This window comes from Somniosus microcephalus, chromosome 13, assembly GCF_052327205.1.
Source record: "Somniosus microcephalus isolate GS21.2 chromosome 13, FLI_Smic_1.0, whole genome shotgun sequence".
NCBI classification, from domain to species: domain Eukaryota; kingdom Metazoa; phylum Chordata; class Chondrichthyes; order Squaliformes; family Somniosidae; genus Somniosus; species Somniosus microcephalus.
In genome coordinates, this window is record NC_140999.1 from 176,159,506 (window position 1) to 176,447,863 (window position 288,358).

A 288,358-nucleotide genomic window follows, 5' to 3' on the forward strand; every position below is an offset into this window, starting at 1 on the left:
TCCTGCTTTTTTTCAACTAGTGCCATAGGATCTTTTACATCTACCTGAGAGGGCAGACAGGACCTCAGTGAAACATATTGGCCCAGAAATTCGGGTCCCCACGGGTGAGTACGCGCTGGGTACTCACGCGTAGGCCCAATGGAAGTGCTGGTTTCGTGCATGCACTGCGCATGCGCGGGAAAACCGGAACTTCCGTTCCCTTAAAGGAAAGGGTTCAGAGGTCGAATGCGTATGCTGCAGAGGCTGTGCATGCGCCTGGAACTTACGTTTTTTTGCAGGTTTCTCCGGGAGTGTAAGTCTCCAGGAGTTACACATGTAAAAAGCAGGCATAAGGCCTGCTTTTAACAAGGTAAGTGGTGAATTAATTAAAATTAAAACATTTTTTCCACAGGTTTATTATTTTTAAATACTTTAAAGAAAGGTAAGTTTATTTTTAGCCCTGTTAGAAAATGTAATTAATTTTTTCAAAAATTTAAATTATTCTTTAAAATAGTTATTTTATGTAATTTATAGTTATTTTAAAAATGTGATTAAAAAAAAAAATTATTTGAAGTTTTAGTGATGTTTTGGAGCTTATAGTATTTGTAGTTTTGACTGCTCTTCCTGTCAATTTTATGAATGGGCATTCCCTGCTACCATTGGCTCTCCATGGCCCACGTAATCCCAGGGAACGCATCGAACTAACTGCGCCCCTGGGATACGCAAGCACTGCACGCCAGCAGCTGGAGGAGGCCCAGGATCGGAATCCCATGCGGGCCCACAGTTCAACGGCCGGCACGCTAGGTAAGTGCAGGTCGGAGGCTTGCACCCGCGGGAAGCCCCCGACCCGAATTTCTGGGCCCTTATCTGGAAGATGGCAACTCCGACAGTGCAGCACTCTCTCAGTACTGCACTAAAGTGTCAGCCTAGATTATGTCTCAGGAGTGGGACTTGGACCCACAACCTTCTGAATCAGAGGCAGAAGTGCTACCACTGAGCCATTCATGTCATTATTAGCCCTTTTACGACTGTGTAGTAACAAGTGTCATTTAAAAACAAAAAATATATTCCCAATATGGAAGTCACAATTTAAATTCAGTACTCAAAGGGTTAATGAGAAGAAAGACCCTTGAATAAAGGACGCATTCGCTTTTATTCAGTTAGTGGCTGAGGTCATTTCATATCGTGTTTGTTAACCATGAAATGATCATGTTGACAGCTGTTCTACAAGGATACAATTAAATAGAACTCTCTTGATAAAATTAATCAGCACCTTTCAAATAAATGCAATTATAAATGCACACTGAATAATCCTAAAAGCATATTAATGCCCTTACTGCAAAGCAATACCGGTAAAATGTCACTACCTCTTTTCCACTTACCAAAAAAATAAATAAAATCCTATATTGAATTCAAAAGCAAATATCAGTAACAGAAATGCTGCCGCACTTTGAAATTTAACCCTGACACTATTTGACAGGAATCCATTGTCCATTCAGACACTCTTTTATAAGAAAAATCCTAATAGGTCCTGGTCATCCTAGAGTGCTCATTTTGCTTTTTTGTTCATCTTTTTCGGGTCCAGTAAAGCTGAACTTTCAGTCTACCATCATCATGCTTTTTAAACACTGAAAGGAGTCTCCACCTACTCTGCTGTCTCTGTGCCTGCCAGAATATTGGCACAAGAGCATAACTAATATTATCCGCAGTTCAGAGCACACATCTGTGGAGAGAGAAGCCTATAAATGGCTGTGATTGCACTATTAAAAGGTTAACTGAGCAGTGTCTAAGCTTTTCCAATACAATTAAATATACGTATTTTCCCATTATTTCATTGTTTTCCTGATCTACAATTCCCACACAAGCTGTTAAGTCGACGTTCCTTCAGAATGGAGGCTATGAGACAAAGGACAGATGTTGGAGGGACTGCTTGAGGGGCTTAGAGAAAGAAGGAAAAGAATATAAGACAAATGTGGAGGGGAATAGCTGAAAGGGTAAGCACTGGTTTCCAAACTTGCAGGACCTGATAGCAAGATGGAAGAAAGAAGATGTCAGACCCAAGGAAATCTATTAAGGTAAGGCAACAGTACCGTTATGTATGACAAACACCCACTACAAATGGATATGCAAGAAAATCAATCCTGCCACACTCCTAATCCTTTCCTACTGAGATATGCTAACCAGTAAAATGGGATTAACCAGTGCAGTGTAGGCAATGAGAGAATCAGGACCATGACTGATTAACATGAATGGAAATACTTGTGTTTAGGAAAATTGCAATTCGAAAATGCATATGCCAACTGCTTAGTTAACCCTTCAATAGTGCAATCACAGCAATTAGAAAGTATACATAGCAACAATTCCAAAAGAGAGTTCTGACAAGGCAAGTCAACCTCGTAGGATGATGCCTGCTCAATTTGAAGCCACTGTAGTTGTGCAGCTGCGTGGCATTATCAGTGAAATACGTACTTTCAATATCTCAATACAGGAAACTCTCGATTTACCGGCACCTAAATAACCGGAAATCTCTGTTAACCGGCAAAATTCAGGAGTAGGTTCAGGTAAGTTTTACTTCATATTAGTGACCGTTCCTGGATCTGTGGCTGTGTAACTGGGGTTCCTGCACCTGTTGCTATGCAACAGGGATGCCTGGATCTGTGGCCGGGGTTCCTGCACCTGTTGCCAGGCAACAGGGACGCCTGGATCTGTGGCCATGTATAGGGCTCTCATACCTTTTACTATACCTCTCTGTAATTCGGACTTTTTGATAAAGCGGCACCACGCCGGTCCCGTCGGTGCCGGATAAAAAAGAGTTTCCTGTACTATTCTGCTTTTTATAAAAGAAAATGGCCTTGAACTAGGGAGGAACAGTGCTGTCCCAAACAGTACAAGCTGATGAACCCATTTGAGGCGCCCACACACAACATTATTGGGATGGAGAGCATCAGGGAAATGGGGGAAGAGTGAAACCAGAGGCTTCCCCTAAGCTCACAGCTAGAACCATAACGTGTGTGCCATGTAGTGTTGCCCCACTGACTGTCACCGAGTCATACAGTAAACTTGAGTGACATCACAGAGCGCGTGTGCATTGAAAGTAGTGTTTGAATATGGGTAATTGAGACTGCGTTTTGACATTTTGTTCTCTTCTGTTTTCTCAGGTGATTCAAGTAATATGAGCAGCTGATTGCTGTTAAAGAAGAACAAACTTGTATTTATATAGTGCCTTTCACATCAGACCGGATGTCTTAAAGCACTTCACAGCCACTGTTGAAATGCAGGCACCAAGAAATCCAATAGGGAATTCAGAAGAAACTTCTTTACCCAGAGAGTGGTGAGAATGTGGAACTCGCTACCACAGGGAGTGGTTGAAGCGAAAAGTATAGGTGCATTTCAGGGGCGGCTAGACAAGCATATGAGGGAGAAGGGAATAGAGGGTTATGCTGATAGAGTTAGATGAGGAAAGATGGGAGGAGGCTCGAGTGGAGCATAAACGCCGGCATGGACTGGTTGGGCCGAAGGCCTGTTTCTGTGCTGTATATCCTATGAAATCCTATGTAAATGTAGCAGGGAGTTCGCACCGAAGCTGCCATGTGTACTCGTGATGTGGCCACTATCTGCTCCAATGGTATGCCCTGCGAATCAAACATGAGAGGCCTGCTAATTGTTGAAAATAGCTGTCGTCCCCCCATCCCGCTTGCCTGCGTGACCTGCTCCCAAGCCCTGCCCACCCTGGCCCACTCCATCCAGACCTGTTCTTGGACTGCCCCAAACAGAAACCAGTTTTCTTTTGGTTTGTTCAAATGTTCTACGGTGCTTGCTGACTGCAATAACAATTGCAATTTGGGAGGACTGCAAGATATTTTTTGCATGGATGAGTCAACTAGTTTTCCTTATCTGTATCTATGTTGTGATCTGGTCAGAAAATGTTACAAAGTCTGATACAATTACTGCAAAAAGCCAATAATTGACCATTTTTGACCAGCAGATGTCAGCATAACATGGTCTGCACTAAAACGGCAAAGTTGTCATTAAGCTTTAAAAGGCAGCTGTTGATGATTCTGCTATTCCCATTTACGCCTCCTCTAGACCCACCTTTTGTTTCTTTACTTGTCCCATTACCATCTCTTTTTGCTTCGCACCATCATCCCTTTTGTCATTTAATCTCTCCTGCCTTCCACCCTATCACAGACCTTCCCTTTTGTTCTTTCCTCCCCTCTTTCCCTGCCTCTGCACTTGCTTAGAACTGATTACATCGCTAGCTTTTTCCAGTTCTGACGAAAGGTCATTGACCTGAAACATTGGGGTAGATTTTCCCGAACCTGTCGGGAAGAAGGCGGGACTTCCCCTTTCGGGTTTTTGACCCGCCTACTTCGACGTCCGGCCAACCTGCACGATTTTCCCTTGATTGACCTTGTTGAGCCCGCCCAGCGGGCTCAGCAGGCCAATTAAGGGCCACCCGGCAACAGGTGATGTCACAGACTGCAATTTCATCTGTCAAGAGTTCTTGACAGATGAAATATCAGCGTTTCACAGCTGTTTGAAGCTGTGAAACACTGACAATCTGAGTTCTACCATGAGTCATTCTGCACAGACTCAGTTAGAACTCTCACCGGCACTGAAAGCTGAAGGCTGTCACTTTTGACAGATCGCAGCCATTCAGCTTTCAGTTCCGGCTGAGTGATGGGCTCCCGACGGCTACAGGAAGAAAGGCTGTGAAGGTAAGTACAGGTAAGTAAAAGTTCTTTACACACTTTAGACACACCAAACACACTTACCTTTACACTCATGCACCCATCACTCACCTGAGCACTGACATCGCGACCCCTCCAACTCCTTCAACCCGACGGCCCGCCTGCTCTAACCTGGCGTGGTTTGGAGCCGTCGGGAAACCCACACGAAACCCCTTAAAATAGGGATTAGGCTAAAAACTGCCAGGCAGTTAATTGGCACTAATCCCTTCCCGCCTGGTTTCGGCGGGTCCCAGTGCAGGGCGGGTACCCGCTGCCCCTGAAACTTACGTGGGGCGGGGTTTTGGGCGGGATGGTGTCGGGACCCCCAAATTTGGGATTTCCCCCCCTCCCACACGCCTGAAACCCCGCCTGACGGCTCCACGAAAATCTAGCCCATTAACTCTGTTTCTCTCTCCACAGATGCTGCCTGACCTGCTGAGTATTTCCAGCATTTTCTGTTTTTATTATCAAAATAAGTCTGTTGACTTAAAAGGCCATTGGGGGTAATTTTGTCTTTGGGCACTATTGGATCAGCCACCCGATATACAAATAAAAATCTGGAGAAATGTATATCGTGTGGCTAATCTGATATCGTCTATTTTACACTAGTGCCCAAAGTCAAAATTACCCCCACTGTCTTTACAGAAAAAAGAGTGGCCCAGAAATTCGGGTCCCCACGGGTGAGTACGCGCTGGGTACTCACCCGTAGGCCCAACGAAAGTGCCGGTTTCGTGCATGCACTGCGCATGCACGGGAAACCGGAACTTCCGTTCCCTTAAAGGAAGGGGTTCAGAAGTCGAACACATACGCCGGAGAGGCAGCGCGTGCGCCTGGAACTTACGTTTTTTTTGCCGGTTTCTCCGGGAGGGTAAGTCTCCAGCAGTTACACTTTTAAAAAGCAGGCGCAAGGCCTGCTTTTAACAAGGTAAGTGGTGAATTAATTAAAATTAAAACATTTTTTCCACAGGTTTATTATTTTTAAATACTTTAAAGGTAAGTTTATTTTTAGCTACGTTAGAAAATGTAATTAATTTTTTCAAAAAATTAAATTCTTGTTTAAAATAGTTATTTTATGTAATTTATAGTTATTTTTAAAATGTGATTTAAAAAAAAAATTATTTGAAGTTTTAGTTATGTTTTAGGGCTTATAGTATTTATAGTTTTGACAGCTCTTCCTGCCAATTTTATGAATGGGCATTTCCCTGCTACCATTGGCTCTCCATGGCCCACGTGATCCCAGGGGATGCTTTGAACTAACTGCGCCCCTGGGATACGCAAGCACTGCGCGCCGGCAGTTGGAGGAGGCCCAGGATCGGAATCCCACGCGGGCCCACAGCACAACGGCCGGCGCGCTAGGTAAGTGCAGGTCAGACGCTTGCACCCGCGGGAAGTCTCCGACCCGAATTTCTGGGCCAATATTATCTTTTTAGCTCAGGAAGAAAAGCAAATTAGATATATCATTTTCAATATGATGGCTTTTTAAAATTCATTCACGGGATGTGGGCGTCGCTGGCAAGGCCAGCATTTATTGGCCATCCCTAATTACCTTTGAGAAGGTGGCGGTGAGCCGCCTTCTTGAACTGCTGCAGTCCGTGTGCTGAAGGTACTCCCACAGTGCTGTTAGGTAGGGAATTCCAGGATTCTGACTCAGTGACGATGAAGGAGCGGCGATATACTTCTAAGTTAGGATGTTGTGTAATTGGAGGGAACTTGCAGGTGGTGGTGTTCCCATGCGCCTGCTGCCCTTGTCATTCTAGGTGGAAGAGGTCACGGGTTTGGGAGGTGCTGCTGAAGAAGCCTTGGCGAGTTGCTGCAGTGCATCTTGTAGATGGTACACACTGCAGCCACGGTACGCCACTAGTGGAGGGAGTGAATGTTTAAGATAGTGGATGGGGTGCTGATCAAGCGGGCTGCTTTGTCCTGGATGGAGTCGAGCTTCTCGAGTGTTGTTGGAGCTGCACTCATCCAGGCAAGTGGAGAGTAATCCAATACACTCCTGACTTGTGCCTTGTAGATGGTGGAAAGGCTTTGGGGAGTCAGGAGGTGAGTCATTCGCTGCAGAATACCCAGCCTCTGACCTGCTCTTGTAGCCACAGTATTTATGTGGCTGGTCCAGTTAAGTTTCTGGTCAATGGTGACCCCCAGGATGTTGATGGTGGGGGATTCAATGATGGCCTCCCACCATTATCATGGCATCCAAACCAACCATTACCTTGGAAAAGTATTGAGTTTTTTTGAATAAAGGACACTACGTGAAATCGATGCTTGTCCTTTCCCCCTTCCCAGATCTCCATGGCTCCATTGCTTAAACAGAACGCAGCTGAGCCGTACAGACCAGGAGGTTTCCAGTTCAATCTCCATCCTCGCTAAGTTAGTTGGTCACAGCTGGTGCTACAATTATCCGCATTACCCCTAGATTAGGCAGAAGGAATTCAATAAGGGTTCCGGCCCCTTATGATCCAGTGGCTCCTGCTGCAAGTCCTGGTGCATGACTGTCAAGTGGGGATAGGATCGGACTCAGCTGTGATGCTCCCCCTGCCCCCAAGGTCAAATAGCCCGCTGACGCTAACAATTGATGGGAGTCTTGTGGGCGGGAGCCGACACGGAACTGAAGCCGTTCAGCCCGCCACAGCGCGAGGCCCGGGAGCTGTTAACTGTCAGAGCCTCATCGGTATGGACCCTGCAGTCTGAACGCAGAGGGAAACATTAGTTGGCCAATGGGCGGTGGAGGGGTTTTGGGTGGCAGGAGGCTGCCGCCAGTTGACACAAAGGAACAGTCCCCGGCAGTCAGGGAAGTACTTGGGGATGGGTGAACGAGGCAGGGTTGGTTCCAGAGGGCTGCAGTCAGGAGATCATCACTGTCTGGGGGAGGGTAGCTTGTGGCAGTGGAAACTCCAAGTTTCCTTTGTGGGACCAAGAGCAACACTTCATTTTCTGGGCTTCTTTTGGCGCCAGATTCACTTACCGCCAGATTTTACTGGGGGTTCCGGCACTTGGCTGCAGTGCCGCCATTTTAACTTAAAATGGCGTCGGGGTACTAATTGTGTCCTAGGACCCCGATAGCAATATTTGCGTGAGTTCCTTTGCCTGACTGCGCCGGGCACCTGGGCCGCCTCTGGAGAAGTGCACGGTTAAAATGGCGGTGGGCAGGAGCGTGGCGGGAATGCAGCGGCAAGCACTCTACCGCTATTTTAACCGACCGTACGCCCTGTTCCTGGGATTAATATCAGGGCCGCGTTGCCTAGCTTCCTATACAACCAATAGCAATTTAGTTGAGATATCTGACGGTAGCAAATGCGTGTGAAAGAATGCCTCCAAGAAGAAGAAATGGATGTGCAAACTGTACGCTCCTTTGTAAACAGCAGGCTTGTTCATTGTAAATAAGTTTACTGTGATTACACAAGTAAGAATATTTAATCAAATAAATCAGGCTTGAAATGCAGTTTGCAAACCGACAATGGTACATGTGTAAGAAACATAAAAGGCCTTTAAGAAGCTCTGTCTTGATCAAAAGTGCTTGGTAACCTTCTCTTTGTTAAACACTTAAACTGGAAGGGAAGCAAGTCCCTCTACAGAACTGGACTAACTGAAGCTTTGCTTGTTCCCTCCCACAAAGGAGCTGACTTGCCTTCCAGTTTCCAGTTCTGACAAAGTGTTCATACCTGTAAGATAACCTATCTATTCAGATGTCACTGAGCTTGCAGGCTACATATTAGGAAGGAAGAGTACAGCGAGCTCAGTTATACAGCTGGCAGAACACCTGCCTCCACACCAGATGGCCATATATTTAATTCCGCTGTTTTACCAGTTCTCAGCTGGACTGCTGAATGCAATCAGATTCCAACCCTCAGAAAACTTAGTGCGTTATCTGCACTAAAATGCATTGTTACTTTGCAAAACCTCATCACATCGTTCGCACATAACGTTGTTGGGCAATTCACTGATCCCGTGCTGCCAGTGAGGAGCTATGTTGTAGCCCACCTCTGACCTGTGCTTCCAGTGAGGAGCTATGTTGTAGCCCACCTCTGACCTGTGCTCCCAGTGAGCGCAACTCGCCGCTGTTGTTTTCGTACCTTCACACTCTTCTCTTGGAGAATAGCATGAAGCAGTGGAAGGAATCGCAGACCAATTAACAGTCTGAGAGGCCACGATGTGAGCGCCCTTTCTGTGGCCTCAACCATCTTTATACCAGTCAATAGGATTGTTAGTCCTATACAGCGGGAGAGTTTTATGGGGTTCTCTCCAATGAGAGGGGGAGCCATCTTCAACCACTCGATGCAAGTATCCCACTGGATCTCACCCCAGACTCGGCGGGGTAAAAATCGACTCCTGGGATGCACATCTAGGGTCAGAAAACAAAATAGAATCTGCAAATGCTGAGCATACTAATCAAGTCTGACAATATTTGAAAAAGGCACAGACGGGTTAATGTTTCGGGCTTACTCCTGCTCCTATTTCTTATGTTCTTATGTATAGACTTTTATCAGAACGGGTAACTGGTAGATGTGCAACTCTGTAGAACTGAACTAAATGAAACTTTGCTTGTTCTGTCCTATAAAGGGACTGACTTATCTTCCAGTAGCGAGTTTTAACAAAGGGTATACATCTGAAATGTTAACCTATCTTTTCAGATGCTAATGGATCTGCGGGTTACTTTTGAAGAAGGAAGAATTCAGTGAGCCCAGATACACTGCTTGTAGAACACCTGCCTCCACACCAGATGGTCACATAATTAAGTCCACTGGTTTACCAGCTCTCAGCTGGACTGCTGAATACAAGCCGATTCCAACCCTCAGAACAGTCAGTGCATCATTGGGGAAAGCCTCTCTATAATTCAACCTGAAATGGCTAAGATTCCCTGTGTGTCATTCTGTACGGAAAGCTGTACAAGAAAATATTTTTGGCCATTTCCGTTTTAAAAGAAAAGGAACTGCTTGCATTTCCCACTCAGTAAACATAGGCATTAATTTTTCTTTACGGGAGCCTATCATGTTGTTGTAGAGTGCAGCAGAATGGAGGAGAGAGGGGGAACCATTGCATCTCCTGGCAGCCGAGCAGGGAACTGTACCAAGGGCAGTCCCAGAGTACTCGGTGTCCCTGACTGTCATGACCGACCGACCATCTTACTGGAAGCAACACTAGTGACTGTGAAATGGGGAAATGAGATTTAAAATATTTTAAGATGCATACTGGTAAAATGGTAAAAGTTACATCAATATCAAAAATCTAATTTGTTAGGTGCAATTATGAATGACTGAAAAGGATACACAAATGTAAGTAAAAGGCAAGAAAAGATCAATACACTATATAATCGCAAGATCGTTCTTTCCTTCGAAGAAGACTTACCTGTTTAACCTTATCACATAAACACTTGCATGCCTCAGTGTGTTTCTTTGCATCCCTTCCCATGTTCATTTATCAAAGATTAAAAATAGCAAAATAATTATTAAAGCAGAACTAAAACAGTTAACCTTATGAATGTAGGAACATAGGAATTGCTAGCCGGAAAAAAGACCAAGGTCCATCTAGATCGTCTTCTACCATCCTGGTAGTCGCATGATACAACGATAATGGAGTTGTTGACTAATCATAGCGATCAATCTCTATCAATTAATCTACAAAAGACCCAGAAATGACATGAGGAAAACCAGAGTGGTGGAGAACTTCGGGAATCATGGGGTCGATTTTCATTGATCCGTGGAGTCGAGATTGGAGGTGTGTGGGGGGTTAAAGTCCCAAATTCGGGGGTCCCGACACCATCCCGCCCCCAACCCGCCTCCATGTAAGTTTCAAAGGAGGCGGGTACCCGCCCCGCACTGGGACCCGCCGACCCGAGGCGGGAAGGGATTAGTGCCAATTAACTGCCTGCTGTTAACAGGCAGTTTTTAGCCTAATCCCTATTTTAAAGCTTGAAGTGTGGGATTGCCGACGACTCCAAACCACGCCAAGTTAGAGGAGTCGGGCCTTCGGGTTGAAGGACTTGGAGGGGTCGAGATGTCGGTGTTCAGGTGAGTGATGGGTGCATGAGTGCAAAGGTAAGTGTGTTTGATGTGTCTAAAGTGTGTAAAGAAGTTTAAATTACCTGTACTTACCTTTTCAGCCTTCCTTCCTCTAGGCTTCGGGAGTCCATCATCTAACCGGCACAGAAAGCAGAATGGCTGCGAACTGTCAAAAGTGAAAGCCTGCAGCTTTCTGTGCCGGTGAGATTTCTAACTGAGTCTGTGTAGAAGGACTCAGGTTAGAAGTAAGACTGTCAGTGTTTGACAGCTTCAAACAGCTGTGAAGCACTGATATTTCATCTGTCAAAACGTCTTGACAGATGAAATTTCAGTCTGTGACGTCACCTGTTGCCGGGTGGCCCTTAATTGGCCTGCTGAGCCCGCTGGGAACAAGGTCAATCAAGTTAAAATCGCATGGATTGGCCGCATCTCGATGGAGGCGGGACTACAGCCCTGAAAGTTGTAGTCCCGCCTCCTTCCCGACTTCTGAATGAAAATCACCCCCCATAGGTCTAAAATCACCTTTTTCCACCCAAGCATACTTCATTTACCACATTGTTATCTCTCAAATTATTCATATACTGTAGAATCACAGACTCATAGAATGATACAGCACAAAGAGAGGCCATTCGGCCCATTGTGTCTGTGCCGGCTCTTTGGTGGAGCTAGCCAATTAATCCCACCCCTGCTCTTTCCCCAAAGCCCTGTAAATGTTTTCCCTTCAAGTATTTATCCAATTCTCTTTTGAATGTTACTGTTGAATCTGCTTCCCCCACCCTTTCAGGCAGTGCATTCCAGATCACAATAACTCGATGTGTAAAAAAATGTGTCCTCATGTCGCCTCTGGTTCTTTTGCCAATCAACTTAAATCAGTGACTTCTGGTTACTGACCCTTCTGCCACTGTAAACAGTTTCTCCTTATTTACTCTATCAAAACCTTTCATAATTTGAACAGCTCTATCAAATCTCCTCTTAATCTTCTCTGTTCTATGGAGAACAACCCCAGCTTCTCCAGTCTCTCCACATAACTGAATTCGCTCATCCCTAGTAAATCTCTTTTGCACCCTCTCCAAGGCCTTGACATCCTTCTTAGAGTGTGGTGCCTAGAATTGAACACAATTCTCCAGGCCAATTTCAGTGGGTTGAGAATGGATCTGGCCATGTTAAATTGGAATCAAAGATTGGCAGGCAAAACTGGAATCGAACAATGGGCTGCCTTTAAACAGGAGATGGTTCGGGGACTGTTGAGGTACATTCCCACGAGGGGGAAAGGTAGGGCAACCAAAGTCAGAGATTCCTGGATGACGAAAGAGGTAGAGAATAAAATGAAGCAGAAAAAGGGTGCGTATGACAGATGTCAGGTTGAGAATACAAGTGAGAACCAGGCTGAATATAGAAAGTTCAGAGGGGAAGTGATAAAGGAAATAAGAGGGGCAAAGAGAGAGTACGAGAATAGAATGGCAGCTAACATAAAAGGGAATCCAAAAGTCTTCTATAGGCATATAAATAGTAAACGGGTAGTAAGAGGAGGGCTGGGGCCGATTAGGGACCAAAATGGAGACTTACACATGGAGATATAGGGCATAGCTGAGGTACTAAATGAGTACATTGCATCTGTCTTTACCAAGGAAGAAGATGCTGCCAAAGTCATAGTGAAAGAGGAGATAGTTGAGATACTAGATAGGAAAAAAATTGATAAAGAGGAGGTACTAGAAAGGCTGGCTGTACTTAAAGTAGATAAGTCACCAGGACCAGATGGGATGAATCCTAGGATGCAGTGGGAAATAAAAGTGGAAATTGCAGAGGTACTGGCCATAATCTTCCAATCCTCCTTAGATACGGGGTGGTGCCAGAGGACTGGAGAATTGCAAATGTTACACCTTGTTCAAAAAAGGTTGTAAGGATAAACCCAGCAACTACAGGCCAGTCAGTTTAACCTTGGTAGTGGGAAGTTTTTAGAAACGATAATCCGGGGCAAAATTAACAGTCACTTGGACAAATGTGGATTAATTAAGGAAAGCCAAATCGTTAAAGGTAAATCATGTTTAACTAACTTGTTTGAGTTTTTTGATGAGGTAACAGAGGGGTTTGATGAGGGCAATAAGGTTGATGTGGTGTACACGGACTTCCAAAAGGCATTTGATAAAGTGCTACATAATAGGCTTGCCAGCAAAGTTGAAACCCATGGAATAAAAGGGACAGTGGCAGCATGGATATGAAATTGGCTAAGTGACAGGAAACAGAGAGTAGTGGTGAACGGTTGTTTATCGGACTGGAGGAATGTACACAGTGGTGTTCGCCAGGTGTCGGTACTAGGACCACTGCTTTTCTTGATATATATTAATGACTTAGACTTGAGTGTACAGGGCACAATTTCAAAATTTGCAGGTGACACAAAACTTTGCGCCTCATTAACGCCCTCTTAGGGTGCTAGCGGGAGGCGCAAAGCAACTGCATTTTTTCCCCATAGAGTACAAAAGCAAGGAAGTTATGATGAACATTTAAAAAACACTGGTTCAGCTTCAACTGGAGTATTGTGTCCAATTCCACTTTAGGAAGGATGTGAAGGCCTTAGAGAGGGTGCAGAAAAGATTTACAAGAATGGTTCCAGGGATGAGGGACTTCAGTTACGTGGATAGACTGGAGAAGCTGGGGTTCTTCTCCTTTAGAGCAGAGAAGGTTGAGAGGAGATTTGATAGAGGTGTTCAAAATCAGGAGGGGTCTAGACAGAGTAGATAGAGGGAAGCTGTTCCCATTGGCGGAAGGGTTGAGAATCAGAGGACACAGATTTAAGGTGATTGGCAGAAGAACCAAAGGTGACATGAGGAAAAACTTCTTTATGAAGTGAGTGGTTAGGACCTGGAATGTACTGCCTGAAAGGGTGGTGGAGGCAGATTCAATCGTGGCTTTCAAAAGAGAATTGGATAAGTGCCTCAAGTAAAGAAAGTTGCAGGGCTACAGGAAAAGTGGGACTAGCTGAGTTGCTCTTGCAGAGAGCCAGCACGGGTTCGATGGGCCGAATGGCCTCCTTCTGTGCTGTAACTATTCTATGATTCTAGTTGAGGCCTAACCAGTATTTTATAAAGGTTTAGCATAACTTCCTTGCTTTTGTATCCCAAAATGTTATTTTATGAAAGAATTTGAATGAATCAGTACTAACTGCTCCCAGCGTCTCCCTGGGGACTCTGTTCTATAGATTGACAACTCGCTCACTGAAATAAAAACAGAAAATGCTGGCAATACACAGCAGGTCAGGCAGCATCTGTGGAGAGAGAAACAGAATTAACGTTTCAGTTCGGTGATCCTTTGTCAGAACAGTTCTGAGCAGAGCAGATGCTGCCTGACCAGCTGAGTATTTCCAGCATTTTCTGTTTTTATTTCAGATTTCCGGCATCCGCAGTATTTTGCGTTCGCTCACTGAAATATTGTTTCCACAGATTCGTTTGGATTTGACCCCCTTCAAGTGCAGGCCACAAATTGTGCACAGACCACTCTGTTTTTTTGGGATGTGCAGCGTATATCCACTCTAATCTGTTTGAGATGTTGTGATGTAACTTTGAGGAGGAATCTGCTGTTACAAGCACCTTCTGTGCATAGGTCATCCCTGGGAATAACAGTGCTGGCCTCATATCAGAAGAAAAACCAGAAAAGGAAAAAAATTAAAGCCATCTCCTTACAAAGGTAGAAATTAGACTGTGCCCGTCTTCAGGCCCAGACTTGGCCCTGCAGAAGCAGCGCGCGCCTGAAGCGAGACCCCTGGGGATCAATAGGAATTGGTTCTCGGGCCTTATCTGAATAATTGGGGTGAGCTGCCAGTGCTGGTCGTGCCTCCACATACAGTTTTTCCCGAAAGGAGACATTTTGGATGTCAACCTTTGGGCGTCAATGTCCGCCTAGGATGCCTAAAAAATGGCACTACCAATTTGGCAGAGGAACCAACACCTTTGCAGATTGGGTGCAGGCTGTCCCACTGCTATATTGGTATGCTTTGCGCCTGTTTCACGCCTGAAGAACGGGCACAACGCGCACCAATTTCTACCTCACAATTTCCAATGCTACCAGTACAGCATAGCCAGGTATAAACCTGCTATTAACTCTTTAGTTACATAGAAACATAGAAGATAGGAGCAGGAGTAGGCCATTCGGCCCCTCGAGCCCGCTCCGCCATTCAATGCAATCATGGCTGATCATCCAAATTCAGTACACGGTCCCTGTCCCTGCTTTCTCCCCATATCCCTTGATCCCCTTAGCCTTAAGAAATATATCTAACTCGTTCTTGAATATATTTAATGAATTGGCCTCAACTGCCTTTTGTGGTAGAGAATTCCACAGGTTCACCACTCTCTGGGTGAAGAAATTTCTCCTCATCCTTAGACTGTGACCCCTGGTTCTGGACTCCCCCGCCATCGGGAACAGCCTTCCCTCATTTATTTTGTAATTAATTCCCTGAACCAACAATTCGGCACTAAATATTCATTTTCACGTTATTTAAACTAATTTCTGTTTTTCAAGTGTCAGTGTGAGATGTGGCGATATTAAATCTTGGTATCTAACAGGTCTAATAAAAAAATGTTAGAAAACAGCAGCAAGGGTCAGGAAGTAGGTTGTGTATTTTATTGATGTGACCAGCATGTTTATTTAGTAATTCTGTTCCAGGAACTGTTGTTTTTAATGTTGATTCCTCTGAGAGGATTTGGGAGGGAGAAAGAATACATGCGTCACATACTAAACACCCTGTACCTGCATCCTCCACACCCCCAAGTAATCAAGCTGCAGGTGCACGGACTGGGCCCACCTTCGTGTATCTGTTGCGCTGAATTCATGTAAAAGAAGCTGCAGAACCTAAATCATTTCCAACCACATCATTCTGCAAAGCAAAATTCTAAAATTCTCTTGATTGTTGGAAAGTGTAATTTTCTTTCACCACTAATAAAAATGACTTGCATTTTAATTTCGATCAACTGTTGGATTTTAAAACCAACGGAAAAAGATGTTCATTTCTACTTGTCTCAGTCAGTCATAATATTTACATAACAAATGCCTAGCTAGAGTGCATAGGAAGGACCTATTTCCCTTAGCAGAGAGGCCTATAACCAGGGGGCATAGATTTAAAACAATTGGTAGAAGGTTTAGAGGGGAGTTGAGGAGAACTTTTTTTCACCCAGAGGGCGGTGGGTGGTCTGAAATTCACTGCCTGAAAGGGTGGTAGAGGCAGAAACCCACACCTCATTTTAAAAAGTACTTGGATGTGCACTTGAAGTGCTGTAACCTACAGGGCTACGGACCAAGAGCTGGAAAGTGGGATTAGGCTGGTTAGCTCTTTTTTGGTTGGCACAGACACGATGGGCCGAATGGCCTCCTTCTGTGCCATACACTTCTATGATTCTATGATTTGAATAAACGTAATCTAATAAATGTTTTACAAAAATGAGACAATATAACCTAGGAATTACTCAATCCAATATTAGCGCACACACACTTCCGTTGTTTGTTTTCCATTCCTCTGTCGGCTGTGTTAACCCATTTAACGTAAATATACGTTGCAACAGCCAACGGATAAAGGTAATACGAATGACTGAAGTGTCTACACACTAATATCGCAATCAGTAATGTCTAGGTTCAAGGGGAGAAATTCAGTATCGCCCCATTTGGGGCGCAATTATCGGCCGGACACAATTAGCGCCTGGCGCTAATTATCGCCTCCGACTGCAAACTTGGCTTTTATCGCCCCTGGAGGTGATTGGAGCGCTAAATCAGGCCCTACACACCTGTCTTAAGGCGCAAAGGCCGAGGAGCGAGGTGCTACCTCAGAGCACTGGCGAAGCTCAGGTGATGTCAGTCAGCAATGGAACACAGACACACTGGCACCAGCCAGTTCTCAAAGGGGAGGGTCGATCTTGCTCTCCATCCACACCCTGCTCATTGCAGCCTTGAATCTCGGCCTGGAGAGACTTGTACATCAAATCTGTTGGAAAGAACAATGGAGAGGCCCAGGGAAAGAGCTCAGAGTGCAGCCCCCATATTCTCTTCTAAATCGATGCATGGAAGGTCAAATCAGAAAGAACCTGCAAAGTGCTGTTCAGTACCCATAACTCCTCAACACAGCTTTGAATATCTCCTGCAGTCTCTCTCTCTCACTCAGAATGCGTGGTGCAACAGTTTCGCCGACAAAAAAAGGCAGGAAGCGGTCACCTTTAAATAGCGCTCCCCCAGTCCCTTCCCGACTGCAAAACGCTCCCCTCAACCTGTCATTGCTAGCGGCAGGCGGTAAGACAGGGGGCGCCAATCAATATCCGGTCCAGGGCGCTACCGGGGTGTTGCACTCTCGACTGACGTCACGATCTGCCAGCACAGAAGATCGTGGCGGTAGTGTTTAGCGCCGCCGCAAAATGTCTAGTTAATTTCCTGAGCGGCGCAAACATCGCCGCGCACAGGCGCTAGTTGCTTTGCGCTCCATTAGCACCCTCTTACGGCGCTAACGGGAGGCGCAAACCAACTGAATTTTTCCCCCCATATGTTTCAACAGTTCTGTAAAAAAAAAAATCAAACTTTTCTCTTCAATAAGCCTGCAGTTTGGGTAGCCAATTTTTATTCAAATGATATACCAATTAAAGAGTTCTGCTGATACTCTTCAATCTGTTACTGAGCATGGATTTTATTTGTTACAGCATCAGGAACAGCTGCTCTGCTATTCAAACTAAAGTGTTTAGTGTCAATCTCTCATTACCATTAAAAAAAAAAAAAATAATAAATAAAATATTAGTTTAGCTCCAAAATGAAACAGTTACATTCCCTGTGTTGCAAACATTTAAATCCTGGCATTTCTTCAGTGCCGCCTCCTTGGGGATGAGGCAATTTATCTTTTTTTTCCCTGAACTAGGGGAAAACGACAGATTTTTTTGGTATGGTTCATGGAGAATATAAACAGGTTAGAAAATGTACCCTCTTACCCTTGACTAACAGTATCACCACTCTAATCCTGTAAACCCAGTCTCACAGCTCCGGCGGTAGTGATATTCCATCAGTAGAGGAGGAAGCCTGCTGCTCCGTTGCTATGGAGTACCATTGGTTACCTTGGATACAGCTATACTCCCAGAGAACCACAGAATCAACCTTTCACCATTGCAAATTGTGGAAAAAATGCCATTTAAAATAAATGTTATTGAATTTATATCAAGGTAATGTGTCCGCTATAATAGCACAGTGAGGACATATATTGAAAAGCTGTTTATTAAATGGCTATGCTACAAAATTAAAATGTGATGTCTTTGTTCACCATCGGATCATTTGTCATACCTAATTTACTAATTGATAATTTCAAGTGAACTGAAAGCGCACATTCCTAAAAAGCACATAATTTCAGATTAAATATAATTTTATTTATAAAATAATTGACAGTACAGACCAAGCTAAACAAAAAGTAAGAGATGATGACAATTGAATTCTCTGCCAAAGTTGATTCAGATGAAACAGTGATCCTGCAACACATTGCAAGACAGCTTAAGTGATCCCTCTGGGGGGAAGAAGAGGGGAATGAGGTTACTGTGGAACACTTGAATTTGAAATCCATGGTTATTGCTGCCAAGCAACCACCAGCACAGTTTACCTCCAAGCGCTGCTCGATTCATTTTTGTCACTGTCACTTAAATCTGCCAGCTACAGCTAAGGTGCTTATTGACAGTTCTCAGTCAAACCACTGGATGGAGTGCTTTGCAATTATTAGAGTGCCAGCTAATTAGCAAGCTAATGGCAATGTTTACTTAATGAGAACATTTTGCTTAGGGACAGATTTATTCTGCAAATATCCTAATGTATATGCAACAAGAATCCTTGGACAGAGGGAATCATTTTTACCACAGCATTCATTTAATTTTTTTTCCTATCCTTGATTTTTGGGTAGCGTTTTCCCCTTCTTCTAAAATCTTTCACTCCTCTGGCCTGGTGCCTCTGCAGCCAAGGGGATCATGCAGCGCCTACCATCCGCTTGCCACCAATGCTTATTGTAACCAGCTGCTAGGTGGCACCCGAGACCATCGAGGTATAACTCTAATCTCCAATTTCACTTTCCCTTGCTGGGTGATGCCATTTTGTGTTCATTGCCTCCCCCCATTCTAATTCAATTCATTTTGGTAATATTGTCGTTTTATCCTCAGATCTTGGCTTAAATCCAGCTTGGGCTATTGTGATGATTCGCCAATTCATAGAATAGTACAACTCAGAAGGGGGCCGTTCAGCCCATCGAGTCTGCGGCTGGCTCTTCCACAGAGCTATCCAGTTAGTCCCACTCCCCCGCTCTTTCCCCATATCACTGCAATTTTTTCTCCTTCAAGTATTTATCTGATTCCCTTTTGAAGACTCTGTCTCCACCACCCTATCGGGCAGTGCATTCCAAATCCTAACCACTCGTTGCATTAAAATGTTTTTCCTCATATCACCACTGGTTCTTTTGCCAATCACCTTAAATCTGTGCCCTCTGGTTATCGACCCTTCAGCCATAAAGTTTTTCTTTATTTACTCTATCTAAACCCTCTTCCTGCTGGCTATACGATCCCTCAGTGAAATCAATCTGAGCAGGTTCAGGGCAGAGATCCTCGTGGACAAAACTCCATTGTGCTAATTGGCGTGATCATTCAGAAAGGATGTATGGATAGAAAAGCAGAGTATTTTTTAAATGGTGAGAGATTGGGAAATGTTGGTGTTCAGAGGGACCTGGGTGTCCTTGTACATGAATCACTGAAAGTTAACATGCAGGTACAACAAGCAATTAGGAAAGCACATGGTATGTTGGCCTTTATTACAAGAGGATTTGAGTACAAGAGTAAAGACGTCTTACTGCAATTATATAGGGCCCTGGTGAGACCACACCTGAAGTATTGTGTAGTTTTGGTCTCCTTACCTGAATACTTGCCTTAGAGAAATTTCTTCACTCAGAGGGTGGTGAATCTTTGGAATTCTCTAACCCAAGGGGCTGTGGAGGCTCAGTCGTTGAGTATATTCAAGACAGAGATCGATAGATTTTTGAATATTAAGGGAACCAAGGGATATGGGGATAGTGCAGGAAAGTGGAGTTGAGGTAGAAGATCAGCCATGAACTTATTGAATGGCAGAGCAGGCTCAAAGGGCCAAATGGCCTACTCCTGCTCCTATTTCTTATGTTCTCATGGGTGGTTGGTGAGAGAAATGGAAATATCACACTAACAGGTTAGAGGGGTGCCCTTCTGAAGTTGGGGTCTTGCTGCTGGGAGAGTTTTCTCCTGCATTTTAGCTCTGATGGCATCATTGGGTGCACTTCTTTGCAAGATTTGCTGATTCCAGTAGAATAAAGGCACTAAGTGATGCCAGGGTTAGCAAAGATACAGGCCTGTCTCTATTAATTCAGTTTCCTTATATTATTGTACAAAAGAAATCTTAATTGTCTTTTGTCACTTCATTTTTTAAGGGTTCCTATTAGTGAAGCACCCACTTTAAGAAAAAAGTATATCTTGTCTTAATCCACGGAAACAGGCTCGATCAGTCAGCCAGTTTAAAAAGAAATCAGCTCATGCAGTGTTATGTTGAAAAACACTAATAATGTTAATCAGGTGCCAAGAATAACTTTATGACTGTAATATTAACATCACTGTAACAAACTAGACATGTTTAAAGTGCTTTAAAATAAAGCCTTTCTTCCTCTTCAATATTTACTATTTTAATTTTATATTATTTATGATTAATGTTCCATAATTTTAATTTTCCTTGTTCAAAAACATAAATATTTTCAACCGCCTCCAGACTCTTGTCATCCATTCTGGATCTACATATTCAAAAACAGTCTCTATTGGCTCATGTTTCAGCTTGTTGAGGGTGAGAACATTGAAGAGTGGCCTGGTCATGTCACTGATTCATGCAGGTCAATCTTGCTGTGCTTTTTGGAGCAATAACAGGCATTCTGACCACCGGATAAGGTAAACTTGTTGACACTGATGAAGCAGGCTTGCCAAAATAATTTTTTATGGCATCCTAGGGAGCTATAAAACTTTCAATGTTGGCATTCAGACCCAATTTTAAATTAAAGTGTTAGCATGGGAATTGTTATTCATGTCAAAGAGCTAAAGGTTTTCACTTGCATTATGTCCCAGGATATTCATTCTGGGCCTGTAGCATCCATATTCTTTAGCCTAAATCCCTGCCCAGAGGATTTTCAAGATGGTGGCCAGGCAGATTTGGAGAAAATGCTGAACATCGGATCCAGTTTTGTATTCTATGGCTAGTGGTAAAATGTTTTTATTGTGAATAATTTGGACTCAGTGCTGGGACCCCAACACTTTACAATCTATATTAACGATTTGGAGGAAGGGACCGAGTGCAACATATCCAAGTTTGCCGACGATACAAAGATGGGAGGGAAAGCAGTGAGTGAGGAGGACATAAAAAACCTGCAAAAGGACATAGACAGGCTAAGTGAGTGGGCAGAGATTTGGCAGATGGAATATAATGTAAAGTGTGAGGTTATGCACTTTGGCAGAAGAAATCAAATAGCAAGTTATTATCTAAATGGAGAGAAACTGCAAAGTGCTACAGTACAAAGGGATCTGGGGGTCCTGGTGCATGAAACACAAAAAGTTAGTATGCAGGTGCAGCAGGTGATCAGGAAGGCCAATGGAATCTTGGCTTTTATTGCAAGGGGGATGGAGTATAAAAACAGGGAAGTCTTGCTGCAGTTATACAGGGTATTGGTGAGGCCACACCTGGAATACTGCGTGCAGTTTTGGTTTCCATATTTAAAAGATATACTTGCTCTCGAGGTGGTTCAGAGAAGGTTCACTCGGTTGATTCCGGAGATGAGGGGGTTGACGTATGAGGAAAGGTTGAGTAGGTTGGGACTCTACTCATTGGAGTTCAGAAGAATGAGAGGCGATCTTATCGAAACATATAAGATTGTGAGGGGGCTTGATCGGGTGGATGCGGTGAGGATGTTTCCACTGATGGGTGAGACTAGAACTAGGGGGCATAATCTTAGAATAAGGGGCTGCCCTTTCAAAACTGAGATGAGGAGGAACTTATTCACTCAGAGGGTAGTAAATCTATGGAATTTGCTACCCCAGAGAGCTGTGGAAGCTGCAACATTAAATAAATTTAAAACGGAGATGGACAGTTTCCTAGCAGATAAGGGAATTAGGGGTTACAGGGAGAGGGCAGGGAAGTGGACGTGAGTCTAGATTCGGATCAGCCATGATCCTATTGAATGGCGGAGCAGGCCCGAGGGGCCGTATGGCCTACTCCTGCTCCTAATGTTCTTATGTTTGAGTATTGCAAATAATGGAAACAGTATTTCATCTGTATTCACAGTTACAAATGAGGTGAATAAGTCCTTTAAGAAATTTAGTGGAATGTTAAGTAATTTAATTGGGGGAAAGTGGAATCCTGAGGCTTGCGGCATTAACTGGATCGATTTCTGGAAATTATTTCTTAGGTACCATTAGACGTAATGATTCTATCTTATAAGATTTTATTAATGATATGTTTGTTTTGATATTAGTGCTATCTTTATCAATTATTACATCTCTTATTCGCCGTTATTTCACTGAATACATGATTTGTGCAGTTACCCTGCTCCATAAATACAGAAACTGTGCAATGATATTTTTGATGTCAAATTCAGAATCCTTGATAAATTCAGCTAAATGGTTCTGGGTGGTTCACTTAATCATAACCCTTATAACTTCCCTTTAAAAAGCATTATTTCAGTATAAAATTAATTTTAACAAAAATCCAGTGGTGGTAAGTTACAAAGTCCTTTTGATTAAAAAGATTAAAGTGACAGAGTGTTTTTTCTGCGATGCATTCACTTTAATATGGTTGGTAACCAGTTTGCAGTAGCTTCTTGTAGGCATCGTAAACCTCAGGGAAAATTTCTTGCTCTGCTTGAAAACCCCTCACTGGGTAATCTCGAATTCGTTCCAAACTACCTGGAGAAAAATACAAAACAAACTTAAAGTTGAACTCGATTCCTATTACAATGTATATATAAAATAGCTGCGACATTAAAATGAAGCCCATTCTGCCTCTCCCGTGGATGTAAAAAAAAATCCATGACACGATTCAAAGAGGGAGCAGGGAGTTCTCCCAGTGTTCTGGCCAACATTCCACTCTTAACCGACACCACCAAAAAAACAAATTAACTAGTCATTCATTTCATCTGCTGCTGGCAGGCTGTAACTAGTGGGGTGCCGCAAGGGTCAGTACTTGGGCCTTAGCTATTTACAATTTATATTAATGACTTAGATGAAGGACCGAGTGTAATGTATCCAAGTTTGCTGACGGCACGAAGCTAGGTGGGGAAGTAAGCTGTGAGGAGGACGCAAAGCGCCTGCAGAGGGATATAGAAAGGTTACGTGAGTGGGCAATAAGGTGGCAGATGGAGTATAATGTGGGGAAATGTGAGGTTATTCACTTTGGTAGGAAGAATAGAAAAACAGAATATTTTTTAAATGGTGAGAAACTAGTAAATGTTGGTGTACAGGAAACACAGAGTTAGCGTGCAGGTACAGCAAGCAATAAGGAAGGCAAATGGCATGTTGGCCTTTATTGCAAGGGGGTTGGAGTATAAGAGTAAGGAAGTCTTGCTACAATTGTACAGGGCTTTGGTGAGGCACCTGGAGTACTGTGCACAATTTTGGTCTCTTTATCTGAGGAAGGATATACTTGCCTTTGAGGCAGTACAACAAAGGTTCACTAGATTGATTCCTGGGGTGAGAGGGTTGGCCTATGAGGAGAGATTGAGTCGATTGGGCCTATACTCTCTGGAGTTTTGAAGAATGAGAGGTGATCTCATAAGATTCTGAGGGGGGATTGACAGGGTAGATGCTGAGAGGTTGTTTCCCCTGGCTGGAGAGTCTAGAACTAGGGGACATTGTCTCAGAATAAGGGCCCATTTAAGACTGAGATGAGGAGGAATTTCTTCTCTCAGAGGGTTATGAATCTTTGGAATTCTCTAACCCGAAGGTCTGTGGATGCTGAATCGCTGAGTATATTCAAGGCTGAGATAAATAGATTTTTGCACTCTAGGGGAATCAAGGATATGGAGATCGGGTGGGAAAGTGGAGTTGAGGTCGCTGATCAGCCATGATCTTATTGAATGGCGGAGCAGGCTCAAGGGGCCATATGGCCTACTCCTGCTCCTAATTCTTATGTTCTTAGTAGAACCTTGCTGTGTGCAAATTAGTTGCTGTATTTACCCACATGCCAACACTTCAAAAAATAATTAATTGGATGCTAATAGCTTTGAGACATCCGGGGATAGCTGCAATATGGCACCTTATAAAGGCAAGTTCTTTATTTAAATTGTCACTTACCCCGAATTAACAATTCCCATCTAAATTCAACCAAATTGCTCTCTCTCACTAATCCTGCACAATCTCTTTATGTCCTCTTCTTTTAGCTCAGCTAAATCAAGCCCTCCTGAATTTTTCTCTCTCACTTACTTTTAAAATTGTCAACTGTGTGTCTTTGTCCTTTTATATTTAACACTGTTGTATCTGCCTGGCACTTAGTGTAGTACTAAGGGAGTGCTGCTTTGTTGGGGGTCCTGTCCTTTGGAGAAGAAATTAAACTGAGACCCCAACTGTCTGTTCTGGTGGTTCAGTTGGATGTCAGAGATCACATTGCACTATTCAATGAAGAGCAGGACGGTCTCAATGTTCTAGCCAACAATCATTCCTCCAGCAACACCACCGAAAATAGATTGACTGGTCATTCATCTCATTGCTGTTTGCAAAAAACTTGATGTATGCAAGATGGCTGACACAGTTACCCACATAACAACAGTCACTGCACAATGTAGTTAATTCTATGTAAAACAGTTTAGGATATTTCTGAGACATGCAATAAGAAGCTAAGTAAACGTAAGTTCTCTTCGATCTAAACTCTACCAAATTAGTCTGCTTTAATTTTTCTAACCTTGAAAATTAACATCAATTTACTCATTACCTCATCATGCCCAATCCCTACTCCCAATATTTTCTTCCGGTCTACTAGTGTGAACATTGTGATAAGTTTTGGTTGTTGTGAAGTAGGAATGGAACTAACTGACATGTAGAACACATGGTAATTACAATGTATTTCCTTTCTGTGATAGTAATTATAAATTATGATCCTCACTATAAAGGAACCAATAGAAGATCATTACAGTACTAGGAAATGGTGATCGTGTGTCAATGAATTTTAGCTGTTACTATTGGGGATTTCATTAGCTAGCTATTGACTCTAACTGGAGTATGTTTCCAGGGTGAGTTCTCCCCCACATTGCCATGTTCATGTGTGATCCCAGGCAGTGAGCGTTAGCAGGTTAATCAATGATGTAAGGCATCATAGCTGAACTCAATCTTGCCCTCGCCAACTGCCCACACACATCGGGGTAAGATCATAGGACCTTAGTCTGCACATTAAAAGAAAGGACTTGACTCTGGTGGGCAATCCAGCTGCACAGTGGTAGACCCGGGGAAAGATTGAAGCGGCTACAACCAAGGCAGGAACGGAACGGTAAGTCATTCCACACAATTTTCAGGGCAATACCATCCCATTTCCACCGCGGTGGAAGGCTGCAAAATTTCGCCCACTGTCTTTCCAGCAGGAGTCATTAGACAACAATCAAGAATGGGAAGCCTAAGTGCATTTTTCCCCTCACAGTAGCTAAGGCTAATAATAGCACCCCAATTGCCACTGAGTTAGCTAACTCGATGATTAAGCCTGGGGCCTTTCTGGTCTGTATAGCTCAGTATCACATCAGGTGGGTTGAGGTGAGGCAGCATTTATTTACTAAGTCATCCTGTTAAGTCTGTGTGTTCTAGTTATTGTTAATAAGAATCACTGCATAAATTCAACAGGTCTTTACTAGTCGAAGGTCAGGCTGAACTGCCCAATAAATCATTACACAGCACTTATATACCGGTGTGGTCACCACCGGTATTACAGTATACAGCAGCCAAGATAAAGTAGTGCATCTCTTAAAATAGTTCTCTTAAAGGTGGAACGGTTACATACACCACAATCCTCCCTTTTTAGCTTAACAGTATATATTCCCCATTTAACATAACATAATAACATATATATACAACTTCATGTAAAAACAGTTCACAGATTCAGTCTCTGAGGAGGCCTCCTGATCCGAGACGGATAACGCCTTTCAGGGGTCCCTGGTTCTCGTTGCTGGGGTGACTCATCTAGTTGATCCCCTATGGATAGGACATCATCATCAGGTATATTCACTTCTGAGGTAGATGCTTCAGGTTCACTAACTTCCTCCACGGTTGTCTCTGTCGTAACCATGGGCTCAACCCTTGTTCTCGATCCCACCAGTTGGTCAGCATGACGTCGCATTACGTTTTCACCAACATCTACCATGTACATCAGGGGTCCTTGTCTGGCCCGAATTGTTCCAGATTGCCATTTCTCGTTTTTATAGTCCCTGGCTAACACCGGCTGTCCTATTTCAAAACTCCGAGTGGGCTTGTTATTGATATGCTGGAACTGTTTGTTTTCGACTTCCCTCCGCACATTTGGTTTTAACAAGTCCAACCTGGACCTCAACCTCCTGTTATAGAACATCATGGCAGGACTTTGGTTTGTTGTTGCATGGGTGGCGTTTCGATGTGCCAGTAGGAAATTGTCCACCTTGTGTTGCAGTGGAATCTGATCTTCGCTCATGGCCTTTATTGCCTTTTTGAACGTCTGTACAAACCTCTCGGCCAGCCCATTCGTAGCTGGATGATATGGGGCAGAGGTATAATGTTTCACCCCATTCTTCTTCAGGAATTTCTGGAATTCCTCTGACACGAACTGTGGTCCGTTGTCTGAACATATTTGCTCTGGCAATCCATTTCTTGCAAATATCGTTCTTAGCACCGCGATCGTCTTCTCCGAGGTAGTGGTAGTCATTTTAATCACTTCTGGCCATTTAGAATGTGCGTCCACCGCAATTAAAAACATGGAGTCCATGAATGGACCAGCAAAGTCAGTATGTACACGTTGCCATGGGGTTGAAGGCCATTCCCATGGATGCAGCGATGCAATTGGAGGTGCATTTTGGACTTTTTGGCACCCTGAGCAGCTTTTCGTCAGATCCGCTATCTGTTGGTCGATACCCGGCCACCACACATAAGCCCTAGCAAGGCTTTTCATCTTGACTCCCCCCAGATGACCTTCATGACTCTCTCTCTTAACTTAGGAGGGATAATCACCCTTGTTCCATACATCAATGTTCCCTGACAGATGGACAGCTGTTCTCGTCTTGCTGAGAATGCTGGTAACAGTGGATCACCATGGGCTGGCCATCCCTTTACTGTCAATTCGTAGACCCGGGACAGTGTCGGGTCATTCCTAGTCTCCCTTTCAATATTTGCATTGGTGACAGGTAAACATTCGATGATGGTCGAGTGAAATAACTCCACCGGGTCAACCGTCGGTGCCTCCTCCTCAGTAGGTAGTGGCAGGCGCGACAGCCCATCAGCATTACCATGCTGCTTTGTACCTTTGAATTCTATCTGATATTGATGTGCCCCTAGGAAAAGGGACCATCTCTGGAGCCTCTGTGCTGTCATCACCGAAACACCCTTCTTAGGGTTAAAAATGGATACCAACGGCTGGTGGTCTGTCAGCAGTGTAAACTTCTGGCCCTGCAGGTAATGATTAAACTTCTTTACTCCCCACACAAGGCTGAGAGCCTCCCTATCTATCTGAGCATAGTTGCGCTCAGCGGAGGTCAATGATCTGGATGCAAATGCGACTGGCCTTTCCAAGCCATTTGGCAACTTGTGTGAGAGTACTGCTCCAATACCATAAGGAGAAGCATCACAAGCTAAACGAATAGGTAGCGTTGGGTTGAAGTGAGCCAACACTTACTCTGAGGTGATCAATGCCTTGCTTTTGCGAAAGGCCTTCTTACAGTCCTCGCTCCACTTCCATGGTACTTCTTTCTGCAAAAGAGCGTTCAGCGGGTGCAGCACCGTGGATAGATTTGGCAGAAACTTATGGTAATAGTTAATCAACCCTAGGAACGACCTCAACTGGGATACATTTTCCGGAGCGGGAGCCTTCACAACAGCTTCGATCTTGTCAGGTGACTTGTGCAGCCCCTCCTGGTCAATGACATGACCACAGTACGAGATCCGTTTCTGAAAGAACTCACATTTCTGGCGATTAACTCGAAGTCCATATTCCTTCAATCTGGTGAGCACCAGTTTCAAATTTGCAAGGTGTTCCTCATCGTCATCTCCTGTAATCAGGATATGTCCAAGTAACATTGAGTGCTTGGAATTCCCTGTAATACCTGCTCCATGGCCCTCTGCCAAATTGCTGGAGCCGAAGCCACTCCAAAAACCAGTCTATTATATCGATACAAGCCTCTGTGCGTGTTGATTGTAAGATACTGGCGCGACTCTTCCTCAACTTCCATCTGTAAGTACGCTTGCGCCAGGTCTATCTTGGTGAAGTGTTTCCCGCCAGACAATGAAGCAAAGATATCCTCAATCCGCGGAAGCGGATATTGCACCGTGTGAAGCACCGGATTAACCGCGATCTTGAAGTCTCCACAGATGCAGACCTTCCCCGGTTCCCCTGGCTTGTTACTCGATGAACGCTTCATGACGGGAACAATGGGCGTGGCCCACTCACTCCAGTCCACCTTAGACAGTACTCCTGAACGTTCTAGCCCTTCCAGCTCAGCTTCCACAGCAGGTTGTATCGCATAAGGTACCGGTCTGGCTTTGAAAAATGTTGGGTTTGCATGTTCTGCAATCTTGATTTTTGCCGTAATTCCTCTCAGTGTTCCCAGTCCCTGTTGGAACACCTCTTTAGCCTCATCCAATATTCTGGACAATCGTTCAGGTTTGACATCTTTTTTTTCCGGAATCTACCGTTATTGCTTTTAGGGAGTGCCAGTCCATATTTATTTTCCTGATCCACTCCCGTCCCAGAAGTGGTGGACCTCCCTCAGGTAGTACATATAAGTCCATTCCTTGGTGTTCTTTGCCCTTGTGTACCACCTTGACTTTTATCTTTCCGATGGGGTATACTCTTTGCCCCGTGTATGTCTGCAATACTATCTCCGTATCCCGTAGGGGAATATGTGTGAATAACCTTTTGTAATCTTGCTTATTCATGACCGTCAACGCCGATCCGATGTCCAATTCCATCTTCACTTGGACTCCTGCTATCTGAAGTGTGACCCAGATAGTTTGTAGGTCAGCTTCCTTACTCACATTGTGAATTCTCAGACTACCCAGTTCCTTGCTGTTGGAGTCTGAATCCGAATTCTGTTCATCCGAACTCTTCTCAGCCACCTTATGTACCTTTCTGCACTTTTCCTGCGGTGACTTTTTGTTGCTGGTCTTCTTTCCTGACCGGCATACTTTAGCTATGTGACCAAGCTTGCCACATTTTCTACATTCCTGATTTTTAAACCAGCATTGGTTCTGATCATGTGTTGTCTTTCCACAACGATAACATTTCGCTGTACCCAAAGCCATTTGATCTACGCTGAGTACCGCTGCCTTCAGCTGCATTTCCGCAGTGCCTCTCGCTGCGGCTTCATGCGATGCTGCAATAGTGACAGCCTTATCAAGTGTAAGATCATTCTCTTCAAGCAGCCGCTCTTGTGTTCCTTCTTTCGACAATCCACACACGAATTTGTCTCTCAGTGCCTCTGTCAGTCTTTCCCCAAACTGACAGTATTTCGCTAGCTTACGCAGTGCAATTAAATACTCCGCATTGCTTTCCTCTTTCAGTTGCGTTCTCGCATAAAATTTAAATCGTTCCGCTAACATCAGCGGTGTGGGGTTCAAATGATTTCTCAGGACAGCAACAATATTAGCGAAAGCCTGATCCGCCGGTTTAGCTGGTGATAGAAGATGCTTCAATAGCCCGTATGTCTTCGCACCCATTGAGTTTAGTAAGGTTAGTGCTTTATCTTCATCTGATATTTTATTTGCCTTACAATAAATCTCTATGCATTCTACATACGTGGCCCAATCTTCAACATCGGCATCGAAATCGTTGATGTTACCACGCTTAGGCATCCTTGCAATCTTCTTGAGAAACAAAAAGAAATTAAAAAATTTTTTTTTTTCAAAATGGCGGTTTCCCGCGCTTGTCTTCTTCCCCCGCCTACGAAAATGGCGGCTTCCTGCGTTTGCCTTTCTCCCCCGCTGGCTGTAATGGCGATTGCCGTATTGCTGCATTCGCCCTCCCCAGCGGTTCTCAAATCGTGCCTCCCAGCCCCTCTTGCAGTCCGGTCCTTTCCCCCGGCTGAGTTCTCCGCGGTTTTTAAAAAAATTTTTAAATTATTTTTATTGTCTCCCGCGCCTCGTGGCCTCGGTAGCTGCCCGGCCTTTTTCCCCGGTCGCGGTCGAGCTCTCTCTCGACGCTGTTGCGTCTCCCAGCCTGCTTGCAGCCCGGTCTTTTACACCGGCTGCGTTTGCATTCACCGCGGCTCCCGTGCCTTACGCTGCCCCAGTCTCAGCGCCTCTGGCCCCGACTTCTGTCCGGCTCTTTTCCCCGGCCGTGGTCGAGTTCTCCGCCCTTATATCCTCCGTTTTTCCCTCCCCTACTTCACAGCCAACGTGGCCGACTTGCTGCTCGTCGCTGATCGGCTTACCCACCACCGTGGTAGAAGGGATGATCACTGCCTGTTGCTGATGGAAGGCTTCGTGTCAGGATTCTTCCTTGCTCTTCAGACCCGAGTCTTTTCTCAGCAGGATGATGAGGGCGGATGCCTCTTCTCGACGCCCGTTAAACTGCCTTGGATATATCTCTGCTGCAGGGTAAGATCGTTATCGTCGCCACTGTTAAGTCTGTGTGTTCTAGTTATTGTTAATAAGAATCACTGCACACAGACCACAAGAATAAATTCAACAGGTCTTTACTAGTCGAAGGTCAGGCTGAACTGCCCAATAAATCATTACACAGCACTTATATACCGGTGTGGTCACCACCGGTATTACAGTATACAGCAGCCAAGATAAAGTAGTGCATCTCTTAAAATAGTTCTCTTAAAGGTGGAACGGTTACATACACCACACATCCTGTACGAGATCTTTTTCATGAGTGAAATTAACTCACTTATTCACAGCTTCAGTAGCAATATCTATTTATTCTATGGGCATGAATGTTCAAAGATACAAATAGTTAATTTTTTCCATGTAGAAAGAGATTAGCATCCTCGGCTCCCATCAGCAACATGCCTGGATGATCCGCTCTCATACACTGATTGACAACTTTCCTCCTCATGCCATACTGTACGCGGTAGCTAATGTTTACACATGCATAAAATATCAACATAGGGGATTATGAAAGTAGCATTAATGTTCATAGAATAACAGTTAATACTTTTCAATAAGTTATTTTAGCTTGCAATCTCAGTTTGGAACAGTAAAATTGATTATTTTTCCCAACTTACCTAACATGTACCCAATTAAGTTGTCCATATTGCCCACATGTTCGTTTGGGTAATCATCAAGTTCCATTATTGGAGACGTGACTATGGCCTGCACATTCTCCTCATCTTCTGGCCACTGTTGAAGGAAGGTAGCATAAACCCGGCGCTCCATAAAAGACTGTTGGACTAGAATAATCTTCTGCACTGGAAAAAATTGAAAATTCGCAAAACATTTCTGGACAACAATTTCCATTTATATAGTCCCTTTAAAAAGCACCAAAGCACTTCACTGAGGCGAGAATGGACGTAAGTACTGAAGAGAGAGGAGTTAGTGGAGGTCACCAAAGACATGGTCAAAGATGTCAGTTTTAGTTTTCACTAATTGACTGAGATGATCTTGTGTATCGTCCAGGAGTTTATTTTCAACCTTCTTCCAGTTTTTTAAATAGCCCGTTTTTCAGTCTATTAAAGCCAATAAGTGTTTTTATGTGTGCCAGCAGTCAACATACCTGACTCCTAGTTTTACCGCTTCTTACCCCATTTTTGTTTTGTACTTTCCTATAAAGAGGCTTGTTGATGAAGGGTCTGCACCCAAAATGTTCATCCAGTTTTTCTTTCTTCAGATGTCCAGCATTTTCTTTTGTGTAGTTTTGTATTATTTTTGATCTCTGGCCATTGTGTTATCAGCAGGAGTACAGTACCACTGCGATCTTTATACATAGTGCACTGCCTTTACATTGTTTGATTTAAGAGTACAGTACCACTGCGATCTTTATATATAGTGCACTGCCTTTACATTGTTTGATTTAAGAGTACAGTACCACTGCGATCTTTATACATAGTGCACTGTCTTTACACTGTTTGATTTAAGAGTACAGTACCACTGCGATCTTTATACATAGTGCACTGCCTTTACATTGTTTGATTTAAGAGTACAGTACCACTGCGATCTTTATATATAGTGCACTGCCTTTACATTGTTTGATTTAAGAGTACAGTACCACTGCGATCTTTAAACATAATGCACTGCCTTTACATTGTTTGATTTAAGAGTACAGTACCACTGCGATCTTTATACATAGTGCACTGCCTTTACATTGTTTGATTTAAGAGTACAGTACCACTGCGATCTTTAAACATAATGCACTGCCTTTACATTGTTTGATTTAAGAGTACAGTACCACTGCGATCTTTATACATAGTGCACTGCCTTTACACTGTTTGATTTAAGAGTACAGTACCACTGCGATCTTTATACATAGTGCACTGCCTTTACATTGTTTGATTTAAGAGTACAGTACCACTGCGATCTTTATACATAGTGCACTGCCTTTACATTGTTTGATTTAAGAGTACAGTACCACTGCGATCTTTATACATAGTGCACTGCCTTTACATTGTTTGATTTAAGAGTACAGTACCACTGCGATCTTTATACATAGTGCACTGCCTTTACACTGTTTGATTTAAGAGTACAGTACCACTGCGATCTTTATACATAGTGCACTGCCTTTACATTGTTTGATTTAAGAGTACAGTACCACTGCGATCTTTATACATAGTGCACTGCCTTTACATTGTTTGATTTAAGAGTACAGTACCACTGCGATCTTTATATATAGTGCACTGCCTTTACACTGTTTGATTTAAGAGTACAGTACCACTGCGATCTTTATACATAGTGCACTGCCTTTACACTGTTTGATTTAAGAGTACAGTACCACTGCGATCTTTATATATAGTGCACTGCCTTTACATTGTTTGATTTAAGAGTACAGTACCACTGCGATCTTTAAACATAATGCACTGCCTTTACATTGTTTGATTTAAGAGTACAGTACCACTGCGATCTTTATACATAGTGCACTGCCTTTACATTGTTTGATTTAAGAGTACAGTACCACTGCGATCTTTATATATAGTGCACTGCCTTTACATTGTTTGATTTAAGAGTACAGTACCACTGCGATCTTTAAACATAATGCACTGCCTTTACATTGTTTGATTTAAGAGTACAGTACCACTGCGATCTTTATACATAGTGCACTGCCTTTACACTGTTTGATTTAAGAGTACAGTACCACTGCGATCTTTATATATAGTGCACTGCCTTTACATTGTTTGATTTAAGAGTACAGTACCACTGCGATCTTTAAACATAATGCACTGCCTTTACATTGTTTGATTTAAGAGTACAGTACCACTGCGATCTTTATATAAAATGCACTGCCTTTACATTGTTTAAGAGTACAGTACCACTGCGATCTTTATACATAGTGCACTGCCTTTACACTGTTTGATTTAAGAGTACAGTACCACTGCGATCTTGATATATAGTGCACTGCCTTTACACTGTTTGATTAAATTTCTTTTGGATACTGAATGTTAAGATATTGCAATTAATTATTATATAAAAATCAGAATGATATCCTGCCGGATCCTGTGTAGTTACCTTCTGGGTACAAAGGACCTAGTGCAGAGATGGTGGTGGGTAATTCCCGTTATATTGCACTGACTGACCTGTGCCACGCTCACGCTTTTTGTTTTACCTGATTCTTTTACATTAACTCTGCATCATGTCCTGAAGGACGCTGACCGTATATGACATGAGACTGAAACTGTGAGATCAGTCACCCTATTGCTCCTGGAAGCAGCTGTATGTCAAAGAAACACACCACATTCCATACAGTGGATTTTATGATCATCATCTGCCTGCCACTGCTGGTTACAGATCCCAGTTATTAATAATCTGTTAAAACACCTAAGTTAAACTTCGTCATATAATTGACTCACAGATCTGCAATTCTGTTAACTCAACGTCTATTTCTATCCCCCTCCACAATTCTGCTGGAGTTTCTCATAGCTGACCCTCAGCAAAGCTTTAACAGTCATTAACAAGCAGCTTTTTCCACTAACTTCTATTAACGTATTTTAGTATAGCAGCAATACTCAGAATAGTGCTACAAATGGGCAGACATTTTGGAACTGCTTTCTACCAGTCTTGCTGGACTGTTCGCTCACATTTTTTTGTAGGAACTACATAAAAAGTGTGCTGTAGGTTTGGAACTTGTTTAGGATGAACCTGTGGCCATTCTGCAGCATACTCCCCTCTTCGTCCCTTTTTGTCATCAGGGTGACTTACCTTCATGCAAAGATTTTTTTTAATTCTGCATTTCATTATTTCAATCCTACTAAGCCGTTGTAAAAACAGCACCACAAGAATACGTAGTCATTATTCAAATTACATCATGTACATACATTTTATGTTTTCAAATTATTTTAATGACTCCCCTCCCACCCCATTATACTATAATAATATTATAATAATCTGGAATGCCCATGATACCTAGGGACTATTCACTACTGGTTTCAGTTAGTAATGATTATCTTCCTCCTCATAACCTGTGCCTTTCTGAATACAAATGTAAACTAATATGGTCCCACCATGCAAAGAAACGACCTGTTACCAATAATTGGGCTGGGGCCCAAGATCATTGATTGCCTGAGACGTGCAGACTTAATCGGTCTTGTGCCATGACCCCCAGGTTACGAAAGGCCAGTCTTACAACTATGGTATCTCTACTTTCTTTCTTCTGATTTTTATCTTTGTGCTTACTCGGGAACATGACTGACTCAAATTCACAATTCTGTTCCATCTCCTTCCCTCTTCATTGCATTAGCCTAGAAACTATGGCTCAGCAATAGTAGTGGGCAAATGTTTAACCCGTTCCTACGATATTCCTCTGTCCAATATTTCAGTGGAAATGTTGATTATTTTAAAATAAACAGGTTAATACCTGCTTTAAAATAGCAGACAAAGGAATGCCATATGAAGACGTTAAGCATTCGTTGCCTAATATTGCAAACAGTAATTTCTACATTCATGTGATTTGGGAACCATTGTGTTGAATTCTATAGCCAACATATTTCTATTTAATTACATTCACGGTTTCGATATTATTTGATACGTGCATGCATTCCATTCGAAAATGTACAGCAAAGATGAACCACAAAACAACGTAGCAGTGTGAATCACGTTTTTCATAGTGATAGGCTGCTGAATTCAAACATAAAGCTTTTTACTTAATAAGAAAGACAAATCAAGCGCTGCGGCCCTTAAAACTCTAGAGGAAGTCAAAAGAAAATGTTCCCCAAAGGAAGTTATCAAATCCAAATCTACATCTTTAGCTGCCCTGCACCTTTGTGACAAACTAAAAACAGCAGCATCTACTGGATGGGAAATACAACGTCATCTGCTAGACTAACACAGAATCCAAATGGCAGCCACTTATTTTCACGAGGAATTGCAATGACAGCTACTATTAAGCAAAGTGTCTCATTACGAACTACAGCAGCTGAATGCTTTCTTTGAGTTTCACAGATTGTTTTTATGTTGAGTTTTCTTGCTTGATATTTGTGCCCACATCTGAAAGTGTTTTAGGTTCCAAGCTCGGGTCTTTCACGGTATGATTGTTATAGATAATTTAATTGAGAAATGCTAAAAGGTTGGGAACTGGGTGACTTAGTGGGTTAGCCACTACCCTTTTATCTCTGAAACTGAGGATCAAATATCCTTAGCACGATAGCAAAATACTGCGGATGCTGGAAATCCGAAATACCAACAGAAAATGCTGGAAAAACTCAGCAGGCCAGGCAACATCCGTGGAGAGAGAAACAGAGTTAACGTTTCAGGTCGAAGACCCTTCGTCAGAAACTGAGAAAAAAGCAGGAAATGAAACGGATGAAAAAGCAAGTTTGGGGTCAGGGAAATGGGGGAGGGGATGAAAGAACTGTGCTAGCTGCATGGCAGCCTTTGTGAAATATGTCTGCGTAGTCTCCATCCAGTTCCTTCTGAGCATTTTGTGATGGACCAATAAGGGTGATATTGGGCTGCCCCAGGGTCACCAGGCAAGAATCATTACATCAATTGCCCCTTTTAGGGCACCAATAATATAGGAAAGAAACATATGGTCCAATCAAACTATAATAAGTAACAAAGTCCCAGTACAAACAAAAGGAACCTTCCCAACTAAATCATAATGTTGTTATCAATGTCTTAAGACACTCTATACCCTGCGGTGCCCACTGGTCACAGAAGACATCAAGCCTACCGGTGGACACTGCATACTCCCTCTCCAGGGCCACTCGGGCACGGACAATACTAGAGAAGAGAGGAAGGCAGCCAGAGCGTCCCCCACCCCGGACCTACAGATTGCTGTTTTAGTCCACAAGTTGATCCTCTGACTTACCCCCCTCCCCCCCCCCCCCATCCCATCCCCCATCCCCACCCACCCCCTCCGCTCTGGGCGGCCAAAGGTTAGCAGCGTGGGGCTAAAGTGCAAAACTATCATTGACAATCTCACTCAGAGCAGGGACAAAGCAGCTGGTGTGGGGAATTGAAAAATGATCTCACTGGTGCAGTAGGGGGTGTTCTGGGAAAAGGTTCAATTTCTCACGACTAACGTTGCTCATTTTGATCAGCGCAAAAATTTTAAAAAATAAAGCAATGGAAAAAATAACACAATTCTCCCATTAAAATTAGGAATATTACTTAGAATTATATTTTTGTTAAATTAATGGATTGCAATTTTTAAATGCCTGTTTGGTCCAAGCATGCTGCATTTTTAAATGAGTTTCTTCCTTTTTATGTCTTTCTCTACGGCGTTACCATGGCCTCCTCCCTCACAGCAACTGAGGCTTTCAGTTTGAATTTTGCAACCATTTTCCTTAATATACCACCAACTCCAAGATAAACTAATACAAAAGCAAAATACTGCGGATGCTGGAAATCTGAAATAAAAACAGAAAATGCTGGAAATACTCAGCAGGTCAGGCAGCATCTGTGGAGAGAGAAACAGAGTTAACATTTCAGCTCGATGACCCTTTGCCAGTTCTGACCTTCTCCTGCTCCTATTTCTTATGTTCTACTGCTCCTATGGCATTTAGAGGTCAGGGAACTAGATGTAATATCTCTAAGTTTGCAGACGACACAAAGCTGGGTGGGCGTGTGTGCTGTGAGGAGGATGCAGAGAAACTCCAGTATGATTTGGACAGGTTGGGTGATTGGGCAGATGCATGGCAAACGCAGTATAATGTGGATAAATGCGAGGTTATCCACTTCGGTGGCAAAAACAGGAAGACAGATTATTATCTGAATGACAATAGATTGGGAAAAGGGGAAGTGCAATGAGACCTGGGTGTCCTTGTGCACCAGTCGCTGAAGGTAAGCATGCAGGTGCAGCAGGTGGTTAAGAAGGCAAATGGTATGTTGGCCTTCATGGTGAGAGGATTCGAGTACAGGAGCAAGGATGTCTTGCTGCAGTTGTACAGGGCCTTGGTGAGACCACACCTTGAGTATTGTGTGCAGTTTTGGTCGCCTTATCTGAGGAAGGATGTTCTTGCCATGGAGGGAGTGCAGTGAAGATTCACCAGACTGATACCTGGGATGGCAGGAATGACGTATGAGGAGAGATTGGGTCGATTAGGCTTATATTCGCTACAGTTTAGAAGAATGAGAGGGGATCTCATTGAAACTTATAAAATTCTAACAGGACTAGACAGACTAGATGCAGGAAGGATGTTCCCGATGGCGGGGGAGTCCAGAACCAGGGGTCACAGTCTAAGAATAAGGGGTAAGCCATTTAGGACTGAGATGAGGAGGAATTTCTTCACCGAGAGAGTGGTGAACCTGTGGAATTCTCTATCACAAAAGGCAGTTGAGGCCAATACATTAAATATATTCAAGAAGGAGTTAGATATATGTCTTAAGGCTAAAGGGATCAAGGGATATGGGGAGAAGGCAGGGACAGGGTACTGAATTTGGATGATCAGCCATGATCTCATTGAATGGCAGAATGGGCTCAAGGGGCCGAATGGCCTACTCCTGCTCCTATCTTCTATGTTTCTATGTTTCTATTTCTTATACCAGCCATCTTGATGGCACTTTTTGGTGACACAACTCATTTAGTGGTAATTTGTGTCAAAGTATGGCTGGCTTTGTCCTCTACTGAATGGGGAAGAGACCGGCTCAGTCCACTTAGAGCCCTTAGAGTCGGCAGAAAGATGAGGCTTTATCTCATCAGTCTTTCTACACTTGATTGCAGTTCCCTGCCGGTGAAAGGACAGCATTAACTCATTGCATTACCCTATCCCCACAAGAAATGTGTATTGGACAAGGAGTCCCGTCAATAACTAGGAATAGTAAAAGCTCAGGCTGTTAAATACCTTGGACGCTCTTTTCCTTTAGTGTTTGATGTGCAAACCGTATATTCTCGCCTGTATTAGTGGCCCTTCTTTCCAGTAGAATCTTGTCAACTGGAACGCCCAATTTAACCGCGGTTTCAGCAAAAACATCTGCCTCTGGTTGATCCCATTCTCCTGTTGTTAAAAATCATATTTACGATGACAAGAGGAATAAATTTACCTTTTTTTAACAATAGATATTTGCAATATTCAATCATTTTCATGGTTACTATGACAAACTTTTTGTTAAAAATGCAGAGCTGCAGTTGAAGCGGTAATGAAAGAAAGCAGCACTAACTGAAATCCAATGTCACTAATGAGTCATACTGTATCGAGAGTAAGGAATATCTGTGAGTTAAAGCAACTGCAACAACTTGAACTTTTATCGTGCCTTTCGTGTAGTAAAACATCCCAAGGTGCTTCACAGGAGCGTAACAAGGCAGTAATCCAGTCGACAGAGTTACTGGACCTCAGAGCTGTAAACGATATGTTCAAGTGTTTAACCATTACAGGAAACTTTGTGATATCCGGCACCGATGGGACCGAGCTGTTGCCGTCCCATCAAAACTGCCAGACAAACCAGCGCTAATGTTAAAACATAGAGCTTTTGAGCTCCGTATCTAGCAACAAACCCTGTTGCTTAGCAACAGCTTCTAAACAGTCGGCCATAGCTTGCAAGCGTCTCTGTAGCTAAGCAACAGCTTTAGCTAGACCTTGCAGAGCCTGACTGGTGGAAAAAAAGCAACGAAAAGAAAAAAAACCTTACTGAACCGACTCCTGAATTTTGCCGGTGGATCGAGCATTCCGGACAGTTAACCTCCGGATAAACCAAAGTTTCCTGTATTTGAACCTCTTCTTTCTGCCGTTTTATTTTTACTTTTGTCTGTGCTAGCAGCACCTAACAATGTAGATCCTGTCTACCATTGCACATCATATTATGCTCACAAAATAGGATTAATGATTGTCAATCCATTACTACAAATGTATTCAGAAACAATAAAAAGGGAATGCTAAAACATGGAAAGAAAGAACTTGCATTTATATGGCGTCTTTCAGGACCTCAGGACATCCTAAAGCGCTTTACAGCCAATGAAATGTAGTTACAGTTGTAATGCACGGAAACGCGGCAGCTGATTTGTGCTCAGCAATGTCCCACTAACAGCGATGACGTAAATGGCCACATCGTCTGATTTTGACGTTGGTTGAGCGATAAACGTTGGCCAGGACACCGGAAGAACTCCCCATCTCTTTTTCAAGTAGTGCCGTGGGATCTTTCACATTCCACCCGAGAGGGCAGATTTAAATTTTGGCTTAAATTTTCATTTAAAAGTATGGCACCTCCAACAGTGCAGCACTCCCTCAGCACTGCACTGAAGTGCCTGCCTGGATTATACGCTCAGGTCTCTGGAGTGGGACTCTGAACCCACGGCCGTCTCTGACTCGGAGGAGGGAGTGACACCCACTGAGCTGAAGTTGACACCTAAATAATTGGCAGCTGCTTTGCAGGAAATTTAACATTAAGTATTGATTATAATGGAATCCCACATTAATTTTGGCCCGTCTGACCAAACCACTGGTGTCTTGAATTTTTTAACTGAAAGTTATTAATTTTGTTAACTTTAAATATTATAATTGATAACATGAATTGATTATTATCTTCTTCACAATAATGTCTACAGTCCAGTAAGGGTGAATAAGGAATCTGATAAAAATGAGAATGCTTGTGAAACACTCATCCATGCTGTGAGTCTGTCTCAGAGCTGCCAGGCGTTCTCTGAAACTGCAGCTGCTGAAAAGCTTGAGGATTATTGATTTACAGTGAAAGGTTATTCTTGAAATCAGGTGTGCAAGGTCTTCTAGAAAAAAAGGGATATTTTCTGACTCCATGTTTAAAATTTAAAACTTTTCCTTCAGTGGGAAGGGTGACGTGGAATATTTGAATGTGCGGAGAAGTATTTGCTTTATTAGTATAATATAGAAAGACAGTACCTTAAATCCAAGGGCCTAGAAATTCATTGTAGCCACTTTTGGGGCAGTAAAGTCGGGCGGCTGCTAAAGTTTGCGCCCGCCGCCAAATCGAGGCCACTTCTCCGATATTCATTAGCTTCGCCCTAAGAGTTTGCTCGAGCGCTAAAACTGGCGCTGGATGCCTCTCTTTAGGCGCTAAGCCGGAGGTGCTGAGCGAGAGCGCCGAGGCCGGGCGCAGCGCAGGTGCGGCCATCTCGTGATTGACAGCAGACACCCTGGCGCCAGCCAGCTCTTAAGGGGGAAGGGTCGACTTGGTCTGCTGCCACGCCCTGGATAGTGGAGCCCTCCAGCTAGGCCTGAACACTGCTGCTGGACCCAAATAGCGCCTGAAGCCATGCAGAAGGCCCGTGAACGAGTGCAGCGCTTCTCAGAGCGTGATCTGAGTGTGCTGGTTGGTGGTGTGGAGAAGAGGCGCCATCTTTTGTACCCAGACAATGGCAGGAAGCCGCCAGTCCGCGTCTACCGGAGAGCCTGGAGGCATGTCGCCAGCAAGGTGTCAGCCAACAGCGAGGTCCCCAGGACCGGTGTCCAATGCCGCAAAAAGTTTAATGACCTCACTCGGCTTGTCAGGGTGAGTACCCTTTCCAGTGTCCTCCTCATCCTTGCATGTGCACCTCACATTATGGGCAAAGGGACCTGAAAGCCCTAATGGCCAGCCCTCATCCAGCAGCTATGGGACAGGCATGAACATCAATTGCACATTCTGCACTTAACACACTGGCCAAGCTATTCCACCATGGGAGGCAGTGCACACAAGATCAGGGCTACACACTGGCCAGGCTATTCCACCATGGGAGGCAGTGCACACAAGATCAGGGCGACACACTGGCCAGGCTATTCCACCATGGGAGGCAGTGCACACAAGATCAGGGCGACACACTGGCCAGGCTATTCCACCATGGGAGGCAGTGCACACAAGATCAGGGCTACACACTGTACTTAGAGGCCGTCCTTTCTCTTGCAGGCCAAACTGGCCAATAATAGGAAGAGCCGGACTGCGACCGGGGGAGGCCGACCCCAGATCCAGCCGCTCACCGAGCTGCAACATCGCGTGGAGCGCATCACGGGTGGCCGGGTGATTGGCCCCGTTGCATGTGGAGATGCTGACCCTGTTCTGGGCACCAATGGTAAGGACATCAATGTTTGGACCTCTCTCGTCCCACTTGCGCATCAGATCTACATCCTTTGCCACTGTCCGACCAATGCGCTGAATGCCACCACTCATGCATCCCTCGCTGACGCCCTCTCCTCACTCTAAAGCTACTCTTGTGCCTTCCTGCTTTCAGATGGCGAGGAGGAAGTCCCTGAACTTGCCAGCGACAGCCCCTCAGAAGAGGAGGAGGAGGAGCAAGAGGAAGGCGGCCCATCAGGGGAACCCTCATCCGCGGCAACCCATGCGAATGTAGGGGACACGTCTTCCCTGGAGGGGAGCGTGGCGGAAGTGTCGGAGGGGAGGGGAGCTCATGGGACCTGCGGCCTACAGAAACGCGGGAGGGGGGTGGAAGCTCAGCGGCCTTCTCCCCAGAGGGGGGGAAGGGTCGGAGGGGAGTCCAATTGCTGGGCCCAGCGGCGTCCAGCAACGCAGGAAGGGTCGGCCAGCTCGGTGGCCTTCTTCCCAGAGGGAGAGTCCGGCCTCCAGTCCGGAGATGGTCTTCGCCGAGGAGATGGAACGCCTCGAGGACTTGTCCGCGGACTCGGAGCGCCGGCACACGGAGCTCATGGGGGTGGTGGGGGTGGTGGCACGGTTGCCTGAGGCCATCGAGTCCCTCTCTCGGAGTGTCACCGACGTCGGGGCCTCACAGGCCATCAGTTTGGCGGAATTCGGGGCAGAGCGTGCAGCGAGTCGGGCGGCATTCGGGGCAGCTCAGGCAGCGAGTGGGCAGCTGATCAGTGGTGCCGTGCAGTCACTGGGTGCTCTGATGAGGTCACCGAACAGGTCAACACGGGCACTCACTGCTGCCACACTCGCTGTGTCAGCCAGGCATCGCCAGGGCACCCGGCGCGCTGCAGCAGCACAGCGGTCTGTCCCTCGGCAGATTGGTGCGCATGCTGCAGTGCTGGCCCGGGCGAGTGCCAGTGTCTCAGGTGACCAGCGAGCGCCTGCCATCCGCCCATTCCTCCAGCCGCCACTGCCACTCCCCCAGTGGAGCTGCCAGGAGCTGCTGCAGCGACTGATGCTGGCCAGCCACAGCTGCAGCATTCAACAGCCGCCCGCTCGACGGCCAGACCTCGACTAGGCCGACCCCCAAGGGCATCTGCCGTCACGACATGTGCCCCTCTGGAGCCTGCCCCCAGCCTTGCAGCAGCGAATGGCCTTACTTTGAGGAGGAGCAGCAGGGCGGGCAGGGGCCACACAAAGATGGCCAAGGCATCGCCCTAGCGGGCCAAAAAGTCGAATGTGTGGCCAGTTGTGTTTGTTTTTTGAGGCCGAGAATTGGATGTTTGTTTTTTTGAAGGCCGAGGATGTGATGTTTGTTTTTTGAAGGCCGAGGATGTGATGTTTGTTTTTTACGAAGGCCGAGGATGACGGCCATTTTAGTTGCACTGTTTTGTTAATCCTCTCCAGGTTGTGGGAGCGAGTAATGTGTTTGAGTGTTTTTTGGGGGTTTCGTCTGTTTTTGGTTTTCATGTGGGAAGGGCCCTGAGTTTGTACAATAAAGCATTTTATTTATTAACATTGTCCATGTTTGATCTTTGAAGTGTTTGTTGCCTTAACCGGCTGAGGGCTTGCGGAGCGGCTGCAATCATGTTCTTTCATTGGCACAAGCCATTCCCTGACAGGGGGCCTAGAAGTGACGTTCAATAAGCCGCCGACGGGCGGCCCTTGGACCTTCTGCCTCCCTCCTGGGCTGGTACTCCTCGTCCTCCTCATGCTCCTCCTGCTCCTCCTCCTGAGATGGGGGTCCAACGTGAGGTGGCAGTGCCTGAGTCCTGCGGATGGCCAGGTTGTGCAGCATGCAGCAAACGACGACGAATTGGGAGACTCGCTCCTGTGAATACTGGAGGGCTCCCCCGGAGCGATCGAGACAGCGGAACCGTTGCTTGAGGACGCCGATTGTTTGTTCTATGATGTTCCTAGTCGCTTGATGGCTCTCGTTGTATGCCTCTTCAGCAGGGGTCGTGGGCGCGCGGAGCGGGGTCATGAGCCAGGTACACAAAGGATAGCCTTTGTCTCCGATAAGCCATCCTCTTGGGTGAGGCTGTGCCTGGAACATGTCAGCCACAGTTGTCTGTCGCAGGATAAAGGCATCGTGGCTGCTGCCTGGAAAGCGGGCATTGACAGCTAGGATGCGCTGCCTGTGGTCACACACCAGCTGTACGTTGAGGGAATGGTAGCCCTTCCGGTTGCGGTAATCCTCGGCATGCTCCAGAGGTGCCCGCAAAGCCACATGCGAGCAGTCAATGGCGCCCTGCTCCATGGGGAAGCCCGCTATTCTTGAAAATCCCACTGCACGCTGCTGCTGCTTGTCCAGGGTCATGGGGAAGGAGATGAATTGATGTCTCCTTCTGAAAAGGGCTTCGGTCACCTGGCGGATGCAGCAATGCACGGCGAACTGGGAGATGTTAGCGATGTCCCCAGCAGCGGATTGGAAGGAGCCGGTGGCATAGAAGTTGAGAGCCACCGTCACCTTCACTGCCACCGACAGAGACGTCCTGCGCATCAGCTGTGGCTACAGATCTCTGTGAAGCAGCTGGCAGATGTCTGCAACCACCTCCCTTCTGAATCGCAGCCTCCTAACACACATCGCGGCAGACATGGTCAGATAGGAGGACTGCTGGCGGTATACCCTGGGTGGGTAAGGCCTCAGTTGGCGACGCCTGTTGCCCCCTCTGCGTCTAGCCAGGGCTGCCACTCTCTCACGGCGTCTGTAAGCCCTTCTGGCATAAGGCTGAAAGTCAGCGTTGGCACCCAATGCAGCCCCCATTATATGCTGGCAAACACTGAGCTCTCAATGAAGGCAAAGATAATTGCTAAGCTCTGGCCTGAGCCAAAAATACCTGTCCTAGTGTTGGTCCAAACCAGTAAGCTCTCCTCCTTGGTCTCTCTCCAAAAAACCGTTGCACAAGAGTGAATGCTGCAAAATGGCTGGCCTTTATAGTGCAGGGTAAGTGCCCTTTAATTAGCGCTCCCCGCGGCCCGTCTCGGCTGTGTACCGTTCCACTTCACAGTCGTTAGGGCCGCCCGGCGCACAATGGCCCGGCGCGAGTGAAGTTCCGGTTCGGGGCGCACAAAGGGCGTTGCACTAGTAAATGACGTCATGATCTGCGCGCGCAGCAGGGCGCGCGCTAAGACTTTGCGCCGGCGCTAAATGTGTACTGAAGTTGGGGCGAGGCGCAGATCGCGCTGCGCCCGGGCGCTAAGCGCCTAGCGCTCGAGATCTACTCCTCCTAAGGCGCTAATGGCTGGCGCGCCCAACTGAATTTCTAGGCCAAGGAATTCTATGTGCTTTTTTTTGTAATTAATGTCTAATGGTTTTGACAAAGTAAAGACTGAACTGCACTGAGAGAACTGAGAAACCGCTGCTAATGCATGGCTGCCAGGCAGAGCGGCTCAAACTCTACCCCCTGCACCTTAATCTCACAAAGTAACAAGAAGTCCTGTCCCAGGGGTGGAAGCCGCAATTTAAGGGCTTAATTTTATATTTTATGCATCTTTTATTTTAAAAGCAGTATAGAAACGAGTGTTGTGAATAATTGGTAACATAGTACATTATTTATCGAGAGGTTCCTTGAGGTTGTGAAAATAACTAATACATTGGGGGTGATTTTCAACTGCTGGCCACCTGTTTCTTCCCTGAAGAATAGGCAGCCTGCAGCTGAAAATTGGTGGAAGGGGGCCGTGGGGACGTCGCACTGCCCAATAGGTGCCCCAGGCCCACCTGGTGCAATTTTCAGGTGGGCCTGTAAATGGATAAACAGCCTGACTGCCTGATACAGCCACGAGGCTCCTTAAATGTGCAAATCAGAGTCCTACGCTGGTTACTGGAGCACAAGTGCAATTTTCAGGTAAAAATGAGCCAGCTTCAACGGCTGAATGCACTCTTCTCATCCCCAGGTTTTTCATACGTTCCATGAAAACGTAATTAACCGGTTTTAGCAAATGTCGGGTTAAAGCAAATTTATTTACCAAAGTAAGGAAGTGTAGATACTTCGAAGTGTGTTTATCTTTACACTGTTGAACAACGAAACTTAACGAAAAGTAATGTTTTAAGCATAGTCCCTACAAACGCAACAGAACAGCAAGTGCAAAGTCTCAAACCTGCAATGCAACACTATAAACTACAGCAGAAAATTCAGTAATGCTAGAAAAAATGTTATCCTGCTATTTGTGCAACAGAAATACTATTTTGTTTGAATGTAATTAAGAAGTAATATTTCTTACCTAACGTATGGCTTCCCAGATAACCAGTAAATAATATCAGCGGAGCCCAATCTGCCAGGTAAAGATTTGCAACTCTTTCAGCCACTCGAGTATCATGACACCCCAGACCTATAATTAAGTCACTCTGGAAACACAAGGACACTCAAACAGCCTTTCTGCACTCACTATTCGCAGTCTCCACATCAATAGGAAATGGTAATAACACAGCTTCTCAAAAACAATTGAAAATGTTATCAAGAAGTAAATTAAGGTTGAGAATGACTAATGAAAATTGAAGTATGTATCATGTATCAGGGCGGAAAATGTTACAGGAAACTCTTTGGTATCCGGCACCGACGGGACCGGTGTGTTGCCGGTTGATTAAAAATTCCGGATGACGGAGAGGGTTATCTACCGAGGCTATTTTTAACAAAGAAAAATAAAAAAATCAAGAAATGTGCAGTATACAGTAATTGGGTACTCACCTACAGAATGTTGTGTTAAATGGATGGTGGGAGATGCTTGATTAACTGCCAGTTGAGGGTAATCCATAACTCTTTAATTACTTAACAATGGCGGATCGGAAGAGACTACCGGCAGCGCGGGAGAGTCAGACTCCTGTTATTGAGGTATTCCGACTTCCGACAGCGCCAAGAAGCCGAGTAGTGGCAGTTTGAAGAACTACCCCCACTGACTAACTCGGCCACCGCGGGAGACTCGGACTCGGCAACATTGCCGGTTATTGAGGTGCTGTTTTCGGAGTATGAATTTTGCCGGTTAATCGAGAATTCCGGCTATTTATGTGCCGTTTAAACGAGAGAGTTTCCTGTACTTGTCAGCTCATCAGATGGAGTGACTTTCTCATCTGCTTTGTTCAGTCAGTCACACCAGTGCATTTCTCTCTTCGTCACTACTGTATCTGCCTCGTTCTCTGTTTACCTGCTGCCTCTAATCCTTTGCACTGTGCAGCGATTCCTTCCACCCCTTTCTAACTGGCTAGTTATCACGATGGTGCGTTTTATTAGGAGCTGAGTAGCAAAGTGGGTCAGAAAACTACCCTTTCACCTCTGGTTTGAATCCTGCCCAGATAAGTGAGTTAAAAAAATGTTGTTCTCTCCACCAGCTGAAAGAATACTACATGAGCTGTCTTTGTGCAGTTTCAACTTGGTTCCCTCGTGGATATGGGGCCACAGCATAAAACTGACCAGAATTTGACACTAAAACAAAAGACATTTTCTCTCTGTCTTATGCCACAAGTGTACATTGGGAAATTGCACACCACCTGCTAAACCTATATAAAACACTAGTTCGGCCCCAGCTGGAGTATTGTGTCCAATTCTGGGCACCACACTTTAGGAAGGACATGAAGGCTTTGGAGAGGGTACAGAAGAGATTTACTAGAAAGGTTCCAGGGATGAGGGATTACAATTATGTAGATAGACTGGAGAAGCTGGGGTTGTTCTCCTTGGAGCAGAGAAGGTGAAGAGGAGATTTGATAAAGCTGTTTAAAATCATGAAGGGTTTAGATAAAGTACAGGAAACTCTCGTTTAAACAGCACCTAAATATCCGGAATTCTCTATTAACCGGCAAAATTCACACTCCGAAAACAACACCTCAATAACCGGCAATGTTGCCGAGTCCGAGTCTCCCGCGGTGGCCGAGTTAGTCAGTGGGGGTAGTTCTTCAAACAGCCACTACTCGGCTTCTTGGCGCTGTCGGAACTCGGAACACCTCAATACCCCTGTAACAGGAGTCTGACTCTCCCGCGCTGCCGGTAGTCTCTTCTGATCCGCCATTTTACAGGGGTACTGTGTGTCTCCCACGCTGCTGGTAGTCATTGCATTACACTACCCTCAACTGGCAGTACTGTATTAATCAAGCATCTTCCACCATCCCTTTAACACAACATTCCGTAGGTGAGTACCTGATTACTGTATACTGCACATTTCTTGATTTTTTTAATCTTTCTTTGTTAAAAATAGCCTCGGTAGATAACCCTCTCCGTCATCCGGAATTTTTGATCAACCGGCAACATGCCGGTCCCGTCGGTGCCGGATACCAAAGAGTTTCCTGTAAAGAGAAACTGTTTCCAATGGTTGAAGGGCCGGTAACGAGAGGGCACAGATTTAAGGTGATTGGCAAAAGAATCATAGAAACATAGAAAAATAGGAGCAGGAGTAGGCCATTTGGCCCTTCGAGCCTGCTCCGCCATTCAATCATGGCTGATCTTCTATCTCAATACCATATTCCCGCTCTCTCCCCATACCAGAGGCGACATGAGGAAAAACTTTTTAATGCAACGAGTGGTTAGGATTTGGAATGCACTGCCCGAGAGTGGTGGATCAGATTCAATAGTAGCCTTTAAAAGGTAATTGGATAAATACTTGAAGGAGAAAAAATTGCAGGGATATGGGGAAAGAGCGGGTGTTGTGGGACTAACTAGATTGCTCTTCGAAAGAGCTGGCGCAGACTTGACGGGTCGAATGGCCTCCTTCTGTGCTGTACTATTCTATGATTCTATGAACAAGCTGCGCATTTAAGGTAGTAAAACATCCCAAGCTGCTTCACAGGAGCATAATTAGATGAAAATTGACATCGTGCCAAAGTAAAAGATATTAGGAGAGGTGACTCAAAGCTTGGTCAAAGAAGTGAGTTTTAAGGAGGGTCTTAAAGGACAAGAGAGAGGTGGAGAAGTGGAGAGGTTTAGGGAGGGCATTTCAGAGCTTAGGGCCTAGACGGATGAAGGCACAACAATAGTGGGGCAAAGGGATTGGGGGATGTGTAAGAGGCCAGAGTTGGAGGAGCGCAGAGTTCTCAGAGGGTTGTAAGGCTGAGGCCATGAAGGGATTCGAACACAAGGATGAAAATTTTAAATTGTAGACATTGGGGATCAGCAAGCACAGGGATGATAGGTGAGCAGGACTCGGTAAGGGTTAGAACATAAGAATTAGGAGCAGGAGTAGGCCATATGGCCCCTCGAGCCTGCTCGGTCATTCAATAAGATCATGGCTGATCTTCGACCTCAACTCCACTTTCCCGCCCAATTTCCATATCCCTTGATTCCCCTACAGTCGAAAAATCTATCTCAGCCTTGAACCCTTTTTGGGTACCCTTTTCGGATACAGTCGAGGTACATTCCCACAAGGAGAAAGGTAGGGCAACCAAAGTCAGAACTCCCTGGATGACAAAAAAGATAGTGAGATGATGCAGGAAAAGGGGGCGTATGACAGATGTCAGGTTGAGAATACAAGGGAGAACCAGGCTGAATATAGAAAGTTCAGCGGGGACGTGAAAAAGGAAATAAGAGGGGCAAAGACAGAGTATGAGAATAGATTGGCAGCTAACATAAAAGGGAATCTAAAAGTCTTCTATAGGCATATAAATAGTAAACGGGTAGTACAGTAAGAGGAGGGGCGGGGCCGATTAGTGACCAAAATAGAGACCTACGCATGGAGGTAGAGGGCATGGTTGAGGTGCTAAATGAGTACTTTACATCTGTCTTTACCAAGGAAGAAGATGCTGCCAAAGTCATAGTGAAAGAGGAGGTAATAAGAACATAAGAAATAGCAGCAGGAATAGGCCACTTGGCCCCTCAAGCCTGCTCTGACATTCAATTAAGATCATGGCTGATCTAGGGCTCAAAGCCACTTCCCTGCCCGCTCCCCATAACCCTTCACTCCCTTATCTTGCAAAAATCTGTCTATCTCCACTTTAAATGTATTTAATGACCCAGCCTCCACGGCTCTCTGGGGCAGAGAATTCCACAAATTTACAAAGTTCCTCCTCATCTCAGTTCTAAAAGGGCGACCCTTTATTCCGAGACTGTACCCCCGAGTTCTAGATTTCCCCATGAGGGGAAACATCCTCTCTGCATCTACCCTGTCGAGCCCCCTCAGTATCTTATATGTTTCGATAAGATCACCTCTCATTCTTCTAAATTCCAATGAGTATAGGCCCAACCTGCTCAACCTTTCTTCATAAATCAAACCCCTCATCTCTGGAATGAACCTAGTGAATTGTCTCTGAACTGCCTCCAATGCAAGTATATCCTTCCTTAAATAAGGAGACCAAAACTGTACGCAGTACTCAAGGTGTGGTCTCACCAATACCTTGTACAGTTGTAGCAGGACTTCCCTGCTTTTATACTCCAACCCCCTTGAAATAAAGGCCAACATTCCATTTGCCTTTTTGCTTACTTGCTGTACCTGCATGCTAATTTTTTGTGTTTCATGCACAAGGACCCACAGGTCCCTCTGAACTGTAGCATTTTGTAATCTCTCTCCATTTAAATAATAGTTTGCTTTTTTATTTTTCCTGCCAAAGTGCATAACCTCGCACTTTCCCACATTATATGCCATCTGCCAAATGTTTGCCCACTCACTCAGTCTGTCTATATCCCTTTACAGATTCTTTTGAGTCCTCTGCACAACTTGCTTTCCCATCCATCTTTGTATCATCCGCAAACTTGGCTACATTACACTCGATCCCTTCATCCAAGTCATTAATGTAGATTGTAAATAGTTGGGGCCCCAGCACCGATCCTTGTGCCGCCCCACTAGTTACCGTTTGCCAACCAGAAAATGACCCATTTATCCCAACTCTCTGTTTTCTGTTAGTTAGCCAAATCTCTATCCATGCTAATATATTACCCCCAACTCCATGAGCTCTTATTTCATGCAGTAACCTTTTATGTGGCACCTTATCAAACGCCTTCTGGAAATCCAAATACACCACATCCACTGGCTCACCCTTGTCCACCCTGCTTGTTACATGCTCAAAGAACTCCAGCAAATTTGTTAAACATGATTCCCTTTCCTAAAACCATGCTGACTTTGTTTGATTGCAGTATGTTTTTCTAAATGCCCTGCTACTGCTTCCTTAATGAAGGACTCCAGCATTTTCCCAACGACAGATGTTAGGCTAACTGGTCTATAGTTTCGTGCTTTCTGTCTCCCTCCTTTCTTAAATAGGGGTGTTACATTAGCGGTTTTCCAATCTGCTGGGACCTCTCCAGAGTCCAGGGAATTTTGGTATATTGCAACCAATGCATCACTATCTTTGCAGCCACTTCTTTTAAGACCCTGGGATGTAGACCATCTGGTCCAGGGGACTTGTCGTCTTTTAGTCCCATTATTTTACCGAGTACTATTTCCTTAGTGATAGTGATTGTCTTTAGTTCCCCACTCCCTGTAGCCCCTTGATTATCCATTATTGGGATGTTGTTAGTGTCTTCTACAGTGAAGACAGATGCAAAATATTTGTTCAGAGTCTCTGCCATTTCCCCGTTCCCCATTATTAATTCCCCAGTCTCATCCTCTAAGGGACCAACGTTTACTTTAGCTACCCTCTTCCTTTTTATATACCCGTAAAAACTCTTACTATCTGTTTTAATGTTTCTTGCCAGCTTATTTTCTCTTTATTATTTTTTTTAGTTAGCTTTGCTGGTTTTTAAAAATTTCCCAATCATCTGGTCTCCCACCAATCTTGGCAACATTGTATGCCTTTGTTTTCAACTTGATACCATCCTTTACTTCCTTAGTTAGCCACGGATGGTGCTCCCTTCTCTTAAAATCTTTCTTTCTCACTGGAATATATTTTTGTTGAGAGTTATGAAATATCTCCTTAAATGTCCGCCACTGCATTTCAACTTTCTTGCCCTTTAATTTGTTTTTCCAGTTCAATTTAGCCAGTTCTGCCCTCATGCCATTATAATTGCCTTTGTTTAAGATCAGGACACTGGTTTGGGATACAACTTTCTCACCCTCCAACTGAATTTGAAATTCAACCATGCTATGATTACTCTTTCCTATAGGATCCTTTATTATGAGATCATTTATTAATTCTGTCTCATTACATAGTACCAGATCCAAGATAGCCTGCTCCCTGGTTTGTTCCATTACATACTGTTCTAGGAAAACATCCTGGATGCACTCTATGAACTCCTCCTCCAGGCTACCATGGCCAATTTGATTTGTCCAGTGGCGGTGGCATAGTGGTTAGCACTGTTGCCTCACAGCGCCAGGGACCCGGGTTTGAATCTGGCCTCGGGTGACTGTCTGTGTGGAGTTTGCACATTCTCCCCGTGTTTGCGTGGGTTTTCTCCGGGTGCTCCGGTTTCCTCCCACAGTCCAAAGGTGTGCAGGTTAGGTTGATTGGCTATGATAAATTGACCCTTAGTGTTAGGGGGATTAAATACGTGGGGTTACGGGGATAGAGTGGGATATGTGTTGGTGTAGGGGTTACGGGGATCGTGGTGGGATATGTGTCGGTGCAGGCTCGATGGGCCGAAATGGCCTCTATCTGCACTGTGGGGTTTCTGTGTTTGTGTGTGAATATGGAGATTAAAATCACCCATGGTTATTACCGTACCTTTTTTACAGGCCTCCATTATTTGTTGATTTATACTCTGTCCAACAGCATTGCTACTGTTCGGGGGCCTGTAGACTACGCCCACCAGAGACTTTTCCCCTTATTATTTTTTATCTCCACCCAAACTGATTCTACATCTTGATCTTCTGAGCTAATATCACTTCTCACCACTGCAATGATCCCATCTTTTACCAACAAAGCCACCCCACCTCCCTTTCCATCCTTCCGAATTATCATATACCCTGGAATATTCAGTTCCCAGCCCTTGGTCGTCTCTGTAATGGCGATCAGATCATACCCATTTGTATCTATTTGTGCCGTCAACTCATTTATCTTGTTACGAATGCTGCGTGTATTCAGATATAGAGCTTTTAACTTTGTCTTTTAACCATTTTTCCTTGTTTTGGCCTTTTTTTCTGTTACACTCATATTTTTAAACATTCTGGGGGAAAAATTCAGTTGCTTTGCGCCTCCCGTTAGCGCCTTAAGAGGGCGCTAATGGGGCGCAAAGCAACTAGCGCCCGGGCGCGGCGATGTTTGCGCCGCTCACGAAATTAACTAGACATTTTGCGGCGGTGCTAAGCACTACCGCCATGATCTCCTGCGCCGGCAGATCGTGTCATCAGTCGAGTGTGCAACGCCCCGGACCGGATATTGAGAGGCGCCCCCTGCCTTACCACCTGCCGCTAGCAACGACAGATTGAGGGGAGCGTTTTGCAGTCAGGAAGGGACTGGGGGAGCGCTATTTAAAGACAAACGCTTCCTGCCTTTTTTTGTTGGTGACATTTTTGCACCACGCATTCGGAGAGAGAGACTTCTGGAGAGATTCAACGCTGTGTGAAGGAGTTTTGGGTACTGAGCAGCACTTTGCAGGTTCTTTTTGATTTGCCCTTGTGTCGATTTAGAAGAGATTATGGGGGCTGCACTCTGAGCTATTTCCCTGGTTCTCTCCATTGTTCTTTACAGCAGATTTGATGTACAGGTCTCTCCAGGCTGAGATTCAAGGCTGCAATGAGCAGGATGTAATTGGAGAGCAAGATCAACCCTCCCCTTTAAGAACTGGCCGGTGCTATTGTGTCTGTGTTCCATTGCTGACTGACATCACACGAGCTTCGCCAGCGCTCTGAGTTAGCGCCTCGCTCCTTGGCCTTTGCGCCTTAAGACAGGTGGGAAGCGCCTGAGTTAGCGCTCCAATCACCTCCAGGGGCGATATAAACGAAGTTTGCAGTCGGAGGCGATAATTAGCGGCAAGCGCTAAACTTTGCACACGGCCGATAATCGCGCCTCAAACGGGGCGATACTGAATTTCCCCCCCCCGTCCCTTCCTGTCACACTCTGGTTATTATTTCCCCCATCTCTAGCCTGCTCTCTTTCTTTCTCATTTCTCATTGACTTTTTATTTTCCCGCTCACCTGGATCCTCCCCCCAACTATTTAGTTTAAAGCCCTTTCTACAGCCCTAGTTATTCGATTTGCCAGGACTCTAGCCCCAACATGGTTCAAGTGAAGCCCATCCAAAACACAACAGCTCCCTCTTATCCCAATATGGGTGCCAGTGCCCCACAAATCAAAACCCATTTCTCCCACACCAGTCTTTGAGCCACTCGTTCATTTCTCTGATCGTATTTACCCTATGCAGATTCGCTCGTGGCTCAGGTAGTAATCCAGAGATTATTACCTTTGTGGTTCTGCTTTTTAATTTAGCCCCAGCTGCTCATACTCTCTCAGCAGAACCTCTTTCTTTGTCCTACCTATGTCATTGGTACCTATGTGGACCATGACAACTGGAACTTCCCCCTCCCACTCCAATTTTCTCTCCAGCCCAGAGGAGATGTCCTTAACCCTGGCACCAGGCAGGCAACTCGGCCTTCGGGACTCACGCTTTCGGCTGCAGAGAACAGTATCGATCCCCCTCACTATACTGTCCCCTATCACTACAACATTTCTTTTTGCTCCCCCCCACTTGAATGGCTCCCTATACCACGGTGCTGTGGTCAGTTTGCTCATCCTCCCTGCAGTCCCTGGCCTCGTCCACACGGAGCAAGAATCTCGTACCTGTTGGACAAGGCCAAGGGCTGAGGCTCCGCCACCACTACCCCCTGGATCCCAATACCTGCCTCGCTTGTAGTCACACCCTCCTGTCCCTGACCATGGGCCAAATTGGAAGTAATTATTCTAGTGGGTGTGACTGCCTCCTGGAACATAGTGTCCAGATAACGCTCCCCCTCCCTAATGTGTCGGTGTGTCTGAAGCTCGGACTCCAGCTCATCAACTCTGAGCCGAAGTTCCTCGATCAGCCAACATTTGCTGCAGATGTGGTCGTTCTGGACCTCAATGGTGTCCACCAGCTCCCACAAGCAACAACAACAACACATTGCCTGGTCTCCCATCTCAATTAATTTATTCGTTTTAAAATCTGGAACACATATCTTTTAATCTACACCAAGGCACTTAAATTTAGATGCTCAAGTTTGGAAAAAAAGCAAATAGAGAAATACTCACTTTAAATAGCGCTCCCCCAGTCCCTTCCCGACTGCAAAACGCTCCCCTCAACCTGTCGTTGCTAGTGGCAGGCGGTAAGGCAGGGGGCGCCACTCAATATCCGGTCGCAGGACGCAGGCGCAGGAGATCGAGGCGGTAGTGTTTAGCGCCGCCGCAAAATGTCTGGTCAATTTCGCAAGTGGTGCAAACATCGCCACACCCAGGTGCTAGTTGCTTTGCGCCTCATTAACACCCTCTTAGGGCGCTAACAGTAGGCACAAAGCAACTGAATTTTCCCCCATAGAGTACAAAAGCAAGGAAGTTATGATGAACCTTTATAAAACACTGGTTCAGCTTCAACTGGAGTATTGTGTCCAATTCTGGGCACCGCACTTTAGGAAGGATTTGAAGGCCTTAGAGAGGGTGCAGAAAAGATTTACAAGAATGGTTCCAGGGATGAGGGACTTCAGTTATGTGGATAGACTGGAGAAGCTGGGGTTCTTCTCCTTAGAGCAGAGAAGGTTGAGAGGAGATTTGATAGAAGTGTTCAAAATCAGGAGGGGTCTAGACAGAGTAGATAGAGAGAAACTGTTCCCATTGGCTGAAGGATCAAGAATCAGAGGACGCCGATTTAAGGTGATTGGCAGAAGAACCAAAGGCAACATGAGGAAAAACTTTTTTACGCAGCGAGTGGTTTGGGTCTGGAATGCACTGCCTGAAAGGGTGGTGGAGGCAGATTCAATTGTGGTTTTCAAAAGGAAGTTGGATAAGTATCTGAAAAAAAAAATTGCAGGACTACAGGGAAAGGGCGGGGGAGTGGGACTAGCTGCAGTGCTCTTGCAGGGAGCTGGCACAGGCTCGACGGGCCGAATGGCCTCCTTCTGTGCTGTAACCATTCTATGATTCTAACATTAGTTGGGGTCTTAGTCTGACCCCATTTAATGTGGTACTATTTCTTACTCTAGTGCTATTTGTCTCTCCCAATCCTTTATGCACCTTGTTTCTCCTTTCTAATGCTACATCTTGATGCCCATCCCCCTGTCAAATTAGTTTAAACACTCCCCAACAGCACTAGAAAACTCACCTGCGAGGATATTGGTCTCGGCTCTGTTGAGGTGCAACCCATCTGGCCTGTACAGGGCTCACCTCCCCCAGAACCGGTCCCAATTTTCCAGGAATCTAAAGCCCTCCCTCCTGCACCATCTCTCCAACCATGCATTCATCTGCTCTATCCTCCTATTTCTATACTCACTATCTCGTGGCACCAGGAGCAATCTGGAGATTACTACCTTTAAGGTCCTGCTTATTAATCTATTTCCTAGCTCCCTAAAATCTGCTGGCAGGACCTCATCCCTCTTTGGCTGTTCACCCTCTCCCCTCAGAATGTCCTGCAGAATGTGACATCCTTGACCCCGGCACCAGGGAGGCAACATACCATCCTGGAATCATGTCTGTAGCCACAGAAATGCCTGTCTGTTTCCCTAACTATTGAATCCCGATCCCCCCCCCCCATGAAGCTGAGCCACCCGTGGTGCCGTGGACTTGACTCTGGCTGTACTCCCCAGAGGAACCATCGCCCTCACCAGTATTCAGTACTGAATAAAGGCAAACATTCCATTTGCCTTCCTAATTGCTTGCTGTACCTGCATACTAACTCTCTATGTTTCCTATACGAGGACACCTAAATCTCTCTGAATAGGATTCGGGCTGCAGAGCTGAAGGTTATGGAACATGGAGGATGGGAGGCCGGCCAGGAAGCCTTTGGAATAGTTACGTCTGGAGGTGACAAAACAACAACAACTTATATTTATATAGCGCCTTTAACATAATAAAACGTTCCAAGGCGCTTCACAGAAGCGTTATCAAAAAAGAACAAAATTTGAGAACGAGCCATATAAGGAGATGTTAGGGCAGGTGACCCAAAGCTTGGTCAAAGAGGTAGGTTTTAAGGAGCATTTTAAAAGAGGAAAGAGAAGTGGAGAGGCGGAGAGATTTCGGGAGGGAATTCCAGAGCTTAGGATCTAGGCAACTGAAGGCACGACTGCCAATAGTGGAGCAATTAGAATTGGGGGTGTTCAAAAGGCCAGAATAGGCAGAGCACAGAAGTCTAGGGGGATTATAGGGCTGGAGGAGATTACAGAGATAAGGAGGGGGCAAAGCCATGGAGGGATTTGAAAAGAAGGATCAGAATTTTGAAATCAAGGCGTTGCTCAACTGGGAGCCAATGTAGCTCAGTGAGTACAGGGGAGATGGGTGAGCGGGATTTGGTGCGAGTTAGGACACAGGCGGCAGAGTTTTGGATGACCTCAAGTTTACGGAGAGTAGAACCAGGGAAGCCGGCCAGGAGTACTTGGGAATAGTCAAGTCTAGAGGTGGTAACGGCATGGATGTAGGTTTTGGTAGCAGATAAGTTGAGGCAAGGGCGGAGACGGGTGGTGTTACGAAGGTGGAAATGGCTGGTCTTAGTGATAGAACGGATAAGAGGTAGGAAGCTCAATTCGTAATCAAATATGACAACAAGGTCGCGAACAGACTTGATTAGCCTTAGACAACAGTCAGGGAGAAAAATCGGATCAATGGAAAGGGGATGGAGTTTGTGGCGTGTTCCAAAGACAATGGCTTCGATCTTCCTGATATTTAATTGGAGGAAATTTCTACTCATCCAGTGCTGGATGTTGGAAAAGCAGTCTGATAGTATAGACGGTGGAGGGTTCGAGAGCGATGGAGGAGAGTGAAGCTGGGTATCATCAGTGTACATGTGAAAACTCACGTTGTGTCGCCAGATAATGTCACTGAGGCGCAGCATGTAGATGAGAAATAGGAGAGGGCCAAGGATAGATCCTTGGGGGACACCAGAGGTACCAATGCGAGATTGGGAAGAGAAGCCATTGCAGGTGATTCTTTGGTTACGGCTGGCGAGTGCAGTCTCATCCAGCTGGACGACGGTGGAGAGGTGTTGGAGTCAACTGTGTCAAAGGCTGCAGGCAGGTCCAGAAGGATGAGAAGGAATAGTTTACCTTTGTCACAGTCAATTAGGATATCATTTGTGACCTTGGTAAAAGCCATTTCGGTACTGTGGGGGCGGAAGCCTGATTGGAGGGATTCAAACAAGGAGTTCTGGGAAAGATGGGCATGGATTTGGGAGGCGACAACACATTCAAGAACTTTGGAGAGAAAAGGGACGTTAGAGATGGAGTGATAATTTGCAAGGCTGGAGGGATCAAGGGTTGTTTTTTTGAGGAAAGGGGTTATGACGGCAGATTTGAAGGAGAGGGTGACAATACCTGAGGAGAGAGAACCGTTAACAATATCCGCCAACATGGGAGCCAGGAAGGGAAGTTGGGTGGTCAGCAATTTAATAGGAATAGGGTCGAGAGAGCAGGAGGTCGGTCTCATTGACAAGATGAGCTTTAAAGGGCAAGAGTGGACATAAGAGAGAAACGAGAGAAAGAGGCAAATTTAGGGTTAGGGCGGGGGGAAAACAGAGGATGTAAGGCCTGGTGGGCTAGGGGAAGGGAGCGAAGTAGCAAAGGCAGTTGAACAGATGTTGTCGATCTTTTGAACAAAGAAGTCCATGAGCTCCTCACATTTTTTGTTGGAGGTGAGGGAGGAGGCGGCAGGGGAGGGTGGTTTGAGAAGACGGTGAGTGGTGGAGAAGAGAAGCCTGGTGTTATTTTTGCCATCCTGGATGATCTTAGAATAGTGGGTGGTTTTAGAGATGGGGAACAGGATCCGGTAGTGCTTTATATGATCTAGCCAAATCTGGTGCTGGATGATTAGACCAGTTGCCCACCAAAGACGTTCAAGTCAGCGTCCCTTGGACTTAAGGAATCAGAGATGAGGGGTATACCAGGGGAACGACTAGGGTGAGAGAGTGTAATAATTTTAATGGGGACAGGGCATCAAAGGTGGTGGGGAAGGTGTGATGTAGCAAGTCAGTAACTGCAGAAATGTCATGAAGAATTGTCGGCCAAAGACTAGATAGTTGGGAATTAGAAAGTGCAGTAGTAAGATACTTGAGTGAGAGTTTTTTCCAAGGATGGACACAAAAAAAAGTGGGGTTGGGAGGGGGGGGGGGGGGGGGAAAGAGGACTATGAGTGATATAAGGAAATGGTCGGAGATAGCGAGGTCACACGAGATGATAAGATTGAGGGTGTGGCTGTGTACATGGGTGGGGGAGTTTACATGAAGGGAAAGATTAAGGGAGGAAAGGAGGGCAGGGTACGCAGAGGAGAGGGAGCACGAAGAGTTGAGTTGGAGGTTGAAATCACCGAGGATGAGAGGTCACTCAGTGCAAATGCAGAGGGAGGAAAGCAGAGAAGATAGTTCAGTGGATGGATGAAGGTTTCGGCAGCAGATGGGCTGAGTCAGGGTCGGAGATGGGTAATGGAGGTGGAAGTAGATGGTCTTTGTGACGGAGAGATTACAGGGTCGCAAGCTCAGCTCATGGTCAAGTAGCACGCCGAGGTTGCAAACAGTCTGTTTCAGCCTGAGACAGTGCTCAGGAAGGGGGATGGAATCGGTGGTGAGCGAATGAAGCAGGTGAAATAATTTTACAATAATTAATCCTTAGAATGTTTATCTTTGTAGCTGTGCGAATGTACAGTTTGTCTTTCTGCCAGTCATTCGGGAAGCTCTCCTACCTTTACAAGAGGTTGTCCCAATTTAAGGTAGTCCCACAACACTTGTGCCCATTGTTTGCTGTCATTATCCATTCCACTCACATCATCTCCATCAGCTAAAATAAAGAACCCAATATTTTTCAGAGCGATGTCATTGAGGGAATAGCATATGGAAGTTCAATTAAGCTGCAGTCCTACTGCAGCTACCAGTCATAGGTTAGTATACTTGGAGCATGACAAGCGGTTAGCAGATCCAAGTTATACTGCCAACGGTCACACCGACATAAAAAAGAGCTCTACACATGCGTGCTTGTATGCATCTGTACTCCCTGGACAACTACCTTTTGTTACTGTAACAGGAGTGGGAGCATCGGCCTTCCCCTTACATTAAAAACATCAAAAGATCAGATTACAAAGTATCCGAGAAGTCCAACAGACTGAATGGACACTTTGAAAATGTGACTTTACACCAGGCTAGAGCTATAATGCACCTGAAGTATACTCAGACCATTATGAGATGATTCCTGAATAGAGTTCACACTGCTTGGTTTTAATGTGCTCAGATTGTGACCTCACTCCCAAGTACATAAGAAATAGGAGCAGGAGTCGGCCATTTGGCCCCTCGAGCCTGCTCCACCATTCAATAAGATCATGGCTGATCTGATCTTGGCCTCAACTCCACTGTCCTGCCCGTTCCCCATAACCCTCAACTCTCCTATAGTTCAAATATATGTCTATCTCCACCTTAAATATATTCAATGGCCCAGCCTCCACAGCTCTCTGGGGTAGAGAATTCCACAGATTTACGACCCTCTAAGAGAAGAAATTCCTCCTCATCTCTGTTTTAAATGGGCGACCCCTTATTCTGAAACTATGCCCCCTAGTTCTAGATTCCCCCACAAGTGTGAAACATCCTCTCTGCATCTACCATGTCAATCCCCCTCAGAATCTTATATGTTTCAATAAGATCATAAAATAAAGGTTGCAAATTGGGGGAAGGCCAATTTTAATATAAGTCAGGACCTGGCCAAAGTGGACTGGGATCAGCTACTTGTAGGAAAATCCACATCAGAGCAGTGGGAGTATTTCAGAAAGGAAATAGAGAGAGTACAGCGCCAACATGTTCCCATAAAGGTCAAGGGTGGGAGCAACAAGTCCAGGGAACCCTGGATGTCGAGGGATATACAAGAATGGATTAGGGAAAAAAGGGTGGCTTTTGGCAGATACAAAGGACTAAAAACAATGGAAGCCCTAGAGGAGTATAGAAAGTGCAGGGGGGTACTTAAAAAATAAATTAGGAGAGCGAAGAGGGGGCATGAAAAACACTGGCGGGCAAAATAAAGGAAAATCCCAAGGTGTTTTATAAGTATATTAAGGGCAAGGGGGTAACCAGGGAAAGAGTAGGGCCCATTAGGGACCAAAGTGGCAATCTGTGTGTAGAGCCGGAAGATGTAGGTGAGGTTTTAAATGAATATTTTGCATCTGTGTTCACTATGGAGAAGGGCGATGTAGGCATAGAAATCAGGCAGGGGGATTGTGATATACTTGAACAAATTAGTATTGAGAGGGAGGAGGTACTAGCGGTTTTAGCGGGCATAAAAGTGGATAAATCACCAGGCCCAGATGAGATGTATCCCAGGCTGCTGTGTGAGGCAAGGGAGGAGATTGCAGGGGCGCTGACACAAATTTTCAGAACCTCTCTGGCCACAGGGGAGGTGCCAGAGGACTGGAGGACAGCTAACGTAGTACCATTATTCAAGAAGGATAGTAGGGATAAACCAGGGAATTACAGGCCAGTGAGCCTAAGAACAGTGGTAGGGAATGACGTAAGAAAACTACTAGGCACTTGGTCTAAGCGTTAAACAAAGCTTTAATCAACTGTTTTACAACATGGAGATCGAGTTGTGTCCTTCACTAGTCCCTGTTAAGAATGTCCTGCGCATGCTGGGCCCGTGCCCGAGTATTTATACTCTCCCTGGACAGCGCCACCCGCAGGCCGCTCAGTATTATTTCATAAGTCTTTCTTTCATGAATGACTGATTCATGTCAGGGAAATTATTGGAAAAAATTCTGAGGGACAGAATTAGTCTCCACTTGGAGAGGCAAGGATTAATCAAGGATAGTCAGCATGGCTTTGTCAGGGGGAGATCATGTCTAACCAATTTGATTGAATTTTGAGAGGGGGTGACTAGGTGTGTGGATGAGGGTAGTGCAGTTGATGTAGTCTATATGGACTTCAGTAAGGCTTTGACAAAGTCCCGCATGGGAGACTGGTCAAGAAGGTAAGAGCCCATGGGATCCAGGGCAAATTGGCACATTGGATCCAAAATTGGCTTAGTGGCAGGAGGCAGAGGGTGATGGTTGAAGGTTGTTTTGTGATTGGAAGCCTGTGTCCAGTGGTGTACCACAGGGATCGGTGCTGGGTCCCCTGCTGTTTGTAGTGTACATTAATGATTTAGATATGAATGTAGGAGATATGATCAGTAAGTTCGCAGATAACACGAAAATTGGTGGAGTGGTAAATAGCGAGGAGGGAAGCCTCAGGCTACAGGACGATATAGATGTGTTGGTCAGATGGGCAGAACAGTGGCAAATGGAATTTAACCCTGAAAAATGTGAGGTGATGCATTTTGGGAGGACTAACAAGGCAAGGGAATACACAATGAATGGTAGGACCCTAGGAAGGACAGAGGATCAGAGGGACCTTGGTGTGCATGTACATAGATCCCTGAAGGCAGGACAGGTAGATAAGGTGGTTAAGAAGGCATATGGGATACTTGCCTTCATTAGCTGAGGCATAGAATATAAGAGCAGGGAGGTTATGATGGAGCTGTACAAAATGTTAGCTGGAATACTGTGTGCAGTTCTGGTCGCCACACTATAGGAAGGATGTGATTGCATTGGAGAGGGTGCAGAGGAGATTCACCAGGATGTTACCTGGGCTGGAGCGTTTCAGCGATGAAGAGAGATTGGACAGGCTGGGGTTGTTTTCCTTGGAGCAGAGAAGGTTGAGGGGGGGACCTGATTGAGGTGTACAAAATTATGAGGGGCATAGATAGGGTAGATAGAAAGGAACTTTTTCCCTTAGTAGAGGGGTCAATAACCAGGGGGCATAGTTTCAAGGCAAGGGGCAGGAGGTTTAGAGGGGATTTGAGGAAAAACCTTTTCACCCAGAGGGTGGTTGGAATCTGGAACTCACTGCCTGAAAGGGTGGTAGAGGCAGGAACCCTCACAACATTCAAGAAGCATTTAGATGAGCACTTGAAATGCCATAGCATACAAGGCTACGAACCAAGTGCTGGAAAATGGGATTAGAATAGACAGGGCTTGATGGCCGGTGCGGACACGATGGGCCAAAGGGCCTCTTTCTGTGCTGTATAACTCTAGGCTTTATCACCTCTCATTCTTCTAACTCCAATGCGTATAGGCCCAACCTGCTCAATCTTTCTTCATGAGACAACCCCCTCTGGTAATATTACTACTTTTGAGTTGATACACACCTGAAACCACTTTGCATCAACAACACCCTTAAACTAAATGGCCCAGAATTTGCGGTCGGGACGACAGCGAACTGGCAGCGTTCGGCGTCATTCCACCTTTGAAACTGACCGCAGCTTCGCAATTTGGGGCAAACGCAGGTGCATGCAGGAATCCTGAAGTTGCGGTCTGTCATTGACAGCTCCGACACAGACTGCACTGTCCCCTCCCACCCCCAGCCCTCACCGCACCCCAACCCCACTCCACCCCACTGAGGGAGTGTGAGCAGCTAGGGGCTAAATTAAAAAGCAGAACCACAAAGGTAATAATCTCTGGATTACTACCTGAGCCACGAGCAAATTGGCATAGGGTCAATAATATCAGAGAGTTGAATGCGTGGCTCAAGGATTGGTGTGGGAGAAATGGGTTTCAATTCATGGAGCACTGACACCAGTACTGGGGAAAGAGGGAGCTGTTCCATTGGGACGGGCTTCACTTGAACCATGCTGGGACCAGTGTCCTGGCAAATCAAATAACTAGGGCTGTAGATAGGCTTTATACTAAATAGAGGGGGGGAGGGTTCAGGTGAGGGGAAACTTAGAAAGTTAAAGAGAAAGGACAAGGCAATAGTGCAGGGTAGCAATAGGGGAAATGATAAACAGAGTGTGACAGGAAGGAACAGAGCGTACAAGCATGAGAGTGCATCAGCAAATAGGGTCATAGTAGGGAAAAATGGTAAAAAGACAAAATTAAAGGCTCTTTATCTGAATGCACGCAGCATTCGTAACATGATAGATGAATTGACAACACAACTAGAAATAAATGGGTATGATCTGATAGCCATTACAGAGATGTGGCTGCAAGGTGACCAAGGATGGGAACTGAATATTCAGGGGTATTTGACATTTTGGAAGGATAGGTAGAAAGGAAAAGGAGGTGGGGTAGCTCTGTTAATAAAGGATGGGATCAGTACAGTAGTGAGAAATGATCTTGGCTCGGAAGATCAAGATGTAGAATCAGTTTGGGTGGAGATAAGAAATAATAAGGGACAGAAGTCACTGGTGGGAGTAGACTATAGGCCCCCCTAACAGTAACTACACTGTGGGACAGAGTATAAATCAAGAAATAATGGGGGCTTGTAAGAAAAGTACTGCAATAATTGTGGGCGATTTTAATCTTCATATAGATTGGACAATCAAATTGGCAAAGGTAGCCTTGAGGGTGAGCTCATAGAGTGTATTTAGGACAGTTTCTTACAACAATACGTTGTGGAACCAACCAGGGAACAGGCTATTTTAGATCTGGTAATGTGTAATGAGACAGGATTAACTAATGATCTCATAGTAAAGGATCCTCTAGGGAAGAGTGATCATAACATGATCGAATATCACATTCAGTTTGAGGGTGAAAAACTTGGGTCTGAAACTAGTGCCTTAACCCGAAATAAAGGCAATTACAAGGATATGAAGACAGAGTTGGCTAAATTGAACTGGGAAAATAGATTAAAAGGTAAGATGGTAGATAAGCAGCAGCAGACTTTTAAGGGGATATTTGATAACTCTCAACGAAGATATATTCCAGTGGGAAAGAAAGACTCTACGAGAAGGATGAACCATCCGTGGCTTACTAAGGACATTAAGGAGGGTATCAAATTGAAAGAAAAGACATACAATGTTGCGAAGATTAGTGGTAGGCCAGAAAATTGGGAAATTTTTGAAACCAGCAAAGGGTAACTAAAAAAATAAAGAGGGAAAAAATAGATTATGAGAGTAAACTAGCAAGAAATATAAAAACGGACAGTAAGAGCTTCTACAAGTATATAAAAAGGAAGAGAGTAGCTAAAGTAAATGTTGGTCCCTTAGAGGATGAGACAAGGGAATTAATAATGGGAAACAAGGAAATGGCAGAGACTTTGAACAAATATTTTGTATCTGTCTTCATGGTAAAAGACACTAAAAGCATCCCAATAATAATGGAAAATCAGGGGGCAAAAGGGAGGGGGGAACTTAAAACAATCACCATCACTAGAGAAAAAGTACCAGGCAAACTAATGGGACTAAAGGTTGACAAGTGCCCTGGACCTGATGGCCTGCATCCTAGGGTCTTAAAAGAAGTGGCTGCAGAGATAGTGGATGCATTGGTTGTAATCTTCCAAAATTCCCTAGACTCTGGAAAGGTCCCAGCAGATTGGAAAACTGCAAATGTAACACCCTTATTCAAGAAAGGAGGGAGACAGAAAGCAGGAAACTATAGGCCAGTTAGCCTAACATCTGTCATTGGGAAAATGCTGGAATCCATTATTAAGGAAGTAGTAGCAGAACATTTAGAAAAATCATAATACAATCAAGCAGAGTCAACATGGTTTTATGAAAGGGAAATGGTGTTTGACAAATTTATTAGAGTTCTTTGAGGATGTAATGAGCAGGGTGGATGAAGGGGAACCAGTAGATGTAGTGTATTTGGATTTCCAAAAGGCATTCGATAAGATGCCACATAATAGGTTACTGCACAAGATAAAAGCGCATGGTGTTGGGGGTAATATATTAGCATGGATAGAGGATTGGCTAACAGAAAACAGAGAGTCAGGATAAATGGGTCATTTTCAGATTGGCAAACTGAAACTAGTGGGGTGCCACAGGGATCAGTGCTGGGGCCCCAACTATTTACAATCTATATTAATGATTTGGATGAAGGGACCGCATGTACTGTAGCCAAATTTGCTGACAATACAAAGATAGGTGGGAAAGCAAGTTGTGAGGAGAACACAAAGTCTTCAAAGGGATATAGATAGGTTAAGTGAGTGGGCAAAAATTTGGCAGACGGAATATAATGTGGAAAAATGTGAGGTTATCCATTTTGGTAGAAATAGAAAAGCAAAATATTATTTAAATGGAGAGAGACTACAGAATGCTGCAGTATAGAGGGATCTGGGTGTCCTTGTACATGAAGCACAAAAAGTTAGCCTGCAGGTACAGCAAGTAATTAAGAAGGCAAATGGAATGTTGGCCTTTATTGCAAGGGGAATGGAGTATAAAAGTAGGGAAGTCTTGCTACAACTGTACAGGGCGTTGGTGAGACCACACCTAGAGTACTGCATAAAGTTTTGGTCTCCTTTTTTAAGGAGGGATATACTTGCATTGGAGGCAGTTCAGAGAAGGTTCACTAGATTGACTCCTGGGATGAAGGGGTTGTCTTATGAGGAAAGGTTGAGCAGGTTGAGCCTATACCCATTGGAGTTTAGAAGAAAGAGAGGTGATCTTATTGAAATATATAAGATTCTGAGGGGGCTCGACAAGGTAAATGCTGAGAGGATGTTTCCCCTCGTGGAGGAATCTAGAACTAGGGGGCATAGTTTCAGAATAAGGGGTCGCCCATTTAAGACGGAGATGAGGAGGAATTTCTTCTCTCAGAGGGTCGTGAATCTTTGGAATTCTCTACCCCAGAGAGCTGTGGAGGCGGAGTCACTGAATATATTCAAGGCTGAGATAGACAGATTTTTGAACTATAGGGGTGTCAAGGGTTATGGGGAACAGGCAGGAAAGTGGAGTTGAGGCCAAGATCAGATCAGCCATGAACTTATTGAATGGCGGAGCAGGCTCAAGGGGCTGAATGGCCGACTCCTGCTCCTATTCCTTATGTTCTTATGTTAGACAGCTTGTTGACGTCACAGCAGCTCGCACAAGGGGATCCCCACTAACCTCCGTTGATTTGAACTGAACGTCAGAAAACTCAAAGTTCTCGATGAGATCCTTGCGCAAAGCATACTTCGGGGTCAGTGGCGAACGCCTTCACTTCTGCAAATTCCGGGCCATCATGTTTCAGGTAAGAAAGTATGCATTTGAGCAACGTTATTACTGTAATATTGGGGTTTATTTCAGTGACATGAAAAACTGGCTGGCCTGATCCTTCCAGCAATCTAGGGGTTAAATTAGTGCCTGAATAGGATTTGTACTGGAAATAGAATCCCTTCTGCATCCAAGTGCAAATCTAAATTTAAGCTTTAAATGTAAAATTACTGTGCTATGTCTCAAAATGCTTAATGGTGGGGCAAGTTTGTCACAGTGCAACACCTCACAAGTTCACTGAATCTCTACACCTACCATGTGTAGCATAATTTGCTGGCGAATATTGTAATTTTGCATAAAAAGTGCCAGAGGCAGGGAAAATGTTGGTATCTAAATGATAAATTACTTGCTGCAGTAAATCAGCTGCCCTCCTCATTGTGTTACTCAGTGTGCCAATAAATGATGCACTACTCTTTCCCCCTTCTGGAATAAACAAAATTGCTAGTCATTTATTCTATTATGATATGCTCCCGCCCTCCCCCCTTTAAACAAAAAAAACCCCAAATTGTTGAAAATCAATAATTTGAATAGTCAAAATATGTGTTCGTTCACAACGCCTATATTTATACCGGGGGGAAGAGATTTTGCTTAATTCAAGCCGTATTGATGGAATAATTTCACCTCTGCAATGCGCTCTGTAACCTCCCGTGATGCACCGATGTGTAAAATATGCAGAAATCAAATTAATCTTAAAATTTGATTTGTGCGCCGGTATTAGGAAAGAAATCTAATCCGGAATGAGAAGAACACACAAGCCGTTGTTGACTCGATCCCTTTACCTGGTTATTGCTGGAATGGCACGGCAGGGCATTGGTTCCAAGATCTCTCACGGCCAGGCATAGCATGATCCCCGCCGCCCGGGGGAAAAGGCAGCACCTGCTTCCCTTTGTTTGCATCAATAATACTGTCATCTGACCCGTTAGTGAGCAGAGGTGAGTTACTCTGATTTCAGCTTTTCCCAATTCAGCACCTCCTCGGAGTCACGCCCTATTCCTCCGGCCCGACACAGGAAGATGGACCCTTGAGGGAAGGGGGGAGGGAAGATTTTCCTATTCCGGGGGGGGGGGGGGAAACTCAAGGCAAAAATGCCTTGTTTTTTGACTATTCAAGCCTCCCTCACTGCAGTAAATGTAAGCAAAGTGAAAAATCAGCAAAACAAAAGCAACGTCAAAACAGTTATGTGCAGGATCAACACAAACTAATACATATGTATAAGTGAGTGATTTATGTTACAAAGGGATCCTATGAAGTCACGACAATGCAGATTATTTATATATGTTAATATATATTTTATATATATACACCGTATAGGTTTTTAAAATTCCTCTGTGTTCTCACGTTGGATTTATATTTTCATGAAATGTAAATCCCATGAGACTACATTTCTGGAGAAAGGTATATTCAAGGCAGAGATAGATAGATATTTGGACTCTAGGGGAATCAAGCGAAATGGGGATTGGGCAGGAAAGTGGAGTTAAGTTCGAAGATCAGCCATGATCTTATTGAATGGCAGAACAGGCTCGAAGGGCCTACCTCTGCTCCTAATTCTTATGTCTATTGTTTCATTTGAAATTACTTACATCATTGCATTGTTTCTAAAGGTCTTTTAAACCCACACTTGGCTTCACCTAATACTTCATGATTTATTTTGACTGTATATTTGTTTTCCAATCTTGGTTGTGTCCTTGTGTGATGGGCCTTGGCCATTCAAAATTAAAGCCCATGGAATTAAAGGGTCAGTGGCAGCATGTATACAATATTGTCTAAGAGACAGAAAGCAGAGAGCAATAAAAGAAAGACTTGCATTTGTATAGCACCTTTCACGACCGCAGGAGGTCCCAAAGTGCTTTACAGCCAATGAAGTGCTTTTGAAGTGTAGTTACTGTTATAATGTAGGGAACGCGGCAGCCAATTTGCACACAGCAAGCTCCCACAAACAGCAATGTAATAATGACCAGATGTTATAGTGATGTTGATTGAGGGATAAATATTCACCAGGACATCGTGGATAATTCCCCTGCTCTTCTTCGCAATAGTGCAATGAGATCTTTTGTGTCCACCTGAGAGAGCAGAGGGGACCTTGGTGTAACGCCTCATCCGAAAGACAGCACCTCAGAACTACACTGGAGTGTCAGCCTAGATTCTTGTGCTCAAGTCTTTGGAGTGGAACTTGAACACATGAGAGTGCTCCTAACTGAGCCACAGTGAATGGTTGTTTTTCAGACTGGAAGAAAGTATACACTCGTGTCCTGCAGAGGTCAGTATTAGGATCACTGCTCTTTTGGATATATATTAATGACCTAGACTTAGATATAGGGAAGCACAATTTCAAAGTTTGCATTTAACCCAAAACTTGGAAATGTAGTAGACAGTGAGGAGGTTAGTAGCAGACTTCAAGATGACATAGACAGACTGGTAAAATTGGCAGAACATGGCAGATAAAATCTAATGCAGAGAAGTGTGAAGTGATGCAGTTTGGGAGGAAGAATATGGTGAGACAGTATAAACAAAATCGTACAATTTTAAAAGGGAGTGCAGGAACAGAGACCTGGGGGTTCATATACACAAATCTTTGAAGGTGACAGGACAAGTTGATAAGGCTGTTATAAAAAAAATACAAAATCCTTGGCTTTATAATTAGAGATGTAGAGCACAAAAGCAAGGAAGTTATGCTAAACCTTTATAAATGACTGGTTAGGCCTCAGCTAGAGTACTGTGTCCAATTCTGGGCACCATACTTTAGGAAGGATGTCAAGGCATTGGAGGGGGTGCAGAGGAGATTTACCAGAATTATACCAGAGATTAGGGACTTCAATTAAGTGTCGAGATTAGAGAAACTGGTATTGTTCTCCTTAGAGCAGAGAAGGCTGAGCGGAGATTTAACAGGGGTTTTCTAAGTGATGAGGGGTTTTGTGAGTAAATAAGGAGAAACTGTTTCTAGAGAACACAGATTTAAGATAATTGGGGGGGGGGGGGCGCGGGAAAGAGATGATTTTTTTTAAATGCAGAGAGTTATGATGATCTGGAATGCACTGCCTGAAAGAGTGGTGGAAGCAGATTCAATAGTAACTTTAAAAAGGGAATTGGATATATACTTGAAAAGGAAAAATTTGCAGGAGGCCATGGGGAAAGAGCGGAGAATGGGATTGCTTTTTCAAAGAGCTGACACGGGCACAATGGGCCGAATGGCTTCCTTCTATGCTGCAAGATTCTATAACTCAAATAAGCTTTCAATTTTTTAAAAAACCTCTTCCGCTCATTAATGCTTTTGATCCAATGCTTCAAGATTATTAGGGCATTTTCTTAATTCTCTGCATCCCCTTTATCTTTGCATCATATCGGATTTGTACAATTTATACAAGCTGTTTTAACTGCCAATAAAACCCTTAAAACGACGTCTATTTTCCTAACTATTTAAAAAGGATCTTTAAACTCCTTTCCAATTTGCAGCAATGCTAAAGATGCGATACAAATTCTGAGTCAGGCCCCAACATGACTCATGAGAAGCGATGTGAGACTCCCTGGAGTAGGTAGTTACGCATTGCTTGGGCTTGACACCACGTGGAGCGTGATTCCAGTGCAGTGCCAAAATACATTTTTAAACCTTTTCAGGGATTCCTTGGGGATTTTTAAAAATTAACCTATAAATGTTTAGGCTGTACAGACACTACTACCTATATTCAATATAAATTTTAAGTGCTGGGAGAGGAGTTTTATGCATATATGCATGGACAGATCTCTCTCCTGGGTAAGTGAACTGGAGTTGCAGCCAGGCATTGTAAACTGGGTACTGCCTGGCTGGAACTGGGTACTGCCTGGCTGGAACTCCTACTACTGGTCTCCGATAGACTACAACAACTTACAATTTACAAATAATAATGAATGTACTCTAAAGTATTGACATTACATTTTAAACAACAGGCAGTTAACTTGCAGGTCAGACGAAAGATCATCGATGTGAAACGTTAACTGTTTCTCCCTCCACAGATGCTGTCTGACCTGCTGAGTATTTCCAGCATTTTCTATTTTTATTTCAGATTTCCAGCATCTGTTGTATTTTGCTTTTGTATTAGTGCATTCCTCAATCGTCTAAAAGCTGGCTTAGCAGGTGGATAACATGGGCCAGTAAAATTTCCATAATTCTCAACTATTAGAAACAGATTAAATGGTTAGAGCTCATTGCTGCTTGTGGGAAATTGCTGTGCAAAGGATGACTGCCATGTTTGCCTATGTAACAACGACTGCACTTCAAAGCAATTTATTGTAGATGATGCTGTTTGAGAGGCATGTTGGAACAATATAAAGTCAGACGCATGATAAAACAAAAATTATTTGCAAAGCCGGAACGTAACATAGACATAAGAATTGATAGACAAAAAAAAGGCCAAGGTCCATCTAGTTTGCCTATCATTCTGGTAATCCCATGATACAACAATAATGGAGTTGTTGAGGTATTGTGGCAATCAATCTCCATCAATTAGTCTACAACAGACCCAGACACGAGGTGAGAAACCACCTCCAACCCCACCCAAATGGTGGAAAGCTTTAAGAACCATAGGTCCAAAGTCACCTGTTCCTCCCAATCACGCTACACTTGCCAAATGTCAGGTCTCAAATTACCCGTATACTATATCCCAAAATATTATATTCTGAAAGCAATCTGTCCAATTTACATTTGAATGAATCAGTACTATCTGCTTGCACTGTTACAAAATCTTGGGAGATAATGTCAGAGTCATAACGGCACAGAAGGAGGCTATTCGGTCCATCGACTCCGTGCCGGCTCTCTGTAGAGCAACCTCCTTTGCTCTAATGAAAACAAATCCAGCTTCTCCAACCTGTCCTTGTATCTAAGATTCCTCATCCCCGGAACCATTCTGTAAATCTCCTCTGCACCCTCTCAAGGGCTTTCACATCCTTCCTAAAGTGTGGTGACCAGAACTGGACACAATACTCCAGTTGTGGCCTAACCAGCGCTTTATAAAGGTTCAGCATAACTTCTCTACTTTTGTACTCAATACCTCTATTTATGAAACCCAAGATCCCATATGCTTTGGTACCACTCTCTCAATATGTCCTGCCACCTTCAGGGACCTATGCACATTAATTCCCAGGTCCCTCTGTCCCTGCACACTCTTTAAAACTGTGCCATTAAGTGTATATTGCCTCTCCCTGTTCCTTCTGCCAAAATGCATCACCTCACACTTCTCTATTAAATTCCATCTGCCACTTGTCTGCCCATTCTGCTAGTCTTTCTATGTCCTGTTATAGTCAATTGGTTATCATCCTTACTGTTTGCCACACCCCCAAGTTTGGTGTCATCGTCAAATTTAGAAATTCTACTCTGTATTCCAATATCCAGGTCATTTATATATATCAAAAAAAGCAGTGGCCCCAGCACTGACCCTTGGGGAACACCGCTGTCTACCATCCTCCAGTCTGAAAAACAGCCATTTACCACAACTCGCTGTTTTCTTTCCTTAAGCCAATTCCTTATCCAAGCTACCACTGACTGACCTATTCCATGAGCCTCAATTTTGTTAACCATCCTTCTGTGGTACTTTGTCAAATGCCTTCCTAAAATCCATGGAGACAACATCCATTGCATTCCCTTCATCAATCCTCTGATGAAAAATTCAATTAGTCAAATACGATCTGCCTTTTACAAATCAGTGTTGGCTCTCCTTAATTAGCTTAAACCTCTCCAAGTGCCCGTTAATTTTTTTCTTGATTATTGTTTCTAAAACTTTACCCATCACTGATGTTAAACTGACCGGCCTGTAGTTACTAGGATTGTCCTTACATCCTTTCTTGAACAATGGTGTCAGATTTGCCACTTTCCAATCCTCAGGCACCTCCCTCGCATCTAGGGAAGATTGGAAAATTATGGCAAGCCCTTCCGCTATCTCCTCCCCCAATTCCCTTAGCAACCTGGGATGCAAGCCATCTGGACCAGGCAACTTATCCACTCTATAAGCATACCCAGCTTTTCTAGTACATCCCATCAATTTTCACCCCTTCCGTTGCTTCTACCTTTTCCACTTCTACCGATATTTTGTCAGCATCCACCTCCTTAGTAAACACCGATACAAAGTACCCATTCAGTATTCTAGCCTTGCCCTGCGCCTCTGAGCATATATCACCTTCTTTGTCCCTAATAGGCTCCCCCCGCCTCTGACTACCCACTTACTGTTTACATGCCGGTAGAAGATTTTGGGGTTCCCTTTTATGTCAACCGCCATTCTACTCTCATTCTCTCTTTGCCAATCTTATTTTCATCTTCACTTCCCCTCTCCACTTATTGTATTGGGTCTGGTTCTCCCTTGAAGAATTCACCTGACATGCATCATACACCCTCTTTTTTTGTTTCATCATCTTCTCTATCTCCCTCGTCATCCAAGGAGCCCTTGCTTTGGTTCCCTTACCGTTGGAATGTACCTAGCCTGTACTTGGAACATCTCCTCCTTAAAAGATCACCCATTGTGCCATTACAGTTTTTCCTGTCAGTCTTTGGTTCCATTTTACCCTGGCTAGATCCTTTCGCATCCCATTGAAGTTAGCCCTATTCCAGTTTAGAAGTTCTAATCTAGATTGTTCCTTGCTCCTCTCCATTGCTAATCTAAATCTTATATGATGATGATCACTCGTACCCAAGTGTTCTCCCACAGACACTTGGTCGACCTGGCCCACCTCATTCCCCAGCACCAGATCCAGCAATGCCTCCTTCCTAGTTGGGTCAAGAACATACTGGTCAAGGAAATTCTCCTGAACACATTTCAGAAATTCTACCCCTCTTTTCCCTTTACCCTAGCATTATTCCAATTGATATTTGGGTAATTAAAGTCCCCCAATATCACCACTCTATAGCTCTTGCATATCTCTGCGATTTCCCTGCAGATTTGCTCCTCTACCTCCCTCTCACTATTTGGAGGCCTATAGAATACCCCCAATAGCATGATCATACCCTTTTTGCTCAACTCTAACCAAATGGATTCGGTCCTTGTCCCCTGAAGAACATCCTCCCGTTCCAACACTACAATGTCTTCCTTAATCAGCACTGCCACCCCACCTCCCTTTTTTCCTTCCATATCTTTTCTGAACACCTTGTACCCTTGAATATTAAGTGCCCAGTCCTCACCATTTTTAAGCCACGTTTCAGTTATTGCCACATCATCATATTGCCACACGGCTAATTGTGCTTGTAGCTCACCAACCTTATTTACCACACTTTGTGCATTTACGTACATGCATTCTTAACCCATTTTTGAATTTTTCGTAGTCTTTTAGTCTGCTCCTGTCTAATATGGTACTACTTTCTTCTCTAGTACTATCCAACACATTCACTCTTTTATGCACCTTATTCCTCTTTTCTACTCCTATATGCTGGTGCCCATCCCCCTGCCAAGCTAGTTTAAACCCTACCCAACAGCATTAGCAAACCTCCCCGTGAGAATATTGATCCCGGCTCTGTTGAGGTGTACAGGCTTGTACAGGTCCCACATTCCCCAGAAACGGTCCCAATGTCTCAGGAATCTAAAGCCCTCCCTCCTGCACCTTCTCTCCAGCTATGCATTCATCTGTTCTATCCTCCTATTCCTGGACTCACTAGCACGTGGCACCGGGAGTAATCCCTCTTTCTGACTATGTCGTTGGTACCGATATGGACAACGAACCTCTGGCTGCTCACTCTCCCTCCTCAAAGTGTCCTGCAGCCGCTCAGTGACATCCTTGACCCTGACACCAGGGAGGCAACATACCATCCTGGAGTCATGCCTGCATCCACAGAAATGCCTATCTGTTCCCCTAACTAAGGAATCCCCTAGCAATATTGCTCTTCCACTCTTCTTCCTCCCCCCCGTGCAGCTGAGCCACCCGTGGTGCCGTGGCCTTGGCTCTGGCTGCTCTCCCCAGAGGCACCATCACCCTCACCAGTTTCCAGAACTGTGAACCGGTTAGCGAGTGAGATGCACGCTGGGGATTCCTGCCCTACCTGCCTGGTCCTCCTTTTCTGTCTGGTGGTATCCTATTCCCTCTCTGCCTGCACATTCTAGGCTGCGGGGGTGATCACTTCTAGAAACGTGCTTTCCAAGTATTTCTCAGCCTCACAGATGCACTGTAGCGACTCCAGCTGCCGCTCAAGCTCCGAAACCCGGAGCTCAAGTTTCTGCAGTTGGCGACACTTCCTGCACATGTGGTCGTCCAGGCCGCAAGAAGCGTCCAGGATTTCCCGCATGGCACAGGATGTGCAAATCGCGGGACTGAGCTGCCCTGCCATGCCTCTATTTACCAGACTATAGAGGTAATTTAGCAGAAATAAACTTAAAACTTAACAAGAAACACTCAACAGCTACCCACCAATCAGCACTTCCCTCTATTAGATACGCTATGAACTACTTAGCAGAAATATACTCAAAACAGGACAAAAAAAAACTTACCACAAATACTCACCCTATACTCACCTCTCAGCTCCCTTGTGTCAGTGACACCTTTGAATTCTAACGTCACTCTTTCGTTGTGTCGCTTGCCAACTGTCTCCCTTGCAGGTAGTCCGCTCACTCAGACTACCTGCGAGGGAGGCAGTCGGCAAGTGCATTCCTGAAGAGAAAAGTTGTAGTACAACGGATCATAAAGACTTCAACACTTTCTATTCAGAACAAAGGAATCACACAATTTGTTTATGACAAGTTTAATCATTTACTTTGGCTATATATTCCCATAAGTATAATTTTACCACTTGACTGGTATGGAGCCTTTGATCCGAGTGCTCTCCAGGTATATATCATACAGTTCCCGGAGATGCATTAAAAGTTCTTCAACATTTGCACCAGTTAGTGCAGATACTGGGATTATACTCTGGCGTACTTTTTCTCGAAGCAGAACAAGATTGGTTTTGGACTCTGGAAGATCTATCTTGTTCCCAATGACACAAAATGGTCTCTCCGACAATCCTTTCTCATACTGCTCTAGTTCATACTTTAAATCTTCCAGCTGCTGCCACGGCTCTGGTGTCGACAGATCGAGCACAAATAGCAGAAAGCAGCAGCGTTCAATGTGTCTCAGAAAGGAAACTCCCAGGCCTTTGTTTCTGTGGGCACCTCTGATGATTCCAGGGATATCTGCAACTACAGAAAGAAATACACCTTTAAAATGCACAATAACATCCTCTTCAGATTAGTTTGCAATGTAAAAACTGCTTATAAGCAATTCCGTTCTGGAATAGCTAATGGCATAGAAGTGCGGCATTTTGAATTGAAAAAAAAATCACTAAAATCGCTATTGTAGGCATTTATTTTCCAAAGCTCTAAAAGGCATATACCAACAGTGAAAGGCTATATTTTCTTTTCAAACATGATGATTTGGAAGTTAGAACTCTTGTGCATCCCCCCACTTCCTTCACCCCACCATTGGCGGCCATGCCTTCAGCAATCTCGGCCCTAAACTCTGGAATTACCTCCCCAAACCTCTTTGCCGCTCCACCTCTCTACGCTGCTTAAAACTGACCTCTTTGACCAAGCATTTGGTCACCTCACCTCTCCTAATGTCTCCTTCTTTGGCTCAGTGTTAATTTTTAGTCTGATTACGCTCTTGTGAAGCGCCTTGGGACCTTTTCCCAAGAATTGAACAGCCATGGGCAGTTCCCCAAAAAAGGAAGAAATGGAGTAGGATGGATTGGTTGACTATTGAACACTGTGGAGCGGTTTGAGGAGTACAAAGAGAGATGGCCCTAGTTGCAGGCACAAAGGATGTTATTAGTACTTTAACTAGGGTAATTTTGGTGCCGAGAATGGAATGGAATCCAAACTGAAGCATTAAAAAAATAAGCCTGAAGGCTTTGTGTTTTAATGCGAGGAGCATTCGTAATAAGGTGGATGAATTGGCTGCGCAAATAGAGGTAAACGAATATGATTTGGTTGGGATTACGGAAACGTGGCTCAAGGATGGCCAAGGCTGGGAACTCAACATCCAGGGGTATTTGATATTCAGGAAAGATAGGCAAAAAGGAAAGGGAGGTGGGGTAGCACTACTGGTTAAAGAAGGGATTAACACAATTGTAAGGAAGGATATTAGCTCTGCTGATGTGGAATCTGTATGGGTAGAATTGAGAAATACCAAGGGGCAGAAAACGTTAGTGGGAGTGGTATATAGACCTCCAAACAGTAAGGCAGAGGTTGGGGATGGCATTAAAAGGGAAATTAAAGAAGTGTGCAATAAGGGCACAGCAGTCATCATGGGTGACTTTAATCTACATATAGATTGGGCTAACCAAATTAGTAACAATGCTGTGGAGGAGGAATTCCTGGAGTGTTTACGGGATGGTTTCCTGGACCAATATGTCGAGGAACCAACCAGAGATCAGGCCATCTTAGACTGGGTATTATGTAACGAGAAAGGATTAATTAGCAATCTTGTTGTATGAGGCCCCTTGGGTCGGAGCAATCATATGATCGAATTCTTCATTAAGATGGAGAATGAAGTAGTTGACTCAGAGACTAGGGTCCTAAATTTAAATAAAGGAAGCTACGATGGTCTGAGGCGCGAGTTGGGTAAGATTGATTGGGGAATGGCACTCAAAGGGTTGACGGTGGATAGGCAATGGCAAACATTCAAAGACCGCATGGATGAACTACAGAATTTGTTCATCCCAGTTTGGCATAAAAATAAAACAAAAAAGGTGACCCAACCGTGGCTACCAAGGGAAATTAGGGATAGCATAAGATTCAAGGAGAGGACATATAAATTGGCCAGAAAAAGCAATAATCCTGAGGATTGGGAGCAATTTAGGATTCAACAAAGGAGGACAAAGGGATTAATTAAGAAGGGGAAAATAGAATATGAGAGTAAGCTTGCAGGGAACATAAAAACTGACTGTAAAAGCTTTTATAGATATGTGAAGAGAAAAAGATTGGTGAGGTCAAGCGTAGGTCCCTTGCAGTCAGAATCGGGGGAATTTATAATGGGGAACAAAGAAATGGCAGACCAACTAAATACATATTTTGGTTCTGTCTTCACAAAGGAGGACACAAATAACCTCCCAGAGATGTCGGGGAACATAGGGTCTGATGAAAGGGAGGAACTGAAAGAAATCAGTATTTGTAGGGAAATGGTGTTAGGGAAATTGATGGGATTGAAGGCCGATAAATCCCCAGGGCCTGATAATCTACATCCTAGGGTACTTAAGGAAGTGGCCCTAGAAATAGTAGATGCATTGCTGATCATCTTCCAACATTCGATGGAATCTGGAACAGTACCCATGGATTAGAGGGTAGCTAATGTTACCCCACTATTCAAAAAAGGTGGGAGAGAGAAAACAGGAAATTACAGACCGGTAAGCCCGACATCGGTAGTGGGGAAAATACTAGAGTCCATTATAAAAGATGTAATAGCAGAGCACTTGGAAAACAGTGACCGGATCGGACAAAGTCAACATGGATTCACAAAAGGTAAATCGTGCTTGACTAATCTACTGGAATTTTTTGAGGATGTAACTGGTAAAATAGATAAGGGAGAACCAGTGGATGTGGTGTATCTGGACTTTCAGAAGGCCTTCGATAAGGTCCCGCATAAGAGATTAGCGTGTAAAGTTAAGGCACATGGGATCGGGGGCAAGATATTGACTTGGATAGAGAACTGGTTGCAGACAGAAAGCAAAGAGTTGGAATAAACGGGTCTTTTTCCGAGTGGCAGGCAGTGACTAGTGGGGTACCGCAGGGATCGGTCATTGGACCCTAGCTATTCACAAAATATATTAATGATCTAGACAAGGGAACTAGATGTAATATCTCCAAATTTGCAGACGACACAAAGCTGGGTGGGCATGTGTGCTGTGAGGAGGATGTCGAGAAACTCCAGGATGATTTGGACATGTTGGTGGCAAAAACAGGAAGGCAGATTATTATCTAAATGGCAATAGATTGGGAGAAAGGGAAGTGCAACGAGACCTGGGTGTTCTTGTGCACCAGTCGCTGAAGGTAAGCATGCAGGTGCAGCAGGCGGTTAAGAAGGCAAATGGTATGTTGGCCTTCGTAGCGAGGGGGTTTGAGTACAGGAACAAGGATGTCTTGCTGCAGTTGTACAGGGCCTTGGTGAGACCACACCTTGAATATTGTGTGCAGTTTTGGTCGCCTTATCTGAGGAAGGATGTTCTTGCCATGGAGGGAGTTCAGCGAAGATTCACCAGGCTGATACCTGGGATGGCAGGAATGACGTATGAGGAGGGATTGGGTCGATTGGGCTTGTACTCACTGGAGTTTAGAAGAATGAGAGGTGATCTCATTGAAACTTATAAAATTCTGACAGGGCTGGACAGACTAGATGCAGGAAGGATGTTCCCGATGGTCGGGGAGTCCAGAACCAGGGGACACAGTCTAAGGATAAAGGGTAAGCCATTTAGGACAGAAATGAGGAGGAATTTCTTCACCCAGAGAGTGGTGAACCTGTGGAACTCTCTACCACAGAAGGCGGTGGAGGCCAGTTCATTAAATATATTCAAGAAGGAGTTGGATATATTTCTTAAGGCTAAAGGGATCAAGGGGTATGGGGAGAAAGCAGGGACCAGGTACTGAATTTGGATGATCAGCCATGGGCCTATATTCTATGTTTCTATGTTTTTGAAATCAAGGAAACAGCTGCGGACACCTCACTCAAATACACCCATGAGGCCCAAGAACCAATTCCTGGTGATCCTTGGGTCTCTTGGTGCAGCTGCGCACTGTCAAAATGGACCCAGCCCAAAATCTGCCCCAGGGACTCCTAAAGTAGTGAAAGGGAGGAGGCAGGGACGGGATGGTGGTGAACCGAACTGGTGAGAAGAGGAACTCTTAACAGGGCGTTGCCATTGCAGGTCCCACCTCCGAACAAAGGCTGAAACGATGTTTGAAAGGGAACAGAATTCAAACTCATGGATGACTATCTGTTGTAACTCACTTGTGAAAACTCACACATGAATAGTGGTCAATTGGGCGAGATACTAAGGAGCACCTGTTTTCTGTGAAAACATACCCCAACCAAGGAGTTAATGCATTCAGGAATGCAGGGGAGCAGATTTACGGGAAAAATAAATGCAATCCAAAATCCGAAGCCTGGATTAGAAGCGCTTCTCCCCAAGCATACCGGCAACTATCAGACTTACTTATTGAGAAGCGGAAAATGGCCCGGAATTTGCAGTGGTTAATATCAGCAAACGAACAGCTTTCGCTGTTATTACCCCTCTGAAACTGAACGCATCTTCAGGATGGAGCACATGCGCATCCTAACGCGGTAATCCTGAAGTTGCGGTCAGTCATTCACTGCTCCGACACTGGCTGAGCTGTGGCCACCCTCCCCCTCCAAATAGCCGTCAAATCAGTGAAACTGATGAAAACTTGGGCTTTTCCGCAGTTAAATACCCCATTAAAAGTTAGACCCTTTTGGATTAGGTGTAACTGGGGTTTTCACAGCATATTGACTGCTAAACAAACATTACGGCCCTGAAAAACAAACTTTAATTTTGTGAAGTGTCAAATTTATCCATTTTAATAAAAATTAAAAAAATTAAAAGATTGTTTTTTTAAATTTTCTTTAGTTCATCTTTATTTCAGCTTTACCATTTCCCCATGAGAGCGCTCAAATCTTTGTTTGGCTCTCTATTAACATTTTTTTTTAAAGTTAGAATAAAAGGAGCTTAGTCACTTCCTGGTTGCCGGTCTGTGAGAATTCTGCACTGTGATTGGCTGCTTAGACCGTGTGTTGACGTCACAGCAGCTCGCGTTAGGGATTCGCCATTAAAACTTACACGGATCTCATCTGAACGTTGGAAAAGCCAAACTTCTCGCCACAGCGATTGTGAGACTTTTGTGGGAAGCTTACTTCGGGGGCCAGCGACGAACGCCTTTGCTTCTCCGCTGACCCCAAAATAACCACACAATTCTAAACCAGTATCAATTTCAAGCAGAAAATAAGCTGTTTAAAAAAGACACTTTTTGCTTGTAAAAGCAAGGTTTACCTGCGATCTGCTCGAAGTCTCGATACTGTATCACACCAACATGAGGATTTAATGTAGTAAACGGATAATCAGCTACTGCTGGCCGGGCATTTGAGATTGCTCGCAGAAGAGAAGATTTCCCAGCATTTGGAAAGCCAACCTTAACACAATAGGAAATAATGTTTAGTTTTCTTGTCAAGCGATGCTGGCCCAAAATAAATGCATTGCAGCCATCTATCCTCATCCATTTTTGTTTTTAAAAAGGCATTAAAATCCATTCACAATATAAATTGCCAATGGTTTCAATAAGTAGATAAAACTGACCAAAAAAACCCCACTTTTGATGCATTGATACAGTGAAAACATAGCAGCCTAGGTAAAGACTCTTTCACATTTCATTAGATTCAGGATCAGCGAGGAACTTTTCTGATTGTCTATTAGATAATGGCACTGCCTAATGCAGTGGTAAGCCAAAGATCATAGGGTCTCATGTTGGTTTATGCTTGTAACAGACCCATCAATCATTGTGAATAAGATCACAAGAATCTCTACAAAAGGGGTACAGTAGCATAGTGGTTATATTACTGGACTAGTAATTCAGTTAATTAAATAAATCTGGAATAAAAAGCCAGCATCAGTAATGGTGACCACAAAACTATCAGATTGTCATAAAAACCCAACTAATGTCCTTTAGGGAAGGAAACCTGTCGAACTTACCCGGTCTGGCCTATGTGACTCCAGACCCACAGCAATATGGTTGACTCTTAACTGCTCTCTGAAATGGCCTAGCAAGCCACTCAGTATCAAAACCGCTATGAAAAAACTAGAAGAATAATAAAACCGGCTCAACCTAAGCACTGTGGGAGTACCTTCACCACACAGACTGCAGTAGTTTAAGGCGGCGGCACACCACCAGCCTGTCGAGGGCAATTAGGGATGGGCCATAAATGCCGGCCTTGCCAGCGACGCCCACATCCCGTGAACAAATATATATATATTTTTTTAAATTTTATTGGAATTTGTAGTATGCCAGTATTGTAAGCAATTTTTAAATGACTGATTTCAGGGAGAGAGAATACAAAATTGGCTGCACTTGATATGAAGTGCAGGGGGGCAATCAGTCTGCCTTTTCTTACAAACAGTCCCTCATCAGATTGTTAAGCAATACATTCAAGGCTTGTAATATGTTAGCATATACAAGGTTTTCACTGCGGTGGGAAACACTATTGTTATTCCTAATGGCTGGACTATTTAAAATAAAAAAGTTTAGTTGTTCAAAAGTTAACCGGGGGGGGGGGGGGTGGTGCTCACTGTCAGAATTAACATTTCCTGAGCAATGTAGACATTAGGTGTCAAGATGGTGTGCAAATGTCAATTTGGGGTCTGCGCACTAGATATTCTTTCAGTTTAAGGGTCTCTCGTTTAGCACACCTCATGTCCCCTATGATCAGAGTATATCGTTACTGCCCTCCAGTCACTCTAAGACCCCCGATTGTGTGCACCGAGTACACTGATCTCGGACATGCTCCCATATTCATTTCTCCTATTTTCTGTAAGGCAGACTGATGAGCACTCTAGTGAGATGAGGACAATTATAAACCAACAAACTGGTTTGTTTTGTATGAAATACATGAATAAACAGATTACCGTTTGCACGGCGAGTATTACCTATTTCACATCATTCCTCATAGCATCAAAAAATAAAAAATTACAGGCCTCGTGCATTAATGCCTCAGTCTAGAGTTTCTGACAGCCTTGCTCTGGCTGGAAGGAAAGCGAGATCCTCTGCCTCTCTTGCTGTTTTCGCTCAAACTCTCTTTATTCCACGGAGAGAAAGAGAGAAAGCCAAAAGCTTAATCGCTGCTCCTCCCTAAGCTGCTGGTGTTGAGGATTGGCTTGCCGAGCTGCCAATCAAAACTACTACCGTGAATCAGTCAGCTCCATTCCCGTTGGTGTTGGTGCCATGGCAACCACATCGCCTGACCAGCTAGGCTACTGCTATACTATTCTGACATTGCAGGTGCAAATATTTCGAGATGGTGGCGAGTGATCCTTTATTTCAAATGGATACATCATGAGTATACACAATTCTGTTAACCACTTTATCTCTTAACCCACATCACTTGAAAAAAATTGATTATCTGGTCATATATCGGTTTGTGGGACCCTGCTGTTTGCAAATTGGCTGCCACGTTTCCTTATATATTATAATAACAGTGACTATACTTGTACTTCATTGGCTGTAATGCGCTTTGGGATGTCCCAAGATCACGAAAGGTGCTTCATAAATGCAAATTCTTTCAGTACTTTATTCCACAGTGAAGTATGTTATGAGCTGAAGTCACTCATCATCACTAGGCTGATCTCTCAACAGTTCTCTTTCTGAATCTGCCTATCTAGAGTGTATGTACCATGGAAACAAAACTGATCAATAAAAAATTGAGTTTTTTTTTTAAATGGTTCAAGTTTCACTTCGTGTACAACCCTGGTTCACCACAGGAGATGATGAGCGGGGCCGGGGAAGGGGAAAATAAGCCGCAGGCCGCTCTTGTTCAATTCCTAGCCGCCAGTCAAGCAAAGGCCTCAGGGCCGGACTCTGTCCTGTTCTCTCAGCTCGGGAAGGTGATGGTGAAGGAAAATTCGAAAGAAGCAATTTTTTAAGTTAGCATATGTCTGCAATTCAAAACGAGGTTCTTGTCTCCATTAAAGCTAAAACCTCTTAAAAACGCATCAGTGTTGATGAATTTATTCAAGTTATCAGCATCAGGTGCAAATGCAACGATTCATAGACAAATCACATAGAATGGAAGTCGCAGTCTCTTTCAGGCTTCATTAAAAAGAATGGCTCGTATTTTCCGATCGCAGGCCTCCCGCGGATGGAGGCCCGCAATCTGGAAAAATCTGTGCCCTTACCCGAGGGCTCCCGGGACGCGCACACTTCCGCTCCTGGGCCTCTCCAAACTCCAAGTGCGCAGGGCCCGCGTATCCCAGGGGCGCATGTAGTTCCCAGCGTCCCTGGGATCAGATGGGCCATGGGGAGCCAATCACAGAAGGGAATCTCCCTTCATACACTTGACAGGAAGACCTGTCAAATATATGAATGGAGATCAATGAAAAAATAGTAAAACTTTAAATAATTTTTTTTTTTAAATCACATTTTTAAAATGATTTGAAATTACAATAAATTAAGTACTTTAAACAAAAATTAAATTTTTTGAAAAAAATTAAAGTATTTTACGGGGCTAAAAATCAACTTACCTTTTTTTTAAAAAGTATTTTTAAATGATAAATCAGTGACTTTTTTTTAAACTTTTTTCTACTCTTATCCTGGTAAAAGCAGGCCTTATGTCTGCTTTTATCAGGCGTAAGAATTGTAAGGGTTTTCTGCGGGCGGAGGGTCTCCAAAAAGCGGAACTATCCGCCCGCAAAGGCCCTGCTCCAGGGCAGCCGGAGGATCTGTCAGGAGCATTCTTAACAGATCAGAAATGCCGGTTTTCAGCACATGCGCTGTGCGTGCCTGAAACCGGCATTTCCGATGTCCTTACGGGTCGGTACACAGCGCGTACCCACCCGTAGGGATTGGAATATCCGGCCCAATGCGTTAGATAACATAAGCAGGGTGGAAATCGTTTTTTTAATTTAGATCTTGGGCCTTTTACTAGCTGGGAAAAATACTTTGTCATGAGCAAGTGATGAATAATTTTAATGAGACATCAGACACATTTGTCAAATGTCCATCACTTCAGACATGAAACAAAGTTGCACAAAGTGCTGCTTTACAGTTAACCGAGGTATCTGGTGTCACGGCATCGCATTACGTTGTTGAAAACTGGCAAAGAAAAATAACTTTCATCTTTACATACCATCCCAGCATGAGCCACGGTCCTGAGCTCCAGCTGCAAGACCCGCTGCTGACCAGGCTCTCCTGGGGTTGCGGTCATCGGTGCCCGATTCTCGTTGGACAGAAAGAAACGGTTGCCCTTGCCACCAAGCCCACCGTACGATGCGACATATTCCTCTCCATGCGACGAGAGATCGGCAACTATCTTCCCATCTTCCTTGACCACAGTACCAAGAGGCACCTGAGGGCATAGCCGCAATTTAATTTAACCGATAGAACCACAAAGCAAGATTTTGAAAAATTTTGGGTACCCACCATTACGTAAGTGTTAGCTGCGTTTTTTCCGTAACAATTTTTATTTCCTCCAGATTCTCCATTATTGCCACGATAAATTGATACAATGCCCGACAGTGATTTTATCTGTCGAGCAACTGAAAAAGCAAAATTACTTGAGATTAGAAAAAAACAAAAAAGAATCGTCTGGGGGCTGAGATTTAATTCTTTATAAATTCAGGAAAACACTGACGCTTTTGCTTTAGTTTACAGCTGTCAGGGTTATTTTCACCATCACCATCAACAGCAGTTCGTAGCAGTGTGAATAAAACAATGATGCATTCCCCTACGGTGGAAGCTGTCTTTTGATCTACGTGACCAAAGCATCGCTAATAGGGCGACACACTGTGAAGCTTAGTCACTGTGACAACCATTATTCCACAAATGAAACAAAATAACGCCAAAGCTTTGATCCATTTTATTCTGGAAAAACTGCCATGGATTCCTCCCCCCCCACCCCCACCAATTGCCTAAAAGTTGCCTGTGATAACATTTTTAAAAAATACTAAAAACAAGTTTACAATTTTTACAGTGTACTGAAATCTTCCACTAATGAATCCTTTGAACATATTTTCTATGAATTTTAACTTTTGGACCAGTAAGGTTATATATGCAAATAGGAGTTAAAAAAAATTCTAAATCAATAGATTTTTGACCAATCTACAATTACCTGCATTTAGAATATGGCTGACCTTCGGATGAGTCATTAAACTGAAGCCCTGTCTGCCCCCTCGGGTGGACGGAACGATCCCATGGCACTATATACAAGGAAGAACAGAGGTGTTCTCCCAGTATCCTGACCAATATGTAACCTTCAATCAACATCAACTAAAACAGATCATCATGATAGCTTGTCGCTCAAAAATCTCAAGCCCTGAAGAGGGCCATTTATGCCAATAACTACATCTACAGCTCCTGTTGCGATCTCAGTCAGAGTGTGTTGACAGATTTGGTCTCGCCCATAGCTTACTACAATAGGAGATTATCATGGGTCATGGCGTAAACGTATCTAACTTGACCCTGCTAGAACAGATTATCTGGTCATTAACTTCATTATTGTTCATGGAACCTTGCTGTGTACAAATTGGCTGCCACATTTCCTTACATTACAACAGTGACTGCACTGCAAAAAATACTTTTTCTAGCCGGGAGTGCTTTGGAACCGTCGGAGATTATGAAAGGCGCTATACAAGTTCAAGTTCTTTCATTTCTTTAGAATATGAACAAAATCTTTCCCATACAGCATAATTTATATTCCACTATACGTACTCTTCCTTGTACATAATTTTACATAGGATATACAGCACAAAAACAGGCCATTCGGCATTTATGCTCCACTCGAGCCTCCTCCCGTCTTTCCTCATCTAACTATCAGCATAACCCTCTATATTCCCTTTTCCTCATATGCTTATCTAGCCTCCCCTTAAATGCATCTATACCATTCGCTTCAACCACTCCCTATGGTAGAGAGTTCCACATTCTCACCACTCTTTGGGTAAAGAAGTTTCTTCTGAATTCCCTATTGGATTTCTTGGTGACTATCTTATAATGATGGCCTCTAGTTATGCTCTTCCCCACAAGTTGAAACATTCTCTCTATCCAAGCTATCAAAACCTTTCATAATTTTAAAGACCTCTATTAATTTGTTGTAGTCCTCCTCAGCATTGACTATCCCCCCCCCCCAAATTTGGTGTCATCCGCAAATTTAGAAATTGTGTTTTTGATTCCAAAGTCTAAATCGTTAATGTAAATTGTGAACAACAGTGGCCCCAGCACTGATCCTTGTGGAACACCACTTCCCACCTTCTGCCACTGTGAATAGCTGCCCTTTACCCCTACTCTTTCTGTCTTGAAGCCAGCTAGCTATCCATTCTGCTACTTGTCCCCTGGCTCCGCATTCTCTGACCTTGTTCATCAGTCTATTATGGGGTACCTTATCGAAGGCCTTTTGAAAATCTAGATAAATTACATCTACTCTCTCTGTTACCTCTTCAAAAAATTCAATGAGGTTGGTCAAGCAAGACTTTCCCTTTTGAAATTCATGCTGACTATTCCTTATTATATTTTTGGTTTCTAGATGTTCTTCTATTTTTTCGTTTAGTAGAGATTCCATTATTTTTCCTACCACCGATGTTAAGCTGACTGGTCTATAATTCCCTGGACATGTTCAATCACCCTTCTTGAATACAGGTATTACGTTAGCTATCCACCAGTCTTCTGGCACTACACCTTTTTTAAACGAATTATTAAATATGTGCAGTAATGCCTCTGCTATCTCTTCCCTAAATTCTTTTAAAATGCGTGGATGCAATCCATCCGGACCAGAGGTTTTATCCTCTTTGAGTTTGATTAGTTTAATTAATATATCCCCTCTTTTTATTTTAAATGTACTTATCTCATTACTAATCTCATCATCCAATGTCATGTCCATCTGTTCTATCTCCCTGGTAAATACTGAAACAAAAATAATTATTTAATATTTCTGCCATCTCTCTATCATTACCTGTGGTATTATCCTGTCTATCCCTCAATGGCCCTATTCCCATCCCAACCTTCCTTTTTTTATTGATGTTACTGTAAAATATTTTGCTATTTTGGTTTATGTTCCTTAAAAATTTAATTTCGTAGTTCCTCTTTGCCTTCCTAATTTTTTTTTTTTTACTTCTCTCCTAATCTCTTCATATTCTCCCTTATCATGCACACTCCTGCTGTCCATGTAGAAACATAGAAGATAGGAGCAGGAGTAGGCCATTCGGCCCCTCGAGCCTGCTCCGCCATTCAATGAGATCATGGCTGATCATCCAAATTCAGTACCCTGTCCCTGCCTTCTCCCCATATCCCTTGATCCCTTTAGCCTTAAGACATATATCTAACTCCTTCTTGAACATATTTAATGTATTGGCCTCCACTGCCTTCCGTGGCAGAGAATTCCACAGGTTCACCACTTTCTGGGTGAAGAAATTCCTCCTCATCTCAGTCCTAAATGGCTTACCCCTTATCCTTAGACTATGACCCCTAGTTCTGGACTCCCCGGCCATCGGGAACATCCTTCCTGCATCTAGTCTGTCCAGGCCTGACAGAATTTTATAGATTTCAATGAGATCCCCTCTCAATCTTCTAAACTCCAGTGAGTACAAGCCCAATCGACCCAATCTCTCCTCGTACGTCATTCCTGCCATCCCAGGTATCAGCCTGGTGAATCTTCGCTGCACTCCTTCCGTGGCAAGAACATCCTTCCTCAGATAAGGCAACCAAAACTGCATGCAATACTCAAGGTGTGGTCTCACCAAGGCCCTGTACAACTGCAGCAAGACATCCTTGTTCCTGTACTCAAACCCTCTTGCTACGAAGGCCAACATACCATTTGCCTTCTTAACCACCTGCTGCACCTGCATGCTTACCTTCAGCGACTGGTGCACAAGAACACCCAGGTCTCTCTGCAATTCCCCTTCTCCCAATCTATTGCCAGTCAAATAATAATCTGCCTTCCTGTTTTTGCCACCAAAGTGGATAACCTCACATTTATCCACATTATAGTGCATTTGCCATGTTTCTGCCCAATCACCCAACCTGTCCAAATCGTACTGGAGTTTCACTACATCCTCCTCACAGCATACCCTCCCACCCAGCTTTGTGTTGTCTGCAAATTTGGAGATACTACATCCAATTCCCTCGTCCAGATCATTAATATATATTGTGAACAGCTGGGGTCCTAGGACCGATCCTTGCGGTACCCCACTAGTCACTGCCTGCCACTCGGAAAACGAACCGTTTATTCCAACTCTTTGCTTTCTATCTGCCAACCAGTTCTCTATCCAAGTCAATACCTTGCCCCCAATCCCATGTGCCTTAATTTTACAAGCTAATCTCTTATGCGGGACCTTATCGAAAACCTTCTGAAAGTCCAAATACACCACATCCACTGGTTCTCCTTTATCTATTTTACTAGTTACATCCTCAAAAAATTCCAGTAGATTAGTCAAGCACGATTTACCTTTTGTAAATCCATGTTGACTTTGTCCAATCCCGTCACTGCTTTCCAAGTGCTCTGCTATTACATCTTTTATAATGGACTCTAGCATTTTCCCCACTACCGATGTCAGGCTTACCGGTCTATAATTCCCCGCTTGTTCTCTACCACCTTTTATATGCCTCTTTCCTTACTCTCAATTGTTCCCTTATGGCTTTATTCATCCATGGAGTCTCATTAGAGTTTAATTTGTTCTTTCCTTTTAGCGGAATATATTGTTCCTGCACTCTGCTGAACACCATTTTAAATATTTCCCATTGCTGTTCTACATCGTTGTTTGCCGATATTGATGCCCATTTTATTTTCCCCAAGTTCTGTTCTCAGACCCTCAAAATCAGCTTTTCTCCAATCTATTAACCTGGTTTTTGTCATACTTATGTCCTTCTCAATTATCATCTTAAAGTGTATTATATTATGGTCACTATTGCCTAGATGTTCCCCTACTTTTACTTCTCTTATCTGCACTGGTTCATTCCCCATTACTAGATCCAATAGCAAATCCTCCCTTGTTGGGCTATTTACATATTAGAAAGGAGTCTTGTACTCATTGTAGGAACTCCATTCCCTTATCCCCTTTACCTACCTCTTCTGTCCAATTAATATCGGGGTAGTTGAAATCCCCCATGATTATTATACTATGTTTTTTACTCATTCCCCCAATTTGTCTGCCTATTTCTTCCTCCACCCCCCTTCCACTATTAGGTGGACTGTAGACTACGCCTATGTGTGATTGATCCTTTATTATCTTTTATCTCTATCCATATGGATTCTATTTTTGTCTTGCTGATAGCTACATCACTTTTTTCTACTGCCATTATGTTGTCCCTAATAAGTACAGCTACTCCACCTCCCCTTTTCCCTCTCTATCTTTTCTAAATATGTTATACCCTGCAATGTTTAATTCCCAGTCCTGATTTTTCTGTATCCATGTCTCAGTAATCCCTATGTCTGGTTCCTCGCAACGCATGATTGCCTCCAACTCCCCTGTTTTATTAGACACTGTGTGCGTTGCTGTACAGACAGTTTAACTCATTTTTAATAGGATTTCCTTTCACTTTATGGTTAGCCATCTTTTTAGACTCCTGTTCTATAACTCTATTTATTCCCTTGCCATCAATGTCCTTACTTTATTCTTCCCTATGCTCTCTTTTCCTGTTTTGTTTATATTTAGGCTGGTTACGTCTCTTGTAGATCCCTCCCCCCATCTTACTAGTTTAAAACCATTGCTACTAAAATAGACTGCAGTTTTTGTACAAAATGACTATAAAGTGGATGACATATAATGACAATTTAGACATAATGGTTAGTTGTTCAACATAACTAACTTTGACAAACAACTTAAAAAAGAGATAAAGCAAAATGATTAGGGACATGCACTGCCCATTCACAAATCTATTGCTTTACCATTACAGATACCGTATGTTAGGAAATTAAAAAATCAATTAAAATACTCTAAAGCAGCAATAAACTAGTTAAAATAGCATTGTTGTCACTATGGATCTATGAAGAACAAACAGTCCCTTAAAAGACACACCAACTCTCAGGTGTCTATCCAGTGAGTAACTGAGCCATACAACCAGATTCACTTTTGGCCTGTGTAGAATTAGCGACTTTAAGTCACAGCAACAGCACAGATGCTTCAATTAACCTCAGCACACCCGGAGTTAGGGAGGGGCACATCAACCTGGAATCATGCTCTTGATTGCTAGCCAGTGACCCCTGCAGCAAGGTATGTGGACATTCGGATCAGGCTTGGTTATGATGCTCCCCACAGTCAAACAGCCCGCTGACACTCGCCATCAAGGCTCATGAATGAATATTGGCCACTAGAGGGCAACCAGCACCCACAGAACTGTCCCAAGCAAGGGGAGTGCAGAAAACCGGCAAAAGACTTTGGGCTCGATTTTCCAAGCCCCGAGGAGGCGGGTTTGGAGGCGGGAGTGGTGGAAAAATTGCAGAATCGGGGGGGCAGGAATCCATCCTGCCCCCAACCCGTCTCCGTGCCAATGTCCCAGGAGGCGGATACCCAACCTGTGCTGGGAGCTGCCTCCGAGGCGGGAAGGGGATTAGTGCCAATTAACTGCCTGTTAACAGGTAGTTAACAGGCAGTTTTTTGCCTAATCCCTATTTTTAGCCCTGAAGTATGGGCTGTCCAACGGCTCCGAACCACGCTAAGTTAGCAAGGCGGACCGTCGGTCTGCAGGGGTCGAGATGTCCGTTGTGCAGGTGAGTGATGGGTGCATGTGTGCAGAGGTAAGTGTGTGAGGTAAGTGTAAAGTGTTTTAATAAGTTTTACTTACCTTTACTTTCTCCTGCAGGCTTCCCTTCCTTCAGTTCTCGGGAGTCCCTCAGCTCACCAGCACAGAAAGCAGAATGGCCGCTGAACTGTCAAAAGCTGCAGCCTCTGCTTTCTGGTCTGGTCTGAGTCTGAGTAGAAGGACTCAAGTTAGAAGACAGATTGTCAGTGTTTGACAGCTTCACAGAGCTGTGAAACGCTGATTTTTCATCTGTCAAAAGCTCTTGACAGATGAAATGTCAATCGCTGACGTCACCAGTAACCAGGTGCCCCTTAATTGGCCTGCTGAGCCCGCTGGGTGGGCTTAACAAGGTCAATCAAGGGAAAGTAGTGTGGGTTGGCCACAAGTCGATGGAGGCGGGACTACAACCCAAAAAATGGAAGTCCCACCTCCAAAAGCTCCCCATTGACAAAATCGAGTCCTTTACCTTTTAAAGTAACATGTCCTCCATCGCCTCCATTTCCACCATCAGGTCCTCCAAACTCTTTGCGAGGCTCACTGTGGAAAGTGCATGTTCCATCACCGCCTGTCCCTCCAATCACACTGATTCTTCGCTGATCCACAAAGTACCGGGTCTAAATGATAAGAAATTTTATGGCTACAAATAATTTTACAATTCCAATTTTTTTTTTTTTTTTTTTAAATAAATTGCCTCTCTTAAAAAGCAGAAAACACAATGCAGCTGGATAAATTACCTCAAAAAAAAATTATAGGAAGTTTAAGCTTAAATTGTCTTCCCTTTTTGTAACTGAACTTTCTGTATTTATCTTTATTGGATTGTCAGCACTTACACTTTTGTTGGTAATTGGGATACGTGGTCAATACCTTGAACAATGGCCTGGATTTTGCGGTAAGAATAGTGGTGAAGCGCTCACCGTTATTAAGGAGTAAATCGGACAGCAACTTCCAGCGTCCACACATGAGCAGTTAAACGCAGAAATCAGGGAGCTGCTGTCAGAGTTGCCCTGCTACTCCAGAAGCTGTGCTACACCGGTACCTCGCTGAGAGACTCGACATTAAAATCACACGGAAGGGCATCAAGTTACTGTACTTACCCACTGGATACCTACTAAACACACAAGAAAAAGTTAGGGCTTCTCCATTCAAGTGTAAGTGAATTAACAACAGCGTGATAAGTCTTAATTACTACCAAACAACCGGGCACTGAAAATTAACTTTTAGAAGTGTGAAGTCTCATTCCTTCAGATTTTAATTATTGTTGGAGATTTTTTTTTAAATTAACAATTTTTTAAAAACTTTTTCTTTTTCTTTTATTTCTCTCTTAATCCCATTTTTCTTTCCCATCTTTATTTCACTTTCTGTACCTAATTTGACATTGAATTAACTATTCTAACTTACACTTCCTGGTTTAGATTCTGTGCGTCTCAGTGAGGATTCTTCAATCTGATTGGTTAAGGAGACATACCTTTGTTTGCCCTGTTCTCACAGGTCCCAGATCCCCTGTAGAGGGCGCTGTGCTGTTTCAGCTCTTTAATAACCGCAAGTTCCAGTGCAAAAAGCCCAGAGAAAGTTTGTGGGTAAATGCAAGTGTAATGAATGGCTAGCACCGTTCATCCGCCACTGACCGCAAAATCCGGGCCATTATCTAGCCAATATAATTCCTTGTCCCATCATACAAAATGCATATCTGTCAAATGTATCAAGGCATTTGAAGATTGTAAGGATGAAGACTGATTAATATTACCAGTTTCTTTTCAGAAAGCTCTCTTTTCTTCTGGAATCCTCGAGCCTTGGCGTATTTGAAACAGCTTAGAGTGAAATTTCGTAACAAAGTGTTATTGGCATGAGGGTATGCCAACAGATTACATGCCACATGTTGGCATAACCAAATACCTTCTACAGAAGTCTGCAGTGGAATCCACTTTCCCAGTGACAAGATCTGTCTTATAGACATGGTAGGCTGACAAAACAGGAATAAAAAAAATACAAATCAGTAACAACTTGCATTGATATAGCACCACCTTTAAACGTAGTAAAATGTCCCAAACCGCACATTAACAAAATTTGACACCAAGCCACACAAGGAGATATTAGGGCAGGTGACCAAAGAGGTAGGTTTTAAGAAGCATCTTAAAAAGGAGGTAGAGAAGGAATTCTAGAGCTTAGGGCCTAGGCAGCTGAAGGCATGGCCGCCAATGGTGGAGCGAAGAAAATTAAGGATGTGCAAGAGGCCAGAATTGGAGGAACACAGGGATCTCAGAGGGTTGCAGAGCTGGGAGGTTGTTACATAGATAGGGAGGGGCGAGGCCATGGAGGGATTTGAATAGATCGAATCATTTAATGTTACAGCACAGAAACAGGCCATTCACAGCCCATCAGTGTTTTTCACATGAGCCACCTTGTTTAATCCCATTCTGCTGCTTGCTCCCCACATATGAACTTTATCATTTTATATCCATCGCTGGTAAAATGAGCAGAGAGCTCAAATGTATATATATTCATCACACTTAAATCGCAGACTTAAAACTTCCAAATATATACTGCACGCAGGCTACTTGCAACAGGTGCAAACACAATACACTATTGTAGAAATTACCACTAACAATTCCAGACATCAAACTGTAAAGGTAAGCTCCATTCATTGCTTAAGGGCATCTCTACCAGACAGGAATTCAGGTGATCATCAAGACTGATCCCACTCCACCCCAGCTCTGCACATTGCGTTATATTAAAACAAGTAATACAAACCCAGTAAGCTACAGTGTATAAACAACAGAGTGAGCTCGATGGGCTAAATGGCTTTTTTGTCATTCCTACCTTTTTATGTATCAAAAAACAATAGTTGATTAATCATTTTCAGCGATAGAACCATAAAAAGCTGGGAAGCTAAGTTTTTGAGTACTTGCAACAAATGTAACAAGCCTGAGTAGCAAGTGGATTCGTCAGATATCATCACTTGGTCATTCACATTTACTGCTGTACTGACCCAGCATGCACGCAAGACTTTAAAATGCAATACTGGAAAGCTAGGCTTTTACTGCCAAAATTTCCATTTCTTGCAGTTACAGAGCAGCCACTGGGCAGTTGTGTGAAGTGCCTTAAGAGGTTTGAGACATTATATAAATACAAATCCTCTTTCATGCTGTCTAGTGGTTTAAAACTGTTTGGTCTCCCCAACAGTGCAGCAGATTTTCTTCCTCCTTATTAAAATAAGAATTAAAATCATATTGCAGAATTTCTATGAACTTTCCCAGCGCCTGGACTGAGTATTTGGAGTGATCAGTGCAGTAATCTCTCCCCTTTTCAGGCCACTCTCCATTGTGCAGCATTGAGCTTCAACAGTACATGAGGCGCCTCCCTTCCCGGAGGAGGTTTAACGCGAGTCCGGGGATTCACGTGAGGCCTGTCGTTCTCAAGCGGACATGAACAGCAGCGCAGGCCCTTCTCCCCCATACCTGAAGGGAGCAGGAGGAGCGCAGGAGGGGAACGACTGCCAGGCTCCAACCCCGGAAACACAGCGCTACCACCCGCCAGCACATCTACTCACTCACCGGCCTCTCCCTTAGCAACCGGGCCACTGAGGGGGAGGAGCAGCTGTCACACACACTCAACCAGGCAGCATGAAGCAGAGCCAGAGCTTTATACACACACCTCAACTGGGGACCAGAGCACATGCACAACTCAAATCAAAGACCACTGCACACACATCCCAACTAAACTGGGGACCAGAGTATATACACAGCTCAAATCAAAGGGCAGTGCGCACAGAAGGATATATTGGCCTTGGAGGGAGTGCAGTAGGTTTACCAGAATGATACCCAGACTCCAGGGGTTAAATTACAAAAAGAAAAAGACTTACGTTTCTATAGTGTCTTTCACGGCCACCGGACATCCCAAAGCGCTTCACAGCCAAGGTTTTTGAAGTGTAGTCACTGTTGTAATGTGGGAAACGCGGCAGCCAATTTGCACACAGCAAGCTCCCACAAACAGCAATGTGATAATAACCAGATAATCTGTTTCAGTGATGTTGATTGAGGGATAAATATTCGCCAGGACACAGGGGATAGCTCCCCTGCTCTTCTTCGAAATAGTGCCATAGGATCTTTTACGTCCACCCGAGAGCAGATGGGGCCTCGGTTTAACGTCTCATCCGAAAGACGGCACCTCCGGCAGTGCAGCTCTCCCTCAGTACTGCACTGGAATGTCAGCCTAAATTTTTGTGCTCAAGTCTCTGCAGTGGGACTTGAACCCACAACCTTCTGACTCAGGAGGAGAGAGTACTACCAACTGAGGAGACACACATACGAGGAGAGATTACACAAATTAGGGTTGTAGTCCCTAGAATTTAGAAGGTTAAGGGGTGAATTGATCAAAGTTAAAGATATTAAAGAGAATAGAGAGTGTGAAACTATTTCTACTGGTTGGGGAGACTAGGACTAGAGGGGCATAGTCTAAAAATTAGAGCCAGACCTTTCAGGAGTGAAATTAGGAAACACTTCTACACACAAAGGGTAGAAGAAGTTTGGAACACACTTCCACAAACGGCAACGGATGCTAGATCAACTGTTAACTTTAAATCAGAGATTGATAGATTTTTGTTAACCAAAGGTATTAAGGGATATGGGGCAAAGGCGGGTATATGGAGTTAGGTCGCAGATCAGCCATGATCTCATTGAATGACGGAACAGGCTCAAGGGGCTAATTGGCCTACTCCTGTTCCTATCCCAACAAATAAACTGGGAACCAGAATATGTACACAGCTCAAATCAGAGCGCATTGTACCTTAAACATTCACTCCCTCCACCACCGGTGAACAGTGTCTGCAGTGTGTACCATCTGCAAGATGCACTGCAGCAACTCGCCAAGGCTTCTTCAACAGCACCTCCCAAACCCACGAGCTCTACCGCCTAGAAGGGCAGCAGGTGCATGGGAACACCACCACCACCTCAAAGTTCCCCTCCAAGTCACACCATCCTGACTTGGAAATATATCGCCGTTCCTTCATCGTTGCTGGGTCAAAATTCTGGAACTCTCTACCCAACAGCACTTTGGGAGTGCCTTGACCACACTGACTGCAGCGGTTCAAGGCGGCGGCTTACCATCATATTCTCAAGGGCAATTAGGGATGGGCAATAAATGCTGCTGTTGCCAGAGACGTCTGCATCCCGTGAATGAATAAAAACATTTTCTTTTAAAAAAGCACATCCCAACATCTAAACAGGATATCAGAGTATATACACAGCTCAAATCAGAGAGCATTGCACACACATCCCAACAACTAAACTGGGAACCAGAATATATACAAAGCTCAAATCAGAACATTGTGCACACATCCCAACAAATAAAAACAAAGTATTTACAGCAACTTGTATTTATATACATTTATTTTATTTACACAGCTTAAATCAGAGAACTTGAGACACACCAATGGCTAACACTGGGAACCAGAGTATACACACACACACACACACACACACTTTAAATTAGAACATTGTACACACATCCCAACAACTAAAATTGGGGACCAGAGTATATACACACTTAAAATCAGAGAACACCACACACACTCTCCAACTAAAAAATAACACTTATTTATTATATGCAATTCACTCCTCTAATCAAGGAGCATTTTGCATGCAACTCAAACCAGGAAATACTGGCTTTGGTCTCCCATCAACTGAAACATTAACCATTTTTTTCTCTTTCAAACACTGAATGATTCAGTGTTTTCTGCTTTTAATTCAGATTTCCAGCATTCAGTTTTCCTTTTTATCCCAATAATGGCATTTTAGCTCCTCACATAGCTCCAACCCCAAGAGGAAGAGGAGCTGGATCATTGCAAATTTGTCCATAATAAACCATTCTAATTGTTATGAAACTAAGTTTACAATGGAATTTCACAAAATACTTAGATCAAACATTTTCAAATCAAAGTAAAATACTGAATTCAATTTGAATAAAGTAAATCCCACGATTTTCATCATGAGATCATGAAGAACAAAAAGCACTGTCAAAATTGAGTTTCACAACATGCTAGATCTTACTGGAGTGGGGCATCTCGCGGCGTGCCCTGTTAAGACTGTTTTCTGCTCCCTTCTGCTTGGAAATCTTTGTGTGAGGGCAACAGGGCATCAATGGGACCAACAGCGTATCCCCTTTAACCAATGAGATTTAAACATTGAGAAAGAAACAGAGATGGAGGGTGAATTAGAGACAAATCAGGAACAGAAAGAAAAAAAGAGGGTAAGAAAGATTGGATTGAGAGAAAAAAAACAGAAAGGAAAAGTTTTTTTTTATAAAATGATATTTTTAAAAAATCTCCAAGAACCATTTACCACCTGAAAGAATGAGATGCCACAGTTTAAATTGTTCAATTTCTGGGCCAGAGAGATTGATTGGCACTGCATTAACAATTATCACATCGTTATAAATGTACTTACACTGTTAATGGCCAAACTTAACCAATAGGTAATTAATATGCAAATCCAGCAAGTTCTTAAAATAACGGGGAGGCTAAGGACAAGATACCATTTGTGTGAAGCAAATGCTGGAGCGGTGTAAATTGACAGCAGGTTCTGGAGATTTGCAAATCATGGCGTGTCTCTTAATCGCCTGAACTTGCTGGCCGATTTGCATATTAATAACGGCGTTTGTTGTTAACAAGCCGTTATTTTACAAGCAAGATCTGGCCCAATCACTCAAGCAGGCCATAATTTACATTTTATGAGGCATTTGGATTATGGCCTGTGTACTTCCAGGAGCTCATTCAAAAACTGGACTGTGCCGTTCAAAACCAGGTCAGCAATAACCCTAACCCAATCGAATATGCAAGTGTATATTTTCTAACTAATTTTATTGTAAACTCAGATCTACAATACTACAAACAAATGTTTTTGGCATGATCAAGGTGTGAAAAGGTGAATATAAATGGCAGTATTTTATACATAGACATTTAATGGCAATTTTATACTGTTATAGTACTTGCCTTTATCATGGTAGTAATAATTTCTTTAATGGAAGGCAGCTTCGACACATGCTATATTGATATACAAGCCTCATCTATGCCAATTGTAACGTTAACTTTATACAGCAGACATTTAGCCAAAACATTTTTTGTTCATTGAGATTCAAGGCTAATCAAGTAATGAGATGCACACATTTGATTATAATCCAAAACAAGGAATTCCAACTTTATATAGATCATAGGCGAGGCCATATATGGAATATGGTGTGCAGTATAAGGTGCCATACCTTTGAAATGCACATTGATGCACTGGAGAGAAAGTTCAAAGAGGAGCAACAAGGGTGATTCTGGGACTTAGGAATCTAAATTATGAACAGTGAATTACAGAGCTGAGCTTTCAATGGAGAGAAGAACACAGCAGCCATGGATCAACATTTAACACAATCCTTTCTAGATCCACTGAGTAGGTTCAGGGATGAAAAGAACAGTTAGTTGTAATGGCCCACCCATTGACTACTCAGAACTGCTTAGAATCAACTCACTGTGGCACAATGTTATATACAATTACATTTTGAAGATAGACAACAAACTAAAGTTTTGTTTTCAAATACTTTCTGCCAGGATACGAGTGATAACAGAGATCTGTTGTGCAATGACACCAAAGGCATAGGGCAACATTCTATACAGAAATGCAAGCAGAGATCATTAGATGGCTCAGGGCATTTTGTTTTAGAAAATAGAAATTTAACCCTTCCCACACCATAACATGTTGATTTATTCACATCTGGGAGACTGAACAAATATCCACTGTTTAGAAAACTTGATCTTCCTAATGTTGTTTCTATTTAGTCTCTGGGTGTGGGCAACATTGGCAAGGCAGCATTTATTGCCCATCCTTAGTTGCCTTGAGGATATGAGAGTCAATCATATGGAATTGGAGCAGGTAGAGGTGGGCAGGTTCCCTTTGAGGAAGGACATCAATGAAACAGTTGGGTTTTTAAAAATGACAAACCAGCAGGTTTCATGGACATTTTTCCCTGGTGCCGGCCAACAAATTGCTCGATTTATTGAAGTCAATTTCAGAACCTGCCATGTTGGAATTTGAACTCAAGATTGGTAGTCCAGTACCATAACCACCACTCTACCACACCCAATGGAGTTCTCAGAGCGAGAAATTCAGAAATATTTCAATCCCCAATTTTCCAGAATCAGTTTTTAGCATTTTAGCGTTCCAGATCAACATACTGATTTTTTTTTTTTTTTTTTTTACTGCTGTAGCCTAGACTATCTGGTCTGCCACACATTGGCCCAGTAATTCCTGTCACAACGCGTGAGTACGGACAGGGTACTCACGCGTGTGCCAGGAGGAATTGCCGGTTTTCAGCATGCACAGTCACACTTGAACCGAAACAAACATTGAAGATGTCAACTGGCGTACAATTGTCATAAAAAGTAAAGATAAAAGATAATCCACACAATTTCAGTGCTGTCTGCAGGGTTTCTCCAGCCTTGCCACCTTATAGAAATCTAGTGGAGTACCAGTTTTGAGCCAGAATCACCAGTCGTGTTGTTTTGCCAAGAAGGCTGATCGAGTAATCAAACAATCCTATTCGATGGATATTTGCATGCAAACAGCACATTAAAAATATAATGAACTCAGTAATTTATTAGATTCCTTTTCAAATTAAAAAGGTAACAACGTTAAGTAGCAACATAAAATTTCCGGTACAGGCAAGACTCACTTGTACTTACAACTTCAACTTGTTTGGTCACTAAATTCAAACAGCAATCGCCTCCATTTACAGAGGTGCACAAACATCTACTCAACGTTTAGTGTTTTATTAGATAATGATAAGCAGGTAAAGACTTAACATAGTACATTACAACAGGTTTCATCAAAAATTTCAGTATTACTAAAATCTCAAGTTTTTTGTTTCTTGAAAACAAGCAGGTGATTGTCACAGTACAATCTGTATTTTAGCTATTTGGCTGTTTAACAGCAAGACAAAAAACAACATTGGCTCTATCAGCAAATGAAATGCAAAATGTTCATGTGATTGTACATTGAAATACAATTTTTTTTTTTTTTCTTTTACAGCAAACAGTATAACCTTCAGTGCTCATTAAATCACGTGTCCTTGCATTCCCACATTGGACAAAGATCCTCCAGTTACACAAGCTGGTGCACTCTGGAATTAATGCTTTTAATATTTACACAAAATGGTTGACTTTGGACTATGTGTTTTAGAATACCTCATCACTCCCTTGAGTATTTTTAGAATAAACATACTTTTCTGGTTAAACAGGTAATCAAATATGTATGTAAATGTAATACATATATTGTAACACTTCTCTCAAACTTTACCCTAACTGTTCCCAATCACCCACCCCACCCACCCCCATGTGAGGTTTCCTGGACCCTCCAGTTTACAGATGTCTTTATAATTGCTGCCAACACTGTTCCATTATTAACACAGGTAGTCAGGCCTTGCCTGCCAAATAGGGTGGGCTGATTAATAATTGTAACCCACTTCACCTAGAGCCCTGGTGACAATTGATGGAACTTGTACATACAGTTTTGAAACTCAACCCAGTGATCTTCTGATGGAAGAAAGCAAGTGCTGTAACCAGTAGGCCACCAGGTCACCTGTAGCAAGGATTGGTTTCTGATCTAGAACCAGTGCAGTCCTTAGACCTGTACCAAGTCTTAAAAGCTGCTGAAGGCAACTTGCTACCACAGATAAAATATATCAAAATTGATTACTCAGCCGCTGTACAATTCCTGCATGAGGATTGCAAGCATGAAAACTATTTCTAGTGGTTGAAAGTAGAAGTCATTGTGGGCTCATCAACACTAACAGTTCATATTGGCATACACTGCTTTCATTACTCAGTAACATAACAATTGCACTCTCAAATACAAAGTTTGTTAGATACAATTATTTTCGTGGTATTTTTAAAAATCATGTTTGAGGCAATATTATGCGGACACCACACGAGAACAAATGCTTAATTTGTTAATATTATTTCATGTATACATCATTGTCATTATGAACACTATCCTATCAACTGCAAAAATGTATCAATAATCAACAGTTATATCTTTTCCTTCTGAGGGCCCCATTACTATCATGCTACATAACTCTCCATGTATTGACTTTTACACCATTTTCACCTGACTCAATATGATAGTAGCACTTACCCAGTGTTTCATTTGTAAAGAAAAGGTTTGTGATGAATTATGAATGGCAATTTGCACACATGCGATAGGAATTAAATATAAAATGAACTGCCTTCCTTATAGAAATCTAATGCACCAACAGCAACTACCTCTGACAATTAAATCCTGTCTTAAACGTAATTTACTTACGCTTTAGGGCCAAGGTGACAATGTGCTTCCTCATAAAACTACATACATTGTTTTGTTCACAAGTAAATAAAACTGCAAACTCCATGCACGAACTTAACATGTTGCATTCCGAATAGATTTTGCTGAAAACACAAGTGACATTTAGTGATCTATATCAAATACTCTGTTACTGCATTTAATATGGAAGAAACAAATATCTTAGTGCAAATTTTAGTATAAACACACAGGTGCTTAAATCCACAGGACAATTCACTGTTTCAGAGAGCACCCGCAAACTTTTAAAACCAACCATCTTGTGTTTCCATGGTGGATCATTGGAAGTGCACTAGTATTGGGCTCGAATTCCTATTAACAAACAAATGTAATTGTACAACAGTGCAACAATTTAAAACGTACAATATTCACAGCACCAAGTCTAAAACTATTACGCATTGGCTTGTCATTGGTAGTGCAATGTTACTATTCACCATGAAAAGAATGAAAATTTCTACAACATCCAGAAGCTGCTTTGAGCTACCTCTCAAACATGAAATATGACCGTCCATGCTTCATTTTAGTCTGTAAAAGTCAATGAAGGATGTTGTGTATACATGACTGTTTCAGAGATGGCAATCAGCTGTTTCCTATTGCTGGTAGTTTCCGTACTGTGCCTGTGAGGAAAAAAATCCAACATCAATAAATTGATAAAATGAATTAAAAAAACCCTGATTAAAAAAAAAATACAGATTGAAGTTAAATACTTTTCCAGCTGCTTTATTAATCACTTAAAGCTGCAGTTTTTTGCTGTATATTTCACAGCTTGGTTGTACGTTCGCTAAAATCAGTAAGTCACTTGCAAAAAAGCAAACACACACAATCCTGGAGGATTCTGCAATGCCTGTTACAGGCTGTTGTAAATTTTCAGCTCGGAACATAAACCACCTGTTCCAGCCATTGCTCCGTGGTATAAAACCTCAATTTCAATCTGTACTTCGCACATTCGTGGCATACGATAAAACAAAATAGGAGTGTACAGAATTAGCAAAGATCATTGCAGTCCATCTGTCTTGTCCCCATGCCTAGGAAACATCCTATTCTACAATACCAGCCATATGCCAGAAATAAAACATTTATTTAAAAAAAAATCTATTATATGCAAATCAGTAATTGTGGAATGTCACCAGTGAGAGAGATAATTAATGAGTGAAGTCATCCTGGGCAAGCTATGAAGAGCTGCCTCATCAAATAGGATAAAAATGGTACTCGAGTTAGATGATGTAACTGGAGTTACAAATAGGCCAGACTGTGTAAGAACGACAGAGAAATACATTAGTTGAACTAATTGGGTTTTTACAACAGTCCGACAGCTAGTCAGTCAGACTTTAATGTCCAGATTTAAAAAAAAAACTAAATTCAAATTGCCATGGTAGGATTTGAACTCTCATTCTTTGGGTTGCCTATCCAGGCCTCTGAATTGCTATCCAGTACCATTACCACTGCACTAACATACCCCTTGCATGTGAATTTTATTTAAACTACTAGTGGTTCAAAAATATATTACTGTTAGAATATACATTTGATCTAATGTTGGAGTATTGTAAGCACTTATATATTTCTCATGTGTGAACATTTCCAGCTTTCTTCCATAGCATTTGACTATTGAAAATCCCCTATTGCAGATAGTTTAAACATTGTTGGCCATTAATGGTATCAGAAATTAGATACTTTCATTTGGCTGATCACGAAGTTCATAATTTAAAAAAAAGTTAAACTTTGTTTTCTTTCTGCTTTCCGATAGCTGTTCATCCTGCAATCACCACCTCCGATAGCCTTCGCCAAGATCAGGAACTTACCGTGTAGTGAACTTACCCTTTTCTTCTGTGATGTAAAATGATGGAAGACTGTGCTGTCCTGTCTCAATCTTGAAAGGTCCTCTCCCCCAACCTATATCATTCAACCAGAAGGACAGCCAGGAAATCTGCTTGCAAGATTCTGCTAATGCTGTTCTAGAATGCACCAGCTGATGGTAAATACTCCCTTATTATGCTTCCCTTCTAGGCAACTTCTAATGTGCTCTGTACCTTTCCTACCAGGTTAACAACTCTAGAAACTCACTGTGAAGAAATGGTAGTTCCAAGCCCACATCACGCTACTCTCTAGCACAGCATGTTGCAATACAGCATCAGTAACTTAAAAAAAAAAAAGTTATGTTGATCAAAATAAGTTCTGCACTGCAAACATCTATATTTAATTTAATTTTAATATGCTATCCAGTCACGGAATTGAATCTGGGACCAACAATAACATTATCTCTTTGGGGCTGTAAAAATGTACATAATGTTTAGCTTATAATCGCAGCACTGGGGATTTTCAACATGATAGGCCAAGAGCTGCCCGGGAGATGGGAGTAGATCAAATTGCTACAGGTATAAATAAAAAGATATACATGGGACAGTTAAAGGCTGTAAAATACATAGACATTTATAACTGCCATTTACAAAGATTCGGTCAAAATTATTGTAGGTTTTTTTTAAAACTTGAAGCCCTTGATTTGATTACAGATTTTTGAACCATTCCACATGCAATATAAATGGCACAAAGGCCAGTGCTTTGATTTGACAGAGCACCACACACAGCAACACTCCAAACACCACACACTCAAAGTAACAGAAACACTGAGGAAATAACCTACTTTCAGTAGAGGATCTTTGAGAACTTTATTGCATACATGAAAAACACAACCTTTCTTCACCAATTTCACACAACAGCATCACACATGTCATTTACAGCCTCTCAATAAATCAGGTTTGATAAAGTTCAGTCAAAATAGAAAAACAACACAAAAAAAAGGAACCCAAAAACTAATGTGACCCGTTGGTTTATATAGAATATAAGCTACTTATTTAGTGGCTGTCAATCTTAGATAGGGCCACTCAGCAGTTTATTTTGCTATGTGATTTTGCTAATGAATTACTATGCCACATTTTTAATCCATGAGACGTCAGATTTTTCTGAAATAGGTGCTTTAAAAAGACCTGAAATGAGTGGCATATTGCTCAAATTGTGGTCTTAAAATTAATCTCATTTCCCCATCAACTTTATTTTGAATTCTGTTAATTTCCAGGGAACAAAGTAAGGATATGCAAATGTTTCTATAACCATTTCTCTTCTTCCATAGATTCATTATGTGCACCCAGTCAACAGGAGGACCATTAGCTCAAGACATGGGGCTTCTAAAATGGTCCCTAGAAGAACCAACAGCACTTTCGGTCATCATTCTCAAAGGGCTCCTGAGTGCCAAACATGAAGTATGAGTAACAGATTTGGGGTGGGGGGGGGGGGCGGGGGGGAGAGGGGGGGGGGAAGAAAGGACACCTGAAACAATCTAGGGACAATACAAAAGAAAGGAGTGCCTTTAGAAGCTTGAGATTCTTTTACAATGTTCCATTAAAAAAAGATAAGTCACATGGCTGGGAATCCCCATCTCTCAAAGGTGATTAACAAGGAAGTAGCATTTCACCAAGATAGGAATTTAAAGCTCCAGGAGGGCATGTACAGAAGAACCAAGCAAGGCTCCACTGAGGAATAAGTATTGTGTCTGGATAGTCCCACCAACATGACCAGACAAATAAATCAGAGAAAAGAATCTTAGATTACCTCTTTAGGTATGGCTGCCCGGGCACCCCCAGCTAGTTTTGATTTAAAAAGGTGCATGAGATCTAAAGAATGTCATATTCTTATGTCAAACAAAGAAGCAGAAGTCCTTCATAAAACATGTTGCTCACTAACCCTTCATGTTCAAATGCAATAAACTCATGATCACCAAGTGCGATTAGTTCAAGTGGTTCAGACAGTGTACAAGAGAGTCAGGCTCAAATCCGGGGGGGCGGGGGGGGGAAGAGAGAGAGAGAGAGAGAGAGAGAGAGAGAGAGAGAGAGAGAAGAAAGAGAGTGAGAGATCTAGGTTTCAGGGTGTCCTTAATTTTGCGCAGCATGGTGTTCTTCAACTGATATTTCAACAGTAATGACATCAATATGCATTTTTAGCAAGTTTGATGAGAGATGGATTATCTTGGTCGGAAATACCCCACTCCCATAAAAAGGTGAAGAAGGAAGTAGCATTTCTGGAAGAAAAATACAAAGTCACTGGGACAGTACACCCGATGTCATTATGGACCTGGCATTAGTGGACAAGCCTCTTCTCCTTAGTATTATAAGTCTTCAATGTTAAGGTATCCAAATCTGTGTGGTATGGTTTTGGTCAAAGTGGTAAAGAGGAGAATGGAACTACGGATGAGAAGGTTTGTCTCTTCGAACCACAATCATAAACATTGGGTGCTGCTTGGTCAAGTGATTTCTCAGGAATGCGATTTGTTGGTGAATTTTCACAAAAACATTTCAGCTACAAAAAGGTGCTTGAAAGTTTTACATTCAAAATTACAAAAAAATAGCGAATCCCCCTATATTGCTGCAGTTTGATACTGAGGAGTCAAATTCCCTCAGTTCTTCTGGGACAATCACACGATGGTAACTCTTAATTCAGAAGGGCCACAAATTACACCAAGATCCAGAAACGTCAGCTGTTTCCTGTCAGCCATGCAAGGGGCAGAGCTTCCATTTGCTCCAAACAAGGCCATCTACAAAGGAGGGTACAAAGCTAGTGCCCCTAAATTGTGCAGCTTCAACTTGCTTGCCAGTGCCCCTTACCTTAAAAGGGTGACTGCAAGATTAATTTGTGGAGACTTGCAAGAAACCAAAATTATATACAGACATAGATGAACTGCTGTCGCAGATGGAAAAAAAATTATATAGCACCTTTCACATCCTCAGGACATCCCAAAGCACTTCATCATCAATGAATTCCTTTAGAAGTGCAGTCACTGTTGTTATGTAGACAAACATGACAGTCAATTTGCACAGTACTAAGGTCATCCAAAGCCAACCACTGGAGTGAGCAGCTTGGCTAAAGCAGAATGTTATCCATGTTCTCATGCCACTTACTCAACTGTAGAAGGCATCTGAGCAGTAATAGTTAATGTTGGGGTAGTATGATTATGTATGAACTCTAAGGGCTAGATTTTCGTGGAGCCATCAGGCGGGGTTTCAGGCATGTGGGGGGGGGGGGGGTGGAAATCCCGAATTTGGAGGTCCCGACACCATCCTGCCCAAAACCCCGCCCCACGTAAGTTTCAGGGGCGGCGGGTACCCGCCCCGCACTGGGACCCGCCGAAACCAGGCGGGAAGGGATTAGTGCCAATTAACTGCCTGTTAACAGGTAGTTAACAGGCAGTTTTTAGCCTAATCCCTATTTTGAGGGGTTTTGTATGGGTTTCCCGGCGGCGCCAAACCACGCCAGGTTAGAGCAGGTGGGCCATCGGGTTGAAGGAGTCGCGATGTTGGCGTTCAGGTGAGTGATGGGTGCATGAGTGTAAAGGTAAGTGTGTTTGGTGTGTCTAAAGTGTGTAAAGAACTTTTACTTACCTGTACTTACCTTAACAGCCTTTCTTCCTGCAGCCGTCGGGAGCGCATCACTCAGCTGGAACTGAAAGCTGAATGGCTGCGATCTGTGAAAAGTGACAGCCTTCAGCTTTGAGTGCCGGTAAGAGTTCTAACTGAGTCTGTGCAGAATGACTCATGGTAGAACTCAGACTGTCAGTGTTTGACAGCTTCAAACAGCTGTGAAACTCTGATATTTCATCTGTCAAAAACTCTTGACAGATGAAATTTCAGTCTGTGACATCACCTGTTGCTGGGTGGCCCTTAATTGGCCTGCTGAGCCCGCTGGGCGGACTCAATAATGTCAATCAAGGGAAAACTGCGCGGATTGGCCGGGCGACGAAGTAGGTGGGTCAAAAACCCGAAAGGGGAAGTCCCGCCTTCTTCCCGACAGGTTTGGGAAAATCTACCCCTAAGTGTGGATAGCATCTTACTAAGCAAGATTGAGAAGTTCCTGTGATACAATACCTTTCCCAGGCATCCAACCATTGGAATTTCTTTGGGAGCTTTTCCTCATCTTGGAGGCTTCCAATGCCTTGTACATAACAAAAACTTACGAGTCAGCAAACATTCAGATAAACAAAGATTTCTCTGCTGCTATGGGAACACTATCGAGACCATCAGGACAAAAAGGTTACCAAATTATGTGCATGAAATTCTCCCAGGTTTTGGGCCTTAGCAGAATGAAAGAAAGCACTGAAACACTATGAATATCTGACCTGCTGATATATCTAATCGGGCTTACAATTGAAACTTGGTAGCTCCAGAAGTTAAATTCCCAATTGAGAATGCCAATATTACACTCGAAGGAAACAATGCAGCGAGGAACATGGGAATGTTGGAATCTAATTGCATGCCCCCCAAAGCAGCCTCTGATCCTTGCATCATCATCTTCATCATCAAGAGGTTACATATCCGGGAAAAGTCCACTGGCCTCAGTCAAAATCAACCGCCTCAGCTAAGGTAACTACTTTAGGTAATGCATAAGAACGTAAGAAATAGGAGCAGGAGTAGGCCATTTGGCCCTTTGAGCCTGCTCTGCCATTCAATAAGATCATGGCTGATCTTCTACCTCATCTCCACTTTCCCACACTATCCCCATATCACTTGATTCCCTTAATATTCAAAAATCTATCGATCTCTGTCTTGAATATACAAGTTGGCTTCTGCTAGTAGAAATTGCGCCACAGTTTGAGGTGACACTATGGTAATCATTTAGCAAAGCTAACCATAGGTGTAAAAGATTCAATACAGGTAAATACACCATACAGAAGAAACCTTTCAGATGACACTTTACTCTTTTTGTATCAGTGAAATGGTGTAGCAGCTTGTATTCTGCATCAAAGTCAGTCCTGAACAGAACTTGAAGAGCCGTAACCTACAGGGCTACGGACCTAGTGCTGGAAGGTGGGGATTAGGCTGGGTAGCTCTTTTCCGACTGGCACGGACACGATGGGCCGAATGGCCTCCTTCTGTGTCGTAATTTTTTTCTATGTTTCTATGAATTAAACTTGTTTCAAGCCTGAGGCAATTGTTACAGAATCTGCCCTAACATCACAAAAAAGGTGTTGACTTTGACGTCCTAATCATTTATTTAGAACTGTCGTCAGGTATTATCTATTGCAGGACATGGAGGTTGAGCAGAGTTGTTGACTAAAGTTGTTCAAGATCCATAGGATTCAAAACCTCAGCCATAAGAATCAATGCTGAATGTTGCTTTAGTTGGTAATCTTTCTTGAAAATCCATGTTGACACTATTCCATGTCTGACCTGGAGTTGAAGTTGTGCTTTCTGACAGAATGGACCCCACGATCTTTTTGTGCCTCCAATCTGTAGCCAGGCAACCTTCCAGCAAAGAGACAGTTGCATGGAGCTCTTTTGGACAGTTACACAAGTTGTATATTGCCACAAGACCAGATAAGCAGATGCCTTGCTTATCAAGCAGAGGTGGAGGTCTAAAATATATTACAAAAAACAAAGAGCTGGCATTAATTAGAAGCCAAGGAGGCTAACACAAGAGGCCAACCTGAGGAGACTTAGAGAGCAAGTCTGAGCTGAGGGAGAAAAATGAAAGTCAGTGACAAAGTAAAATTTCCAAAAAACAGAGCTTTGACAAAGATTTAAATGCAACTTCAACCTAGAACTGTTTACTTCAAATTTACACCAATTTGTAGTAGAGGAAAAGAGAGAATAGTAAAAAAAAAATCTCTGGAATGTTCGGTTAGTAGGAAAACTGATGACAGAAGAAAGAGACTGAAAGTGTGGGTCAGAACAAGACCAAATGTCCACGTTGTGACATCAGTCTTTAAATGGACAGTGCCAGTAGGGAACTTTTCCCCCTTCTTTCTCAGCCCCAATGACACAATAGCATTATTCTGGAGGTTGGATGAATGCAAAAGGAGATTAGTTGCATTACCAGTCGATGGATAGCCTGACACATTCAATATTCTAGGCCCACACATGAAAATATCCATTTGAACAAAGTAGCAGATACAGGGCTGCTGGTGAAATGATAGTGCTCATAAAACCATAGTCCATACTGAGTAACCGCTTTCACAGGAGGTGGTGGAGAAAAAGGAACAAGTTGGAAGGAGGAACCAAGGCACAATTTAAAAAAGTACATATTTTGTAAGATCAGCATGATCTATTCAGAGATAACAGAGGCACTGAGAATGGCTCAGTTATTGTTTGCAGCTCTGCAAGATGCAGTAGTTACTTGCAATACCCAGAAGTAGAAGAGCTCTATACGACTGTGACCATGAATAGTCTCAGCCTGTTGCTTTATAGAAATAATGGGCTAGAAATTCACTTTGGGCCCGCCAGCTGGCTTGCGCCCAAAAGTTACCGCTGCGCGCGGCGCCCGCCGGAAATTCAGTTTCAGCGCCCCAAGTCGAAGCCGGCCGCAATTCAAAGGTGTGGCTGCCCCCGCTTGGGGCGCTGAAACTGAGTTTCCGCGCGCTAGGTGCTGCAGCGCCACCCGCTGCGGAGCGGCAGGCTGCGGTACTGCAGGCCTTCCTCCTTCTCTTAAGGGGGAGGTGCCTGCAACTCCGAGATCGCCGCTCGCTAGTGCCGGCAAATGAGCCCGGCACCACGGAGAAGTGCCGGGCTCCCGGAAAGCAGCCGGCAATGCCGCGGAGGGGGGGGGGGTGGAGGAGGCCGGGGAAGGAGGTGCGGGCAGGCGGCTGCCGAAAAAGCGGCCAGCCGCACCTCCGCCTTAACTCGCCCCAATAAGGCTGCAGGACGGCCCCGGTTGCTGAACGTTGTTTGCGGCCGCTGCGGAAGAGGCGGCCGCAACTAAATATGGGGGTCGGGCCGGAACCGGGGCACTGCGCACACCGATGACATCATCGGTGTCGGCGCAGCGCTACCGGCTACCGCCGCCATTAACGCAGTGCTGAATATCAGCGCAAGCTCCTCTAGTGGCGCAGAAGCCCTCTTTGGGCGGAAACTGGGCGCAAAGCCCACTGAATTTCTAGGCCAATATTCTTCCACAATTTCAAAAAAGTGTCTATAATGGTTCCATCAACATAGAACCACACTTTTCTCTGACCTGGAACGGGATTCTACCCAAAAGGACTTCAAATCCCAAGTTAGTTGCCCACTGAGCCACACATTTTGCACCCACTGTCCTTGCCATCATCCCTCTTACTAACAATGCAGAGGAATTACACAAGAAAAGCGTGCCAATTTTGGCCTCATGCAGAGAATTACAGGTTATTCTGGAGCATGACCCTTCAGTCTTGAGAGTGGATCCCAGCATCAGTGCTTTTATTGAGAAAAAAGTATCAAAGGAATATAATCAAAAATCCTTTTATTTCAGTCTTCGTGTTGAATAATTTAACTGTTTCTGTTTAAACAGTTTAATTTTGATGACAGAGGAACTGATATGGAATAGTTGGCAAGCAAGATGGATACAAATTTAAATCAGCAGGGCACTCGAGCAATTATATCATTTGGCCCTCTGTCCTGAGGGGTTCAGTAACCGACCTAGTTTTCCCCAATGGTGTCAGCAATACATATTTGTGTGTATTGCGTGGGTTCTTCAAGGAGAGAGGTTAGCACTAGGGAAAAGGAACACTTTCTCATTTCAGACATCCATTATTAGCATCAAGCACTCTGAAATCAGGGATGGAACAGCCAGCTACATAGTAAAGCTCCCTTATAACAACAGAAAATGCTGGAAAAACTCAGCAGGCCAGGCAACATCCGTGGAGAGAAATTACAGTCGACGTTTCGGGTCAAAACCCTTTTTCAAAACTGGAAGGGAGATGAAATAGATCGAAAGGCAGGGCTGGGAGGGAACAAAAGAAGTGGAGAGACATTAAGAGGTATTCAAATCGAGACAAGATGGTGATAGGGGGCTAGTGGAGGCAAAAGACGGCTCAGATTAGGTGCGTCTTTTGTCTCCACTAGTCCCCTATCACCATCTCGTCTGGTTTTGAATACCTCTTAATGTCTCTCCACTTCTTTTGTTCTCTCCCAGTCCTGCCTTTCAATCTATTTCATTTCCCTTCCAGTTTTGAAAAAGGGTTAGACCCGAAACGTCGACTGTAATTTCTCTCCACGGATGTTGCCTGGCCTGCTGAGTTTTTCCAGCATTTTCTGTTGTTATTTTGGATTTCCAGCATCTGCAGTGTTTTGTTATCGTACTAGTAAAGCTCCCTTGTTGCTCCAACAACAGTTTTGCCCTCAGCCTTAGAAGAGTACCTTTTACTGCACCTGTGTGACACTGCAATCTCCCATACCAGTTATCCTTATGGCTTGTCAGAGCAAGACTACTAGCTAGGGCCAAATTAGAGGCAGTTTTGTTCTGCAACATCACTGCTACTAAAGGTTGGCTTGTGACTGCAGCACTAACTTCATGTAGGACCCATACAGCCAGTAGAGAGGAGACAGTCATCCAATCAATATGAGCTTGTTCAGTCCCTTCCAACACTCATTGTTTGAAACAAAAACATTAAAACAGAAAAACCTGAAAGGATGTTAATCATAATTCTTCATAAATTTAATTATAAAGTCATCTGATGCATGACTTAACTGTAAATAGAGTATGTGGTACACAGAGGCTTTGCTGAAATTCTGAGAGAGTGATCTATACTTTATTTTCGGTGACACAAAACATAGTTCAGGCACTGGAGTAAATTACAGCCCTTTGGGTATGGCAATACCTATCATGCTGTTCATCTAACCTGGATCGGGATGGGGAGATGGGGTTGGTGGGGGGAACAGGAAGGGACCATCTATAGAGGAGATATGCCAGCCTTGTTATCAGGGCAATTATACTCCTGATGGATGGTGCTGCAGATCATGGCAGGAAATACCATTTCAACTTTCACCTCTATCCTTATAATGTTTTCTGTCCTGCTATAGTTTGAAGACCTCAGAGTCCAGATGTTTAGCTGTTCTAACGAAGTACTCCAGCTGATCCAGTTTGCAAAAGGTCTAGCCTCTATTCTGATGTACAAGACGGATCAGTAGAACTAGACTGTAAATAATTCCTCTAACCTGCACCTTGCTTTCTATGGTTCACGGGGAACTGATTTAGTGCCAAGATATTGTGGCGATTGAATAAAACCAATTGAAGATACAGGGAGGGAGGATGAACATCAGCTGACCTTGATGTGTCTGCTCAATTAATGCTAGTGTGATTAATTGCACACTGCCCTCAAACCATTTAGTCATCTTGATCAGTTGATGTTCATTAATAACGATAGCATTTAGAAGGGCCATGGTCAGGGATGCAGCCAGGTTAAAGCAAGGAAGGGAAGTTATGGCATTAGAACATTCCTCTTGGACATATTTAACCGAGGAATAGCTGAAGACAGGACGTCAAAAGGGGAGGTTTCGACTGAATGATTCCCTGAGGGTTGGAGAAGGCCCAAGGGTATCCTAACCAGTCACCACATGTACCCATTAAAGACGCTGTCTCTGATGCCCGAGTTTGTGCTGCTCTCACCTGTATGCAGTACCTCCAAAGCTGTGCCAGAGGCCCGTTTCTGATTTGAAGTCATGGTGCTGGCAGTGTTGATTTGCAGTCCCACACTCACGTCTAGCACCTCAGCTGGATTATTGCACTGAGCACAAAGAGAAAAAACAGCTGAGGAAATACATCTTCCAGAGTGTGGGAACAAATCATCAAGTGATTGATTTTTTCACCACTCCTCAGTACAAACAAATATCTTGTAGAGGGGGAAAAAAAAGCCTCATGACCACTACATCAGATAAATAGGATTATGTCTCAAGCTTCTAAAGGGACGCTTAGACAAACACTGCAGTGAAGCAGACGAATACATTGTGGAATACATCATCAAATGGATGGTGGCACAACATTAGACAACAGGGAGTGCTGCTAGTTTTTATAGGGAATGGCTGAGTGGTCCTGCATTTTGATGATGTAACTGCTTCCTATCTTCGGGTACCTGCCTTTACCCCATGGTGGAGAATCTGTTGATTGGGTAAGAGAAAGGATAAATTCTTTTATATTATTGTTTTAATGATGATTAGCGATATTTTTTTTTTTTTAAGAATTCAGTTTTGGTCTTCTAGGAATCACTACTCTGACATTTCTGAAATTCTAAAAAGGAAAACAGATCCATATTTTATATAGGCAAGATGTCTCCTGCAGCATTATACATTAAAATCTATACTAATACCTAGTTCACCTAAAATATGCTCATTTCAAAATGAAGTTAGCTAATTGTCCGTTGTATTTAATAGAAGTGTACCGATTTTCAAAAAGATTCATTCCTCGACTGTAAACTGAAAATTTTGTTTTACCCATGTACAAGTTTTGGAGACAGAAATTAAAGTGTACAAAAAATTTGGAGATTTAAACAAAGGTGAGACTTAAAATAACAAAAGGGGTCATTTTCTTTTCAGCATTATAAATAATAATTTTAGTAGGGTAATTCAAAGATGATGATGATTTACCATTCAAATTCCAATGGAAAAAAAGACCAAAAAAAAAATTTTTTTTTAATCGCAAGATGTGAAGAACTAATGAGTATGTAGGTTAATGCTACAATCCTAATCCACAGCATAGCTATTCAATTGATGATCTTCTTGCTAATGATATGCACCTCTCGAACTCAGTATTTCATTTGCTTTGATATTTCCGAAACCATTGACCGGGTCTGGCACTACGTCTAATCACGTTTTCATTATATCTTCCACCAAAGTTCTAGTTTATCAAATTTCTCTGTCTGCACTGCAAAGATGGTTCATCCTCTGACTCTTTTTCCATGGACCTAACATTTCTCCATGGCTCTGTGCTCTCTCTCTGCACCCACCACATCCTTTTCCAGACCAATTGCTTTCTTTACTCTTCATCCAACCATATCCACTCTAACTTCCAGCAACTTCCTCCAGATTGTATGCTCCCAATCCTGTCTAAGAGCAATCGCTGAATCACTAAATCTCAATCTCAATGTTGATTGATGATGATGAGGATGACGATATGAAAACATTTTTTCATTCAATTCTTTTTCAACTTCATGTTATTCACCAGTCCAACCGTCAACTACCACCCTTACTTTTATGGCTCTACTTAGACCATCATCTATCGACATTCTTGGCCCATCTGCCTTAATCTCAATTGAGGCTCCAGAACCATCTGTAGGAAGCTCAGCTTCCTTTTTTGTATGTTAAACATTTCCTTTTGTCTTCATTAACTCTCGCTAAAGCCCATGTCTGTCCAAGACTTAAAATACTGTTCCTTGTCGAGGTAGGCTCTTCCAGTACCTCTCTTACATTCTTGGAGCAGGATACAAGAAATAACAAGGGGGGAAAATTTTACCTTAAGATCGTTATCACTGCCAGAAGTGGGCTGGAGCAGGACTTCTGTCCGCCAGTCTAATCCCACCATGACTCCAACCCATTTTCCCCGAGTTGAGGTCAATGGCATACATAAGGCGGTCTCCTATGTTTCCTTTAAGCTGCACGGCCACAGTCTGGAGGTCCCAAAATGAAAAACCATGCCTGCGCGGAATTTTGAATGGGCCGCACGCCCCCCACCGCCCCCCCCCAAAAAAAATTAGAAGAAATATTAGCGGCCTCTCAACAGTATCTCTGCTCTTCAGAGGGAGCCCACCAGTGTGGGGGATGAAAAGGTCATGGTATTTCAGCGGGGCACCCATTGCAGCACCTGAAATGGGCGTAGATTTAAAAGAAGACAGAGCCTCCAAAATGTGCATGTCTAGATTTTGTTGGCTTTGAACAGGCCAAGTGGCAAAAAAAGCAGCACTTGGAGAGGTTGAGAGGGAGAGGTGGCTAGATTAAAGTGATTCCTTCCCTGCCTCATACCACCAAATCCCTTTTACTGCTTTCTTCTTACTTGTCTTCTCCTCCATCAGCAGTACAGAAGCGGAAATGCTGCGGGTTAGGAGAGAAGAAAATGGTCCCACTCCCTTGCTGTCATTTACATATAGCAGAACTGGTGGCTGAAAAACGTCACTGCTTCATTGAGAGGAGTGCTATGACAGTAGACCTCCTTGCCCCATTTTCCTCCAAACAAACCACGTTCTAGGACTGCCTGAAAATGTGCGCATTCCTGGATGAAAATCTAGCCTAGTTTGGCCGATAGACAAATCAGACAGTCCTCGTCTAAACTCTGGCCTCTTTCTCTCTCTCCACCCACTGCTCAAATATAATAAATACTAATGAAGTCATTGCACTCTTTAACCTTCTGCTCTGGTTTTCCTTGAGCACCAAATAGCATGTCTTGCATGCACTGCCTCCTCCCTGCACGCTGAGGAAACAAAGACTCACCACGCACTCTCCCATTTTACCTTTCCTGGGACCTCAAAACTATGGAAGTTCTTACCGATCTACCAACCTATCCTCATAAAATCTACAGACTTTTGAAACCCAAGTCACCTCATCCAGATTTATTTCAGCTTCCTTTGTATCTGGTTAAAAACTTTTGGTGGGCTGCACCATAGGTCTTGGTCCATTCACTAGGCTTCTTAATTTAAAAAAAAAAAACATCCACGGCATTTACACAGTTCAGAATTTCAACATTAATTACTGATGTGTGTATGTACAAATGAAGAAAACTGCAAGTTTCCTGGTTTAAAAAAATACATCCAAAAACCTGGCAACATTACAACAAAGGAAACAGTTCAACATTTTAAAAAAAGTAAAGCATTAAAAGATACCACACGTTAGATACTAGAAACGAACATGAAGTTGACAATTGTAATGATCGTAGGAATCCAAAAATAGTATTAAATGGTACTAATTATCTTGTTGGATCCTAGGGTAATAAATCCACCTGCCCACCCCTCCATAAAACTCAATAAACTGTTAAGAAATGAAGTACAAAGTAATCCTATTTTTGTGAAGAATATATTTTTCTGGTTTTGAAAACAGGCAAAAATATTTGAGGAGATAATCCCTTGGGAGGTGTAGTTGTGAAACTCAAATGGTTTGCTTTGCCTTAGTGGGCAAATTTAAAAAAAACACACATTAAAAAAAAAAACTGTACAATGAAGTAAATCACAGGATGGTCTATCTTGCCTGTTCATATCCATAAGGCCTCTGTTGCTGAGCTGAGGGCCCTGGCTGAGCAGTTCTGTAACTTCCATATTGCTGTCCCTGTCCCTGTTGGTAACCTGGATACTGAGAGGAGGCTCCCTGGGTTGGACCTGGAATTTTACAGCAAGTTTTTAATAAGACAGATGGTTCCACATCATTCTTATTCTTTTTCTTCTTTAAATTCAGAAATGGCAGGAAAGGTATAGTTACATTTTTTTTTTAAAAAACATACAATTGTTGATTGTTATTTTAAAAACAAAATTCTCTTGCAATGTATCGAATTAACATTGAAGTAAAAATACCTTCATATTTGGGTTCTTACTTGTGCATGACATGTTTATATCCTACCCACACAAGAAACTGTGATATATCATGTGGGTATGAGATATTACATGAGATACCATATAAAAGTCTCTGATGGCTGTGAAGGTAAACACACCATGTAGTGTAGCACTGAGCGATACAGATCAGGAAGTTTCCAGGTTCACTGAGGCAACTAATTGCAGCCATGGCAGCAATAACAGTAATGGCAGAACCAATCTGCTACTATTGGTCTCCGCATTCTCAGGCTAGGAAAAGAAGAAAAGTGAGGACAAGATCAGCCTAGGCTTTAATGGTCCTTATGATTATTTGGCACATCAACACTTGAATAAGGTACTGAAAAGGTCACTGCCTGTGAATTCATACAGTACCACTTTCAACACGGGGTTAGGAGAGAAAAATGGATTTAGCGATGAAGTTCAACCTTCCATTGTGCGCTCAAGTGTACTAGGTTGCATTTTGGACGGAGTTTATCTCAGGAAATATTTGCTGTATGTTTGAACATTTTTTCAGTGGCGATTAGAAAAATTGAAAAAGGATCTGGAAAGTACAGTTTACACAGCAGACTACTGCAAACCTCCAGGCTATAGAACATTGTAGGTTAAAGTCAACTTTTTACACATCTTCAGTGCCTTATCAATAGCGGCCTGAATCCACCGGAGTTACTGGACAGTTGGTACATGGTTTCCATCATGGTTTGCATCATTCTTGTTAGAGATCTTAGTACTTTGAGCCTATGTTCCAAACTTTATGGGTTATGCCTATGGAGGTACTTCAGACCAATTGTGAGATTTGACCATGGCATCCTCATTAGGTTAAATGTCATTAAAGTTTGGATTTTAAAAATCAAGGTTTTCTTGCACAAGTATTGATATTTCTATTTCTGGCTCACACTCTGATGATTGCTCATCTGAATGTACCGATGAATCGGACAGCTTCCAGGTGGCTAGATTCATATACACTCCACAGATCATGCCGGAGAATCTCTGGTTAGAGGCATCAATTTTCAATTGCAGCATTTCGCTTAGTGCTCGGTTATAGTATCATGGCCTAGAAATTCGTCTGGGGCAGTGGCGCAAAATTGGTGGGATCGGATCGGCCACCTGTTAAAACGCAATGCCCGATATTCAGTTCTATTGACTGCTATGGAACTGAATATCAGGTGCTCCGTATAACGGACGGACAATCCAATACTGCCCGTTTTGCACCACCACCACCCCAGACAAATTTCTAGGCTTTTAAATTTGCAGTTTTTTTTTTTTTTAGAACAATCAATATTCACTATATCCATGAAAAATTGAGTTTACAATGAATTTATAAAATCAAGAAGTTTTTCCATGGAAAATCATCGTTATCAATGCCAACTTCTGGCCCAGGGCTGCTGTGTGTTTTGGAAGCCTTTATTGTTTTCTATGTCATTTTATAAGCCTTTATCTATACAATATCAATTGTTCAGTCTCCTTCCTCTCATCTCCATTGATGGTCCAATTTTCATCAAGGGATGAATCTCAATTGATAGCACAGGATTTGACGATAGGTGGAAGCAGACATCTGGTTGTGTGCTCCACACGACACAGTTCATGCTGTGGCCAATGATCTTACCTACATGTTTCTTACACACCTTCCTTCAGTTGCATCCCAAAGTGCTAACCACAAGAGATATAGATGAGGAAGGCAATCAGTTCATCCTAGGTCATCCATCTAGAACAAACCGACAATCTCATCATAGCATCCAACTGCTAACACTGTTTCGGCCTCCACAACCATAAGCTTGAGGGCATCACCTTTTATGCTGTTAAATAATTCAGATGTGTAAACAAACAGAAAACCTCTCTGTGGACAGCCATTGCTCAGCATTACCAAAAAAATAGGCATTATTCAGAGCTACTGTTTTGGAATGTTCAAAATTATAGGCTTGAACAAGGTTTTGTAACAGTTTGAATCAAAAATCAAAGTCATTATAGGGACCATTTTGAAAAGAAGAAAACAAATTATGCAAGTTCATCATGTCATTTAAAAAAATAAATTCTTCACGTTTATTTATCCTTCCCCTCTTTAGTTTTCCCATTTATCCATTCACAAGATTACATAGAAATTACAACACAGAAACAGGCCATTCGGTCCATCCAGACAGTGTTGTTTGTCCTCCACATGAGCTGTAATCCTAATCCCATGTGCCCGCCTTGTTCCCATATCCCTTTATCCCCAGTTACTTCAACCAGCTATCTAACCTGCTCTAGAATGATGGTACCCCGCGCCCCCCCCGCTTCGATCACTAGTTCTGGGAGTGCATTTCACAGCTTTCTGTCCTAAAGCTCTTGGCCCAGAAATTCTGTTCGCAGGCCTCCCGTGGGCTAAAAATAAACTTACCTTTCTTTAAAGTATTTTAAAATGATAAATCAGTGGAAATTTCTTCTTTTTTTTTTTACTTTTTTCAACTCTTATCCTGGTAAAAGCAGGCCTTGCGCCTGCTTTTACCAGGCGCAAGAATTGTAAGTGTTTTTTGCAGGCAGAGGGTCTCCAAAAAACAGAACTATCCGCCCGCCGAGGCCCTTCTCCAGCCCAGCCAGAGGATCTGTCAAGAGCTTTCTTGAGAGATCAGAAATGCCGGTTTCCAGCGCATGCGCAGTGCATGCCTGAAACCGGCATTTCCGATGTCCCTACAGGTGAGTACATAGCACGGACTCACCCGTAGGGACCGGAATATCCAGTCCCTTATATTTAATCTTCTATCTATGTCCCCTTGTTCCACACCTCTTAATCACTGGAAACAGTCTATTTCCATCTACTCTGGTCCATCCCATCATAATTTTAAACAATGAAATAACTTTGTAATCTCTCTGTTCTAATGAAAACAGCCCCAATTTCAAGTCTTTCATATTTGTACTTCCTTATACCAAGCAGTAACCTAGTGAATCTGCACTGTACCCTTTCTATTGCCTCAACATTTTTCCTATATAGTGTGGAGCCCAAATCTGCACACACTACTACAGTTGTGATCTTAAGGTTTTATATAGATTCGCCATTACATCTCAACTTTTATATTCCATACCTCTTGCTATAAAACCAGATGGCCTAATCCACTTTAAGTGCTACTTTTAATGTCGCATGAACCTGTACCCACAAATAGCTCTGCTCTTCCACATCATTTCCCCATCGCAAATGTATAATTATTCAACCGAAATCTACCACCTCACATTTACTAACAATTCCATCTGCCACTTTTTTTTTTGGCAATTCTAACATCTTATCAATATCACAGTTTCATTTGGCCCTCAGAAATTATTATTTTTCTTAAACCAGGCTTCCTATTCAGCAAATTTAGACACCACTCTCTATAGTACATAGTAAACAGAAGCAGTCCCAGAACAGAATCCTTTGCGACACTGCAGCCCACTCCCAACTACTCGGAGAAACTGCCTCACTCCTAGGGGTTAATCTGAACTCCTGATGGGAAACTTGTAGTGTATGTACTTTGCAGAAGGAACTATATTCTGCAGCCCCTGTATACTGCAGTACCAGTAGTGACCACCCCTGTATATAAGCCTGTGTAGTAACTTTGCATAGTAGTTCCTGTTTGTCTCCATTCAGTAAAGACCGGTTATAACCAACTCCTGCAGTCCGTGTCTCAATTACACACCGACATAATAAAACTGATGCGATCAGATCAGCCGGTTTTAAACACGGCTCAATTTTACTCAGCAACTGTGGCTCAGTGGGTAGCACCCTCGCCTCGGAGTCAGAAGGTTGTGAGTTCAAGTCCCACTCCAGGGACTTGAGCACATAAAGCTAGGCTGACACTCCAGTGCAGTGCTGAGGGAGCGCTGCACTGTCGGAGCTGCCGTCTTTTGGATGAGACGTTAAACCGAGGCCCCGTCTACTCTCTCAGGTGGATGTAAAAGATCCCATGGCACGATTTCAAAGAGCAGGGGAGTTATTCCCAGTGTCCTGGCCAATATTTATCCCTCAACCAACATAACAAAAACAGATTATCTGGGCATTATCACATTGCTGTTTGTGGGACCTTGCTGTGCACAAATTGGCTGCCGCATTTCCCAGATTACAACAGTGGCTCCACTTCAAAAAAGGGTACTTAATTGGCTGTAAAGTGCCGAGACGTCCAGTGGTCATGAAAGGTGCTATATAAATGCAAGTCTTTCTTTTCTTTTTCCATTGACTACTGATCAGATTGAGTCAGTTTCCCAATGTGTTAGTTAGGTTCAAATCATCCCCCTACTCTCTTTGTCCCATCTAACCAGTTTTTAAATTGAGTTTGCTACTTTTTCCCCCACCCCCAATTCCATACCCTTAATCTTCTCCAATAGTTTCCTGTCTGTTATCTTGTCAAAGGCTTTCTGAAAGTCTGCGTGCACCACATCCAATACATTTTTAGAGCAATTCTGATCTTTTGCAGGCAAAAATAATCAAATTTGTTGTGTGAAAACCCCAGTGTGCTAATTTAGATTTGAATTACAGCCAACATTCAATAGCATCCATCACCTTTTAGTTAAATTTTGCAAATCAGAAACTCCTAGAAACAAACAATTGATATTAACAATGGAAGCAGAACTGCATGTCCACTGTATGTTTTAAAAGACATCTATTTATTCATCTTTATATCAAGCAAATTTTTTACTGTGAATCTATTTTATTAAAATATAGTTTAAAACAAGCATTTACCATTAAGAAATGCAACGGGATTATATTTCTGTTACTGTGGGAACTGGTGTTCTGCTGTTTAACTGAGGTGACGCTGGTTATTTTTAACAAAAAAAAGCTTGTAAGTGGGAAATTCCTGAAAGTAACATTCCTAGAGTCCTTTCCCTAAATTGCTTTTCAGTGTGAACTGACCAACAAGGATTTCAGTAATCTCTAGGAGCTTAAAAAAGATAAAATCTGGCAATTCTATTATTTGCAACATGCAAGGGGAAAAAGGTACTTGTACTAGGTGTGTGGCTCACCTCCCGATTCCCCAAAGTCTCTCCACCACCTGCAAGACGCATGTCAGGAGTGTGATGCAATTCTCTTGTGGAAATATAGAAAAAGGGGCAACTATAGATTGCAAGGCACCGGGTATTTCGGCAATTGCAAAACAAATTAGTGAAAAGTGTACTACCTGTCAGACGATGAATCCGGGAAAAACGGAGTAAGTACAGTCTACCTCCCACCCAAATCCAACAGGACCTTTTGTAAATTTGCAAATGGATTTTATTGAATTACCCGCACGTATGGGTTTTAAGTATGTATTGGTTATTATAGATGTGTTTTCTAAATGGGTTGAAGCTTTTCCATGTAAAAAGAATGACGCTGTTACTGTCGCTAAACATTTGTTAAAGGATATTGTACCACGATTTGGTATACCTGTACAACTCTCGAGTGACAATGGGTCACATTTCACTGGGACAATTATGCGAGAGATGTGTAAGGCTTTCCAAATCAATCAGCATTTTCACTGCAGCTATCACCCACAGTCAGCCAGGCTGGTGGAGCGATATAATGGAATGTTGAAAAATGATGTGCCAAATAACTGCCTGAATCCAAGAGGTTAAAGCTTAAAACTAAAGGCTTTTATTAAGTAAGAACATGGCATTGAGTTAACACAAGGCAGCCATCATTCATCACCGACCCAGCCCTTATGAGTAAGACTCACACCAATCTGGAGGATCCAGAGGGGCGGGGCTAGGGAGGAGCATTAGTGGTTACATCTGTAGAACATTCCAGACATTAGCAAGTACAACAACAACAATACAATTGCCAGAACACAGTTATTTCATCACATTCACCCCCTGCTATAGATTCAGTCTGTCAGGAGGTCTGATAGTCCTCTGGGAACGACGTAACTCTTGCTGAGGCTCCTCCCGGGAGTACTAATTCCGGTTCATTTGAATTCCCAGAATCAGTGTTTTCCACACTGAGGATTTGTGTCTCTGAAGGTCCAATACCACGATTGAAAATTCTACTCTCAGAGTCGAACTCTTTGAGCTCCAGCAGAAGCAAGATCTTTAATAGAGACCGTATCCTCTCGCCCATCCGGATATTGAATGTACACATACTGGGGATTAGCATGGAGGAGTTGTACTTCCTCCACCAGTGGATCAGTCTTGTGGCCTCTCATGTCTGTGCAACAGCACAGGGCCCGTGGTCATCAACCATGTGGGCAACGATACTCCATTAGTAGCTTTTCTTGGAAAGCTAAACATCCTTTCATGAGGGGTGGCATTCGTCGCTGTACACAAAAGAGACCTTATGGAATGCAGCGCGTCTGGCAGAACATCCTGCCAGCGAGAGGTCGGCAGGCCTCACGACTTCAGAGACATTACGATAGCCTTCCACACTGTTGCATTTTCTTTCTCGACCTTCCCATTACCACGAGGGTTATAGCTGGTAGTTCTACTCGTTGCAATCCCTTTCGATAGCAAAAACTGTCACAATTCTTCGCTCATAAAGGAAGAACCCCTATCACTTATATACATAGTGTAAGAAGTCACACAACACCAGGTTATAGTCCAACAGCTTTATTTGAAATCACAAGCTTTCGGAGCGCTGCTCCTTCGTCAGGTGAAGTGGAGAAATGCATAAAGACACAGCTTATATAGTCAGAGAATCATGTCAGATGTTTACAGGTAATCTTTCCAACTGCCATTTATCACACCTCGGCAGAGAGATAATCACAGCAATCAAAGGTGTGAATGGTGTCCAAACAGGTCAGTCAGGAAAACATTACATCAAAGAACAATGAGGTGGGGTCACAAGGGGTCAACTATTGCAGATGCTGGGGTCTGTATGAAAAACAAAAAAAGACAAAACATTTTTTTTGCTGGAAATCACAGCAGGTCCGGCCGCATCTGTGTAGAGAGAACAAGCCAATGTCGACTCGAGTCTGGATGACCCTGCGTCAGGTGGGGTTACATGTAGCGTGACATGAACCCAAGATCTCGGTTGAGGCCGTCCTCACGGGTGCAGAACTTGGCTATCAGTTTCTGCTCAACGATTTTGCGTTGTCGTGTGTCTCGAAGGCCGCCTTGGAGAATGCTTACCTGAAGATCGGAGGCTGAATGTCCTTGACTGCTGAAGTGTTCCCCGACTGGGAGGGAACACTCCTGCCTGGTGATTGTTGTGCGGTGTCCGTTCATCCATTGTCGCAGTGTCTGCATGGTCTCACCGATGTACCATGTTCTGGGGCATCCTTTCCTGCAACGTATGAGGTAGGCAACGTTGGCCGAGTCACATGAGTATGTACCATGTACCTGGTGGGTGGTGTCCTCACGTGTGATGATGGTATCTGTGTTGATGATCTGGCATGTCTTGCAGAGGTTGCTGTGGCAGGGTTGTGTGGTGTCGTGGTCGCTGTTCTCCTGAAAGCTGGGTAATTTGCTGCGAACAATGGTCTGTTTGAGGTTAGGCGGCTGTTTGAAAGCGAGTAGTGGAGGCGTGGGGATGGCCTTAGCGAGGTGTTCGTCGTCATTGATGACATGTTGAAGGCTGCGAAGAACATGGCGTAGTTTCTCCGCTCCAGGGAAGTATTGGATGACGAAGGGTACTCTGTTGGTTGTGTCCCGTGTTTGTCTTCTGAGGAGGTCTATGCGATTTTTCGCTGTGACCCGTCGGAACTGTCGATCGACGAGTCGAGCGTCATATCCTGTTCTTACAAGGGCGTCTTTCAGTGTCTGTAGGTGTCCATCGCGTTCCTCCTCATCTGAGCAGATCCTGTGTATTCGCAGGGCTTGTCCATAGGGGATGGCTTCTTTAACATGGTTGGGGTGGAAGCTGGAGAAGTGAAGCATCGTGAGGTTGTCCGTGGGCTTGCGGTAGAGTGAAGTGCTGAGTGTTGTGTCCATGTGTTAATAGAGACACTGAAGACAGGAGTTGGTTTCACAGGTGTTTACTGAAAAAAGTCTGGAGGGGAACTAACTGATACAACAACATACAGGCTTATATAGCCAGAGTGGCCATTACCGGCATTACAGTACACAGGGGGCTCTTAAAGGCAGATACACTACAATTCCTCCCCTTTTAGCCAACCAGTACATAATATTTTAAGTAATCATTAATTACATGTTACAAGAAAAATAATCTACACATTGCTGCAGCTAATCAATTATAAGTCAGTCTCTCTGGAGGCTTCCTGGCTCGGTCCGGATAACGCCTCGGTGGTGTAGTAGTTTCTGGTGGTGCAGTAGGTTCTTTTGGCAAGGCTGATTCGGCTTGAATGCCAGTGTCGGGTTCATCGGGTTCCAGTATCACCGGATCGGAGGTAGATACTATGGGTATCTCTACTTCATCATTAGGCGTATAGAGTTGTGGTGTAGGTTGTCCCTTTTCGGATGACTCGATGATCTGGTCAGCATGGCGCCTTATTATGCTTTCTCCAATGTCCACGGTATACATCAGCGGTCCTAGTCGTGTGCAGATAGTTCCAGGCTGCCATTTCTCGGTACGGTAGTCCCGGGCCAAAACTTGTTGACCTATCTGGAAGGTTCTAGTTGGCCTTTCATTCATGCCTTGAAATTGCCGGTTCTCCACGTCCCTTCTGATGTTTGGCTTGATCAAATCCAGCCGGCATCATGGCGGGAGTTTGGTTTGTAACCATATGTGTTGCATTCCTGTATGCAAACAAGAAGTTATCCACCTTATGCTGAAGTTTTATGTCTTCATTACCCATGGCCTTTATGGCGTTCTTGAAGGTCTGGACAAACCTTTCAGCCAATCCATTGGAGGCGGGATGGTATGGGGCGGACGTGTAGTGCTTAACCCCATTGTTTTTTTAAGAACTTCCTGAATTCTTCGGACACAAATTGCGGTCCATTATCAGAACAGATCTGTTCAGGCAGCCCATTCCTGGCAAATATGGTCCTTAATACTGTGATGGTTTTTTCCGTGGTGGTGGAGGACATCTTTATTACCTCCGGCCACTTGGAGTGTGCATCAACCGCGATTAAGAACATTGAGTCCATAAATGGACCAGCAAAGTCGATGTGTACCCTTTGCCATGGAGATGAGGGCCACTCCCATGGATGTAGAGGGGCTTGTGGTGGAGCATTTTGGACCTTCTGGCATCCTAGGCAGCTCTTGGTCATTTCTTCGATGTCTCCATTGATACCTGGCCACCATACAAACGCCCTGGCTAGGTTCTTCATTTTCACTCCACCCAGATGCCCCTCGTGAAGCTCCTTTAGAACTTTATCCTGGAGTTTGGGTGGAATCACCACTCTGGATCCACACATCAAGGTTCCTCGGCACACTGACAGCTGTTCTCTTCTTTGCAAGAATGCTGGCAACAGTGGTTCGCCATGTGCTGGCCATCCCTTCACTGTTAAATCGTAGACTCGTGAGAGAGTCGGGTCATTTCTAGTTTCCCTTTCAATGGCAGAATTTGTTACTGGTAGACATTCGACTATGGTAGAGTGGAAAATCTCCACTGGGTCTACGGTAGGTGCCTTTTCTACCGTTGGCAACGGTAGCGCGATAAACCGTCAGCATTCCCATGCTGTTTTGATCCTTTGTATTCTATGTTATATTGGTGTGCCCCTAGAAAAAGGAACCACCTCTGTAGCCTTTGCGCTGTCATAATGGGAACACCCTTTTTAGGGTTGAATATGGAGATGAGGGGTTGATGGTCAGTCAACAAGGTAAATTTTTGTCCGTGTATTTTTTTTTCCGTCCAGATCGGCATACCCGTGCAATGTGTCCAATCTTTCCGTATTGCCTGCATGCTTTGTCCTTGAACCAGCAGTCCCTCTGGTCATGGGTGGATCTGCCGCAGCGATAACATCTCTCGAAACCCTGTGTCATTTCATGGGTGCCGAAGTCCTGTGTCTTTTGTTGTATCTCTGCAGCTCCTCTTGCGGCTGCTTCGTATGATACAGCCATACTGAAAGCCTTGTCCAGTGTTAAGTCTTTCTCAGAAAGCAGTCTTTTCTGTGTTCCTTCACTTAGGAGACCGCAGACGAATTTGTCTCGAAGATAATCTGCTAGTCCTGCCCCGAATTGGCAGTGCTTTGATAGCTTTCTTAATTTGGTGAGGTAATCAGCGTTACTTTCATTCTTGTGTTGATTCCTCTTGAAGAATTTGAATTGTTCCGCTATCAGCAGCGGTGTTGGGTTTAAGTGCTCCTGTAGGGTATCAACAATTTCTTTAAAATTCTTGTCCTTTGGTTTGGCTGGAGTGATTAAGTTTCGTAACAGCCCGTATGTCTTTCCGCCCATTAGATTTAGAAGTACTGACGCTTTTTTATCATTTTCTATTCCATTTGCGGTGCAATATACCTCCACTCTTTCCACATATGTGGTCCAATCCTCTATATCGTTATCAGAAGCATCAATATTGCCAGCCTTAGGCATCCTGGAAAAAAATGGCGCTTCCCCGCCGCTGCTACCGATGACAACGCTGTTTTCCGCGGTTTAAAATTTTTTTTTATTTACAGGTGGAGACTCGTTCCCGCCGGATTCTCTCTGCTAGGTCTGAACGCCGACCTGCTTGCAGCGCCGGCCGTCTCCTGAGTGCTCCCTCCCCGTCTGTTACTGCTTGCCTCCGCCTTCGCTGCTTGGCCTCACTGCAGCCCCAGCCCGACGCCCAGGAAGGATTATTGCAGTACCTGCCACCAGCTCGGCTAGCTGGTGAAACCACAGCTTTTTCTTTTTCTTGCTTCGATTTTGGACGTCAGAGGAATCGATGTCCTTGAGGTGCTGCCGAATTGCAGTTAAGTCCATTTCCAATTCGTCGCCACTGTTGTGTCCGTGTGTTAATAGAGACACTGAAGACAGGAGTTGGTTTCACAGGTGTTTACTGAACAAAGTCTGGAGGGGAACTAACTGATACAACACAATATACAGGCTTATATAGCCCGAGTGGCCATTAGCGGCATTACAGTACACAGGGGGCTCTTAAAGGCACATACACTACACTGAGGTGTCCGTCTTTGATGGAGATTCGTGTGTCCAGGAATGAAACCGATTCTGAGGAGTTGTGTGATAAATGGCAGTTGGAAAGATTACCTGTAATCATCTGGCATTATTCTCTGACTATATAAGCTGTGTCTTTATGCATTTCTCCACTTCACCTGACGAAGGAGCAGCGCTCCGAAAGCTTGTGATTTCAAATAAAGCTGTTGGACTATAACCTGGTGTTGTGTGACTTCTTACATTTGTCCACCCCAGTCCAACTCCGGCATCTCCACACCATGACTATGTATATAGTTAGGCATGCCAAACAAGGAAAACAGTTGGCAGAGGCATTTAATTACAACAGCACTGGTCACATCTGGACAGGGGATAACAAAAGGGAACCGAGCGTACTCGTCTATAATATTAAGAAAATAGACATTACGGTCGCTCGATGGAAGGGGACCTTTAAAATCGAGACTCAAACGCTCAAATGGTCGAGTTGCTTTAATAAGATGAGCTGGCTCGGACGGCTTATTGAAGCGGGGTTTGCATTCAGCACAAACATGACAGGTTCTGGTCATTGTCCGGACCTCCTCAATAGAGTAGGGTAGATTGTGGGACTTAATGAAGTGGTTCTTTCTGGTAACCCCAGGGTGGCAGAGTGCGTCGTGGAGATTTTGAAGCTTATCTATACCTAGACTAGCACATACTCCTCGTGACAAAGCATCCGATGGCTCATTGAATACTCCAGGCCTGTACTGAATATCATAGTCATATGATGACAGTTCTATTCGCCATCTTAAAATCATTTTTGATCTTGCCTCTCTGCTTAGTACTGAACATAAAGGCCACAGATCGCTGGTCCGTAATAAGCGTAAAACGTTGGCCAGCGAGATAATGTCTCCAATACCTGACTGCTTCGATAATCGCCTGTGCCTCCTTTTCCACTGAAGAATGTCGAACTTCTGGTCCTTGCAATGTACGAGAGAAGAAAGCTACTGGTCTACCAGCTTGGTTAAGAGTTGCTGTGTAATGAAATCTGTTTGTCTTGATCCTGTATTCGTTTTGCACTCATGTATATTACCCTCCCCCACTGTGTATAGTTTCACTTCCTCTTTCCCGACTAACCTGGGAGGTTCCAGGTCTTGGCTCTTGGCTCCGCCCCTGACTTCTCTTACATAAAGATCCCAGGATCTGTATGACTCATTCCTGTGAACCAGTCGGCGTGTTGAGATGTTAGCTCTGATCTTAGCGATTAAAAGCCAACTTGTTCAAGTCTATAACTTCTAGTTTTGTGGTTATTGAAGGCCCATCAATTTTAATCACTAAAGAATACTAGGATGGATCGACTCCTAAAACCAGAGCGTCTGGACTTGGATCCACATTCTGCTGAAGCATCAAATCAATTTGGACACTGGCTCAAATGCTTCGAACTCGTCGCGGGGGCCTCATCCGCTAGCGAGGTAGATAAACTGAGTCTACTGACTACTCGCGTAAGTCATTGGATTTATTCGTTCATCCGGGACGCCACCTCTTACACGGAGGCCATCACTATCCTGAAGGCCCAATACCAGAGGCCGGTAAACAAAGTGTACGCCAGACATCTGCTGGCTACACGCAGGCAGCGACCAGAGGAATCAATGGACGATTTCTTACAGGGCCTAAAGGACCTGGTCCAGGACTGTAACTGCAAGGCCGTGACGGCCAACGCGTACTCTGACGAATTGGTCCGCGATTCCTTCATCACGGGCCTCAAATCGAATTATATCCGGCAGAGACTGCTGGAGAAGGAGGTCCTGGACTTTAAAAAGGCAGTGGCCACTGCGCGATCGCTGGACGTGGCCCAGAAAAACTCTGACTCTTATTCTTCCGGCCATGCGGCCCTCACCGCCTCGTGCGCGCCGAGGGGGCCGCCATCTTGGAATCAGCCATCTTCCCCATCCAGGTCTCAGACCAGCTCTACGCCGCCGGAGTCCCCACACAGAAGTTCACCCAGGAGTCCTACTACAGCGGCAATGTCTCGAGGCCCGAAATGCTACTTCTGCGGCCAGGCCAAGCACCCCAGACAACGATGCCCAGCGAAGGACGCTACATGCTTCAAATGTAAGAAAAAGGGGCATTTTAGCAAAGTCTGCAGGGGGAATCCGATTTCCAACTCCGTCACCGCCTCGTGCGTGCCGTGCGGGCCGCCATCTTGGGACCGCCATCTTTTCCCGACTCAACGGCCGCCCAGGGCCCAACAGTGGCTTCGATCACGGTGGATCAATCCAGGCCACACCCGTTGACAAAATCCGTGATGGACATACAAGTAAACGGGAATTTAACGAAATGTTTAATTGACTGTGGGAGTACTGAGAGTTTTATCCACCCTAGCCTGGTACGGCGGCACTCATTAACGGTAACCCCTACACGGAGCAGAATTGCTATGGCTGCTAAGCCCCACACTTCGGACATTTTGGGCTATTGTGTGGTAACACTGACTGTAAAAGGCACGGACTACAAGGATTTTAAACTCCTCGTGATGCCAGAACTCTGTTAATGTAATCTTGGGCCTGGACTTCCAGTGCCACCACGAAAGTGTCACGCTAGCATATGGCGGGTCCCAGCCGCCACTCACAGTCTGTGGCCTATCAACCTTAAAAATCAGCCCGCCCTCTTTATTCGCTAATCTCGCACTGAACTGTAGGCCCATAGCGACCAAAAGTAGACGGTACAGTCTGGAAGACAGACACTATCAAGGCGGAAGTGGACAGACTCCTGCGGGAAGGCATTATTTAATGCAGTACCAGTCCGTGGCGTGCCCAAGTAGTCATAGTTAAAAATAGCGAAAAGAAACGGATGGTAATTGACTACAGCCAGACTGTTAATATTTATACCCAGCTGGACGCCTACCCATTACCCCGCATATCAGAAATGGTCAACCAGATTGCGCAATACCGAGTCTTCTCGACTATCGACCTCAAATCCGCGTATCACCAGCTCCCCATTAGAATGGAGGACCGCCCATACACCGCCTTCGAGGCGAACGGGCGCCTCTACCATTTTCTCAGAGTGCCCTTCGGAGTAACAAATGGGGTCTCGGTCTTCCAACGTGAGATGGACCGCATGGTTGACGAGAATAAACTACAAGCTACCTACCCCTATCTGGACAATGTCACTATCTGCGGGCACAACCAGCAAGACCACGATCTAAATCTTGCGAGATTTTTAAAAACTGCCCTAAAGCTGAATCTAACCTACAACGAAGACAAATGTGGCTTCAACACAACCCGTCTCTGTATCCTCGGCTGTGTGGTGGAAGATGGGGTAATTGGACCGGACCCTGACCGATTACGCCCCCTAAAGGAACTGCCCCTGCCACACAATCCCAAAGCTTTAAAAAGGTGCCTGGGATTTTTTTCGTATTATGCCCAATGGGTGCCCAATTACTCTGATAAGGCCCGACCCCTCATTAAATCGACGTCCTTCCCACTATCAGCTGAAGCTCGGGAGGCTTTCACCAGTATTAAACAGGACATTGAAAGGGCTGCAGTGTGTGCAGTGGACGAATGCATTCCCTTTCAAGTCGAAAGCGATGCGTCAGATTTTGCCTTAGCTGCGACCCTCAATCAGGCTGGGAGACCTGTGGCCTTCTCCTCCCGAACCCTTCAGGGACCTGAAATCAGGCACTCTTCTGTCGAGAAGGAGGCACAGGCTATAGTGGAGGCAGTGCGGCACTGGAGACACTACCTAGCCGGCAAACGTTTCACCCTGCTCACCGACCAGCGGTCGGTGGCTTTCATGTTTAATAACAAAGGGGGAAAATCAAGAATGACAAAATACTCAGGTGGAGGATCGAACTATCCACGTTCAACTATGATATTATGTACAGGCTGGGAGCCCTTAATGAACCCCCAGACGCCCTATCACGGGGAATGTGTGCCAGCATTCATACGGACAAATTACAGGGTCTCCACAACGACCTCTGTCACCCAGGGGTCACCCGACTATACCATTTTATAAAGTCCCGCAATCTGCCCCACTCCATCGAGGAGGTCGGGGCAATGACCAGAGCCTGCCGCATCTGTGCGGAATGCAAGCCTCGTTTCTACAGGCCTGACCGTGCACACCTTATCAAAGCCACACGGCCATTCGAGCGCCTAAGTCTGGACTTCAAGGGACCCCTTCCCTCTGCTGACCGTAACGTATACTTCCTCAATATCATTGATGAATATTCCCGCTTCCCCTTCGCCATTCCCTGCCCAGACATGACCAGTGCCACGGTCATCAAGTGTCTCTGTAATCTATTCTGCATGTTTGGCATGCCGAACTACATACACAGCGATAGGGGGACGTCATTCATGAGTGACGAGCTGCGCCAGTTCTTGCTCTCGAAGGGGATAGCCACTAGCAGAACCACTAGCTACAACCCCCGGGGTAATGGGCAAGTGGAAAGGGAGAATGCGACTGTTTGGAAGGCTGTCACGTTAGCCTTAAAGTCAAAAGGCCTTCCGACCTCCCGCTGGCAGGAAGTCCTCCCAGACGTGCTCCACTCCATAAGGTCTCTGTTATGTACTGCCACTAACGCTACCCCTCACGAAAAGATGTTCGTTTTCCCCTGGAAATCCACCTTGGGCATATCTCTACCCGCGTGGCTGACGTCTCTGGGGACAGTACTATTGCGGAAGCACGTGAGAGGCCATAAAACGGACCCCCTTGTGGAAAAGGTACAGCTCCTCCATGCAAACCCTCAGTACGCCTATATCGAATACTCTGACGGGCGAGAGGACACGGTTTCCATAAAAGACCTCGCTCCCTCGGGGAGCGGAGAGAACGATGAGAGACTACCCGATGAAGACCTACACTACAAAGAGACAGGACGCCCAGAGGTATCAATACCCAACTTTAACCTGGAGGACACTGCAGATAACCTGGAAGTCACTGCGGAGGCCCGGACAGCGGAGGAACCAGAATCCACTCCCCTAGAGGCACCCCAACCGGCTTTGCGCCGATCACGGAGAACTGCAAAACCTCCTGACAGACTCACTTATACCAACTTTTAAGAAACATCACCCCGATGGACTAAATCTATAGAAGGGGTGAATGTAATGAAATCTGTTTGTCTTGATCCTGTATTCGTTTTGCACTCATGTATATTACCCTCCCCCACTGTGTATAGTTTCACTTCCTCTTTCCCGACTAACCTGGGAGGTTCCAGGTCTTGGCTCTTGGCTCCGCCCCTGACTTCTCTTGCATAAAGATCCCAGGATCTGTATGACTCATTCCTGTGAACCAGTCGGCGTGTTGAGATGTTAGCTCTGATCTTAGTGATTAAAAGCCAACTTGTTCAAGTCTATAACTTCTAGTTTTGTGGTTATTGAAGGCCCATCATGCTGCCAATGCAAAATCAGATGCATCACTTTCCACTTGAAAAGGGATCTTCTCATCCACGGCACATACCACTGCCTTCTCAATGTCCCGTTTGATATTAAAGAAAGCCTCCTGAGTTTCCGCCGATAGCGGAAAAGACGTTGACTTAATAAGAGGTCGGACTTTATCTGAGTAGCTAGCCACCCACTGGGCATAGTACATAAGAACATAAGAAATAGGAGCAGGAGTAGGCCAATTGGCCCCTCGAGCCTGCTCCGCCATTCAATAAGATCATGGCCGATCTGATCCTAATCGCCAATCCACTATGACAGGACTATCTCCTGAATCTAACAGAATTAGACACACAAAACAGGAGCAGGATCAGGCTACACGGCCCCTGGGCCCGCTCCGCTACCCACAGGGCCATGACCTATCCGAACCTAGACTCATGTCCAAATTCCTGCCCGCTCCCCGTAACCCTTAATTCCCTTTTCTTCTAGGAAACTGTCTATTTCTGTTTTAAATTTATGTAATGATGTAGCTTCGACAGCTTTTTGGGGCAGCATATTCCATGGACCTACCACCCTCTGAGTGAAGTAGTTCCTCCTCATCTCAGTTTTGAAAGGGCAGCCCCTTATTCTAAGACTATGCCCCCTAGTTCTAGTTTCACCCATCATCTGGAACATCCTCCCTGCATCCACCCGATCCAACCCCTTCATAATTTTATATGTTTCAATAAGATCGCCTCTCATTCTTCTGAACTCCAATGAGTAGAGTCCCAATCTACTCAACCTCTCCTCATATGTCCATCCCCTCATCCCCGGGATTAATCGAGTGAACCTTCTTTGTACTGACTCGAGAGCAAGTATGTCCTTTCTTAAGTATGGACACCAAAACTGTATGCAGTATTCCAGGTGCGGTCTCACCAATACCTTGTACAACTGAAGCAATACCTCCCTATTTTTATATTCTATCCCCCTAGCAATGAAAGCCAACATTCCATTGGCCTTCTTAATCACTTGCTGCACCTGCATACTAACCTTTTGAGTTTCGTGCACCAGGACCCCCAGATCCCTTTGTACTTTAGTACTTTCCAGTTTCTTGCCATTAAGATAATAACTTGCTCTACGATTTTTCCTGCCAAAGTGCATAACTTCACACTTTCCAGTATTGTATTCCATCTGCCAAATCTCTGCCCACTTACTTAGCCTGTCTATGTCCCCTTGCAGGTTTTTTATGTCCTCCTCACTCACTACTTTCCCTCCCATCTTAGTATCATCTGCAAACTTTGATGTGTTACACTCGGTCCCCTCCTCCAAATCGTTAATATAGATTGTAAAGAGTTGGGGACCCAGCACTGACCCCTGCGGAACACCACTGGTTACTGATTGCCAGTCTGAGAATGAACCATTTATCCCAACTCTCTGCCTTCTGTTAGATAGCCAATCCTCTATCCATGCCAGAATATTACCCCCAATCCCGTGATTTTTTATCTTAAGCAATAATCTTTTGTGTGGCACCTTGTCAAATGCCTTTTGGAAGTCTAAATACACTACGTCCACTGGTTCACCTTTATCCACCCTATATGTTACTTCCTCAAAGAACTCCAGCAAATTTGTCAAACATGACTTCCCCTTCATCAAACCATGCTGACTTTGTCCTATTAAATTATGATTATCCAAATGTCCTGTTACTGTCTCCTTAATAATGGACTCCAAAATTTTACCTACCACAGATGTTAGGCTAACCGGTCTATAGTTTCCAGCCTTCTGTCTGCTGCCCTTTTTAAATAAGGGTGTTACATTAGCAGTTTTCCAGTCTGCCGGGACCTTTGCTGAGTCCAGGGAGTTTTGGAAGATTATTACCAATGCATCCACAATCCCTACCGCCACTTCCCTCAAGACCCTAGGATGTAAGCCATCAGGTCCAGGTGATTTATCCGCCTTGAGTCCCATTATTTTACCGAGTACCACTTCCTTAGTGATTTTGATCGTGTTTATCTCCTCCCCCCCTATAGCCCCCTGCTTGTCAAGTGTTGGGATATTCTTGGTGTCCTCTACTGTAAAGACTGATACAAAATATTCATTCAGTGTTTTTGCCATCTCCATATTTCCCACCATTAATTTCCCGGTCTCATCCTCTAAGGGACCAAAATTTACTTTCATAATCTATCTTCCCTTTCTTAATCAATCTTTTTGTTATTTTTTGCTGTCTTTTAAAGTTTTCCCAATCCTCTATCCTCCCACTAGATTTGGCTACCTTATATCCCCTTGTTTTTAGTCGAATACTATCCTTAATTTCTATACTTAGCCACGGATGGCTGTCTTTTCTTTTACACCCTTTTTTTCTCAGTGGAATATACTTTTTTTGGAAGTTGTAAAATAACTCCTTAAATGTACACCACTGATCATGTATCGTCTTATCCTTTAACCTATTTTCCCAATCCACTTTACTCAATTCCGCTCTCATACCTTCATAGTCTCCTTTATTCAAGCTTAGCACGCTTGTTTGAGATACAACCTTCTCACCCTCTAACTGAATATGGAATTCAACCATGTTATGGTCACTCATTCCAAGGGGATCCTTTACTAGGACATTTTTAATTAATCCTGTCTCGTTACACAGGACCAGATCCAAGGTTGCTTGCCCCCTGGTTGGTTCAGTTACATACTGCTCAAGAAACCCATCCCTAATACACTCAATGGACTCATCCTCAAGGCAGCCCTGCCCAATTTGATTCATCCAATTTATATGATAGTTAAAATCCCCCATAATTATAGATGTTCCCTTATTACAAGCCTCAACTATTTCCTGATTGATACTCCGTCCAACCGAGTTGCGACTGTTCGGAGGCCTATATACTACGCCCACTAGTGTTTTTTTCCCCCTTATTATTCCTTATTTCCACCCAAACTGTTTCATTATCCTGATCTTTTGACCCAATATCATTTCTCTGTATTACAGTGATTCCTTCCTTTATTAACATAGCCACCCCACCTCCCCTTCCTTCCTGCCTGTCCTTCCTGATTGTTAAATAACCTGGTATGTTTAATTCCCAGGCATTGTCACCCTGTAGCCATGTTTCTGTAATGGCCACAAGATCATACCCATATGTAGCTATTTGTGCCTTTAACTCGTCTATTTTGTTACGAATGCTACGTGCATTCAGATAGAGAACTTTCAAATATGTTTTGTGACACTTAGTTCCTGCTTTTGCCCTTTTTATTACTTTACCTTTTACTCCATACCTTCTGCCCCTTCCTGACACGCTCTGGTTTTTAATTTCCCCACTGCTACCCAAGTCTTTGACCTTCTCTGTTGTCATTTTTATTATTTGTTCTCTAGGAAGCTCCCCCCAACTAGTTAGTTTAAAGCCCTCTCTACAGCCCTAGTTATATGATCTGCCAGGACTCTAGTCCCAGCACTGGCCAAGTGAAGCCCGTCCCAACGGAACAGCTCCCTCCTGTCCCAGTACTGGTGCCAGTGTCCCAGGAAGCAAAACCCATTTCTCCCACACCAGTCTTTGAGCCACGCATTTAACTCTCTGATTTTATTTGTCCTAGCCAAATTCGCTCGTGGCTCAGGTAATAATCCAGAGATTATTACCCTTGTGGTTCTGCTTTTTAATTTGGCCCCTAGCTGCTCAAACTCCCTCAGCAGAACCTCCTTCCTTGTCCTATCTATGTCGTTGGTACCAACATGGACCACGACAACTGGATCCTCCCCCTCCCACTCCAAGTTTCTATCCAGCCCAGAGGAGATGTCCTTAACCCTGGCACCGGGTAGGCAACACAGCCTACGGGACTCTCGCTCTTGGCTGCAGAGAACTCTATCTATCCCCCTAATAATACTATCCCCTACCACTACAACATTTCTATTTACTCACCCCTCTTGAATGGCCCCCCTCTCCACGGTGCTGTGGCCAGGTTGCTCATCCTCCCTGCAGCCCCTGCTTCCGTCCCCACAGGGAGTAAGAAGCTCGAACCTGTTGGACAAGAGCAAGGGCTGCGGCTCCTCCAACACTACCTTCTGGATCTCCGTACCTGCCTCACTCGTAGTCACACCGTCCTGTCCCTGACCATGGGCTACATCTGAATTAATTAACTTCATAGGTGTGACCACCTCCTGATACAGAGTCCAGGTACTTCTCCCCCTCCCTGATGTGTCGCAGTATCTGAAGCTCAGACTCCAGCTCATCAACACGGAGCTGGAGATCCTGTAGCAGCAGACACTTGTCACAGATGTAATCACCGTTAGCCTACCGTTAGTAGGAGAAGAATCCCAGACACCTTCTTAAAGCTTTTACAGTGTGAGGTAAAGGTAATTCCTTAAGTGGGCGTAATCTTTCAGGATCTGGCCCGATTACCCCATTCTCCACAACGCAACCAAGAATACACAAATGTGTAGTATTGAAGGTACACTTGTTTTCATTGTAGGTCAGGTTTAACCTCTTTGCAGTCTCTAGGAATTTCGCGAGATTTTGATCATGCTCCCGTTGGTCGTGCCCACAGATAATAACATTGTCCAGGTACGGGAATGTTGCTTCCAATGTGTATTCATCCACCATACGATCCATCTCCCGTTGGAAGACGGATACCCCATTCGTCACTCCAAAGGGCACCCTAAGGAATTGGTACAGGCACCCATTAGCTTCGAAGGCCGTATAAGGTCGGTCTTCTATTTTGATGGGGAGTTGATGGTAGGCAGACTTTAAATCAATGGTGGAGAACACGCGGTACTGAGCTATCTGGTTCACCATCTCAGAAATACGAGGCAAAGGATAGGCGTCTAATTGGGTATACAAGTTTATAGTCTGGCTATAAATCGACCACAAGTCTTTTCTTTTCATTAGTTTTAACCACCACCACCTGGGCACGCCACGGGCTATTACTGTGTTCGATGATTCCCTCCCGTTGAAGCCTTTCCACTTCCTCTTTTATAAATGTTTTATCTTCTGAACTATACCGTCGACTCTTAGTCGCTATAGGTCTACAATTAGGAGCAAGGTTCACGAACAAAGAAGGCGGACTTACGTTTAAAGTAGAAAGGCCGCAGACTGTGAGTGGAGGCTGAGATCCACCATACTTAAGGGTAACGCTCTCATGCTGACACTGGAAATCCAAGCCTAAAATTAAGTTCACACACAACTGAGGTAATATGAGGAGTTTAAAGTCCTTATACTCCGTATCCTTAACAGTCAATGTGACTTTACAATATCCAGTTACCTCCGAAGTAAGGGACTTGGACGCCATCACAATTTCACTTCGAGTAGGATATACCTTCAATGAACAGAAGTTAACAAGGTTGGGGTGTATAAAACTTTCAGTACTGCCACAGTCTATCAAACGCCCAGTAGGACGACCATTAATCTTGATGTCCATCATAGATTTCGACAAGGAACATGGTATGGTCTGGTCAACCGTAGCCGAGGCTAGAGTAAAACGATAGGCGGCAGCAGAGAAGACATCGGGTACAGGATTACCCTTACACACTTTACTAAAATGTCCCTGTTTCTTACATTTAAAACAGGTAGCCTCTCTGGCTGGGCATCTTTGCCTGGGGTGTTTAGATTGGCCACAAAAATAACACTTAGACCCATGGGGTACAGCCGCAACAATAGGATTAAGTGGATGCTCCATTGGTGTTATGGATGCCTCCATACTCGGAACACACGAGGCTGAGAGAGACGCATGGGCTGATGCATACACTTCTAAATTCTTCTGGGCTACATCTAACGATCGAGCAGTAGTGACGACCGTTTTTAAAACTAACGAGTCGTTCTCGAGGAGTCTCTGTCTAATATAATTAGATCGGAGGCCAGATATGGAAGAATCGCGGATGGCTTCTTCCTGATACACTATGGCAGAGACAGCCTTGTAGTTGCAATCCTTAGCCAAAGCCTTAAGGTCCTGCAGGAAATCGTCCAGGGATTCCTCGGGTAATTGCCTGCGAGTAGACAAAAGATACCTGGCGTATACTTCATTAACCGACTTAAGGTACTGGGCCTCGAGAGCTGCGAGGGCCTCTTCATATGTAGTAATATCTTCAATTATAGAGTAAGTTTGATGACTTACCAAGTTGGTTAGAAGACCCAACTTGTTAACCATCGGATCGATCGATGCGATGAAGTGTTCAAAACATCGAAGCCAATGCGTACATTTCTTCGACGCATCTGCCGAATGGGGATCGATATCCAGACGCTCTGGTTTCAAAAATCGATCCATCTTCCAAAAGTTGTACTTAATAAAATTGATGTGCCAAATAACTGCCTGAATCCAAGAGGTTAAAGCTTAAAACTAAAGGCTTTTATTAAGTAAGAACATGGCATCGAGTTAACACAAGGCAGCCATCATTCATCACCGACCCAACCCTTATGAGTAAGACTCACACCAATCCGGAGGATCCAGAGGGGCGGGGCTAGGGAGGAGCATTAGTGGTTACATCTGTAGAACATTCCAGACATTAACAAGTACAACAACAATACAAATGCCAGAACACAGAGTATTTCATCACAAAAAATAAGTTAGCTAAGTTATGTGATGAGACTGAACTCAAATGGGTTGAACTGTTACCCCTGGCATTGATGGTAATGCGGTCAGCAACAAATAGAACAACAGGATTATCACCACATGAAATCGTCATGGGACGTCCCCAACGTTTGCCTTTTTCTGCACCGTTTACTGCTAAACAAATGGACATTCACAAAATGGAAGAAAATATGCTAAACTATTGCATTGCTCTAACAAAATGTATTTCTAGTTTTCATTCGCAGGTAAAAGAAGCCCAAGTTGACCCTGCCGAAGGAAGATACCATAGCTTGGAGCCTGGCGAGTTCATTTATGTAAAGGTGTTCAAGAGAAAGAGTAGCCTTCACCCAAGATTTGAGGGTCCGTTCCAGATCCTGTTAACCACCAATACTGCTGTAAAGGTGAAAGAGAGACCAACATGGATCCACGCCTCGCACTGCAAAAGAGCTCCAGGACACGAGGAAAAGGAATCACCAACCACATCAGTAAATGGAAATGGACATTAGGACTATGTTTCCTTGTGACACTTAGAATACCTGTAATGCCCAGATTGCATGTAAACACCTTCTTGTATATGTCCCACAAATACACTATGGAAAACAATAAGGAAGGAGGTTGTTGGGTATGTACCCAAATCCCTATCCACTCTAAGGGACGGATTCCTCTTAGACCTGTCCCACTTAATCTGTCAGAAGTAGTAGAATGGTATATATACCAGAACGGCACACGCCAATCCCCTAGGATGATAAGAGTTGCGTCTGTGGTAACAGACGGGAAGAGAGGCATCCTCGAGTTTGTCATTTTACCTCATTTCTGCAGAGCCCTGGGAAGCGGGGGAATATTATCTGAATACCTTCGAAGGGTGGTACCAACCAAGGTATAACCGCTCCCAACAGCCTCCCTTCCTCACCCTCATCAAGGCCACAGGTATGAGAAGGCTACCGGGGACAATATGTTTAGTAAGGAACTTGGCTGGGGGAATATTCGTAGGCACTAGTCGGTGCGAGTATAATTTTACAGTAACTGGTACTTCTGACGGGTTCCCCCTTTATACGTCCTCTCAGTATTATGGTTGTACACTGAAAGTCCCATACGCCAACCAGACAGGTACTTTCAACTACTCCCTGGTATCCGCAGGGTTTGATGTTGATAAAACCACCTCGTACAATGGGACATACTTTAGACCCGGGTTCGAATCTGGCCTCGGGTGACTGTCTGTGTGGAGTTTGCACGTTCTCCCCGTGTTTGCGTGGGTTTCCTCCCACAGTCCAAAGATGTGCGGGTTAGGTTGATTGGCTATGATAAATTGACCCTTAGTGTTAGGGGGATTAAATACGTGGGGATAGGGTGGGCTATGTGTTGGTATAGGGGTTACGGGGATCGGGTGGGATATGTGTCGGTGCAGGCTTGATGGGCCAAAATGGCCTCTATCTGCACTGTGGGGTTTCTGTGATTCTGTGATTTGTGGCCACGAGGCATACCCCTGATTGCCTAGGGGCTGGACAGGATCATGTTACCTGGCATATGTGGTGCCATACATTCATCACTTGCCCTCTCTAGCGAATCATCACCATTATCGATCCAAAAGAGCTATTACAGAAACAGAACGGTTCTTCGCCATCCTATTCCCCGGGTATGGAACGGCCAGGGCAATAAAAGAAATTCGGCTTGTAGCCTCGATTCTTGAGGAAGTAGCCAATGACACGGCTGAGTCACTGAGTAAAATCAACACCGAGATGGTGGCAATACGCACAGTCGCCCTACAGAATCATAGAATGGTTACAGCATGGAAGGCGGCCATTCGGCCCGTCGAGCCCGTGCCGACTCTCAGCTAGTCCCACTCCCCTGCCCTTTCCCCATAGCCCTGTAAAATTTTTTCCTTCAGATACTTATCCAATTCCCGTTTGAAAGATAAGATTGAGTCTGCCTCCACCACCCTTTCAGGCAGTGCATTCCAGATCCTAATCACTCGCTGCGTAAAAAAGTTTTTTTTCTTATGTCGCCTTTAGTTCTTTTGCCACCTTTAGTTCTTTTGCCAATCACCTTAAATCTGTGTCCTCTGATTCTTGACCCTTCCGCCAACGGGAACAGTTTCTCTCTATCTACTCTGTCCAGACCCCTCATGATTTTGAATACCTCTATCAAATCTCCTCTCAATCTTCTCTGCTCCAAGGAGAACAATCCCAGCTTCTCCAGTCTATCAACGTAACTGAAGTTCCTCATCCCTGGAATCATGCTCGTAAATCTTTTCTGCACCCTCTCTAAGGCCTTCACATCCTTCCTAAAGTGTGGTGCCCAGAATTGGACACAGTATTCCAGCTTATACAGGTTGATATAGAATGGCTCTAGACTATCTGCTAGCAGAGAAGGGTGGAACATGTGCCCTGATAGGATCTGAGTGTTGCACATACATTCCTGACAATTCTGAGGAAATAGGTGATTTGGTGGACCACATCCGAAAGAAGTTGAAAAGTTAAAAGAACCAGGTTCTTGGGGCATATTTGATTGGGCAGGTGGATGGTTAGGGCCTATAGGTCAGTCCTTAGTACAAGGGCTGATCATATTCCTGATCATTATCTTTGCCCTATATTTGGCATTTGTCCTGATAAAATGCTGCTGTGCGCGACTAGGGGCTGCAGCCGTACCAGAGGGGGCAGCCACTATGATGATAGCAACAACCCCAGAAACCTCAGAGAAGGCAGAAACCATGGAGATGGAAAGACTCTGTAAAATTCAGTTAGACTAAAGTTATTGTCCTTGTAAGGACAAAAGGGGGGAATGTGGAAATATAGAAAAAGGGGCAACTATAGATTGCAAGGCTTGCTGGGATATTATATTCGGTCAACTTAGAATTGGAGCTTACTTCAGCAGTTGTAACCACAATAAGGATGTGATAACCGAAACCAGACACAACAAATCAGTAAGGGGCGAGAAAAGGCTAGTCACTATAAAAGGAGATGATAGCTGTTACGAGGCAAAGACGAGTGTTGATTGGATAACACTGTTAAAGTGGTTAATTAGATAAGAATAACATTGCTGAGAACTTGTTTACTTAGGTGTATAAATATGCTGCGATTACTGATGATTTTTGGAGTTGCTAGCCTAGCCCTTGACTAGGCACTCTCCCCTTGTGCACAAGTAAAATAAATTAACAATCTGACGGTACTGCTTGTGTGTTAGAGTCTTACTCGGAGTCGAGATTTCGACACTCTTCACTTACCTGGATGAGTGCAGCTGCAACAATGCTCAAGAAGCTCGACACCATCCAGGACAAAGTAGTCTGCTTGACCGGCAGCCCATTCACTACATTAAACATCCACTGCCTCCACCACCAGCGCACGGTGGTTGCAGTGTGTACCATCTACAGGATGCACTGCAAAAAACTTGCCAAGGCTTCTTTGACAGCATCACCCAAACCCGTGACCTCTACCACCTAGAAGGACAAGGGCAGCAAGTGTATGGGAATACCATCACCCACAAGTTCCCTTCCAAGTCACACACCATCCTGACTTGGAAATACATCGCCGTTCCTTCATCGTCGCTGGGTCAAAATCCTGGAACTGCCGACCTAACTGCCTTGTGGGAGTGACTTCACCACATGGCGGCTCACCACCAGCTTTTCAAAGGCAACTAAGGATAGGCAATAAATGCTGCCCTTGCTAAACAATTTTTTTTTTTTTTTTTTTTTTTTTTTTTTTTTTAAAAAGGTGGTGCACTACTTGTGATTTGGTGCAGACACTGCCACTGTATGGTGCCGACATGCTCACAGCCTGACCACATTTTCCAATCAGCACATTATCCAGGTATAGATGCATTATTGCATCCATCAAAGTACCAGATCTTGTAACATCATGGACGTCACAGAACCGACTGAATTAAGAACATGTTGCCCTAAGAAAATTTAAAAATACTAAACAGAATCAAAAAGTTTTTTTCAAAAAAATGATTTCTAGAGGTGTGGTTAAAAACTAGTTTTCAGGAACTAGGTGGCAAAGTGAGCAAGACTCTAGCCTTCTACTTCAGATATGGGTTTATATCCAGCAAAATACTGGACTGAAAACCTCTATGTTGGTTATAAGGCAAACTGAGTTCCTAATAGACTTGGACCCACAGAACAAAACAACCCCTAATCTAGCACTAATTGGCAATCTCACTCAGAAGCTGATATGGGAAAATAAATCACTGATCCTGGTCAGGGAACATATGTTTGTAGTGGACATGGAAATGTCTATGGATGTTATTTATATGGATTTCCAAAAGGCATTTGATAAAGTCCCTCAAAAGAGACTCAACTAAAGTAGAAGCCCATGGAACTGAAGGCAAATTATTGACCTGGTTAGGAAATTGGCTGAGCGGCAGGAGACAGAGAGTAGGGATAATGGGCAGGTACTCTAACTGGCAAGATGTGACTAGTGGTGTCCTGCAGGGATCTGTGTTAGGGCTGCAACTATTCACTGTATTTATTAACTAATTGGATAATGGGATAGAAAGCCACATGTACAAATTTGCTGATGACACAAAGATTAGGTGGCATAGTAGGCAGCGTAGATGAAAGCATAAAATTACAAAGAGATATTGATAGATTAAGTGAATGGGCAAAACTATGGCAAATGGATTTCAATGTAGACAAATGTAAGGTCATCCATTTTGGACCTAAAAAGGATAGAGCCTGTTATTTTCTAAATGGTGAAAAGCTAAAAACAGTGGAGATCCAAGTACATAGATCATTAAAATGTCATGAATAGGTTCAGAAAATAATCAAAAAGACTAATGGAATGCTGGCCTTTATATCTAGAGGACTAGAGTACAAGGGGGTAGAAGTTATGCTGCAGCTGTACAAAACCCTGGTTAGACCACACCTGGAGCACTGAGCGTAGTTCTGGGCACCACACCTTAGGAAGGATATGTTGGCCTTGGAGGCGTAGGTTTACCAGAATGATACCCGGACTCCAGGAGTTAAATTATGAGGAGATTTTACACAATCTAGGGTTATATTCCCCGGAATTTAGAAGGTTAAAGGGTGATTTGATCGAAGTTTAAGATATTAAAGGGAACAGATAGGGTAGAGAGAGAGAAACTATTTCCGCTGGTTGGGGAATCTAGGACTAGGAGGCAGTCTAAAAATTAGAGCCAAACCTTTCAGGAGTGAAATTAGGAAACACTTCTACACACAAAAGATGGTAGAAGTTTGGAATTCACTTCTGCAAACGGCAATTGATGCTAGATCAATTGTTAATTTTAAAATCTGAGATAGATAGATTTTTATTGACCAGAGGTATTAAGGGATATGGGGCAAAGGCAGGTATATGGAGTTAGGTCGCAGATTAGCCATGATCTCATTGAATGGCGGAACAGGCTCGAGGGGCTGAATGGCCTGGTCCTGTTCTTATGTAATAGGAGGTGCTGTTCTGAGATTGTGGCGGAGTCATGTCATTGAGGCAAAGAGCCATTTTATACTGTTTCATGCTGACATTGGGCACCTAAAAAAGGCAAGTATTCCATTTCCCAGAAGATTCCAGGCATCAATCAGCCCAAAAATTTAAAAGGAAAAAAAATGGTTTTAATTATTTTTAAGTTCTAGTGCTTCTTTAATGTTCTGTTGTGTTGAAGAAAAAAGACCAATATATTGGAGGCCACCTTCAATAATGTTGGAGTCCCAGATTGGGCACAGCAACTAAATTACTGAGGCAAACCCCTTTAACCCCTAGAGAACCCTATGATAATCGCCAATTAGAAACATAGAAGATAGGAGCAGGAGTAGGCCATTCGGCCCTTCGAGCCTGCTCCGCCATTCAACGAGATCATGGCTGATCATCCAAACCCTAGCACCTGGTCCCTACACTGACAGCCATCCCACCCAAGCCCTATCCCCATAACCCCACATATTTAATCCCCCCTAACACTAAGGGTCAATTTTTTTTATCATGGCCAATCAACCTAACCCGCACATCTTTGGACTGTGGGAGGAAACCGGAGCACCCGGAGGAAACCCACGCAAACACGGGGAGAATGTGCAAACTCCACACAGACAGTCACCCGAGGCCGGATTTGAACCCGGGTCCCTGGCGCTGTGAGGCAACAGTGCTAACCACTATGCCACCATGCTGCCCTCACTTGTAGCCCAATCAAAATTATAGCATTTGAAGGTTTTGTTTATTCCATAATTATGATTTAAATTCAGCAATTCTAAACCTCAACTTTAATCTAAACAAATGCTGAGGTTGCCGACTGAGTAAGCCTCAGTCTCTTCCACTGCGCTGACTCAGCAACTGCCCCTCTTGGCTTCCAGTTGTTGTAAAGAGAAGACGGGTTAAGGTTCAACAGCTATTGCCGTGTTATACAATATATTAGCCACTGGCAACATGTAGGTAACTGGGAATCAGATGTGGCTAATTGCATTTCTGATTAGTAAAAAAGTAATAGACACAGGCATTGGGCATGTGATCTCAATACTCATCTGCACAGCAAATGCAACTGTACTTTGACCTTTATGCGTGTTTGTTGGTAAAATGGGAAGACAGAAAGCACAATGCAAGAGTATTTTTTGATCGCTGCGAGTGCTTTACTTGGTTACTCAACGGTGGTAGATGTTTATCAATTAAATATGCATGTGAAGTATATTATCTGTATTGTGAGCGTACGCAAGGTGTTTCCTACTAAAATTAGTGCATGCGGCCAAAGCGTAGCCAAACCTGTGGTTAGTCAACAATTTTTATTGATCTACACTAGTTTATTTCAACCATTGTAGTTACTATTTTGTCATTAACCATGCTTTAAGGTAATGTACTGAATGAACAGGTCATTTCTTACCAAGCTTAAAGTAATTCAATTGGATTTGGAGGTAGAGACATGGGGCAGGATTTTCATTGAGCCATGGAGGCGGGATTGGAGGCGTGTGGGGGGTTAAAATCTTGAAATCGGGGGCACGAACCCATCCCGCCTCCATGTACAGCTTCAAACAGCTGTCAAACGCTGATATTTCATCTGTCAAAATCTCTTGACAGATGAAATGTCAATCTGTGACATCACCTGTTGCCGGGTGGCACTTCATTGGCCTGCTGAGCGAGCTCAACAAGGTCAATCAAGTGAAAATCGCGTGGGTTGGCCACAACTCAATGGAGGCGGGACTACAACCATGAAAGTTGTAGTCCCGCCTCCTACACGCCTCCTCAATGAAAATCCAGCCCATGGTTTAGAGAAATCACATTTTCTAAATTTACTTCTCATTTCAAGCCAGCTTTCCTGAAATCTACACCCAGTGAATACACACCATGGATGCTGAGTTTTGCAGTTTCAATCTATTCATATACAATCCCATGGGTGTGGATCTTTTGTTAAAAGGGAGTCCACACACTCCATATCCAAAACTTTTAACCCGTCTTCTCTTTACAGGTGCTGATGTATTGCCAACATTTTTCTGTTTTTATTTCAGATTTCCAACATAATTTTTAATCAATTTTAATCACAGTGCATCAGTTGTGCAATCACAAACAGGGAACTCATTTTGGTTGAGAGATGGGAAGAGAATGGCAGGTAGATGCACTTAAAAAGGAACATGCATCCTCATGGACAATTCCAGTTTCATTGTACCCTTTGTATACCAAGGTCATTCGTAGTCAGAGACATACGCCTGCCTTTAAAACTGATCTCAATTTTAAGACGATGTAAAAATCCTATTCAAACCAGTACTGAATTTCCAGCAGATTTTTTCAGATTCCAAAATGAATTGGTTTTGAAATGTCCTCTGAAAATAGAGTTGCCGCCCATCAAGGCTTTGAACCAGAGCGTCCAGTTTACAAGTACATGTCCATATATTTATAGAATGTGAACTAGACAAGAATGACCCCCTTCCACACTCTTCATCTACTGATATAGAGGCACTAGAAAAGGTTTTTCATGGATTTTCATCATCAGTAAAGCAAACATCAGGTCTTGAGCCATGATCACACTGCCTTGCCCTGCCGATTATCTGGTTTTGGACTTGGTAAAAAGTGACCGGCTTATTTGGAAATTGTGCGTCACTAATGGCTCCAACTAGCAGCTCCTCTCGTTCAGCAGGTCAAGTAACAAAACTTGTTACAGGCTCTGGTTGACAGGAATCACTCCCATCAAAGCAAACCAATTAATATCTTAAAATGTCCCATTCTTTTAAGAATAATCATAAATCAGAAGGGAAAAAATGACAGGGCTATGGGGAAAGAGCAGGGGAGCGCGTGGTATGAATTGGCACGATGGGCTAAATGGTCTCCTTCTGTGCTGGATCATTCTAGAATTCTAAATTATGTTCAAAAATCTTCACATATCAGTTACAAAACACTAAAAAAAATGTTTAAAGAAGCGATTTGTTGGCAAAATTAACAGATTAATGCAGATTTCAAGTTAATTTCCTTCCCGATAAAGTTGAAATATTTTTAAATCTGCAAGATTTTCTTGCCAATGTTAACTTCTGGCTGCTCGTCTTACTGACAATCAAAGTGGGTACTACAGAGTTCAAAATATCATAGGAGATGGAGGAATATTCAGGGAGGCTTTGTGGAACACTTGGCGAAATAGTAGAACAACATTACTTGTGTAGGTATTGCATAAATCTGTATGGATAGCCAACAATTTCGTGATATTGGTGCATTCAAATAAAGTCCTCCCACCACCCCTGCAACAAAACAAAAAACCACAAGGTACTTACTCCCATAATTCTGAACAAGAAATTAACAGTTCTATTTAGGCAAGAGTTATAACTGGCATTTTGATGTTAATGCAAAACAAGTTCAGATGTGCACAGACAGGAAAGTTGCAACAATATAACCCATGATTCGGGTGCACTAAAGCACGAGATACGTGTGCTGAGGCACGCTTGGTTGTTGCTGAGCTCAGACGAGATACTGCCAGCAGTGCAATTCAGGTCCACCAGCTGCATGCTGCAATCTCAGAGCAGTAACGCTAGTATAATTGCACCCTTAAAATGTATAGTTATCAGATCAAGCCAGCCTGTTAATTGCTGAACGGGTCCGAGCATCTGCCTATTTTAATTGAGTTGGAAATTATGACATTACAAAAAAGGTCAGCTAGCACATCATACACTAACTACAAATTAAATGCCCACAATTCAATGTTGGTATTTTTCTCCCACTCACCATATCCTTGTTGCTGTCCTGGGTAACTCTGCTGGGTGGGATATTGCTGCTGGGAATAAGTCTGCTGTTGGGTTGGTCCCTGCTGGTAAGCAGTCTGCTGCTGGGTGTACTGGGAATTTCCTGAAGAGAAGTGATAAAACAGGCTGTCAAACGTCCTTACTATCGAAGAACTGATACATGGCCCTTCAAATTCTGCAACAACTAAGGTCATTCTCTGTAGCCAAGCCCAAACAAATTATGTGGTACAACACTGTAGATAGTGCAGCTCCTGATTACCAGTGATCCTGCTGGAAATTGTACATCCGTGCATGTCAGGTAAGGACAGCATCAGGCTCAGCTGTGGAATGGATCACTTTCAGCATTCATTGACATGCAAGACACTGGCAAGATGTGCAGTGATGCTTTCTATGCAAATCGCCAACACACCTTGATCCACCCTCAAAACAGCAAACGCTACTGCCACTTTCCAAGACCAGCCATCCTTATGCCCAGAGTAGGACTGGAAATTTAGTGTCCATTAGCACTGAGTTATGGGCAATCTTTTGGACCTCAGACTACCAAACACTCAAATGCATTTCACCTTAATAGTTCGCAGACACAAGACCTTCCTCCCATTAGTCTGGGCTGGCTTCAATCCAATCCAGGTCCAGGTTCAGGTCCAAGAAGTGAAAGGGCAGTGTTCCAATCCCACTTAATCAACCAGTGTCTATCCCTCTTCCCTCGTACACCACCCCAAAGCTTGACTTCTCTCACAATTCAATTGCTGCTCACTATGACCCACTGCTGTTGTCTTTATTCTACTATTGCCTAGCTGGATGAACACCTCATCTAGCAAGGCCAGGCTAGATTAGTAAATTAAAACACGCAAAATTAAATCTCAGAATAAAATGGCTTTTCCCTTTCCACACTTTCCTCCGCCCCCGTCCGCCAACTGTCTTGAGCCCCTGCCATGACCTCTATACCCTTGCCAATGACTCTCCGACTACTGTCTCAGGCCAAACCAGACTGTTCGCAACTTTGGCATCATATTTGACCCCAAGCTGAGCTTTCGACCCAATATTCTCTTCATCACAAAGATTGCTTACTTCTACCTTCATAACAATTGCCCACTTCTACCCGCACCTCAACCCATTCCCCACTGAAAACCATATCCATGTCTTTGACACCTTCAGACTCAACTATTCCAATACAAAAGCAAAATACTGCAGTTGCTGGAAATCTGAAAAACAGTTCTGATGAAAGGTCATCGACCTGAAACGTTAACTGTTTCTCTCTCTACAGATGCTGCCTGACCAGCTGAGTATTTCCAGCATTTTCTGTTTTTATTTCAACTATTCCAATTGTCTCCTGGTTGGTCTCCCATTCACCACCCTCCATAAACTTCACCTCATCCAAAACTCTGTTACCCATATCCTAACCTTCACCAGCCCCAGTTGTTTAACCCCCTTCCTCAAACGCTCCATTTGTAACTCCAGCCCAGTATATTCCCTTTCCTTTTGCCCCACCATTGGCCACAATGCCTTCAGCCATCTAGGCCCCATGGTTTGGAAATTTCTGCCTACTGTCTCTCCCCTCCTGAAAACCCACCTCTTTGACCAAGCTTTAGGTCACCCCTCCTAATATCTTCTTTGACTGTGTCCTTTTTTTGGGGGGGTGGGCAATAAATGCCAGTCTTGCCAGCAACGCCTATATCCAGAGAATGAATAAAAATTGAAAGTTGTTGTTGTTCTACTATCCAAAAAACATAGAAACATAGAAACATAGAAGATAGGAGCAGGAGTAGGCCATTCGGCCCTTCGAGCCTGCTCCGCCATTCAATGAGATCATGGCTGATCATCCAAATTCAGTACCCTGTCCCTGCCTTCTCCCCATAGCCCTTGATCCCTTTAGCCTTAAGAAATATATCCAACTCCTTCTTGAATATATTTAATGAACTGACCTCCACCGCCCTCTGTGGCAGAGAATTCCACAGGTTCACCACTCTCTGGGTGAAGAAATTCCTCCTCATTTCAGTCCTAAATGGCTTACCCCTTATCCTTAGACTATGACCCCTGGTTCTGGACTCCCTGGCCATCAGAAACATCCTTCCTGCATCTAGTCTGTCCAGGCCTGACAGAATTTTATAGGTTTCGATGAGATCCCCTCTCAATCTTCTAAACTCCAGTGAGTATAAGCCCAATCGACACAATCTCTCCTCATACGTCATTCCTGCCATCCCAGGTATCAGCCTGGTGAATCTTCGCTGCACTCCTTCCATGGCAAGAACGTCATTCCTCAGATAAGGCGACCAAAACTGCACACAATACTCAAGGTGTGGTCTCACCAAGGCCCTGTACAACTGCAGCAAGACATCCTTGTTCCTGTACTTGAACCCTCTTGCTACGAAGGCCAACATACCATTTGCCTGCTGCACCTGCATGCTTACCTTCAGCGACTGGTGCACAAGAACACCCAGGTCTCTTTGCACTTCCCCTTCTCCCAATCTATTGCCATTCAAAAAATAATCTGCCTACCTGTTTTTGCCACCAAAGTGGATAACCTCACATTTATCCACATTTGCCATGTTTCTGCCCAATCACCCAACCTGTCCAAATCATACTGGAGTTTCACGACATCCTCCTCACAGCATACCCTCCCACCCAGCTTTGTGTCGTCTGCAAATTTGGAGATATTACATCCAATTCCCTCATCCAGATCATTAATATATATTGTGAACAGCTGGGGTCCTAGGACCGATCCTTGCGGTACCCCACTAGTCACTGCCTGCCACTCGGAAAACGACCCGTTTATTCCAACTCTTTGCTTTCTGTCCGCTAACCAGTTCTCTATCCAAGCCAATACCTTGCCCCCAAACCCATGTGCCTTAATTTTGCACGCTAATCTCTTATGCAGGCCCCACATAAAATCAACATGCAACTTCACTTAAGATAGATGTAGATTAGGAAGGCTATTTGGCCCACCAAAGCGTATCCATCACAGCATCTAACGCAATACTGACGTGAATCAGGTGCTGGTGGGCAAAAAGAGCAACAATTCTTCAATCTTTCATCTCTCGCTGTGGTGAAGACCTTATCACTATGCTCTGAAGATCAGGAATTCTGGCTCGAGGGAAAAATTGCAAGTGCAAATCTGTATCTCTACCTGTATGTTGCTTTTTGCTGATCTTTCCCCTGTTACTCTCACAAACAAGGTCTTAAAACAAAAACAAAATATTTCCTTTTCAAATGCATTGTGTGGTGTGGTCATGGGTCATACAGATTAGAAAAGTCCAGTCCCCCAATGTGTGATAAGTCAGTTGATCTTAGTCAGAGCTGGTAGCATGAAGGAGAGTCTATTAACCCAAATATAAATGTGATATATTAAATCTAGTATTAGAGTTATGGTCTTACATTTGTACAACAGATATAGTGGATCACCCTTTATGTTTTATCTGCAATATCCCATATATTTGTTTGTATTACCTCCTTCATAGTAATGCTGGGAGGATTCCTCAAATGACCTCTCATAACCTTGTTCTGCATATGATGATTGCTGATATGCATATTCACTGTGACCTAGAGGAAATATTGCATGAAAAAAATGAAACAAATTATTTTACACTGTTGAACAGAGCTACATTTCATGAAAATAATTTTAAAAAGTCTTTGAACAAAGCAGCATTCTAAATCTTAAAATCAACCCAAGGCAAAAGTCGAATTACTCTACCAAAAGTCACGTTGAAATAGTCTCAAGACTTTTATGCTCATAATAAACTTGCGTGCGAACAACGATTACAGAGTTTACTATCTGATGTTTAGGAATTACACAGAGATCTCATCAAACATCTAAAATGCTGACCATACATCCCACAATCAATTCAGTCATGAGTTACTTATTGCTATCCTCCTCTCTGAACAGAAGCAAATAATCCCATTAAATGTTACATCCTTAATTTAGGAAATTAAAATTCAGACCACTGCTCTTTTTGATATATATTAGTGACCCAGAGTTGGGTATAATTTCAAACTTTGTAGATGACACGAAACTCAGAAATGCAGTAAACAGAGAGGAGGATAGTAACAGGCTTCGGGAGGACATAGACAGACTGCTGAAATGGGCAGACACATGGCAGATGAAATTTAATACAGAGAAGTGTGAAGTGATTCATTTTGGTAGGAAGAATGAAGAGAGGCAATGTAAACTAAATGGTACAATTTTAAAGGGGGTGCAGGATCAGAAAGACCTGGGGATGTACGTACACAAGTCTTTGAAGGTGGCAGGACATGTTGGGAAGGCTGTTCAAAAGCCATACGGGATCCTTGGCATTAGAAACAGAGGCATAGAGTACAAAAGCAAGGAAGTTATGCTAACCTTTATATAACACTGGTTAGGCCCCAGCTAACATAACATAAGAACATAACATAAGAAATAGGAGCAGGAGTAGGCCATTCGGCTCTTAGAGCCTGCTCCACCATTCAATGAGATCATGGCTGATCTTCTGCCTCAACTCCATTCACCGGCCCTATCGCCATATCCCTTGATGCCCTTAGTCAGAAATCTATCGACTTCTGTTTTGAATATACCCAATGACTGAGCCTCCACAACCCTCTGGGGTAGAGAATTCCAAAGATTCACCACCCTCTGTGTGAAGAAATTTCTTCTCATCTCAGTCCTGAATAGCCTACCCTTTTATCTTGAGGCTGTGGCCCCTGATTCTAGACTCCCCAGCCAAGGGAAACATTCTCCCAGCATCCATCCCATCAAGACCTGTAATAATTTTGTATGCTTCAATAAGATCCCCTCTCATTCTTCTGAATTCAAGAGAATACAGGCCTAGTTTACTCAATCTCTTCTCATACAACAGTCCCGCCATCCCAGGAATCAATCTCGTGAACCTTCGTTGCACACCCTCTATGGCAAGTATATCCTTCCTTAGGTAAGGAGACCAAAATTGTACACAGTACTCCAGGTGTGGTCTCACCAAGGCCCTATATAATTGGAGTAAGACTTCTTTACTCCTGTATTCAAATCCTCTTGTAATGAAGGCCAGCATACCATTTGCCTTCCTAATGGCTTGCTGCACCTGCACATTCATTTTCAGTGACTCATATACAAGGACACCCAGGTCCCTTTGAGCATCTGCATTCCCCAATCTTTCACCATTTAGGAAATACTCTGCCTTTGTTTTTTCTACCAAAGTGGATAACTTCACATTTATCCACATTATATTCCATCTGCCATGTTCTCACCCATTCACTGAGCCTGTCGAGATCCCCTTGAAGCCTCTTCACATCCTCTTCGCAACTGACACTGCCACCTAGCTTTGTATCATCAGCAAATTTGGAAATGTTACATTTAGTCCCCTCATCCAAATCATTGATATAGATTGTGAATAGTTGGGGCCCAAGCACCGATCCTTGCAGTGCCCCACTAGTAACAGCCTGCCATCCTGAAAAAGACCCGTTTATCCCTACTCTTTGTTTTCTGTCGGTTAACCAATTCTCAATCCATGCTAGTATATTACCCCCAATTCCAGGTGCCCTAATTTTGTTCACCAACCTCTTGTGTGGGACCTTATTGAAGGCCTTCTGAAAATCCAGATACACATCTACTGGTTCCCCTTTGTCTACTCCACTAGTTACATCCTCAAAGAACTCCAATAGGTTTGTCAAACAGGATTTTCCTTTCATAAATCCATGTCGACACTGCCCAATCTTACTATTAGTTTCCAAGTGCCCAGTTATTACATCCTTTATAATAGATTCCAGCATTTTCCCAACTACTGATGTGAGGCTAACAGGTCTGTAGTTCCCCATTTTTCTCTCCCTCCTTTCTTAAATAGCACGGTTACATTTGCTATCCTCCAATCTGCAGGAACCGTTCCAAAATTCTATAGATTCTGGAAGATGACAACCAATACGTCCACTATTCCAATGGCCACCTCTTTCAAAACCCTAGAATGTAGGTCATCCGGTCCTTGGGATTTATTGACTTTTAGTCCCATTAATTTTGCTAGTATAGTTTTTTTTACTAATAATAATTTCTTTAAGTTCCTCATTCTCGTCACACCCTTGGTTTTCTCGTATTTCTGGGAGGTTTTGTGTGTCTTCCTCCGTGAAGACAGAAACAAAGTATTTAATTTCTCTGCCAATTCCTCATTCCCCATTATAAATTCTCCCGTCTGACTGTAAAGGACCTACATTTACCTTTGCCAGTCTTTTCCTTTTCACATACCTATAGAAGCTTTTTACAATCAGTTTTCATATTTTTTGCTAGTTTGTGCTCATATTCCATTTTCTCTTTCTTTATCAATTTTTTGGTCCCCCTTTGCTGATTTCTAAAAAGGTTCCAGTCCTCAGGCTGATTGCTTTTTCTGGCAACTTTATAAGCTTCCTCCTTTGAGTTAATACTAGCTTTAATTTCTTTTGTTAGCCATGGTTGTATCACTTTTCCTTTTGGGTTTTTATGCCCCAGAGGAATATATGTTTGTTGCAAATGATGCATTATTTCCTTGAATGTTAGCCATTGTATGTCCACCTTCATACCTTTTAGTGTAGTCTCCCAATCTACCATGGCCAACTTGTCCCTCATACCCTTGTAGTTTCCTCTGTTTAGATTGAAGATCTTAGTTTCAGATTGGACTACATCACTCTCAAACTTAATGTAAAATTCAATCATATTATGGTCACTTGTCCCTAAAGGCCCCTTTACCACAAGATTATTGATTAGCCCTTTCTCATTACACAGTACCAGATCCAGAATAACCTGTTTCCTGGTTGGTTCCTCCACATACTGATCCAGGAAACCATCTCGCATGCATTCCAAGAATTCGTCCTCCACACCATTAGTGGTAATTTGATTTGCCCAGTCAATATGTAGATTAAAGTCCCCCATGATTACCGTATTGCCCTTGTTACATGCTCTTCTAATCTCTTGATTGATACTGTGCCCTACATTACCATTACTGTTTGGTGGCCTATACACAACTCCCACCAATGTTTTCCGCCCTTAGCTCCACCCAAACTGATTCCAGTTCAAATCACGATCTGTCGAGCCAAGATCTTTTATCTCTACCGTACCGATCTCATCCCTTATTAACACCGCTACACCACTTCCTTTTCCTTTTTGTCTGTCCTTCTTAAATGTTGAGTACCCTGGAACATTCAGTTCCCAGCTTTGGTTACCCTGCAACCATGTCTCTGTACTGGCAATTACATCATACCCATTTACTTCTATTAGTGCCATTAATTCGTCCACCTTGTTGCGAATGCTACGTGCATTTAGATAAAGTGCCTTCAACTTTGCCTGTTTAATAGCTGGAGTACTGTGGCCAATTTTGAGCAACACACTTTAGGAAGGATGTCAAGGCCTTAGAGCGGGGGTAGAGGAGATTTACTAGAATGGTATCAGGGATGAAATACTTCAGTTACGTGAAGAGACTGGAGCAACTGAGTTGTTCTCGCTAAAGCAAGAAGATTAAGCAAGGATTTGATAGAGGTGTTCAAATTCATGAAGGGTTTTAATATAGTAAATAAGGAGAAACCCGTTTCCAGTGGCAGAAGGGTCGGTCACCAGAGAACACAGATTTAAGATAATTGACAAAAGAACCAGAGGCGAGGTGAGGGAAAAAAAATTACGCAATGAGTTGTTATGATCTGGAATGCACTGCCCGAGGGTGGTGGAAGCAGATTCAATAATAACTTTCAAAAGGGAATTGGATAAATACTTGAAGGAGAACAATTTGAAAGGCTATAGGGAAAGCCAGGGGAGTTGGACTAATTGGATAGCTCTTTCAAAGATCCGGCACAAGCACAATGGCCCGAATGGCCTCCTTCTGTGCTGTATCATTCAATGATTAAGAAGGAATCAGATTCAATGTGTTCTCTGGTTACTGACCCTTCTGCCACGGGAAGCAGGTTTCTCCTTATTTCCTCTATTAAAGCCCTTCATGGATTATGAGGGGCATAGATAGGGTAGATAGAAAGGAACTTTTCCCCTTAGTAGAGGGGTCAATAGCCAGGGGGCATAGTTTCAAGGTAAGGGGCAGGAGGTTTAGAGGGGATTTGAGGAAAAACTTTTTCACCCAGAGGGTGGTTGGAATCTGGAACTCACTGCCTGAAAGGGTGGTAGAGGCAGGAACCCTCAACATTCAAGAAGCATTTAGATGAGCACTTGAAATGCCACAGCATACAAGGCTACGAACCAAGTGCTGGAAAATGGGATTAGAATAGACAGGGCTTGATGGCCAGCGTGGGCACGATGGGCCGAAGGGTCTCTTTCTGTGCTGTATAACTCTGACTCTATGAATATTGGAAGTCATTAGATATCATTACACATGTCACATCTAAGATATCATCAACGCTAGACTCATCCCAGGAGTGGTCTTGGTTGCGCAGTTGATACCATGCAGTCAACATTGAGAGGGAAGCACTGTGATCTCTGTGTGACATTATCTGCTCCTGGAGCATGCTAGAAAATTATTTTTAAATTGCAGTTTACTTTTTAGCTATTTTAGTTTATTAGCAGATTTTATGCAGGAAGCAATGGCTTTCATGGAGGCAGCCTCCAGAAAAGAAGTAGGCTTGAGGACGGAGAGCAGCAATTTTGAGGAGAACACCATTTGGTAAAAAAACTTGCATGGCACATGCTACAATATTCATATCATGAATATGAAAATAAAGGGGATCTATTTTGTTCTGCATGCAAAGAAAAAAATTCTTGACAAAAAAATTGGGAAAGTTTGTTACTGTAATAAAATGTTTTTTCTTTAAAATTTGTACACTTAAAATATTTTGATTTTCACAATATTGACAGCATACAAATATTACAAAGCAACCTTAAGATGAGAAAGCTCATCAAAAAATTAAAATCTCACAGACTATTAAAACTATGCTTTTTCCATATACTTCAGTTAGCAGACTGCAGAGGAACTGATTTATTGGTAGCTAAATACCTTTATCCAGTTAGATAAATATTTCACATTACAAATATGACTAGCAGTCTAAGGGAAAAAAGAAGTACCATCAGGGTAATATTGTTGATTAATGGAATCTGTGGGTCCTTGGCCATGTCCATATTGCTCACCATAGTAATCTTCCTGTCCAATGTATTGCTGAGAAGAACCTACAAGGAGAGAAGAAACAGTAACCAGTCAATTTTTGTTCAACGTTTGTTTTGAAAGCCATCTTCTGTACTTAGACAATCTATTCAGCTTTGTTTACTGAAATTTTTTTTTTTATCCATGTATATTGAAGTGCATTCTCCTCCTAGGGGAATGAAAAATAAACTTAAATATTTCTTCAAATATTGGATTAGCATTTGGCAACTGACTAAATTTTGGGTTATTGTGGTGAAACTCTGCCAAGCACAGCATATACTGTAGTTGCATTAGCAATATCCAGCATAGTAATGGACAAAGCATCAGCCAAGAGACTATCGAGTGGATTATCCATGATAAGTGTTAGATTTCACAGTCGCAGTCCTGGTAACTTGAGACACAGGTTTTAAAAAAAATTGAGTGAAATACAAATGGAAGAGAGGTATGTCCAAATTCGAAATCTATATTGTCACATTCCTATGTCAGAGCTTATCACATATGTTGCCTTTAACTATATTTTGAGTTCTGTTAGGGCCTCATCAGTGCTCTGGCCTGGGCTCAGTGCTTAGAAGCAAGTTTATTGTCAATGCCATTTACATCACTGACGACATTTTTCTAAATACTGAACTATGTAAGATTTAAATATTTTGGTGCATCAAAAGAACTTATTGGGATATTTGCTTCACTTTGCTTGCCTCAATGGTTACTACAGCCTGGACCTATTAGAAGAATAAAGTAAGTTTATCTGTCCTTCAGATGAGACGGTAAACAGAGGCCTATTTATCCTCTCGGGTGGATGTGAAAAATCCCATTCCACTACTCAAAAGAAGACTAGAGGAGTTCACCTGGTGTCATGGCCAATGTTTATGCCTCAACCAACATCACTGAAACATTGTGTGGTCATTTATCTTATTGTCATTTGTGGGGCCTTGCTGTGCGCAAATTGGCTGCTGCGTTTCCTTACATTACAACAGTAATTCGTTGGCTGAAGTGCTTTAGAACGTCCTAAAAGCATGACAAGCACTATATAAAAATGTAAGATTTCCTTTCTTTGGAGTCGCCTTTTAAAAACCATAAATTTGTAATTACAAAAGTGTTACCATCATAACTAAAGCAGAGCAGATGATTTAAGGTCTCGGTCTAGTCAGGTTCTCAACTTTAATTTTATGTTGTTTTCATTTCTCTGAAAGGATGGTAGCCTAATTCTGACAGTTCAATACAAAAGCAAAATACTGCGGATGCTGGAAATCTGAAATAAAAACAGAAAATGCTGGAAATACTCAGCAGGTCAGGCAGCATCTGTGGAGAGAGAAACAGAGTTAACGTTTCAGGTCGGTGACCCTTCTTCAGGGCTGGAAAAAGCTGGAGATGAAACAGGTTTCAGACCATAACCTCTGCCCCCATCCTTTTATTTCCCCATTTTTTTCTCTCTTCCCCCCCACATGGTGCCATTTACACTTCATCTAGAGCCAGCTTTTGTTTCTTAACCTGTCCCATTACCATCTCCTTTTGATTTACACCATCTCTTAATCTCTCAATGTCTTTTAATCTCTCCTGCCTTCCATCCTATCACAGACCTTCCCGTTTGTTCTTTCCTCCCCTCCCCCCTTTCCCTGCACTTGCTTAAAAACCTGTTCCATCTCCAGCTTTTTCCAGTTCTGACGAAGGGTCATCGACCTGAAACGTGAACTCTGTTTCTCTCTCCACAGATGCTCCCTGACCTGCTGAGTATTTCCAGTTTTTATTTCTGACAGTTCAATGTTGCTTTTTGCACTAAAAAGTGAATAATCCAATAATTTGAATTCAACAACTTTGAATTAAGAGTAGACTATAATACTATTTTTATTTTTGAAATAGAATGCACTGCTAATGTTTTTAAGTTCAAATAAGAGAACCTTTAAACAGCTTTGAGTCAGGAAGCAAAGAAAGTTAGCCGAACTATTGGATTGTCTAGGAAGGTGTTTCATGCTTCGCCATGTACATAATGAAATGTCAATACAATAAGCAGTCTATGGGGTAGACCTTGACTATGAGATAGTGTAAAGCGGGCGATAGCAAGTTGGCATACCATTTTACACCTCTCCCAATCTTAATTTCCATTGACTGATCACGCAAAAAGTCAAGATGTACCCCAATGACTTTCAAAACCAAAGACCTCTTGAATTCTCACACACACACTAAATGTCTTTATAGCACTAGAGTAATCTTTTCCCAACAAAATTATAAAAGAGGTCGCAACACAACTAATGTTTGGTCCATGCATCAAGAGGACCATTCCACAAACCAAAGTTGTATCCTATACTTTGCAAAGTTAGTGCAGAAGGAAGTCTACAATAAAATAAAACTGCACTACATCACAAAGAAGATCCAAATGTCTTTTTTCCTCCAAAAAATGGACCTAATGAGATGCGAGTCCAACAACAAAGTGAAATTTAAACACAGCGAAAAAATAGTTTTAAGAACATCTGCCACACTCTGGACATCATACTCTAATTCACCAACAAATTACAATCCAACAATCTTTGGGAAAGAAATATAGTTATGTCTTCTAACTTACAGATAACCCTGAAGAGGTTGTTGAGATAACAGAGATAAATCAAGCAGCTGGCAAACCAGAGAAACTTGCAACAACAATTAACCTCAGATCTATTTACACTATTTTCCTGCAGGGAATAACTGAACACTGGCCTTAAAGGAACAAGCAAGGTAAAGCAGTTAAACATTACTACCCCATGTGCTAGATCTACCCTTGAAAATGCCACAGAAGATCAGCTAGTACAACTCTAAAGATAGTGCTTAAAAATCACAACTTTCTGTACTATTGCTCTTTGCCGGTTTTTCTCTACAATAATGGATAACATTTAAACTATAATACTGATATAAGAACAGTTGCCTTTTGTGTGTAATAATAGCCTGCTATATGCTTCTACAGTGCATCTTCTTCCTCAACATATCCTGCTGAAGACAACAGAATTTCCTGAACAGCAACTTACTCCATTCATTAAGGACAGAATCAAGAAAGAAAACTACAATATAGGGAACTGGACAATATAGTCAAAAATTACAATATAGGGAACTGGACAATATAGTCAAAAATACCGTGTCAAGCTCTGCACAAATTGTGACGCTATGCAAATCATACCTTGTTGTGATGACCTATAAGGGCCCATTGGCCTTTGCCCCATTATGCTGTTGCCTTGGTTACTCTGTCCCATCATCCCCATGGTCGACTGCCCCTGGTAATGCTGACCACCTCCTTGTGGTGTATTGTAATGTGAGGTTGCAGCTTGCTGGTGCATCATGGGAACTGAAAAATAACCTGAAATGAGCAATTCTGCTAAAAAAATAATTTTGCATAGTGCTCAAGAAAGAACATTTCACGTACTCAGGATGTCCCCAAGCATTTCACAGCCAATGAGGTACATTCTAATAGAATCAGCAGATTACATCAGCAAATCAGATATTTTCTTTGGTGGTCAAATAAAGTGAAACTCATGCTAAACACTGAGATGACTGAACTGTATTATGTAATCCCGGGTTGGCTCCATTTAAAGTTAACTGAAGTTGAATGCGTTAATAAACATCCATTAAAAAGGAATCCATTAAAAAGAAATTTCAACAAGGTGAGAACATACATCAGCTCCAGAATAAAAGCAGCTGGTGCAAAGTCCTGCCAAAAAAAAAAAATAAGTGAATAACAAGCACTGCCAGCCTGCTGCAATGCCATTCACATTTGGATGATTTAAAAGAGTCGACCAGCTCATCAGCAGCTTCCAATCATCAGAATTTCAATGTGCAGTTGAAGGCCAGGAAGTGGCAGGCTACACATATGTTTTGAGTGTGCACGTGCGTCGCTTTTCCTTCCCAACTTCACTGTCGCAATGTGAGCAAGCATCAACAACGTAACTCCCCGCTCATACCAGTGTAGAAAAGCATTTTCCCTTCACCCCCACCCCACCCCCCTGCCCCCCCAACTCCCTTTCCTCTCCTGGAGGCCATGGCTCATATGAGCCTTAGTTCATTCTCACTGGCAGCCCTCTGGTTCTTGACTCAAGTGGCTGATCTTGCGTTATGCTAGATAGGAGGCATCATAAATCTGTTTAACGGGGGCATCAAGCCTCAACCCCCTCCTGTCCTCACTGAATGCTATCTGGTCAATATTGTACATTTATGGACAATCAGCATAGAAACATAGAAGATAGGAGCAGGAGTAGGCCATTTGGCCCTTCGAGCCTGCTCCGCCATTCAATGAGATCATGGCTGATCATTCAAATTCAGTACCTTGTCCCTGCCTTCTCCCCATATCCCTTGATCCCTTTAGCCTCAAGAAATATATCCAACTCTTTCTTGAATATATTTAATGAACTGGCCTCCACCGCCCTCTGTGGCAGAGCGTTCCACAGGTTCACCACTCTCTGGGTGAAGAAATTCCTCCTCATTTCAGTCCTAAATGTCCTACCCCTTATCCTTAGACTATGACCCCTGGTTCTAGACTCCCCGACCATCAGGAACATCCTTCCAGCATCTAGTCTGTCCAGGCCTGACAGAATTTTATAGGTTTCGATGAGATCCCCTCTCAATCTTCTAAACTCTAGTGAGTATAAGCCCAATCGACACAATCTCTCCTCATGCGTCATTCCTGCCATCCCAGGTATCAGCCTGGTGAATCTTCACTGCACTCCTTCCATGGCAAGAACGTCCTTCCTCAGGTAAGGCGACCAAAACGGCACACAATACTCAAGGTGCGGTCTCACCAAGGCCCTGTACAACTGCAGCAAGACATCCTTGTTCCTGTACTCGAACCCTCTTGCTACGAAGGCCAACATACCATTTGCCTTCTTAACCGCCTGCTGCACCTGCATGCTTACCTTCAGCGACTGGTGCACAAGAACACCCAGGTCTCTTTGCACTTCCCCTTCTCCCAATCTATTGCCATTCAAATAATAATGTGCCTTCCTGTTTTTGCAACCAAAGTGGATAACCTCACATTTATCCACATTATAGTGCATTTGCCATGTTTCTGCCCAATCACCTAACCTGTCCAAATCGTACTGGAGTTTCATGACATCCTCCTCGCAGCATACCCTCCCACCCAGCTTTGTGTCGTCTGCAAATTTGGAGATATTACATCCAATTCCCTCGTCCAGATCATTAATATATATTGTGAACAGCTGGGGTCCTAGGACCGATCCTTGCGGTACCCCACTAGTCACTGCCTGCCACTCGGAAAAAGAGCCGTTTATTCCAACTCTTTGCTTTCTGTCCGCCAACCAGTTCTCTATCCAAGTCAATACCTTGCCCCCAATCCCATGTGCCTTAATTTTGCATGCTAATCTCTTATGCGGGACCTTATCGAAAGCCTTCTGAAAGTCCAAATACACCACATCCACTGGTTCTCCCTTATCTATTTTACCAGTTACATCCTAAAAAAATTCCAGTAGATTAGTCAAGCATGATTTACCTTTTGTAAATCCATGTTGACTTTGTCCGATCCTGTCACTGCTTTCCAAGTGCTCTGCTATTACATCTTTTATAATGGACTCTCATTTTCCCCACTACCGATGTCAGGCTTACCGGTCTATAATTCCCCGCTTTTTCTCTGCCACCTTTTTTGAATAGTGGGGTAACATTAGCTACCCTCCAATCCATGGGTACTGTTCCAGAGTCTATCGAGTTCTGGAAGATGACCAGCAATGCATCTACTATTTCTAGGGCCACTTCCTTAAGTACCCTGGGATGTAGATTATCAGGCCCTGGGAATTTATCGGCCTTCAGTCCCATCAATTTTCCTAACACCATTTCCCTACAAATACTGATTTCTTTCAGTTCCACCCTTTCATCAGACCCTATGTTCCCCAGTATTTCTGGGAGGTTATTTGTGTCCTCCTTTGTGAAGACAGAACCAAAATATGTATTTAGTTGGTCTGCCATTTCTTTGTTCCCCATTATAAATTCCCCCGATTCTGACTGCAAGGGACCTACGCTTGACTTCACCAATCTTTTTCTCTTCACATATCTATAAAAGCTTTTACAGTCAGTTTTTATGTTCCCTGATCGCTTACTCTCATATTCTATTTTCGCTTTCTTAATTAATCTCTTTGTCCTCCTTTGTTGAATCCTGAACTGCTCCCAATCCTCAGGATTATTGCTTTTTCTGGCCAATTTGTATGTCCTCTCCTTGGATCTTATGCTATCCCTAATTTCCCTTGTTACCCACGGTTGAGTCACCTTTTTTGTTTTATTTTTATGCCAAACTGGGATGAACAACTTCTGTAGTTCATCCATTCGGTCTTTGAATGTTTGCCATTGCCTATCCACCGTCAACCCTTTAAGTGCCATTCCCCAATCAATCCTACCCAACTCGCTCCTCAGACCATCGTAGTTTCCTTTATTTAAATTGAGGACCCTTGTTTCTGAGTCAACTACTTCATTCTCCATCTTAATGAAGAATTCGATCATATTATGATCGCTCCGACCCAAAGGGCCTCGTACAACAAGATTGCTAATTAATCCTTTCTCGTTACATAATACCCAGTCTAAGATGGCCTGATCTCTGGTTGGTTCCTCGACATATTGGTCCAGGAAACCATCCCGTAAACACTCCAGGAATTCCTCCTCCACAGTATTGTTACCAATTTGGTTAGCCCAATCTATATGTAGATTAAAGTCACCCATGATGACTACTGTGCCCTTGTTGCATGCTTCTTTAATTTCCCTTTTAATGCCATCCCCAACCTCCGCCTTACTGTTTGGAGGTCTATATACCACTCCCACTAACGTTTTTTTCCCCCTTAGTATTTCTCAATTCTACCCCCCAATATAGTCAAAAATACCGTGTCAAGCTCTGCACAAATTGTGGCACTATGCAATTCTACCCATACAGATTCCACATCATCAGAGCTAATATCCTTCATTACAATTGTGTTAATCCCTTCTTTAACCAGTAATGCTACCCCACCTCCCTTTCCTTTTTGCCTATCTTTCCTGATTACACTGATTACAGGCTATGTGTGTGGGGGGGGGGGGGGGGGGCGGCACAGCGTGTGTCGGAGCAGTGAATGACTGACCGCAACTTCAGGATTTCCATGTTTAGATGCGCGTGCGCTACATCCTGAAGTTGCAGTCAGTTTCAAAGGGGTAATAACAGCGAACGCTGTTAGTTTACTACCCACCACAAATTCTGGGCCAATGTTTTGTATTCATGAACTTGGAAGAAAGGCAAATTCTACAGAAACAGTTGTTTTGCTAAGGGCCCAGACCAGGTTCATTAGCCTTCTCTCACATTCCAACAGAGTTTCCCAGTTTTGCAGAAGCCAACAGCTAAAACTGTATCCGTAAAAGGCAATAAATTCAAGCACTAGCCTCTGAATGAAAAGGTAGGAAGCGCCTCTTACTGCCCAATTATAGCCATGTAGAAGGGAGAGAAAAAAAAGCAAACCTCCGACAGGGACATAGCTGCACTCTTGAATGCCTCCTACTGCTAGCTGGACAAGAATGGCTTAGATGATAGCTTGGGAGCAGGGTCTTTAGCCTAGCCTTTCAGACTGAGCATCAGGAAGAAAATAAACAGCCTCTCTTCACTGTTTAATGACCTGAGGTTGCACTCAAGCTTCAAGATATTCAAATTAGAACTAGTGCAAATTTGAGACTGCTACATAACTGGTTTTACATGGGCAGGAAAAAAAAAGAGCTATAAAAATACTTATCCAACTGCTCAAGAATATCTGTGACCATGTTAGGAAATTGTTAAAAGTGAGCGGGTTTTTTTGCCAATCTACTCAAGGAAGAATTAAACTTAACCAAATAAATCCACAGAAATGTTATACAACGGGCAGCACGGTGGCATAGTGGTTAGCACTGTTGCCTCACAGCGCCAGGGACCCAGGTTCGAATCCGGCCTCGGGCGACTGTCTGTGTGGAGTTTGCACATTCTCCCCGTGTTTGCGTGGGTTTATTCCGGGTGCTCCGGTTTCCTCCCACAGTCCAAAGATGTGCGGGGTAGGTTGATTGGCTATGATAAATTGACCCTTAGTGTTAGGGGGATTAAATACGTGGGGTTACGGGGATAGGGTGGGATATGTGTTGGTGTAGGGGTTACGGGGATCGGGTGGGATATGTGTCGGTGCAGGCTCGATGGGCCGAAATGGCCTCTATCTGCACTGTGGGGTTTCTGTGATTCTGTGAAATAGCCCAGAAAAGCAAAATTATTCATTACAATAATATGACATGGCAGCTTTTGAAAGTTTACCTTGACTGGTTTGCATGCTCATATTTGTCCGGGATCCATAGTTTGCCATCGACTGACTCTGACTTTGCATCTGCATGCCTTGTGATGAGGGTACAGAGTGACTATAACCACCTGCAGTTCCATGGTTATTTACAGGCATGGTCATTGAAGAACTCGGTATCGTGGCTGGCCCTGACTGTTGCACCGAAACATGAGTAGGACCTAAAATAAACAGAGCCAGATTCACTCTCAGTGAATTGTTCAGGTAACCTCTGGAGTCATTCAATCGTTTGGCATACACCTCAGTGGCCCATGCTCACTTAAATCCTAGATCAATAGGATAGAGTCTTCCTTCTATTCCAGTTGCAAGGATCTTATGTGAAATTAATAAATTGTCTGAAAATGCATAAGTTAAGGGGATAGGTTCTCAGCACAAATCAATCATAAATTAGCAATCTCACTCAGATGCAACAAGAAAGCTTGGGGTGGGAAGTGCACACACATACACCCTTTGTTACAATAGATTGAGCTCTTTACAGGCTAGGGTTAAGGTTGAGTAAGGTTAGCAAGCTCTGCTGCTGGCAATCTGGAAGTAAAGTACCCTTACTCTCAATTCCAGCTCCGCACCGTCCTACCTGCTCCGGGCCCCCAGGGCCAAGCTGGAGACAGAGATGAGGCCTTTCCAGGTGCAGTTGTTGCAGATGATCTCGCCCTGGCTGCTCCTCCAAGGAACTGGCCTTACACAGGTTGCGGGATGGCTACAAACAATAGCAGCGTCTTCAGGGCCCACCCAAGCACCAACTAAAATCGACCAGAAACCGCACACTGTAGCAGCCCGGACCCTGACCAGGACTCAAACCTGAGCCCATGCCCCCAAATAAAGTTAAGCTGAACTGTGGCAAAACACTCCAGCTGCATCCTGTTATGGACGGTGAGTGGAGCCCATCACATACCCAATCTCTTAGAATATAGTTACACTGAAGTAGGGTTAACCCCTGGTCCCAGCAAGAAAGAAGGAAATTGAGCTCAGGCTGGGAACACAGAAGCAGGCTGTACCATCGGAGTTTTCCCCTTTCTCCAACGCTATTCCACCCAGGTTTGGGCACTGTAACCACAATCATGGGATAAAGGAACAATATTGGGGGGGGGGGAAAGGAGGCAATTTTCAAGTGACCACTTCCATTAGGGAGGTGGCAAGCAGAGTATTTAAGATTGAATATTTGGGACCAGGGGGGAGTAGTTCATAAAAATCATTTCAAAACCTCCTCCCCACCCTCCCAGCAGCAGTCCCTGAAGGACCGCTGATTATGCCACTCAACAAGTACCAATGGGCAGAGCATGCACAGTACACACTCCACCCACTGGTTCTTCAAAATTGCAGCAGGGTTCTATTGATAGAGGATCCCAATTTGCTAATGAGGCCCCAGTCTGTTTCCAATTGGTACCTGGGCTCCCCATTTCAAGGCCCCTACAAAATGGCCAAGAAGTGTGTTTGATGGAGGGATTAAAATTGGCGCTGGGGTGTGCAACTGCAGCAACCATGTCACACAAGGATAATGCACTGGCACCCTCCTCACATCTGTTTTACCATACTATGGCCTTGTAATGCCACCATCCATCACTCTGATCAGATCCCTCTCTCCAGAAATCTACTTGTCTATTACTCCCAGTGATATGAGTGAGTGAGTGAGTGAGTGAGTGAGTGAGTGAGTGAGAGAGAGGAGAGAAAAAGAGAGGAAAGAAGTCATTCATAGATAGAGAAAAAGTACAGGAGAGAGAAAGGGAATTTTTAAAAAAGGAATGAAAGAAATGGAAAGCAAAAAGATTATCCACATTTAAAGTATTTATCATTCATAATTTGGATTGGGATATTAACTTCAAAACTTTTGCAAGCTTCTACATCACTAGGTGATGTTGTTACAGTAAAAGTCATTATTTTTGTTGAATCCATAAGCATATCTACCATTTTTCTGCCCCTGCAATCTAGCAGATCCCAGTAGTTTAACATGGCTACAAACTGTAAATAAGGAACACTGGCACAGTGTAGCACTGCTCGAACCTACCATTGCTCATCTGGCTCTGCATTAGTGGGGAAGGGGGAATGCCTCCTCCCATAGTGTCATTTGGAACATTCTGTGAATGCAAAGCTTGATTTGATCCAGAGAGATTCATTCCTCCTGGTCCCATGGACAGGTTTTGGGAAGGTGGCTAAGTAAAAGGAAATGGCAGGGGGGGAAAAAACACAATTAAACAATTGCATTTTTAAAAATATGAACACAGCACCTGATATTTAGAGAAAAGACCTCAAGATTCTTTAAAAAATATATATATATATTAGATGTCATTAGTTTCCTGAAAGATCACCACAGGAGGTATTCTATTCTACAAGTAGTTATGATATTCTTCCTCTGAAGAGGAGATTTCACAGCAGAGGAATCAAAATATTACATTCATACGGAAAGAACAAATAAATTTGCATTTATATAGCAGCACATCACATTCTCAAGACATCCCAAAACACTTTACAATGAATGGATTTGTTTTTGAAGTGCAGTCATGGTTATTATATAGGCAAATGCACAGCTAAATTGCGCCCAGCAAGGTCCCACACACAGGAAATGAATGGACGAGCAGATAATCTGTTTTCTGGTGATAGGTAGCTGAAGGAGGAATGTTAGCGGGCACGCAAGGAGATTTCTTTGTTCTTTGAAAAGTGCCATAGGATCCTTAGAATCCACCTCAACAGGCAGATGAGATCAGTGCAACAGCTCATCCAAAAAAGTAGCACATCCAACAATGCAGCATTCCCTCAATCACTGCACTGAAGTGTCAGCAGCAGATGATGTGCTCAAATATACAATGGAGGATCAATATTCAAGCTTGCTCCAAATAGAAACCCCAACAGAACACTTTCAGGCCCGAGGGGCCGTATGGCCTACTCCTGCTCCTACTTCTTAACTGGTAAACGCACTAGCTAGTGTAACAATCCAGCATGGTTTTCAGGGTTGAGACCCCCACTCTGTGCCGGGTTTGCTAATCTCAAGTCAGGATAGTGGCAAGGATGAAACAGTTGGCCTCAGTGCCACACAGGCTAGTGAAGGACAAGGCCAGGGTTCCCTCTCCTGCTGGAAAGTACAAGTGCGAATAGGGTCAGGTTCAGCTGCTGTATATCAACCCCCACGCCCCCCCCAATCAACCTGCTGGTGTTCATTGCCTAAGCTTACACATAAAGACCAGGTCCTAGGGCCTGAAACCTACTACATTATAAGTCAGCAACTTCATGAGAAAATGAGAAGTGGGGTTGGTGGGGGGGTGGGGGCTTTAAATTGTTTGCCCTCGTGATCCTCATGTTTCCTTTGCATAGACATTTAGACACTAGTACTTCAGTATTCTTACTCTGATCCCTATACCGAACACTGAAACACGTGCCTGCCCACGTGTGTAGCATTGCACAAAAGATTAAGACTGACTTTCTCAAGTTATGCAAAAGTACAGTATTTGTTTTATAACCTAGGTACAATAAATCCTTCCATACCGAGAAAACTTTATTGATAAATGGCAGCTTTTTCCATCAGTTCAAAACAAGTTTAGTTTACAAGTGCTAGATACAAGTGATCTACGGCCCTCTTTGGCCTGAATGAAGGAACACCAGGAACTGAGAGGTGATGCAATTCCTCGAAGAACCTGTGACTAAATCCTTAAATCAATTTGAGCACTGTGCATTATTTCACATTTGTAAATCATTTTTAGTTTGGTTAAGTGTGAAATATTAATCCAGCTGGTGATTGATTACCAGTCACACCCACCAAATCCATTTCTGATTATTCCAGCTGCACTGATAGTTAAAATAATTGAGTGGTCAGATACTCAAACCATCGTGGGAATATCCATAAAATTGTTCAATGGTAGAGAGCAGAACACAGAAAGTGGCTGATTAGAAGTTGGGTAATTAGACTGTACCATCCATAAAGTCAGGAGTTTTTTGGAACTGTAATGCCTTAAATGCAAGGTGGAGAAGACAAAAAGGTGACTCAGTGTAAAACCAATATCTTTTAACCTATTGGACTGAAAAGTTCTCTCTGATAGGTGTAGGGGTCCGACGTATAAGGGGTTGAGGCGGTCTCATCCCAGACAGCTCCTAGTGCTTGCAACACAACATAAAATGGTCTAGAATGTGTCATAAATTGCTAGTTTCATTCAGAAAAGCCAAATGGATAGCTGGTGTAGGAAGTGGAATCATCTGAGGTTTCTATTAAACCATTGGACTAAAGGAGTTTGATACCCTGCCTCTAGCCTATCCTGTACATGATTTGTCAGAACTTGATTTGAAATCTAGATAGAAAGAAAAATGTAGTTCCTTTTCATGAGCACAAAAAAACAAATATTGAACATTAAAATGTGTCAGCTTTGGCTCAGTGGTAGCACTCTTGCACCTCTGAATCAGATAGTTGTGGCCACAAGCCCCATTCCAGAGACTGGAGGACAAACATCTAGGCTGACACTCTTTCAGTGCTGCACGGTTCGAGGTACAGACTTTTGGATGAGACATTAAACTGTGGCCCCACCTTACCCTCCCAGGTGGACATAAAGGGTCTGATTTTGTGGATTGTGGGGGAAATGGTCGGATTCCCCGAATGTGGGGTTCTGACCCACAAAAAAATGGGTCAGCCAGCTGCACGCAATTTTCCCTCAAGTGGCCAATTAATTTCCAGCGTGTGGACAGCTAATTGTCCATTTCTAGTCAGAAAGCCCCACAGTATGATGTCATCATTCGTGGTGCTTTTAAGGTCCACAGCAAGCATTGCTTCCTCTGTTGGCTTCCAAACGAACCATACAGGATGGCAGAGGAGCCTGCAGCAGCTGTGGCCAGTGCCAGACCCCGAGCTGCCTCCAAATTCGACGAAGCTTCACTGCAGGCATTATTAGATGGGGTTAGGGCCCACAGGGAGATCCTCTTCCCTAGGTCAGGCAGGAAGAGGCCTCCCACTGAGACCAAGGCTGCATGGATGCAGCGGTCAGCAGATGTCAACTCGAATGTGCATGTAACCTTGGCATCACATCTCTAACTCCTTCCTCTACTCCCCCACAGGACCATCCAGAGCCCCCGTCCCCACTGTGTAGGAGGAACAGGCTGTGCAGCCAGACTCCTCAGAGGAAGCTCCAACCTCTGAGGGCGCAGCGTCAGCAGAAGTAAGCGCACCCAGCACCAGCGCAGACACTCACACCTCGGGGGGACCTTCGGGACATAGAGTAGTGTTGTGAGCTGTGAAACACCAGGTGACAAGTGAGCCTCAGCAGATTCTAGAGACAGGGACAGCAGTGGAGAGTCCTCGTCGGAGGGCGCAGGACTCTGCCAGCTCAGCTCAGCTGCGCTGCATGTCGACCCTCTGCCTTTGGGTCCATCCGCAAAAGAGGTGATGGATCTTCATGCAGATACAGGAGTCTCTGGCAGGTTTTGTCTCCAGGGTCGCTGCGAGTGTGGAGCGAATGGAGGAGTCCATAGCGACCATGAGCAGAGCCTTTGTGGAATCATTGGCGCATGAATGCATCACCATGGAAAGGTTGGCAACCTCCATGGAGGAGATAAATCGCCAGGGTACGGAAAACATGGTGAGTGCTCATAAGAGAATGACATCTCTTGAGGAGCGTTGGCCATCTATTGAACAGAGAAACCAGACCTTCATGGAAGTCCTTCTGAGTAGGACTGCCAGTGCAGAAACGGGTCCTCATGGCCCCCTAAAGCACAGCAAGGTGCTCTCAAGCCACTTCCAAGCGCTGGCCCCTTCTGGCCTCTGCAGCTTCAGGTGAGTGAGCAGCAGCCTGGTGCTCCTGGTGCTCATCCTGCTGTTCCCGCCTCTGCTGCTGGAGATCCTCTAATGGCAAGAAGGGAAGGAAAAAAAGGCGTCCCATGCTTCTCGTAGATGCCTCCGCTGAGGAAGCGCTGAGTGAGGGTGGCGAGAGGGGCTTCCCAGGAGATCACATTGGAGAAGTGTGTGAGGCTCCAACCTTCCACAGCTGTGCCTAAGCCTTGAAGAAGTAGCCCCAAGCCTGCAACAACAAGGTCCTTCAACATACAAATGCTCTCCGATTAAATCGCAGCTTTCCCGAATGACCTGCAGCTGACAGCAAGCAAGCCGGCAAGCTTCACGCCAGGTTTCATCAGCGGGGATCCCCGCAGGCATGTTTAGCGTGGGGAACCCTTGAAAATAGCAAGGGCCCCTTAAAATGGCATTAAACACGCAGAGAAACGGCGGTCCGAAAGTCGGACGGGGCGGGGAATCAGGCGGGTGGGGGGGGGTCGCGACCCCCTATTTCTGTGAATTTCAGCCCCATCCCGCCTGAAAACCCGCCCGGCGGCTGGCAGAAAATCGGGGCCAAAAGATCCCACAGCACTATTTGAAGAAGAACAGGGGAGTTCTCCGGGTGTCCCATCCAATATTTATTGCTCAACCACCATCTAAAAACCGGGCAGCACGGTGGCATAGTGGTTAGCACTATTGCCTCACAGCGCCAGGGACCCGGGTTCAAATCCAGCCTCGGGTGACTGTCTGTGTGGAGTTTGCACATTCTCCCCGTGTTTGCGTGGGTTTTCTCCGGGTGCTCCGGTTTCCTCCCACAGTCCAAAAGATGTGCGGGTTAGGTTGATTGGCCATGATTAAAAAAAAAAATTGGCCCTTAGTGTTAGGGGGGATTAAATACGTGGGGTTACGGGGATAGGGCTTGGGTGGGATGGCTGTCGGTGTAGGGACCGGGTGCTAGGGTTTGGATGATCAGCCATGATCTCGTTGAATGGCGGAGCAGGCTCGAAGGGCCGAATGGCCTACTCCTGCTCCTATCTTCTATGTTTCTATGTTAATTGGTGATTAGGGTCCCGACGGCCAGTCCCGCCAGCGGCGGGCGGGACTGAAGCGGGTCGCAGAGAAACAGTGGTCCGAAAGTCGGACGGGGCGGGGAATCAGGCGGGGGGGGGGGGGGTCGCGACCCCCTATTTCTGCAAATTTCGGCCCCATCCCGCCTGAAAACCCGCCCGACGGCTGGCAGAAAATCGGGGCCAAAAGATCCCACAGCACTATTTGAAGAAGAACAGGGGAGTTCTCCGGGTGTCCCATCCAATATTTATCGCTCAACCACCATCTAAAAACAGATTATTTGGTCATTTATTTTGTTGCCGATTATGGAAGTTTGCTGCGTTTCCTACATTAAAACAGTGACTACACTTCAAAAAGTACTTCATTGGCTGTAAAGCACTTTTGGGCATCTTCAGGTCATGAAATGCGCTATATAAATGCAAGTTCTTTCTTTCTTAAATCACTATGCACGTTTTTTTTTTTTTTTAAATAATCTTTAATTTTTAAAAAACAATCAATTAGCCTCTATCCACAGAGAACCAATTTTTATTAGCAGGAACTTTGAGATTATTGTAAATGAAAGGCAGATTATTATTTGAATGGCAATAGATTGAGAGAAGGGGAAGTGCAAAGAGACCTGGGTGTCCTTGTGCACCAGTCGCTGAAGCTAAGCATGCAGGTGCAGCAGGCGGTTAAGAAGGCAAATGGTATGTTGGCCTTCGTAGCAAGAGGGTTCGAGTACAGGAACAAGGATGTCTTGCTACAGTTGTTCAGGGCCTTGGTGAGACCGCACCTTGAGTATTGTGTGCAGTTTTGGTCACCTTACCTGAGGAAGGACGTTCTTGCCATGGAGGGAGTGCAGCGAAGATTCACCAGGCTGATACCTGGGATAGCAGGAATGACGTATGAGGAGAGATTGTGTCGATTGGGCTTATACTCACTGGAGTTTAGAAGATTGAGAGGGGATCTCATCGAAACCTATAAAATTCTGTCAGGTCTGGACAGACTAGATGCAGGAAGGATGTTCCCGATGGCGGGGGAGTCCAGAACCAGGGGGTCATAGTCTAAGGATAAGGGGTAAGCCATTTAGGACTGAAATGAGGAGGAATTTCTTCACCCAGAGAGTGGTGAACCTGTGGAATTCTCTGCCACAGAGGGCGGTGGAGGCCAGTTCATTAAATATATTCAAGAAAGAGTTGGATATATTTCTTAAGGCTAAAGGGATCAAGGGATATGGGGAGAAGGCAGGGACAGGGTACTGAAATTGGATGATCAGCCATGATCTCATTGAATGGCAGAGCAGGCTCGAAGGGCCGAATGGCCTACTCCTGCTCCTATCTTCTATGTTTCCATGTTTCTATGAAATCTGGTTAGTTGATTTTAACCACACATTGGTTCATTCAAAATCTTTGCATATTATTAAACCCAGAGTAAGCCCTTTTAAATCAGTACTGGATAAATACTTTACCAGGTTAATCAGAGTTCTGCTAATTCTGGTACTTCAAATCATTCTGCTGTGAGGATTGTAAAGAGTCTATTCAAACCAACGCAAAGACAATTCATTTTTTTGTTTTAAAACCAGATGGACCACAGAGGTTGTCCAACAATATTACTGATATATTGAATAACAATTTTTCTAGGTTTGGGCTGATGTCATTTCATTTTTGTTCTCCAAACCCTTGATATAAATAAGATAGTGCAACACAACTGCATTACAAGAATCCTTTCACAAATGTAATAGATCCACAGCTCAATGGAATTGTAGAAAGAGCTTTAACAACAGATCAGCACCAGGGGTAGTGTAATCACTGAAAAGCGGTTTTGCCATTTTGCCATTTGCCAAGGGACTGCAAGTTAATCAAGAGTTGTGCATTTAACAAAAGGTTGTAAATGAAACTCCAAATATGCATTTCTTTGTTAATTACTACCCAAATATACCGTTGTACACCAATTCCCATAAATATCTATATGCCAGATCTGTAGTGATTTGCAGGGAGGAGATGGAATTAAATGCTAACAGGTATAACAATGATCTAGAAATCTCATTCACAATTGTAGCTCTTTTTTGGCTCTCTAAGCTTACTACAAACCCTGGTAGTACAGCCACTGGTGCATTACTTACAGCAGGTAGCAACGACTGCATGTTTTGGTTGGAATCTGCTATTGTTGCCAGGTAAACCAAATTTCTGTGCAGCATTTGTTGGTATCTAAGAAATGGAAGAACACAGGGAAAAGGTTTTTTTTAATTCATGGAGGAATGCATGTAATGTAAATCTTTGCAATAATGATAAGAATGGTAATGAGAAACTCACATGTCTTCTCATTGGTTGGGTCTGGCCCTGACATACAGAAGTGTATCTGAAAAGAAACCGCTTATGACTGCTTTCAGGCGGCCTCCTAATACAGGATCAATTTGAGTCATTAATTTATAGCTCAAATAGACATTAGAAGTGGCTTTTAGCACCCTTCCCAGTCAGATTCGAAATGTGGCTGTAGATGGCAGTCCCACATAGATCACTTATGTGAATGCATTATTAAGTAACCATTTTTTCTACTCCATATTTTATTTCATTCAATGGACCTACACTTGAGTGAATTATTTGGTAATAAATATAGTAAAACAAATGAATCAGATATGGTGAATTACAGGGCGACATATCAGGAAAATGGTTTAATTTTCAAGTTGACCAAAACAAACTAAAGTTAAAAGTTGACAATACCAAATATGTCCAAGAGCTGAACTAATCTATGGTCATGTGCTGAGTTAGTCACCAATTCCAGTAACAGGATACAAAATTAAAAAATGTCATCTGCATTTTCCCAACCCTCTTCTTGCCCAACTCTCACTAAATTGGCCTCTGGGTATAAAATAGAGAAGGTTAAATGACTGGTCTAAGGAGCTAGCACTGAACAGTGATACAAAGACCCTTGTCCTCTGACACCAGGTAGATATATAGACATGATGATCATAATACCAAGTTGGCAAGTTGGAATGTGAACATCTTTATACAAATTAGATGTATTCAGACAACACAAGGCATCCAATATTTTACATTCTAAACAAGGGTGCGGCTCAAAGGCCAGCAAATAAAGAACAGCAGCCATCTTTTGCCAGTACTTTGCCTCAATGAAGCAGCTTGTAGTGAATCACCCACCAGCTACCCAAGATACTGGCAAGAACAAGCTACAGAAAGGAACGGTAATGTCAACTTTAGAAATCATCTTTTTAGCTGTCATTATAGTTTATTGCTTCCAATGAATTTCTGGGGTCCATTGCAGAACATTTTGGTGAGTCCCATCCTTTAAGGCCCCTGGGGACATTTCCTAATATACCTTCTCCAGTTGCTCTTTCCTGCCAACAGAAGGTTAATGGCTTCATCAAGTAAAATGACCGTTAGTGTTGGGAAGTCCAAATTTTGCTTCACAAGAGTACTTGGTTTTGATATAATTAAGAAGCATACTCCTGCTTAATGTTAAGACTAGTTTCTCCGCTCCCCTTCCCATTCTAAAAAAAAGTCCTTAAATTTGACACTAAATTTGTTACAGTAAAGTTAACAATGATTGCAGCAGTTTTCTTCCAGGGACCTGTGTTCTATGTATCGATATTAGATTTAATTGGTGATTTCCCTTTTCATGTAAACCATTACATTCATCAGATCTCATGGTCCAAAAGGGAGCCAAGGCTTGGATGAACTTCTATGACAGATACACCTTCTCCACAGGATGTCCTTTGTACATAGCAGCATGTCCCAGGAGATAAGAAGCCCTGAGCTGTGCCAAAATGAGGAACAACGATTGTAGCAGATGGTAGAGCAACAGGGCAAATCCTGCTCAGCGACTGCATAGGCTAGTGACTACACACAAGGTTGCCCAATGACAACCTCCACTAAGCCAGGAAGAGCGCACTTCCATGACTATTACCTGGGCAGAATTTGAGCCATAAACAGAAATGGAACAAGAAGATGGAATACAAGGACCAACCAGAAGCCAAGGACTTGAGACTATAGTGTTACAAACTAGGCTTTAAAATAAACAACTAAATCAATTGATAGATGTGTGTCTTATTTAAGAATGGCTGAGAGTAGAGGAGAACTGCTCACAAAATTCAGAGTAAATGGGAAGCTTTGTGAATGGAGCCTCAAACTATCAGTTGTGAGAAGGCAAGTCACAAATTCAAATCAATTCTACAAATTCATTCTTACTACTTATTGTACTTTTGTATATAATTTGAGATTAACTTTTTCTACATTAAGTGGTGAAAAATTAAGTAACTCTTATAATATCTATCTCATTAAAAACTTACAAGCTTGTGGTGTGAAAATAGTAAAAGGACCTGTGGTAACTTTTCAGATTTGATTCTGCCATATTTATCCCTCAATCAACATAACAAAAAACAGGTTATCTGGTCATTATCACATTGCTGTTTGTGGGAGCTTGCCGAGTACAAATTGGCTGCCGCGTTTCCTACATTGCAACAGTGACTACACTTCAAAAATGTACTTCATTGGCTGTAAAGCACTTTATTTCATCCGGTGGTCATGAAAGGCACTACAGAGATGCAAGTCTTTCTTTTACAAGTACTCGCTGCATTTTAATAATGTACATTATGATTTTTCATTTGACTTTATGTTAGTTTTAATGCTGTTTCACGGTCTTACAGTCTTCACTCAAATCAGCCAGGAGCCTAGGACAAAATATTTTGCAGACATTCCTATGGGTTATATCAGCCACTATCAATGACTAGAAGATATACATAGATACATAGAAGATAGGAGTAGGCCATTCGGCCCTTCGTGCCTGCTCCGCCATTCAATGAGATCATGGCTGATCCTTTAATTCAGTATCCCGTCCCCGCCTTCTCTCCGTAACCCTTAACCCCTTTTGCCCGTAGAAATATATCTAATTCCCTCTTAAATATATTTAATGAGCTGGCGTACACTGCCCTCTGTGGCAATGAGTTCCACAGGTTCACCACTCTCTGAGTGAAGAAATTCCCCCTCATCTCTGTCCTAAATGGTTTAGCCCTTATCCTTAAATTATGTCCTCTAGTTCTGTTCTCACCCGCCAAGGGAAACATTCCTTCTGCATCCAGTCTGTCTAGACCTGTCAGAATTTTATACACTTCTATGAGGTCCCCTCTCAATCTTCTAAACTCCAGTGTGTACATCCCTAAACTACATAGTCTCTCCTCATAGGTCATTCCCGCCATTCCTGGTATCAGCCTGGTGAATCGCCGCTGCACCCCCTCCATGGCAAGAACATCCTTCCTCAGATGAGGCGACCAAAACTGTACACAGTACTCGAGGTGTGGTCTCACCAGTGCCCTGTACAGCTGCAGCAAGGTATCCCTGTTCCTGTATTCTAACCCTTTTGCTATGAAGGCCAGCACTGTAGTATCTGGCAGATCTACCACTTAGATTCCAGCCACCCTTTCAACACAAGGCACTTCATCTTCTGAGCTAGCTATGTATGAATTTACAAACATCTCACCTATAGCGAGTGCCCATGCCCATTGCAGTGCAGCTTGAAATCTGAGACTAGAGCATCTGAAAATGTAGAATTCATTTTAAATATAGTTACTGACCTACAGTTATAAAGTTGGCACTAGGCATACTAAAAGGGAAAAGTCCAGGGAGTAATCCCACCTCCCCAATATTACAGAGCAAGATAATATAATAGACCAGCATTATTTTGTTTGATGCATCGAATGGTTTAGCAGCACAGAAACTCTCAAATCAAGTCCTCCTCCTTGGGCCCCTTCCCCAGGCTAGGCTGTGCCAGTGACATCACTGATAACAAGGAGCATCAAAATGGCTTGTGAGCTACAATGAACCCAGCTGATTTCCCAAACAAGTACAGGTTCCTGGATCAGCTGACTCCCCGAGCAGTTCCTGCTTGCTCCCTGCTGTTTCCTTTTAGACCACTCTAGAAGACGAGATGCACTCCATTGGCAATGTTATCCATAGCAGTAAGAAAATATTACATTTTTACTAAAATGGGAAAAAAAATCTACTGAGTCCATCATAATAATTTACTGCAATAATGAGGATGTACTTTGATGAAGAAGTACTTCCCCAGACTTTCCTTCCCCTTAAATCATTTAAGGTCTGGTAACGATATGTGCAACATTGCACATCATCCAATACGGTTAGTACTCAAGGAATTACTCCCCAGCTGAAGGTGCTACTCTCTGATAAATGCTCTGACAGCTGTCACTCCCATTATTTCATTAACTCTTGCTTCTGGTGTGGTGGGGGAGGGAAAGACAGAAAATTGGATCATCGGAGTGGCTAGGTTGGACAGAATAAAAACTAAAATACGAAGAACTAATATGATAGTCCTCTCCCACTTTTAATGTGGGAGAGAAGGAACAACCAGGAAAGAAATAAAGAACAGAAAAAATTACAAAGAAATAAATCAAACAGAGAAAAAGATATTCAAGTTGGCAAATATAATAGAGGGCAAGTAAAAAAGGGGTGATCTAATTGAGGTGTTTAAGATGATTAAAGGAATTGATAGGATAAATAGAAACTATTTCCTCTGATGGGAGAGTCCAGAACAAGGGGGCATAACCTTAAAGTTAGAGCTAGGCCCTTCAGGGGTGATGTCAGAAAGCACTTCACCCAAAACGGTAGTAGAAATCTGGAACTCCCTCCCCCAAAAAACTGTTGAGGCTGGGGGTCAATTGAAAATGTCAAAGCTGAGTTTTGTGTTAGGCAATGGTATTAAGAGTTAGGGAACCAAGTCTGGTAGATGGAGTTAAGCTACAGATCAGCCATGATCTAATTGAATGGCGGAACAGGCTCGAGGGGCTACTCCTGTCCCTATAAATAAATAAATACTTTGGGGGTTAGTTGAACTTCACATGCTGGGCAATGATACCCACCATCACATTTTACCAAAACCCTGATTTATGTTTATTGAATTTTAAACACCCAAAAATACCAGATATTACATTCAGTGAATAAAAGATCTGTTATTTAGTAATGCTGAGGGTCTGTCACCTGACCTTCAAGTTCAAGATCATTAAGCTGGCAATACCATTTTCTGCACGTCACCAAGTGCTATTGACATCAGTAAAACCTTTGAATCAAAGAAAGCTCCTGCAATGGCAAGAAAAATTATTGGAACGAAAAATTATTACCTGATGTAATAATCAGCCATGATCCTATTGAATGGCGGAGCAGGCCAGAGGGGCTGTATGGCCCACTCCTGCTCCTACTTCTTATGTTATGTTATGTAAATGTATTAATAAAGCGAATTTATGGTGGTAAATCAGTTATGTCATCTGAACCCAGTGATTTCATTAACGTCACTGGAGTATCTATTATCCACCATACAAATACAAAAAGTCAGCACACACCAAATTTACAACATTCAACTGGATAAGATTGGCCTGGTTACATCACTGTCCATGATGCACCATTATTTTACCCCATGGACAATGCACACTTCCAAATGTCAGCAACATTCTACCAAACTAAAGGCAACACAAGAATATAAATCATAAACAAGATTCCCCCATCAAAACTAATGTGTTGAAGAAAACCAAATTCCAACACACTATGCATTAACTCAACCATAATACATTAGTGTAAATAGCCTAATTACCTTTATAATTTGTTCATAATCAGTTGTACAACAGTTTCAATTTCACACGGTTGAGAAAACCAATAAAGACATTTTTTTTGGATTGCATTTTGTAGAATATAATGATCAGCTGGTTGTGTTTTTTTATGGAAATATAGTTCAGGTCTGCTGCTGGCTCATCCCTGCCCAGTGGAAATTGCAAACTGCTCTACAGTTTATTCTACTATCACAGAACATTGTACCATGCCTACAATTTGTATGTCTTTACAAAATAAAAAGGTGAAATTATTTTTGAAACCAAAGGCTGCATTTAGGCAATGCAGGTCTTGTATTAGTGACCAAATCAGCACTAGTGAAAGTCCAGCATAATGATTACCTGTAATAGTCTGCCATTATTCAAAAAGGTACCGAATAATACATATTAGGGAGGGAGGTTCAATGGTACAAGTCAATCATGGGATTCAGACAGCACCGCAAACCACAAAGCAAAGTGTGAGTAGGTTATACAATCAGCAGAACCCAAAGACTATTACAGGCCATTAGTACACTCAGGCATTAAAAAAAAAAAAAAAATGTTCTTGGGTTTTTCTTTTCCGATAGTGAGCTTTCCTGTTTAAGCTTGTACATCCCATTTCCACAGCAGTCTTACACCCTTGGTATCATGCAGCTTCTTATCATAACAGGAAGAGGAGAAAGTTTTACAAGAAAATACATGGTCACTTGCCAGCAAAAAGACATATTTGCTGAATTATACATTGTGTTCCACAATAATGGTCACCATCCTGTAGGGATGGTAATATTCCCACTATAAGCCTTAACATTTAAAAACCATCGAGTCAGAGTTAAATCATAAACAAGGCTGTTAAATCCACAAGAACTTGTAAATTTGAGTAACACCAAACTTTCTATTGCTGTTACAATCTCAATCCCGCTAACTATACCCATCTCTTGTTAACAGATAAAGATATCAATATTTGCCATTTCAATCTATTACTTTTTATTTAGTACACACCAAGAGATGTATAATAGTACCAGAAAAATATACTGGATTGAACATTTATGTTGGCCAAAGATCTCCACATCAGAGCTGTAGTGGTCTTATTGATCCAAGACCCATGATCCCTGTACCTCTGTCCCAGGTCTGGTATTTGTATTGGGCTCTACTAATAAATATCATTCTGAGAACACAACCCTAAATTGACTACATTGTATTATCTTCAGACATATTTCCTCAACATCAAACCTTCACCTAAGCAACCTCACTCAATTCCTTCAACCACTCATACGTATAAATGTCAGGCCCTTTGCATTCACAGGTGCAGAGGTATGTGCTCAAGTGTTCTGCAGCGGTGAGGAGGTTAACTCAGCCTGTACTATTTTGGCAACTTTATTTAAAACAAAGTTCAAAATGACAATTAAAAAAAAAACTTACTGAGAACATTCTGCAGTTTTGCCTTTGCTCTGGTAATCCATGATACACTGTATCAAATGATTGTTTTCATCCAACATCTAAAATCAAAAATCATTAGAAAAGTTTAGTTACATTGAGGAGCCACAAACCAAATATAATAGCTAATTTAGGACTGTTCACATTTAAATATTCACTTCACTGGGGTACAGTACCGATGAGCTATTAAAAATACAATGCTCATGGTAAACTGAAATAATGTTTGCAGACTAGCCTGCAATTATTACCTGACTTTTAACCACGTGAATGGCTCATTTTACAGTGTTTGAGTTGCAGCTCAACGGTACTGTTACGACCTGTCCTGAAAACTAGCAGAAGACCCTTGGATACGGTGTCTATTTTGGTTTGCTGCTCTAGAACAAAAAATAACACTCCGGACTCACATCACTGCAGAATTTACAGACTGGACTTCTGCTTCGGAGTTTAAAAGTGGTTTCTGGCCCATAAAGGATACTGTTTTCTGTTGGTAGCTGAGGCATCCTTGAGCTGATCACTTGAAAGCAACTAATATATTTATCAGCCATACACAAAATGCTTGTGTAAAGTTCCATCTCAAATTCTACAAAATATAGGAATCATGGTTTTAAACACACTCTTTGATGATCTGGTCCAAATATCAATTCTTCATAATGGAAGAATGGTGTTCGCCTCTTCTGACACTGTACCAATTAATTACTGGTCTTCAGCCAACCCCGCAACAGACATCACTGCAGGAGTTCCTCAGGGCAGTGTCCTAGGCCCAAACACCTTCAGTTGCTTCATCAATGACCTTCCCTCCATCATAAGGTCAGAAATGGGCATGTTCGCTGATGATTGCACAGTGTTCAGTTCCATTCGCAACTCCTCAGATAATGAAGCAGTCCATGCCCGAATGCAGCAAGACGTGCAGACGTCCAAAGATGTGCAGGTTAGGTTGATTGGCTATGATAAATTGACCCTTAGTGTTAGGGGGATTAAAATATGTGGGGTTACGGGGATAGGGTGGGATATGTGTTGGTGTAGGGGTTACGGGGATCGGGTGGGATATGTGTCGGTGCAGGCTCGATGGGCCGAAATGGCCTCTATCTGCACTGTGGGGTTTCTGTGATTCTGTGATTGTGATTCTGTGACGTGGATGACATTCAGGCTTGGGCTGGTAAGTGGCATGTAACATTCGTACCACACAAGTGCCAGGCAATGACTATCTCCAACAAGAGAGAGTTTAATCACCGCCCCTTGACATTCAACCATCGCCGAATCCCCCACCATCAACATCCTGGGGGGGGTCACCATTGACCAGAAACTTAACTGGACCAGCCACATAAATACTGTGGCTACAAGAGCAGATCAGACGCTGGGTACTCTGCGGTGAGTGTCTCACCTCCTGACTCCCCAAAGCCTTTCCACCATCTACAAGGAAGTCAGGAGTGTGGTGGAATACTCTCTACTTGCCTGGATGAGTGCAGCTCCAACAACACTCAAGAAGCTCAACACCATCCAAGACAAAGCAGCCCGCTTGATTGGCACCCCATCGTCCACCTTAAACATTTACTCCCTGCACCACTGGCGCACCATGGCTGCAGTGTGCATCATCTACAAGATGCACTGCAGCAACTCGCCAAGGCTTCTTTGGCAGCACCTCCCAAACCCACGACCTCTACCATCTAGAAAGACAAGGGCAGCAGGCGCATGGGAACACCACCACCTGCAAGTTCCCCTCCAAGTTACACACCATCCTGACTTGGAAATATATGGCCATTCCTTCATCGTCGCTGGGTCAAAATCCTGGAACTCCCTCCCTAACAGCACTGCGAGAGTACCTTCACCACACGGACTGCAGCGGTTCATGAAGGCGGCTCATCACCACCTTCTCAAGGGCAATTAGGGATGGGCAATAAATGCTAGCCTTGCCTGCGACGCCCACATCCCGTGACCAAATTTTAAAAAATGAATCCTCAATCAGTTGATCATTAAGAGTGGGCCAGTTTAGTTTTGTTTGGAGTTGAAAAATTTGTGCTGGGACAGACATTCAATCATTTGAGAAATATTGTATGTTATCTCCCAATTATGGCGCATATGGTTTAGTGAAATCCAATCATTGGGGACTCCACAAAACAAAAAAAAAGTAAAATAAAAATAAAATTGGCACTCTGTAATAGAAGGTATGTGTTTGCTAATTATTCAGTACGTTGTGTTTACAAGCTTTCATCCTGCATCAATGCTAGTTATTTTCATTTCCTGTTTCCAGACACTAGTTTTGTATTTGAGCATTAGTCAGGTGTTACAGTAAATTATTCTGTTTTCTGACATAAATGTAAAATCAAATTGAGCACACACTAAAATCCTACCTTTTCATTGTGTACATTTCCAGCATTTTTCTTCTAGAAAACTTGAATGTTAAGACCGTACAGGTAAAACAGTTGCAAGCAACAGGGGGTTTGGAAGGGAGTGAAAAATCAAGCAGCCACATAAAATGAGTGGTTCATTCTGTTGATATAAAATGTACAAATAAAATGTGAAGCAACTTTATTAATTGCTTCGAGTGTGTTTAATTTCTCAATTGAATAGACAGCCTTTCCCCACACCCATCCAAATGGATGACTGCTAACCAAATAAGCCATAGATCCCTAGTTATTTTTAAATGGAGTATTCACCTGCCCTATTCCAAAATGACTAAAGTTCCCATGTCATATCTATCTTATTTGCAGCTGACCTCGTTAAAGCTGTGTTAATATACCCCATCTCCCAGGAAAAGCAAGATGGCAGAAAGGTACAGAAAGAAAGAAATTATGCAAATATTAACACTGGTGACTATTTGGCTAATTATGCATATTTTTGCACCTTGTAAAGGGAGATCAACATTTTTATTTTGCTATTTGATCTCTTTGTGCTCAGATATGTTGTAGTTTGAAGGCACTGTTCATCGAAAAATAATCAGTTCAATCCTATTACAGTCGTATGGCATTAAATGATATTTGATCTGATTAAATGAGATTGATCTGATTAACCGGTTACACATTTTAGGGGCCAATCCGTGTTACGCAAATACATATAGAAATGCAGTTAACATGAGGCGAGGTTGTTCACATCGGCAGTGACAGAAACAGATGCGAAGTGGTGGGTGTTTAGCAACAATGCTCCCTGTCCATCGGATGGCAGCACGATGGTTTGCTGAGCAGGATGCTGATGAGGTGTTGATTGCTGTCTGCACGGACACCTTTTCTTCTTCGCCATTATTAATCCGCTAAACTACCAACGTTTCCCCCCCCCCCCCACCCCCCCCCACCAGTCCACTCACCTCTTCCATCGACACCAGCCTCTCCTCCATCATCAAACCCAAATACCCGGCACAGAACTGAATGCTAAGCACCATCTGGATAAAGTTTGGCGATTTTTCAGCTCGGTTTGGGAGAGGGAGAGGATGAGGTATAGGAGGGGGGGGGGAAGGGAAAATCAAAATCAAATGCTTGGGCGCCCACAATATCGTCATTCCCAGCTAACGGTTTAGGCAATAACGCACCTGAGGTCTCAAGGAGCTTTATTCAGTGCTAAGAAAACGTCTCCCTCCTTTGCAAAAAAAAAGCAATCCCATTTACAAGAATTATTAAACTATTCAAAGATTGCAAGTTTCAGTTCATTACTTAGTACGGTCCATTACGTTTTTAGGCTATTTTAATAAAAACGAATGACCCAATTTGGAACAAAAAAACGCACAACTGCGTTCCCTGGTACCATTTTGACGTTTCCATTCCTCACTAAAAGTAGCACTTTTATTAAACAATTACTGATCGCATCGCTTAACGCGCTACATATGTTATAGGTTTCTAAAAAATAAAAACATACATGAATGCAGTTTTTTTTAAACTGTATTTGTTTTTAGGAAATGTGCAAGACAAATAAAATCACTGAGTGGTTTATTGGCACTCGTATTTCAACCCCTGCATTGAGCAAATTACAGTGCAGACAAGTAACTGCACATTTGACGTTATTTTATAGAAACGCACACGTTAAAACAAATTTCACGTGTCAATAATAGAGGTGCAATCGTTTTGCTATAAGTAGACGTGATCGGTGCTTTACAGAGGGGGCAGATAAAAAATCAAATATATATAAATATTTTAAATGACATTAAACAGTGCACTGGCTCCTTAACCCCCGTTGCCCCATGTGTCTGCACTATCACACCTTGCTTTGTTCAGAGCTGGTGCATTCACAATCCTGGAGAGAGAGAGGGGGGGGGGAGAACCACTACTGTCCCCAACCAGGATCCTCAAATGATCAAAATCCCGCATTTCAAAATTGAAGGAGATTCTCACAAAAGGAGAAATAAATACATGAAAATTTAGGAAATCGCACTCACAAAAAGGGAAGGAATTAAGTATGTTTTTTTCCCCACACAAAAAAAATTGGGAATTTTGCAGATTTGCCACAAAGGATTACTGAATCAAATCAAATATAAATAAGAAGACGTTTACCTTTTGAATGGTGGCTTGGGTGACCTCCCCTTTCCCCCGCTGGCGAGCTGATGCAAAGGCCACGGACATGATTTTTTTTTTCCCTATTAGATTACGAGGTTATTTAATTGAATGGAATTGAATTGAAATCCCGACTGAGACAGAAGCAGCCCCGGTGAGTGCGGATTGTGGTGGTGGCTGCAGCGAGCTGGGGGCAGTGTGCAATGTGCAGGGAGCAGCGGCTGCAGCTGCGAAAGCTCGCGCTGTGGAGCGGCTGTTTAAAGGGACGGGGCAGCGTCCTGAGGCTCCGCCCCCTTCCCCCTCCGGCGGCAGTGGTTGGCGCCGAGGCGGAAGGGGCGGGCGGGATGATTCGGCGTTTTTAGGGGTGGTGCGGTTGCTCCTGATTTCGGTTTCGCTCGAGCGCTCCGGGTCGGCGGCTGTCTGCTTCAATCCGCCTCACTCGTTCTCCTCACACACACACACCACAAACAAACCATGAGCGCTAGCTACGACCGAGCCATCACCGTCTTCTCCCCGGACGGGCACCTCTTCCAGGTGGAGTACGCGCAGGAGGCGGTGAAGAAGGGCTCCACGGCGGTGAGTAGTTGGAAGGATGAGGCCGGGGCCTAGGTCGGGGTTGGGGGTATGATGGCGGAGATCAGTTCCCGATTCCTCGGTGAAACTCGCGGCTTTCAATGCGACCGGAAATCCCGCGCTCTGCTCCCATTGTCGGGCCAGGCCCAGGCTCCTGGGCGAGGTTTGTGGGCACTTTCAGTTTTGATTTGTTGCAGTAGAAACTCTCGCCTCTGAGTCAGAAGGTTGTGGGTTCAAGTCCCACTCCACAGACTCCAGCGCAAAAATCTAGGCTCCGGTTCAGTGCGGAGGGAGTGCTGCACTGTCCAAGGTGCCGTCTTTCAGATGAGATGTTAAACTGGGTCCCGTCTGCTCTTAAGTGGAGGTAAAAGATCCCATGGCACCATTGTGAAGAAGAACAGGGGAGTTCTCTCCAGTGTCCTAGCCAATATTTATCCCTCAATCAGCATCACTAAAAACAGACTATCGGGTCATTATAACATTGCTGTTTGTGGGAGCTTGCTGTGGGCAAATTGGCTGCCGCGTTTCCAACAGTGACTACACTTCAAAAAGTACTTCATTGGCTGTAAAGTGCTTTGGGATGTCCTGAGGTCGTGCAAGGCGCTTTATAAATGCAAGGCTGGCTTTCTTTTTAAAAGTCAACCGGGAAAGAGTTATGGCTCTGATTTAAAACTGCAGAGTCACTGTCACTTCTGTGCAGTGCTGTCAAACTATCAGGGCAATGTTAGTGAGATTTGAAGGAGCCAGAGGGTGATCGATTCATTGCACACCAGTCCCCACAAGGCTGAGCTACGGACTCTGCAGCTCCTTGCAATGCCTCGGCTCCTCTAGTGCCCACTACCAGAACTGCATCTGCTTAGGACATTAATGTTTGTGTCAGATTTTACCAGATCTATTCAACAACTTGTATTTATATAGCGCCTTTAACGTAGTAAAACGTCCCAAGGTGCTTCACAGGAGTGTTATAAGACAAAAATTTGATATTCAGCTTGAATAATTGCACAATTAAAAAAGAATGATTATTTGCATTTTGTCTTTACATTTTTTAGCAGGTGTACAGATTGGATGAAGAGATTAAATGCTTTCTGAATGTACAAGTCAGTTATATCCCTTGGCCAATAGTTTAGCAGGCTTAAAGCGTCCCAGTAGATCAGCGATGTCTTATCTTTTAAGAACTGACAGACAGAAAATTGATTAGTCAAAGGAGAGCGCCAGCTACGACCGAGCCATCACCATAAATACCTAGGATAGGTTCAGAATTGGGTACCAGAAATGTTATTCACCACATCATCAAATCTGGCCATATTTGATTACACTGTTATTTGGGATCATGTGATGCCTATTAAAGTATAGTCACTAGGTTTCTATCAGATTATAAGCCTGTGATCTCAGATCAGAGAGGCATTCTTAAATGTAGTTAATCAAACTTTAACAGAACATTTTAGACTAATAGCAGCAAAATGAATTCCTGAACATCCATTTTTTCTCCTCTCTGCAAAGCATAGTCGGTTTCTTGTGTGTGTGAGAAAACATTTTAGAAATGTAAGCTAAATTCAACTTTGTCATCTATAATAGATTCTAGTTTTTCTTTAGGGTTATTTTAATAGAACTTTTGCAACTGTGCAAAATGGTTTCCACTTTGCACCAATGCTAAAATTGTACTGTAAACCCTCGGGAGAGAAGCAATGAGTCCAGAGAGAAACAGTATAAACATTTAAATTTTAACTGTCAAGATGGGAGCTTTGCATATACGTGTAACCACTTGTCTGTGAATGCAGCATTAAAAACTAAATTTCACTTTACACATGTTGCATTCACACATCAGTAGTACTGTACAGTGATGAGAATGTTGTTTTGAGACTAACCCTTTTAATATTTCATGTGATAGGTTAGTGTTCGAGGAAAAGGAATTGTTGTCCTTGGAGTGGAAAAAAAATCTGTAGCCAAATTACAGGATGAAAGAACTGTAAGGAAGATCTGTATACTGGATGAGAATGTTTGCATGGCTTTTGCAGGTGAATATTAGTTCCTCCAGTGTTGAACGTCTGGGATCATTTGGGTCACTGGAATCTGTCTAAATATTCCTTTGCAATTGGTTTAAAAATCAAGATGAACTATTTGTTCCAGGCCCAATCACTGCTCTATTAAGCTTATCTCAGCCAGGGAAACAGGCCTCCGTGCTTCTCAGAGAGGGGAAGAGTAATGAGGAACAACTCAGTAAGCTAGGGCTTTTAAGGCTCCAAATACAATTCAATTCAATTTTATTTGCCATATGTAACCAGTACAAGTACAATGGAATGCTTACTCCCCATGGGGACACGTCAGCTATTTTTACAGCGCCGTGTTCAGAAAGTCAATTCTTTGGCATCCAGTGGCAGTGGGAGCACGATGTCCCTCAGCCGCTCTGTCCTCGTCACCGCGGCCTCCTCCTCACTGTTGCCGGCTCGGCTCCACGTGTGGTGGCCTGCTTCTCCCGCTCACCCTCTGGCCACCATTCCCGGCTCCCCTCCTCCCAGTCGGACTGCAAGTTGTCGTGGCTGCTGCTGCATCCCGATGCGCTGCGCTGCCTCCACCCGACTCGCCGAACACATCCTCCGGTCGCCGCGGCCTCTACCTCACTGGCGCCGGCTCCACGGTCCGACGGCCCGGGCCTGCTTCTTCCGGTCCGGCCGCTATGCTCGGCTCGGCTCCCCTCCTCCCGGTCGGAATCCCTTCCCGCTGAGGAGCAGCCGGCCGACGTGCCCTAGCGGCTCGACGTGGCTGCGTCCCGATGCGCTGCCTCCGCAGAGCAAATAGACCTCAGAGCGGACTGATATGGACGTACCTTGGATTTTCCAACGTGCTGCAGCGCTGGCAAACGTGAGCTTTGATAGTTATTATGGCAGACGTGAATGTGTTTCGATGCCGACTCTGTCAGCGAGATACCGGTGTAGCGAAGCTTGTGGAGGAGCAGGGCAACTCGGAGAGCAACTTCCTGATTTCCGAGTTTAACCGTGCGGACGCCGGACGTTGTTGTCCGATTTACTCCTTAATAACCATGAACACTGAGCCTCACCATTGTTCTTACCTCAAAATCCGAGCCAATATTTTGCCCCATTTGGCGAGTTTATTTAACCTTAGTTAGCGCCCACCAGTTTCTCAAATAATTGGGCAGACTTTACATAGTACATCATGAGCTGGAGTAGATCTCTTGCAACATGTTACAGGAGAATTAATAATTTCTCCAACTATCTCGAAACATAGGGGCTGGGTTGATGGAAGATCCAAGACTGTAAAGGGGATCTGTGGCTTGTGTATGATCTGGTGCTACACACTAGCTTTAAAAAAAAACACCTGGAAGTAAAAAACAGGATTGATTCATGGGGGATCCCATATTAATAGGACTTGGTCCTGATCTTAAATTGAATGAGTTATAGTTCAAAAGGACCCTTTGACAAAACCAAAACTTGCAAGAACAGGATGGTGATTATTGTAGTTTGAAGTTATCAACTATATTTTCTTATTGCTCAGACAGCACTGAGAAAACCTGGTCTTATAACTGTCTTATCTCAATATATTGTTCTTTATTATGATAGGCCTTACAGCTGATGCCAGGATAGTGATAAATAGGGCTCGTGTAGAGTGTCAGAGCCATAGACTCACGGTGGAGGACCCAGTCACAGTTGAATACATTACACGCTACATCGCCAGCTTGAAACAGGTAAATTTTAAAGAGGTTTTTTTTGTTGTAGGAATATTCCACCATACATCATGTAATACACAGCTGCTTAAAATGTTACTGTTTAAGTGGACAAACAAATCTTGCGTCATTTGTAACCTAGAGATCTGATGATTCACATTCTGCTTTGTCATAACACACAAAACTACAGCATTTGCAATAGCCTGAATGCAGTAAACCAATGTACACTGCCAACTAAAAATCAGTCTAATTTTGTTTGTGGATCATTTTCACCCTGACATCAAGTCGAAGAGGTGGCTTTATTGTTTCCTTGGTTGCATTGTAGGACAGTTCAAATGGAATTTGATCAAAATATATAAAAGATGAGGAAATTGTAAGTTGGACCCTATACTTGTCTAACTACCTACTTGACACCATAATTATTGTCCTAGGTATGTTAAACCCAAAATTTCAGAGTTTGTAAGTGTAGCATTGGAACTCTACTTTGCATAGTTCCCATACAGAACTTCGTAGAGAGGAGTGTACTCTGTTTGAGCTGCTTTGCTCTATTATATTGCTTAATTTATGTTGCTAGATAAATTATTTTTTAGCACAAAATATGCTTTGAATTATCAGGAATAGAATGTACAGCTGACTTGTATTTATTCTCTCTCATTTACAGCGTTACACGCAAAGTAATGGGCGTAGACCATTTGGTATTTCTGCACTGATTGTAGGTTTTGACTTTGATGGCACTCCAAGACTGTACCAAACTGACCCATCAGGCACCTACCACGAATGGAAGGCAAGTAGTTTGGCAAGTTTAGTGAGCCCAGTTTAGATTTTGACCGAAGGTTGGCTCAGTTTTATTTTGAATTCATTGTTTATTAGCACAACACACTTTGCAATCAAGCCAGAGGTCTTTCTTATGCTAACTTTACTATATTTCTTAATATACCAGGTGAAGGACATTGTTGCTAGGGGGCCTTCTAGACACTAGAGAGGAATTCATTGCCATCAGTCTGGGCTGGATTCAAATGCAAGATGAAAGATTTGTGTGCTCACCCACTGCCCTTCTAGACCACCAATAGTGATTACTGTTTAATACCTAGCAGAAGATAGAAAATTAGAAGATGTAAATTTTAGTCTTTCAAGTAGAGTGAATGATTTAGCTTAAGTTATAAAGTTTAAACGGAATGTTACAATAGTTTTAAAACTAAGTATTGTCCTTTTGAAGAGTGAGAACTGTACAAATTGCCCGCCTTCACACCATTTTGTTTTGAATTTAGGCTAATGCCATAGGAAGAAGTGCAAAGACTGTCAGAGAATTCTTGGAGAAAAACTACACCGAAGAAGCCACTGCAACAGACAGTGGTACCATAAAACTCGCCATCAAGGCTTTGCTGGAGGTGAACTGTTTCAATAGAAATACAATGGCAAATGGGTTTCACTTTGAACATAGTAACCCAAGTAGTGCATAGTGGCAATGCTATCAATATCATCCTGTGACTCTGTATGTGATCAAAATGGTTCAGGAATTCATCTTAATGCAGCTTTTGTATTCCTATCAATATGGGATTTACCCCACAAATCAATCCTGTTTTTTTTTTTAAAAAGCTGGTGTTTATACTAAATTGCATATTAATACTATGGTTCCTATTATTCTAGATTTTTATTAAACCTGAGTTATTTTAAAACCAAGCAGGGGAAAAAATAACTTACTTGCACTAAACTTTTTTGTTAGGTTGTACAGTCTGGTGGAAAACACATTGAACTAGCAGTGATGAAGCATGATCAACTCTTAAGGGTAACCGCTGTAATATTTGTTGTCACCTGCATTGATTCTATGTCTGTCTTTTGTATGTTAAGCTGGTCAATTTATTCTTTATTGATTAAGTATTTAACTTTGTTTCTCCGTTCCTGTTTTTCTACTCGTTCCATTAAGCAAAATCTTTCCCCCGCTCAATTCACTAAAAACAAATTCTATATAATCAAAGTTTAAAATTCTGATACAACTACCTTAATAGCTCCTCAGTCACCCCACTATACCCCGTAAACAAGTAATTTTTTTAGTAACACAAGGATAAATAAATACAGCAATGTTGAGATTCAGATTTCACATCAAGTTCAATTTTTGGTTATTTAAGTTCCCTGGTCCTCAAATACAAGAGGCCACATTTGAACAGCCTAAACAACCTAAGTCCTATGCTCCCACCCCCACCCTGCTCTATCTCCTTTTAGCCTCCTCCTGGTTGCACCAGTTCCCAGATGCACTAGTACCAGTCATAGCCATGGTTCTGGATCTGCAACATTAACAGGAAGAGTATGCAGCTCAGAGCCCCTAGTCATACTTGCATGCAGCAGCAACTCTCAGAAAGTCTCTTCCCACCTAGGCCTGATTCCTTCCTGGGCAGCCCCAGTACTCCCCTCCAGCTGGTATAATGCGTCATTTGTTGTGTGCCCTGGTCTTTTTAAAAAATGTAATAATCAGAAGAGAGAAAGGCAGACAAACCGAGAGAAGCAAACAATTAGAAAGTAGATGTGTTACAGTAAGGTAACTTTTTGAGCAACACAGGACTTAAATTTGATAACTTCAATAAATTTCAAAGTGTACTGGAGCAAGAGCATGTACATTTACAGATATATTCCTTGCAATACCTGTTAATGCAAACTGTAAGATTTATGCTTATGCAGTTCTAATATTAGTAAAGCTAAATTCTAAGTTTATCTTTGTTCTTGTAGATCTTAAATCCCAAGGAAATTGAGAACTACGTTTCAGAAATTGAAAAAGAAAAGGAAGAAGCTGAAAAGAAGAAGGCACCAAAGACCTAAAGCACAATTATACATAAGATATAGTTCTGTGTTCCCTGTTTTTATCATGGTAAAAGCTGAGCATTCCACATTTTACTAATTCCTAATCGACTGGAATAAATTGAAGAATTTTACATTGTAAAACTACTGAATATGACATTCTTTCCACTTTCTGAAATCACTGACTGTTCCTTCAGAAATTTTACTTTCTGAAATGATTGAGCTTCCCAACTCTGCCTACAGGCCAATCTCTAGTTATGTTGTGAGTCAAGCATACAATCTAGGGTTTTGCTTAAAGAACAAAAAGAATTGGTCTAACTTAATTGCCCTAACAATGAATTAGTTTGGTTAAAGTCAATGAATGAGGAAGACTATTTAAGTTGTTTACCTTCACATAATTCAGATTAATCAATCTTCAACTTCACTCATTCTTTGGACCCAATCCTCATTTTCTGTACTTTTTGTAAAGGCTATGCCTTGGTCTGATATACTAAGAAGTATACACCTAAATAAGTAGTTTAAGATTTCATGGTTGAGTTGACTAGCTTTTTTCTATCGGGAAACAGTTTATCCCACTTTGTCACTTGGGTCAATATCAATCTGGTGAGCATTACTGTCTGGACCTGTTCAGATATTTTTTTTTATGGTGTTTTTTCAGGGCAGCCTTAGTATTTTAACTAATAAGTAATTAGTAACTCGAGTCCCACCAACATTCTTTGTTTAAAATGTGAGCATGAAAAATGTCCCCTACCGGTTAGTATTAGGATGTCATTTATCTGCTACAAAGAAAGCTCCATACTTTCATTTAGACTTGTGTATTTTGTTCCATTACTCTTTTCAATTCCTCAATACCACATCTTTTGGTAGAATTAGGGTACACAGAATGAGGTTTAAGAAAGGAATCACATGCTATGGCACTGAACTGTAATGGTAACAAAGGTCCCAAGTTCAATCCCAGTTTGTGCTGAGTTAACTGGAATAGTGGTGGGAGCATTATAGTTGGCCCAACATCCATAGATTAAGATGGAAGGGAAATTTTAATGTTCCTGCTATCAAGTGACTCCTGATGGAAAGTATGTGTGGACATGAGGTGAGGTGAGTAGTGTCCTATGTTAGAATACAACAGTCCAGCTTTACACATACATCCAGCATGAATTGTCATCTTCAAAAGGTGCAAGATAATTAAACTTTGCTACTTCAATACTTGTTTTAGAATAAATTTCAAAATATTTTGGGAGGAGGTAGCTTTGAGCTATGATGAGCCCAATAATGAGTAAAATGAAATACCATACAAACAGTACTCCTAACTTAATAAATTGATATTTCAATTCCTCAGTGCCAGGCTCAATCAATCCTCCATTACCTGTTACCAATTTGACCACCTATTGGAGAGAAATACAACATAATTTCATCATGTTTGTTTGGATGTAAAATTAACTTTGGTGAGACTATTACATGTTGTAAGCTCCTGTGCCTGATCTCCCCCAGAAGTGCCCAACTGCCAGATTGGGCAAGTGTCTAGGATTCCCACCTGGAACAGGCATTAAGCTCCTTGCATATGTAAATTGGGTCCCATTGCCATGCAAGCTCCACCTAGCTGCACCAAGACTTGATCAACCAGGTTACAGTTCTGTGGAGCTTCCCCTGACTCTAAATATACTGTGGGCCGCTGCCAGCCCCCCCCCCCCCCCCTCCCTCCTGTGTCAGCTGTGGCTCAGTTGGTAGCACTCCTGCTGTGGAGTCCAGGGACTTGAGCACAAAGGTCTAGACTGACACTCCAGTGCAGTACTGAGGGAGCACTGCACAAGGTGCCGTCTTTCGTATGAGACGTGAAACCGTCTGCCCTCAGGTGGATGTAAAAGACCCCATGGCACTATTTTGAAGAGCAGGGGCGTTATCCTATTGTCCTGATCAATATCCCTCAATCAACACAAAAACTATATCAATGATTTGGAGAGTACCAAATGTAATATATCCAAGCTTGCTGATGATACAAAGCTAGGTGGGAATGTAAGTTGTGAGGAAGATGCAAAGAGGCTTCAAGGGGATATGGACAGGCTAAGTGAGTGGGCAAATGGAATATAATGTGGAGAAATGTGAATTTATCCACTTTGGTAGGAAAAATAGAAAAGCAGAACTTTTTTTTTTTTTAAATGGCGAGATTGGGAAATACTGGTGTTCAAAGGGACCTGGGTGTCCTTGTACATGAATCACAGTTAACATGCAAGTACAGCAAGCAATTAAGAAAACAAATGGTATGTTGGCCTTTATTACAAGCGTAAAATGTCTTACTGCAATTATATAGGGCTCTGGTGAGACCACACCTGGAGTATTGTGTACAGTCTTGGTCTCCTTACCTAAGGAAGAATATACTTGCCATAGAGGGAGTGCAGCGAAAGTTTGCCAGACTGATTCCTGGGATGGGGAATTGTCGTACGAGGAGAGATTGAGTAGACTAGGCCTATATTAGCGTTTAGAAGAATGAGAGGTGATCTCATTGAAACATACTAAATTCTTACAGGGCTTGAGAGAGTAGATGCAGGGAGGATGTTTCCCCTGGCTGGGGAGTCTAGAACCAGGGCTCAGAGTCTCAGAAGGGGTCAGCCATTTAGGACTGAGGAGAAATTTCTTCACTCAAGGTGGTGAATCTTTGGAATTCTCTATCCCAGAGGGCTGTGCCGGCTCAGTCATTGAGTATATTCAAGACGAGATCAATAGATTTTTGGATACCAAGGGGATCAGGCAGGAAAGTGGAGTTGAGGTAGATGATCAGCCATGATCTTATTGAATGGCAGAGCAGGCTCAAAAAGGACAGAATGGCATACTCATTCTCCTATTTATGTTAAAACAGATTATCTGCTCTTTATCATGTTCTTGGTTGTGGGAGCTTGCTGTGCACAAATTAGCTGCCACATTTCCTACATTACAACTGTGACTACACTTCAAAACTTACTTCATTGGCTGTAAAGCGCTCAAGACATCCGGTGGTCGTGAAAAGCATGATATAAATGAAAGTCTTTCTGCCAGTACCTTCCTGCAGGTTGGCTTGGAGATGGGCGGAATTAGTCAGATGAGCTGCATCGGGCTGTCTGACTCACTTGTTTCATTCAAAGTAGGTCTGATGCTGAATGTAGCTATGGCCTCTTGCCAATATCAGGCACACATACGAACCACCCACTTCACACTGGAAACCCGTGCAAGTTGAATTTCTCACCATTGTGTTTAATAGTGGGGTGGGTATGCTCTCACCCCCCCCCCCCAGCTGGAACGGCAGCAGTTCAGTGTATATACAATTATTTTCTTCAGGGGAAAAATAGGACCCATTCACGTTACAGGAAACTTCGCGAGATCCGGGACCGAGCTGGTGCCGTTAGATCAAAACTTCCGGATAGACTAGCGCTAATGTTGAAGGATACGGAAGTTTTCATCTCAGTTTCTGACAATAAACACTTGCTTAGCAACAGCTTGTAAACACAGCCTGTACCTTGGAAACATCTGAAGCTGTTGCTAAGCTACAGAGACACTTTCCACAGCCTGTTTAAAAAATGCTAGGGGAAGAAAAAAAACCTAACAAAACGGCTGCTGATTTCTGCCGTTAGATCAAGGTTTCCGGACATACAACCTCCGGCTAAACCAAAGTTTCCTGTATTTTCACGTTTGATAAAGTTAGAAAATATGCTGGCACATGGAATTAAGGCACCTAGTTAGAAATAGGCTTGGAGGGAAAGGATAAAAGGAGGCTTCTTCAACTAGAATGATGGTCATAGATCTGGACTGAAGTGTCAATTTGCCAATACCTGATGGTAAAACTATTTGGATGAAATGATGGATAGAACTATTTGGATGAAATGATGGATAGAAGTCAGTGGTGCTCACATGAGAAGATGCTAAGGAGTAGGGGTGAGATTAGCTGATAAGGGCAATGCCACAGCAATATGAAGGAGCTGGCAGTGATGAGTCAAGTTTATTGCCAGGATGTCACTATGTCCATCCATAATGAAATTGTTAATTTGAAAGAGCAAACATTCAGGAGGACCACACAGAAAGGGGCAGTGATTCTATCTGCTGGTAGTCAAAGGGGGCAGTAGTGGAGGGGTGAATGGATGGGGAGGAGTACATTGGATAATATGGCAACTGGAAGCAGAGAAGGTGCAGTCAAGGTGCTGCTTGGGAAGAGGCAGAGATCAGTACTATGGTGAGCATAGCAATATAGAGGGAAACAATGGTCTTGTTTAAGAGGGACTCAAGCCTGCCAAGGTGGATTGAGTGAAGGAAGGCAAAAAGAAAAACCAGCACAGATTTCTTGGTTTTGTGCCTGGAGGTATACAATACAAAAGCAACAAAGTACTGTTGAATTTGTACAAAATCATAATTAAGTTGCAGTTAGAATACAGTACACAGTTTTGGAGACCCATTATAGGAAGGGCATAAAAGCAATAGGTAGTGCAGATACTAGAGATGAGGGATTGTGTTATGGAGATACACTACAAAATTTCTGGCTTTTTTCCCCCCACTAGAATGGGTGATCTGATGAGGTTGTGAAGATTGAGTCAGTGAAATGGTTAAGAGGATATAAATTCAAGACAATCACAAAAATAATTAAGGGAGTTAGAGAAAGAGTTCAAATGTGGCACTCTCAAACCATAGCTGGAAAGTGGAATAACTAGGTGGCTGATGAAGAAAAACAAAAGTGTGCAAACTTGATGGGCCAAATGTCCTGTTTCTGCAATAATTAATTAACTTTAGTATTCAAATTAATAAGTACATTTGTAAGGAGACACCTTATTGGGCCCCATTTGCGACCTACGGGTACGTACACGCCCATACAAATTCCGGGTTTAGGCATGCGAAGCGCATAAACCCGGAACTTGAGATCGGTCAAGAATCTTCTTGACAAGATCATCCGCATCCCAGGAAAAGGGCCGCTGCAGGTGGAGAGTTGCGCTATTTGCCCAACTTCTGCCCGCTGAATGCCCATGAAATTCTTGCACCTGGTAAAAGCAAGCGTAAGGCCTGCTTTTACCAGCACAAGAGTTTTAAAACTAGAATAAAACATTTATATTAAAAACCCTGTCCAATAAAGTTTTTCAGCCTCATTAAAACAATTCAAAAAATTAAATTGGTTTAATATTTAATGGCATTTTAATTAATTAAGTGCAATTTTTTATTTCATGTATTTTAAGTGATCCCATTCATACTTATGGGGATTCTGTACATACATACATACCGTAAGTAGGAATGCAGATTCCCTTTCATTGGTTGGGCCGGGGCCGCTGTCCACACGTACCCAGAGGCGGCCAGGAGCACAAGTCTCCGTACCTCCTGGACCACCAGGCAAATTTGTAGTTTTTTTTAAAAAAAACACCAGGTTGGAGGCATCTGCCTGTGGAAAGCCTCCGACTGCAAATTTTGGACCATTATGTTCAGGAAAGCCACATAATGCACATCCACTAGGTGATGTGCAAAAAAAGGACAATGTTATGCTGTATCAAGGCTGCAGTGCTAAACGTTCAGTATACTAAACTGTAATTACTAGTCATAATAAATACATACATTTGAAACTTACAAGTTGATTCTCTCTTCCCTCCCTCCCAACCCCAAGTCAGTCTGGAGATGTGGGCATTGCTGACATTTAATGCCCATCCTTAGTTGCCCCAAGAAGATGGTGGACTGTTGCAATCCATGTAATGGTGCTCCCATAATGCCATTAGGTAGGGATTAGTAGTTTGCTCAGAGTCAGTCATGTTGGTATGGAACGAGTCACATGTAGGCCAGACCAGTAAGGACAGCAGGTTTCCTCATGTCCTTAATGATTAGTGAACCAGTTGGATTTTTATGACAATCTGATAGCTTAATGGTCATTTCCATCCACCCCAACCCCACTACAAATTTTATTTCCAGATTTTTTTTCTAAACCGAATTCAAAATCTCAAATTGCCATGTTGGGATTTGAGCTCATTCTCTGGATTATTAGTCTAGCAACATAACTACTGCATTCATACAGCTAAGGACCAGTCTCATCTTGGAGTCTTATTTAACTCACTGCATTTAATTAAATTGTACATGAGAATTTAGATATTTGTGCAGTGATAAAAACTATATAAATGCAACCCTTTCTTAAAATGGACAACCTTTGTGGGAAGGCATCAGCAGGTACAACTGTGGCTAGTACATGCAGATGACATCCAACAAAAAGTGAGCCTTTTCTCATCCTAGATACATAAAACACATCTACATTGATCTGCAATATGGATCAAAAGCTTTTTTCCCCACCTCTGCTGGGGAATTTTACAATTTAAATACACCATGAAAAGGATATCACATGTTCAGGTCAAGCAGAGCAAAGACCTTAAAATAAGAGAAGGAAAAATATTTTTGCTTGTCATTTATTAAATCATTGGGGTATTTGCCCAATGTTAAAGTGTACTTCACACAATATTTATTGCTACAAGAGTGCAGTTACCATGGCTTTGTGACATTACATAATGTCGGTCTTCAAAAGTTCAAAGTGTGCAATAACAGGCTTGCTTACAGAACAATGAATGCTCCAAAAAGGTAGTGATCTTCCACCAAAGCTAGCCAACTCTTCCCAGATCAACAAGTGCCAAAAGGTTTTTTTTCCTTTTTTTAAATGAAACAAAGTTTATACAACACATTCAAACATCTGCAGGTATCTGAACATATTCAAAACAGGTTAGCTTTGTACAGAGCACTGCTGCACATTTCCTTTTCAAAAATGATTATCCTTGCCCTGCACACTGCAGTGAACATCCAGATTAGTAGTTTGATGTCTGGCATTACATGCAATTCTTGGTATTTATAGCATGAACAAAAACTTGAACTCGGTTTCACAGAAATTCCAGCACATTCATAAATTGGATGTATGCCAGGCAAAATAAACCACACTTATGCACATGCTACAACCCAAGAATTTATGTAAAGAATTGATGCCTCTGACGTGTAGCCCATAAAAGAAAACACAGTAATCTTAGCAGTTGGACTCCCATCAGCATTATACCAACTTCATAGTACTAATGCACTGCAAAGAAGCAGCTTTTATTACAAGCCGGAAAATATGGAAGTCCATTGAGAATAGTTACACCATCTAAACTGGCACACATGCCTGAATGGATTTCAAATTGGTGTATATTTACACTGCTTTTTATAGTCGTACCATTTATTCAGATTCCAGGAGACCAGCATCATTGAGTAGTCTCACAGCATTTACATTGCTAAATTCAGCTGCTAAATTCAGCTCCTTTATCCGTACGGCAGAATTGTAGACTCATGAATAACGATCTAGTCTACTGAAGTTAAGTTAAAATGATCCAGATTTAGCACCAATTGCTGGGAGCCAGCTGACCGATACCAGTCTCCAGGAATCTGAATTAAACCAATATAAAAACAATTGCAGACAAATACAAAAAGGTTAAATAAAGCCATCCTTTTCACCCATGCAAACATGGAGGTTAACTGAAAAGCAGTTCCAAACATTGAAGATTGAAGAGAGCAGTTGGAAAGCACTTGAAAATAAGCCATTGTTTGCAATTGTTCCAATTACAAGGATACTGTATATCAATAAACAAATTTTAAACTGTAAGTGAAGTGAACAGATGCAACTAAAAATATTTAAGTTACTCAATTCCAAGTGCATACACAAGGCATGGAAAATCTGCTCATACCAACTCATGTTTGTTACTGTTCATTACATCCTTTAATGATTTTACAATACTTAAAACTAGTTGTCTAAATTTAAGTACAGTAAAAAGACAAGTCTTGCCCTTCAGTACCATGTGGAGCTGTGAGAGAATCTGCATGGGTGAGAAACATTTCAGATACAAAGATGCTTTCATGGTAATAGAAAGGACTGGTGACAATCCTGAGCATATGCAGCAACAGATACAACATGGAAGCTTTGTTCTTCAAATAATAAATTAAGCTTTCCTTGCACAATTGTGTGTAAACTAGCCAGTTACAGACAAGCAATTACTCCTACACCTGTTAAACACACAGCTAACCCAAAATAAATACATTCATCTCCTTTTCCACTGGATAAGGAGCTCAAAATCAATACAAAACCTTAATTGACAGGATACTAGAAGCAGCATTTTACAACTAGCTTGCCAGTTATTCCTTTGGGTGTATTTAAACAAAAATGAATACCCACTAGTTCACAAGTAACATCCGTAGTGCCAATTCTTAGTGTATATACACAGAACCCAAAAACCCAAATCTTCAGCATCGCCTAGAGTTTCTGAAATGCAAAAAAAAAAGTAAAATTAGATGTATGATATGGGTGCAGAGTTAAATGTTTTCTTCAGCTATGCATATAGCTGAAAATCAATTATCAGTCAACAGAGCAAAACTTGCCCCATATTTTCAACTCTTCACGAAAGGACTGTGGTCTGCCTTTACATCTAGTTTGTCCCATTTCACAGATGAAAAACCAAGCAGCATAAAATGTAGTGCCCCCCCCACCCCCTGTAGCTATGCCATTAAAGCACAAGATGGCAAAATGTCTGATCAATGTTTATGCTGACTTAAACATAACCAAGCAAAAAAGTAAATCACTTCTCACCCTCTCCACCCCAAATCAGTTTAGGTGAAAAGTAGGCCACAAAAACAACTTTTAGATCATTGTAAAGCAGCAAACAAAAATATACAGAAGGAAAGCAGAGATCTAAAGATTGGGGAACAAGCAAAGATATTTATTTTGCTAAACCATTAAACAAAAGGCCTCTAGCTCAATTCTTGCACTTGGAGTTTTAAAGTGAGGCTATATGCTTTCTTCACAAATCCAGAAGTTTGAATTCTAATTCTACCTACAATATAGTTCAGCTACTGGGACATTCCAGCAGAATCCTATGCACCCACAGAATATCAACAGCACAGCAAGAGCTGCTGTAAGGTAGGGATACAAATTAACTGTTGGGAATTGTAAGGAACCCTTGTTGTAAATAACCCTGAATACTTTAGCACACTTACCTCGGAGCCAGAAGGTTGTGGGTTCAAGTCCCACTTGAGCACAAATCTAGGCTGACACTCCAGTGTCGTGCGGAGGGAGTGCTGCACTGTTGGAGGTGCCGTCTTTCAGACGAGATGTTAAACCAAAGTCCCGTCTGGTCTCTCGGGTGGACGTGAAAGATTTCATGGCACTATTTCGAAGAGGAGCAGGGGAGTTATCCCTGGTGTCCTGGCCAATATTTATATCGCAATCAACATCAAAACAGATTATCTGGTCATTATCACATTGCTGTTTGTGGGAGCTTGCGGTGTGCAAATTGGCTGCCATGTTTCTCACATTACTACAGTGACTCCACTTCAAAAGTAGTTCATTGGCTGTAAAGCACTTTGAGATGTCCAGTGGTTGTGAAAGGTGCTATAGAAATGAAAGTCTTTTTTTCCAAATGCTAAATGTAAAACATTTCTACAGTACTTTTGTTTGACAGAATACTCAGCCCATCAGGATTTCAAAAGTTTATAACCAATGTGAGTTTTAATGGCAAGAATTTTGAATCAGGGCAAGAAATTTTGAAGCAAGGACAACAGACCATGGATTTGATTTTTGGCTTGCTGGTTGTTTTTAAACAGCTCTGCTTTCTTTGTTTACCCCCACCATCAATAAACAGATTAGGGAAAGCCACACAAGAAATCTGGGCTCCAAGGCAACAGCCGTTTCAGGAGAATGTCCACATTTCAGCAGTATTTAAGCAGCCACAAAGACCCAGTTCAGTGAAAGTAGCCTCTGGTATCCCAATCTGCCAAACGCTATGGCAGATAGATTATGCCTGCCTGCCATCACTGGATGGATACTGGAGTTACTAAAATGCATGTAATTTGGGCATTAGAAATTGGCCAATGGCAGCCACCTCAAGTGAAGGGTAGTCAGTCATGATGTAACATTGTTTCTTCCCACCACCTCAAGGCATTCTTACATTTCTGAAATTAGAGCAGTCCTAGCCAAGAAAACAAAGCCGTTCTTGTCATTCCACTTTTTCCTTTATTCTGGACATCAGAAATTTTTAAAGTTCAAAATTGTCCTAGGTCAGGCACTGCACCAGAATTTGGTTGCTGTCTTACTTCAAGGGTGCAAGTTCCACAAAGCAAATTGGAGCCACAGTTTAAGATTTGGGTGAGTTTTATACTCCAGCTGACAAATACTGTAGAAATGTTTTACATTTAGCATTGAATATAAAATATTCAGGGTTAGTTATAAGGGTTCTTTACAATTCCCAACAGTTCATTTGTATCTCCACCTTATAGCAGCTCTTGCTATTCCATTTTCTACAGCACCATTCTGTGGCTCCAAATTACAGGTAGTATTAGTTTGTGAATTCATACTTCATTCCTAAACTCATTTCACTTGGGACCCTTACAGCCAGACATAGGAGACTTTCACAATAGCAAAATACTGCAGATGCTGGAAAACAAACAGAAAATTCTGGAAACACTCAGCAGGTCAGGCAGCATCGGAGAGAGAGAGAAAAACCAGAGTCAACGTTTTGGGTCAAACCCTTAATCAGTTCTGACTAAGGGTTCGACCAGAAACGTTGACTGTTTCTCTCTCCTCAATGCTGCCCGTTTCCAGCATTTTCTATTATAGGAGACTTTCATCCTTGGCTAGGCTCAAACCCAGGTCTTGGGATGGAACAGTACAAAAAGCCCCATAACATTTAAGTGTTTGAATGGTAGACCAATGCTGCTAAAGCACCACCTTCTCAATATTTCAAAAGCATCTTGGAATTTGCATCAAAACGCAAACTGTACACAAAAAAACAAATCCTTGAATGAACCAGATTAAGGACAATACTAAAAACTGACAAACCCACACAAGTCTAATTACAATCTCCATGCATTCTTTTTAGGGGCCATTTTTCAAACTACTAAAAAGTAACCCAAATACAACCAACAAAAACGCCAGTTAGTGTCTCAACCTACCCGTGCGCTTTGGGCCAATAAAGAGCCAACGTGCAACACATAATTAGCACCCCTAAATTTCCAATTGCAGACAGACAATCTATCCATATGGAAGGCATCATTAAGCTCTTTACAGTACAGAAATACACAAAACTCTAAACATAAGCTAGGTTAACTGCTCAGCATCTGGTCAGCAGCAACATTGTGGATGACCCAAACAGACCTTCCACCATATTTCAGTTAGTGAGGAAGTATCAAGTACAGTAATAACAAGGTACTAACCTAGCATACAAACAAGTCTTCTGCACCATTGAGTTCGTAGTCCCAATAATTCTAATGAGACAAAGACTGCGACAGAGACCAAATCAGCCAACACATACATTAACCCCTTCAAACAGATTATTTTACTCATTGAGATTTAAGTACTTCTAGACATCACTCAAATCAGAAATTTAATGAGGAATCCTAAACAATGCTCATGGATCAGACCAACTTTCCAGGAGGGGTGCCTCAATCAAAAAAAAAATCTTTCCGGGTCTCAAAAATACCTGAATGGCTCAACCTTGGCTCCAAGGAGCAATATAGTGTCTATTTTTCACAGCAATTAGTGAACAATCTCTGCAGGTCTTGCTGGTTTACAAAAAGGGAGCTAAAAAAAAAAAAAAATCAATATTCAAACTCATTCTACCGTATGATGTTTTAGTTCAGAGAACAATATGCACTCATCCATCAGGCTAATCATTCAATGGGTTGATCTAACCAAATGCAGTGGTGTGTGTTTTAGGTCTGTCAGTTTAACAGAACTGAAGGGACTGTGCATTGCACGGAAAATACATTACATCCTGAAACTACTATCCACTGCAATATTCAATTTAAAATAAAATTCACAAGTGATGCAATGCACTGCAGCATGCTGACAATGACCATCAACATGCAGTAAAACCTGGCAATGTATTTGATAGCTTTTGTTGAATTGGGCTGCTTATTGCTCAAGTTACCCAAATGGCACATTTAAAATTAACAGCTACTGTACAAATTATTTGTTCAACACAAGTATGTCAAGTACACTGGCAGAAAAAAAATTAGTTTGAAAACTTAAGATGCTCACATTAAAATAGAATAAAAGCTTTCTGCACATCATTCATAGCCTTTCCTCAAGCCCCAATGCAAGCTATCTAGTATAAACTCATGATTTCAATTGAGAACATGTTAATTAACATCTTGGAAGATGGTTTCAGATATTAAAAGGGGTTACACATCTTTTGGCAGCTGAACCTGTCTTTTTCTCCCCCTTCAGCACAAGTATGGAACTACACTAGAGCAAGAAAGAGTTTCATAGCATCTCCCCATCCTTTTATTTCTCCAAAATAAGTGGTCATATTGATTTACAAAAGTCATCTATGCACTTCAGGAAGCGAAAAAGTTAAAGATTCAGTATGCAATAATCACTGTTCTTGCTGGAGTGTCTCAATTTACATCTGGTCTTGTTTGTTTAGGGTGCCCAATGCCTATACTCAAAAAATTAGTACATAATACATGAAAACAAGTTTGATTGCACTTGTGGCAAATAGCTTTAAGTCTGCCAACATTACCAATTAAAAAAATAGGTAATGTCAGGCTTTATTAATTGGACAAATTTTTATACACCAAGTTTAGCCCAAGAAGTCTCCTTTATACCTGAAGCAACAGAAGCACTCAAAACTTTTTCCTACTGCTATACCTTACTAAACCCTGCTACCACCACTATTTCTTGGCATTGAAGAGGTTCTTCTCCCTCCTCCACGGCCCCTTCCACCACGGAAGCCTCCACGAAAACCACGTCCACGAAGAAATTTAGCGGAGATTCCAAAAGTCTCTGTATTAAGTTTTCTTTCTTCAGCCCATGTACGCCTATAACAAGTTGGGTGGACATAAAGCAGTGGATGAAGTTGGTGAAGCTACAAGATTTAAATGCAGTTGTGAAAACAAAGCCATCAAATGAACTGTAAAGAATAAGCAACCTATTCAAATCAAGTCTGATGTTTTTGGCATTGAGTAAAGCACAAGTCTGAGCAGCTGCAATAGCACTCCATAGCTCAATGAGCAAGGTTCCCCAGTCTGCACCAATTTAACTGATCTTAGACAACCCAACAGAGGGAAATCTAGAATCAGACTATGTACTTGGCTAAAAAGTAAAAACCCAGAGCTCCTGCAGACAGGTTTGGGAGCACATCAACACTCTGTCCAAGTTCAAACTTAAATGTTGAATAGTATGCCGTACTGGAGAGCAGTCACCATGCAATGTGTACTCCCGCCAAGAGTAACCTTGTTAGACAATTATGGGGAAGAAATAACAGAACTGGGAGAATAAGAGGCTACCAGCAGCTATATGCCAAGTACATTCTCCACACTTTCTGGTGAACATCCTTATGACCACTAAACATCTCTACATTATTAACTTTTGCCTTGCCTATTAGTGGAGTGTTATTTTATAGGACTATTATAAAATCAAAGCCACAGCATATTAAGTATATGCAGGATAGAGTCTGTATTTTAACTGAATGGTACATAAGAGTATTTGGATCAGATGTTTTCCATTTATGGATTTAGATAGCCAATTTCTAATCCTGAATGATTGACTTGACCTATGAATTTTATGGACGCTCCAACTATTCCTTCAATCTCAAAAGCAGTTCATTTGATTTTCTTGAAGTAAAAAAATAAAGCCAGCTTGCTTCCCAATTTAATGGGCGACTTAAGTCACCCAATGTAATATATTATGTCCAGTTTCTATAAACACCAATGCTGCACCTCTTTACAGCCATAAGCAATGCACAAGCAAGCCCAGGACAAACACACTCTTCTCACATCCCCCCCACAACCAACTTCCTCCACCCAAAGACTGCCTCAGCACTACACCTCAAGCCAAACTAAAACTGATCCAGCCTAGGCCACTTTAAAACCAAATTACAATTCTCACTGCATTCCCCAGCCTGCACTCCCATCTTATAGAATAGTACAGCACAGGAGGCCATTCAGCTCATCAAGTGTGTGCTGGCTCTTTCGAAGAGCAATCCAGTTAGTCCCATTCCCTGCTCTTTCCCCATATCCTTGCAATTTTTTCCTCCAAGTATTTATCCAATTCCCTTTTGAAGGCTACTATTGAATCTGTATTCACCTCCCTATCAGGCAGTGCATTCCAAATCCTAACCACCTGTTGCATAAAATGGTTTTACCTCACGTTGCCTCTGGTTCTTTTGCCAACCACCTTACATCTGTGCCCTCTGGTCATCCACCATTGGAAACAGTTTCTCTATTTAAATCTTTCATGATTTTAAACACTTATCAAATTTCCTCTTAGCCTTCTCTGCTCCAAGGAGAACAACCCCAGCTTTTCTAGTCTACAACTGTCTTCCCTCATCCCTGAAAATCTGCTAACATTAGTGCCATCACATCCATGAGGATGACTCAGATGGAGGAATGTGAAGGTTGTCCTTTGTCAGTCTTCAGTTTGCTTAATTAATTGACTTATTAACTAGAAGGGAGGAAAACATGAAAAGGTACTTGACTGCAAATTTAGGAGTTTCAAATATTTAGAACAAAATAATGTTCACCACCCTTTAAAATGAAATACAAACTCCACAACAACTCAAATTTTAAACATTTAAGATGGCAAGTTGCAAAACTAATTTTTTTTTTATATAAAAGCACTTGTGTGACAACTCAAGTAGGGGGAAGAGAATGGACTGATCAGGTGTATATAGAACTGTACCCAAGGCAACCATCATAATTAAATCCAATTTATTACATGGAATATATATTAACTACACAATCTTTACCTTGTCTTTGGCTCAGTAGAAATATTATCAAAGAATGATTTTGTTTTATCATAGTAACAGTTGGGTCCAAGAGGTGGTTCTTCTTTATTTCCTTCACTACTTGGTGTCTCAACATTTGAATCGCCTTTTTCTTCTTGATCACCAAGATCTCCTTTATGCACTGTGTCATCTAAAAGTTATGAAGTACTCAGTTAGATGCTATGAACCTCACAATTGTACACTAACAGGAGGTGTCCAAAAGGTCCCCTTTGGACCACATGCAGCCCCATTCCCTGGCATTGAAGCCCAGGCAACTTATGCCAGTTTATACTACAATCGGTTTACTGGTTTGTTTGAATAGTGTGGGCTTAGAGGTTTGTAAAAGTACTTTAGTGCTGTTGAGTCAATGGTGGATAATTCTAAAATCAGAACCTTGTGGACTGACAATTCCTAAAATCAAACACCTAAATATTGCCAACTTGAGATATTTTTTAATGAATGGAAATATGGATTTAAACTGGTCTCCTGTCCCTGTTTCTCACCCCCAGCCTCTGGGTACATGGCATGCACCTATGTAGCCCAGAGACAAAAACCTTGGGTAGTTTGAAATCTCTGCAATATTAGAACCTGTGTGATGACAGGCAACTTCTGCAGTGACTGATGTTCATTGCACTAGTTGAGCATGAAAGCAAGAACATTTTAATGCTTGGTAAGCATTTAAAGTACCTTTACCATATGGATTCCAGTGGTTCAAGGTGGTCCAGCACCACCTTTGAGGGCAGCCAAGGATAGACAACAAATGCCAGCCTTGCCAATATCCCAAGAATGGATATTTTAAGTCAGTTATTTTCATGGTTTGTAGTAACTTTTGTTCAAATCCCTTTTTATAAATAGTGATAAGTTACCTTTTATTTTGAGTTTGTTTTGGAACTCCTTTTCAAACTCCTCCTTGTTAAACTGAGCATTTGCACTTTCAAAATCAAAGTCCCCTTCAAATTTCATAGTGGCTTCTTTATTATTTCCAGAAAAATTTTGCCCTCTTCCACGGTTTCTGACTCTTCTGTTGCCTAAAATCAAGTTACATTTTCTTGCATTAAAAAAAAAGTAGGAAATTTTTAAGTGACAGTTGAAGGAAGCAAAGCTCAGACATTCCTCAAAACAGGAAACACCAACTTTGTTATTTGACTTAGAATTATGTGAATTTAAAAGTGGACTTCAGTTAGCGATGGCTGGAACAGTTCTTCAGGGCTGGGGAGAATAACTAGGAGACATTTAAATTTCCAGGGAAGTGATCATGCTTAGTTATTGCACCACAGGGACTATTGGCTAGATCATCAGTTGTTTCAGAATCTACCACATGTTTTTAAAATATACAAGTTTGAGACTGGGGAGAAGAAACTCTATCTTTAATGGCTGAATCATAAAAGGAAGTTTCCCTAGTAGACATTCCAATGTATTTTATCTTGTGCATTGGCAGGTGCCAAGACTCTGATGTCAGGCACATTGATAACTTGTATGCCCTCCCTGTATTTTGTGCAAGCTCTATTAAAACCAGTCACTGGAATCTCAAACTGTACAAGAGCTGAGAATTCCCAAGAGGGCTCCAGTTCAGTTTTAAACCACTCATTTCCACGCAGTGGTGAAACATGGCTCCATGATATCTTTACTACATATCAAACTCCGTTCATAATTTATTGAAGTGTACTTAAGATTTTGAAATACTAAATTGCAATTCAATTATACTGCTAGCTTCTTGTGTTACTGCTTCAGTGTAATTAGCCTGCTTGTAGGTGTGCTTTAGCCTGAACAGTGGCCCAACTATATATTTCCATCTTCTGAATCAACTTGCAGTCCCCAGTGCTTAAAAGCATGGTATAAAGCAGACAGTTGCTCTGTGGCAGGTTATCCTAGTCACATTATACATAAGGCTCAGTTTCTAAGAGACAAAAAGGTCCAATTATGAAAACTGCCTTTGTGCTGTGAAAAAAAGTGTAAAACATAGTTGGAGAAAGTTCAAACTTAACAGTGGTCACCATATAATGTGTGGATAAAAGCCTAATAGAAGATATGAACTCTTTGCAGTTGAGGAATTTTAAAAATGGAAACAGATTAAAGTTTCAACAGCAAAGAAAAATGCTGGATCTTGTAGATCAGGGAAGGAGGAGGGGGCAAGACTTGCACCCTTATGCATCTCAAACATCTTGCTTCACACACAATTTCATAAAGGTAGCAAGATTTATCGACATACATGGCAGTCATTATATGCACAACATCCCACAAACAGCAATGAGATACATGGTCCATTCATCTGTTGGTTGATGGAATGTTAGCCAGGCTAGAAAAACTCAGTTCTTAAAAAGGTGAGGGGGAGAGAAATGAAGAGGGGCAGGGAAGAGAAGAGGGAGAGGGGAGGAGAAGAAAAGGGAAAGTAAAGAGAAAAGATGGTCAGCCTATTTGACCTGTAACAATGGAGACAAGTCTCAAACTTGCATTTGAATCCATGCACTACAGTGCAGTGTTACATGCACACACTACTTCAGCTGCACAGACTATTTGAGCTGTCCTGGTCCTCCATTCCACATCATCCTTCATTTCATGCAGCACTTCACCAAAAAAAAGCACTCCTTCCTTTAAGGTACAGGAAACTTTCTGGTATCCGGCACTGACGGGACCGAGCTGGTGCCGTTAGATCAAAACTGCCGTGTAAACCAGCGGCAATGTTAAAACATAGAGCTTTTCAGCTCTGTGAATCAACAAACCCTGTTGCTTAGCAACAGCTTCAAAACAGTCAGCTGCAAGCGTCTCTAGCTGAAGCTGTTGCTTAGCTACAGACCTTGCAGAGCCTGACTGTGGGGAAAAAAAAAAAAAAAGCAACAAGTAGTAAAAGAACTTATAGAAAACGGCTCCTGAATTTTGCCGGTAAATAGAGCTTTCTGGACTTTTAACTTCTGGTTAAACGAAAGTTTCCTGTAGCAAGGACCATAAGCTTCAATAATCAGCTGCTCACCCGATTCCTCATCATGTTCTTTGACCCCCCCCCCCCCCCTCCCTCATCTCCTTCCAATTCTCAGCAAGGTCCCCCCTACATCCCCCACTAATTCAGAACTCGACATGGAGATTTCTTTGCCACCTTCACATATACTTTAGATCAGGAGGCTTCCTCCACTCAAAGCCCTGTCTCCAGTCATCAGCATCCCTAATTCACCTGGCCTCTTGCCTTCAATCATTCCATTGAGAGCTGCATCAATTTCTCCACTCCCCTCACTAACATAAATCAACCATAAAACTCAGACAGAAAAGCTGCAGTTATTGTACAAGAGGACCTCTACCTTATGGAGACTGAATACCAATTCTAACTCCTCCTCCCTGGACAACCTCACTATGAACATTAAACCATCATTTCACAGGCTGTTACTGAGCTCGTCTCATGAGAACTCTCCCCACCCCAAAGTTCAGTTCCCCAATCCTGCTCAGCCAGCTTCTACCTCTTCCAAGATACACAAACACCCTGGTACTGATCACTTCAGCCTGCTCCTATCCCACCAACCTAATTTCCTCTCATCTTTACTAATCCACATCCAGTCCTTACCCACCTAAATACATGACTTATACCCTCTTCCATTTAAAACAAATTTCCCAGCCCCAACCACCTCTTATGGACAGGTAGTCCTTCTACATCTCACCATGACAGGCTGCAGGCTCTCTATTTCTTCCTTCAGCAGCAGCCCAATCAATCCCCAGCCACCACCACCCTCCTTTGCATTTGTTCTCTCCTTGAGCAACTGCTAACTCCACTCACTACCTCCAGATAAAGGGTGTTGATATGTGCACCTGTATGGGTCACAGCCAGATGTTGTTCCAGTCCTACTCAGGGCTCATCAACATAATGGAAAAAAGGGATTAAGTCACTTGTCCGGATCTACAGAATATTAACTGGACTTAAAATTTCCACCCATTGCTTACCTTTACATGGAGAATAGCTTACTCTTCCCTTCTTGCCCCCCCCCCCCCCCCAACCCATCCTCAGGGATGGGCTTTCTACTCAAATACAAGCCCACTGACCCAAGAGTACTTCTTCCCACCCTGCTTCCTACGAAGACTCAGTTTTCTTTCTCCCAGTTACTCCATGTGCTCTGATGATGCCACCACCCACACCACAGCTTCCAAAATATTATTTTCTTCTCCTCCCCTCCTTCAGCCAAGGATTCCCCTCTACTGTGGGGGACAAAACCTTTGACTGCATCCCTCCTATTGCCATTGCTTCTGCTCTCCCCACAACTGTGATACAGTTCCCCTTCCAACCATCAGCCTTCACATTTGAAGGTCATCTGCCATTTCCATAACTTCCTATATGATTCCAGCACCAAACATCTTATCTGGGATCTGAAACACTCATCTCATGCAAGACAGCAATTTGTGTATTTACTCTAACCTATACTGTATCCACTGCATAGTATACAGTCTCCCCTACTTTGAGGATACCAAATGCATATTCGGTGACCGCTTTGCCAAACTCCATTCTGCCTGCAAGTCCAATCAAGCTCCCTGTCATTTGCACTTCAATTCCCTGTTGCACCACCAATCTTGACTTGACTTCAGTCTTCACTATTCTAACACAAGCTTGAGGAACAGCAACTTATCTTTCCATTAGGCACTTTGCCAGCTTTTTCCATTTCAGACCTGCCTTACACCCCCACTGCCTCAGCTATTCACACTTCATGTGTCTTGTCTTTAATTTCCTCACCATCCCATGTTAGTATCAGTTCAGCAATTTAACCATCTCGGTTTTCCATTTTAAATGTTATGCTATTTCTGCACATGTATGCTTGTGTTTTCCTGCCCCATGTTTTTTTAAATGCCGTTTACCTGCAATTGTTTTCCAGCTCTGATGAAAGTGATGATTTGGGATTAACTTGTTCTTGCCACAGACGCTGAATGACCTGCTGAGTGTTCCAGCATTTTTGGATTCTGAATCCACACTATTTAATCCACTAATGCCATTGGCAAAGTTAGTTTGAAAATGTGTTTGAGACTACACCGGCCTCATTTAACAATTATTGGAGTCTTAGCACCTGAAAGTATCAAGCTTATGAACTTGATTCTTTCCAACAAAAAAAGGGAGATGAACCTGTTATAATCCTTCAGCCATTACAAAATGTTTTTGCCAACTCCTTGCGGGTTAAAGAGTCTTGAGATCATAGGATACCAAAGTCAATCAGAATTCACATTCTAAATAGAAAAAAGTTTTTTGCTCTAGTTTACTTACATTTCTAAGCAGCTGCAACATCCTCATTACTTCTGCATTTTGTAGTATAATAAATTGTATTTGTTTTATCCAGCCATCTTGACATTTTACTGTCGTTTACTCAATTGTTTCTAGGTCAGTCTAAATGCCAGATGCAAGATAATCCTCAACCTGGTTCACTAGCACAGATAAATAAGTCATCGCCATTGAGACTAGCAGTAGGAAAAAAATGCATTCACACACATCACGAACAGTTAATTGTATAGAAATTGTAACTTTACATGAATTTCACAGGAGCAGCTTGGATTTAGAACAGTCAAATTATGTGAACCAAATCTCAAACAATTTTTAAATCAAAGTGTACCATTAGATATGAAGTTTGCACAGATGAAAACATGTATAACATCTGTATGGTCAGGAAAAATCAAGGTTGCATTCATAAACTGAGCAGTTGAGGTTTATTATCTACTGCGTATATATTTTCTCTGAAACTTGGTATAAAAAAGTTAGTCATATGAAAAAAGCCTACAAACCTGTAGATTAACACAAGTACTTACCTGATCGCCTCCTTTGAGGTTGAGGCTTTTTATTCTCGTCGTTCACTTGAGCCTGACTTTGCTGTGCTGGAGTCGGCTGAACAACTGAAGAAAAATAGGAATGGTTTAATTCACTGTCCATTAATTCGGCAACTGGATGAAAGTCACATTGTGTAGCACTATACTAATGCCTGGCCTCAAATTAAAAAACTATCAATTGACCAGTGGCCACAGATTCAGTTGCTAGCAATCACTAATCTGCATTATATAAATGCAAGTAGTTTGTCATACATGAAAATTCAAAGTGCTTCACGTGGCCAACAGTGCAGGTCTAAAGAGCCCCTACCTTTCCTTTGCTCCTGTCCAACAGATTGCTGATTTATACTGGCAGGGATTTTGTCCTGTTGCAGGTTCTTCTGATTAAGACCCTCTGTAGGACTTGTCTGCACACCCTGTTCCACCATAGGACTGTGTCTTGGTGGCAAAAATGGAAAGCCAGCAGCTGCTAAACAGACAAAATTTAGTTCAGCAACTACAAACAGAAATTGAGCACAGTTTACAAAGTTGTTTGCATGCACTGGAGAAGCTGACTTCATTTAATAAAGCATGAAATGGACAAAAGAAATAAAATTGCAATTATTACACAGCAGCAATAAAGCAAGAGGAGCGGTACAAAGTTCATTGGTTAGTTAACTATTATTTGGGAAAAAATGAAAATAATGCACTAAAAAGTTTGAATACAAACAAATTTCCATTATCAGCTACAAATCAGGACCAGAATAATTTGAAAAATTTACATTAGTCTTCAGTTGAGAGTCTCCATTTACAATGTGGAGTTAGATCAGAAAACTCTCTTACTGGTCAAAGTTTTGATGCACTGAACAAGTGAAATTTTTTTGCAATGTGTGCATGTATGAACGTGAGGCAAATTTTCCCCCATCAATATATTTTTAGTGTAAACACCCTATTATACTTAATTGTAAAATGAGCCAAATGTACTCTGGTTATCAAGACTGACTTTTTTTGGCAGAAAATCATTTACATGAAAACATTAAAGACCAACTTTAAACTAGTGCATTACTGCCAAAGGGCCCTATTCAACAACATGATCAACCATGCAGTCATTTGAACTAGATAGTTCAATGCTTTAACCCTTCATCCACAAACATGCAGCTTCGCTTCACTACAAACAGTCTTCTTAAACCCCTCTCCTCTGCCTCCAACAAGTGCAAGGAGCACATGGACTTTTGTCATCAAGATTGAGACAAGAGAAGTGAAAAAGAAAATAAAGATGGGCAAAGAGGATGAGAATAGAATGGCAGTCAACTTAAAAGTCCAAAAGTCTTCTATAGGCATATAAATAGTAAACAAGTAGTAAGAGGCAGGGTGGGGCCGATAGACCAAAAGGGAGACTCGCACAGAGGCAGAGGGTATGGCTGAGGTACTAAATGACTACTTTGCATCTGTCTTTACCAAGGAAGATGCTGCCATAGACAGTGAAAGAGGAGGTAGTAGAGACACTGGATAGGATAAAAATTGATGGAGGTATTAGAAAGCCTGGCTGTTCTTAAAAGTAGATAAATCACCAGGAGTGGATGGGGTGCATCCTAGGATGCTGAGGGAGGACATTGCAGAGGTACTGGCCATAATATTCCAATCCTCCATAGATACAGTGCCAGAGGACTGGAGAATTGCAAATGTCACACCATTGTTCAAAAAGGGTGTAAAGATAAACCCAGCAACTACAGTCCAGTCAGTTTAACCTTGGTAGTGGGGATGCTTTTAGAAACAGTAATCAAGTCACTTGGATGGGGTGGATTAATTAAGGAAAGCCAGCACGGATTTGTTAAAGGCAAATCGTGTTTAACCAACTTGATCGAGTTTTTTGAGGAGGTTAACAGAGGGTTGATGAGAGTAATGTGTTTGACGTAGTGTACATGGATTTCCAAAAGGCATTTTAACAAAGTGCCACATAATAGGCTTGCCAGCAAAATTGAAGCCCATGGAATAAAAGGGACAGTGGCTGCCTGGATACAAAATTGGCTAAGTGGCAGGAAACAGTAGTTGTGAACGGTTGTTTTTCCAGACTGGAGGAAGGTGTACAGTGGTGTTCCCCAGGGGTCAGTACTAGGACCACTGCTTTTCTTGATATATTAATGACTTGGACGTGGGTGTACAGGGCACAACTTCAAAATTTGCAGATAACAAAACTTGGAAGTATAGTGAGTGTCTTCAGGAAGACAGACAGGCTGGTGAAATGGGCAGACACGTGGCAGATGAAATTTAATGCAGGAAAGTGTGAAGTGATGCATTTTGGCAGAAAGAATGAAGAGAGGACATATAAACTAAATGGTACAATCCTAAAGGGGGTGCACAGACAGAGACCTGGGGGTATGTTTGCATAAATCGTTGAAGGTGGCAGGGCAGGTTGAGAAAGCAGTTAAAAAGGCTTACGGGATCCTGGGCTTCATGGAAGTAGAGTATAAAAGTGTGGAAATGATTATTAATTCAACTGTATAAAACCCTGGTTCGGCCCCAACTGGAGTACTGTGTCCAATTCTGGGCACCACACTTTAGGAAGAACGTGAAGGCCTTAGAGAGAGGGTGCAGAAAACATTTACAAGAACAATTCCAGGAATGAGTGACTTCAGTTACATTGATAGACCAGAGAAGCTGGGGTTGTTCTCCTAGGAGCAGAGAGGAGATTTGATAGAGGCGTTTAAAAATCATGAGGGGGGAACAGAGTAGATACAGAGAGAAACTGTTCCCATTGGCAGAAGGGTTGAGAACCAGAGGACACAGATTTAAGGTGATTGGCAAGAGAACCAAAGGCGACATGAGGGAAAAACTTTTTTTTTATATATACAGTGAGTGGTTAAGATCTGGAATGCACTGTCTGAAAGGGTGGTAGAGGCAGACTCAATTTTATCTGTCAAAAGGGAGTTGGATAAGTATCCGAAGAAACAAAATTGCAGGGCTACAGGGAAAAAGGGCAGGGGAGTGGGTGTAGCAGAGTCGTCACGGTCTCGATGGGCCGAATGGCCACCTTCCGTGCTGTAACCATTATGATTCTATGATCTGCTTCACTCCCTTCCCCATGGCCACTGAGCCAAACATCTCTCTAAGATTCTCCCCTGCTCTAGCCCTGAACCAACATCTTTCTCTAATTTCTCTCCGAACTCACCTTGTCCACGAGACGCACATCCTGACCACCCAACTTCCCTTCCTGTTAACTGATAAGTTCCCTCCCCTCACGTACTGTCCCTACCCCATCAATTCTGCAGACATCACCCCTCTCCTTAAAAAAAACCTTGACCCTTCTGTCCTTGCAAACTACCACCCCATCGCCAACCTCCCTTTCGTTTCCAAAGTCCTTGAACATGCTATCACCTCCCAAATCTGTGCCCATCTTTCCCGCAATTAATGTTTGAATCCCTCCAAACAGGTTTCTGCCCCTTCCGCATACTGAAACAGCCCTCAGTCACAAATGACTAGGTTACTGAGTGATAAACTATCCGTCCTCGACCAGTCTTCAACCTTTGACACAGCTGACCGCACCATCCTCCAGCACCTTTCCTGTCGTCCAGCTGGGTGGGACTTCCCTCACATGCTTCCACTCTCATCTATCCAGACATAGCCAGAGAATCACCTGTAATGACTTCTCTTCCTGCTCCCACATCATTATCTCTGAAGTCCCCTAAGGATCTATCCTTGGCCCCCTCCTATTTCTCATCTACGTGCTGCCCCTCAGCAACATCATCCAAAAACATGCCAGGTCCCACATGTATGCCGACAACATGCTGGGGCTCTACTTCACCACCAATCTCGACCCTGTCACTAATTTGTCACACTGCTCGTCAGACATCAGTACTGATCAGCAGAAATTTCCTCCAACTAAATATTGGGACAACAGAAGTCATTGTCTTCCGTCCGTGCCACAAACACCACCCCTCTCCCTGGCAACTGTCTGAGCTGAACCAGGCAGTTCACAACCTTGATGTTGTATTTGACAGATGAGCTGCCGAGCACATATCCACTCCATTACCAGACTGCCTACTTCCACCTCCGCAACAGTCAGACGCCAACCTTGCCTCAGCTCATCTGCTGCTGAAAACTTCAGCCATGACTGGTTACCTCTAGATTTGACTATTCCACTGCTCGCCTGGCTGGCCTGCCATCTTCCACTAAACAAACTTGAGCTCACCCAAAACTCTGAATCCCATATCTTAACTCACCCCAGAAACGAAGACACCAAGTCCCTTTCACCCATTACCTGTGCTCTCTGGCCTACATTGGCAAGCACCTGCACCCCCCCCAAATCCAAACTTAAAAATTCAGTTTTTAAATCCCTCCATGGCGTCAGCCCCTCCCTATCTCTATAACCCACCTCCAGCCCTACAACCCCCAAATTCTCTGCGCTCCTCCAATTCTGGCCTCTTGTGCAGCCCCTATTTTAATTGCTCCACCATTGACAGCTGCCTAGGCCCCAAGCTCTGGAATTCCCACGCTAAACCTCTCCTTTTAAGACACTCCTTAAAACCTACTTCTTCTGTCCTAATATATCTCACGTGGCTCAGTATCAAATTTTGTTTGATAACATTGCTGTGAAGCGCCTTGGGAAGTTATAGAAATGCAAGTTGTTGCAGTGGAGAAGACATCGCTTCTGTATGTACGACAACAACAAGCAACTCTTCCCCCTCCATTCTCCACCCCAGCACTGCCTGTGTTTGGTAATTTGGTCAGAAATCCAATCTTCAATAAGCTATAATTTCTTCTAGCTAAACACTGGAAAGGCAATGGCATTGGTCTTCAGACCCGGTCAAAACTCTATACACTTGCCATCCCCTCCAGAGTAATCTTCAGTCTGAACTAGAAAGTTCTCAACTTATTTGATCCTGAGTCGAGCTTCTGACCCCATATCTTCTCCATCACAAAAAACACCTACTCCTCCAACATCATCTGCCTGCACGTCCACATCAGCCTATCTACTGCTGAAACTATCATCCATGCCGTCGTCACCTCCAGACTTGACTATACTAATGCTTTCCTGGCTAGCCGCCCATAACCCAGCTTACAATATATGCACAATATAATAATGGGCAGCAAAGTCCTGCTCACCCATCCTCACTGACCTACTTTGGGGACTGAGAGCTATTGCGTCAAATTGAAGATGCGCATTCTAGTTTTTCATTCCTTTCATAGCCTTTAATCTCCTCCACCCATATCCCGCCAACCCCCTCCCGCCCAAAAAAGAACTCCAATTCACCGACTCTGGCCATGTGTACCACTCCTCCCTTCGCCCCATCATTAGCAGCCATGCCTCCAGGTACTTGGGCCACATGTTCCAAAATCCCCATCCCAAATCCTCTTTTAAAGGCCCTCTCCCCCGTACCAAACTTTTGTTCAACCTGCCCTGCATCATCTCCTTTCACTCAATCCATTCCACCACCCTCCACCCCAAATTACACTTTTGCATGGCACCATTGGATTTTTTATAAATGCAAGTTACTTGAAGCACATGTACCATTTCAGACAATGAACCATTGATCAAAAAAAACTCATTGTATGCTTACAAAATTCATTGCATTCCACTCACTTGTGCATGTAGCAGAAACATGCAGTAATTCTTTGAACACAACAAAGTCTGATTTTATAAAGTGCGAAACTGTTAGCAAAAGATCCTTCTAATTTAACTGTTGAGTGGAGTGTCAAGCTTCCAAGCATATACAACTTCTATTACTGGAGTTGCAGCTGCAGGTGCATAGAGCTTGCAGCACGTGTGTTTCATTAGTCTTCAATCTAAAAGTGGGTTCCTTCACACCAAGGTTTGATGCCATTTATAGGAATAAGAGAAATCCAATACACCAAGTCATACCTGGACAGGCATTAGCTATGGCAATAACTTAAGCCCAACAGTATCATGTTATTAAAGAATGCTGTAGCATGATCTGCAGTTGCCCAGATGTGAGCAGAAACAGATTGATGCCCCATTTATAGTGCAGGACCACTTTCACAACATGCCCTAGTTGTTGCTGAATTTCCCAATTTATACTACACAGATTTAGAAGCCAGTTCAAACACTGGTACAATTGCATATGGGCAAATCTCATTTCCACATAGCTAGCTATTCATAAGCCACATTCAGAAGTTTGTATCCCCCAGGACAGCACAGCAGGGGTTCCTTGGGACCAAACTGTCTTCAGCAGCTTCAATTACCTTTCCTCCCTCATAATTCTATGCTCCTCAGGCATGGGGTGGGATGTTTGAAGAACACCATTAACATTTGGATTGTAATTTGTGCAACCAGTTCAGGGCAGGAAACTTTGAGTGACACCTCAACATTTGGTGCTGTCTGCAGTTAGAATTATGTAATCAGAAGCAATAACCCCAATAAATTGAAATGTAAAAATAAAAAAAATTCTCCTTCCCACCTAAAATGTCTAGAACATTTTTTTTTTAAATATGCTTCACACAATTAAACAAAGTTTTTGGGAAAAAAAACTAGCGTGATGGGAGCTTCAAGTCCCATCAACATGAAACTGGCCATTACAGAAGTGAGTGCTCTATTATATAGTTACAGCAACATTTAGATCCTGGACACTTGTGTCACGATTCAGGATTCTGTGGCCATTTTTCCCCCACCACAAGATAGACTTGGGCATTGTGATTTTAATGTGCATTTTTGGTAGCGTACCTAGACAGCCCCTGGCTGGGTTGGCCATCCATAGGCAGATGAGAAACAATTTCAAGGCAGGGTGGGCAACTGTTTTGCATACATCCTAAACGTTGCCTTGGTGTTAACATTTTTTGAATTGTCTTGGAAGGAAGGTTTCAAGAATCAGACACCCAAATTCAGTCAGGGCAGCAGAAAGGCTGTAAGGGAGAAATAACTGCTACTGCATGGTCAGCAGGTTAAATAGCAGATGGAAAACATCTTTCTACATTATGCATCTCTTCTCTTGCCTCCCCTCACCCCAAGTTCACTGGTGTACCCATGTTCTGCTGTTCACAAGATTACAAAAATAAGCTGAACTAATGTGGCAGTGTTGTGCATGTTTCACCTACTGTTGAATCACCTACTGTTGAATAAAGCAGCTTACAAGTCAAATCAAAATACCAGACCTAGAGTTAACTTAATCCAACTTCAGAGACATTAAAGTACACATGCCTAAGACACAGATCTGGTCCAGATCACAAGGGAGTTTCATTGCAACACCCCCAGGTCCTGCTGTCCCACTAGCAGCTACAAGACAACAAGAGGCTAATTATAAAAAAAAAGCAGCCAACCAGATTGCTTAAGGGAGCATTTGACACCCCAGCAGACCCAAATTCTCAACATTGAAGAGACTGCTTTATTTTCCACATAGCTCCAGCAACATTTTATATCGGACATGTACAATCCAAAAATCTGTCATTGTCTGAGCTTACAACCCCTTAGCCCCTATTTAGGTTATTGGAATCTCCATTTAGTTACTGAAGTAATGTAGGTACACTTTAACATAGTTAACAAAGCCTAGAAACAATCCCACAAAAACTATTCACAATTAGATAGGTTGATATAGGGTGTATCCTCCCTTCACACTAAATGCAGGCAGGCAGGCTAGGGGAAGGGAATTTTAAAAAACAAACAAACAGTCACTACAGAAACTAATAATGCAAGGGAATTATGCACAGGCCATGCCCAAATCGTCTATGCCGATGTTTATACTCTAGTCTGTTCCCACTCTAACTACCTTTTCCCACCCTAATGGAATCTATAGCACAAAGGAGACTACATTCCAGAATGTATTGTAGCTAGCTACACAAGGACAATTTACTTTTACTAAAATTCAATGATCAGATATTCAGAAATAGAAACAAAACCTCAATAAAAAAAAAGGAACTTTTAAGTAGCAGCTTTGGTTACAATAGATCTTGGCTTCAAATAAGAATTGGCCATTAAATTGCTAAAATATGCCAAGAGGATCATTTGTCCAAACTGAGAGCCATGTGCACCCCTCATCATCATACTCCTTCTGCCAGCTAAATGTTAGTGTTGGTTTAGAAGGATGGAGGAACAGGAGAGAGAAATCCACAAAGCACCGTTAAAAATTACAAGACATCAATGGCATATTCCAGAACAGTAGAGAGGAGACGAGCAAATCAACTCCGTGGTTGGTTGCTTATGCACCAACAGGAATTTAATATATTAATTTATAAAAATGTAACTTAAAAAGTTTGCACATCAACAAAACCAGACTAGCTGCAATTTAGAATAAATAGGATCTATTTGGCCTGCTGTTTTGGAATACTGCAAGTATGATAATAAGCAGGTCTCATGGCATTGCTCAAAATATTTGTGAATTAGTTAAAATGAAGATGCTTCAATAAAAAAAATTCCAAACAAGTAGTACATGCTGCACACAAGACACATTTTAAACTAAGACAAGACAGAACGGAAACTGCCTAGCATAGTCATAACAGATAAACAACCTTAAGCAGACTACAGACAGACGTTACCCTGAGAAATCAGTTGGCTTTTCTGCAAGGGTGCTGGATCAGGTGGTATTTCAAGCTCTGTAAAGGCTGGTTGTGGTGAGGGAGGACTATCAGTACTGGAGTGAGAAACAGTTGTGATTTGGGTGGGTGTTGAGCATCCTGTTAAAGTGCAGGAAGGAAAGAAAAAGGGAACCAGAGGATCAATGCTGCCAATTTTTATATTAAAAAGAAACGTTAAGTATCCTCAAATCCTACAAAGGTACTTTACAATAACTTGTTAGAGATTCATTGACTGTCAACTAGTATAGAAACTTTCCAGCAGGACCAATTATACACCACTTGGTATAAATACAAGGATAAAAGTAGAGTAGTGCAAGACTGCAAAGGAAAAACCTGGCATTAAGACTTAATCACAGCATTGTATTAACAATTGAAGAATTTACTGCCAGGACCATCTCAATTCAAGAGGGGGTGGGGGAGAAACAGTAGTCAAAATATTATACAGTCTACCCAAATAGTTGGGAGGTTTCCCCAGGCAATGAAATATTCTTCCAAATGATCTTTAATGTGTTGCAGTACCCTATTCTATTGTAAAGCGAGTACCAATTCCTCATTTAAGCTAGATGGACAAATATTACTGTAAGTAATGAAACTTGTATACACTTGCATTACTCCAGTTTGTATTGAGTTTTGAAACAAGACATTTTCACACTATATGGACTGTTAATTCAATGGTCTCTGAAAACTAAGGTGTACAGATCAAGTCTAGTTCAAAACAGTTTGTCTGTAACAATACATCTTAAGTTGCAACTGCTACCACGCTTTATAAACCAAACCAGATCTTTATACCTTTTTCTCTGGACTAAAATGGTTCATCTTCCAATTAGTTCCAGTAAATTAGTCTAAATTGGCAAGTTATGGTTTCCTACAATAATTATGCAACAGCTGTACTAATGGAAAAACTCGTTCCTCAACTTATTTGATGTTGTTACAGTATTTTAGATAGTTACACTAGTAATTCAGTTGTTACACTGATCAAGTTACTTTACAATGTGATGTGCATTGCACCTTTATGCATTTTTATATTGACAAAAGAGACTTGTAATGATTGAAGGGGTTTAGACATGTCAACTGTCAAAAAAGTGATATCCTTCGTATTGACAAATTAAGTTAGACTAAAAAGGCATTTTACAATCAATGCAACTCAAGACAGTAGACAAAAAAGTGATCACTTGGTAAGTGATGCCATGAACATGAACATTTGATGAGGTGGATTCTGTTCCAGTAGTTAGTACAAAATGTTTATTTACAGATGTCAAATCACATTCAAATTCAATTCTACATCCAGACCTTCAGGGGTTTTACCTTAATTTATTTGAACCTAAAAACATTTCCTAGAAAGTTATTTGCAGCAACTGAATACTGTATACTACTTGACAAGTTTAAAATAGAGGCTATTAATTACTAGTTACAAAGGATTGCAACTCAGATCTGGTAGGCTATAGTGTCAACACTCTAACCATTATTTACAGATACTTCCAACAATTCTGCTCAAATTGTTAGTTTCAGCACAATCTAAACTAAAACAGTTTAATCATTGCAATATTCATATGTACAAAATGTTAACATACATAACTGCACACAAACTATGCAGCAGACTGAGGGAACAGTACACTGACCTAGACCCACAGTGCCACCATACTGCTGTCCAACCAGGGATCCTCCAGCAAACTGGCTATATGGAGTCATACTACGGAATGGGCTGTATGACACAGGAGGCTGAAATGAAGTGCTTGACGAAGTGCTCAACGAAGACTGGAAGAAAGATGGTATTTCATTACTGACACTATTACTGGTACACCATTTCTATAGACACTATACATATTGCAATATCCTACAATACAGTGTAAAACTTAAATTAATGTTGGCAAAGCAACAGAAGGGGTTCGAGAACCACAGGAAGTTCTTTATTCTACCATATGTATTTACCATCCACATTATCCTTTAACTTTTCCCATTTCCAAGATGGGTAAAAGATGCAGCATGGCATATCGGTGCTGTGTCAGTGATTAGATTCATCTTTAGATCCATAGTTCCTTGCACAAGTTTCTAATCTTGGCCAAGGCCTTCACAAAATAATTCTTGCAGAGAACTGCTACTTCACAAACGGGATCTCTTTATGGGCCCAACAGAGGAGAGTTAGGAGGCGTGGTTACTGGGCCGCCTTCTCAAAGAGCAGCACAAGGTATGGGTGGGTGAAGTTGAATCAAAGGGAAGAGTAAATCTTTCAGATGCCACCTGAAGAAGTGAATTTGTCACCAACCAAACTTGAAGATGAATGCTTCAAAAGCAACAAAATTGCTTAGGATGAGTAAGTAACTTAAAGGGATAGACCTCCTGCTTAAAATAGTAATTTCACCAACTTACCCATATCTGGTGACTAGTACTGTAGTAAATCAAGGACAATCATGGTATGGCAATGAGATAGATACCAAAACGGCTGATAAGAGATGGAGTAGACTAGGCCTATATTCCCCTAGAGTTTAGAAGAATGAGAGTTGATCTCAAAATGTATAAAATTCTTAAGGGGCTTGACAGGGTAGATGCTGGGAGGATGTTTCACCTGGCTGGGGAGTCTAGAACTTGGGGGTCAGTGTCTCAGAATAAGGTGTCAGCCATTTTAGGGCTGAGAGGAGAAGAAATTTCTTCACTTAAAAAGGGTTGTGAATCTTTGGAATTCTCTACCCCAGAGGGCTGTGGATGCTTAGTTGTTCAGTATATTCAAGACTGAGATCGATAGATTTTTGGATACTAGGGGAACCAAGTTAGTGCGGGAAGGTGGAGTTGAGGTAGAAGATCAGCCATGATCTTACTGAATGGTGGAGCAGGCTCGAAGCGCTGAATGGCCTGCTCCTGCTTCTTATTCTTATTTTTTAATAATGCTTTACAGTCAGACAGCAACAATATTAAAAATAACTTCAGTTATTCACCTGTACAATAGCAGGATCCTGGGGTTGAGGTTTTGGGGGCTCACACACAGTAATATCTTTGATATCACTACCACGGAAGATGATGTATTCATAGATTTCATCTCTTGGGGCAACAGGTCGGTCTGTGGGGCGGTCTTCAGTTCCAAATGATCGCACTGCCAAAACAAAAAAGTTTAATATAATGCATGGAATATAATCCAACACAATTTCACCTGGGTCATGACAGTACTGGTTCAAACTTGAAGCTACCCTTGAATCAAAATGAACATAATTGTTGCCAATTACAGTTAGTGACTTGCACCACTTTATTCATTTTTCACACAATAGATGTGGTCCAAATGTAATCTTTCTGCAATGAGATTAAAGGTCAATTTTTGATTATGATCAGAAGAAGATGTTCTTGTTTTTGATCCTTTCATTTGCCATTGGCATGTTGGAATAGAAATAGCTAGATTACGTTTGCAAGGTGTAAAGCTGTATTCCACATTTAGATGAAGATTTACAATGTTTTTGAAACACAAGCATGGCATTGCAGTGCATTTCTGCAAGAAGCACGTTCACAGCCACAATCTCTGACCTTCTGCCTCCCTTCCCCCAACACAATACCAATGATCTCTTTATCTCAGCTACGTTGCCTTGGAGAAGTGCCGATTACAGCCCAGGGGCTCCCCACCATCAGGAGGTCAGACAGCCAGCACCTTGCTGCTCACATGCCTCCTAGCAGTCAGATCAGAGCATTATTGGCTGAAGCCTACGAGGTCACCAATAGAAGGTGCATAGTCCAGCAGCCATGGGAACTCGCCGAGGTCTGGAGATTCATATAATTACAAACGATTTAAAATAGTTTACCTGCGGCAGAACAAATTTTAATCTTGAACGCTATTTGTAAAAAGTCTGATAGCAAAATACTGCGGATGCTGGAAATCCGAAACAACAGAAAATGCTGGAAAAACTCAGCAGGCCAGGCAACATCCGTGGAGAGAGAAGAGAGTCAATGTATCAGGTCGAAACCCTTCGTCAGGACTGAAAAAACACAGGAAATGAAAGATTAAAGGCCACTTTGGGGGCTGGGAAATGGGGATAAAGAACAAGAGAGACATTAAGAGGTATTCAAAACAAGACGAGATGGACTAGTAAAGAGACAAAAGACGGCTCTAGATGAGGTGTGAAATGCACTGGCAGAATGAGAGACAGCTGTCACGTGGGAAGAGGAAAAAAGGGGGAAGGGCACAAAACAAAGGTGTGGATAAAAAATATATATAAAAATGTAATGGGGGCCGAGGTTAGGATCTGAAATTGTTGAACTCGATAGAGTCCGGAAGGCTGTAAAGTGCCTAATCGGAAGATTTGTAAAAGTCTTTGTAAAAGTCTGTCTGGGTTCACGACAGCACTGTGCACAACTCAAGCCGCAAACCTATAAGTCTTGCAGTACTACCACAAAACAAAGCCAATTCAATTTACAGCATTGAGTTTGATGTCCCAGCCCCTCTCCTTTTCGTCAGACCAGGCAGTGACAGATTAGATAGGAACCAAATATTCCATTACAGCACATGATCATATCATTGGCATCACATCCAGTATCTAGTCATTTGTTTTGGATTTCCAAGGAACCATTCCAAAAATTCGGTTTAATGATCCCCTTCCAGATGTTTCCTACTCATAGAAGGTGCAGACTCGATGGGCCGAATGGCCGCCTTCTGTGCTGTACTATTCTTGATTTTATGGCAAGTGCAGTCATCTGAAACAGGATTGTTGGAGCAGGCTGTTGTCGGAGGGCTCTATGCTCACCTTTTGACAGACTAACCACCAGTTTCATATTTAAAACATCCTTCCTCATCGCAAGTTTTTTCTGGCTGCACCCTCAAAGCTGCATTTTTTGCTGCTGCAAATATCTAGCGCATTTATGAGAAGTCTACAAAGATGCTATGATTCCACATTATCATTGCACAACAACTCTGGATAGAACTTTTGACTCAAGGAAATCAATCAAACTGTCAAACACATTAAATCAAGCTTTTCAGAAAGGGGAATGAAGTCATTGCTAAACACTTGAGGAACTTGTCCCAAGTTACTTAGAATCTCTTTGGATATTTTACAATCAATCAATCAATGGGTTTCAGGTGAGAAAATATTAGCCAATCTGCAGTATTAGCTAGTAAATTAGAAACTAAGGTGATTAAATCAGGGGGTAGTGTCAAATTACCTGTATATCAAGTGAATGGACAATTCACAAAAGCTTAAAACAGTGACACCCCTTTTTGTATATAAATTAGTATATCCTCATCTCAGGATACATGATCTACCCAACTTCTCCCAGATTTTCTTCAGACCAGGCAGTGACAGATGCAACAGTCTAATACATTCCATAGGACCCAAAATTGGGAAATGTTACTATGGTAAATAAAAATATTTTGACAAGCAAATTGCTGCTGGTAGAATTACATTAGCAGCAATAATATCAACCAAGTCATTCATCTCAATTTTTCTGCATTACAAGTACAATTTTCAGTTGCCCAATTGTGGTTTTATTTAAGCTAAAATTCTGCAGTCTACTCCACATATACTGGGCAAAGACAGCAAAGCTATACAATTTAGTCAGCATAACCTGAAGGCTCTGTGTATATTGGGTAGAGCTAGAGACAAAATTTAATATGGTCAAACATGTCTCAAAATTAACCCTGGTAGTTTGTGAAAAGCATACAAAGACCTGAAAAAAAATGTACTACAGCATTAATAGACAAATCAGATTTTCTATAGCCTCCGGTTTCACTAACTCCAGTTAATCAAATGTCTTAACTCTATCTCCGAGCTCTGCATAAAAGTTTGGCAGTTTAGAAGAAAACCCGAGTAAACTATTGAAATCCAAGAAAAACGTCAAGGTCACTTTTTACCATCCATAACTTACCAACTTGACACCACTTGTCCACCAAGGACCCAATACAATTTGGAGGAGGCGAGAAAAGGGAACCCACCAAAGGTGATCATCTTCAATGTAATTGAACTTTTTTCAGCCCAATGAGGAAGGAAGCCATGTACGATAGCAAAATACTGCAGATGTTGGAAATCCGAAATAACAACAGAAAATGCTGGAAAAACTCAGCAAGTCAGGCAACATCCGTGGAGAGAAATTTGAGTTGACGTTTCGGGTTTGACCCTTCTTCAAGGAAGCCATGCTGGATTGAGTTCTGGGGAACTGAATGGGGCAGGTGCAGCATGTTTTAGTGGGAGAGCTGCTGAGAAACAGGTGATCAGAATATTAGGTTTAGGAGTAGTTATGGAAAGGGACAAGGAACAAAAAGGTGAAATACTCAACTGAGGGCTCATTTCAGTGAGATGAAAAGGGATCTGGCCCAGGTGAACTGGAAACAAAGATTGGCGTGTAAAACAGTAAATGAGCAATGGGAGGACATCAAGGAGGAGATAGTTCAGATACAGACCAAACATTCCCATGAGGGGGAAAGGAAGGGCATCCAAAGCTACAGAGCTCCCTGGATGACTAAAAACTGAAATTAAAATAAAAAGATAAAAAGGAAGCTTCTGCTAAATGTCAGGTTCATAATACAGTAGAGAATCAAGTAGAATACAGAAAGTGCAGAGAACTGAAAAAGGAAATAGGTGCAAAGTATGAGAAAAGATTAGCAGGTAATATAAAAAGGGAACACTGAAGTATTTTATAAACTTGAGTAAAAAGGATAGCCAAGGGAAGGGTGGGGCCAATTAGACAAAAAGGAAATCTTGGAGGTAGAGCGTATGGCTGAAGCACTGAATAAATACTTTGCATTTGTCTTCACAAAAGAGCTGCCAATGTCATAGTAAAGGAGCAGGTAGAGAAATTATATATAAAAGGAGGTACTTAAAAGGTTGGCAGCACTCAAAGTAGAAAAAGTCATCTGGCTCAGATGGGCTAAAAGACTAATGCTCCACTTATTTGTAAAAAACTAAATGTTACCATACAAGATAACAAGTCAACACAATATTGTAGGGATATCAGGACATTGCCAGTTGAGCTCATGTGAGCATGTTTACACAAATTAGCTTTTGAAGATGCTTGGACTAGAGTAATTAAGTATCCCAACTTCAAACATACATTACTGGAGCCATTGCAACAGTTTCAGCTTCAAATCATATTTTAACAGCTACTTGAGCCTTTGTGCTTTGTCGACCTACATCACGTGAGCCCAGACAGGGATAGACCTACATCACGTGAGCCCAGACAGGGCTAGTAGACCTACATCACGTGAGCCCAGACAGGGATAGTATACACTCCTAATTCAGACCATTTGACTGCATATATATATCCAAATATAAATAATGCAAACTACACACTTAAAGCACATAGTGCCTCAGGAGAAAATGGACCACAAGTCAGCTGTCAATCTTCGACATGCAGAAAAGACGCTGGGGAAAAACTAATGAGGTCAATGCACCAGTTGCAGGTGGGAATCAAAGAGGTTTTAAAAAAAGTAAGCACAACTACCTGTCCCAGTTACAAGCAATCAAAACCAGGACAAAGGCAAATTAAAAGGAGTCATCAGGAGGTGGAGGCACACAATAATAAATAAGAGGCCATGGTTGCTCGATGCAGGCAGATATTAAAACATGGTTTGAGAAGGGCAGTCAAGATAAAAGGGCCAGGACTACATGCTGAGGGACTCACTGAAGCTTGGTGCAGCCGCCGCAAAGGCTCAATAGGGAAAAGGCCACAATTTAAGGCCCTCCTGCCGTTGTACACCAAGGGGCTGGAACCAGTATAAACCCCAGCACCCCTCCCTCAGGCTGTACGAATCAGAAAAAAGCTCAATGTAAATATAATTTGCACTGTAACTGGAATGGGGCACCCTGGACTGCATTTAGCATGTATGCACAATGTGACTTTTGGACTGTATCGTACCTTACCATTTTTTTTATGTTTTATAAAAGAAGTAGATTTCTGACATTTTAATTTTTTTTTTTTTAAAAAAGGAAAGGGCCTCAGAAAGGCAGAGGCTGAAAGGAAAGGAGGGGAGGGCGGCCGGTGTAAAGACCAGGCCCCCGGGGGAGAAGCAAAGATCTTGCCCCCTCCCCCGGGCGCTTACCCTTGGCCAGGGCCACGGTGGAGTTGTCCGTGTCGATGGTGTACAAGATGCCCTCGTAGCGGATCTGCGCCTTGGAGATGAGGCTGATCTTGCTGCCGATGTACGGCGTGCCGCCACCGCCGCTCATGGTGACGACGGACCTTGCGCGAAGCTGACGAATAATGACGATTTTTTTATTCCTTTCCGCTTACTCCGGGTCTTTTCCTCCAACGCCCCCCCCCCCTACTACCACCACCGTGCTTTAAACGCCCGCACCGACCCAATTTCGCCGCCTCACGTCGCTTAAATATGGCGTTAAGGGCCCACCCGGGCTTCGCGGTGCCGCTCCGCCCCACGCCGCTTCCAGCGACCCCTGCCGCTCAGCGGCCACCGCTGCAGGCTGCGCAGGACACAGAAAAGGAAGACTTGTATTTATATAGCGCCTTTCACCACCACCCACCCAGCCGTCCACCAAAGCGCTTTACAGCCAATGAAGTACTATTTGTTTTGAGGTGTGGTCACTGTAGGAAACATTAGGGGAACGGTAATAACAACAGAAAATGCTGGAAAAACTCAGCAGGCCAGGTAACATCCGTGGAGAGAAATTAGAGTCGACGTTTCGGGTCTAACCCTTTTTCAAAACTGGAAAGGAAATGAAATAGATCGAAAGGCAGGGCTGGGAGAGAACAAAAGAAGTGAAGAGACATTAAGAGGTATTCAAAACTAGATGAGATGGTGATAGGACTAGTGGAGACAAAAGATGGCTCAGATTAGGTGTGAAATGTTCTGGCAGAATGAGAGACAGCTGCCATGTGTGAGAGAGAAAAAAAGGAAAGGGGGGGAGGGAAAAAACAAAACAAAGGGGTGGGTAAAAAATGTAAGTAAAAATGTAATAGGGGCCGAGGTTATGATCTGAAATTGTTGAACTCGATATTGAGTCCAGAAGGCTGTAAAGTGCCTAATCGGAAGATGAGGTGCTGTTCCTCGAGTTTACGTTGAGCTTCCGTGGAACAATGCAAGAGGCCAAGGATGGTGAGGTCCGAGTGGGAATGGAGCGGTGAATTAAAATGACAGGCAACCGGAAGCTCGGGGTCACCCTTACAGACTGAATGGAGGTGTTCCGCAAAGCGGTCACCCAATCTGCGTTTGGTCTCCCCAATGTAGAGGAGACCGCATCGTGAGCAGCGGTGTTTGGGGCCCTGGACAGTGGGAAGGTATAGGGACAGGTGTTACATCTCCTGTGCTTGCACGGGAAGTTGCCAGGCGAAGGGGAAGGGGTGCTGGGGGTGATAGAGGAGTGGACTAGGGTGTCTCGGAGGGAGCGGTCCCTACGGAATGCTGAAAGGGGAGGGGAAGATGCGTTTGGTGATGGGATCACTTTGGAGGTAGCGGAAATGGTGGAGGATGATCCGTTGAATGTGGAGGCTGGTGGGGTGAAAGGTGAGGACAAGGGGAACCCTATCGTGGTTCCAGGAGGGAGGGGCAGAGGTGAGGGCAGAAGTGCGGGAGATAGAACGGACACGGTCAAGGGCCGTGTCAACCACGGTAGAGGGGAATCCTTGGTTGAGGAAAAAGGAAGACATGTCGGAAGCACTGGTGTGGAAGGTGGCATTGTTGGAGCAGATGCGGCAGAGACCGCTTTGCGGAACACCTCCGTTCAGTCCGTAAAGGTGACCCCGAGCTTCCGGTCACCTGTCATTTTAATTCACCGCTCCATTCCCACTCGGACCTCACCGTCCTTGGCCTCTTGCATTGTTCCACGGAAGCTCAACGTAAACTCGAGGAATAGCACCTCATCTTCCGATTAGGCACTTTACAGCCTTCCAGACTCAATATCGAGTTCAACAATTTCAGATCATAACCTCGGCCCCTATTACATTTTTACTTACATTTTTAATCCACCCCTTTGTCTTGGTTTTTCCCTCCCCCCTCTTTCCTTTTTTTTCTCTCTCCCACATGGCAGCTGTCTCTCATTCTGCCAGAACATTTCACACCTAATCTGAGCCGTCTTTTGTCTCCACTAGTCCTATCACCATCTCGTCTCGTTTTAAAAGCTCTTAATGTCTCTTCACTTCTTTTGTTCTCTCCCAGCCCTGCCTTTCGATCTATTTCATTTCCTTTCCAGTTTTGAAAAGGGTTAGACCTGAAACGCCGACTCTAATTTCTCTCCATGGATGTTGCCTGGCCTGCTGAGTTTTTCCAGCATTTTCTGTTGTTATTTTGGATTTCCAGCATCTGCAGTATTTTGCTATCGTATTAGGGGAACGGTAGCGTAGTGGTTGTATAATAGCAAAATACTGCGGATGCTGGAAATCTGGTGAAGGGTCCCAGACCTGAAACGTTAACTCTGTTTCTCTCTCCACAGATACTGCCTGGCCTGCTGAGTATTTCCAGCATTTTCTGTTGTTATTTCAGCGTAGTGGTTATGTTACTGGACTCGTAATCCAGCAGACTCACCTTTTGTTTTCTTAACTTGTCCTATTCCCAGCTCCTTTTGCCTTGCACCATCATCTCTTTTTGTCTGTTAATCTCTCCTGCCTGCCATCCTCCCACAGACCTTCCCTTTTACTCTTTCCTCCCCTCCCCCCTTTCCCTGGCCCGACGCTTGCTTAAATATCTGTTCCATCTCTAACTTTTTCCAGTTCTGACGAAGGGGCATCGACCTGAAACATTAACTCTGTTTCTCTCTCCACAGATGCTGCCTGACCGGCTGAGTATTTCCAGCATTTTTTGTTTTTATTTCAGATTTCCAGCATCCGCAGTATTCTGCTTTTGTATTAGTAATCCAGCAGGACGGGACTAATAATCTGGAGATGTGAATTCAAAATCCCGCCACGGCAGCTGGGGGAATTCAAATTCAGTTAATTAAATAAATCTCGAATAAAAAGCTAGTATCAGTAATGGTGACCATGAAACTACTGGATTGTCATAAAAACCCATCCGGTTCACTAATGCCCCTTAGTGGAGGAAACCTGCCATCCTTACCCGGTCTGGCCTAGCAACTCAGTTGTACCAAACCACTCCCATAAAGACAGCACTGTGGGACTACACAAGGACTGCAGCGATTCAAGAAGGCAGCTCACCGCCACCATCTCAATTAGGGATGGGCAATAAATGCTGGCCTTGCCACCAACGCCCACATCCTGTGAACAAATTTTAAAAAACAGCCAATTTGTGCACAGCAAGCTCCACCAAACAGCAATGTGATAGAATAGCATAGAAGGAGGCCATTAGGCCCGTCGTGCCCATGCCGGCTCTCTGCAAGAGAACTTCAGCTAGTCCCACTCCCCCGACCTATCCCTGTAGAACTGCATTTTTTTTTCCAATTCCATTTTGAAATCCACGATTGAATCTGCCTCCACCACCCTTTCTGATAATGACCTGTTTTTTAGTTCTGTTGATTGAGGGATAAATGTTGGCCAGGACTCTGGGGATAAATCCCTCTGCTCTGCTTCAAAATAGTGCCATGGAATCTTTTACATCCACCTGAGAGTGGATGGGGCTTCGCTTTAACGTCTCACCCAAAATATGTGGACAAATGCTTCCGCCTGCTCCTACAATCCTGTCTCAGGTAACTCTTCTGCACTCATTGACATTTTTAAACCCATTCATTTGAAGTGAGTCACTAATTTCCACCCTCCCCCCCCACAAATAGCCTTTTGTTACCAGCTCCTTTTCATTGATATGCCAGATATCATCTAGAAGCACAGGATCAACTTCTCCAATCATCCCTCAGCCCTCCTACGCTGCATCTAGTTATTACTAATCCGGTAAATTACCCTCTTTACATTATAGAAATGTAAGATGTGTCTTACTCCGAAAGAGAAACACGTTTATTAAATGGGGTTTGAGAATAATCTGTCTCTTTACGTGATCATAAATTTCACTCCTCATATTTTTCTGATGTTGCCAGCTCTGGTTTTTACTTTTGAATGTCAGCAGTATAGAAGCTAAGCTAGTTCTGCTGCATATTTAACCATGTAAGAAGTAAGCTTCTATTTAAGAATATAAGAACATAAGAAATAGGAGCAGGAGTAGGCCATTTGGCCCTTCGAGCCTGCTCTGCCATGCAATAAGATCATGGCTGATCTTCAACCTCAACTCCACTTTCCTGAACTATCCCCATATCCCTTGATTCCCTTAATATCCAAAAACCTATCGATCTCTGTCTTGAATATACTCAACGACTGAGCCTCCACAGCCCTCTGGGGTAGAGAATTCCAAAGATTCACCACCCTCTGAGTGAAGAAATTTCTCCTTATCTCAGTCCTAAATGGCCAACCCCTCATTCTGAGACTGTGACCCCTGTTTCTAGATTCCCCAGCCAGGGGAAACATCCTCCCTGCATCTACCCTGTCAAGCCCTGTAAGAATTTAGCATGTTTCAATGAGATCACCTCTCATTCTTCTAAACTCTGGAGAATATAGAGCTAGTCTACTCAATCTGTCCTCATAGGACAATCCCCCATCCCAGGAAGCAGCCTGGTGAATCTTCGTTGCACTCCCTCTATGGTAAGTATATCCTTCCTTTGGTAAGGATACCAAAACTGTACACAATGCTCCAGGTGTGGTCTCACCAGGTCCCTATATAATTGCAGCAAGACATCTTTACTCTTATACTCAAATCCTGTTGTAATAAAGGCCAACATACCATTTGCTTTCCTAATTGCTTGCTGTACCTGCATGTTAACTTTCAGTGATTCGTGTACAAGGACGTCCAGGTCCCTCTGAATACCAACATTTCCCAAACTCTCACCATTTAAAAAATACTCTGCTTTTCTATTTTTCCTACCAAAGTGGATAACTTCACATTTCTCCACATTATATTCCATTTTCCATGTTCTTGCCCACTCACTGAGCCTGTCTATATCCCCTTGAAGCCTCCTTGCATCCTCCTCACAACTTACATTCCCAGCCAGCTTTTTATCATCAGCATACTTGGATATATTTTGGTCCCCTCATCCAAATCATTGATGTAGATTGTGAATAGCTGAGGCCCAAGCACTGATCCTTGCGGTACCCCACTAGTTACAGCCTGCCAACCTGAAAATGACCCGTTTATTCCTACTCTGTTTTCTGTTCGTTAACCAATCCTCAATCCATGCTAGTATATTACCCCCAATCCCTGAGCCCTAATTTTGTTTAATAACCTCTTGTGTGGCACCTTATCGAATGCCTTCTGAAAATCCAAATACACCACATCCACTGGTTCCCCGTTATCTATTCTGCTAGTTACAACCTCAAAAAACTCTAATAGATTTGTCAAATACGATTTCCCTTTCATAAATCCGTGTTGACTCTGCCCAATCCAATTATTATTTTCTAAGTGCCCTGTTACCACGTCCTTTATTTTAAAGTCTATGTATGGAGAAAAGATGAGGGACATATTTATTATTTTATGTATCGAGCAGAATAGTAAAGTATATTATTTACTGTTTTACTGTATACTGTTCATTTACCGGTTTCATTTAAATAAACCATCTGCTGCTTTAGAGGCTGAGCCTCAGTCTTATAGAATGTATACTGAATCAATTTTGCATATGATCCATTTCAGTGGCTGATGTACAGTAGAAGGGTTCTTTGTTACAATCCTTGGGTCTTGCTCTCTGTTACCTAGATATTGGGCAGGAAAAGATAAAACACAATTCGTAGGAGGTGTGAGGTCTGCTTAGAGGAGTCGTTGGTAACGTTGAATCCAAGAAAATAGCTAGTGTAAAAACCTAAAAATGTGACAGTAATCAAAATACATATACAACACATAGGCAAAAAAAAGATTTTTCAGCAACCTTTGAGAATAATAATTTTCAGGCAAAATTACCCATCACCACATGCTGTTGTGTTGTGATTCTTTGTGATGCTGTAGTCACCATTGTGTTGGTAATTCATTGTTTATTATTCATTTCATTTGTGACATAATTGGAATTTAGAATGACAGCTGGGGGTGGGTCAAATGTATTATTGTTTCAAGAAATAGAATCACCGATAAGGAGCAGTAACATAGCCAAAATAATCTCCTAAATTATTCTGGTAAGTACAATAGCTATAGACTTGTGTCTGAACTCTGTTCAGTCAGTTGTATAATTTGGTAAATAAAGTCGCCATGTATCTGTGACTCAGTTAGTGAGCTGATCTTAACATTTCTAATTTGGTGAGACTTATTTCACATAATATGATTAACCTTGTACTAATTGTCTAGAATCACACGCTGTTGACTCCCCAACAAGAAACAACAGTGTTTCCCTATTCACCCTATCAAAACAACATAATTTGAAATAAACTAGGCTATATGCTTGCTACGGCTTTAATGTCTTTTCTATGATGGGGTCTCCAAAACTGTACACTGTATTCTAACTGTAGCCTAACTATTACCGTGGGCAAATTTATTACAGTACTTCTCTACTCTTCTACTCTATGGCCCTAGTTATAAACCTCAGAATGTTATTGGTCTTGTGGTTTTATCAATCTGTACTCGCACTTCCCAAGAATTCTGTATTTGAACCTCCATCCATCCACATCCTTCAGCATCTGTCCATTGAGTTTATAGTCCTTGTTTCCTCCTAAAATGTATTACCTCATACTTCTCCACATTAAATTGTATCTGCCATTTGTTTGCCCTTTCCACTAATCTGTTATGCCCTCTTGAAGTTTTGTACAGTGCTCCGCATTAATTTTCAAACCCCATACATTTGTGATGTCAGCAAATTTCAATATTGTGTTCCCTGTGCCAAATCATCTTTTATTTGTGCCGAGAACAAAAATGAACCCAGCACTGCCTGTTAAAGTAGACCACCTCCAACTCTTCTCCAAACCAAGCAACATTGATTACCCTAACTCTTGGTTTCCTCTCTATCAATCAACTTTCTTTCATACTCCTTCATTTCCTCACACTATATGCCTGAATTTTGGTAAAAGCCTCCTGAGTTACCTTACCTTCTGAAAATCCATATACACTGCATGCCTTTATCTATCCATTTCGTCACCTTCGCAAAAATACTATTAAATTTGTCAAACACAACTTGCCTTTGACAAATCCATTCTGACACTCCATTAAATGCATGCATTTTCCAATGCTCACTAGTTTTAGCTTGAATTATTGATTCTGAGAGTTTGCACACAACTGACATTAGATTAACTGATGTATAGGTATCTGGTTTATCCCTTTCCTGATGATATTGGTCATCTGTCTCACTAGTCTCCATGTCAATGGAGGTATATATTGTCAAGTAGTTGTGCATGTTTTTCGTTTGTCTGAAATTCCGTTTAGTTATGTTGTTTCATATGTATTTTAATAGTTTCATGCTTTGTATTATGAAGTTCTTACTGTTGTATTGAGAAATGCATACCATGGATCTTTACTGAAGTGTTATTTTCCAGTAAGCAATTTCAGAACAAATTTCTGTAAGTTTTCAAATTGTATATTTTATTGAGAACATCATCATCCAGTTGATTTTAGAGTTTCATGACATGAATGTTCACTTTGATATCCACGACTGGAACAAAAACCTGAAAAGCTAGATGGGAAACAAAATTATATTGGCCCCATAGCTCCAAAGGACACACTGTTTAAAAATGGGTAAGTGATTACAAAAGGAAATGAATCGATTCTTGAGGTTCAGATGACAAAAAACTCATATCTTGGTCTCACAGCTCATGATGTGTTCTGAACCCATCAGAACTTGTAACTGTTCTCTTCCAATTGTTATTTTCTATAGATAAGTTCTGAAAGTATGTAATAACTCCAAAACCCAGTGGTGGGACATGGTGCCCATGATCATTTTTTTTGAATGCTGTCAAATTTGCCTTTTATTTTTGATCTTCACTATAGTATTTGTTTTCTCTGTTTCTCTTGTCCTCTTCAAAAGTATAAAGTTTTTTAAAAAGCCATATGGGAAATATAGTTTTCTTCTTTGTTATCCCCTAACAAGAAATATAAGCTGTATGGTAGGGAAGCAAAATGAGAAATTAGGGAGGGTAGGATTTAAAAGACTTGCAGTCAACATAGAGGAAAATATCAAGGACTTTTTTTTAAAGCTTTATGTAGATCTAGCACACACCTCCTGTGCTACCAGGAAGGTCACATCATACTATTTTCATAACATGTGGAGTAAGTTTTAAGCTGCAAGATGTGCATGTGATGTGCTATGGCTGTGGCTCAGTTGGTAGCACCCTCGCCTCTCAGTCAGAAGGTTGTGGGTTCAAGTCCCACTCCAGGGGGACATCTAGGCTGACACTCTAGTACAGTGCTGAGGGAGTGCTGTACTGTTGGAGGTGCCGTTAAACCGAGGCCCTGTCTGCTCTCTCAGGTGGACGTAAAAGATCCCATGGCACTATTTCGAAGAAGAGTAGGGGCGTTATCCCTGGTGTCCTGGCCACTATTTATCCCTCAACCAACATAACACAAAACAGATTATCTGGTCATTATCACGTCGCTGTTTGTGGGAGCTTGCTGTGTGCAAATTGGCTGCTGCATTGCCCACATTACAACAGTGACTCCACTTCAAAAAGTGCTTCATTGGCTGTAAAGCGCTTTGAAACGTCCGGTGGTCATGAAAGGCGCTATATAAATGCAAGTCTTTCTTTTTATGGTTATACTTCTAGTCCTCCCAAAGCTAGGTGGCATTATTGGTGGATCCATCTCCATATCTGTGATCCAAAAACTGCCTGTGGCCCTGGCTGGATTCATACCTCCACCAATGCTCCATGACCTTGCAATCCATTACCCAAAATACAGCCTGCTACTCTGGCCAAATATCTCCTTCCACCCACCACCAGAAATATGGCTTGTGGCCCTTGGTAGCTCCCTTCCCCATCATGCTGACACCCACCACCTTCCATGTAGAGGGATAGATAAAGAGAAAGAAAGAATGAATCAAGAAGCAGATAGAAAGCCCAGATAGCATGAACCTCAGAATATTGAAGGACGTTAGGGAGGAAATATCAGAGGCATTAACCATAATTTTTGAAAAAATATTTGGACACAGAAATTATGTCAAATGTCTGGAGGGTGGTAAATATTACATCACTGTAGTAAAAAAGGGAAAAGGCCAAGAAAGTACCTTGGCTATGAATAAACTTATGAATAAGAGTCCATATTACAGGATGAAATTAATATTTAGAAAGGCATGGGTTAATCAGGGACAATCACATGTCAACAACAAAACAGCAGCTTTCATTTATATAGCACCTTTCTGTAGAAAAATATCCCAAGGTGCTTCACAAAAGCGTAATTAGACAAAAATTAACAAGCCAAAAGGAGATATTAGAAGTGACCAACAGCTCAGCAAATGAAGTGGGTTTTAAAAGGAGTGTCTGAAAGCAGAAGGAGATGGAGAGGTAGGGAGGAAATGCCAGAATTTAGGGCCTATATGGCTAAAGGCACAGCTGCCAACGGCAGAGCAAAGTGAGTGGGGGATGCAGGAGGTCAGAATTGGAGGAACATGAAGTTTTCAGAGGGTTGTAGGGCTGGAGAAGGTTATAGAGATAGGGACGAGGCCATGATGGGATTTGAACACAGGATTAGAATTTTAAATTGGGGGTGTTGGGTTTCAGGAGCCAAAGTAGGTCAGTGAGCACGGGGGTGATGGGTGAGCAGCACTCAATGCGGGTTAGGATACAGGCAGCAGAGTTTTCGATGAGCTGAACTTTATGGAGATAGGATGGGAGACCAGTTAAGAAAGCATTGAAATAGTCAAGTCCGGAGGTAACAAAAGCATGGATGAGGGTTATGTCAGATGGATATGTAAATGGGTCATGTCTGACTAGTGTCAGCTTGGTTCAGTTGGTAGCACTCCCACAAGGTTGTAGGTTGAAGCCCCATTCCAGGACTTGAACACAATCTAGGGTGAAATTTCAGTGTAGCGCTAATGGACTGCTGAATTAATGGAGATGCAGTCTTTCAGATGAAATGTTAAATTAAGGCCGTCTCTGTACGTTCAGGTGGGTGTAAAAGATCCTTCACAATTTGAAGGAGAGTAGCGAGATCACCTTCTAGAGTCCTGATAACCATTCATCCCTCATCCAGTACCACCAAAACAGATTCATGTCAATTTATCTCAGTTGGTAGTTGTGGAATCATGTAGTGTGCACATTGTTATATCGTCAAACACAACAACCAAATTGAATACACTGCAGAAGTAATTCATTGGCTGTGAAATATTTGAGCAGTCCTGAGGATGTGAAAGGTGCTTTATCAATGCAAGTTCTTAATAAGGTAATAGATTTTTTGGAGAAATCAGTGTATAGCTAAAGGGAAATAACAGAAAATGCTGGAAAAACTCAGCAGGCCAGGCAACATCAGTGGAGAGAAAAAAAAGTCAATGTTTCGGGTCGAACCCTGTCTTGACAAAGGGTTCGCATCCGAAACGTTGACTCTATTTTCTCTCCACGGATGTTGCCTGGCCTGCTGAGTTTTTCCATCATTTTCTGCTGTTATTTCGGATTTCCAGCGTCTGCAGTATTTTGCTATCGTATAGCTAAAGGGATATTGTATACATAGACTTTCAGAAGACATTTGATTGCATGCCCGACAAAAGATTAAGGCAAATGTCATTAAAGGAAATGTAGGGACACGATAAAAGAATAGGGTGGGGATAGAAAGAAAAAGTAGACATTAATGGATGTTTTTTGGGTTTGAGGAATATGGGCAATGGTCTGCCTCAGGAATAAGTGTTAGAATAATTTATATGAATGAAAAACAGAAAAGATTCCGAGGTCTTCTTATCGTGTCCACGGACAGTCTATACATAGCCCAGCCAGAACTGGACACATTTTTGCACCTCGTTGTTGAATTCGGCAAGATCTGCAACAGTGCAGGGTTCCTCTAACGATGGGCATTGCAGGAGATGTTGCATAGTCTGTGCCTCAGTTCCACATTCACAAGTTGTTGGGCTGGTTGAATATCCCCATTTGCTTAGTGACACCTTTGAGCAACCTACACCGGTCCCAAGTCTGTTAAGGCACTTCCAGGTTGCCCAGTTGCAATTAGCTCCTGGGGGAAGGCTTTCATCAAGTAAAGTTTCCATCGCTGGGGGTTGTTCAAGACTGGCGAGCCGGTCTTTCCACAAGGCGATGCGGGCTTCAGATGAGGTTGATTGTAATGGAACAACACTGTTCATGAAGCTCTTTCTTGACTTTAGGCGGCTGGGTGTAGGTGTATGACAATGCAGAGGGTGTCTCTCATCTGATGTTTGATGGAGTCGCTCTTTCTTGCTGGCTACCGTTCTTATATCAGGGGGAGCGATACGCGCCAGGATATATAGGCTGTTGGTGTTTGTTGGTTTTAAGCAACCTGTGATAAATCGGCAGCTTGCATTCAGAACGGCATCCATCTTCTTGGCATGAGTAGACCTTTTCCCATGCAGGGCAGGCGTATTCGGCAGTGGAATAGCAAAGAGCAAGTGCACTGGTTCGCAATGTTTTCGGGCTTGTTCCCCATCTTGTGTTAGTGAGCTTATTCAGGATGTTGTTTCGTATGCTCACTTTTGCTTTTGTCTTCTCGGTGTGGTTCTTGAAGGTGAGGCATCAGGCAAGGGTGACTCCTAAGTAGATAGGGTGCTCGCAATGCGTCAGTGTTGCTCCACACCAGGTTACTTTCAGCTGGCGTTTGGCTTCACGGTTTCTGAGGTGGCATGCGCAAACTTGCGTCTTTGATTGGTTTGCACAAAGGTGGTTTTCTTCATAGTAGGATTTTAGTCCCTCCAAGGCCTCAGAAAGTGTTTTCTCCACTGTGTTAAAATCAGTGCTTTGGGCAGTAACACACAAGTCATCAGCATATATAAAACGGCGTGTAACACCGTCTATAGGTTGGTCATTCATGTAGATGTTGTACAGCAGCGGTGCAAGCACGCTTCCCTGAGGAAGACCATTCTTCGGAATACGTCACCTGCTGCGCTTCCCACCTAGTTCAACATAGAACCGGCGATTCTGAAGCATGCTTTCTAACAGCTCTGTTAAGTGAATCTCTTTTGTCATCTCTAGAATCTTGCAGAGGAGACGTCTATGGTTCACTATCGTATGCTGCTGACAGGTCTACAAAAACAGCACCTGTTACCATCCCTTGCTCAAAACCATCTTCGATGTGTTGTGTGAGGTTGAGCAGTTGGCTTGTTGTTGATTTGCCGGGGTGGAAACCTGTTTGCTCTGGAATGATCTTCTCATCTACAGTTGGTGCTATCCCATTGAGTATCAGGCGTTCAAACAGCTTATAGGTGTGGCAAAGCAGTGAAATTGGCCGAAAACTCTTAGGATCTGAGGGATCTTTTCCAGGCTTTAATAGTGCTATTACATGTGCCTTCTGCCAGATATTAGGTGGCTTGTGTGTTGCCAGACAGTGGTTGAACAACTGTAGGAGCCATTTCTTTGCTTTCTGTCCAAAATGCTTTATCTGCTCCGTTGCTATGTTGTCAAGACCAATTGCTTTCCCGTGTTTTAGACTAGATATACCAGTTTCCAGCTCTTCCATGGTGAATGGTCTAGTGAAGCCAGGATCATCGCTGTACTTCTTCCTATCTAGTTGTGCTCTTGGTTGTTTCTTGTTGATTTTTCCATTTAGGAGCAACTGGTGTGCAACTTGGTTAGCAGACACATTTGGATGTTGGGCAGCTTTCTTGGGATCACCTCCAAGTTTGCGTATAAGAGACTATGCCTTCTTGCTGTTTTTTGTAAGATCTGTTGTCTCTATCAAGGTGTTCCAGGTGTTTTGACGTTCTTGAGAGATACTTATCACCCTCTCACCGGTAAATATGGTTTCCTCTGAGAAGGGGGCAGATTCAAACATTGAGACATACTCCCAGTAGAGTTCAGCATTCTCCTTGGTGAGACCAGGGATGTAGTGTACTCTGCAACCTCAGGGGATCTTCCTTCTAACTGTTTTTTGGACAGCTTTTGCAGAGGTTGTAGTGCTCAGGTAGTAGTTTAATGTGTTTAACCTTGTGGTCAAGTGCTTGTGTAAAACCGTTCCAATCGACCTTCTTGAAGTTGAAGCGCCTTTCGAATGGCACGACGGTTGGTAACACTGCTGCATTTACTTGGATGCCAATAGGACGGTGTTGTGTCTGTGGTATTGGGTCTGTGACAAGCTTCTTGCAGAGGCCAGCGATGTCGTTGCTGGCAATGGCAAGATCTGGATTATATGTACACTTCCAGCGGGTACTGTGGAAGGAGGCTGGCAATTTAGGATCGTGGATGAGACTAAGCTGGTTAGCGTCCATCATTGTTAGTCTCCTTGTACCCCCATTGGGTACTGTGGCTATTAAAGTCTCCAATGATGATCTGTGGTTTATTGTGCAGGTTGGGTACAGGGTTAGAGAAGCTGAAATCTGTGGCAGGTGGCTTGTACACTGAGGTCACTACTACTTTGCTCAGCTCTACGGTTAGAATTTCAATGATATCCTCCTCTGTTTTAGAAGTGGCTTCTGCAACTGAACCAGCTCTAACAAATACAGCACTGCCATATTGTTGATGAGGTCTTTAAATAGCCAAGACCATTCCTGGTATTTTTGGGCGGTTGTTCTCACTTGCTCTATGTGGCTCCTGCAGGCAGAGGACATTACACTCCAACTCATTGCATAATGTAGCGAGGATGTTTTGTTTAGCTATAGAGAACCCTTCAACGTTAGCAGATATAACAGTCAATGCCGGTCTTGAAAAAGACCAGTGTTTCTGACATCGACAACTACTTCCGTCTTCAGGCATGCTGTGCGTGGTGGCGGAATTGGTTGAAACAGGGCCGCGACGTGAACGCTTCTACCCTGACGTAAGCAGCGATATTGATGTTACCAAATTAAGGGGCATAGTAAATTGCAAGGAAGAATGTAGAAGATTGCAGGAAGATAGATAGATTAGTGGAGCAGATAAATAGGCAGCAAATGCAGAGAAATGGGAAAACAAATGGAAAAAAAGAAATATACTCTAAATAGCAAGACTCTAAACAGTGAAAAAAAAATATTGGAGTTAATTATCACTAATTTAGATGGCCTTTTATCACCTGAAACATATAAAGTTGATAGATCTCAGCTGTCAAAACAAATTCATCTTGCAGTATTTAATACAACAGTCCAAGACTTGGTGGGTAAATGTGTTGTGTGATGTGATACTGAGCATACAGACCCCCAAACGGTCACAGGTTTGATTCTTGTGTAAATTAACTCATCGCAGCAGAGGCAGTAGTTGAGATACTGCAATTAGCCTTCTTGTCGTAGAATCATAGACATTTAAGGTACAGAAAGGAGGCCATTCAGCCCATCGCGTCTGTGCCAGCCGAGAGAACTATCCAGCCTAATCCCAACTTCCAGCTCTTGGTCTGTAGCCCTGTAGGTAATGGTGTTACAGATGCATATCCAAGTGTCCTTTGGGGAGGAGAAGGAAGAGAAAAATATCAATCCAGAGCTCCCACCCGACCTCCAGGCATTAGGCAGTGACCTAGTGTGGAACATGGATATCGGCCCTCCACAACCCAGTACTCAAGACAACACTCGATGTCTAGGTTTACATCTGAAAAATTCCCACAGGAGTTGATATGGAGGTCCATCAGCACCAGTGAGCGAGAGGAAGAAAAGGGGATGGAGAAACCGTTCTCACGCATGAAGTCTCAGTTATTACATATCCACAACTAAAAGGAAAGATCAGTTAATGCTCCATTGGTCCACTAATTACTTGCATAATGCTCTACTGTAAACTCAAAACAGATGTATTTCTATAAATTTTGTTATCAAGAGATATCAATCCAGCAATATTTGCAATTATTCAGCTTCAAGAGCCATTTCCAGTATTGGTTCATAAAATCCAGTAACATTTGATATTTTATAGCACCTTTATCACATCCCACATATCAAAACATTTCATACAATGAATTACTTTTGAAGTGCATATTGTTATGAAGGCAAACATCAGCATTAAGTACATCAAGATCCCATAAATAGCAAATGAGAGACACACACAATCAGTTAACCTGCTTTGTGTGGTTGTGGCTGAAGGAGGAATGTTGGCTAGAACACCGAGAAATCCTTGCTCTTCTCCAATAGTGCCAGGGGTATTTAATGTGTCGCTGAACCCCTGAAACAGGCAGTTGGGAACCGCAGTTTAATATTTCATCCAAAGAACAGCACTTCTGTCAATGCAGGACACCATGAGTACAGCATTCAAAAAAGCCTAAATTCAGACTGAGTATGGGACTCAACCTCAACCTTCTGACCCAAGCGATGCAAATGCTACCAGCTAAACCAAGCTGACACAATTGTATGAAGAGATACATATTTATTAAAATGTATCTAGCAAGCTTTGTTTTGTTTGCAAATGCACAATTTAATGACCTATAAACATATCCCATCATCTCCATGTGGCATTTTAAAAAAAAGTGTTCTCATTTCCCTAAATAAACAAACAGGTTGGCCATGAAGACAATGGCCAGTTGATTATATAAAATCAGAGAATCGATGTTTTATTTTTGGTTGCTTATATTTGTATTGAGGCTTCTTATTGCCTCGTGAAACAACTTTCTGGGTTTAAGCAGTTCAAGCTAACCATTGCAATGAGTCTCCTTAATTTTAAAAGTCTGTTTAAAAATGTTTATTAATAGTATGACAGTATATACACATGTCAGACTGCTTAAATATGCAACATAACGCACACATGGTGTCAGACTACATGATATACTCATCTTTTGTACTCAATGATGCAACTCGATTATTTTGGGTAATCCATGTCAGTCATGATCAGTGTTGTTTTAGTTGCTAAATAAAGAGGAACTTTTTAATCAACTAAATTAAAATTGGGAGTGCAGTATAAAGATTAAATTAAGAGATTTGGGGATTCTGAAATTCAAGAAGCAATTATTTTTTTTAACCAATTCACTTCCCTCTCCCCCCTCAAAAAAAAAAAAAAAAAAAAAATCCAGAATGAGGGTATTTTTAAAAATGATCGCTACAAGGGATATGGGGAGAAAGCAGGGACCGGGTACTGAATTTGGATGATCAGCCACGATCTCATTAAATGGCAGAGCGGGCTCAAGGGGCTGAATGGCCTACTCCTGCTCCTATCTTCTAGGTTTCTATGTTTCAAAATCCACAGTAATTAACCTAAAGCCTGAAATTAATGAGCAGCTTCCAATCTGTAATTAAACTTTGATTCAACTTCTCTGTTGAGTTAAGCTATAGCGTAAAAAGGACACAGCTTAACCATCAGTGAAATAATAAGTTACATTACATGGTACAATACTGGTCTTTGTAAAACAGTGTAGCATCTGGCTTACCGTGAGCAATGACAGAATATCCAGGAGTAAATAAAATACTAAAACTTTAATAAATGGCATGAAAATAATTTCTATGACTAAACGACAGGTTATGATGCATATTTCTCAATATATTAATGACTGACTAATATTCCTTTATCTTTGAATCTTCAATAGTCATTCTAATAATTTGTTCCAGTGATGTGAATGCAGTATATCATTTAACTTCTGTTATTAGAACTCAGGTGTTTCAGGATGTGATGCCACACTTTTTGATGCTATTTCTTTTTCATTTATTTTTGATCCACAGGCAGCAGATAGAAAAATGTGCATTTAACCTTTTTTGTAACTTCAGTTATAAAAGGTGTTCCTTTATCTTCACAGATTTTCATTTCCTTCAGTATTTTTAATGTTTTGTTATGGTTCATTTTAAGTGCTGTACAGGAGATCCTAAGCTGTTTCTGGTTATTGCTTCACAGAAAACATGAACTTCCTGCAACCAGAAGCAGCATAGGCACTTATTCAATTACAAAAAAGTTAGAGTAAGAATGGCCTGGTTCAGCATTTCAGATCAGTAACAAGGCAAGAGTTAAATTAGATCGACAACACAGCCAAAGCTATAAAAAAATAGGCAAATGCCAAAGTTAAAAGTTTTACAAATAAGTGGAACACAAGACTACAAATCTGCAATTGCAAGAGTTTTGCTAGCCCTTCCTCCTGTGGTGCAGCCCACTAAAGTCCCAAATACAATAATTAAAGGGACTGGAACTGTTGCTTTTGTTCTGTTTAAAGTTTGACTATGGGATGATTACTTGGGGATGGGGTGTGAATCAAAAACAAATATTTGGAAGCAATGTTGATTTCAATGTTGTGCAATATTTAACTAAAATACATACAGCTGATGTGTGACACTAAAGCAAGTCTACTTGCTATGCAACACTATGGAAAACTTCAACTTTTGCCCTTGGATTTCAGATGCTTTCAACAAATATGTTGAACAGCTCTTTTATCCATGTAGAGATACAGCATGTGATGGTATCCTTCTCAGAGGAAATATTAGTTTGTACCCAATGTTTGAAACACATCGATACCTTTCACCTGTCCATGAAGATTGTTAGAGAGAATCATTCAATTTGCATTTGATGTTGGAAATACTATGGAGATCTGCTCTCCGTATTCTTCATGGTGGGCTCTATTCTGGAGATATGCTTTCTTGTCATCTTGGTTGTTTGATCTTCCCCATTTTACTGGTTTTCAAAGCATATCTTTAATAGATAAAGGATTAAAAGTCATTTTTAATCTTGTTACTCACAGGATATGGTGCTCTGTAGTACCAGATATGATGTTTGATCCAAGTTCAAGTGTGAAATCTAGATTGTTGACTTGCAGACAGCAAGCCAGTCTGAGGTAGTAACATCCATCTTGAGAACGTTCCAAAAAGACCCATCATACTCGAGTTTCGTTCTAAAGTATCTTTAAACGGCCACTTGGAAGCAGGCCGAGTGATATTTATGCATACCAACTGATGCTTTGTTGAGTCAGTCAATGCAAGGTCTAAATTGGCACACCATATAGTTTCAGATTAAACTCCCTGCATGAAGTGCTTTGTGACAGCAAAAAGATTAGCACACACTTGTGTCACACAGTGGATATTTTAGGATAATAAGCGTTTGCAACTCACTGGCCTAAAAATCCAGATATTTGTGTAATATATTGGAAATTTACAATATATATAAAAAAAGACCATTTGCCAATAGGCATGTAGCCAATAGACAATGCCAAATACATGTAGCTCTCCATGTCTTGTCAGATTCCAGACAGCAAAGAATGTTTGCAGAACTCTCCAAAAACTTAATTAGTTTAATAACATGCTATATTACAGAAATATGCAATAAATTAAATGCATTTTGTACACTATAACTAAATGCATAATGGCTTGTACAAGGGCAAAGCAAATGATAAAAACCAGTGGAGGTCATGTATCACCTCTTCAACTTTTGCAGTTAGAATTACCAATCGATCAACAGTCACTTTATTTTGAAGATAATTTTCTTCATTTAGTTTAGAGTCAAGAACAATATCATTCCTATTCAAGAGAATAGAGTGTTAAAGCATGTTGAAGAATATTAACTAGAATAACTAGAACTAATCTCAAAGTATGGAAACACCAAACATTCAGCCATTAAACCCGTTACTTCACAGATCATGTGCTATTTGGCAGATAATGAACTCCAGCCAACCTATTTACAAATGTTTCTTCCCCATTCATTGATCAAGTGAGATTTCAGAATATCTAACCTTACAATTTACAATTATCCATCTTCACCAGTTGTTTCCAGCAGCTCAGAAACCAACAAATTACAGTATTTCAAAAGCAAAATACTGCAGATGCTGGAAATCTGAAATAAAAACAGAAAATGCTAGAAATACTCAGGTCAGGCAGCATCTGTAGAGAGGGGAGGAACGAACAAAAGGGAAAGGTCTGTGATAGGATGGAAGGCAGGAGAGATTAAAAGACAAAGGGATGATGGTGCAAGGCAAAAGGTGCTGGTAATGGGACAAGTTAAGAAACAAAAGATGACTAAAATGAGGTGTAAATGACAAAGGCAGAATCATCAGTAGCTGCCGAGAGAGAAAAAGAAAAAAAGTGGTTGAGGTTATAGTCTGAAATTGTTTTACTCTATGTCGCGTCCAGAAGGCTATAAAGTGCCCAATCGAAATATGAGGTGCTGTTCCTCGACCTTAAGTCGAGCTTCATTGGAACAGTACAAGAGGCAGAGGACGGAGCGATCTGTGGAAGTGGGGCAGAGAATTAAAGTGACAGGCGACCAGAAGCTCGGGGTCACACTTACAGACTAACGGAGGTGTTCTGCAAAGCAGTCACCCAATCTGTGTTTGGTCTCCCCACATCATGAGCAGTGAATACAGTATACTAAATTGCAAGTACAAGTAAATCACTGTTTCACCTGGAAGGAGTGTTTGGGGCCCTGGACAGTGGGGAGGAGGTAAAAGGGCAGGTGTTGCAGCTCCTGCGCTTGCACGGGAAGGTGCCGTGGGAAGGGGAAGGGGTGTTGGGTGATACAGGAATGGACTAGGGTGTCGCAGAGGTAGCGGTCCCTTCAGAATGCTGAAAGGGGAGAAACATAGAAGATAGGAGTAGGCCATTCAGCCCTTCGAGCCTGCTCCGCCATTCAATGAGATCATGGCTGATCATCCAAATTCAGTACCCTGTCCCTGCCTTCTCCCCATATCCCTTGATCCCTTTAGCCTTAAGAAATATATCCAACTCCTTCTTGAATATATTTAATGAACTGGCCTCCACTGCCCTCTGTGGCAGAGAATTCCACAGGTTCACCACTCTCTGGGTGAAGAAATTCCTCCTCATTTCAGTCCTAAATGGCTTACCCCTTATCCTTAGACTATGACCCCCGGTTCTGGACTCCCCCACCATCAGGAACATCCTTCCTGCATCTAGTCTGTCCAGACCTGACAGAATTTTATAGGTTTCGATGAGATCCCCTCAATCTTCTAAACTCTAGTGAGTATAAGCCCAATTGACACAATCTCTCCTCGTACGTCATTCCTGCCATCCCAGGTATCAGCCTGGTGAATCTTCACTGCACTCCCTCCATGGCAAGAATGTCCTTCCTCAGGTAAGGTGATCAAAACTGCACACAATACTCAAGGTGCGGTCTCACCAAGGCCCTGTACAACTGCAGCAAGACATCCTTGTTCCTGTACTCGAACCCTCTTGCTACGAAGGCCAACATACCATTTGCCTTCTTAACCGCCTGCTGCACCTGCATGCTTACCTTCAGCGACTGGTGCACAAGGACACCCAGGTCTCTGCACTTCCTTCTCCCAATCTATTGCCATTCAAATAATAATCTGCCTTCCTGTTTTTGCCACCAAAGTGGATAACCTCACATTTATCCACATTATAGTGCATTTGCCATGTTTCGGCCCAATAACCCAACCTGTCCAAATCGTACTGGAGTTTCATGACATCCTCCTCACAGCTTACCCTCCCACCCAGCTTTGTGTCATCTGCAAATTTGGAAATATTACATCCAATTCCCTCGTCCAGATCATTTGTATTGTGAACAGCTGGGATCCTAGGACCGATCCTTGTGGTACCCCACTAGTCACTGCCTGCCACTCGGAAAACGACCCGTTTATTCCAACTCTTGGCTTTCTGTCCGCCAACCAGTTCTCTATCCAAGTCAATACCTTGCCCCCAATCCCATGTGCCTTAATTTTGCACGCTAACCTCTTATGCGGGACCTTATCGAAAGCCTTCTGAAAGTCCAAATACACCACATCCACTGGTTCTCCCTTATCTATTTTACCAGTTACATCCTCAAAAAATTCCAGTAGATTAGTCAAGCATGATTTACCTTTTGTAAATCCATGTTGACTTTGTCCGATCCTGTCACTGCTTTCCAAGTGCTCTGCTATTACATCTTTTATAATGGACTCTAGTATTTTCCCCCACTACCGATGTCAGGCTTACCGGTCTATAATTCCCCGCTTTTTCTCTGCCACCTTTTTTGAATAGTGGGGTAACATTAGCTACCCTCCAATCCATGGGTACTGTTCCAGAGTCTATCAAGTTCTGGAAGATGACCAGCAATGCATCTACTATTTCTAGGGCCACTTCCTTAAGTACCCTGGGATGTAGATTATCAGGCCCTGGGGATTTATCGGCCTTCAGTCCCATCAATTTTCCTAACACCATTTCCCTACAAATACTGATTTCTTTCAGCTCCACCCTTTCATCAGACCCTATGTTCCGTGGTATTTCTGAGAGGTTATTTGTGTCCTCCTTTGTGAAGACAGAACCAAAGTATGTATTTAGTTGGTCTGCCATTTCTTTGCTCCCCATTATAAATTCCCCCGATTCTGACTGCAAGAGACCTACGCTTGACTTCACCAATCTTTTTCTCTTCACATATCTATAAAAGCTTTTACAGTCAGTTTTTATGTTCCCTGCAAGCTTACTCGCATTCTATTTCCCCCTTTCTTAATTAATCCCTTTGTCCTCCTTTGTTGAATCCTAAACTGCTCCCAATCCTCAGGTTTACTGCTTTTTCTGGCCAATTTGTATGTCCTCTCCTTGGATCTTATGCTATCCCTAATTTCCCTTGTTAGCCACGGTTGAGTGAGGGGAAGATGTGTTTGGTGGTGGGATCACACTGGGAGGTGGGGGAATGGAGGAGATCTCATTGAAACTTAAAATTCTAACAGGACTAGACAGACTAGATGCAGGAAGGATGTTCCTGATGGCAAGGGAGTCCAGAACCAGGGGTCACAGTCTAAGGATAAGGGGTAAGCCATTTAGGACTGAGATGAGGAGGAATTTCTTCACCCAGAGTGGTGAACCTGTGGAATTCTCTACCACAAGGCAATTGAGGCCAATTCATTAAATATATTCAAGAAGGAGTTAGATATATTTCTTAAGGCTAAAGGGATCAAGGGATATGGGGAGAAGGCAGGGACAGGGTACTGAATTTGGATGATCAGCCATGATCTCATTAAATGGCAGAACAGGCTCAAGGGGCCAAATGGCCTACTCCTATCTTCTATGTTACTAAATGGCAGGGGATGATCTGTTGAATGTGGAGACTGGTGGGGTGAAAGGTGAGGACAAGGGGAACCCTATCATGGTGCTGGGGAGGGAAGGGGAGAGCAGAAGTGCAGGAAATAGAATGGACACGGTCAAGGACCATGTCAACCACGGTAGGGGGAATCCTCAGTTGAGGAAAAAGGAAGTCATATTGGAAGCACTAGTGTGGAAGGTGCAATTGTCAGAACAGATGCGACAGAGACAGAAAAACTGGGAGAATTGAATGGAGTCATTGCAGGAAGTGGGGTGGGAAGAACTGTCGTCCAGGTAGCTGTGGAAGTCAGTAGGCTTATAGTGGATGTTTGTCATTGTCTCCCTTTCTGGGGATAGGCTGAGAAGTCGAGGAAGGGAAGAGTCAGATGGACCACGTGAAGGTGAGGGAAGGGTGGAAATTGGAAGCAAAGTGATTGAAATTTTCTAGTTCACGGCAAGAGCAGGAAACGGCACAGATAGTCATCAATGCACCGGGTATTTTTTTTTTTTTTTTTTTTTTTTTTTTTAAAAACCCTTGCCCTGCAATCGAAGTGCTGATCCCACTGGGAGAAAGGGATCTGTTGATTTACCCTATAGTCGATAGAGATGGCTTGGGAAAGCAGGTGTTTATGAATTGAAAACGCACACAAGTGGAAGAATGGTGGTGACTTTCTTTTGCCAGTGGAAAAATAGAAAATGGGGAAACGAATCATGGCGATGCTTTAAAAGCGTCAGATCTGGTCAGCAGAATACGTAGCTGAGTATCTAGGAACGGAAATTTATTGATTACAGCTGGTGAAGATATCCTGATGAAGGTAAAGCAAGAAGTGGTTCAAAGAGGCATTCAGTACTGTACAGAGCAGGAAATAATGTTCTTGATGGCATAGTCACTTGTGGCTGTTGAAAGTAGATGACTGATAAAAGCATGATAATGAATAAAAGAAAAAAGAAAACAAGGCAGACTGATGCAAGAGGACGGTCCCCACAAGGAGTCATGGACAAATTGGTAAAACCACAGACAAGAAAATACAGAACAAGTGACGCATTTTGGAAGCCTCAAGTAGGCAATGTAATGCTATGCTAGCCATATACTAGCATCACACTTATGGCTAACTGCATTTACATGTTATTGTGACAACAGTGCATGCATCTGGCATGTGCCATTGCAGCAGGATAGATAAAACGGAGCTAGCAGATTAAAGTAGTAAACTGTTAGTTTCGGGAGGAATGTTGGCCAGGACACAGGGAAAACTTCCTGCTCCTCTTCAAATAGCATACACGCTTAACACCTCGTCTGTAAAAATGACACCTGACAATGCAGCACTCCCACAGTACACTTACAAAATGAATGACTCTTGGATCTATTGCAAAGTTCTGCTCAGAAATCAGTATATTAGAGAGCTTGTCTTTATGGAGATAAAATTGATAACACATTTGCAAAATAATTCAATTGGATTTGCCAGTGCTGGTCCTGTAACAATTTGTCGTTAGAAAAGCAAGAGTTGGTCAGGGTTTCCAAAGCAAATATCCAAACATAATATTGTCTCAATGGCAGTAGAGTAGTCAGGTGTACTATTGATGAAGGGAATGGTTTCCAATCATTTTCAGACATTTATGGATAAACTACACAATCTGTGCACCTGCTCAATCAACCAAGGATTTGAGGATCTGAAGATCAGGAACTATTAAATAAAACTGGGTATTATTAGGAACCAGTTTTGCATATTCATACTGCAGACATGGTCCTGTATGGAATAAGTTGAGGCATTTCATGTTCAGCTGCTCAAGAGGAGACAAAGTTACAAATGGACTGTTACGATTGCAATCTCCTTAACCTGCTCAGATTTTGGGCATAATTTGTGACTACATCTGCTTCAGAGTTATTGCAGAAGTGAGATGCCACACTTACTGAGCAGTGCAATATAACTCAGACTATGCAGATGAAAGCAGGCACAAGGACATAGATCCCTGAAGGCAGGACAGGTAGATAAAGGTGGTTAAGAAGGCATATGGGATACTTGCCTTCATTAGCTGAGGCATAGAATACAAGAGCAGGGAGGTTATGATGGAGCTGTACAAAATGCTAGTTAGGCCACAGCTGGAATACTGTGTGCAGTTCTGGTCACCACACTATAGGAAGGATGTGATTGCATTGGAGAGGGTGCAGAGGAGATTCACCAGGATGTTACCTGGGCTGGAGCACTTCAGCTATGAAGAGACTGGACAGGCTGGGGTTGTTTTCCTTAGAGCAGAGAAGGCTGAGGGGGGACCTGATTGAGGTGTACAAAATTATGTGGGGCATAGATAGGGTAGATAGAAAGGAACTTTTCCCCTTAGTAGAGGGGTCAATAACCAGGGGGCATAGTTTCAAGGCAAGGGGATTTGAGGGAAAACCTTTTCACCCAGAGGGTGGTTGGAGTCTGGAACTCACTGCCTGAAAGGGTGGTAGAGGCAGGAACCCTCACAACCTTCAAGAAACATTTAGATGAGCACTTGAAACGCCATAGCATACAACGCTATGGACCAAGTGCTGGAAAATGGGATTAGAATAGACAGGGCTTGATGGCCAGCGCAGACACGATGGGCCTCTTTCCATGCTGTATAACTATGGGAACAAAATTGCAGCTCAAGAAAATATTCCTTTAGTCTTCAACCACCAAGAGTTTCTTTTCAGATTAATAAACCACATGACAGCTTAATTATTTGTCACTGCAGCACATGAAAAAAAAAGGGGACAATAAACAGAGTACAATTCTCTGACTGTCAAGATAGCTGCGCTATATTCAGATTACTGGCCAGTGGATGTGTCGACTGATTAGGATGAACAAGTGGAATCACTATGAAAGTTTGCTCCAGAAATTATAAAGAAAAACAATTACTGAAATTACAAAAATAATGCTAGATGTATTTGCCCTGCAGAATTTACATCATTGGGAATAAATGGAATTGGGATAAGGGGGATTAAGAGTACTGCAGAGGTGAAAGATACACCAACACAGTTGAGATGAGCTGCCTGTTTACGTGTTGCCATTTCTATGTAATTCTAATAATTAATTGCGCAAAGTTGATCCATTGCTCTATAGCCAAGTGCAAGCAAAGCTTTAACTACACAAACTTAATTACTCCTACACCCACTGTGCTGATATCTGGCACATCTTGTACAAAAAAGTAAAATACTGCAGATGCTGGAAATCTGAAAAAAAAACATACTGAAAATACTCAGGTCAGGCAGCATCTGGGGAGAGAGAAACAGAGTTAACGTTTCAGGTCAATGACCTTTTCATCCGAACATGTCATCCCTGATGTTGATTAGCTTCAATGGATTCTGGTCCACATATGGAACCCAGAGACATGAAGATTTGACTTCAATCTTACAGGTCTGCAGATGACACCAGAACGTGGTAAAGATCACAGATTCTTTCATGAAAGCTCCTTTAGAGTCAATGCAGTGGCTACGACTTTTAATGTTGTTATCTTGTGTTTTCATGCAATATCACATGCACTCCAATAGCATAGTGTATTATACATATATTTTGAATTTTCATTGCACTGTAGAGGGCCCACTGATTCACAAGATATTTTCCAAAATATCAGCATCTCTGCACATTTGCCACTATACCACTGGTGACAGGATGATTTAGAAGATCCTGGTTAAGGAACTGAGGGACAGCTGTGTGGTTGCAAACGTCAAGGTAAATTATAATGATGCTCTTAGCTGGATCTTGTTTGGAGCAGAAAGTACAGTATTACTGGATTAGCAACCAAGAAGTTGAAAGTTCAAATCTTACAACAGCAACTTGTGAAATTGAGTTCAATAAATCTGTAATTTACAGGCTATAAAAAGCCAACTGGTTCACTATGTAATGAAGGAAACCTGCCATCCTTACACTAGTCTGATATATATGCAACTATAATCCCACACTATATGGTTGACTCTTACTAGCCTCAGGGCAACAAATGCTGCCTTGGCAATGTTACCCACAACCCAAACAGATAACATACTGTAATGAGCAAGGCTCTTTAAAAAATTTTTTTAAAAAAGTTGCTATGCGACTAGGGCATCAGAATTTTATCTGGCATTTTGGAATGAAGGCTTCTTGTGGATCAGCAACAACATTATTTGACAAATTATGGAGGTATTGGCGAAAGCTTCTACAGCTCCTGCCAAAGTGGTAGAATGGTCAGGGATGCTGCCTGCATACCACCAGCTGAAAGTTAGTTAAAACCCGAGAGATATGTGGTACTCATCTAATGAGCTTATTGTTCAGCATCTTGCTTATTTCTGATCTAATCTGAACGTTCTAGCACAATTGGCCTTGTCTAAGTAACTACCATTTTATCCCACTGATGGATTCTTACAAAATAATAAATCTAGTGAAATAGACTTTAGCCTGTTTACAGCACAAGATGAAACCATTATTAGGTAGGTGCAATATTAGAGATCAGCGGTCAAGATCTTTGAGAGAAATACTACCTATAGATCTGAATTAATGAACTCTAATATCACACCGCCAGAGCAAAGTAGCCTCTAATACTATTGCAGAGATCAAACTGGAGCACAAGGAGGATGAGTATATGTATATTTTGCATATAGCCAAGAGAAAGGAGATAAAGTCTTACTACTAATACATATTAATTGATCCATTTTAAGCCTTAAAAGCATAGGTTATTTAATTAGCCAATTCAGCCATCTGTTCTGCTACAAGAGCTAGGCATCTCCCATGAAATAGGGAGGCACCTGTTGTGATAAGCAGATGCTGCATCAAATTTAAGAGGGTACATTTACTTTCAAGATGCACATTTTCCTCTGACAGTTAAAACTATTTGATTGAAGTTGTAAAGCTGGCTTCTCAATCACATCCAAGGATTGAAGATACAAGTCTCAATTATGGTGTAAAAATATTACACTGAAACTAGTGGGGTACAGTTCTGAGTAAGTTATATTGATGACAGAATAGATCATATTTATTTATTTATTTTTAAAAACACTCTAGCTAGCTGTGCTATAGTGGACCTGGGGCATGCTCGACACTACAAAGGTAAGGAATTGGTTAGCAGGTAGGAGACAGTAGGGATAATGGGTATGTACCCCAATTGGCAGGATGTGACTGGTGGTATCCCCAGGGATCTGTACTGAGACCTCAACTTTTCATTATATTTATCAATGACTTGGACGAAGAGAGAGAGAGAGAGCTGTATATCCAAGTTTGTTGATGACACCAAGTTAGGAGACACAATAAGTGGTGTAGACAGGAACAGAAAGTTGCAACAGGACATTGAATTAAGCGAGTGGGTATAACTGTGGCAGATGGAGTTCAGTGTGAGAAAGCACGAGGTCACCCACTTTGGATCCAAGAAAGAGCAGAGAGATATGGGGTCCATGTGCAAAACTCAAAGCTAGTATACAGGTACAAAAAATAATTAAGAGGTTTGTCTCAAGGGGTCAGAAATACAAGAGGGTGGAAGTTATGCTACAGTTGTAAAAAGCTCCAGTTAGACTGCATCTGGAGTACTGCATTCAGTTCTGAACACCACGCTTCAGAAGGACATACTGGCCTTGGAGGGGGTGCAGTGCAGATTCACCAGAATGATACCAGGGCTAAAATAAGAGGAAAGGTTGCATAGACTAGGCTTATATTCCCTCGAGTACAGAAGATTAAGGGGTGATATAATTGAGGTGTTTATGATTAAAGAATTTCTCTTTACCCCATGGACATAATCTTAAAGTTAGAGCTAGGCTGATCAGGGTTGATATCAGGAAACACTAAAGGGTAGTGGAATTCTGGAACACTCAAAACAAACAAGTTGAGGGCAAACACTATAGTGCCCTTGTAATATTACAAATTTTGGTATTCAAAATTTATGCCATTTCAAGATTAAAAAAAGGTGAGATAAGAACTTTTCAATCATCTAAGACACTGCCATGATAATAACCTGCTACTCATTTTCTCCTCAAAGAAAACAGGAAATTCAGTGAGCAGAGTTTGGACAGTCATGGATGGATGCAATGAAAATTACTATGGTGAGTAATCTTACTTTACTCTATTATACAAGTGAACTTGCACTTCACACTTTCTAGGAGATGAAATGTTAAACCAAGGTTCTGCCCAGAGTGGTGAGAATGTGGAACTTGGTACCACAGGCAAATAATATAGATGCATTTAAGGGGAAGCTAGGTAAGCATGAGAGAGAAAGGAATAGAGGGTTATGCTGATAAGAGTTAGAGGACGAAGGATGGGAGGAAGCTCGAGTGGAGCATAACTGCCAGCATGGACTGGAATGGGCTGAATGGCCTGTTGCTGTGCTGTATATTCCATGTTGATGTGAAACTATTTGGCGAAGCACCAAGCTGACCCAGTGATGTAGTCACCACCAAAAAAAGTTAACTGCTCATTCAGTGCTGTTTTATGGACATTAATTAATGTGCAGAATGCACTACATTTGACTATACAAGAGGCATTCTACTGAAAGAGCAATAAGATATTTGAACAACATGCATGCAATTTAGAAAAGTTGTTTTAGTCTACATATCTTGAGTATGAAGGGCTTTTACAGCTAGTACACTCAGCCGATTCATAATCAAAGATCTCCTATCCAAGCAGTGCACTCAGTTGTGCAAAATCATGCTGATAAAGAATTTATTTCTCTTCAGAAAAAGAGTCCAAGTCAGTATGTTAAAATTATTTTAAATGAAAAAAAGTGTTTTTCTTCAAAACTAAATTTAGGATTTGTAATCAAGATTAAGAATGTTAGTCGTAGGAAATGAAACTTCTCTATCCTGTACTGACCATCAGCATCAAGCACACACAGGCCAGGTATAGCACAGTAAAGTTCCCTCGGCCACAATTTATTTTAGCCAACCTCAAGAAACTCTCAGGCTTACAGGAATGTTTTAATTCCATACTGTTTTAAGGTTGTTTGATCACAGCATACCAATCTTTTCTGCTCTAGAAGGCAAAAATGTTCAAGAAACTCACTTTACATTAGTAAAGTTGTGCTTCTAACTTTCTGTAAAGTTAAACTATTGAAGCAGAAGTTTACTAAACTTTCACAAACAGCTTTGAAATACTTGGCTCATCTTGAGTTGTAAGATATTCTTTGCAACTTCTTTGAGAGCCACAACTAAATTTGATCACTTAGCCAACACTACACAAAGCAAAATTCTTAATTAAAATCCAGGTCAGGGAAGATCATTATTCAGCAACCCTGCTAGAAAGTGGGCACAAGGACAGATTAGTTTGTGACATCCCCACAGTTGAATAGCATGCAAATTTTCAATACTTGAACTCTCACAAAGTGATCACTTAAGTGAAAGACTAGTTAGAGGAACTCCAAAACTTTGGGGCTGGATTGGGGGAGGGGGGAGGAAGAGAGAACCCTCAACTAAAATGAGTTTTGCACCAGTGCGGTTTTACAGGAAGTGCAACAAAAATATAACAGCATGGGTATGGTATTCTTATATAAAAAGTTGAATATTTTGCTGCTACTGTAGGAATCGATGTGCAGAGGTGTTATCTGCTTTATTTGTTCTTCTACACCCATCTTCACTGGGCCTTACTCTGCAAAATAATCAGTTGCTGGCTCCATCTGCAGTGTATGAAGAATATTTAAGTTTTTACTGGCAAGACTACTTGGAAAGATTGTGGTGACAAAGTTTATATTACACTTGCAATTATTTGGTGTAAGGGAGTTAAACTACTCAGCCCCAAGAGTATTGATTAAAAGGAAGGAGTTTAAGCAGAATTTTAATAAAATAATTATCTTAAATCTGATTTTATGGTTGTCACAAAGTGGTTTTATTGTTGAATATAAAAGTGCTCCAATTCAAGGACTGCACACAACTAACATTACATTTAGCCAAAAGTTACAAGTGGATCAAGGTTTTCAACCCTGTGGCTCATCCACCATGAGGTATTTTAAAGAAAGCATTGGGGGAAAAAACTAGTTGGTTATAGTAACTGATCAAGAATATCAGTTAGTTCCAAAAACAAAGCATGAAGTTTACTTTGATAATGAACACATTTAAAAAAAAATTGTATAAATATTTGTTAAGTGACAGTTTACCTTTATCTTTCCATGACTAATTTCCCCAGATTTGTTTATCGAAGTGATGCAAACCTGCCATAGTTAAGAGGGGCGAGAAGACAAATAATGGGAATTCCAGTGTTCCACAATTTAATATTCTGGTTAAAAAAAAGTGTTTTGCGAAAGAGCAATATTACAGTTCATGGATGTTCTGCACTTAGGGTAGTTTGCCATCATTGAATGGATTATAGAATCAGGTAAGTTGACATCTAAAAAGACCTTCCACATTTAGCTTTACATGCCATTAGGATTACATTTTTAAGCAATTTTATAATGCACGATAGCATGGTTAAAGACACATTTAAAAGTACACATAGCTGAAAGGTGCAATACATGTAAAGTTTACAAAAGTTAGTGCAATACAATCACTGACTAATTTCACCCAAAACAATTCTGCACACCAGCACTATCCCAATACCACCAAAAAGATCATTGCATAAAACAGAACACTGCACAAGAATGCAGTGTTGCAAAATTACTACTAAATGCCATACCCACACAAACATTTACACATTTTATAAATGCTCCCATTTCCTTCGTGAAAATGGGAACACTTATTTGCACTGGAAAGCACACAATTTAGACAATTCCACATGTCCATTGGGGTATTTCAGATACCATGTATATCACATCTTAGCCATCCTAAAAGTTATCCAACCAAATGCACCATCAGTGTTTAAGCTTTTTATTGCCATTTATACTTGTTTCATGGTCTGGGAAAAGAAATCCACTAGACCAAATCACTAATACTGTATATGATGGCATTATCCAACTCATTGAAAGTGGTGAAAAGGGAACATAAGAACATAAGAAATAGGAGCAGGAGTAGGCCAATCGGCCCCTCGAGCCTGCTCCACCATTCAATAAGATCATGGCTGATCTGATCCGAACCTCAAATCTTCTATCACTCTGCATCCACCCGAACCCATGTGATCTCCCGGGAGAGGCGAAAAACCAGATAAAGACCCAATGGCCAATTTGGGAGAAAAAAAATCTGGGAAATTCCTCTCCGACCCATCTAGGCGATCGAAATTCTTCCAGGAGATCACTCTGTCCCTATATTTTCTACAGTACTTACCTTCTGTAAAGGCGATTTCCACCCCAGCCAGGAACAGGAATAAAACCATCTCCTGAAATCTAACAGAATTAGAACACAGTAGGAGCAGAACAAGGCTACACGGCCCCTGGGCCCACTCCACTACCCACAGGGCCATGGCCATTCCAAACCTAGACTCATGTCCAATTTCCTGCCCGCTCCCCGTAACCCTTAATTCCCTTTACTTCTAGGAAACTATCTATTTCAGTTTTAAATTTATTTAATGATGTAGCTTCCACAGCTTTCTGGGGCAGCAAATTCCACAAACCTACCACCCTCTGAGTGAAGAAGTTTCTCCTCATCTCAGTTTTGAACAAGCAGCCCCTTATTTTAAGATTATGCCCCCTAGTTCTAGTTTCACCCATCATTGGGAACATCCTCACCGCATCCACCCGATCAAGCCCCTTCACAATCTTATATGTTTCAATAAGATCGCCTCTCATTCTTCTGAACTCCAACGAGTAGAGTCCCAATCTACTCAACCTCTCCTCATATGTCCATCCCCTCATCCCTGGGATTAACCGAGTGAACCTTCTTTGTACTGACTCGAGAGCAAGTATGTCTTTTCTTAAGTATGGACACCAAAACTGTATGCAGTATTCCAGGTGCGGCCTCACCAATACCTTGTACAACTGCAGCAATACCTCCCTGTTTTTATATTCCAACCCCCTAGCAATAAAAGCCAACATTCCATTGGCCTTCTTAATCACTTGCTGCACCTGCATACTAACTTTGAGTTTCGTGCACCAGGACCCCCAGATCCCTTTGTACTACAGTACTTTCCAGTTTCTTGCCATTAAGATAATAACTTGCTCTATGATTTTTCCTGCCAAAGTGCATAACCTCACACTTTCCAGTATTGTATTCCATCTGCCAAATCTCTGCCCACTTACTTAGCCTGTCTATGTCCCTTTGCAGGTTTTTTATGTCCTCCTCACTCACTACTTTCCGTCCCATCTTTGTATCATCTGCAAACTTTGATATGTTACACTCGGTCCCCTCCTCCAAATCGTTAATATAGATTGTAAAGAGTTGGGGACCCAGCACTGACCCCTGCGGAACACCACTAGTTACTGGTTGCCAATCTGAGAACGAACCATTTATCCCAACTCTCTGCTTTCTGTTAGAGAGCCAATCCTCCACCCACGCCAGAATATTACCCCCAATCCCGTGACTTTTTATCTTGAGCAATAATCTTGTGTGGCACCTTGTCAAATGCCTTTTGGAAGTCTAAATACACTACGTCCACTGGTTCCCCTTTATCCACCCTGTATGTTACTTCCTCAAAAAACTCAAGCAAATTTGTTAAACATGACTTCCCCTTCATGAAACCATGCTGAGTTTGCCCTATTAAATTATGTTTATCCAAATGTCCTGTTACTGTCTCCTTAATAATGGACTAACATTTTACCAACCACAGATGTTAGGCTAACAGGTCTATAGTTTCCAGCCTTCTGCCTACTACCCTTTTTAAATAAGGGTGTTACATTAGCAGTTTTCCAATCTGCCGGGACCTTTGCTGAGTCCAGTGAGTTTTGGAAAATTATTACCAATGCATCCACAATCCCTACCGCTACTTCCCTCAAGACCCTGGGATGCAAGCCATCAGGTCCAGGGGATTTATCCGCCTTGAGTCCCATTATTTTACCAAGTACCACTTCCTTCGTGATTTTAATTGTATTTAGTTCCTCCCCCCCTAGAGCCCCCTGTTTGTCCAGTGTTGGGATATTCTTAGTGTCCTCTACTGTAAAGACTGATACAAAATAATTGTTCAGTGTTTTTGCCATCTCCATGTTTCCCACCATTAATTTCCCAGTCTCATCCTCTAAGGGACCAACATTTACTTTAGCCACCCTTTTTCTTTTTATATAACTATAGAAACTTTTACTGTCGGTTTTTATATTTTTTGCTAATTTACTTTCATCATCTATCTTCCCTTTCTTAATCAATCTTTTTGTTATTTTTTGCTGTCTTTTAAAGACTTCCCAATCTTCCATCCTCCCACTAGATTTGGCTACCTTATATGCCCTTGTTTTTAGTCGGATACTATCCTTAATTACTTTACTTAGCCACGGATGGCTATCTTTTCTTTTACACCCTTTTTTCCTCAGTGGAATATATTTTTTTTGGAAGTTGTAAAATAACTCCTTAAATGTACACCACTGGTCATGTACCGTCTTACCCTTTAATCTATTTTCCCAGTCCACTCTAATTAATTCCGCTCTCATACCTTCATAGTCTCCTTTATTCAAGCTCAGCACGCTTGTTTGAGATCCAACCTTCTCACCCTCTAATTGAATATGGAACTCAACCATGTTATGGTCACTCATTCCAAGGGGATCCTTTACTAGGACATTTTTAATTAATCCTGTCTCATTACACAGGACCAAATCTAAGGTTGCTTGCCCCCTGGTCGGTTCAGTTACATACTGCTCAAGAAACCCATCCCTAATACACTCAATGAACTCTTCCTCAAGGCTGCTCTGCCCAATTTGATTTGTCCAGTTAATATGATAATTAAAATCCCCCATAATTATAGCTGTTCCCTTATTACAAGCCTCAACTATTTCCTGATTAATACTCCATCCAACAGAGTTGCAACTGTTCGGAGGCCTATAGACTACACCCACTAGTGTTTTTTTCCCCTTATTATTCCTTATCTCCACCCAAACTGTTTCACTATCCTGCTCCTTTGACCCAATATCATTTCTCTGTATTATAGTGATTCCTTCCTTTATTAACATAGCCACCCCACCTCCTCTCCCTTCCTGCCTGTCCTTCCTGATTGTTAAATAACCTGGTATGTTTAATTCCCAGTCATGGTCACCCTGCAGCCATGTTTCTGTAATGGCCACAAGATCATACCCATGTCATTATTTGTGCCGTTAACTCATTCATTTTGTTACGAATGCTACGTGCATTCAGATAAAGAACTTTCAAATATGTTTTGTAACACTTAGTTCCTGTTTTTTCCCTTTTTAGTACTTTACTTTTTACTCCATACCTTCTGTCCCTTCCTGGCACATTCTGTTTTTTAATTCCCCCACTGCTACTTAAGTCTATGACCTTCTCTGTTGTCATTTCTATTATTTGCTCTCTAGAAACCTCCGCCCCACTAATTAGTTTAAAGCCCTCTCTACAGCCCTAGTTATATGATTCGCCAGGACTCTAGTCCCAGCACTGGCCAAGTGGAGTCCGTCCCAACAGAACAGCTCCCTCCTGTCCCAGTACTGGTGCCAGTGTCCCAAGAAGCAAAACCCATTTCTCCCACACCAGTCTTTGAGCCACGCATTTAACTCTAATTTTATTTATCCTAGCCAAATTTGCTCGTGGCTCAGGTAATAACCCAGAGATTATTACCCTTGAGGTTCTGTTTTTTAATTTGACCCCTAGCTGCTCATACTCCTTTAACAGAACCGTCTTCCTTGTCCTATCTACGTCGTTTGTCCCAACATGGACCACGACAACTGGATCCTCCCCCTCCCACTGCAAGTTTCTTTCCAGCCCAGAAGAGATGTCCTTAACCCTGGCACCAGGCAGGCAACACAGCCTTCGGGACTCCCGCTCTTGACTGCAGAGAACCCTATCTATCCCCCTAATGATACTATCCCCTACCACTACAACATTTCTTTTTACTCCCTCCACTTGAATGGCCCCCTGTACCACGGTGCTGTGGCCAGGTTGCTCATCCTCCCTGCAGTCCCCGCTCCCGTCCTCACAGGGAGTAAGAACCTCGATCCTGCTGGACAAGAACAAGGGCTGCGTCTCCTTCAACACTACATCCTGGATCCCTGTACCTTCCTCACTCGTAGTCACACCGTCCTGTCCCTGACCACGGACTACATCTGCAGTAATTAACTTCATAGGTGTGACCATCTCCTGAAACAGAGAGTCCAGGAACTTCTCCCCCTCCCTGATGTGTCGCAGTGTCCGAAGCTCGGTCTCAAGCTCCATAACATGGAACTTGAGTTCCTCTAGCAGCAAACACTTGTCGCAGATGTAATCACCGTTAGCCTCAATGGGGCTCCCACATCTCGCAACAGTAACACATCACCTGCTCCATTCTATATAATTAATTTAATTTCTTATTATTAGTTATGAAGAAGTGGTAGTGGTCTGGTGCAGGCACGCTCTGGAGAGCTGCAACTACTGATCACAGCAATTGGACACCAGCTTACTGCACCTGTCAAGGTCTCCACCTTCTCTATTCAAGAGAGCTAGTAGAAAGGTTATTTGACAAGGTTGTGCAGATTACATGCACAATACAAGTTGTCTCCTCTGACCCAATTTGCATGCATGTAATTTAAGGATCACTAGCATAAACCATCAGAACTCTTGATCTAATCATCTCTGGTAGGGAGAGTTAGAAGTTTGCAAGTAGCCCAGCCCCTGGTGAGTAGTCTGGATACATGTTGGCCATCAGCAGTTTGCCCCAATAGCTTTTATAATGATCCAAAGTAATTGTTTGTACAATAGAAAACAAGTCAAGGCACAAGTCAAGTTACAAACAATCCTCAATTCAGAGGCAGAATTTCCACATGAAGGAATTTTAAAAATTGGAATATAAAAGTATTACTACAACCATAAGATACCAATAATCAATGAGAAGATCATGTGGATGGTCTCAAACTTCAGGACAACTGGTTGCAATCTTAAATTGCCAGAAGAGGGAACATCAAGTGTACAGGATAATCTTAATCCCACCCAAGCTAGTGTGCATGGTTTGCTTTGATTAGTTGAAATTCACTAATTGCCATATAGAAATAAGGAAGTTTGTCTATGTAGTAGCTGCAAAGCACTACCAATTCAACAGATGGGTTTATTTAATCTAGTATATTTAAAAATTTGGACTACATGCAATAAAAAGTTATTTTACCTGACCAATAAGCCAAAGGAGACAGCTTCAAGATTGACATTGTTAATTATACACCAAAAAAAATCTCCACTCCCCCACCCCAATTCAGTGTTTGAAAAGCAACTTCAAATGTCAAGTAATTATCAGCAGGGTTTTAACTTTTAGCCTTTAGCTTAAATTTTAAACCTAACTGGTTCATTAAAAGTTATCAATTTCCTACAAGTCCATTTTATTTCCCACAAAACTCAATTCTTAAGTCTACTACTTTTGAGACAGTCACAAAGATCACAATGCAACTCAAGTTGTTTGGAAGGATAACAGCTTTCACTAGCTAGCTGGATAAAGGATAGGATTACAGTGTAAACATTCAGTCGTTGCTTTATGTAGATTCAGTTTCGTGCAACACTGCATTTCTAAATCTCTGGAGGCTATTTCGAGACTTCCCAGGAGTTCAATAGCTAGTCTAAACACTAGTACGCTTTCAGAGAACTGAAATCTCTTCTTTGAAGCCTGCAGAATCCGATTTCTCACAAGCAACAATTCAGTTTCTTACTAGTTAAACTGCTTATTTTCGCAATACAATATTAAATTTGCAAGAGTACCCATCCTTGCATATTTAAAATAATGGAGAGAAACTTTCTTAAAGTAGCATTTACACAAATCCCATATGAAACATTCAAAAGAAAAACTTTTGATGAATCGTTATTAGTGGTTCTTGTAGACAATCCTGAATACTTTGCTCCAAAAAGGATTGGAAAAATCTTATCCCTGCCTTTATCTCAAACCTGTATCCTGAAATAAAGCAGCTAAACAACATCCCAATAGTATAGTCTTACGAATCAACTGAAAACGACACAAGTTTACTTAAAAAAAAATACTAGTACCAACTAGCTCTCACTTCAGTTGTATACACATGCCCATAGAGTTATGAAATAAAAACCTCAAAAGTAGATTTAACATGTCCGCTGAGATAAAGCTGAGAGACAAGTTGCTGTTTCCACACATGCACCAGGTGTGGCGCCCTTCAGCATCTGGAGCGAGGGAGCCATCTTGCACACAATAATGTACAAAGATAAATTCGAAAAATCCGCAGAAAACAGTCGCTTTTGACGCCATTCTCGTCGAATCCGTCGAGCTGGTCGGAAAGGACAATCTTTCGGACCAGAAGGAGCAGGATTAAAGTATTTTCCTTCGTGTTGTTGCTGCCCAGCGCGTCCTCAGCCCGCTCAGCACAGTCATTCCACAGCCCACTAACGCGCTCCTTCATTGGCCGGCGCTTTAAACCGCGAGCCGACCAATCGCGGCCGGCCGCCGCGGCCCCAGTTCTGACGTAACCCCCAATAACACGGCTCGCTGCGCCTGCGCGATCCGAGTCAAACAAGAGTTCTGCCTTAAGATGGCGGCGGGGGCTTCAGATCTGTTGGACGATGTGTTCTTCTCAGACGTGGATGAGAAAGTGGTGAGCGACTTGGTCGGCTCCCTGGAGTCCCAGTTGGCGGCTACGGGCCACAACGCGGCGGAGCAGGCCGCAATCAGGCCGCAGGTGGTGAACAATCACGTGGAAAACACACCCGGGATGGTGAGCAATAATGTTGAGCTGCAAACAGCAGAGAACAAAATGGGACTGGCAGGAGCAGAGCTCTCCACCGCAGCCAAAATCAAAGTGGAGGAGAGCTTCGAGGGGAAAAGCGTACAGATTAACTCGCAGAACGCATTCGGCGGCGGGGTTTTGCCCTGCACGACGGCGGGGAGCGGGGTACAGCAAAGTGTTGTTATCAATAATGCAAGGTCCCAGGCTCCAGGAGTGGAACAAGAGCAGAGTACAGCGGCAGCAGCAGTGACAGGACCAGCAGCAGGAGCAGCAGCAACAGAAACATCAGCTTCAGGCAGCATCGGGCAGGGGAAATCGGTGGTCATAAGTGCAGTGGCAACCCCAGTGTCCAACCATGTGAAAACTGTCACCTCCACCGTGCAAACTCTTAATGGGAATAATGGAATGGTGATAAACTCTCACAATGCAGGAAATGCCACCACTTTCACTTGTTCGGCGGCTGCAACTACCTTGCCAGCAGTAACGGTGGTCAATAATGGACCTGGATCTGTTGTTAAAAACACAATTAATACAGGGTTGCCAGCGGCGTCTTTGCCGGCCTCTAGTTCTGCCTACACGGTTATTCAGACGTCTTTTGTCAGTACGCAGAATGTTCCTTCAACAGTCGTTTCCTCACAAGCAGCAGGACCCACAGTGACATTGGTGAGACCACCGCCACCTCACAGTGGCCCGTCTCTGTCCGTTGCATCGACGCCGAACGGTAGTAGCACTATATTGAACTCAACGGTTAGTGTAACTAACTTGCCGGCTCCTGGTGGCACTGGGGCTCCCCATCAGACTTCGCTTCTGACTTTAAACAGTCAACCTGCTAGTTTGTCGAGCAACGTTTCTTTGTCTGCTGGTGGACAGGTTATCAAATCTGAGTTACAGCCCAAAACTATTATACAGACACAACAGACTCTCAGTGCAGGAATATTGACATCAACAACTGGTAGTTCGGTGACCAGTGTAAACAATCAGTCAAATACAGGTACTATGGTAATAGGTCAGACTATACAAAGTGGGCTTCAGAATGTGGCATCCAATCCTGGCGGAATTTCCACTCAGTCAGTTGGTACACCAGCAGGAATGGGCAAAGGAACCATTAACACAGTTGCCCAAACTCTGGCAAGGACAGCAGCAGTGAACACTGGCCCAAGGACAACTATAACACCACAAGTTATAGCTCCCCGTCTCCCTCAACCCCCACAGCATCAGCCAAACATTCAAAACATTCAAATTCCCCCAGGTGAGAACCAGATCATATTGTTCAGTGGCATGTGCTTTTTTGTATTGTTACAACTTTTGGCAAATAGCTTATTTTGTTTTCCAACCCAATGCCAGTCTTCAGAGATGCAAGTTACAGTGTTGTAGGAGGCAAATAAACCAAAGTGGGAAAACTTAATGTGCAATGGGCGGTTAATAATCAGGGTGTAGATTATACTGACAGGAATATTGGCAGTAAAAAAAAATCCGTTTCTATTTTCCAAATTTTAATGTAATAGAACCTGATATGACTTCATAAATTAACAGTTGCAAATTATGAAAGGTTGACGTCACGTAGAAGCTAATTTAGCATAAAACTGTTAAACAATTGAACTCGTATATAACAATGCCATTACATTTTGTAATAATATTGCTCATTTCCAAGTGAGCTGTGAAAACCGCTTGCAGATCGAGTGCTCTTTTCATTTAAAACATTGATTGTTATCGGGGTTGTACAGCATAGCTGTAGTGCAGACTTCCATTCTACCTTGTACTGTATCGTGGATGTGTGTAGATGGATTTCTCTTGTATAACTGAGTAATCTGTTAGACCACCTGGTAAAGTTAGAATATTTTTTAAGAGGCAGAATAGTTTTGCACAACTTTTAACTATTATAAGATTAATATAAACCAATATGTAAATGTTCATCAGCACTTCCCTCTGCCCCAGAAATTAATTGAAGCCACAAAATGCTATTTAAAAAAAAAAATCCAAAATAATAATTACTGCTTACTGACATATCAAATGGGAGACTTATCCGGATGATTTATTGCCTGTTAGTATCAAATTGTTGCAGTGAAATAAATGGAGTACAACACTGATTAGAGCCCATAGGTGTTAATGAAACCAGCTATTAAAATGATTTCTACTTCTGTGGTATTCTTTCTTCTCTCCCCGAAACCAAAATTGCTGGACAAGTATCCATCTAACCTGAAGTAATATTATTTTGCACATTAGCATTTTCTTCAGAAATCAAGAGGAAAATGTATGAACATTGTACAAAGTAAAGGATCAAACACAGTGAACAGTACATTCGTCAAATTCTGCAAATAATCAGTGTTTGAAATTGCATAGTTTCCCTTTATCACTTGTGACCAAGAAGGTGGTAATGTGTTGGTGCTTAAGATCTAACATTGCTGAATTACTATTAATGCCCACAAAATATAACTTGTAATTGCTGCATTTACTGCTGCATTGTCTGACTGCAATCAATTTCAAGTTATTCATACATGATTATTGTCACTAGGATTTCAGTAAAGTGCAGTAGTGGACACATGAAATATTCTTCCTATATCTGCTTGAACAGAGAACAGCCAGCAGGAGAATTAGACATGCAGTCTAGATTTTGCTCTTCCAAACTTTGGGTTGCACCTGGAGTATTTTGAGCCACTATGAAGAAGTTCAACTTGTTACAGGAAACTTGTTGGGAACAATTTGAAATTATGAATTGTGTTGCACATGAATCATATTAACACAACATTAAAGGGGATTGCCGTAAAGGGAAATGAAAGTCTAGGGGAGTAAAAGTACTTCTCAATTTTGTGAAAGAAAAAAATTAAGCAAAAGTTTACTTTTTTTTAAAAAAAAGTAACATTTCATACTAGCAAGGAAATCCTTCAGACAAGTTTTCCTCCTTGCTAAGCCACTTGGTGACATCACCAATGAGGCATGTCCCTATGCAGCGTCATAGGAAAAAGTGAAGACCAGGACTGCAAACTGGCCATTTTCTATAAAATTGGGTAGTCATTTGAACTAAAAGTACTCCTAGACTTTTCTTCCCCTTTAAGTGCAGTGAAGCATCCACTACAAGCCCAGTGAGATCACTGAATATGTACTTTGACCTAAGTCACTGCCAATCCTGCTTTTGCATAAATAGAAAAAGAAAGGAAAGTAAAATCTAAATAATGAGGAATGGAGAGAGAGAAATCATAATAATTCCAGCACAAAATGATACAGTGTGCCTCTCAAACAACATCTTTGAATGAATTAAATGAAGAGATTGCGTGTTCTTAACCTACGATGGAGCCATTATTTAACATTAGAATTCTGGAATCTTAGGTGTTCAGGTTTTTTTTATAAGAAGTAAAATAAACCAAAATGTTGTTTGAAAAAAGTATATTCCATACGTTTTTGGTTTAACAAAAAAATCCAAGAGTGATAGTTTTTCCGAGTAGAATGAATGAAAGGATGATATTTACAGCAAAGTGTCAGTTTATAGAATGCGTAAAATTCAAAACTTTGTACTTACAGCTTTGTTGTATGAGGTTTTTTGGGGATTGCATTCTACAAAGGTGTATCCAGACAGTATTTCACAACATTCAAGTCGCACTTAGGCTGAGTTTAATACAAAGAGAGCAGTTCTTTATTCCACGAGGGATTGCTAACAATTTGCTATCACAAGATTTCAGACTTTTCACTAAAATATATGGGGTTATATGATAAATGTAAATGTGCAAGGTTTTTTAAAAAAATGCATGTTACTTAAAAAAAAATAGAAAGCATTTTCTGTTAATGATATCCCACATGCAGTCACATAAACAAATAATGCACACAGAACTCCTAGATTCACAACTGTCATTTCAGCATGTGGTGTAGACTGAATTAATAAGAAAAGCCTCTCAATCACTCCAAGTTTGAAACTTAATTTTATTGTAGGGAATAGGTTTAGTTATTAAAATAAGAACTATATACTTGAGAATGCTCCATGTATGAAAGCTGTTTACATACTAACAGTTCTGTTCAGTATAGTTGCACTAATGCTAGTTTTCAATTGCTATGTATAACTTTAAAGGTTGCTTCACAGCCTAAACATGTGAAGTAAATTAATTGACAAGTTAAAGAATTTGCAGGCAATGTGACTGAAATTTAAAGTGATTAGAGACAAAACGTACAATTTTACAGTTGAGCTCAGGACTCAAAAGTAGAATAGTATTATATGTCTAAAATTTTTGTGGCTGGTTTAGGTTAGGTGGACTCTGAGTGAATTGAAAGAGTGAATGCTCCTCAATAACTCTTAATTGGTTGACTCTCTGTTGTGTTAGCCTTAGCATTTCTGAAATTGGGGGAGGGAAAGAGCGAGGGAGAAAATCAGTGGTCCTGATCTGGTTCTGCAAAAGGTGCGCATTTGTACATGTGCTGGGATGGCAGGATCAAACTCCGCTGTGATGCTTCTGCGGATGAATAAAGTGTTGTCAAGCTCACGCGTGGGCAAGATATTGGAGGGTGACCAGTGGCAGTGGAGCTGTCCCCTGTAAGGAATCAACACTATTTGAGAGGAGAATGAAGAAAGTTGACAAGCAAAAAACTACATTTAGCTTCAGTTTGAGACAGGTCACTTCGAGGCCAGTGAAGGGAAACCGGGGTAAAATTATTCTTTGTTCTCTTATTGTCCCAGTTGAAGTGAGGTGCTTGAACCACACAAGGATGTCTCCCAATCTTCAGATCCTGCTACTCCTGAAGTTAGGATGAAAACACCTCATCAAATGTAATATACAGGAGAGTACTCAACTTCTCTCCACAATAAATCAGTTGGCATGCACTCTGTAAATTCCAATATTCATGCTTATTACTTCAGATATTCATGGAATAAACAATACATATAAATTAAATCATGATAAATCCAACTATGTAGCCGAATCTCTCAATCTTATACAAAATGTTTTGTGTTTGGATGTGCAGTCTTAGGTTTTTCATACTAAATTTCACTATAGAAGTCATATTATTATCTCGTGCGCAAATTAGTTTACCTAAGACAATAAGAACACAAGAAATAGGAGCAAGAGTAGGCCATTCGGTCCTTCGAGCTTGCTCCGCCATTCAATAAGATCATGGCTGATCTTCTACCTCAACTCCACCTTCCCGCACTATCCCCATATCCCTTGATTCCCTTAATATCCAAAAATCTATCGATCTCTGTCTTGAATATACTCAACGACTGAGCCTCCACAGCCTTCTGGAGTAGAGAATTCCAAAGATTCACAACCTTTTGAGTGAAGAAATTTCTCCTTGTCTCAGTCCTAAATGGCCGACTGAGACTGTGACCCCTAGTTCTAGACTCCCCAGCCTGGGGAAACATCCTCCCTGCATCTACCCTGTCAAGCCCTGTAAGAATTTTGTATGTTTCAATGAGATCACCTCTCATTCTTCTAAACGCTAGGGAATATAGGCCTAGTCTACTCAATCCCTCCTCATAGGACAATCCCCCCATCCCAGGAACCAGTCTGGTGAACCTTCGTTGCACTCCCTCCTAAGGCAAGTATATCCTTCCTTGGGTAAGGAGACCAGAACTGTACACAGTACTCCAGGTGCGGTCTCACCAAGACCTTATATAATTGCAGTAAGATTTCTTTACTCTTATACCCCAATCCTTCTGTAATAAAGGCTAACATACCATTTGCTTTGCTAATTGCTTGCTGTACCTGCATGTTAACTTTCAGTGATTCTTGTACTGTACAAGGACACCCAGGTCCCTCTGAATACCAACATTTAAAAAAAAATTGCTTTTCTATTTTTCCTACCAAAGTGGATAACTTCACATTTCCCCACATTATATTCCATCTGCTATGTTCTTGCCCACTCACTTAACCTGTCTATATCCCTTTGTAGCCTCTTTGCATCCTCCTCACAACGCACTTTCTGCATTTGCCTACAAAACAACAATCATTGCTTTGGGGCTTCCCAAGGATGTGAAAGGTGCTTGTATAAATGAAAGTTCTTTCTCTAGTAAATAAACAATAACTTGTAGTAGTTAAAGTTTATATTTCTTTTTGTGGGGTAAGGATTTTGGGCTCTTTTGTCCAATAATTTAATTGAAATTTAGTTCCGTCACCGATCTATTTTACACCCCGTGACCACAATGTGGGATAACAGAAATAGAAAATGCCCTATATTTAACCATTAGTTTAATGAAAATCAAAATAGTAGACATTTTAGATTACAATTTATGTGTACATAATTGTAGAGGAAATTGTGCTGAATAAAATAATATAGATTCCATACTTTGTTTGAAATTAAACTTGCAAAGTTTTTTTTAAATAACTAAATGTCAAATGAATGTTACACTACCAGCTGTGGCTATCTTACCTTAAAAACTCAGGTTCTTGATTTAAAAGTCATTAATTGTAAATGACCAGCACTCAACATTAACTTTGGCAATAGGGTAAGTAGCTTCCAAATTTCACTTGCCATAACAAAATTATTAATTAGTTTGATATCACAGTAATATATTTGGATGTACAATAAAATGTACAGCATTTGTCATTATTTATCTTGAAATACCATTCTACAACTGAAGCATTAAGAAAACACTTTAAAGATGAACAACAGTATTAAAGGCAAGTTAAAAGAATTAACAGTGACACCACCAAAAGCTACTGACTTACAAAACAAATTAAGTTGCTTTGAAGAAGTGGACAACTGTTCCGAAGCCTGGACCTCATTACTGAATTACAGAATGCTGTTAATCTAATTATCGATGCAGAACGTAAAGCTCAGTATTTAAGTGAAAACCACCAGTTGTGATCTTCACGTGTCACCTATATCCTTATAAACAGCCTCCCGACTCTATGATGAAAATGATGTTGCGACTAAAACTAATTTGCCATTTTTTCAGTAATACCTGCCGCTAGCTCAAAATACTTCACTTCATTGAAGATTTTTTTTAAATGCCACACACAAGCCACATTAAAAAGGTCCTCCCTGTATGGTAGTGTTATGAACAATTGATGAACAGAATTCTTCCTGTTTACATGCAGAAAAAGTATTTTTGTTGTAACCTGTTGCACAGCGAGTGGAGGGGACCCTAAAATGCACAGCAAGTGCAATGAGAATATGAAGAATTGACAAGAGGGAGAATGAATACACAGTTAAGAAAATGCACATATGATAGCTGGATAGTTTCCAAAAGTAATTAAAACAAAATTTGGTAGTGTTCCCCTTTGCATGTGGGAAATTTGTTTTAGTTTAAAAAAAAAAAATCTAAATAAAGTTAATAATTGGACATTGACAACTAACTTTAAGAGCGGGTAGTCATTGTCCAGAAATTTAGTAAGGGGTCTGGTGTTGGCATGATTATCAGAATTTTGGTAGGAGACAATACAGACTGGTTTTTATTGACTGCTAGATTTTATGGTTCTGCAATGATGTATCTCGTTGATGTTTATATTGTGGCAGAGTTAATTTAGTTAAATAGACAAGTACATAGAACATTGCAATTTTTTGTTTAAAGAGTGCATACGTGTAGGAAAAGTGTTATTTAACTTTGATAGTTTTATATTGCGCTAAAACTTAAAGCAGATTTTACTCACTTAGTCACTGCAACTAGACTACAATAATCTTTTAAGAACCAGACAGGTTTAGCTATCAGTACCGTTCATTTTTAAGTGCTACAGCACTACTTGAAATCTGATGTTATATTTTTATTGCTCAATTAGTATTTTTAACCTGTGGAAGGAGAGACACGAGCATTTTTTTCTCTTCCTCTCCAGTCTCCCATCATATTGTGCAGGCAAGTAACTTGCTTCTGGGGGTTGAGCGATATTTCTTTTCAGCTGGCCACTAGGGTATGTGCGAATGGGATGGGGCGATATCCCTCTCCACCCTATAGGGAAAACACTTGGCCTTTGCTCTATGTTTCCATACAACAGCACAGTAATTCACAGTGTGAAGGTCTGCGCTTAACAGCAATAACTGCTCCAATGCATGGTATTACGTTATTTAGAACAGTTAAATGCCTTTCCCTTTATCTTTGAGAAGGCTTTACGGCCTACATAGCAATGTTTTCCCCCCTAAAAGGGGTACATTTTTCAGATGTCAAATCTAAGTATGCAGCATGTGAATCTTAAGAGTTTGTGACAATTATAAATGGGCAGAACTATTGCACGATCATCCTAAAGTAACTTTGGTAAATTATTACTGGAGGTGATGGGGCGGGGAAGAGAAGAAAAAGACAAAAATGTGCTACACTCAAATAGAATACTGAATGTGCATGTATGTAAACACTTTTATTGTGGCCACATTTGAATGTAATCTTTTATGAATTAGATCCCATCTCCCTTATGCTGTAGGACTTGATACTTTGATTCATTCATTGCCATTAGATGAATTGGATGTGAATGCTTAATAAACAGTGTACTGAAACTTGTGCCCATTTGTATAGTACCTGATAAGCATGAACCATCTTCAGAGCCTTGTATTAACAGGTATTAAAAACAAAATAACAGTATTTAATTCATAGAACATTTCTCATAGATCTAGTTCCTACAGGGGTTTAAAAATCACTTAGGTGCAGACCCATCATTTAGATCTCTGGACAGTCACTATTTTCTTCTTTGCGGTCCAACGGACAATATAATTTTGTTTCCTTGAACACATTTTGAAAAGAGTTGGAGTTACATCTTGTTAGCGCCAAGTCTCCATCCAAGCCCAGCATCAGCGCCATCATTTTTATTGACTCGGAAAGACTGAGTTTCTTTCTTCTTTAAACTACTTTAGAGTGCTCTCCAAAATATTCCCCAGTATTTAAAATTAATGGGGCCATAATTTTCGACCCCTACAGGTGCGTACGAGGTGCGCATGCGTCCATAAGGGCTTCGCAAGTTCCGGGGTTAGGCTGCGCATGCGCTAAAACCCGGAACTTGCGATTGCATCCCCGGGAAAAGGGCCTCCACGGGCGTTCTGCCCAGCGAATGCCCGTGAAATTCTTACATCTGGTTAAAGCAGGCATAAGGCCTGCTTTTACCAGTGTTAAGAGTTTTAAAAAAACAAAAATAATTTTTACATTTAAAAACTTGTGAAATTATTTTTCAAAAAATTAATTTTTTGTTTTAAATATTTAATTAAATGCCATTTTAATTAATTTTAAATATATGATTTTTTTTTTAATTATTTGAAGTGTAGAAGTATTTTTTGGGGTATTCCCATTCACACTTATGGGGATTCCGTACATACGGAACCTCTAAGTATGAATGGGGATTCCCTTCCGTCATTGGTTGGGCCGGCCCACGTGATCCCAGGGGCGCTTGCGAACCGCCTGCGCCCCTGGGATACGTGGGCCTCTACACATGTCTACGCGTAGAGGCCCAGGAGCGCAAGTCTCCGTGGATCCCGAGGCAGAAGGTAAGTTCGTAGATTTTTTTGCCGGTCGGAGGCATCCGCCCGCGGGTAGCCTCCGACTGCAAACTCGGGCCCAATAAATATATGTATATACATAGAAGAATTGGCATGGTACAAGGTATTTCCATGAACTGGCATTTGCAACAAACATACTCCAAGGAATGCAAGAGTACAAATTGATTTTAATAATGCAAGAAGAGAAGTTAGTGTAAATATTTATTGGGAGCAAAATGTAGTTTTTCAATAGAAGCACCAAGTCTATAAGAGCTGGAGATAATTAAGAGGACGAGGTTAGGTTGGGGAAAAAGCTATGGTGCTATTATGACAGTGTGAGAGATGACGAGGGAAGAAAAGGTAAAAGATTTTTGTGTTCTGTTCTCAATTAACTTTTAGTCACACATACTTATGTGTTGCTGCTTGAACAAATCTTGGCTCTGGAAGACATCTTTTTTTTAAAAAGTTATCTTTTTATGCCAATTTCTGCAAGTAATGTCTGAACTTTTGAGTGAATTTGCAGAGTATTGTCAAAGTTTAAAAAAAGAGGAACGTCATCTATATTGATATTAGAAAGTTAACGTAGGATCTTTCATTAAAGTTGTTTAAAAGTGGGGGAAATATGTTGCATTGTCATTTAACTTTCCCATTAAGTGGTACGGTACAGTTCTCCACATGATGAGCTTGTAATCTTGGTGGCCTGTTCAGAGGATGCAAGTACAGGCCAGGTATATCACTATAAGGAGCAAGGGAAAATTAAGCAGCAACACTATATGGCTGGAAGCTATCCCATGAAGTGGCATGGTACCGTTCTCCATATTTGATACGCCATTCCAAGCTGGCAAGTGTAGGCCATGGATTTTTCCATTTGGAACAAGGAAAAATTGAGGGGTAGTCTGCCCGGGCCTTTTTCACACATCTTGCCGCTGATAATTGTGGCGGTCCAGGAGCACACCACCTCAGAATTATCTTTTGTGGGGGAGGAGTGGATATAGCGAAAAAAAAATACAAAATAATTTAATGCTTAGATAATTTGAACTTCTCACACGAGAATAAAACTTACATGAAATTCAAAATGTATTGATGTATGTTAGTACTGCAAATATACCAGACCCCAGTGAATTTTTACATTACCCATTACATTTTCAGTGATCCTAAAAGGGGCAAAAGCTAGTTTGCAAGCATCCCAAGGAGTGTTTGAACAGGATACACATTTATGCAGCTTGTTTCAGTTAGATACGTACACTGCAGACCTTGTGGATTTTACAGTGTAATATGTGTGTACATTTTGTTTACTGAGAAGAGAAACTCTTCTAACTACTTCCAGTAAGTTTAAGGTTTCAAGTTTATAATTTGCAAGAACGCAAATGTTGAAATTGTAGCCACATCTGGGATTATAACCCTCGATGACAAGGCCCTGATAAACAGTGGCATACTTCACCAAAGACCTTCTAAGTCAAGTTCTTTAAAATCAGATATATTGGGGTAATTTTGAGAGGCTCCATTCCCGGGTTAGAGATTGGGCTATAACACTCTAGGACCAATTCTGTGATCTGTTGAGCGACACTCCACATATGATGCTGAACTTTGCAAAATTGCTAGTATTGTTTCCTATTAAACACATTTAAAAAAATCTTACCTGATTCATCCTTCTTTACAAGAGAGAGAATTTTGGCCCACTATGACCTGTTCCATTGCCATTAGGCCTGCTCTGCTCGGCCACTGTCCACTCCTGTCTACTTCACTACTGCCCATTCCAATTACTTGAAAATGGCTGGCTTAACGTTTATACATGGCAATGTAACGATTCGCAGGTGAGCTATTCATTTTTAAATATAGTGGCATCTCGATCATCCACACTCCCAATTTCATACCTTTGATTCCATCTTTGAGGAATTCGGGCTGGGAGACCAAATGGTAAGTGAACAGTTATTTTAAAAAAGGGAAAGTTTGGTTAATTTGGAACCCCTGTTGAAGGAAGTTTAGGGGACGTGTAGTTAACTGCCAGTTAGCTTCATTCACTGTGAGTTTGTGTCCCTTCCATGAAAGATTAAGGTTCCACTACAAGTGACAATTTTACCTTTTCTTCAAACTGAGTAACTATAGCACAGGTTTTTTTTTTAAATCTGCGGTATTTGAAGCAAACACACCAAATAATCATCCTAAAGTTGAAAGGAACTTACTTATAATACTTGTATTCAGAGGGAACTGGCACAATATGATCCTCATTCAAGAGCTATTTGGAAACCTCAGAATCCAAATAATATGAATTTGGCAAACCCTGGTTCCAGTAAAGTGATTATTCAGGGTAAGGCGCATCCTGAAAATGCATTTTCAGTCGACTGATTCTGATTTTGTTAATTAGGAGCAAATAATTTCAAAGCACTTTGCTGATTTGAATAGCGAAAATAGAAAGATTAATTTTTTACCTGCATTAAAAAAAGAAAGTTTCTGGAATATTGCTGTAGCAATAGTTTTGAACCGAACATTAAGGGGAAATATTAATGCAGTGCTTGGAAGGGAGAAAAACATATGGTCACTAGACCACCAACCTGCAGAATCTTCAAACCCTGATCTCTCCATTTTGAAACTTGTTAAAGCCAGACTGTTTGTTTTTTATTTTTTCCTCAGACAGATTAACACACCTTCTCCAAATAATTATTACACACGTGAGTATTTGGGATCTCAATTTGAATCTAGCCTAGGCTGACCAAATGAATGTGTCCTCTGTCCGCCAGCTTTATGAAATGAGTTTGGTCAGTCTTGATACAGATTCCCACCACAAATAGTTTTTTTTATTCATTCGTGGGATGTGGGTGTCGCTGGCTAGGCCAGCATTTATAACCCATCCCTAATTTCCCTTGAGAAGGTGGTGGTGAGCCGCCTTTTTGAACTGCTGCAATCCATGTGGTGAAGCTACTCCCACAATGCTGTTAGGGAGGGAGTTCCAGGATTTTGACCCAGCGACGATGAAGGAACGGCGATATATTTCCAAGTCAGGATGGTGTGTGACTTGGAGGGGAACTTGCAGGTGGTGGTGCTCCCATGCGCCTGCTGCCCTTGTCCTTCTAGGTGGTAGAGGCCGCGGGTTTGGGAGGTGCTGCCAAAGAAGCCTTGGCGAGTTGCTACAGTGCATCTTGTAGATGGTACACACTGCAGCCACGGTGTGCCAGTGGTGGAGGGAGTTAATGTTTAAGGTGGTGGATGGGGTGCCAATTAAGCGGGCTGCTTTGTCCTGGATGGTGTCGAGCTTCTTGAGTGTTGTTGGAGCTGCACTCATCCAGGCAAGTGGAGAGTAGTCCATCACACTCCTTACTTGTGCCTTGTAGATGGTGGAAAGGCTTTGGGGAGTCAGGAAATGAGACACTTGCCGCAGAATACCCAGCCTCTGACCTGCTCTTGTAGGCACAGTATTTATGTGGCTGATCCAGTTAAGTTTCTGGTCAATGATAACCCTCCAGGATGTTGATGGTGGGGGATTTGGTGATGGTAATGCTGTTGAATGTTAAGGGGCGGTGGTTAGATGCTCTCTTGTTGGAGATAATCATTTCCTGGCACTTGTGTGGCGCGAATGATACTTGCCACTTATCAGCCCAAGCCTGAATGTTGTCCAGGTCTTGCTGCATGCGGGCATGGACCGCTTCATTATCTGAGGAGTTGCGAATGGAACTGAACACTGTGCAATCATCAGAGAACATCCCCACTTCTGACCTTATGATGGAGGGAAGGTCATTGATGAAGCAGCTGAAGATGGTTGGGCTTAGGACACTGCCCTGAGGAATACCACAATTATCTTCCTTTGTGCTAGGTATGACTCCAGCCTGTGGAGAGTTTGTCCCCTGATTACCATTGACTTCAATTTTACTAGGTCTCCTTGATGCCACACTCTGTCAAATGCTCCCTTGATGTCAAGGGCAGTCACTCTCACCTCACCCCTGGAATTCAGCTCTTTGTCCATGTTTGGACCAAGGCTGCAATGAGGTCTGGAGAAGGGTGGTCCTGGTGGAACTTAAACTGAGCATCGGTGAGCAGGTTATTGGTGAGTAAGTGCTGCTTGCTAGCACTGTCAACTGTGGTGGAATACAATTCTGCTGCTGATGATGGCCCACAGCATCTCATGGATGCCCAGTTTTGAGCTGCTAGATCTGTTCTGAATCTATCCCATTTAGCACGGTGGTAGTGCCACATAACACGATGGAGGGTGACCTCAGTGTGAAGACGGGACTTTGTCTCCACAAGGACTGTGCGATGGTCACTGCTGCCAATACTGTCATGGACAGATGCATTTGCGACAGGTAGATTGGTGAGAATGAGGTCAAGTAAGTTTTTCCCTCGTGTTGGTTCTCTCACCACCTGCCGCAGGCCCAGTCTGGCAGCTGTGTCCTTCATGACTCGGCCAGTTCGGTCAGTAGTGGTGTTGCCAAGCCACTCTTGGCGATGGACATGGAAGCCCCCCACCCACAATACATTCAGTGCCCTTACTACCCCCAGTGCTTCTTCCAAGTGGTGTTCAACATGGAGGAGTACTGATTCATCAGCTGGGGGAGAGCAGTAGGTGGTAATCAGCAGGAGCCAATAACTCAGCACAAAAGTGGCACTTTCACCAGAGAGGGCCGTAAGGATAGCTGGTGCAGTAGTGGGTGTTCGAATATGGGAACTAAAGCATATTGTTGGGGCAGAGTGCAAGAAGCTTTAGTTTGCAGCTGACCTGGGAGTGCTTAGTGACGACTGGTTGCAAACAAAAGTCAGAAAACAAACATTCTATTCTCCGGCACTGGTCTCCTGCATATTTAGCATCAAATTTGACAACTTTATACTAATCGGCCATTAGCTGAGTTTCACCGACATGCGAGATTGGAGAAATGCAGTCAGATGGAAGCAAATTAAGAAAGAGATGATGGGGATGTGTTGTGCTGGACAAAGTAATGAGAAAGAAAAAATTACCAGAGTAATGTGGAAACCTCAGCTGTACACATTACAGTATATGTTGCGTTAATGTGATAGTTATTGGGTTAAATGTAATTAGAAGATGCCAATTCTGTAGATCTGTTTTGAGATGAGAATTGAAGATACCTGCAGTGTAATGGGGATAGATAATTACACGTACAGGATTTCAGGGTCCAGCAATGCCACACGGAAAAGTTCTCTGAACCTTTTGTGGGCAGATAAAAGTGACAAAATTGCCAAATTCACATTCACCCATAGTCATTTACATTCCCTGTTAAAGGGCATCAAATTCTTGTTCTATACATAAGCAATATTCAACAATGAGAATGGGTAAAATAGTGTTGGGTGTAAACTTCCATGCAGGTGTCTGATTAGCACTTTTGTGACAGTAAAGTACAGTCGTATTATGTAGATAAAGGTCAGTGAGTGGATTGGAAATAGTAGGAAGGAGGCAAGCGGCTGAAGAACTGTGAGGACCATACAAGGAAAAAGACTAAAATAAGTGTTATCAGCAAGGCAAGCAATATTCTCTTCTCTTAGGCAGTCCCTTGGAACCGAGGATGACTTGCTTCCACATTAAAAATGAGTTATCAGGTGACTGATGAGTCCAGTGCGGGACCTACAGTCTCCGTCACAGGTGGGGCAGATGGTGGTTGAAGGGGCGGGTGGGTGGGGTGCTTGGGTTGACGTGCGCTCCTTGCGCTTGGCTTCCGCTTGCTCCCGGTGAAGAGACTCGAGGTGTTCGGCGCCTTCCCGGATGCTTCTCCTCCACTTTGTGCGGTCTTGGGCCAGGGATTCCCAGGTGTCGGTGGGGATGTTGCACTTTTTCAAGGAGGCTTTGAGGGTGTCCTTGAAGCGTTTCCTCTGCCCACCTGGGGCTCTCTTGACGTGTCGGAGCTCCGAGTAGAGCGCTTGTTTTGGGAGTCTCTTACCGGGCATGCCGACGATATTGAGACTCTCAAAAGAGGTACATGGAGGGTTCAAAAACAAAATATTGGAAATTCACAGCAGGTCTGTCAGCATCTGAGAAGAGAAAAGACAGGTTAACATTCGGAGTACAGATCCTTTATCAGAACTGGAGGGATGGGTTCATCTTTTTTGTTAATTCTGTTGAAGGGGCTGTACTTGAAACTTTAAGCTCTGCACTTGAAACATTAAGTTATCTTTTTTCTCTTCAGATGCTGACAAACTTAGTTTATTTCTGCATTTTATATTTCCAGCCTTTATAGTTTTCCCCCTTTTTCTATCACTGTGAAGATATGTTTGCATTTACTGAATGCCGCCGTGAATGATATTTCCAAGTAGGTCGACTGTACATTGGATCATGTGGTAGTTATCTACATAATTTGAGACAACAAGCAATCAGAGATGACTATGAAGTTGCAAAATGAAAGTGCAAAAGTAACAATACTTGGGCTGTATCCAGTGCTGATCGATGTGTAGTGGAAAGTGGAAATGGATAATTGGCTGTAACCAACAGTTGAATTAGAGGAAAGATGACAGAAGAAAATACATTGATAATTGAACAAGGTTTTGAGGAAGATGTAAATGATGTCTAAACTGAGAAAGAAGTGGGAAATAGGCTCAGAGCTTGTGATTGAGGAATATTTAAATGAAAAGCAGAAGGAGGCAGAGGAAAGAAAGTGTAGGGGAAAAAAGTATCATAATGGAAATGAGATATCAAGAAATCAAACGATAGCTGTGGCTCAGTTGGTAGCACACTCGCCTCTGAGCCAGAAGGTTCAAGTCCCACTCCAGAGAGTTGAGCACAAAACCCTAGGCTGACACTCTGGTGCAGTACTGAGCAACATTCCTTTTAAACCGCGCTGCCACGCAGCTCTCTGCCGGTCCAGCACAGTACCGGCTTTTCCAATTTTAAGAAACTGTGAATGGGCCGCACACCCAAAACAAATTAGGGGGAACATTGGTACTGAGTGAGTGCTGCACTGTCGGAGGTGCTGTCTTTCGGATGAGAGGTTAAACCGAGACCCCGTCTGCTCTCTCTCTCTCAGGTGGACGTAAAAGATTCTATGGCACTGTTTCGAAGAAGAGCAGGGGAGTTATCCCTGGTGTCCTGGCCAATAATTATCCCTTAATCAACATCACTTAAAAAAAAAACAGATTATCTGGTCATTATCACATTGCTGTTTGTGGGAGCTTGCTGTGCGCAAATTGGCTGTCGTGTTTCCTACATTACAACAGCGACTATATTTCAAAAAGTACTTTATTGGTCGTGAAAGGCGCTATATAATGCAAGTCTTTCTTTTTTCTTTTTTAGCCTGAACGTAGTGATCTGTGGATTTTATTGCTCTTGGAGTAGGCAGCAAAATATAAATGCAAGTCTTTCCTTTTATAAATGTGCATGGTATCTTATTGGGGATCGTTGTAAGTAGTGAAACTCGAGTGATTTTATACTTAAAGAAATAACTTGAATTTTTAATGAGCTCTTCACTTCCTTGGGCTATCCCAAAGTATTTATAACCAATGAGTTAAAGTGCAGCTTTGCAGGCAAGCTATTTGCTCACAGCAGTGTCACACAAACAGCAGTGAGATAAATGGCCAGTTAATCTGTTTTGGGGGTGGTGTTGATTGGTGTTGGCCAGGACACCGGGAGAACTCGCCTGTTCTTTTTTGAATAGTGCCTTGGGATCTTCTACATCTAACTGAGTAGGCAGATGAGACCTTGGTTTAAAGTCTTATCCAAAAGACTGCATTTCCAACAATACCGCACTCCCTTAGTACTGCACTTAAGTGCCAGCCTAGATTATTCGCTAAAGTTGCAGAGTGGGGCTTGAACCCCCGACCTTCTAACTGAGTTAAGAGTGCGACCACTGAACTGAACTGATACACAAAAGTATAACAACAACAATTTGTATTTATATAGCGCCTTTAACGTAGTAAAACGTCCCAAGGCGCCGCACAGGAGTATTATAAGACAAAAAATTTGACACCGAGCCACATAAGGATAAATTAGGGCAGATGACCAAAAGCTTGGTCAAAGAGGTTTTAAGGAGCGTCTTAAAGGAGGAAAGAGAGGTAGTGAGGCGGAGAGGTTTAGGCGGGAAATTCCAGAGCTTAGGGCCTAGGCAACAGAAGGCACGGCCACCAAAGGTTGAGCGATTATAAACAGGGATGCTCAAGAGGGCAGAATTAGAGGAGCACAGATATCTCGGGGGGGTTGTGGGGCTGAAGGAGATTATAGAGATAGGAAGGGGCGAGGCCATGGAGGGATTTGAAAACAAGGATGAGAATTTTGAAATCGAGGCGCTGCTTAACCGGGAGTCAATGTAGGTCAGAAAGCACAGGGGAGATGGGCGAACGGGACTTGGTGCGAGTTAGGACACGGGCAGTCGAGTTTTGGATGACCTCAAGTTTACGTAGGGTGGAATGTGGGAGGCCAGCCAGGAGTGTGTTGGAATAGTCAAGTCTAGAGGTAACAAAGGCATGGATGAGGGTTTCAGCAGCGGATAAGCTGAGGCAAGGGCGGAGACGGGCGATGTTACGGAGGTGGAAATAGACAGTCTTTGTTATGCTGTGGATATGTGGTCGGAAGATCATTTCAGGGTCAAATATGACTCCACGGTTGTGAACAGTGTGGTTCAGCCTCAGACAGATGTTAGGGAGAGGGATGGAGTCAGTGGCTAGGGAACGGAGTTTGTGGCAGGGACCAAAAACAATGGCTTCGGTCTTCCCAATATTTAATTGGAGAAAATGATTGCTCATCTAGAACTGTATGTCGCACAAGCAGTCTGACAATTTAGAGACCGTGGAGGGATCGAGAGAGGAGGTAGTGAGGTAGAGCTAGGTGTCGTCAGCCTACGTGTGGAAACTGATGATGTGTTTTCGGATGATGTCGCCAAGGGGCAACATGTAGCTGAGAAATAGGAGGGAGCCAAGGATAGATCCTTGGGGGACACCAGAGATGCGGGAGCGGGAAGAGAGGCCATTGCAGATGATTCTCTGGCTACGATTAGATAGATAAGAATGGAACCAGGCGAGTGCAGTTCCATCCAGCTGTACCTAGTGCAAAAGTACCTAGAGGTTATGTACGAAGCAAGAAGATGGCTGTGGATGTTTTAATGGAAACAGTTGGCATGAGTTTCAACAATGAGATTTGTAATCACCAGGCAATTTTTGTTTTGTGGGAGGAAGGGATTGGAATGGAGATGGGAAAAAGCATCAGTTCAAGTGGGTATCCGTCACTAAGGACAAGAAAATAACTGGAAATTGTTATAGACCGGTGGTATTAAAAATAGCTAAATATGGAATAAGTAATGAATGATGACGAACAGATGGTACTAGTTATGGGCAATTTTAATTTTCCTCTCATTTGCTTAACTCCAAATAAAAATAGTAAATGATCTTTATCCTATAAATGGGATGGGGGAGGGGGGGGGAAGAGACACCAGTGACACTGCCCCTTAAACGATTGGTACGTTGCATTTATGCAATGCTGTGAGGTGAGCTGCATTCTTGGTTCTCTTGTCAGAGACAGTCATGTCCTGTTTTCTTTGAACACACAAAATGAAAGTTTCGTTAAATCAGTTTGTATGTTCTACAAGTAAATATAGATTGGTACCTCTTAGTGAAAAAGCAAAGTTTTTAACAGATGTTTTAGCAGCATGCTGGTTTAATTTAAACAGACATCTTTGAGTGGTCAGTGTCCACATGCCATGCATCCCAAAACCAACCTACTGAGACCTTACCTTTGATAAATTCTGTTCCGCCCATTATCAAAATCAAGTCAATCCTGATATCCTGTTTCAAGACTTGAGATAGTTTATGAGGGTTTTGAATGGGTACCTAAAATGACTGGATTGTCTAATAGGTCTCATTTATACCTTTTCATTTATCAAAAGGAATTGCTGGGTCTCAAGTTAAAACTCTAAACAATGCGAGTGGTCAGTTTTAAACATTAAATTTTGTGGCACCTTTTCGGGCAATTTTAAAAGTATGATTTTAATGTAAAAGATCGTACATGTGAAATTAAGCATCAACTCATTCCAATTTTGACAAACATTTGGCAAGCATAGCCTTGGACTTTATTGAGCTGAAAGTTTGAGGGTCATTTTCATCACATCCAAATTTAAAGTTAACTATAATGTGTTTGTTTATTAATGCATTAAATTAGAACTTATAAACTGCTGCAATTTTGAATTTTTTTAAATGTTGATTTAAAAATTTTAATTCCAGTGCAGATGGCAGATTGGGAGACATTCATGTTCAGCAAATAATAGTTTGGGAGTTCTCAACCTGCTGGAAACACAAACACCCTTGGACTTTCCACATCATATACCTGATTTTTACTTAACATCCAATTGGTTCTTAAAATGATTCCAGAGTTTTGTCCTTGTGTACTCTATCTGGAGTCCATTCTGTGTGTTTATTGCTCTTTGTGTGGAGAAAAAAATTCCTGATATTCATCCTAAATTTGTCGTTTACAAGTTTGAACCAGTGATCCCTTGTTCTTCTCTTGCAATTTAATTTAAAGTAATTTTCCAGATCATTTACACACAGCACAGAACAGACAATAACTCTTAAAAGACAAATGATCAAAAAAGTGCCAGGTTTGCTTGTAAACCAATCTGCAGTTAACCCTTCTGAATGTTAATATTCCTATTTTTAGCATATTTCTTTGGCCAACCAGTTACAAGCTGGACTCGAGCCTTTCAGAATGCCCTCAATCTTTACAAAAGTCCCAAATATTGTGGTTCATTTTTCAAAAGGGCCATCAGCTTCACGAAAGCAAGGATTGAAAATGAGCCAAAAGAGCGATCTTTCCATTGCATGCAAATTACACAATGAATTGACATTATTACATTGTGCATTAGTAATTGGAGTGTTGTCAAACATTTTCATAAAATCAGTGCCTCCAAGAAGATCAGCTAGTTACTAGTTTTCATTTTTTTTTAAGTCATCGAGATGATTTTGGGAAATAGGGCTCATTAGCAATTTAATTTTTTAATAGAAACAGTAATTTCAATCCAGTGAGAGATTGAGAAAGGCAGATCTGAACTCATTGGATTAGTGAATGTTGTGACCTTTAGAAAAGACTTGGTGCCTAAAAGTAAAACGATCTTGGAATAAAAGAGGAAAAAGAAAATTGGATAATAAAAGTTAGAAAAAAATAGATGATCAATGATGGTTCTAATTGGATAGTTATTGGTACCCTCAGTATCGGTTCTGAAGATTGACAATATTTTCCTTCCTTTTCATGACACTTTCCCCCTCTCTGGTACCTTGCCAGCAGGCCATCATTCATGCATGAACTTTGATAGCGAGTGCTGACTTGGTGAGCATTTGGTGAAGTCCTTAAGACCATCAGCATTGAACTATTCTGAATGAA

At 42.6% G+C, this 288,358-nt stretch overlaps 6 protein-coding genes and 1 long non-coding RNA gene across 19 annotated transcripts in view; 2 read left to right on the forward strand and 5 right to left on the reverse strand.

Annotated features, from left to right (window-relative positions):
- Positions 1 to 18,071: 18,071 nt before the first annotated feature.
- On the reverse strand, positions 18,072 to 67,548 carry LOC147108800 (uncharacterized). The gene is made up of 6 exons (XM_086005642.1): positions 67,325 to 67,548; positions 59,245 to 59,339; positions 45,772 to 45,895; positions 38,343 to 38,495; positions 31,140 to 31,322; positions 18,072 to 22,656 (listed from the first exon to the last, which is right to left on the reverse strand). Exons 2-6 carry the CDS (start codon positions 59,314 to 59,316, stop codon positions 22,538 to 22,540), a joined length of 651 nt encoding a protein of 216 aa, XP_085861768.1. The 5' UTR covers positions 59,317 to 59,339; positions 67,325 to 67,548; the 3' UTR covers positions 18,072 to 22,537.
- Positions 67,549 to 75,215: 7,667 nt separating this feature from the next.
- mtg2 (mitochondrial ribosome-associated GTPase 2) lies at positions 75,216 to 94,613 on the reverse strand. Of its 3 annotated transcripts, none has more exons than XM_086005644.1 (7): positions 94,519 to 94,613; positions 92,712 to 92,927; positions 91,434 to 91,581; positions 84,662 to 84,777; positions 84,369 to 84,587; positions 80,527 to 80,665; positions 75,216 to 75,667 (listed from the first exon to the last, which is right to left on the reverse strand). In XM_086005644.1, the coding sequence occupies exons 2-7, from the start codon at positions 92,919 to 92,921 to the stop codon at positions 75,273 to 75,275; spliced, it is 1,227 nt and encodes a 408-aa protein (XP_085861770.1). In that variant the 5' UTR covers positions 92,922 to 92,927; positions 94,519 to 94,613; the 3' UTR covers positions 75,216 to 75,272. The 3 variants fall into 3 exon arrangements, with proteins under 3 accessions (XP_085861770.1, XP_085861771.1, XP_085861772.1); XM_086005645.1 differs by lacking the exon at positions 94,519 to 94,613 and adding an exon at positions 94,423 to 94,511; XM_086005646.1 differs by lacking the exons at positions 92,712 to 92,927; positions 94,519 to 94,613 and adding an exon at positions 94,423 to 94,511.
- Positions 94,614 to 96,322: 1,709 nt separating this feature from the next.
- LOC147108802 (calcium-responsive transactivator-like) lies at positions 96,323 to 186,531 on the reverse strand. 6 transcript variants are annotated; one of them, XM_086005648.1, is made up of 13 exons: positions 186,185 to 186,531; positions 181,695 to 181,771; positions 174,795 to 174,879; positions 167,888 to 168,032; positions 165,846 to 166,046; positions 160,740 to 160,904; positions 157,585 to 157,623; positions 151,983 to 152,075; positions 150,109 to 150,207; positions 148,522 to 148,641; positions 116,292 to 116,419; positions 112,732 to 112,849; positions 96,323 to 101,951 (listed from the first exon to the last, which is right to left on the reverse strand). In XM_086005648.1, exons 1-13 carry the CDS (start codon positions 186,251 to 186,253, stop codon positions 101,914 to 101,916), a joined length of 1,377 nt encoding a protein of 458 aa, XP_085861774.1. In that variant the 5' UTR covers positions 186,254 to 186,531; the 3' UTR covers positions 96,323 to 101,913. The 6 variants fall into 6 exon arrangements, with proteins under 6 accessions (XP_085861774.1, XP_085861773.1, XP_085861775.1 ...); XM_086005647.1 differs by having other exon boundaries at positions 157,522 to 157,623; XM_086005649.1 differs by lacking the exon at positions 150,109 to 150,207 and having other exon boundaries at positions 157,522 to 157,623.
- A 10-nt stretch (positions 186,532 to 186,541) lies between these two features.
- On the forward strand, positions 186,542 to 193,370 carry LOC147108803 (proteasome subunit alpha type-7). The gene is made up of 7 exons (XM_086005654.1): positions 186,542 to 186,760; positions 188,646 to 188,772; positions 190,333 to 190,457; positions 191,098 to 191,220; positions 191,705 to 191,824; positions 192,160 to 192,222; positions 193,158 to 193,370. The coding sequence occupies exons 1-7, from the start codon at positions 186,659 to 186,661 to the stop codon at positions 193,245 to 193,247; spliced, it is 750 nt and encodes a 249-aa protein (XP_085861780.1). The 5' UTR covers positions 186,542 to 186,658; the 3' UTR covers positions 193,248 to 193,370.
- A 6,228-nt stretch (positions 193,371 to 199,598) lies between these two features.
- lsm14b (LSM family member 14B) lies at positions 199,599 to 230,614 on the reverse strand. Of its 5 annotated transcripts, none has more exons than XR_015080657.1 (11): positions 230,265 to 230,614; positions 225,190 to 225,344; positions 223,879 to 224,014; positions 222,221 to 222,358; positions 214,068 to 214,226; positions 213,743 to 213,826; positions 208,846 to 209,007; positions 207,962 to 208,130; positions 205,864 to 206,033; positions 202,212 to 202,381; positions 199,599 to 201,480 (listed from the first exon to the last, which is right to left on the reverse strand). XR_015080657.1 is itself a non-coding variant. In XM_086005658.1 (10 exons), the coding sequence occupies exons 1-9, from the start codon at positions 230,389 to 230,391 to the stop codon at positions 205,868 to 205,870; spliced, it is 1,293 nt and encodes a 430-aa protein (XP_085861784.1). In that variant the 5' UTR covers positions 230,392 to 230,614; the 3' UTR covers positions 199,599 to 201,480; positions 205,864 to 205,867. The 5 variants fall into 5 exon arrangements, 3 of the variants coding, with proteins under 3 accessions (XP_085861784.1, XP_085861783.1, XP_085861785.1); XR_015080656.1 differs by lacking the exon at positions 202,212 to 202,381 and adding an exon at positions 204,426 to 204,491; XM_086005658.1 differs by lacking the exon at positions 202,212 to 202,381 and having other exon boundaries at positions 214,068 to 214,223.
- A 7,021-nt stretch (positions 230,615 to 237,635) lies between these two features.
- LOC147108805 (uncharacterized) lies at positions 237,636 to 267,571 on the reverse strand. The gene is made up of 2 exons (XR_015080664.1): positions 267,043 to 267,571; positions 237,636 to 244,587 (listed from the first exon to the last, which is right to left on the reverse strand). It is a non-coding gene; the product is annotated as an uncharacterized LOC147108805 (long non-coding RNA).
- Positions 267,455 to 288,358, forward strand: part of taf4a (TAF4A RNA polymerase II, TATA box binding protein (TBP)-associated factor) — an 80,978-nt gene continuing 60,074 nt past the window's right edge. The window contains exon 1 of one of the 2 annotated variants that reach the window (XM_086005656.1): positions 267,455 to 268,942. In XM_086005656.1, the coding sequence (XP_085861782.1) occupies positions 267,499 to 268,942 (1,444 nt within the window). In that variant the 5' untranslated portion in view covers positions 267,455 to 267,498. The remainder of the gene's footprint in view (positions 268,943 to 288,358) is intronic. The other variant, XM_086005655.1, reaches the window with a different exon arrangement.

Excerpts from the sequence above, each read along its gene's own strand:
- lsm14b (XM_086005657.1), bottom strand. The coding sequence starts at position 230,391 with ATGAGCGGCGGTGGCGGCACGCCGTACATCGGCAGCAAGATCAGCCTC. Across the intron at positions 224,015-225,189 it reads AGGATCCTGCTATTGTACAG|TCTTCGTTGAGCACTTCGTC; the intron begins GTGAATAACTGA and ends TCTTTCTTCCAG. Across the intron at positions 213,827-214,067 it reads TGGACAGGAGCAAAGGAAAG|TTGTTCAGCCGACTCCAGCA; the intron begins GTAGGGGCTCTT and ends ATTTTTCTTCAG.
- mtg2 (XM_086005645.1), bottom strand. The coding sequence starts at position 94,506 with ATGTGCTGGCGGGTGGTAGCGCTGTGTTTCCGGGGTTGGAGCCTGGCA. Across the intron at positions 91,582-92,711 it reads AGCTTTCTGAAAAGAAACTG|ACCCGGTACTTTGTGGATCA; the intron begins GTAATATTAATC and ends CTTATCATTTAG. Across the intron at positions 75,668-80,526 it reads AGACTTCGAGCAGATCGCAG|TTGCAGATATCCCTGGAATC; the intron begins GTAAACCTTGCT and ends TTCTTTCTGTAG.
- LOC147108802 (XM_086005647.1), bottom strand. The coding sequence starts at position 186,253 with ATGTCCGTGGCCTTTGCATCAGCTCGCCAGCGGGGGAAAGGGGAGGTC. Across the intron at positions 148,642-150,108 it reads CCTAAAGCTTGGTCAAAGAG|GAAATTCCCAGTACACCCAG; the intron begins GTGGGTTTTCAG and ends ACTTCTCTTCAG. Across the intron at positions 116,420-148,521 it reads AGGACAGCAACAAGGATATG|GTCCAACCCAGGGAGCCTCC; the intron begins GTGAGTGGGAGA and ends GTAAAATTCCAG.
- LOC147108803 (XM_086005654.1), top strand. The coding sequence starts at position 186,659 with ATGAGCGCTAGCTACGACCGAGCCATCACCGTCTTCTCCCCGGACGGG. Across the intron at positions 191,221-191,704 it reads GCACCTACCACGAATGGAAG|GCTAATGCCATAGGAAGAAG; the intron begins GCAAGTAGTTTG and ends TTTTGAATTTAG. Across the intron at positions 192,223-193,157 it reads AGCATGATCAACTCTTAAGG|ATCTTAAATCCCAAGGAAAT; the intron begins GTAACCGCTGTA and ends TTGTTCTTGTAG.
- LOC147108800 (XM_086005642.1), bottom strand. The coding sequence starts at position 59,316 with ATGGATAATGACAGCAAACAATGGGCACAAGTGTTGTGGGACTACCTT. Across the intron at positions 45,896-59,244 it reads TGGGACAACCTCTTGTAAAG|AGTGACTTAATTATAGGTCT; the intron begins GTAGGAGAGCTT and ends TTGTGTTTCCAG. Across the intron at positions 31,323-38,342 it reads AAAGGAAAAGAGCGTCCAAG|TGCAGAAGATTATTCTAGTC; the intron begins GTATTTAACAGC and ends AATTTTTTCCAG.